The sequence below is a fragment of the Melopsittacus undulatus genome, chromosome 7, assembly GCF_012275295.1.
Source record: "Melopsittacus undulatus isolate bMelUnd1 chromosome 7, bMelUnd1.mat.Z, whole genome shotgun sequence".
NCBI classification, from domain to species: Eukaryota; Metazoa; Chordata; class Aves; order Psittaciformes; family Psittaculidae; genus Melopsittacus; species Melopsittacus undulatus.
In genome coordinates, this window is record NC_047533.1 from 40902888 (window position 1) to 41191245 (window position 288358).

General features: G+C 37.2%; 1 protein-coding gene and 1 long non-coding RNA gene across 4 annotated transcripts; one reads left to right on the forward strand and one right to left on the reverse strand.

Annotated features, from left to right (window-relative positions):
• Nucleotides 1-25980: 25980 nt before the first annotated feature.
• Nucleotides 25981-171078, reverse strand: TLL1 (tolloid like 1). Of its 3 annotated transcripts, none has more exons than XR_004080101.2 (22): nt 169159-169315; nt 111986-112096; nt 108127-108207; nt 105698-105850; nt 103614-103731; nt 94581-94759; nt 92680-92785; nt 89900-90024; nt 81103-81218; nt 74591-74693; nt 73036-73152; nt 71859-72004; nt 66470-66665; nt 64943-65068; nt 60595-60755; nt 57489-57669; nt 50936-51061; nt 49386-49513; nt 44804-45017; nt 42476-42726; nt 40275-40475; nt 25981-26019 (listed from the first exon to the last, which is right to left on the reverse strand). XR_004080101.2 is itself a non-coding variant. In XM_005145504.4 (21 exons), exons 1-21 carry the CDS (start codon nt 169313-169315, stop codon nt 40341-40343), a joined length of 3030 nt encoding a protein of 1009 aa, XP_005145561.2. In that variant the 5' UTR covers nt 169316-171078; the 3' UTR covers nt 38493-40340. The 3 variants fall into 3 exon arrangements, 1 of the variants encoding a protein (XP_005145561.2); XR_004080100.2 differs by lacking the exon at nt 25981-26019 and adding an exon at nt 38493-39326; XM_005145504.4 differs by lacking the exon at nt 25981-26019 and having other exon boundaries at nt 38493-40475; nt 169159-171078.
• Nucleotides 170916-201726, forward strand: LOC115945914 (uncharacterized). The gene is made up of 4 exons (XR_004080102.2): nt 170916-171038; nt 194447-194561; nt 198982-199049; nt 201281-201726. It is a non-coding gene; the product is annotated as an uncharacterized lncRNA (long non-coding RNA).
• Nucleotides 201727-288358: the final 86632 nt, after the last annotated feature.

Sequence of the window (288358 nt, forward strand, 5' to 3'; positions counted from 1 at the left end):
CTTTTCTTCACCCCTCCCTCTAGCCCCTCATCATGAAACGACACAACCATAGCTTGACATACAAGCTTCCTTCCTCTTTTCTAGATTAAGGTCCATTTTCCACAGTTCTCTGGTACCACAGACAGGTGAGAGCCCTAAGAATATCATAAGCAGTTTTCTCCTCTTTATCTCCCTCTTGAAGCCCTTGATGATCTCTGAATCTAGGCAATTTGTGCCAGGGTTTCCAGTCATCAATGGGACTTTCACTGGACTATTCAGACTCCCATCTGACCTCTATATGATGTATGTTTTTGTTGTTTCAGGAAAACACTACACAGACTTTCTGTCCTTTTGCCCTCTGCTGAATGTCTTGTCTGCTCTTCTTAACGTCAGGAATGCTGACTTCATGAAAGAAAAAAAGGAAGAAAACACCATGTCCTATGAATGTCGGTTTTGAGTGTTGCCGAAGAATGCCGATGTGCTGTTACAGCTGATACCTTTTAAATATCAAATATCTTCACATACCTTAACTGTGTGCTTTCTTTTGTGTTAGTTTGGAGATAGCTCTGCTTTGAATTGTTTTAAAAGACATGGGTTTTGTTTGTTCCAGTATTAAAAATTCAAAGCCTTACATTTAAAGGATGAGGACAGCTTTCAAAAAACTGTCTGGGGCTTTGGGGGTGTTTGTGTTTATGGCAATTGTTCCTGTCAATGTGTAATGACAGTTAAGTATTTTCTACAGTGACTTTCAAAACCAGAATCAATCAGCTAGCAGCATGAATACACAGCAGTACATATGCAGCCATAAATTGATTTACAGGGTCATTACTTTTCTCACTAAGTTAAGAGAGCAGATCCTGCTAGTGACACCAGGAGATACTTGACATTCAAATGCTCATAAAATCATAAGACACAGAAACAAGACTGAACCTTTCAAACTAATCCTAGGAGCTACTGGGAAATCACATTTAAAGCTAATATTCAAGATTCAGGGTGACCCTGATAAAATAGCACAAATAATCTATCTGGAGCCCATATTACAGAATTAAACTTTCAATGGCCTGGAATTGCCATGGAATTACTTCACATTTATGTGTGTCTGAAAAAAATCTTAAGGAGCAACAAAGCAATTTCTCATGGTAAACTTTCTTACGATGCATAGCTCATATGAAATAGCATATTCCATTAAAATTTGCAGCCAGTTTTATAATACTGAGACATTGTTTAATACCTGTTCTAATTGTTGATACTTTTTAGGGCAGACTTTTTTCTGATAAGTATAAATAAAACTAGCAATGTTACATCAGCTCTGCATTCTTTTAAGCTAAAAGTGATCTTTTACTGTTCAACAACATTCCTGCCACTTAATACCTGTCATTGCCACCCTCAGACTGCTAGTTTTCTATGTCCTACCACCAAGTCTATGTTCTGTACTTCAACTTGAAAGAGTTTTCTGTCTCCTGAACATCAAAGGTTGACACTTCAGAGCTTTTATGTTACTGCATGTGCTCCTCCTGACACAGCTGAACAAAGACATTGCACTCAGAGCTTACCTGAATCAGCTTTAACACTGTAACTCTGTAATAGCAGTTTTCCTCTCTTTGCTACCCCATCCCCAGTATCTCTTCCTCCCAGCTTGTCACTGCTTTTAGTGTTCCTCCCTCAGTTTCATTAAAGATTTGGCATTGCCATCAGAATGATATGGCAATGGAAATTGTAGGCCTGCAACAATGTAGTGCATTTTCTCTTGGTGGTTTAACTTTTTGCTCAGTATTTTCTTTGGTAGAGAGGTAACTGGCATCACAATCTGAATTCTCAGCTGACATTCCTGGTAATGCAGGGATATTTCAAAAATATATTTTGGGGAAAAAGAAAAAAAAAATCAATCCTTTCCTTCTTCAGATATGAGTTGATTTAGGTCTCGAATGGATTTTCCAAATAGGCTGTCATTTATGGTGCAAACCACAAAGCTTTAGTAAATAAAGAGTCCATTAGCTGGTGTTTTCCTCATCACTAACACAAAACAAATATGTTAGAAAAATCAGCAAGACTGTAGTCTCCCCAGTATTTACCTTCTCTAGTTTTCTGGACAAGTCCAGGTGCTTTATTAAAATCCTTATGTTAGTTTCTGTAAAAAAAAAAAAAAGAAAAAAGAAAACAAAAAAGAAGAGGAAACACAACAGGTTTTGCAATGGATTTTTTCTGTTTAGATTTTCCTCTAAAACTTCAAGTTTGAAGCAGAGCCATATACCAAACTCTCTAGAGATTACTTGACCAAAGAAGTTGAAGGCTCCATGTGTCTACAGGTTTCTTCCATAACTACTTTCATGCCAGGACCTTTCTATTTGTCATTCTCCATCTTCAGCTCCTGCCCTGTTCTAGCTCCTTATTCTGTGTAGATGTTGATAAAGATGTTTAAATAATATCTTTGTAGGTTGTGTTTTCTTTTCAAGAAGAGGCATCTCCTTTACCTCAGTCACACTTACTGAATGAATTTTTGATAATTCTGTAAGTATTAAAAGCAGTAAGATCACTAGAATCACTAAGATTGATATCATTAAGTCTGTATGAGCTTCTACTGTGTATTAGAGCAGCACTGTCACTGTGGTAGAAAGGTTAATGCAAAAAGCTAGTTTAAGTCACACCTGTATGGTAGCAGAACTGTTGTGTTGGATTTCCAGAGGGCAAATTTTGGCCTGTTTAGGGGCCTGGTTGACAGAGACCCTTGCAAGGGTCCTGAAGGGCAAAGGAGTCCAGGAATGCTGGACACTCTTCAAGAAGGAAATCTTAAAGGCACAGGAGCAGGCTAGCCCCACTGCTGAAAGATGGGCTGGCAAGATAGAAGACTGGCCTGGCTGAAGAGAAAGCTTTGGCTGGAACTTAGCAAAAAAAAAAAGGAGTTTATGATCTTTGAAGAAAGGAGCAGGAAACTCAGGAGGACAAAAGGAGAGCTAAAAAGAATCTCTACCTTTAATGGATGCACATGTCTGGAGCACAAGACTTATGAGGAGCAGGTGAAGGAATTGAGGTTGTTTAGCCTGAACAGAAGAAGGCTCAGAGAAGACCTTATGGCTCTCTATGACTGCCTGAAAGGAGGTTGTAGTGAGGAACTGGTCTCTTCTCTCAAGTAACAAGAGATAGGACAAGAAGAAATGGCCTCAAGTTGTGCCAGGGGAGGTTTAGATTGGATATTATGAAAATTTTCTTTACCAAAAGGGTTGGTAAGCACTGGAATTGGCTGCCCAGGGAACTGGTGGACTCACCATCCCTGGAGGTATTTAAAAGTTGTGTATATGTGGCACTTAGGGACATGGTTTACTGGTGGACCTGGAAGTGCTAGATTAATGGTTGGACTTGATGATCTTAAGGGTTTTTTCAAACCTAAATGATTCTATGCTTATTTTTCTGCATGCACATATGACTTTTTCTGCCTGATTCTCTCTAGTGATAAAACAGGAGCAAAGTATTTCCAGGTTTATAAAGCCTTATAAAAATATTTGCTTATTTACCACTTATATCGTCATTATGAATACAACCTTCTGTCAAGAACCAACTCATTAATGTGCTAGATGCTGTGGAAACATAAGCTAGAAAAACAGCTTCTGTCAGAAAGACTCCATACACAACCTATATACAAGACAAGACAGAACAGATGGATACTGACAGTGAAAAAGAATGGACATTTAAAAAACCTGAAATTTCAGTTTCCCAGTTAGATTTAGAAATGAATCCTGAATGAGATAGAAATGGAATCCTATTGAACAATAACAGTACTACCATATCTGTAACATATTTGTTCGTCTTCTGAGTAATATAGTGGAGGGAATTTTAAGGAAGGTAATGGAGCAGATTTGTGCCTATTTGTGTCACAATTCTCCAATGTAGAAGAGGCACTGTAGGTGGAGGCATTGTAGGTCAAGGCATAAGGGTACCTTTTGAAAACTTAGCAAGTGGGCAGTGAGGGTTGTTGCTGCAAAATAGATTGATAGAATCATAGAATAGTTAGGGTTGGAAAGGATCTTAAGACCATCTAGTTCCAACCCCACTGTCATGCGCAGGGACACCTCACACTAGACCATGTCACCACAGACTGTCCAGCCTGGCCTTGAACACTGCCAGGAATGGAGCATTTACCACTTACAGGTTGCCCAGGGGGGTTGTGGAGTCTCCTAAGTTGGAGATATTCAAGGCCCGCCTGGACAAGTTCCTGTGTGATGTACTCTAGGTTACCCTGCTCTTGCAGGGGGGTTGGACTAGATGATCTTTCGAGGTCCCTTCCAACCCTCGTGATTCTGTGATTCTGTGATTCTTTGGGCAACCTGCTCCAGTGCCTCACCACCCTCACAGAAAAGAATTTTTTAGTTATATCTAACCTGAATTTTGCCTGTGGATACTGATGAAAGAGAGGCCTCTTGTTTGTGCTGAATGCAACTGTTACAAGGAAGATGTTATTTTCTTCAGGACTCTTATGTCACAAAACAGAAAGTTTCCAGTTGAAAAAAAATCTCCCTGCTGTTTCCACAAATAAACAAGAACATTTTTAACCCAGTTAAATGTTCCTGCTACAAGATCACATGTTCATAACAGCATGTAGTACATGTTACCAATTCATAAAAGCTATGCCCATCTTCAGTGTGAGAGCAGAATCTTTTTTCAGTTTAAAGCATACAGCTCAGGATTTTACTGTTTTCAAATTCTCAGTTTCCAATTTCTGCTACCTATTAAGAAAAATGCTGTCTCTCTTCTATGAGACTCCACTTTCCTCTACCCCATGCAAAAGCTTAACAACCAGTATATTTCTCCTGAGAATCCAGTTTAATAGGCAGAATGTACACAGTCCCACTTTTGAGACCCCCCACATGGACTGGATTGTGCTTAGATAATATTGCTGTAATCAATTAGCACTTTGACAATTAGCCAAGCACAGGACCTGGGACTCCTGCAGCAGGTGATGCAGAACTTTCAATTACATCTATTTCCCACAGCTCAGCACTGAATTAATAATACACTCTGGTGGCAGGCTAATAGAAATGAAGATATAGATTAGCTGTAGTAATAAAAGCAGGAGGAAAAACTTTAGGCAAACAGTAGAAAAGCCTTACGTATAGCTGTATATTCCATGAGACAGCATTAAGTTATAGGTAACCTTCATCAGACTTGAATACACCAGCTCTTATTTACACATTTGCCCCAAAAGATCTCATAGCTGCCCTTCCAGAGCTTTCATGTAGCTCATTAATTCCTGCATGATTAGGTGTTGGTGTGTATTCAAAGCAGACACTGATTTTTCTAATTTAGCACACAGCTCTTTTGCCAAGCCACCTTTGCCACAACCTCATTCTCTGCTACCATGATAGAGCCAGCTTTGATCCCACAGCCTTCAAGGTCTTGTGAGCATTTTTGCTTGTAGGACATAAACGATTATTTGGGCAAGGGACACCATGGAATTGTAGCTTTCAGATGTCAGGCAATTTGTGCACTGTACAGGGAATTCACACAACATCATCTCTTCTTACAGATGAGAGACTGTGGGAGTCCCACAGGAAAAACTACACAAAAATGGTTAGCCTTACTGGGACACATCTGAGTTCACTGCTTTCACTGTGGGATCTCTCCTGGCACTACTGGCAGCCATTGCACTGTCTGCACCCAAGAAAGGCAGAATTGCTGGATGGAGAAGCAGCAAGATCAGGAAAAAAAAAATCCTCAGAACTTTTGTCAAAATGTGCTTGTTAAAATGTCATTTTAAAGCAGCTTTGAAGGCATGAAAGACATTTAAGAAGAGACAGTTGTGTGTTGTGAAGGGCACACCTTCCTAAAGGTACTTGAATAGACTAACAGGTAAAGGAGAGGAAAAAGTAAAGAAAAGGAAATAATCTAGTGTTCTGGAATAGGGGGGAAAAACATCTATTAGATATTTTTACTTCATTACTCTGTCTATAATGCAAAATATCTAGGTTTGTCAGGCTTTTCTGATTTTGATAGATGTAAACATGACTGCATTTGCTATTATCTGTAAGCCACTGAAACTTCAGTGTGGAATAGGTCTAAATTTTTAGCTTCAAGAACCATTTTATACCTACTAAGATGTTTATTCCTCTACCGTGGTTGCTTTCTTGCATAGACATTTGCAGTGGCTTTTGTTTGTTTTTTTTTTTTTTGAAAATAGATAATATTAGGTCCAGATTATGCTCTGGAGTAAGACTGAAGCAATACAGTCTATCTTAACCTCCTTATATAAATCTGGAGCTGGTCACTATTCCTGTATCTCTTACATCTATTTCTGAAGCGTGGATGTTTCTTCCATCTTCATCTTGTTTTCTTTGTCTATATGATCTGTATAACACTGGGAAAAGAGGGTGTAATGATTCTTCAGTGATGAATTGTCATATTAGCAGTTGTGCCTCTTATCGCCACTGCAATACAACTGATTAATAGTGAATTCATACCTGTCTTCTTACAGTCTCACCTCTTTCACAAAATACAGGTTCCATTCAGATAACCATGATTAGTTACATCATCTCCCATCTCTGTTTAGTAATGTAAACCCTTAAGCAGCAGATGGCATATGTGAAAATGAAATTGGGGGTAACCCAGTCAAAAAAATAAAACTAACCAAAACTAATTCCCAGTTTGCTCTGCATTCTTTGTTATCTGCACAGCTACCTACTTCAGCTACAAGATAGAAATGGGCTACCTTGTCATTTCAGTTTCTGATACACTCTGCATGTGTTCTGTATTACCCATTTCTTCTCCACAGTCTTCTGTCAAGGGCATCTGTTTGCAACAAATTCCTGCATGAAAAAATGAGAAACATAATGAAAAAAAAGTAAAAAGGGATCACTAAAGATAAATCTGGGCACTGACATGTTTCTGGATCCTATTTTCCTTTTCTTTAAAGGCAATTTTAGATCACCAGCTAAACCTGACTAAAATTATTACTGTTTCCTTCTCTATACAGATGGATCCTGCAAGAGGCAATAAATATCTGTTACCCAGATAACAAAGAACAAACCAACAAAACGTAAATCATTAAGTGCCAAAGGAGCTGCTCAAACAACAAGAAACAACAACATCTGTTTCTCCCATTTCTAAATGCTTTCTGGTAGACTAATAGGCAAAGAATCTCTTCCCTCCAGAAAAGGCTGGAATTGTCCAGGCAAAAATCCTCATTTTTTTCAGAGTTGGTAGTCTCATAATGCTACCCCAAAAATATTATGCAATCAAGAAGAGACCTCTGTCTTTCCAGGTACATATACTCAGTTCTCAGAATGTGACAAGTGGTTCTTGATTCTTACTTCTTGTAGCTAATACTGGTAAGGATGTATATAACATTAAACTGAAGTGGCAGAATCAAGTGCACTTCAGGACCTGGGGCATCTCTCCTCAATTTGCCAGAGCTAAATCGTGTGTACTTTCAGACCCATGTTTCTGCCACCCCAACCCAATGGATGCCGCTACTGCTTTTTCCATCTGCAGATCTGGCCAGCAGCAAGATGCAGGAGCACACACTCAAAATTAACATTGTCTCTCACACAGACTAAGACAGAAAGAGCAATGCATTTTCCAGCAACTTGCTTCTTACACGTGCATGCGCACACACAGTATAGAGAGTGAGAAAACATTCAATAATAGGACTTTATGGTAAAAAGAAAAGCTTGCAGTGATCAGGTGCTGGGCTCAGGCTGATGAGCATACTGTCAGCTTGCTTGCAAGTGACTGGCCTATTTTATGTCCCCTTCTGTCCATTTCTCTGTTCTTGTTCTTTCCTCAACTTTAATCCTTCTCTAGGTCACCTCAGCCTTAAAGCAGTATTACTGACAAGGTTACACCTAAGTGCTGTTGGACTTGCAAGACTGCACTTCCCAAACTGTCTCCAGTGCTCCTCCAAAATTATGTGTGAAGTGTGGCAGTCTCTCACATCATTTCCACTTAACTAGTTGTGAAACCCTGTCCTTCCTTGGGTTGCTATATATAACACTGTAAGCCTCTTGCATTCTTATTTATATTCAGTAGTTTCCCATGTTGTGTGCAGCAGTTTCCTGTGGACTGTTCAGCTAGCCAAAACCTATGCCAGGGCTCATGCACATGGCTACCTGGCAAGGTACTCACCTATGTGCATAGGTTTAAATACATGCCTAAATTTCACTGGCTTCCTCAATGCAAATAAAAAGTGGCTATTTTTTATTTACAAAAGAAAATTCAGATAGTTTTTGTGAATTAATCTTTAGAGAAACATTGCAAAATAACTGCAATTAATCATAACTCTCAAATAAATCCTAAGTTACTGTTATCTCTCTCCATGTAACACTATTTTATCAATGTTATGAAGAATATCTTTTTATAATGTTTATGCACTTCTTCACACAATGCAGACATAGTCTTTAAAGTATTCTAAAGAATTCTAAAGTATTCTAACGTCCAATCTAAAATCCCGGTAAGAAGGCTGTAAGATAAGAACTAAGCTCTTTTACTTCTCACAGAAGTTCAAATTTACTTGAAGAAATATATTATACATATATTTATGTTTGTATGGTTTTAGTTTAGCCAGAACCTGTTCACAAGAGACACTGTTTTTCTCCACGGTTTCCTAAGAGTTGTTTTAAACATGATGTAAAAGCAAACTGATACTACTTTAAAAGTACACTGTATGCTGACAAGGAGGATACTATTATCTCATCCTGTAAAGGAATTTCAGTTAGGGTTTTGGCAACTTATGTTTTATATTTTACCTTTACTGGGGCAGAGAGCTTTATATCACAATCTGGAAAGAATTTTGCTATAATGCGCAATACATTTACTTCCCTTCATCAGCAATATTCAGCAGCATATTCTGTATATTTTTGCCGTTGTCTTTTGTCTGTTTTAAATATGACCAAGACTACTGAACTCCTTCAATCGCTTGTTGCATGAGCCATCTGGTGTACGGGCATAAGGAAGGGGTAAATGCACACAGTGACATACGCAGCCTACAGCAGCATGCTCAATTTTCAGTGACAGCCATCTTATTTCTCTCAGCAGAGATGGGACAAGACAGTTTGTTAAGAAGGACATACAGTTTGTTTCATATTTGGGGTGAAAACATACCTTTGTATCTGCGTAATGTTACATCGTTTGCAAGACTGTTATAGATTTAGCAGTCTATAAAAACAAAAGGAAATCAAATGTCTGAGAACAGAGGCAAAGCCAAAACCCAAAAATGTTTCCTTTCTTACAGAGGAATACTGCAGCTACAAACTTACTGCAGTTAATTATGGATTTTAATACTGCTGGAGTAGCTTGGATCAAAATTGCTTACATGCCAACTGAGCTAGGAGACTTGTGAGTTGTTTTAAAAATCCTACTCCTGTAAAGACTTCATTTGGTAAAGAGGAAATAAGTGACCTAGTCAAGTGAAAGTCTGCCCTCTGGCTCTGGCCTGTGTGCTCAGCTGGCTGAGTAATAGACTGTCTGCCTGGAAGTATTTGCCTTTTTTAATGGTTCAGACTTGCAGCTCAGAATCTACATAAGAAGGAAGCGGAGTTTAATTCTGCCTGTCATTGTTCAGGATAATTGCTACAATGGCATAATACCTGTGGGAGAAGTGTCTTTTTCTAGCTAGGAATGTAGTTACTCTATTGTACATTGCACATAAAGATGGAAAATGCTCTTAAAAGACCATATTGTGAAACATTAAGAGTAAAAGTAATTCCAGTTTAAAGAAAGTCAAGCATAATTAAACATAATCCCTTCTATAATTTTAATCAATACACTTTTTTTAATAGTAAGTGGGGATTTTTAGCTGCAGAAGAATCTACTTTGCCTGCTGATAACATTCAAGGATATTACAAATTCAGTTATCCAACAGGTGGAACCAACAATGTCTTTACATTTTTGGGGGTTGTTTAGGCTATTAGAAAAGATCAAGGCAAAAAATGTGTCTGCTTTTTTCTATGTATAAGCTGGTCTACAAATATTACAAACTGCTTTCTTTTCTTTCAAATGCAACAATTAAGTGTATATGAAATAATTTAGTGGGATTATGTCCTCTTTTTAAGTGTTACTTTTGGATACCTACTTAACGTTGGCACTGAAGATCACTTTTCTCTGCATGTGAACAGCTGAGTTGATAAGGAAAAAAGAGTTTCAAAGGAAAAGCCTAGTGGTTAATAACACAGTTCACGAATGAATGCTAATGAAGCAGCAGATGCAAAGGCTTCAAGTAAATTTGAACCAGACATAAAAGATGATCAGAGATCCTCATGTAAGGCGTATATACAATGACAATTTCTGTATGCAGGATCTCAAGCATGTAAGAAATCTAAAATAGCAGTTTGAGGCTAACTTGCTCCTAGTGGGATGTAAAGGACTTGTTCTTTGAGATTTTCTTTCAGTCTAGACTATAAACAGAAAAGGTAGGATAACCTGAAATACTACCTATTTCAGACCTTGTTGAAATAACTGACATCTTACTTTCATTAAATCCTTCCTTTCTCACACATATGTAATACACACAGAGAGATATTCAGCTGTCTCTAAGCTCAGGCAAAGTAGGTCTTTTCTGGAGGTTTACTCAGAGATGCAACAGAATGGCTATGGCTTTGCTATGTACACTACCAGTGCCAGAAATTTCGAGACAACAAAGGCTGTCTGATGTATCTCCAAAATTCAGCCCGTAACTCCTTTCCATAGCAGCACCTAGCTTATCTCCCTTGGGATGCCAAAATTAATTGATCTTTACCTGTTGAAAAGTACAGAGGTGGTTCAGCACACAGCCCCAAAACAGATAGACTATTTGAACTACTTATCTATCAGGCTGTAAAGAAAAAGACTCTTTGTTTATATTGGTTTTAAATACTCAGAAGTGGTGGGTGATGGAGGTCACATAAGCAGATAAATAATTTCTGGAAAGAGCAAGAGGTAAAAATCAAAGAGATACACCACTGACTGGAGAAGAAACAACAAGAAGGCAGATGAAGCCAGAGGATTATTTCAGAGGCAAATAAATCTCTTTGAACTTCTGAGAGATGAACAGCTTGCCAAAGTGTCAAGTGAGTGTGGAAAAGGGGGAAAGTTAGACTGGTAAGCCTCAGCAAATGCGTTAATGTCAGTCACAACTTTGGCATGCCCCTCCAGCAGAGAAGACAGAGTGCACACATCAGCTAAAAGCACAACTGTTTATGTCCTTAAAATTTTCTCTTTCTCAGAACAAATCTTCAACATTAAGAAAAATCAATCTTACTAATTACTGCATACTGTATAGATCTAATATTATTTCTCAGGTAGTGGAACAAATTCATCCTGGATTAATATCTACCAGATTTTTGCACCTTCAGGTAGAAGATACACCAGAGAAAGCCAGGTATGAGTGTCTGCTTGTATATTAATAGTTTCCACCATTATAATGACTTTGCATTTCTTTTGGTTTATCCCTGTGCATTTAAAAAGCAGAGAGATGAAGCCAAGCTTCTATATTCTACTAGCCAATGTGGCAACTGCTGTACTATTTCTCAGTATCATTCACTGCCACAAATGTTCTGGAGACTAAAAAGTATTTACACTGAAATTGTTAGAAAAGCATTCACATCTACAGTGATGAGGATGTCTTTGGCTCTGAGGAGAAGAAATATTTTCCCTTCTCTATACAGGAGCAAGGGCTTAGACACAAACCAAACCAAAAGAACACTTTCAGGCAGCACTGTGCTATTAAAGTGCTCTCCTGGTTGCACCTTCTCATACACAACAGATTTTTAAGAATCTTAGGGAATGAGGACGTATTGCAGTAAAGTATGGGCACCATATTTTAAGAAGCATAACAGTGACATCTAGTGCAACAAAATTGCATGACATGGCACAGAAACGTCTTTGGTAGTCTATTTTAATTTCTTCAAATACTGAGGCTAAAGTTATTGTCAGCAAGTTTCTGCAACCTAAACTTACTAAATTATCTCTGATGTAGTATTTGACCAGATGGACATTAATTTCTTAAGTATTGGTCAACAAAACAAGATAAAGATTTATGATGTGGGAGAGCAATAACCAGTCAAGGAAGAAATGAAGCTTTTTTTGGGGTGGGGGTTCTGATGTACTCTTAAAGAGATACCTACCATGCTGTCATGGCAGGAATTTTTTTATTACCAGTTGGGTCACTGGTTTCAGGTACCTCTTAGAACTCTTCTACAAAGGAAATGAAGGAAGTTCAATTAAAATGTAGTAGGTAAAGAAAGTATAATTTTTCTCACTTGTGATTTGACAGTATCTTAGTCACTTTGCATTATGGCCACTTAGCCGGGGAGACAGTCCTACTCAAAGTGCCTTACTCATGCTGAAGAGACTTGCATTTGCTTGCAATCTCCCTGATTATCTTTAACTGTTAGTTCAGATTACTGAGGATCATTTTGGCTTGAGAAAGGAGACAACCTATCTATTTAGAAAAAGAAAAGTTAAAGATGTTCTATTTCTTTCAAGGAATTTCCAGGTGGAAAATAATACCTGCTGCACTGCATATGTGCAGTAAATCCAAAGCCTTCAGGATATTTTGCATGAGGGTATACACTGTGTAATATGTGTCTGGTAAATCCGGCATTTTCCAGAATCATGTTATTCCCTCTCTGTGCATATGTGCTATGGAAATTTCCAGGCTTTCTGGACTCACAGTTGCTCTATTAGAGCTACCATGCAGTAACTCCAACAGGGCTGAATGATGGCCAGGAATCCTAATGAAAGATATACGGCTTTGAATTCTGTTACATTATTCAATTCTGAAGTAAAATCCTTGGTAAGCAAAACAGGAGAGTTTGATTTACCTCTTGTCTGCAACTGTCTTTCTGACCACCTTATAACTGAAAGCAAAGCAGCCCATAAGACCTGTATGTAAACTATGAGGACTTTCTAAGGAGCTGAGATAGGCTTCCTCCTCCTGAACTAGTCACAAGTGAAAATTCAGAGATCAACCAATGCCAAGGAAATGCAGCAAACCCAGAAGAGCCCAAGGGACAAAGAACAAAATTATTCAATGACATCAGGAGCATTATAGCTGAAGAAGATGAGAAATGCTTAATTTAGAGAGGAAATTAATCAGGGGAGATCAGAGAAGTGTATCAATAATACAAGCAAAGAGGAATCAGATACTTTAATCCATCATCCTAGGGTACAAAAGCACTATTACAAATACAAGTGCAAATTAACAAGAGAGTTAATCTCAACTAAATACAATCAAGCAGATATTTTGACTGAAAGGATCATATTACATGCTGACAAGTTTGCCACTTGAGTTATTAAAATCCTGTGTTGCAAGCCAAACCAAAACCAGATCTCACATTTTCAATGGAGCAAGAAGTAGTAAATCACAGGGTAGTTACAAGAAGCCCATAATACGTGTTCACTCTCGAAGACTCAAGTCCTGCCCACACATGGTTGCCAGCTGGGCAGGAACCTCTCGCCCCAGCCAGAACCTTCCCCCTCAGAAGAAGTTTTAAATTAAACCCCAAGTGTCCTCTCCCTGAATTCACCACAGCAGCTGCCTTTCCCTACTCGTGACTTATTAAAGCTGTGCTCAGCAGGAAGCAAGAAACCATGCACGGGCCCCTAAATTTTTACTGTGTCTGAATCTTTCACTTTCTTGCTTTTATAATTGATTGTTTAAAGCTTTCACTTTTGAGTCCTGCTGTGCCTGAAATTCTTACAGTTTTTAAAAGGCAGACTCTCCCATTCTCCCATCGAGTGTGGTGTGAATGGTTGAGGCTACATACTTCACTGCCTTAAAACCAGAAAAAGCTGCTCTTCTCATCATGCTCTCCAGTCTGTAATGCAATCCTAGAATGCAGCCACAATCTCTTCATTCCATTCTATGGTCATATTATATAAAGTTTGATTTTGAGACAACTATGTGAGATTTCTCTGCCTGGCATAAATTTATTCTCTGCATCTTCCTCTACTCCTGCTGCAGTTACAGCCTCATGTCCTGTAATCAACTCATGTCGGACTTGGGGGCAAGTAACAATACTCAGACACTTCCTTCATCATCCTGGTATTGCCAGTATCTCCTCAACTTCTAACTCTAATGAAACACCCTTCTCACACACGTGAAAACAGACCCAAAGACCTACCTTTTCTTTTAGTTACACTCATAGAGACTGCCATGACTGAGGAGGGTATTTAAGCCCATTTGAGCAAGTTTTTGCCACATTTTTGAGCCAGTCAAGAAAAAAAGGCTTTTGTGGAAACTTGTTCTTAACAGAAGACTCTTTGCATAGGATTTGTTGCAACAGCAGCTTCACCTTCAACGGACTCCCACGTGAACTCAGCTCTCAGTAAAGAACCATAGAATCATGGAATAGTTAGGGTTGGAAAGAACCTTAAGATCACCTAGTTCCAACCCCTCTGCCTTGGGCAGGGACACCTCACACTAAACCATGTTACCCAAGGCTCTGTCCAACCTCGCCGTGAACACCGCCAAGGGTGAAGCATTGACAGCTTCCCTGGGCAACCCATTCCAGTGTCTCACCACCCTTACAGTAAAGAACTTCTTCCTTATATCCAATCTAAATTTCCCCTGTTTAAGCTTTAACCTGTTACACCTTGTCCTATCACTACAGTCCCTAATGAAGAGTCAGTCCCTCACCAGCATCCCTGTAGGCCCCCTTCAGATACTGGAAGGCTGCTATGAGGTCTCCACACAGCCTTCTCTTCTCCAGGCTGAACAGCCCCAACTTTCTCAGCCTGTCTTCATATGGGAGGTGCTCCAGTCCCCTGATCATCCTCGTGGCCCTCCTCTGGACTTGTTCCAACAGTTCCATGTCCTTTTTATGTTGAGGACACCAGAACTGAACACAATACTCCAAGTGAGGTCTCACAAGAGCAGAGTACAGGGGCAGGATCATCACCTTTGACCTGCTGGTCACACTCCTTTTGATGCAGTCCAGGATATGGTTGGCTTTCTGGGCTGCGAGCGCACACTGCCAGCTCATGTTCATTTTCTCATTGACCAACACCCCCCCAAGTCCTTCTCCACAGGGCTGCTCTGAATCTCTTCTCTGCCCAACCTATAGCTGTGCCTGCGATTGCTCCAACCCAGGTGTAGGACCTTGCACTTGTCATGGTTAAACTTCATAAGGTTGGCATCAGACCACCTCACAAGTGTGCCAAGGTCCCTCTGGATGGCATTCCTTCCCTCCAGTGTATCAACCGAAGCACACAGTTTGGTGTCATCAGCAAACTTGCTGAGGGTGCACTCAATCCCACTGTTGAGGTCACAAAGTTGTTGAACAAGACCGGTCTCAATACTGATCCCTGAGGGACACCACTCATTACTGGTCTCCAGCTGGACATTGAGACGTTGACCACAGCTCTTTGTGTGTGGCCATCCAGCCAGTTCTTTATCCACTGAGTGGTCCACCTATCAAATTGATGTCTCTCCAATGTAGAGACAAGGATGTCGTGTGGGACAGTGTCGAACACTTTGCACAAGTCCAGGGAAATGACATCAACTGCTCTACCCCTGCCCATCAGTTCTGTAGCCATCATAGAAGGCCAAATTGGTCAGGCAGAATTCCTCCTTAGTGAAGCCATGCTGGCTGTCACCAACCCCCTCGTTGCTTTTCATGTGCTTTAGCATGCCTTGCAAGAGAATCTGCTCCAAGATTTTGCCAGGCACAGAGGTGAGACTGATTGGGCTGTAATTCTCCGGGTCATCCATTTTCCCCTTCTTGAAAATGGGGGTGATATTTCCCTTTTTTCAGTCATCATGTACGTTACCTGACTGCCATGATTTTTCATATATAATGGACAGTGGCTTAACAACTTCATTTGCCAGCTCCTTCAGGACCCACAGATGGATTTCATCACATCCCATGGACTTGTGCATGTTCATGTTATTAAGATGGCCTTGAACCAGATCCTCTCCTGCATTGGGCTTAAGGTCTCCATTCTCACAGTCTTTGTGTCTGCCTTCCAAGACTTGGGCGGTGTGGTCAGAGCATTTGTCAGTGAAGATTGAGGCAAAGGAGTCATTGAGAACCACAGCCTTCTCCAAATCCAGGGTAGCCAGTTCTCCTGATAGCTTCTGGAGAGGGCTCACATTGTCCCTAATTTGTCCTTTATTCACACCGTACCTACAGAATCCCTTCCTGTTATCTTTCATGTCCCTAGCCAAGTTTCATTCTAACTGGGCCTTAGCTTTCCTAATCTGGTCCCTAACTTCCCAAACAACATCCCTGCATTTTTCCCAGGCCACCTGTCCTTGCTTCAACCTTTTATAAGCCTCTTTTTTCTCCTCAAAGTTTCCTCAGCAGCTCCTTATCCATCCATGGAGGTCTCGTGGCCCTCCTGCTGCACTTCCTTCTAGTTGGGATGCAACACTCCTGAGATTGCAGTAAGTGATCCTTGAATATAAACCAAGAGTCTTGTGCCCCCCTGCCCTCTAGGGCTATATCCCATGGAACCTTACTAAGCAGGTTCCTGAAGAGGCCAAAGTCTGCTCTCCTGAAGTTCACAGCAGTGAGCTTGCTGCATGCTCTTCTCACTGTCCTGAGGATCTCAACCATCTCATGATTGCTGCCACCAAGGCTGCCCTGGAGTGTCACATTTTCAACCAGCCCTTCCCTGTTGGTGAGCACAAGGGTCAGCCATTTCACCTCTCCTTATTGGCTCCTCTATTACTTGCAGAAGGAAATTGTCTTCCACACAACTGAAGAGCCTCCTGGATTGCTTGTGCCGGCCCATATCGTTGCTCCAACAGATATCAGGGTGGTTAAGTCCCCCATGAGGACAAGGGCCTGTGAGTGTGAGGCTGTCCCTATCTGTCTATAGAGTGCTTCATCCACAGTGTCCTCTTGTTCAGGTGATCTACAACAGATCTCCACAATAATGTCTCCCATTGCTGTTCTCCCTTTAATCCTGACACACAGGCTCTCTGTTAACTGATCACCTGTCCCCAGACAGAGTTCCATACTCTCCAGCCTATCCCTAACATAAATAGCAACTCCCCCTCCCCGTCTGCCAGGCCTGTTTTTTCTAAAGAGCCTGTAACCTTCCATTCCAACACTCCAGTCTCAGGAGCCATCCCACCATGTTTCTGTGATGCCTATTATATCATACCCCCATAGACTTGCATACATTTCTAATTCCTTTTGTTTGTTCCCCATGCTACGGGTGTCTGTATAGAGGCATCTAAGCTGAGCTCCGGATGAAACCAGTTCATTGGCTGGAGCAGCTGGAATATCTCTACATTGCTCTAAGCATTTATTATAGTTGCTGGCAACTGACTGGGAGTGTTGGGATGGAATGATTCCCCCCTCCCCCAGTACATCCAGTTTAAAGTTTCCTTGACCAGTCTGGCAAGCCTCCAACCAAAACTGCTCTTCCCCTTTGTCAGAGCAGCTCCACCAGCCCGCAGCAGACCTGGCCTCCCAGATTGAGTCCCATGTTCTAGATACCCAAACCCCTGACTACGGCACCACCCTTCTAACCATTTATTAACCTGGCCAATCCTCCTAGCCTTTTTAAGGCTCTCCCCTTTATCCTGAAGAATTGATGAAAAGACACCTGAGCTCCAGAGCCCCTAAGCACCTGTCCCAGGGCTCTGTAGTCCTTCTTTATGTTCTCTGGGCTACTGCTATCTGTATCACTGGCACCCACATGGATCACTAGAAGTGGGTAATAGTCAGTGGGACTTACTAGAGCAGGCAGCTCTCTGCAACATCCCTGATCTGAGCTCCTGGTAGACGACACACCTCCCTTGAGACTGGGTCAGGACAACAGATGGGTGCCTCTGTGCCTTTCAAAGTACAGTCCCCTTCTACTATGACTCGCTGTTTTTTGCTGGCAGCACCAGTAGTGATCTTTACCAATGCATCAGCCGGTTGTTCATGATGCAAGTGCGTTTCCTCATCAGCCCCCTGCAGGACAGCAAAGTGGTTCTGGGTGGGGATAACAGATTGAGGAGGAAGACCTTTGCTTTTAATTGTTCTCTTCCTCCTTTTCTTGGTGTGTTGTTTTGTTTTTTTTTTTTTGGGGGGGGGGGGGGGGGGGTTGTTGTTGTTGTTGTCGCTGTTTCCCCACTTCCCAGGTTAACAGCCTGCTTCTTTCCTCCATGAGCTACAGGGGAAGCTTGAGGCCCCTGCGTTGTTTTGGCCTGGAGCAAGCAGTCCTGTTTCCTCTCAGCTTTCCTGACATCTTGCAGCCTATTAACAGTATTCCACAGCTCAGCTCCCGCTGCAGGAGGACCTGCACCAGGGAGCACCGGGTGCAGCCCTGCCTATTCTGCACCCTCGCCCCAAGAGACCAGTACAGGCACTCTCCACACTCCGAGCTCTGCACTGCAGCCTCCCCACTCATCGGCTCTGTCTGGGTGCCTACGCTGGGCACCGCCGGGACAGCCAGGGCAGAGCTCCCAGACCGGGCCCTGGCCATAAGGCGAGTGCTCACCATCCTGCTCGTGCGGCCTGGACGAGCTACCTCGAGCCCGCCCTGTTCACTCGCACTCCCTGGGCTGGGACCGCTCCTCCTGGCTCCGCCCCCTGAGAGTCCCTGCTCACGTCAGCTGAGCTGCCGGCTCCCGGGCAAGTCCTGATGAGGACTTGAGGCTCCCTCAGTGGCTCTCGCTGCTCTGAGTTGAGGCTCCTTGATGCTGAGCTTCCTCCCGCTCAGGTGTTGAAGGCGTCCTCTCTCGAGCCGCTCACCTCAGCAGCTGACCGCACGAAGATGAGCAGTGGGTAACAGTGCTAGCCCTGGCTGAGTTGCCAGTATGATTTTTACTTAAGGCATAAAATATTTTTCGAAGAAGTCCAGTTTTGCCCATGGCTCTCATGTATAACACTGGGCAGTCTTATGTGTGTTATTCAAGGGCAATGTGAGAGGCGGCTTGCCAATGAGTCAGCAGCGTACTCTCTCTGGCTGACCTGCAGCTGATGCAGCTTGCATAAGGGAAAAATATTTCTTAGATGTCTAGGGGCAACTGCATTTTGTGTTCCATGTTTGGTCTTGGCCTACAGTTAGCAACTGAGACTTGAAATACTATACCAGTTCTGAGAGAGATTGTTTTGGCTTCTTTATCCTTACACAAGGTTTATGTGTCTTCAGACGCTTTAGAAGCCTGTTCTTCCATCTGCAGTCTGTTTCTGAAACAGTTTAATTTTTTCACAGCTGTTTTACAGACCATTAACTTAGAATAAGGAATTGTCTCTAAATTCAAGCAAGCAGTCATTTAAAAATGGTTGGCTGTGTAGTCTCATGTCTGTGATCTCTAATGAAGCCTTTCAAAGGATTTTCAGTACAGAGTTCAGATGAGCCCTTTGATTTACAGTACACGAGAATGTAAAGTATTCAGCATAGCATACTCACCTTTTTTTCCAGCTTCTCAACATAGAGAAGTCACAAGTGCAGTAGATTTAAATTCTGTACTACCCAATGGAACAGGGAATACAGATACAGGAGTTTTTACTAAACCCACATGGTGCATGTAAATGATAAAACTGAATTCTGTATGAACAGCTTGGACCTAAAAGCAGTGGGTAGGTAGTTCTGCATTCATAGCATCGCTGCACCACGGCTAATAAACCCAGACTATTTAACTTTCTTGCCACTATTTTCTAATGCTTACATTTTAAGAATTTTTTTAGCACATCTGCACTGGCTTGACTTTAATCGTACAGTCTCATAAAATTCAAGGTTATTACATGCAGATATTTAGTGATTTCTGGCCTGCAAAGAAGGAACTAGATTTACATAAAGGCTAGTTAACGGCAGCAATCTGGTAACATGGAAGTCAATTTACATTGCTCAGAAGCAGGTTAAATTAGCTCCCTGCCATACCTAGCAGGTATGTTTATGTTTTCACTGTCATTTTAGATTTTAATTTGTATAGGATTTTTTAAAAAGAAAACCCCATGAGGGATGTATAATTTGGGAATATATTCTAGAGAATTTACGCTTGGGCGTTTTTGGAAATTTGAAAACTGTGATCTCTCTTCCAGTACAAAAGCTGTAGAAATAAAATAGATTCTCCTTTCACAGAAATGTTCACACTTACCAAGTTCAGTGAAGAAGCATCTCCATTAGATGATCACAAAATGAAATGAGGTGAGGTGACTATTCAGACTTTGTGCTTTCACTCCCATCTTTATGGCACTTCACAGGCTAGTGGAAGGTTTTTGCTCATTTATGGCAATCCCGACTGTCATGTAAAAAAAAATATCCACTGCTGTTTCAGATACAGCACAACACTGAAAAGACATGGGAAGATGAGTAAAGAAATGGAAAATAACACAATTTTTCATGAACAATTTTGCATAGCTTTTCACACTTGACAACTGCCTGACATGGCCCTGCATGTACAAAGCACCAACCTGTGCTGTGAAATATGTCAATGTGCAATCATGAAAAATTTAAGAACAGACTTTAGAGCTTAGTTTAAAATCTTAGTGGAAGTTTATCTGAAAAATGCATTGAAGGTGTACCCGTACCACATCACTAACAAAGTATTCACACTTATGGTTTCAAACTACATTCATCTGTGACTTTACACTGATGGTATAGCTACAAACCTAAACTTTCTGTTCCTGCAGCTGAAGTTTTTATGATCAGAAACCTAACAGTAGTTACAAGTAATAAATACTGTATGACATAGTTGAGCAGCCTTATTCAACAGAGGACAGAGGTACCTAAATCTGAATTTTCTTATTATATATTTATGCTGATTTCCCTTAGATAGAAAACCATTTTGGAAGCTTTCTTAAATTATTTTTCTCTCTTTGTGTTTGAACTGTTGCATTTGAAGGGGTATCAAAGAACAGTGTTTTGAAAAACAATTTAAAAAAAAAATGAAGTCATATTTCTAATGATTGCTAAAAGATAAATGCTAAAAGATAAATCCTATGGGCATTTATCTCAGGGCTATTTTAAATTATGTGTTCATGGCTTCAGCATTCAGAAGTTATGACGTGTCTACAGCAAGCCTGAAAAGAATGAAGGTTGGGAAGAATAAAGAAGATGGTATAATCTGAAAAATGCCTCTGGTAACCAATAACTCTGACACACATGGTTATGTGTTCTGTTGTCATCTCACAGTAAGAAACTGGAGTACTTCTCATTTCACTTAATTGGAGCAGATGGATGTAGTACTGTTGAGCATAATCTACCACAAGTAATTGTATTGCCATCTCAGTGACATAAAGTCTACATCAATTTTGTTTGGCATGCACATATTTTACAAAAATGCCCCAAAGATACAGCAGTAGCAAATTAAGACATACTACAGGGAAAGATCTGGCATTCCCACCTGTTTCATCTTTTATGGTTCTCAGTCTCACAAAGCCTTTGGGCTGCCCTTCTGAAGCCCTGCAGAATAAACAACTGCTTCAGTGTGGCAAAGATGAGAATATGCTTGGTGCCTTAGTTATTTGCTCTGCTCCATTTGTTTCTAACTCAAATCAGGAAGGTCAATACAAACACGAAAAATGTGAGCAAACCATTACTTCCCAAACTGTCATGGGTTCAGCCGTAGCAGTCATTTTTCTCCTTCTTGTAGCTGGTGCAGTGCTGTGTTTTGACTTCTGGGCTGGGAACAGTTGCTTGATAGCGAGCATGTTTTGAGGGTGTTTTTGTTCAGGGCCTTTTCTGAGCACGTGCTCCAGCCAGGTGGAGGAGGGGAGGCCGGGAGGAAGGAGAGACAGGACACCTGACCCAGGCTAGCCAATGAGGTATTCCATACCATAGCACATGATGCCCAGGATGCAACTGGGAGAGAGAGCAGGAGGGGTGGAGCTCTGGAGTGATATGCAGGAGGGAGCATGCGGTGCTCGGCCGGGCAGGGTAGAGTGAGTTATGGGTCGGTGGCTGGTGGGGTGTTGTATTCTTTTCGCTTGTTATTGGCTTTATCATTATTATTTGTAGTGGTAATGGCAGTAGTGATTTTGTGTTATGCCTTAGCTATTAAACCATTCTTATCTCAATCCGTGGGGGCTACATTCTTTGGATTTTCCTTCCTAACTCTCCGGGAGTTGGGGGACTTGGTTTAAACCACGACACAAACAAACAACAAAAAAAAAACACCCAGAAAGAATCAAAATTTGTATCAGCTTTCTCATATATTTAGTTCAGTGTTTACAGATGTATCACTTGCAAATGGTGTCTTCCTGTTTCATTAATACTGTATGTTTACTGGATTTTATTGTAAAATAACCTAAAGCAACCCTGGTCATGAAAAAAAAAAACACACAGATCAGAAAAGTATGAATTAGTTCTGAGCTGCAGTTATGGGATCAATGTTTTTCTCCGCTAAGGCCAAATTAAAAGGGAGCACTTGTCTTAAAAACAGCCAGGAGTTCAGCCACAAGGCCTGTGTGGCACCACAAGTCATGGGTGCTGTAGAGGGCTGAAATTAAGGGTCTCAGCTGCACCCAGTACAGGCTGCTAAACCCACAAAATGACCTGATGGCCCCTTACCCTCCTTGAAAAGTAAAATACCTATTGTAGTTTTTCCTGCTTCTCATCACAACCACCTACCCCTGCTCATCTGGCCAGGAAGAACAAAAAGAGAGTGTAATTGCTGCCCCTGCCTGTTTAGACCTGCCAAAGGACTGCTGGTTATCTTTAATCACTAACAGGAGTACAGTTCTTTGAGACAAGAGTATATGACACACAGCGCATTTTCTCACTTCCTTTCTACAGCAAAATTTTGTTTCCTGTCAAAGGAGAATGCACTAAGACAGATGTGCCCAAAAGTAAGTAATGCTTAGAAAAGCCCATCCAAATACAAAAATGATGAAATGGAAAGAAAAATAGACCATGAAGAAATCTGTTAAATGTTTTCAGAGATCAGCTGAACATTAAATACACATTAGGCTACACAGGGGAGCAAAATAGTCACACAAGGTGTAAGCACTTTCTTGTCTTTGCACTGCACAGAAAGGGGTCTGCAATCATGATAATTACAGGCTTTAATAATAAGCATATACAAGTGAATGGGGGAAAGTGGCAGTTTAATATTATTGAATCAAATATCAAATCACATTTCTAATTTCTTGTTACACTTTCCCACTACAGTCCTAACAGCATTCTGATGTGTGCACTTGAACTTATGTATGTTCTATACATACAGAGTATCTATAAGTATTTAGAATTATCTCAACAATTTAGAAAACTGTGTTAATGTTTTAATTACTTGTCTTAAAAATCAAGTTCAGATCATGTCTCAGGTATTTAGTCAACCGTACAGCCACCCTTTAATAAAATTAGTGAGTTGTCAATGCAGGAGCTTCTTTACTATTTGCCCAACTACAGATTTTTCTGATGAACATATATAAACACTCTTGTGTTTTCAGCTGAGATTTGGAAGTATATGAAGAAATCTTTTAATAAGCTTATATCTGATTACATTAAGAGTATGCATATGCTTAGATAAACATCCAAAGAAAATTCCCAGCTTACAGTGGTGTGTGCTTTTGCTCTGCACAGAGCTGTCAAAGCACTATTAAGTGGTTTTTAAAAATGAACTAACAACACCCTTTTTGAATCCTGCTATATATTATTTGTCATGGCAATATGCATAAAAGCCAGAGATGCTCTGTTTCATTCTACTTTTAAGAAAAATTAAGTATTTCAGTTACTTGGTGGATACCATTATTTTTTGACCACAGTTTAAATTAAAATTATGCCAAACCATATTACAACAACATTCATTTTGGGGTACATATCTGTATCACTGGTATCAGTTTCACTGAAGCATAGCTCAGACCATACACTCCTCAAATAAAAGCGTTGCCGGAGCTTCACATCTCTGTGACTGATAGATGAACTGTTTACACAAGGTGAAAATGCCAACAAGGTCAGAAGAATGTTGTAAGATACACAGTCCTGTTAAAAGTAAGTAATTGAGATAAATTTATTAAGCATGGGATGGTGTGTGGCCAAAGATAAGATAGGAATGTGAGCATGCAGATCAGGGGACAGATCACACACAGAGCTTGGGGAGGGGTGCAGTGCAGGTGGAGTCTTGCACAGGTTCAAGTCAGTGTACACCCTTCTGACTGCAGATGAAAAAACTCATGTAACCCTGTACTGATCAGAAGAAAACTGCTTTCTGGCAGGCATATGTACACTAACAACCACCTAAGGACCATCCTTATGATATCTCATGGTTAAAGGCCAGCTGGCAACCCAGAACCAAGCAGCCACTTGCTCAGTCCTCCCCTTCTTCCACCCGCTCCCTGAGACATGGGGAGGAGAATTGAAAGAATGTAGCGGGTCAAGGTAAGAACAGTCCAGTAACTAAGGTATAACACAAACCACTACTGCTACCACCAATAAAAATAATAATGATAAGGGAAATAACAAGGGGAGAGAACACAACCTGCACACTGATGCCCAGCCCAACCTGAGCAGTGATCTAGCCCTTCTGGGTAACTGCCCTAGTTTATATACTGGGCATGATGTGCTGTGGTATGGGGTACCTCTTTGGTTAGTTTGGGTCACGTGTCCTGTCTCTGCTTCCTCCTGGCCTCCCCTCCTCCCTGTCAGATCATGAGACTCACAAAGTCCTTCGTCAGCCTAAACATTACTGAGCAGCAACTAAAAACATTGGTGTTATCAGCGCTGTTCCCAGGCTGAAAGTCAAAACCAGAGCACTGCACCAGTTACTAAGACTGAGAAAAATTACTGCTACAGTTGAACCCAAGACAAGAGGAAAAGATGAGAATGAAAAAGCTAATGCAGAAAACGGAGGATTTCAGGATGAGCCATCTTATTTGCAGGTCACTGAATTAATCTGGAGAATGATGCAGGAACTTAAAGCAAGCTGGCCAAATCTTTTTAAGCTTCGTAGTGGAATTGGGACTCATTAGGAGACACTGCCCAGGTGCCATCCATGGTGCTGGCTGTCCTTTAGATCACATGGTCAAGAAACATGCAATAATACTGCATGCCACAGTTTTGTAGAACACGAAGGTGGTAGGAACACTTGTGTTCTCTTTCAGGGGAAACATGTCAAAGGAGCAATTCTTGTTAGCAGATTGCAGTGGTAGGAAGAATTGTGTAGACTTTCATTACAGAAATTACTTGGCTGCTTTGTAAAGGCAAACAATGACTGAGTTTTTATACTCTGAGAGCAATCTGCAGCTGAAATAAGAGCAACAACTGTTGGTGTATTAATATGTGTTATTTATGGCAGATCTGCAATTGCAACCATCGATCCCATCCAAAGGAAAATAATCTTAATTAGATCTTAATCATCCTGTTTACCAATCTGATCAGTAAAAGACCTCTCTTCCTTATTTTCACCTTTGCCTAGGTGTAAGGCCAAAAAGCAAAAGCAGTTTCTGGGAGCGATTTCCCTTTAATGAGTGGTAGTGTAGGATGTTTTGAAGTATCAAAGCAGGGACCACACTAGAAAGAGTTGGAGAGCACTTCACTAGGATGGCAAGAGCTACTTGCCCAAGGATGGAGCAAGAGTGTAGCAGGTTTGTGCAGATTTGTGCACTGAAGTTCTTGATACTTTCAGGAAGAGGAAAACTCTTGAATAGCTTAAACCTTGCTTTGTATCATTATTTCTTCTTGGCAAGACTTTTCTCCTCTTTCTTGCTGCCTCCAAACAGAACATCTAGTCAGAACCCTAAGTTGTGTGTTTGTTCATCTCATGATCAGGGAAAAAATCATCAACTGTCTTCCCACCCTGCCCCTGTATGAACATTGGCCAAGGTTTCTGTTTTGTTTGTAAGCATAAACAGATGTTTAACTCAGTAACTGGTGTCCTTGCATCTTATAATTGATTTGCCTTTTCCTGTGGGGATGTGACTCATGATAGCTTCTCTCTCTTCCTTTCATGTTCATCCAAATACATCAGAACAGAAGCAGCCCCATAGGCCATGGTGAGCAGTCTTGAAGACCCCCTTCTTGCAGTCATTAAAGCCCAAAGAAGAAGGTTGAAATTACATTAAAATGAAGGTTAATCCATTTGAGGCCTTACCATATTCTTCACCAGAAGAAAGGGGAGTCATTTCTCTCAAGCAGGAATGTGGTGACAAAAATGCCTCTTTCAATGCTGGGCACCAATCCCATAATGTAATCCTGCATAGAAAAGAGTATATTTTCACACTGGACTAACAGCTCCTGGAAAGCAGCAAAAAACATGCTCCACTGACTACTTTTAGTGATAGTAAATCACAACTCATTAGTACAACTTCATTCTCCCAGGATATTAAAGCAAATAGAGGTAAGATAAAATCCTAAATCCCTCTAGACATTAAAATTACTTATCTTGTAGCATAATGCACAGGTCAGTGGCCTGGATCACAAAACCTATGTTTTTACTTTCTTTTGGTAAAGACTTTTGACTGATTTCCTATATGGATTAAGCTGCACATCTACTAACCCAGGTAGAAGATGCAATGTCCTGCAAATAATTTTCACTTGTGAGATACAACTGTTTGGATCCTTACTGTATGGACATTCAAATCACTTCCATCACTGGGACATGACTTTCTCCTTACTTCCAAATGCACTGCTGTAGATGTTGATTTAGAGGAAGGGTAGGAGTATGTATCTTCTACTTCCTTCTCTGACAGGTTGCTGAGACTCAAGGATGGCTATAGCCTAGGATTATATGATTTGCATATGGTCCAGATGCAGAAAGGCAGCAAGAAACTAACGCAACACACTGTAGCCAAAGCTCAAAACATTTCTCTTCATTTTGTCTTTGTATGGCCCCACCCCAGTGCAGCAAGAAGAGAAGGGGACCTCAAGGCTGCATCAACCCCATTCACTTCTTGCATTCAGCATAATACAGGTATTGCTTCATTTATCTCAAAACAAAAAAATCCAACAACAAAAAAGTAATTCTAGCAGGATAGCCAGCAAAGAAAGATGAACAAGGAAAACATCCAACTTGTTGTAACTCCGTAGTGACAGCTTCTCCCTTTCTCGTTAATGATGGCAGACTTTAAACAGCCCTTCCACCTCAGTCTTACTGTTTCACATCACTGATGCCCCAATACCACTTCAGCACACTGTATGCATGTAACCAATGGCACTCATTTAAACACTTAAGAAATGGGAATGGGTAAGAGAAGGTGAATATTTCCTCTAAAACAAAAGGAAGAAGATTATTGCCTCATTTAAGAATATATCATGCTTTGAATCTACTTATATAAGTGCTTCCTGCAAATGACTTGCCATCTCCTTCCTTTAGAATTTAAAGGTTATACTAAATTTCAGAGATGTCTTATATTGGCTTTGATCTGGGTGTTAAAAATAAGTAGATAAATGGTGCTAAAGTCTTTTAATTCCAGAAGGATGTTGGGTGATAAACTGTAAGGGTCAAATTCTGACCTGCACAAACCCAGAGCAGAACTCCATTACTTCAGCTGTACAGAGAACTAAAGAGACTTGATTTCCTAGTGGTCCCAAGAGACACAATGATTGACAGGCAGATAAATAAGGAACTAAACTTCTAAGAAATACGAACTGTCTTTGAATTTAAAGGAAATGAGAAAAACAGAAGGGCCTTTTGCAGTTCAAGTGCTGCTCAAGCTTAAGAATAAAAGGCATAATAGTAATAAATCTTCCGATTAAAAGAATATTTACGACATCTTAAATTATTAAATCATAACGTGCTCCAAATTCAGATTAGAAAAGACTGTTCTTCTTCCTTGAAAACTGACTTTAAGTAAACTTCGAGAAAAGACAGATTGAGTGCCAGTAAGAGAAAGATTTCATTTTTAATTCTGATAATACTAATGGATAACTTTTTTTTCCCCCCCCAAAATACAAGTTTATTGATAGGATTAAACATAAAAAAATCAAAGGAAATATTCCTGAAATTTTGCCTGCTAGGAAATAACATAAAAACCAATCCTCCCCAAAACTACATGCCTACTTGTTAATTCATTTAGATTATTCTGCACACATACAAACACAATTATTTTTCCTTCTGATAACAGCTTTAAAGAGAATGTGGAGTGATAAGCAAGCTTGTAAGTCAGTTTCTTGTTAGGTATTTCTTTAAGTAAATTCTAAAGAAAAGCTACTGTTGACTTCTTTTATAGTAGATATGACACACATGGAAATCCTACAGAAGGCACTGTTGCATTTCTTACTGCCATAGGCACCCCAATAAAATTTTATAAAAATAAAGTTTTAGCACATTTTTTTATATCATTATTTATATGTTTGCAACACAAGGCAACAGATTATTTAAAGTAACAATGACTTTACTTGTAGGAACAATTATTTTTCAGTTTTAATTAATGGACCAATATTATCCCTTATTTGAGTTTTTGTCACATTACAGGTAATATGGATAGGATTCTAGGATGTAAAACAGACCTTGGAAAAAGAGAAACACTGTGGATATGGCCATTAGGCCCTGCTATGATATACAGCAGTAAAGTTACTGTAGAAATCCCAAGCTCATTAATAGCAATCATCAGCTCTATAAATCAGACTAGAGCTTACCCATGTTGGTCACACAATCTCAAATGAATGACACATGGTCCTGGCACAGACCATGAGAAGAGTACTGTACTCTGTAGACTTTGTCCAATAAGGCAGAAAGAACTAATTCCATTCTGTGAACAAAAATGTGATGATAAAGTTTATTTTAGATCAGACAGGTCTTGCCACTCATCCACCAGTCTAAGCCAAAGGGAGTTAGAAAAAGGTGATAGACAATGATCATCTGGTCAGAAAAATGGGGAAAAGAGTAATATTCCTGCCATTTAAAGAAACTTCAATGAAATGCTTTTCCTTCTATAAATGTCACTCCAGCTTTTGTGGAGTGCCTAGCCACAACCACCATTTTTGTCTCCAGTTACCCCAGAGCACTCCCTTGGTGATGAATTTCATAATTACTACTTATGATCTGACTTTATCAGTCCTCCAGCACTGTGTATATTCTTTTCAACAGTCTCTTCCACAGAGCCATCGAGATTCACATCATTTGAAGATGATGCATTCTGTCATCTTCTTGGTCATGATAAAACTGCTCCGGTTCCTTGTTTGCATGTAGATTCAGACAAAGCAACAAAACATTGTCACAGTTTAACCCCAGCCAGCAACTAAGCCCCACATAGCCACGCACTCCCCCTGCTGTAGTGGCATAGGAAAAGAATCAGAAGGGTGAGCGTGAAAATACTCATGGATTGAGATGAAGACAGGTTAATAGCTAAAGCAAAAGCCACATGAACAAGTGAAGCGCAAGGGGTTCATTCACTGTTTCCCATGGGTAGGCAGGTGTTCAGCCATTCCCGGGAAAGCAGGGCTCCATCACGCATAATGGCTACTTGGGAAGACAAATGCCATCACTCTGAATGTCTCCCCATTCCTTATTCTATCTCCAGCTTCATACGCTAAACATGACACCATATGGTTAGGAACATCCCCTTGGTCAGCTAGTGTCAGCTGTCTCATCTTTGCCCCCTCCAGCTTCTTGATCCCCAGACTACTCATTGGTGGGGTGGGTTGAAAAGCAGAAAATGCCCTGACCCTGTGTAAGCACTGCTTAGCAACCACTAAAACATGTCTGAACTATCAACCTGTTTTCAGCACAAATCCAATACATAGCCACATACTAGATATTATAAAGAAAATTAACTCTACCCCAACCAATACTAGCACAAACGTCTTCATGTTTTTCTCAGCCTCAATCATCCTACTGTTCACATGCTTTTTACAACTGAAAAGTGACAATCAAGAAACTATAGTTCTTTATCTTCTGCTTCCTTCTGGAATTGTTAGATTTCTCTCACACCTGTAATTAATTTTCTGTTCTAGGTTTGGTCTGATTCTCTTTGTTGGTTTTTTTTCTGCAGAAACCCCGTGAAAATCCTCTTTTTAATCCTGTTCTTTATTTCATTTTTTGCTACTTTCTAGTCACTGTCTGGTGATCAAAGACTCCACACATCAAAGTACGTTGTTTGATTCATCAGTTTGACCAGAAAAATGTTTATGTCAGTGGAGACTCCCTTTGGCCCAAACGTATTCTATTTAAATGAGTAATGTTTAATATATACACAATTTCTATCACTGATGTGGAGGTAGGAACTCCTTCTGGCCAAAAAGCATGAAGGCAGAACTCAGTAGAGAAAACGGAAAATCTCCATGTTCTAAACAGTCTACATTTGCAGAAACATAAAAGAATTTTCAGAATTAAACTGAAGTAAACAACTGACAAAGTCAAAAGTTGCCCCACAGAATTTTTTTTAACACATTAACATATAATTAACAATAATATATTAATGTTAACATCACTGTAATCAGGTTAAATTACCCATTAACTTCAACAGGGGACAGATTGTCATGCTTACAACATGTTGCACTGGTTGAATGAATCTAAACCAATATTTTTTGTGTGTGTGTGTATGTGTTGCCTTTAAATGGATTTAAAATAGCAGTTATTATCACTTCATCCATTTTAGCACAAGAAATATTCTACTTCTTGCTAATATAAACTATTAGAAAAAGTAAACCTAAGCAGGCATGTTTTGTGCTTTGTTCCAAAGCTGAATGAATTTGAGCTCTTGAACTGAAAGGTCTAGTAAAAATTGTCATTCCCCCATCTTCAAGAAAAACAGTCTCAGTTAATCTCGACCTTCAAGGCAAGGCATGATGAAAGTGAGAAAGAAAGCATTGAAAGTATACTGAGGCAGGTCATACAATGGCACTCCAGCATCTTCAAATTATCTGTTTGAGCCCTTTTTTCTACAAACAAGCTCATGATTGCCCACTTACAACTTGTTCTTCTGTGTGTACAAGGGCAGGAGTATGCTGGAGAATGAAATATTGGTGAACTACCCTCTCAATGAAATATATTTGAGACATGTAGGAATTAAATTGAAATTTCTACATGTTAATGAAATAAGGGGAGTCGGCTAACCATCATAAAACTCATCCAACATACCCTCTTCAAAGCACTCACAATTCATTTGAGAGTCCATAAGGAAATAATCAAAAGTAACCCATGTCATGTTACCCACTAAAATTTAGCAGAAATGAGTATAAACAAAGTCTCTGTTTCATATGCCTACATAAGAGCAGTTAATTTCACTCAAAGAAATTTCCAGTGGGAAAGATGAAACCAAGTTAAAAAAGCATCTTGATAGATGATTTTCTGGGTGGGAATCTAATTCAGTGAAGGAATATGAAAAAAATATAAAGCAAGCAATTAGTATAGAGTTGGGTACAGTGTGGTTCTCTTTCAGAACTCTACTGTTCCTGCCAGGGATCCATTTCATTATGAAGCCCTGATGTTCTTTTGCCATAAATTTTGCTATGAACTCATGTCTGATTTCCACTGTATTTCTTACATATTTGAAAGTAGGAGACTGAACAACAAATTCTGAAGTATTCCTCGGGTGACTTGTATAAGAACAAAATGTTTAATATAGTGCCATAACAGGCAACTGTAGTCCTCCTTTTTGGAGAGACATCAAGCACCGAGGATGTTGGCAGTAGCATATGTTTTTTATTTTAACACTATTTCCAGAGAGTATTTTTTCACTTAAAACAATCCATCTCGTTTAGGATGCAAACAGCTGTTCTTCATTCAACAGCTACACCCAGAAGGCGGCCTTTTAAAGGACACATTTGGGATATTTTCTGCAATGCTGCGAAGATCATATCCAAAAGTATAAATGAAAAAAATAAAGGTTTTGTCTGCAGAAGCATTAACACCACCATATTAAATCACAACTTTTCATTTTTTTCTGTTCTCCCTCAGTGGTTCTACTTTATAGTCTGAAATCCTATTTAGATATTTTCAGACTCAGGAGTTCTGTATGAAGACACCTTGTGATGACTCCAAATACTTTTTAGCAGTGGAATTTTAGAGAAACTGTTTTTCTCCAGCTTGCTTGTGCAAGGTCATTTGCTTTCATATTTTAGATAAAAGCAGTGAATATTAGAGATGGAATCTACACTCTATTCAAGGAAAAGAGGCCTTTTCACATATATGACCTCACTTCTAACAAATCTCTTTCTTTGCACTTGACTTTCACTCAGTAGTCCACAGTATAAACAAATTTATTCCAACTTATAAATATATTCCTTATTGTTTTCACTGATACTTACCAAATACACATCAAAACAAGGACACATCAACCAATCCAAGATCCTTAGATGGAAACCAGAAACTGCAAGGATTGCCAGTTATCTTTTCAAGGGGGAAACTAATCACATTGCCTCCCTAACAGTCTGTTCAGGAAAGGAGTTCCTAAGGCCAAGGAACTTCCAACACAAGGTAGGGAGAAGATGCATGAATGGCTTAACCCATGGCATAAATGGAAGACCTTCTGCATGCCAACCTGGTTGTAGGTGGTTCAGGCTCCCAGAGACTGTTACAGCTGCCTGCTGTGGTACCTCTGGCCCATCCTCCTTTTGTCCCTGTCCCTAGTCTGAAACCAACATAGGCACAGTATGGACTACAGCATCCACCATTCAGAGCAAAACCCACGTTCTTACTCTGCTATGTTTACTATATTATTTTTACCCAGAGTCTCTTTAGGGGCACAAACTCATGATCTTGACAACTATAGCCTAGGATTTTTATAAAAAATCTACAAATCTACAAACAAGAAGTAGGAAATTCTTGTTTCTTCTCTGATGTATATTCCAACTATATTTGCAAATATATATATTTAGTATCCTGCACTTACTGTGCCATTCATTTTGCTAAAAATCTGTTTACTTCTGTCAATAATGATGTGATTCACAATCTTTCCTGGTATTGGTTTGGCAGAACTAGGAATGAGAGGCCACTGAGTTTGACTTTTCAAAATTATTTAGAGCAAAAATAGTGCTTGTAATAAGGTAAAGTAAAATCAAAGTAATTCAATTTTGGTTTTATTCATAATGCTCTTTTCATTAGAATAAATACTTTCACTGGCTTTTCTGAAACTTTCCTCTAGGTATTATGGCATACCAAAAACTATTTTACCTAAAATCTGTCTTAGAAATCTGACTTTTAACTTTTCCTCCCCATACCCTAGAATATAGCATTTATTCACTTTCATTTGCAATTCTCATATATATTCTTAATTTTAATTAAAGAATAACTCTAAAAACAAGTATGGAAGGTTTCTTTTACTTCTGAAGAGCATTAGATCTCAATAAAGACTTGCAGCTTGAAACCATTGTGTTTCATGACTGATAACATGTATGCCATGAAATCTTTGCCATCTGTTTTACTATATTAAAATTAGCACCCAAAGCATCTTCAAATGTGAAATATTGGTTATTTAGAAAAGATTGCAATATCCAAGTCCAAGATTCTATGGACAGCAAAATTAGCAAAATTAAAATTTAATGGTGTAGTAAAATTACAAATAAAATTGTTAAGAGAATAGCATCACTAATTTTGAAATATTTTTAAAGATAAAACTACTGTGGAAAATCTTGTATTCAATTGGAGAATAGCATATTCTTAACAACATATTGAATTGTGACTAGGGTATTTGAAACCTTATGGTATTTAATTTGTATCATTCAACTAAAATATTTTATCAAGTTGAATTAAACATTTCACAGATTACTTCAGAAGAGGATAAAAGTATTGTGAGACATTCTCATCAAAATTTTCATTGTGCCTGTACATAAACAAAGTACAAACATGCCCTTTGCAATAGAGAATTCATAAGCCAGATTTTCTGTAAACAAAATTAAGAATTGCCCCTCCCTGCCTGCCTGCCTCCGTCACCATCAACAGGCATTATGGAAAGTTACCACACACTAAGTTCATTTAGCTCTCGCTATATTTCCAAAACATTAAGATCCTTTTTTATAGGGTTTTTAAAGAAAAAAAAAGGAAAAATACTTTCAATGATACAACTGAACAGCCCATTCTTTAAATAGTTATAAGCACAGACTAACACTAAAATATTTTTATGCTCCTACAAGTCAAACCAAGAAAATGCAGGATTGATTTGTCTTTTCTAAAATGCAGATTTTAAGAAATTATGTGTCAATGACGCAGCAATCTTAAGAAAAATTCACATTGAAATGTCAAAAATTGACTTACTATCGTGATTATCTAGAAATATTCCAAAAGTTTTATTCATGCCTTCACTATATCACTGCGTTTGCTGACATCATAACAATGAGAATGACAATATTATTATGACAATAGGTGATATTCTTACCTCCATACAGCCTTCCTATATAGCACAGCTAATGCTATTGATTATACCAATAAAAATTGTTTGTATAGTGATCATCCAAAGAGATAGCAGCAATATTAAAAAGACAAGCATGTAATATCCCAAGATGTCTCAAAGAAATCAGCTTTTGACCATCCAGCTCTTCAGAACAACAACTTAATAAAAGCATCTCAACAACTGTCAGCACTGCTTGTGTACTAAGATTCTACTTTAGAATTTTGACTAGAAATATCTAGGTTGTACGATAATGCAGGTTATGACTCTTTTCTATCTATTGCAATAGAAGAGCTTTTGTCTTCACTAGCTTCAGGTCTTTTAATTAAAGAAGTGTATTATTATTACTATTAAATTCATTAGTCAGATAGCAAATTTTTTGCACATATTTGAGCACAGAGTTTCATAACTGAAAGACACCTTTGAGTATTGCACTTGCTCCATTAAGTAACATTCTGCACAGTATAGCTCCTGATATTTGGGAGATGAACTATCACCCCTGGGAAACTATTCTAACACTGAAAAGGTCTCCTGACACTCAGCTTTAATATTGTATTGTTCAAATTAATTCTTTTACTTCTATATGTATTCTTGTAATGTGCCTTTCACAATTTCACTCTCTTCTGTGGGAATCACATTCTGTGTGAGAGCCAAATGTCCTTTTCCTTTTTCCTCTTCCATCGCAACTTCCTTTCATTGTGTTTCATCGTGTGACCACTTACCTGACATGTACATAGAAAACACTAATACTGGCATTACCATGGAGGAAGATAAATGTCATTGAACATGCTCTAAAAGACTTTACAGTCCATGTGATTATCGGTATTATGTGTATTTCAGAAATTGCTATCACATGGTTAACTAACTCTAACGTACATACATAAAGTCAATGATCCTTTCCAGGAGTCCCAATAACACAGGAAGAATTACTATATCTGACAGTCACTGAATGAAAAAAAAAGAAATTATCATTTTCTATCTATCTATCTATCATCTATCTATCTATCTATCTATCTATGTATCAGATCACTTAACCTTGGATTAGCATGAGATTTGATAGGTTACATGTCAAATACATGAAAGAAAACAATTGCAAAGGTGGGATCAAAACCAAAGACCAAAGAAAGACCAAAGTCTTGCCAAAGTTTCCTTTCATTGGCCACACAACACACTATTTTTACAGCTGCTACAGCTTGCTTTCTTTGTGAACTCAAAGTGAGAAACCAAGAGAACTGAGAACATTTGCTAAAAAGGAATAACTTGCAAAATGCATTTTCCTTTGTTCTTTTTGTTTTAATCAGACTTCATTCACCCTGATTCCATAAAATAACAGTATTAAGCAGCTGCTTATTCATAATCACAGAATTATAGAATGGCTTGGATTGGAAAGAATCTTAAAGACCATCTAATTCCACTCTCATACTCTCCCCATCCCCACCCCCCCACATGGGCAGGGACATTACTATTTTGATTAGCTAAATTAGATCACAAGCAGTAACATAAAACGTTGGCACAAGTATTCAGCTTAGAGCAGCAAAACTTGAGAGTGCCAGAGGGGAAACAAAACAAGCTTGTAAGAGTTATAACCCAGTGTTACTCCCTCACAAACAGGCAGTTACTCATGATATGCAACATTAGGAACCAAAAGCAAGTCATTCCTTACATTGTCTTCAGTTCTCTGGTTGAAAAAAATCACTAACCAATGTAATTAATCATCTAACTCTTCTTCAAGGTAAATACAAGCAGTATACAGCGTAAGGCATTTTTAAAAAATATGAAGGATGCATTGAAAAATTAATATATCAGCAACAGCATTGACTTTGGAGACTGCATCTATTTATTTTCTTTTTTTTAAATGCAATGTAGCTCTATCTGTGGTATCTTTACATTTGGCTTTTCCAGGCATTTTATTTGTTCTTGCTCCTCTTCCTTTTTTTTTGACTGATCAATTACTAATTGAATCATAACAATCAATGATAAAATCAAACCATGAGCAAGTCCTTAGACAAGGCTGTGCCAATCTGTATGATCACATGTTAATGCAATAAAACCCTTCCCCTCCTATTACTCATTTGTACCCAATTTAAGACCTGAAGTCAAAGAAAAGTTCCCGTCTGGTTACTGGCCAGGACTGTTTTAAGACTGAATACTTTCCTGAAATTACATACTCATAGGTCCCTAAACTCTGAGATCTGTAAATTTTTTCAGAACAGAACCATTTAATTATAAAAGAAAGTTTCAGTGTGCCTCAGCAGTGACCATGCTCTATGGTGGTGCAGCACACACCTAGAGTTCACACAGCACGCAAACTGTGAGGTCAACAACAATTTCCTCCATTATAAAAAATTAGGTGTGTCACTTGCACCCCTGGCAACATAGTGAAATTACAAAACGGATTCCCAGGTGGATAAAGCTTAAACACAATTAATCTGATTTTTTCTGTGGTTCAAAAGCAATCTGCTTTAAATGAAAACATAATGCTGCAATACCACGTTAAGGACTTGATCTGGCTCTTACTCATGCTTAGGTCAACTCACTGTTTCATAGGTCTCAGAGCCAGGCAAGATTATTTAAATATGTTGCAAATTATAACAAAGGGCCAGCAACGAACAGAATATCTGCTGTGCGCACCTACCTTTCTTTATCCCCTCCAGCTAGACCTTCACAGCTCTTATGTAAGGCAGCCATTTTAAGTGACTTTCACCAATGATTTTTATTCCTTTTTTTTTCCTCTTTTCTTTTTGTTTAAGGAATGATGTGCACAAACATATCTTCTCTCTTATCTAAGCATGGTATTGATCACAGAACTTTCTATGCTACAGACTTAAGCTTTTCATTAGCCAGTCAGCCACAGAGATCCAGCATAATTATATCCAGAGATCCTTATATTTCTTGACAATTTATGCTAATTTATGTTGAATTTCACATATTAATATTAAGTATATTAGCACAAAAGAAAACTTTGTCATGTTACAGGGAAATTCATTTAAATCCAGCACCTTGCCCACAGTCAAGAAAGTTTGTCTCAAATAAGAAGCAGGATGAGTATCATCTTCACCTTTCTAAGAGTGTTGCCAGTAAATGCATTATATCTAGGTCTCAAAGCTGGATCTCCAGCCCACTGGATTTTGTGTTATGTATTGTTGACTACTTTACAGACAAGATCTTAATGTAATGAACAAACTTCTCCATTTCAAAGATAAACTTAGCATAACCCTCATTGAAATAATCATTTATGCTGATAAAATTGTGAAAGCAATTTTTTTCTTATTGCCAGGCTATTTATAAGACATACTGCTATTAAATGAGGAGTTCATTGAATATGTCATTTTCTCTACATCCAGAAAAACCTCCTAGAACTTGGAAATAACTATAGTTTTAGTGGCGTCTGATAGCACCATGAGGAATTAACTAAGATCATGGACAATGCAAAGAAATTATCTATATGGTCCATTTATCATCAAGATAATCATTAAGAACATCTTTACAATTTTCGCCACTTGAGCATATGTGGTCTACAAAGGAATAATCAACTGCAGAAATAAAACTTTGCATTCAAAGTTAAAGCAACTCTCTTTTGATTTCTACATATTCCATGTGAAACAATCCTTGACATATCGTGCTCAAAAGCAATTATTTTGATATCACAACAAAGAACCACCTTTCACAGAGTCTTGCGAATACACTATATGGTGTTCTTGCCCTGTCTAACTTTCTTCACCAACTACTCCAGTTGCAGTATTTAGCATAGAGCACTAGGATTTATACAGGAGCCTGTATAAATCAAAAAGAAAACCAACCACCTTCAAGAAAATAAAAAATCTTGACTCAGCTCTATAGTTGTTAAAGTAAACCCAGGGGGAATAAAAAGTCAAATGTAGAGAAAAGGAAGACTCAAAATACGTTGTTTAGCAAATGGAAGGGAGATAATATTAGGAGGAGACTGAAGCAGAAAAATGGAAAAAAAGATTATAATGGAAACTTGCTCTTCCTCCCAGCCTCAGACTTTCCCAACTCCTCTTAATTATCTGTGCCAGGGAGACACTGCTTCTGCTGCTGCCTGCTTTTCCTCTCAGAAATTTGAGCACTGGAATTCCATGCAGCTGATAAATTATGTAACAAGGTTAAGAATACTTCTTTTTTTCTTTTTAACTATAGTAATATTTCTGCCTGAATTTTGTCTTAGCAGACTTTGGAGAAAATGTTTGCAGTTAACTTCTTGTGTAAAAAGCCTGAAAAATAAACCAAACAAAAAGACAGTGGAGCAGCATTACAAAAATACACAAATTATTCACGTTCTGAAATTCACACACATAGGCTTTCTGAGAAGGAAAAAGGGAACAAATGAGCAGCAACAGTGCTGTTAAAACAACCAAAGACACCTATATAGACATCTGGTTTTATTTTTATAAAAAAAGGGTCAGATTTATTAGTGCCAACGTATGTTCATAGTAAGGAAACAGAAACTAAGCTAATCTGAGTAGCAACTTACATCAAAGGATATCAAAATAATATTTCTTGTAAGTGAAACATAATACTTCGTTTAAACTTGATTCTTGCCAACTAGAAGTCCTTGTTATCTGTCTATGAAGCCTTTAAAGAAAAGTTGCTACAGTCAAACAAAGTCCTGATAGAACTTGGCACATAAAGAAACAATTCCATTTCACACATACAATACCTCTCACTCCCCTGGAGCACTCATTCACACAATACTTACATAATGCATATACATTATGACTAAAGCCATGTTTGGCCTAAAGCACATAGAATATCTCAGTTCTAAACGTAACATATCTCTACATCAAAAGCAGGTCACTGTATTTACAGCAGATGATCTCGCTCTGCAGATGGGGCTTTCTCTTGAAGATTCTTTTGTTAGTGTACATTAAGATGTCCAAATCGTCGAAATATTTATCAAATTAGAGGTGAATCTACAGGAAGATCTGTCTGACCGTGTGCGAGGATTCTAAGGCAATAGTAGTAGTTGTTCCACAGGACTAGTGCTGCTGTTGCAACCCACTCTCCGTTGAAGCAGTAAAACCTTTCTTCTCCAGATGCAGCCAGGCATAGTGAGACATTCATGATCTGCAAGCTGTTGGCTCAAAAGTCTAAAAGTTCTTGGTTTGTTTTTAATGTTCATGGAATAGCACCATAGGAATTCACTCAATAACAAAGAAATCCTGGGTCTGTTATTTTGATTTGCTCTTTTCACCATCACAGATACTTTTACTCCTAGAGAAAAAAAAACAGCTCTTTGGGAAACCTCCCTCTTGAATACCACTGCAGCTTCATTTCTACGTAGCCAAACCAGATAATTAGCTCATTCACAAAAGAGGTCCAAAGAAATAAAGCTTAGTAGTGGCTCCAAATGCATTGTTGAAAAGAAATTCAGTAGGAGGAGTTTCATATGATTCTTGACTATTTCTGTTTCTCATGAATACAAATTTTGATTCAGGACAGGTTTTCATCTTAGTCTTTCTATGTTCAGTGCAAAATAAGAGCACATCATCAGAGATAGCTTACTTAGCTAGTAAACCAAACATTTTATAGATGCTTACACTGTCCAAATTTGGTCAACTACTGACCGATGTAACAGTTCAGACTTCTCAGCCATTAGTAAAACAAAATACTCTAAAGATCAGTTATGTTTCAGAAGTAGGATTTTCCAGTTTCAAAACACAGTTAACCTGATATGACAGAAGAATTTGTAAAAAATACAGAACAATGAAGGAAGACCTTCCCATCTCTTATCTTCGTTTAAGTCCTTGTACATACCATATGCAGGATATAAAGTCAAAGCAACTAAATATAAGGACAGTATTTTGATTGTGTGACCTGAAAGAGCTTTTTTTTTTTTTTTCTTCCTGGACACCATACAATTGTCAGAAGGAAGAATGGTCTGAAGGGTCACTTCCCCTGAATGCAACCGATTGAATCTGCACGCATCTATGACAAATGTCAAACCACAAACAAAAGCTCTTCTATTCTCCCTGCATGCAATGTCCTTTCACAAGCTTTGCAGCAACAGTCAAGTATGGAGCTTTCACATCATCATCTTGACTATTCCTCCGGTATAGCTGATTTTCTTTTTTAATTTTAGTTCAGTCTCTGGTTGCCATTTCAACTGAACTCATATAAAATATCTGTGCTAATAACTGCAGTTTAAGAAAAAAGACACACCTTTGTTTCTTTTCACTGTGCGTTCTTTCTTTCTCACTCTCCTTTTCTGGCTTAGAGGTTCTTGTGTTATTTTTTGGTGTGCACACTATCTGGATATTTTATACTTCTGTATCGTATATGAAATCCTTTCTTGTTGATTGTATCATCTGTGTGAAAGTGAAGTAAAAGAGCTTCTCCTGCTGAATAGATTTCTTCTGGTGGCTAAAATAAATGAAGAAACAAATAAATTATCTGTTCACTTTGTGTATTTATCCCCCTCATTCACTGTTTTTTTTTTTGTACGGCTATTTTTCTTTTCCTGTTATGCCTTGTCATGTAATTTCATTGGGTCTCATAAGGTGCCACCTGCTATGGTCAGAAAAAATACATCTATGTTATTCAGCTCTCAATTATAGGCTAGGAAATTTTGAGGCAGACTGAGGAAATGACAACCTAAATTCCTAAAAGCTGGGAGCCAGTTTAAATCACAATGCTTGAATTTTTATCTGCTGGCAGAAGTTTTGAAATTCTCTGTTATTGTAACTTTTTTTGCTTTTATATTAATGTGCACTCTTTCAATATTGAGCTCTGGCCCCAAAAAGCATCTTTTCACACAACCGAAATAAACATGTGATCTAACTTTCTGAATCTGATTCAACTTCTTCAATTTGTATGAAGCATCTCCATAGTTTTTTCTCATGATACAAAGAAAACAAAGCTCCTTGTTCTTTTGTGCTTCCCAGATGTCTTCTATAATTACTGCTGGAGTCACGTAAGTGACTGGGCAGGACCATACACAATATTCTAAATCTAGATAAGCAACAGACTCCAGTACCTATTTTCCATCTTATTCTTCAAAGCACTCACGATGGCTTGGTTTGTTACTGAAGCACATCAATCAGAAGTACCAGCTAAACTAACAAGTCCTTTTTCTAAATTTGACAAGCTAGCAAGATACATTAATAGTGTGTTTTTTCCACTTTGGTTTGGATTATTTTGTTGTCAATAACTTTTCTATTTAATTTTGTCTTTCCTATGTGGCTTCTGAAGCCACTCATCCATATCCTACCAGAAGCAAACCAAAACAACAACAAAACCCAACCAGCACCACCCATCCATCCCACAAAAGAGTTAATTCAGCCTGAGGTTGGGACATTCTCCAGTTTGCTGTCCTTCTACTTGAAAAATAGAGCAACTTGCAAAGAAAAGTATAGTTTTGTTTTGTAAATTAGTACATGCTAGGCTCAGCTGTAGCATTTTGCTTAGAATGTACTGCCTGGAGTTCAGTGGTAGCATCTTTTCTGCGTCACCTTTCTTGCATCTTTTATTGTTCAAAAATGCCCTAAAAGGATTTAAGCCAATTTACAGGTAACTAGCCTGAATGACTGAGATGTTTTCTCCAGCACTGTGGCTGAATCAAAAAGTGACACATTGTTAATTAAGAGCTCCTATTGACTCATACAGAGCCTTCTGAACCTTTTATCTAGGCAAAGAGTGTATGTATGTATGAAAGTGTGCTTGCATTTGCACGTGTATAAAGAATTGATGAGGACTTGTGGGATCATTGCACCAGCTTTCACAAGGCAAGCAGCCAACATAACAATGCAAGTCTAAAAGGAGAATTAGGATACCTCCTTTTCAGGATGTCACCTGGCTAATTTCCCCCATGTCTCAGAATTAAAACATATCAGAGTTGCATATGGAATGACAGGACTTTCTCAAGGACCATATTAATCACATATTTTAGGAGCACTTTCCGAAAATCAGATTTAAGTAGTAGATGAGTAGATACTATAAATGCTTCCCAAGCAAAAAGCTTCCCTGTAAAATATGGCTTCTTCATTCAAATTGAAAGGATTTTACTGTGACAGTTTTCAACACCGGTGAGTTTCTCTTTCTGCATAGGAAAATGTATGGTAGCTATTTTTGGGTTGCTGATAAACACTCCGCTGTCAGCTACCTAAAGGTTAACATAACATTACAATACTTTGGTCAAGAATTAGATAAGAATATTTATTGTTTAAAATATTTCAAGGGAATACTTGTACTATAAGCCTGCAAGTTTCTACTAAAAAAACTCACCAAAACCTGAAGTAGATAACCTAGCATCTTCATTGTAAGGTACAGTTACTGAGCCTCATCCCTTCTTGACCCTTTCCTTCCTCTGCCCTTTCTTACTCTTTTTGTTGTGGAAATAAAAAGGTTGGTACCTTGTTACTTACCCCAGATCCACAAAATCGACCAAGTCTCACAGCTGTCTTATCATGACCATCAAAGAGTTCCACATAATCGTAACCACAGTCTGCCTCTTCTTCAACCTCGAATGTCTGAAACATTAACTCAACTCTATAGCTGCGCTCTGCCACCAATAGCCAGTCACAGTCTGCCTGGACAGGATAGTTGTTATCGCCAAACTGAGCATGCGAGTACAGATCTTTGGGCTTGGTTTCAGCTTTCAGCCGACCACCACATTCTAAACAGAGGAGGAGGTAGAAAAAGGGATGAAGAAGCTTATTCAGTAAGAATTTGTTTGGCTTTTTTTTTCAATAGATACCCAGCCTTATTCAGGCTGAGTGCATTTTTAAGCATCAAGCACGCCAATCTATCAAGGTATAGAGTGAAGTACTACCCAGCATGAATACAAATCCATCATTCTGAGTTTTTCCTATGTAAATTCTTTTTTATAACTAGAGGCCTGACCATATTTCAGAATTTTCAAGTGAAAGACAAAAAGACAGGGAACATCAAAGTTACAAAGAATAGGGTAGGACATTCTTTGGGTAGGCACTTGAGAGATGCCTGTGACCAGCAAGTCAAGTGCTTCACCATACTTCTGTGGTGACGTTTCCACATGGGTTAACAACACTGTTTGTAAGTGGCTGGGGCAGCTCTAGCACACATGCAGTCAGCAATCAAGTGAAAAAGTCTTGTGTTAGGTCTAGCCATCATGCAAGCACCTCAAGAGCCAGCTCTATATGAAACACTACTGCCAAGCTCACTAGCTTGTTTGTTGTGTAGTTCATGGATATAAACAGGTCTTTACTCTGCTGAGGGCTCCAGAGCTGAGCTCAGTACTCCAGGTGGGAACTCATGAGAGCAGAGGGGGAGAAGCACCTCTTTTGACTTGCTAGTCACGTACCTTTTGATGCAGCCCAGCATATGGCTACCTTTCTGGGCTGCAAGTGCACATTGCCAGGTCACGTTGTGTTGCATCTCATCAACCAAGAGCTTCCAGTCTTTCCTGTCCTACTTTATCCTTTTAGGGTGAAGTATTGGTTTTAGAAATTAAAAGTCAATTTTTCAAGTTCTTAAGTACTAACTTGTGTTTCAAAAGTTGACAACCAGCCTGAACAATGCAGCACTGCATTAGGATGTCTGGGACAAGCTGTAATGGGTCTGCACACAACAGGGGCGTGCCACACAGTACCACTTGCTTAGCTCCTGATATTAAAAGTAACCTAGCTGCACCATCCTTCATGCTTTCCATTGCACAGCTATGTCTGCTCTTCTGTAGATGAGCTGTACACATCTGACTGTAAAGAAATATGACTGATTTGTAAAATGCTATTGATCTGATAGCTTTAGGTGAATGACTCTTTTCTGTATCAGCTAAAGAATTAAACCCCTATAGTTTCCTGACCTTTCTAGTGGCTTTTAGGCTTCTGACAAATGTAATAGCAAATCAAGCAGTATTCTCTTGACTGTTTAAGAGACTGGACAGATGGAAAAAGCTTAAATCCACACTACCTGAATGAGTGAAACAGAATAAATTTGATTCAGCATTGCCATATCAAATTATTATAGTCATTTTGGAAGCGATGCAAGATCTTAAACTGAGTTTTATAGCAGGCACTGGTAGTTCAGAGATTCAGCGCTAGGGGCCACTGTAAGCCAATCAACGTCGCGGAAATTATGTGCACACTGAAAATGTCCTAAGAAACCTATTAATGCAATTGCAAAACGCTGTTTTCAGTTTCAGTGATTTCTGACTAAGAACAAAATTAACTGTTAAGTATGAAGGAGATTATATTGCTAAAATCCTAAGTCTTCAATATTGCTTTTCTTATTCTTCTTTGGCTTGTCTTTCCTCTTTATCTCCACAGGAAAGTAATAGCTGTTTACACAAATCCTAGACTTTTGTTTATGTTAGAACAGGAAAGTAATGGAGGTGCATCACATGTCCCAGTGAAGTACTTCCATTACAAACACAATGAAAAACTACTGAATCTTTTACAAACTAATAGTATGAGTCGTAAGAAATATCTCTTTGATTATCTACATAAATATCTTCTTCTTATGGGACTGTGTTTCAAAATCTTTTAATAACTTACCTATATGAGAGAGGTACAGAGAGAGAGAGGAGAATGAAACATCTAAAATATCAGAGAATGCTTTTCGCAACCTGAGACTTTTCCTACTGTTCTTAAGGTTTCATTAGACTTAGTTATAACATTGTCTTCTCTGTTTATTCCTATAAAAGAAATGCTGAAATATCTTCCCCTAAAGAACAAAGGGGTAGTTATTAGTAAAGCACATCCTGATTTTCTGACCTGTAGAGTGTGTTGCTTGGAAGCCTTTTCTTTGAACCGATGCATCAGAAACAAAGCGGAGAAACATTTTGTTTCCAGTAGCAATAAGAGGATCTGGTATCTTATTGCCACATAAACGTCCCAGAATTGGTGCTTTTTCGCTTTCACCATCAAACACTTCCAAGTGGTCATAAGCACATTCTTGATGTTGTTCTATCTCAAATTCATTAAAGGTCTGAGGGGAGAAAAAAATGCAAAAAATGACTTAATGTAGTACTGTGTTTACTGTACTTACATGGTACATATGTACTGTTAGTCTGTTTCAGAATACAAAACAGATGTAGTTAAAATGACAGATTTAACATTATGGCCCCTACAAGCCTGTAGCTTTGAGTAACATACTGATTTTGAGGAAGTGGAATAACAATTAAGACAGTGAACTTTGAGAGGGCATCATTCTTCATATAGAAAGGGATTAGAATCTTTATAGCCAGTTAACATGCATGAAAGACTATTAAATCTAGAATGCAGTGGCCTTTCTGTTGAATTTGCAGTTTATAGGATTGTTCCAAATTTCACAGAACATTTAAACCAGCAAAAAGCTGAAAATTATTGGTTCCTCAGATAGCAGAGGATGGACTGAAACATCTGCAAAACATAATGCACCCTCCTTTTTTTTCAATCTTACCACACACCACAACTAAAGCCTTTGACAATGACCTTTCCACATGAATGCTTGCGCATGAAAGTTATATTTTCTAACCTATATTCTAGAGATCTATTTTTTATTATTACAATACTAACAAGATTTGAGGCTGCATCCTTCATGCTAAGATCACATTTTTCCTAGTAAAATCACTAAACAAATTACAAAATTATGTTGTTTATTAGAAGAACTTCAGCAGACTTTTTTGCTGTGCTCAACTCTTCCAGGAAAATTCAAATTACTGCCATAGTTTGATCACAAATTGGGGCTCGCAAACTTCATTTTGAATCTGTGATGTTTCTTCTACACTTAAAAACATTTATCTTACTTGCTGTGTTCTCAAGGATTTTAGGTCTCCCAGTGCTCATGGCAGCTTGTAAGGACAAATTCAAGTCTATTAAAAATTTTAAACTGCAAGTCCTTTGCAGCAGAGCCTGGCCAGCTTATTTTTAAAAACTCTGGAATTTATATTTCTCAAACTCAAAGTGTATGCCATATCCTATAGAAACCATTGAAACACATACAACTAATATCTGCTTTCCAAATATGGAAGAGTGTCTTCTGAGACTGGACTGGCATCAACAAATCTATTTCAAGGAGACTTCTAAGAGATTTCAGATAAGACTTTTTGACAAAGGCTAAATTTCAACAAGAAACCTAAACCTTAAAATCCATTAATTTATTCTAATGTAAACACTGAGAAAGCAATACACATAGAAAACTTCGTGAATTTTCAGAAAAAAAAATACAATTGAAGGTGAAATTCAATGTATGTTTTGTTAAACAAAATAGCATAAAACACCAAGTATGAATGCTCCCATGAGTAGTTATACACCTGACTGTTTATGGAAAAAAACCCAAAACCCAGCAAACCAACCCTTCCCCCCCCAAAAAAAAAAAAAAAAAAAAACAAAAAACCAAACCAACACTAAAGGATTAAGAAGCAATAATTAAATCTAACAAAACTGAGCTGTCAAATACTAAGCAAGTATCTAGTATACCAAAGCAAATCTGACTTACCGAATCCCTTGTGGAATCCAGCCAGTGTGAAATGTAATGGTAATTTATATTAACAGTTGACCTAAAGTAACTATAAAGAGCTAACACAATGTCTTCTGCCCAAAGAATAGGAATATTCAGAGTAGCATTTTTGTTTTACAAAGAGTGAAAAGTTGCATGACGCAGTGGATATAGATTAATTTCACAGGAGAGCTTGGGGGCTTATTTTAAGGGATTGAAACTGCAGGCAGTGAAAACAGCTGTACAGCAGTCCCTTCTGCTACTCTTAAGTATAGTCAGCCATCCTACTTTTATGATGCCAAGTATGTGTTGTCATTTATACCTAAATAAAACCTGATAAGTTAAAAACAAACAAACAAAAAAAAAACCAACAACCCACATAAAGACAAGAGACTAACTGTAAGGAGTTACTTAAATGTAGAATTGAGACAAGCCAACTTGGAATCAATAGGAGCACTCAATGTGATCTAAAAGCAGCCTGCAGAACCTCATTTTCTTTTAGAGGAAAATTATATCAGTTTTGTTCACTTCTCATCAGTACAAAAAAGTCTCTCTCTAGGAAACAGTTCTCACCATGAACTGCAAGACACACCCATTATTTTTAACATTTGACTTATCACTGGGATTTCCAAGCCTGCAGGAGGACAGTACTTGTTATATTGGGTTCCACAAAGAAGTCCTAAATGTGTTGTGAGTCTAGCAGTTGATTCTAAAAATTACAAAGAGAATCAAAGGAATTTGTTCGTTTTTTAAGGAAAAGTAGATCTTAGCATGAAGTCTTTTAAAAGCTCAAAATGCCTGATAGTTCAAAACACTCAGATACAATCTTCATTTTCTAAAAAAGAGGTCAGACTAAGAGCAGGTTTGAAAGAGGAGAACTGACACAAACTTTCCTTAAAGCTGAATATAACTGAATAGCTGCTGCCAACAGAGTTCACAGATAATTTAATAAAGTTGTTAGTATAACTGAATCACACTCTGTCTTCCTGGGACAAATACTTTTGAATAACTACCCCACCATGACTACAGTCCCCATTTTGACTGTCTCATAAGACGGAATGATATTCAGAAATGTTACGTATAGCTTCTGGACATCCAGCTCTTTCTATCTATAGCACTCAACTGAGTAGATACGTTGGTGGCACTTATGGATAGCTGCCTGAATGGGACACTTAAGTCTGTCTCTTATAAACATCCGGCTGATTAGCTTATGAAAATCGTTCGCTACATACATTTTCAAAGCTATCTTTATCTACATGTTTCATTTAAAAATTCTGAAATGCATGTCCATTTTTTCATAAGCTTTTTTATTTATACTAAATGCTTAACTTTAGCCTTTCAGGAAGAGACTTTTCAATGCTTATCAGAATGAGAGCAATCGCAACTAAAGATTAGTTTCTGTACTCATACCTCTCTCAAAAAAACTAAGTTCAGGCTTACAAGTCATGTGGTTTGTTACCAGGAAGAAATCACTTCTCCTTGTTCATTTTGACTAACTGTGAGTAGTAAACTTAAAAACAGTGTAAAGTCCAAGAAAAAATATTTATCCATAGTGGAAGTATGGTATTATATGGTATTAATATTATTCACATTTCATTTTTCTGTACTAGACTTCATAGATATTATGCACGTAGAATTTAGTAGATTTGCCCTACTGGTTTGCACAGAAAAGTGGATTTCAGACTCTAAATCATAAAAGTTTTTTGTTTTTTTTTTTTTTAATTCTATCTAGTAAAATTCTATGTTTTCCAATTTCATTGGCAAAAGCAAATTTAAATATCTTTTCTTGTAAAATAGATGATGTGATATTTCACTGAAGAAATCTGAATGCTGGAATTTTGTTGGCTGAGGTTAAAACAACCGAAAAGAGTAACATTCCCATGCTCCGCTGGCTTTGGTTTATACTGCCAGGACGGAAGAACACTTGCTCAGAAGTAACGGTAGGAAGGTACCACCTAAATCACAAACCTGTTTTTCACCCTTTAAATGGGCAGACTATGCACACGACTCACCTTCTGCCACCCTCATATCCCTCAGAACAGTTTAAGCATTTTAATTCTGGTGAACAAGAACCAATACACAATCCCACACCAGCACTTCCTCCTCTCTAAAGCAAACACCTCTCCAGTTTATTTACTCCAAAACATATGTGAAATCAATTTATCAGATTTTAAAATATTTAAGGCCAGCTTTTCTTGTGGCTGTCCCCTGAGTACTTTGCCTGAAGGAGCACTGGGGCTGAACTCAAAGCAGAAAGGTCCCCTGGACAGGTCTGTACCTTCAGCTTTGTACAGAGGCTGTGTAAACTCAACAGAAGTGCAAACGTCCCTAAGCTATACTAGCCTGTCTTCAGGCACCAGAACTGTTCTCAGCCAGCTGGACACAAAGGTCACTTAGGTCTACTTGGACAGCTTTTATACCTGTGTTAAAATTTGGAGCCACTTTAAAATGAAAAGCCCAGATTCTTGGGTTTTGTATCTTCTTTTCCTCCTCAAAAAGAAATGCAAAAGGTATGTGAAGAGGACTGTTCACAACTTCTAATTTTGCTTATTCTACATGTTGGAGTTTGCATAAATAGCCCCTGCCACATTTACCAAAGCTTTATGCAAATTTTATGAATTGCAACAATGATATAGTAGAGCCTGAAATAAGAAAAATATTCCTGCCCTGTGCTATCCAGGGTATTTACAACCACCACAAACTTCAATTCACAGCTCTGTGATACTGAGTAGCCCCAGTTGGCCAGGAATGGACAAGAGTCAGCAGGTTTTTAAAACAGTTTACCTCTGGGCTGCAAACAGATACCAAAGTTTAGTAACAGTCATTTGAGAAGCAGATTTGGTGGAACAAAAGAGAGAAAGGTAAGCAGATACGCACCAACTTGACCCTCTGCCCTGGGGTGGCACTGATTTCCCATGTGCACTCCTTTCTGCTGGGATACTTGTCGGGCCAGTTGGGACTTGTGATGATGCCATTGGGACTATGGATCTTCTGTTCACATTCAGCTGTGCCAACAGTGATAGTATCAGTTAGTCTGGGGGTTTGATTCAGAGGTAGCCAGAAAATACCCTATTTTGTCAGGGAACCCATGGAACAGAAAGGATCTTTAGGAAGACATCTAAGCACTCTCTTTTGTGTGCACAATCATGTTCTTCCCCTTTGGCACACATTTTCTGGAAACTAACCTGCCTAACCTGGGTTAGTTTCAACTAACAACTAACTAAACTAACCTATTTACTAACTACTGTGAAACATATACTGTTGTTTACAATGAGTGGTGCTTTTATATTTTTTTTGAAAAAATTTATGAAGGAATGAACATAAGTATTAAACCATAATAAAATATATTGCCATTCCTGCTATTTTACATACAAGTAAGTATGAAAATCTATATGAGAAATCTTGCTACTCCAGCATCAAATGGTATTTCTTGAACAATTTATTTTAATCTCTTCTCACTAATTTTCATACTGCAGATACAGAGCAATTATTCTGATTTCTAAATCACAGCTTTTAGGGACATATATAGCAGTAGAGAATAGCTAAGACTAAACAAGAACAGCTGAGCCATTCACTCCCTAACTGCATCACTAGAAGTGCATCTCTGTGAATAAATACAACAAATAAAACTTAAAGAAGGCAAGAAAGAAACTAATTTAATTTTTGCATTTAGTTTTTTAACAATATCAAATTCCTTTATAAACATCAGCGAATTATTCAACAGGAATCTTTTAAAGCAGATGAGCATAATTTCAACACCAGTGAAAATGCAAATGATTCACAAAGGGCATATCTTTACTCGCAAATTAAATCTGTGTTAGAATACAGCCTTGAGAAACTGCAGTAGCTCACATGATACTGCAAGTTTGAGTTTCATTAGCAGATAATCTAAATTGTACTTAAATCTCAAAGCCTACTGCTTTCTTGGAGGTAGCCACACCTTGAGACAGGTAATAGGAAGTTGCACAGGGACTTGACTGGAATTTAGATTCTCTGAATATATGTCCCCTAAAATAATCCCATAAAGGGCAGATAGTTTCAAACTGACTGCAAGGAAACTAACTACTACTGATAGGAGCAAATGACAAGTTTGCAAGGCTTCTCTCCAGAAACTCTGTCCCAGGGTTTTATGCAGCATTTATCACAGCTTTAAATGTTCTACACTTCACAGAACTAGTAAAAATAGCACTCCCTGCCAATGATTCCAAGTTTTCAAAATTGCATTCCTGGGGACCTCAAACTCAGCCACACACAAATGCTAGGACACAGGGGATGAGAAAGGGAGGGCAAAGGAGTGTTTAAGCCCAAATGTCTAAATCCCCATTACCAAGATGATTTTCCTTCCTTTCTTTTCTTTGGAAGGAGAGCTGCAGGGAGCTTTCTTAAAACAGTTGTATAATTAACTGTTCAAATACCTTACTACTCACCCTCCTTGCAGTCATGTTTGTTTTCATGTAGCACAAATCCATTTCGGCACTGGCAAACATAGCTTCCTACGGTGTTGATGCACTCATGCTGGCAGCCACCATTGTCCTTTGAACACTCATCCTTGTCTAAGAAATACACAATAAGGTTGGGTGAGCATCAAGCTGACAGTAGTCCTCATTACCAAAAAGAGAAAAGATCGAGCACAGTGTTTCAAGAAAAGGATAAGCTAAGGCACAGTCACTCTTCTTAATATGGCAGTTTCATGGTACCTAAGTTCTAGCCACTCATTGCTCGGCCTAAAGCCTTGCACCATGGCACAAACAGCCTGACTCACCTTTCTAGGAAATGAGGGGTAGTTCCTTAGAGAGAGGAACAAACAAACAAGCTAATTCAAAGGAGGTAAGACAGTTACCAGTGTTTGCTATTCCAAGTGATCTAGCTGGTAAAAAAAAAAAATCATAAATATCCCATCCAAAGCTTTATTTCAGTAAGGAAGAGGGATGGAATCTATAGACAACACAGTTCCAACTTTATGCAAATTCCACAATTTAATGATGGTATGTCAAAAGGGACATGTAAGCCAAAAAATGCTTCAAGCTGCATTAAGAAAAAAAGGATTTAACATAAACTTCAATAAGCTGATTTTTTTTCCCAGCAGAGTGACAGTGTGCTTTACATTTAATGAATCTGGACAGTATAGAATATCACAAAAGGAAAGCATTTAATTGAAAAACATACAAAAGAAATTGGCATTAGTTATTTCAAGGAGATCTACAATACAGCATGCAGTTCTGTTTATTAAGATATAATCATTCAAAAGAGCTTTTTAGTGTGTTAGAAATAAAGCAGAGAGTTGGGGAGGAAATATGACCTCCATTAAACAGTTACAAATTCATTGCATGGACAGAAGCCAAACTAGATTAACAAGCTGTCATTCTAGCAAGAGGCCTCAGCTGCCACCCTTCTATGTCATTCAGCTGTTGTCATTTGAGGTGAGGCTGGCCCATTTGAAAGAGGCAGACTGCTCCTGAGATATACATATACATATGTGTATGTATGCACATGTACATACCTCTCTATATATGTATAGACATAGCTATAAATCCTGAAATGGAAAAATATATGCCTATGTATACATAGATACACACACACAGAGTTTAAAACACTGTTTTACAACATGTGTTATTTCAACATGAAAAAAAAAAGGGGAGGAAAAAAGAGCCTAAATTGTGGACATCCCAGAGGTCCAGCTGCTGCAGGCTGGAATGCAGAGCACTCACCCCCTTCTGCCTCATGTACATTGAAAAGCAGCAGTGAATGTTATCTCTGAACACAGTAACATGCAGTGTTTCAGACTTTAGTCATCACAGTAAGAATTTCTATAGATTACAAGCCACTATGGATAATTTAAGTCTCTTTTCATTGTCTTGCTCATGCATTTTTTCCCCTGCCCTTACTTATGCTCATATTTAGTAACACAACAATGGAAGTTTACATTATAAATGTATACACATCAGCTTTGTCTGCCAAAGCATTTGCAACACTTGACCTGTTGACTTGCAGGTCTTTCCATAAAAATCAGCTCCTACTTATAATACATAATGATAATGTACATTTACAGATAAATTCTGCAAGTCAAACGTAAGCATCCACTGCATTTTGCCCTGTAAATCTCAAATCTGTTTGTGTTAAAAGCTTTTGAAAGCTTTCTGCAGATGTGAACAGATTTGAAGGTTAAGAAACAGCCAAAAAACATTGGTAGCTTCCAGAATCATACATCCAAAGGCTTATATTAGTTGTCATTTTGATGATGAAAGAAGCATGAAAGCTCCACGATACACTGTTTATGCCCCATGCAATGCAAATCCCAAACTGAGTGACTAAATCTATTTGATTTCAAACAAAAGTTACACTATTTTATATTTGCAAAAGCAAGCGTTGTCATAAATTAATTCCATGTTGCAAATGAAGACTAGTAACAAGCATATGAGATATTACATACAACACAAACAAAACTCTTCAATATTTCCCCATCTAAGCATTAGTTTGTAGTTTTCTACGAAAATAGCAAACTAAATGGAAGGCCAGCTCAAAATGCATTCAAGTTAGGCTTTTAAGTACAGAGTAGGTACATAAATTCTAAATAAAAGGCCTGTCCTTTTTCGTCTTCAACCAAACTGTGTGAAAATACTGAAAAGTATTTAAACATTAAATAAGCTTTTATTCTATAAAATAATCTGTTAAGAGACAAGTGCATAAGCAAACAGTCCCATATTGGACTTTCTCAGAGATACAACAATGGACAGAAGGTAGAAAGGAGAAGCTTTCTGAATTTGAAGTACAATAATTGCTTGTGCATGGTTAATCAAGGATGCAACTGTTGAACAAGCCTTCATCACACTTCATAATTCAGAACAGACTTTGTCAAATTGATCCCCCAATTTCAAAATTCATGTAAAAACCCCAATTAGTCTGTATTAGTTATAGGAACAAATGTTTTGCCATGTAAAAACAAAGCCATTTGTTAGGCTGGCAGATGGAAATGAGTCTCCCAGTTTTGAATGGATACTTTCTTTTCTAATTTTTTAGTACTCAGAAGAGTGAAAGTTCCATTCTCAACAAAATGTTAAATTGAATCATTCAGAGGACAAACAGTCGTACCTCTGAGACCCTCAGAGGCCACCAGTCTGTGAATAATACGTACTCGGCCTGAAGGGACCTGTACCAAGTCCTTGCAAGATTCAAAAACAAAAATTTTCTCTTTGCAGGCAGCTTTCTTGTCTGTGGAAAAAAAAATGTACCAGGATGGCACCAGAGATGAGTTTGTGCTCTGAAACAAATTTGCTCAAAGCTAGAAACATTCTAGCTTTCTCATTTTAACTGCTCAATGAATCATCACCCGAGAAAGTATATGTTCCAACAAACCTTTTTCCTATATTACAACAAAAACAATATATGTTTTGAATGTTCATGTTTAGACTCATGTTTATTTAACACACTGAAGTAACTCTAAAACTTCTGATAAGTGAAAGCAGTTTAGTGACATTTTATCACTGGGTAATAATCATACCACTATACAAAGACTGATTTAAAGAAATCATTAACCTATCTTCTTGGAAACATCACAGGGTACAAAAATAATATATTACTGTTATCTTTTTTTCACCCTAATGTAAATTCACGGAGTCATTTTATAGGCCAAGCAGATTCCAATAGTTTACTGTCTTTTAACAGAGCAGAGAGAGTGACGGGAGGGCAGAAGAAAGAAATAATAAAAACCTAATTACTGCAAATTTTTCCTTTAGAAGCCTAATATCTAATTCCAAAATAAAATATTTAAAGTTTTAAAAAATTAATATAACATGACTCCCTTATTGCTTCTCTTTACCCAAGAAACTTGATGATAAATATACAGACATGTCTCTCTTGAGATTAGAGAGATCCCTGCAATGGCTCCCAAATGAGCTTCCCTCAGAACTATCCCATCAAATGTAAATTTTGCAGAATGTTGAATAAAAAAGTTTTTCTCACTTTCCAGTAGCACCTGTCTGGCTGTTAACACAATTTTACAGCCAAAAATGTAATTAATGTTGTCTTATAGCAACATAAATACCTTCCTAAGGCAGGTCATCTGTTGCCCTATGTCACTGTTTGCTTTCACAGTTTATCACAGTGGATTCCAATCACCCAAAAACTGCTTTCTGTCATCTGAGCTGGAGCTGGGCCATACTTTCTCAACTATAGCTGTGGGTGCAGAATTCATCACCCAAAGGAGTTGTAGAAAAAGAAGTTCTTCGGCTGTGCTTGAGGAACACATTACAGTTCCAGTATTAAAACTAATCTGATGTATCCACCTGTCTCTCTTGCCGTGCATTGCATATGCCCTTTACTGGTAAACAGACTTCAAGATGCAGTGTTTTACTAATTCCTGATTTTTTTCATTGTGCCTGTCTTTATAACCAAATGCTTACACATATTCTTATTGTGATTTAATTCATAAAACTGTTAAATGCCTTCCAGCAAGTATTTGATAGTAGCACTAAGCATTTCTCCATAGATAAAATTCTAGAAGTATCGTACTCTGATCATATTCTGAAGACAAGTACATAAATAGGGAAAAAAAACCCACTTCATCAGCTGAAAATTGATCAGTTATCAACTCCCAGTAGTCAAAACACTTGAAGTCTCAGGTCCATTCTTCATTGACAGACAAATAGCATCTTATGTCTGTACTAAGGGATTGGGGGTAAGAAAGTTAATGAGTTTTCTGACAGCCATGAGAGTTTTGTATCATTAATTATTTAGAGATGATGACTTCTTTTTAGATACTTTAGGTTCAGAAGTTTGTTGCAAGGATTACAAAGTTTGTTTTAATCAGGAAATATTGTCAAAAGGGGAAAGCCAAATAACACAGAACTGAATCTGTCAGAAATGGTCAACAACTGGAAGAGAATTGAGAAAGCATAAAAATAAAAGTCAAAGTATCTGAACCCATATGAAATGGGAGAAAAGACTATGGCAGATATGCAAAATGAAGCATTCTTATACTTACTATATACTTATATCTATATACTTACAGATTCAAATACCATTTATATCAAACAATCTTTCTTTTAAGGGGATTAAGTATATACTATATCCAGGACACATCATACATTTCTATTCAATAAAAATCACATTGGTTCAGACTTATCCCTGACTAATGAATTTATTTTAGTGATCAATGGCATCATATAGAATGTATTTTTTTTTAATTACCAGGAAAAACCTGGTTTCAGATTGGGATGGGGAGGGGGCAATGGAGGGAGGGAGGAACATTTCATTCAGAGCTGAGAAAAACAAGGAAAACTATGGTTCTGATTGATTAGAACCTGATGCTTTGAACTCCATGAATTATAGTCTACTCGTTCCCCAACACACAGCATTGGCTTGATCTCTTCCTAGAACCCACTAACTAACAGATCAGTGTAGCAGTCAAGGAAATAAAAAATTACATCTGTGAAAATGAACTGTCAACTTAAAGAAAACCAAACTTTAACTGACTATAAATGTGTAAACGTTCAGCATGTCCACAAATAAAACCCCAACACTTCTGAACTACAGAGCCCATACAAATGACAAAGCTGTCATCATCAATATTAACCCAGCATAGCTGTATAGATCCTGAAAATACGTAACAGACTTGATTTGCAGGCCATTTTTAGAACTCCAACATGTCAATACTTATTTTTGTGAAAAGTCAAAATAAGTGACAATTCCTGCTGGCATTACCAGGCCTACTTGAAATGACTAGCTGTGTAGGTGTTTCTAGGAGGAAGTTCTGTTGTGTGCATACACATATTTACTACAAATAACAAGTAAATCTCAAAAGCTTCTTGCTAATGTAACACATAAAATCAAAAGTAAAAAGCATTACTATATGTAAAGATGGATCTGAAAGACTATGACCAGAGAAACATGATTACTAGGAAAAAAATAATATGCTTTAGAAGACTTAATCTATTCTAGATGTCTAAACTGTTTGTCTTGACAATTTTTTTCCTCACTTTACAAACCATATCACCTATACAATATTCTGATTCATATTACTTGGTAATAGATAAGTTATCAGTTCTTAAAGCTGACCAATGAAATACCATTTCATTTCAGTTCTGATAAAATATTTTAGCAAACAAACTCTAGTAACAATGCCTGGTAATACAATTTGCCACATGATAAACATAATCAAGACTCTCCAGATTCTGATTTTTAATGGCTATCAAAAAACCTGGGGCAGAATTCAAATTCCAAATGCTTCTGGTTGACTTTCATTTTGAGGAGGTGGGCTGACACAAGTGTTTTGTAGGGTGGTTTTATACAAGATAACATATGCACTTGTGTATGTGTGTAAACACACAAGAAAAACACTAAGCAAAATTCCACTACTAGTACTAGGTGGTATCCTGCCACAGGCAGATTATTATAATTTAGTCTCAGTGGGTAATTGCAGAGGCTACTGTTGTGCAAATACTTCCTCACATCTTCAGCTTCACTTCTAACTTTATTCAATGATACATGACCTCGGATGATATAAGCTTCCATCTCTCTGATCTGCCTCACTGAAATTACACTCACAACTAAAAAGACATATTTTTGCAAGAACAAAGTCTTAAACTCTGGTCTTCTGCAAAACATTAAGGAGTGCAAAGTTTGGCAAGAAAGCATGTGCAATGTTAAACAAATGTGTAGCATAAAGTGGTAATCTCAAAACTAATGAAATACATTAAGAGAGACGAGTGATAAAAACATACAAGTGTACACAGTACATAATTCATATCACATTACAACTGGAAGAAATGGCAACAAAATTTGGGATAAAATAAATTACAATTCAGAACAGTATTTTAAGACAGAAGAATTGTTTATGTTTGAATAAATAAAACAAATACAAAGCTACCAGTGAAACTGTAAGGGAAAAGGTCACTCACTTTCATACCAAAACAGAGTATTCACTGCACCTAGTCATTGTATGCTCAGAGACACTCACAGGTACACAAGATTAACTTTCTATACCTGAGAAGAAGTGTGCTTTGAAGCCTTTTTTTGACACAGTGTTGTCAGATCTGAACTCAATTCGCATGTTGTTGTACTGAGAAGTGATAACTTCAGGCACTTCTGTACCGCAGAATTTACCATGGAGTTTAGAATCAGAAGAAAGGCCACTACGAATCTCCACATAATCATACTTGCAAACCTGAGAAAAAGAAAAATATTTTTCCCCAATCAAAAGAAAAGCATGAAGACGTTTACAAATTTAAGAACTCTGATTGGTGTGTGTTGCTAAATAATAGATTAACCAGTTTTGGCTTTTTTTTTTTTTCTTCACTTTTTCCTGACACTGAAAACATTTGTAAATGCTTACAAACATTCACTGATTTGTGTAAGAATATTTTAAGGTCACTAAGACATGGCTATAATACACATAAAATTTAAAATTGTATTTTGACAGACACTAATCTGTGTTTAGTATTTAAAACTCAAGATGCTTGTAGCACTTCCATTTAGTCTAAAAAATAAAAATTTCAGCAATATTAGGTTAAAATCTAGAAATATTCACCCTAAAAGTTATACCTGCCTTTGTGCTATAAGCATCATACCCAGAACCTACAAACCTTCTACTACTTGCATCTCATAGATTATTATTTTTTTAATATTATTTTTCACTTAGAAACATACAAGATAAGTTTTTACCATAACATACTTAAGACATATTCATCTATTGACAAACGTGTCCATCTGCACTGTAAAACCATCCATCTTTCTTTAACAGTAACAAAGCTACAGTTTGGAAGGCTGATGCTGTAATACATGTCATTTCCATTAAAAGGTAAGAAATAAAGTAAAATAACATAGTAAAAAGCCTTATGCAAGACGTACTACTTACAATGCATAATCTCTTGGTTGACTTAAAGCCTTCCACCCAAAATTTCTAAGCTTCTTAGGCTCAACTACCAATCATTTAATCAAAAATGACCCAGTTGTCTGCAATTAATAGCTTACAAGAAAAGAGTGGCCAGGAGGATTCATACAGAGCTTAGACTGTCCATAAAATCCAAGTTGTATTGGATAAATCACAATTTTTAGCCAAAAAAGAAATGTCAGGGGAACTGGAAAATAACTATTGAAAAGACTCTTTTGGCCCTTGGTGCTCTCTCTCCCTATGTAATATGAAATGATTGTCAACATTCCCAAAAGTTTTTAATATAGAGTTAGATTAAATATTGTTACTGGAAAAAAAAATCATATGTTGCAGAGTTGGAAAATGACTAATTCACTTGAAGCTACTTTTAAACAATACAAAGAACACAGACTCATAAAACTTGAGTTCCTGCCACATGCTGATTTACATTAATTGGAAGATAAATTCATATTAATGCAGGTGATTTTCAAACATAGCTCACAACATTAATAAATCCCACCAATTTCAGCAAAACATCAGTGGTGAGGTTGGATGGTTTCATATCTGTAGATTAGAAATAAAATGTAATTTCACATCAGTCGAACTTCCTTCATACTACACTACATTTAAAAAAATACAGTTAAATTGAAATTGTAAAATGAAAAATATTAATATGGTAGTATTGGAAAAGACATACTCAACTTATTCTAAGTGAAGCTGCTATAAAGAAAAATAAAATAAAATTAAAGCATTTGCTAAATGTATACATTTTATGCCTGCACTCGGACACTATGTTAGAATGTTCCAGACGCTGTATGTTCTGATTTCCAAAGGTACCATTCTTAGTACTAATATTTAATAGTATAAAGCTGAGATTTAGTAGCAGAGGAGAGGATCAAGCCAAAGTTTTAAATATTCAAAACCATTAAGTATGTATTTTTCATATCTGCTTAAGTTATGTGTCATATGAGTATAACCTTAGAAAAGTGATTTAACTTCATACACTCCAGGTGTCTTCATTGAAAATCTGGCTTGAGTACTAAGAAAGTGTAGGCAAAATATGCTATGGTTTGTTCAGATAGCAATTAAATTTCAATTCTTTGGATTTGTAAGGTTTTATTACACTTTTCTTGTAATAATGCTAACAAAAGATGAGTGTAACATATAAATAATTAAAATTGGAATGTCATGGACTTTAGAACCTACCCCAAATTATTTAAAAAAAGAAATAAAAATTAAGATCTCACATTGCTGCCTCTGCAAATAATTTTGAGATATTTTTGAGAAGCTATGGCTAGGTTGTTTCTTGGTTACAAGTTAAACTCTCGCTTTTTTGATTTCAGATCTCATGCCCCAAACATGGCCCATCCTTGTATCAAACATGTTGCTACAAATTTGTTTAGTCAGAAAAAATATCCTGGGATCTGGGTTCTGAATACCATGTGAAGAACATCCAGATCAACTCCAGAGCTACAGTACATTAGGCTACAATGTGGCAGGGGAACTCAGTGGTATGAGTGAGCAGTGCCTAGGAAGAACAGAGGCTGAAAAGTTGATGTTGACACTCATATATGGATTCTCACCCCCAGAACACTGCATTCCCCGCTACTTAGTTTATAACTATAGAGCAGCCCTTACCACATGGAGGGTTCTGCCCTCCTCATCTTCCCCACTTGGGGAAGATATCCCCATGCCTCCAGGGGCTGCCCAACTCGAACACTGCTGCTCCTATTTTATGCCTTATTTCTGGTACTGCTCCTTTTAAAATATCCCCCTCCATGAGATACTTGCAAGTGATTTAAATGCTCCTCACTCCATCACTAACCACAGCTTATATGTATTCTTTGTAGTCATACTCTGTAAAGATGGTTTGGTTTCCCCAGATTTTCTTCTGTTGAATTCTTTCCAATATGTCTCAGCCATTTGCTCTGTTTTACTTTGTTGATAAAAAAAAGTCAGCTGAGACTCAGCAGAGAACATTACTTTTTAAATTTCTTGTAATACATATACATTTAGATTATATGTAAAAGAGAGCTATTCTCTTCATGTTTGTTTTGAAATAATCCAGAAACAGTCCCAAAATGAAAACGAGAATATCTATGGTTATTGTCACCATATGAAAGGTCAGCAAGGGTTTTATAAGGCAATACCTATTTTGAAAGCTCGTTAAACTGTTTAGTGTGTAACAGATTGTGCAGCTTTTTGTTCACGGTTACTTACTTCATTCCCTTCTAACTCAAAAAACTCAAACTTCATTGAAATTCGGTATTGCGTTGGGGCAACCACCTGCCACACACAGTTTTTGTTTGGAGGATACTCTTTGGGCCACCCTGGTGTGGTTATAGTCCCGTTTAGCTTTGTCAGGAGTCCTCCACAAGCAGCTGTAAAATTAAAGGGGAAAGCATAATTATTTGACTGAAACTGTGTTTTACTATAAACAGAAGCATACTAAGAAGATTCAATCCTCTCATTACTTATACTGCGGTAAAGCCCAGACAGAGTAATCAGAATCTTGTTTTATCATACTTGGTGCAAACAAAGGGAAAGAGACAGCTCCTATCTTGAACAGCTTGCAGGTTTGCGAACAGAGATAAGTTTCAGGACTACACAAGGCGTTATCATATTCATTCTTTTCCCTTCCCTCCAGAGACTCTGGTTATTCTCTCACAGCCTTTCCCATGCAAGTCCTCTGACCCTACCAACCTCCCAAGGACCTTGACCACCCCTCTTCTGACAGACGGACTACTTAAGATGAGCTTCACATTTCCCCTGCTTCTCTCCTAGATTATTGATTCAGAATCAGCCGTACCTGTCTCAGCTCACACAGCTGTATATCCCTCCCATAACCTAGTGGATAGGGTCACTTCTTTGGGATAGCAGTCACATACTCTTCAGTCACAATTACTTTTGCTGAAGTATGGACGTTCAAGTAATACAAAAAATACTTGCTATTTCTAAGTATATGCCAAATGGTCACCTTTGTACAATGGAGCAAGACTGTATTATGTTTGTGAATGCAGTTCAGATAGCAAAGAATAAACATGTTAACTTTTTCCATCTGAAGAATTTTTTTATATTTTTTTAAGGAGAGTAATGGGATTTGCAGGGTTTCTTGATCACACTGCTGCATCGATACCATCACAGCACTGTGACAGCACTGCAAATCATCCACAAATCTCTTTTTAAAGAGCTTAGGTGAAGGGGGAAGCTCCACCTTTTCCCAACTGTTCTGTGCTAACACTGAATGCTTTACAAACTGGCTATTCCTGTCTAGCTGTGTGTCTCTCACACTACAGACACTTTATCCAAAACACCTGGGAGAACTCACCAGTTTCAGGGCTCATTTGGCCAACCCAGACACATACCAGTCTTCCTTCCGGCACTAGGCTTCCCTGGCTTCCTGTGAGAAGGCTTCTTAGTGTACATATAAAGGTAACCCAAACGGGGTGGGAGGTCATGCCTCAGTATATCAAAAAAGGGCTAGGCACTAGAGACTGCATTCCAGTGACACAAGATATGTCCCCATATGATCCAGTCTAGGTCAGGATGGCTATTGTTAGATTTCAATCTCTGCTTTTCAATGTCACTCCATTGTTCCTTGAGGCAATGGCATGAAATGTGGAAACATGGGAAAAAAATAATAATCTTTAAGCTTCTTAATACTCTTTCAGTGGGGGAGATTTGGATTAGCACAAAGATTAGGCTGCAGATATGTATCGGGTGGAGTTTCTGAGTTGGAAGCTTCTACTCTGGTATCATGCATGAATTAACACAGCTAGGTCACCCCTCAAGAGACCAAATTATAACTGGGATGCAATGCTCACTGTGATAACACAGTGATTTTAATTCAGCAGTCCCAAGTAGTACCTACATACAGTGAATGCTATGTCACATGGAACATACATGCTTTTAGGGATATTTGTCCCTGCCCATGGCAGGGGGGTTGGAACTAGATGATCTTGAGGTCCTTTCCAATCCTAATTATTCTATGATAGCTCATGTTTTTTGCTCCACACTGCACTACTCTGAGTTACTTCTTTTGCCAGAGCTGCTTTTCTGTTTGGAAAGGAAGAAGAGTTTTCTGAAAGACTAATAATCTTACCTAATACTCTGACTCAGGTCAGCAGACAGACTAAACCAAATTCTTTACATAAATTTGGCTGATGATCAAAGGCCCAGAGATCAAACCTCTGCCTTCATGGCCCCACCTTAGATTAACCTTATTTTCTGCATCCTGCCTAATATTCAGATGTCTAAATAATCTTTTTTTTCCCCCCAAAGTGGTCATTACTAAAGCTAGGGGGAACAATACCAACAAAAAAAAAAAAAGTCTTGATGAGAATCACAATCCAACATGCCCACAGTCTATGTCCAAGTCCGCAAAGCCAAAACCAACAGAGTAAGAAGTGAAAAGAAACTGAATAAAACTACCCCAAATTGTGACAAATCATGGATTAAAGTTAAGGAAAAAGAAAAAGAAAAGAAGAAAAAGGGAAAAAAAGAGAATAAGAAAAAGATGAAAAGGAAAAGGAAAAGAAAGGAAAAGGGAAAAGGGATAGGAAAAAGAAAAATAGAAAAAGAAAAAAGAAAGGGAAAAGGAAAGAAAAGGAAAAGAAAATTAATACAATAAAATAGGAAAAAGAAAAGAAAGAAAAGAAAAAAAAGAAAGAAAAAGGGAAGGGAAGGGAAAAGAGAAGAGAAGAAGGGAAGGGAAGGGAAGGGAAGGGAAGGGAAGGGAAGGGAAGGGAAGGGAAGGGAAGGGAAGGGAAGGGAAGGGAAGGGAAGGGAAGGGAAGGGAAGGGAAGGGAAGGGAAGGGAAGGGAAGGGAAGGGAAGGGAAGGGAAGGGAAGGGAAGGGAAGGGAAGGGAAGGGAAGGGAAGGGAAGGGAAGGGAAGGGAAAAGAGGAGGAGGAGAGGAGGAGGAGAGGAGAGAGGAGAGAGGAGAGAGGAGAGAGGAGGAGAGGAGGAGAGGAGGAGGGGAGGAGAGGAGGAGAGGAGGAGAGGAGGAGAGGAGGAGAGGAGGAGGGGAGGAGAGGAGGAGAGGAGGAGAGGAGGAGAGGAGGAGAGGAGGAGAGGAGGAGAGGAGGAGAGGAGGAGAGGAGGAGAGGAGGAGAGGAGGAGAGGAGGAGAGGAGGAGAGGAGGAGAGGAGGAGAGGAGGAGAGGAGGAGAGGAGGAGAGGAGGAGAGGAGGAGAGGAGGAGAGGAGGAGAGGAGGAGAGGAGGAGAGGAGGAGAGGAGGAGAGGAGGAGAGGAGGAGAGGAGGAGAGGAGGAGAGGAGGAGAGGAGGAGAGGAGGAGAGGAGGAGAGGAGGAGAGGAGGAGAGGAGGAGAGGAGGAGAGGAGGAGAGGAGGAGAGGAGGAGAGGAGGAGAGGAGGAGAGGAGAGAGGAGAGAGGAGAGAGGAGAGAGGAGAGAGGAGAGAGGGGAGAGAGGAGAGAGGAGAGAGGAGAGAGGAGAGAGGAGAGAGGAGAGAGGAGAGAGGAGAGAGGAGAGAGGAGAGAGGAGAGAGGAGAGAGGAGAGAGGAGAGAGGAGAGAGGAGAGAGGAAAGAGGAGAGAGGAGAAAAAAGAGAAAAGAGAAAAAAGAGAAAAAAGAGAAAAAAGAGAAAAAAGAGAAAAAAGAAAAAAAAGAAAAAAAAGAAAAAAAAGAAAAAAAAGAAAAAAAAAGAAAAAAAAGAAAAAAAAGAAAAAAAAAGAAAAAAAAGAAAAAAGAGAAAAGAAACAGACACCAGTGAATCATATCAACCATAACTCCAGGCACTCCAATTTTCGAACTCCATTCACTACTCAAACAGATGAACTGAAAAAAAAAATAATCTATGTTATCTCTGAATTTATTGACGCTTATGATTAAAAATCAAACAATAATTGGTGCACAGTGATCAAGAGCTTTTGCTTCTTTTTAATATGAAATATTAAAATTTGCATCATTTTAATATGAAATATGTAGAGAATAATAAAGCTTATCTCAGACTAATCCTATGTTTACACAGCTTCCACTTACCAGGTTTTTATTTCTCCAAATGATGATTTGAACATGCTTTTTTCGCCCTGAAAAGTAGAATTTGTTTCCAGCAAGAAAAATCCACAGTCTGACTGTGAGTGGGGGGATTCCTCTGAGCTTTGACCTAGATTAAAGGATCCTGCACTTTAAACCTGCCAGCTCCCCAGTCCCACCCCAATCAGAGGTGGTCAGAGGGATCGTTAAATTCAGAGACAGTAATGCATTGCTCTGCTGATAATTGTCTCCTTATGCATGGTGGGAGACTTTGCTTTAGTGAGTATGAATAATGTAGTAAGTGATTTAGGAAGGTACAAAGTCCAGCTTTGCATCACTCCTGACAGACTAACAGCAAACCCTGTCAAGCTAAATCAGTGACAAACATCCAAGGAACATGACTGCTGTGGGCAGACATGACTTTGGCACCATTACTTAAAAGGGAGCACTGGTTTTCCAGGTTGGGTCCCATAGATCTCACACTGCTAGGACAGAGCATATGAAAAGTGTAGCATTCCATTCAGCAATGGCACTCTGTGAGGTTTAGGAGCCCATAAAACAACAACACACTGTACCTTCACAGCTCTTTTTGTCAGGACCAAGTTCATAACCAGGATCACAGGCGCACTGGTAACTGCCCAGAGTATTTACACAGCGCTGCTCACAGCCACCATTGTCAGGTTTGGCACATTCATCTTCCTCTGCCAAGACAGGGAAGAATGCAAAAATGTGTTAAACAATTACCTTCCTCAGCTGTAATTCCTGGGCCAGTATTAACTCAGAAAGCTGTATGCATGCCATTATAAGGTACACTACATAACACACTGCAGTTGCTGACTAGAGGATTTTCAAATGCTAAGGAGATCTGCAATGGAGAAAATAAAAAGAAATGTATTTTCTGAGGTTTGGGTGGGGTTTTGTACAATACCTACTGACAGATGCAGACCTAATTTATAAGCACTTTGTGGGCAGCATGCAGTAATTGAGGCACCATAATCTAAAGGTTGTATAAAGTATTGAAAGAAAGACTGAAAATCCACAGCAGGGTCACTTGAAGGGCACTTTATCTCCCACAGAATAAATCTGTGCATTATCCCAAAGTCATACTCAAAAACAGATTAACAGAATCCTCAAATCCCAGGTTTTCATTCTACTGATATTAAAGGGAACAACATGCATCAGGAATGGGGGAGGGAAAGGAATAATATATTTTCTGTACTAGTTCTGAAGTATACCTATGAGATTCATTGTTAAAATAGTCCTCAGATGTTGAAATATCGTCCTTATACCAGGACAACTAATTTCTTAGGAACAAAACAGAGCTCCCACTCTCATGTCTACAGCCTTCAAGATTATAATTGTCTACATTGAAAACTCACAACAGGGTGAGAAAAGCCCCAGCTTGTGCAAAAAGGTTCTCTTGATGGCATGACCTGTATTACAGATGTCATCACAGCCTCACCACTGCTGGTGGCTTTCCCTGTGCCATGGGCAGTACGTAGTGGGAATTACTGCCCATGCACCAAGTGCTGCAGGTGTCACTGCAATTGTATCACACACACCCTAAAACTGGAGGAAGACTGTGAGGCTATTCATCACTATGATTTCTCAGCTGTTTTGTAGTGTTTTTTTTCTTGCTTACAGGAAGCAACAAGTTGCTACAGCAGCCTAATACAGCAAAGAGATTAGAGAAACCATGTTTAGACAAAAGAAGAAAAAAAAAATGACCCATTTGTGATTATACTATTTAACTTCATATTTCATAACATAATGACCAAAAAAGCCATTTTTACAAGAATATATATGTTTCAAAAGTGTTTCAAAACTATGGTTATGATTTGAATGGAGTAGGAAGTTGCACTGAGTATGCTCCTTGATTCTTTGAACGTATTTTACAAGGACAGTCAAATACCTTTACTGTTTTGTATTGGTAAAAATGTATGCCAAGATAAAAACTATACTAGAGATAGTACATAAATGATATTAGTTAAAATAGGTTGAGAAATATTAATACCCTGTGGGCTTTTGTTTGTTTGTTTTTTCCTAGTAAAACCACAAGTGCTAAGCAGTTCACAGCTTCCAAAATATGCTTTTACATTTACCTTTAAAAAAGTTAGCTGCAAACCCTGCTTTGTTGACAGTTCCATCAGAAACAAACTTCATCCACAGGGTATTAGAGGTAGATCTAATGTCTTCTGGTTTGTCATAGCCACAAAAGTGACCAATTAAAGGACTGTTTTCATTTGTTCCATCTCGAATTTCCAAGTAGTCATATGCACAGTTATCGTGTCTTTCAATCTGTAAAAGAAACATTTTTAAAGTGACCTATTTGAACTTGACCATAAATATCAAATATCAATCAGAAAATAAATAGCATTTTCAAAGTTAAGGTTAGGATTCTCTGTTTGGAATTCAAATATCAGGAAGATGAACAATCATCACTGGACTCTTTTTAACTATACTTGTTTTCTACAAGAAAAATTGTTGAGAAAGTAACACAGGACAAAAGAGACTAATTGGAAAAAAAAATAGCTAAAAAAGACACTCTCACCACTAAGCTTCCTCGTGTTCCATCATATGCCTACTCTGAGCTCAAATAAAGTCCTCTTTTCTCATGTACACTCAAGTACACAAGATTAATGGTTCAACAACACAACAAGTCAGAAAGATTGATTTGTTTTGAAATATTAAAATGGTCAATTTTAATTAATATGAATAAGATTTTTAGACATTATCAACCTGTGCTATTTCAGGTGATGATCAATATTTTACTTTCTTCCTCTAAAAATCTATCATTCGACTAAATGGCTGAATTTTGAGTCAGGTTTATGGATGGGGGGGCACGACCACAGTCAGGGAGAAAGGGTTGAAGAAGCTTCAAATCTAATTCAGCTTCTGTTCTGTTCTGTTAAAATGACAAAGAAGTCAAAATCAAACCCAGAAAAATCCACAGCTCATCTCCAGAGTTCTTGCACATAAGCTGCACAGTAAGTACAAGTGGCTGCTGGTACTCTGCTCTAATTGTTCACAATACCAGCACTAAGCTCAGTAACCACCACAGACTAAGGAGGTTTCAATTATCACATTAGGATTACTTCTTATTTTATGTCAGAGGGAAAACTGGGGGAAGAAGTTGTTTGATTTTGCTTCATTTTAATAGCATCAAAATATGGCACTTACACACAAAATTTGTCTGTCTTCTTTCCAGCTTTCCAATTCTTCAAGCATTTACATATGTAATTTTCTCCCACTCATTTCTCTGGCACAATCCATATTGCCATTGACTGTAATTTCTTAGCTGTTTGCTCAGGAATTGCTTTGGGCCAGAGTTTGGGAAATGAGTGAGAAAAGTTATGAAGATCTGGGATGCAACCTCCCACTGCTGACTTCAATGGCAGTTGCATATTCATTGCAGTCAGACATGTGTCTACCTGAGCACTGATAAGTTTTTGACATTGTAATACCTATTCCAAATTTTCATTAATCTAAATAATTAGGTTTAAACACATAACATCATATTCCAACTTGAAACAAACTTTGTCTGGTTATCTCAGCTAAAAAATCATACTGCATTCTGATGTAGAAAGAATTGACCTGTTCCAAAACCCACTAATATCAATGAAAGAACTGTGTATTTTCCTCAACATGTCTGTGGTAATTTCTATACTCAAGACTTTTAATTAACATCTGGTTTTGCCATGTTTCCATGTTTTATGGGGCAATATGGAAATTATGATTTTTTCACAGGCAAAGTGCTGCTCTGAGTTACATGTACCAAATTCCCATTGAGCAGAACTACTAGTTTCTTTTCTGAGAATCACTCTATTTTTTGGCAGAAGACAACATCTAAAAATACATTCTGTATAGTGGTAAGTTGTAAGCTTCCTAAGACTATAAAAATCAACTAACTTACAAATTGCTATTGATTTTAAAGAAAACAATTTGAAAGGTGGCATTCAACAATATTCATATATTTTTAGCGTACTACTTCTGTAAGTGATGTAATTATTTTTACCAATATTATTATATTAAGAGAATAAATCATCCCATATCTATATAAACCAATGGACAAGTATTGTGTTTGTGAGAAATTATGACTGGTGCTAAGGCACTTAGTAACCAATGGAAAAGAATTGGTTTAAATATGTTTTGCTTATCTGTACCTCAGGTTTGAAGATATCGTGGTACTGTCATTTGGGAACACTGCCATACAAAGATCTCTTACACTTGCAATAGTCTCTTATTCTTCCTACTACAAGGGTAGAAAGTCTCCTCAAGTTAATAAAAGGACTCTCAGTCAGTTTAGTTGTAACTGGACTGCTTCTGTAAACCTTATTTACTGGAGCATTAAAATTCCACAAGATCGATATTACATGTGGATAAGGAAAAAAATATGCAAAATGTTAGCAAATGCAAAAAAAGGCATAAGCAAACAGGTTTTACAGAAAAATGTGCTGCTTATAAGAGAATTAAAGATACCATTGGCTCCTTTGAGAAAACCCAGAATCTGAATGGCATTAGAGAGCTAAATTGAAAAAATGACAGAAAAATTCCTAAGACAGACACGTAAGCAGAGGAAAACGCTAATAAATCTCCTGGTGAAATGGAAAGCCAGAGAACTTCTCACTATCCATTCTAAAAAAAAAAGAAATCCTTGTACACAGTTTTAGATTTGAAAAAAAACAATGATTGTAGCATTCCCTGAACAGAAAAAAATAAATATCTATAACAAAAAAAAAAAGAATCTGTGAGCAATCATATTTCAGGAGAAATCATCTAATTACTTTTTTTTTTTCATTTTTAATTTCTTTGATAGAGCCAAATTCCAGTACAGGTAAACATATCTGACACAGGTCACTGACTTTAGTCATAAATGATGGGATATATGCCTAGGGGAATTAGAAAACCAGATAGATTTTATTCCCTGAGTTATGTAAAAATAATTTAAATGAACTGTATCTACACAAAGATTAACAGAGCCACTCAAATGAGGAAGATTAATATGGCTCAGCTCTACAAACCCTCTGGATTGCCTCAGTTTGTGAGACTGGGTGTCAACAAAAGTTCTAAAAAAAAAAACCCAAACCTGCTATTTTTCAAAGAACAACATAATAAAGGTAACTCTAACAATGAAGCAAAAAGATGAAGTTACCAGTTCCAGCGTCTCTTCTGACATCTAGATACTGGAAAGTATAGCTGTCCATCAGGCAGCCAAAAAAGAAAAGGTAATTCCACACTCAGTGGAAAATGCGTTGCCCACAGCAGGCAAAACAAGATGACTCACTGATACAGTTTGAAATTCTCAGCTTCTCTAGTGCTTTCATTTCAGAGTGAAGGTTATTTATACGGTTATTTTTTCTAGCATTATATATGGATAATGAAAATTCCTCTTACTTAACTGTACCTTTCAAATGACAGAGAAGTAATTTTCTCACAAACATGCTGCAATAACTCTTTGGCCTGACATTTACTTTTTTCATCTCAGCTGGCACAAAGAACTGTGATTTTTAAACAACATTTTGTTTTACTGGGCAGTGCACCAAGGATTCAGTCCAGAGAGGGACTTAGTACCAAAAAACAGAACACCTACGTTCAGGCACTTGGACCTAAAATGAAAATCAAACGCAATGGTGAATGACTAGGCAAGACACTTCAGAGCAGTTTCCAAAGCAACTCTCACACTCAGTGGGGAGTGCTGTGGACAAGCCAGTAAGAAATGCTGCAAAGACAGATATAACAGAAGGCTTGTGCCTTTCTGGGGCACTTCATTTGGTGCTCAAGGGCATCTTGCCACTCTAGAATCACAGCTCAGGCTCTCCCTGGAAAAGCATGCACCTTTCAAGTCCTTACTGTTGGAATATTTTTCTTTTTTTCCCTTTCATAATACATCTAGCAGAGGCACTAACTTGAGACTAGCACTCAATTATACCACTGTTCAGATTCCTTTTTCTTATTATGAGGTGTCAGTCCACATGTTCCACCTCTAGAGAGTGCCATAATACTAAATAGTCTGCAGGAAGAACTGGATGTTTCTTACAGCCTCAACCGCTAGCCTACTAAGCTGTATTCCTTTGCTTGTAATTATTTTCCATATGGTGAGGCATGAACATGTCACCTTCACACTTTTGAATAGTTCATAGTTTGGTGATTAGAAGAAGATCCTGAGAGATATGAAGAGATGGAAGTTTCATTCTCCCAGAAGTGATAATGAAATATCAGTTCATGCAGTAATGTACAACGTGTAGATCAACACTGCATCTGCATAGAGATCAAATGCTATAGCAAGTCTCTTATGCAAAGGCAGAGTGCTGTTCCTCTTGGGATCCCATTGAAAAATACTGAGCACCAATGGCAGACTAGAAAAACTCCGTATCTAGTCAGTAAATTATATAAAGTTGCTGAAAACATTGGTCATTTTCAATAGTGATTAAAAAGAGCAATCGGCATGTTATGTTACATAATTTTGAGATGGGCAGAGTCTGACTGGCATTTGGAAAACTCTTTGGACAGGGAGAGCTGATCTTTTCTGCACTACACCCAACATTAATTCAGGATACGAAAAAGAGAAAATGAAGTAGAACCTACGAATTTATTACAACTTCCACTGGTTATTCTAATAATTACTGATAAATCCCAAACCCCTGTTATGCTGAGACCTTTCATCAGTTATAGCAAAAACTTGCCATACCCCTGACATTTGTCTTTAAGACCAAAACTACAGTTTGGAAATTACACCTATATTTATTATACCTGTGTTTATACCTATGTGCACCATAAAGCCAAGAAGTTTATATTTTAAAAAGAAGGATTTTTTATGTCATTGCTTTTGAAGTATATTCAAATAAAACAACTGAACTCAAAGTATGTTACTAAATTTATCTACAGACTTCAAGACAGTGTATCGTATATGCATAAAAGATGTGTGAAGTATTATTTTTCTTTGTTATACAATAGTTTACCACTGTTTAACAATGTTATACACAGAGGGATGTACACTAAAGACATGCAAGTATGACTCACCATGGCTTTTTTCTTCCCTCTCTAAATATAGGTTTATAAACTGAAGTTAAGTGGGAGGGTTTTTTCCCCTTCTTCTCAAAACAGAAGTAAAAAAAAAAAACACAGTGGTTTCTTTCCAGATAGACATTCCTTTTTAACAATAAGATTTGGCAAAAATTAAAAAATCCCAATTACTTAACACAATATTAAAGCATCCTTGCTGAACGGGATTGTGTATTTGCTAAACTGCAACTATTGTCAGTATTTCTAATTCAACGTTCTAATTCAAGTAGCACAGAAAACATGAAAAACCTTTAATGTTCTTCAAAACTTCTGTAGAAGGAAAGGTTTGTTGGAAAGTAGAATTGGATACTGAAGCTTATTTTTCATAGAGGATTCTTAAATTCACTCATAGGTTTAATGAGCATTCCCTTAAATGCCACTGTTATTTATGCACTGGATGCTTTTCTGAGACCTGTTAAAAGGTGTTACCTCAAATGCTTGAAAGGTTAATCCAACATTGTAGTTTTCTGATACTGTTATTTTCCACACACATTCCTTCATTGGTCTGTAGTCATCAGGATAATTGGGAGACTGGATCTGGCCTTCATTTTTGTGGATTTCACCTCCACAGATAGCTGATAAAAGCATAAAATTCTTACTGCCAATAATGACATTTTCTTTCCCCTATACTCAAACTGACATTTTATGCTCCCCTTTTAAAACTCATGATAAGATTATTCTCGAGGAGACTTTAGAAGTCTATCAAGGACAAATTGTTAAACCCACAATCCATTTAAACCACTACATGTATTTTAGTTAGTGAATATAGTTCAGCATTTCTAGTATCATTAATCATATCTACAAAGTTCACAAACACTTTGGAATCATAGATAATCTGGATCTATACTTTTCACAGAATATATTTAAAAGGTCCAAATTATTTAATTTTACTTTTTGCTCACCTTTGAAATACATTTAATAAACATTCTTCATTTCTATTTACTAACCTTTAGAAAGAGATGAGACAGAAATCTCAAATATTATAATTACCTGTGCATTTTAAGTTACAGTTTATCACTTACAGCTTATACTGAATTTGAAAAAAATAGCTAATATAAATAAACAATATTTTCATGAAAAGTAAATGGGCTTTTCAGGGCCCATACTGATAATCATGTAAAGATTTGTGAATATCAACTAAATCATACAGTTTACTACCATAGATTCAATATTTAAGAAAACAGGCTCTATTTTAAACAGGTGAATGCTGACTTGCTAATAGTGTGTGTGAGTGTCTCTAGTAAGTAATCCCAGAGCATACAGAAAACTTAAGTCATGTTTTCCTGAAAGAATAAACAGAAAATACTCAAGGAAATCTTTCCACACACTAAGCACAAGAACACACGCATTTAGTTAGTTGAACGACTGTTAAAAACCACTTATGAATATTATCAGAGGTATGCCTGGAAAAAGAGATCATATAAAATTTGAAGACAGGAAATGTTTCAAAATGTCCTGTCTAGTAAGTTAACACCTGCTGTCTCTTTCTAGTAATAATATATCATTTTTGTATTAGATTATTTCTGCCTTTTTTTAATACATAAAGGTACCCAGTTAATATTTTTTTTCTGTAATCAAGTCATTTTCAATGCTATAAGAAGCTTACCTTCATAGATTGCTGCAAAACCTTTCCCAACCCAGTTGCTGCTGCTGCGGAACTCGATCCACATCCTACTGTCCGAGGATGCGAGGACTTCTGGCAGTTTGTCACCACAAAACCTGCCTAAAAACATGCAACCAGTAACTGCATTTTCTGCCGCCTCTGAAGCCAAACGCTGCAAACATTTATACAAGTGTTTAACATTATAAACAGGAGTAGCATAACCAACTCAGTGGAACTATTCATATGCTTATGTTTAAACATGGGTTTCTGCAGAGAATGACTTAATACACAAAGATTTTATTATAAAGCATTCAGTACTTCTTTTTGTTGTAGTCAGGCTCACAAGTCTAAGTATAAAAATTCAGGGGAATTAAGTAGAGAAGTTATCATTACATATTGTTTCCATACATACAAACCTGGGCATTTTAGAGGGGGAAAGTGAGTACTAATCTTTAGAGAGGAACATAATCTAGCTCACAGTAATAGCACTCATTGTGTCTAAGGACCAAAGAGATTTAAAAACTAACAATGAAATAACCCTAGACTATATGATCCTCTTAAATTCAGCCTAGGTAGGTGAAATTTCTGTTTGTCTAGGCGATAGAGAAGGAAACAAGGGAAAAGAGTAATTACGATCTGGTCTTAATTGTTTCTTCTTTTCTTTTTTAAGACCAAAAGAATAGGCACCAAAGTTAAAAAGCTGTTCTCTGTTCTTGCCTCTTTTTCTTTTTTTTTTCTTCTTCTTCCCCCACCCCCCCCCCACCCCCCAATATCATTAAACTGTGGCTGTTAGGACACTAACAAATAGCATCAGTGCTCATTCTAAAAACAACAAAACTGACCCAAGAAGTCATTCACATTTCCTATGTGCCTTAAATCTCCAGTTTCAATTAGACGAGATCATGGGATATGACATTCTGAATTGGGCAGTGCCATTATGGGCTGTGAAATCTCCCCATCAACCTCTGAATTAAGAAAAGAATGGCTGCAGCTTCTGGCATATTAGTTGCAACTCTAAATTCATTATTGCTTTGCCTGTTTTTTCTCTGCAAGAGGACAGAAGAACATGCAAAGCAGAAATAAAAGTAATCTTAATTTTGAAAGTACAAGAACAGAGCTCATAAGTACAGATCTAGAGTGGGTTCTCTCACCCACAGTGCATGTGCTCATCATGTGCTCTATGGGTTTCCCATCACATGCTCTAAAGGTTTTTCTGTGTACTCTTTCTTCATTTCCATGAACAAAACTATGACAACTTCACATTTCAATAACCATAAGCAAAGTAAAAAGTTGCACACTTTGTACTTTTCATCTTTTCATACATGCAGCTGAATAACAGCTAGATGTAATGAAAGGAAGGCTGAAGGCTTGAAGTGAAGGCTTGAAGTAAAATCTTGAAGTAAAATAAACTACTTATTTGAGGCCATTTAGAGGTTTCTTCCCATCGCCAAGTTTAGATACATTCTAGACACCTAACATCCAAGAGGTTTGTTCTGGGTTCAGCAGCAAGCAAGTCCACTGAACTCCATGAGTATGGTAACTATGGGTAGTTGCATACCAAGCAGAGGTGATTTTCTCCAGTAGCCATCTCTTACTTCAATATAATCGTACCAACAGAGACTGCTCTTGTAAAGGTCCATGGTGGTGAAGTTTAAAACAATCTGCAATCACAGAACACCTATTTAAATCACATGTGAAAATGTGAAAATGATCACAACAACATTCTGCAAAACTAAAGTCAGAGTAGAGTGGCTACCTGTAACTGGATTCTAACTACTTAGACTCTTAACCAGCCTCTCAATTTCTTATAATAAGTAAAAGTTGTCTGAGAACATTAAAAGCTTTTTTATTTAATCTTAAACAGTTGAGGGGTTTCAAGACCAACTACCCATTAATTCCTTACAGGGAGCTTATCACTGAGAAATAAAAATTTGGGAATGCTAGTAAGGTAACATAATGTGTAAATATAGTTTTAAGCATGTTATTTGATAAACTTCCCGCCAATTCTTCTTCCATTCCATTCTAACTACAATCAGCACTGACAGTTGTAAAAAAAAGTTGTTTTATTTTGGTCTGCGTTTCCCTCTACTACTGTTTTGACAAGATAATTTACTTTCAGACAAGTTAAACATTTACAAAAGTGGAGAGTAATGCTGAAGACAGCATCACTAAAATAAATAGTACATATTCCCTTAATGACTCTTTATGAAACTATAATAAAGATTTTTATACAGAAATCTGAGTTCTGTGTATTTCTGGAACTTTTGAACTTGGACTAATAATTTTATTAAGCACATCTTCAAATAGACATATTTTCAGTACTTTAATACCTGGACTATCCTAGACCGTTACATTACTCCACTTTGGTTTAGAAGTACTAAACTGCCATAAACTTACGCTTTTTGCAAATACACCTAAAGCCAATGAAAGGGTATGAATTGGAAATTATTTTATAATACAAAATATGAGTGATTTTTAATCTTCTTGTTTGGAATTATCTCTGCAATTGCAGGACATGATCCTAAGACTGACCATATGAGCACCCAAGTGGTTTTATATTTAGCTTTGATCCTAAAACTGAACTCAAAACTGAAACCTGCTGTTATAAAGCAAACATGAATTGCTCCACAGTAGCAAATACCTTGCACTGCAAAACATATCTCCATGGAAGCCTATGAAGCAGCTGTTGAGTGTCAGTTAAAAGGAGAGGAATTTACCCTTAGTCCAGCTGCAAGAAGGAAATACAACACCATAACTGGAACAATGGGCCCAGAGTGTCAGATGGGATAGTTTACTTCCACCTCCTCTGAAGGCATCAATTGTCTCTCCAACCACAATATAGTACATTATTAAACCAGATGGGCAGAACTTTTTCAGACTGTTTAATTTTAAGAAGATAAACTTCCTATTGGAGGAACCTAATTTAAACATAACAAACCTTAGTTGTTCAGGTGCATAGATAGTAGAGAGTCACAGTAAGACTTCAAACAATATAAAATGGAGGCAGTTTTTCACAGCAAAAGACTGTGTCTTAACATTAGGCTAGCAGGGGTTTTTCTTTCCCTTACTTTGCACAAAAGTAACTAAATACATCCATATGAGCAATTACATTCTCAAGAATCCCCTTTGTTTTCAGTGGAGAATGGGAAACTGTCTGAATTACTCTTAAAAGTCATATCTTCCTTTATCCCCCAGTGCTGACACTACTGACTCTGTCTGAATTACTCTTAAAAGTCATATCTTCCTTTATCCCCCAGTGCTGACACTACTGACTCTTTGGGTGGAAGACCAAAATCACAGGTGATTCTATTCCACTTTTACCTTTACTACCATGATGACATGGGAAACAGAAATCTGTAAGGCTACACATAAAATCCAACAGCCAGAAATCCTGTAAAGTGAGGCACATTATGCTGGTAGCCACAGCTTTGTGGGATGAAGGTATGGGACACGAAGCATGCCAAGGACCATCAGGACAGCACTGAATAAATGAATACTTGTTCCAGTGGTTAAGTATGGCCAAACATTTATACCAAGAAGCTGCTACCACATCCACAGAACTTGCAAAAGTGTTGCTTAAACAGCAGTGTGCCTCTAACACTGTATTCTCCACAGGCACATCCTGCAAGCAGCTTTGGTATGTCTTTAGCACATGCAACAAATATAGCCTGTCCTCTCTATTTGCCCTCTTCCTTCTGTCATTTTAGGGCCAAAAAGGAAGGCAATAACTTAGTCTCAGATCTGTATGCAGAGAATGTTCTGCTTCAATGTTAGTTGATACTTCTGAAACATATTTTATGTTAACTCATGTTCAGGTTCCCATTGGCACTCTGAATCATAAAGACCTGTAACAATGAATAGACAAATTATATTGCAGGCTTCCTTCCTGAGCTTAGAGATGAAAATGAACTAAGTGAAATAAGACAATTGCTGTGCAATCCTTTCTCTACATTGCAATAGAAATTACAGTATAAATGAATATACGTAAGGAAAACATGTTCCTTATACTGAAAGGTTTACAATAATAGATATTCTAATATCAACTTCTCAAACTTCTTCTAGCTTACATGCACCCTTTCCCAGATGTGTAACCCACAAGGCATTTTGCCTTTACCATTCAGGCAGTCCTTCAGGAACATGTACTGAAGAAATAAACAAATACCACCAGAATTCAAACCCTACCTCCTTACCATATTATTCTCCATGAGAAATATGCAGATCTGGCTAAAAGTACAATTATTCGTATGCCTTCCCCTGCTTCAGTTTTTTTATTACATTTATAAGTGCTATTGAATCTACCTCTGATGATGGCAGAAAGGTCCTGTATCTTCTCTCATTCACACAGCAATTCCATCTGTCCTTTGCAGACTGTTTCTTTTCTAATTTGTCCTTCAAATAAAGAAGCCTCACCAACTACAAAATTTTTGTTATTCTACTCAGCTCATCCACTTTGCAGTTCAGATTCATTCTAAACTTTCCTTTTTTTCCTTAGTGTCTCAGACTAATATCTCTGTATCTTGCTGTACTACTTGAAAACCCTACTGCCCGCAACAGTCTCCTTATCTTTTTCCACTCATGCCCACTCACCCCAGTAGTGCAAGCAAATGGGTTCACAAAGGGGAGCCTTTTTCTCTGCCCAGATGAGATTCAAATGGATGGTTTAGGTTGAGGCTACCTTCCACATCTGCTTAAGCTAACTCAGCTGGCTCTGTTGGAAGCAACTTATAGAAGTCACATCCTATAGATCCTTCATTGGCTCAGCTGTGCAGAGCCTTGAGGTCTTTCACCAGTTCAACCACAAGTTTTTCATTTTTCATGACACAGCTGAAACATCGTATTTCTCTGTTCTATGTTTGGAAATTTGCCTTTTTTAAAACCCTAGTTGCCAGGATAGAGCTGTGAAAAGAATGGGTTTACTTTGGTGTTATCATGCCATTGTCTCAAAAGTGCTGCTATCTAAATGGAAACCATTACAATTTAATGAGCCTCCTCAATAGCCCCTGCCTTTGAAACTAGATGAAATAACCTTCACAGCCTTTTCTCACTCTGACAAGTCAAGGTATTTCATGACACAGCAATTCCTTAACATTGACCAGAATTCATTAGCTGTACATAGGCAGAACCCCCAATCTGTCACAGCATGATTTCTGGTTGGGAACCAAACAAGTATAAATATATTTAAGTTTCTGATTTGCAATTCTGGAAAGCATTAAATAGAGCTAACCAAGGTAAAACTTGTTTAAGGGGACAGAATGGCTGAAATACTTCATAGGAAAAACAATCAATGGGTATTTGTCAGTACAATCAAGGAATTATTGCTTACACAGCAGATTCAGTTGTGCTACTGCACCTTCTGAGAGAATATATCATACCTCCTACTGCCTGGGGTAAGAAAGCAAAAAATATATTGCAAACACGAGGTAGCATTAAGTTTTCTGCAGGTGGCGTTTTTCCCCATGTCAACCAAGGATTTATCTACTAGTCCTATTTCATAATTCTTGTAAAACACTAAGGAAAGTAATATAAACTACTCAAAAAGGCAAATTCGAAAAAAACACACTGGCACACTTGCAACTCCCCATGCCAACAAAATATCTACACACCAGAAGGCGGGGTTCATCCTGGCACAAGGCATACAGTATTACTAACATCGTCCTCCCCCAGAGATTTTTCTGTGTATAGATATATTGTGTCCAAGTCTTAAAACTTGAGAGCAAGTAAAAGGTGAATGAACTGCCTTGTTTTAGTAATAGGGATGGACACATTTTAAGTTGGGCTGCCAATTTATGATGCCTGTCAATAAAAGGAATGCTACAGCTAGTGCATACCCCTGCAGTCCAATCCTTCTTGAATTTACTGCCATCAAAGTTCAGAAGTGCCTGTACTTGCTGAAAGCAGCGTGGATAGAAGTCCTCCAACTATGCTCAAACAGCACAATGTAAAATCTCAGTAAACAAGAGACAAGAGCTAGACAATCTGGACTGATGCTTTTTCAGTTTATTTTTAGGTGACTAAAGTGCTCACTGACATTTCAGAACATGATGTGATGTACTTATGCATACTCTAACCTCTACACAACATTCCCGAGATCTATCAAGGTCAAATCAGCAAATAAATGAACAAAAATTTAAATAATCTTTTATATTCCCTGTATAATGTGAATATTACCCTGAATGAAACAAACAATAGTTAAGATTTAGAGCTTGTTCCTGCTATCTCCTGTTCATATCAAGTACTTGCTGCAAATAGGTCCATTATCTCAAGACAGACAATATCCTATGGGAACAGCACTGACAAAACAGACTTCTTGACATTAGCACAAACACCCTTTAATTCATTCTTGCAGAATTATATAGAGGCTATGAGAGCTGGAGGTCAGAACAGGGTACAACAGACATGACTCATCACATCAAGTTTCAATCAGAACATTCTGTTAAGTCTTTTTCCCCATTTGGGGAAGGGGGTAAGATGGGAAAGGAACCAGTTTTCTTACATTGCTGACTTCAAGATAGGGGCTTTCCGCCATTAAGCTTTGGTACAGTGTAATACAGTTCTAGTGGTGGTTACAGTCTCAATGGTATTAGAAATATGTTATAATTACACTAACATCCACAGCTAAGATACATAAAGTTGGAGTATGCTATGAATATGTAAGTGTGACCATTTTCTAACTCATACATTAATGATGTTTTCAAAAGCTAATAATAATTGTAGATGAACTCTATAATTTTAATTTTTTTTTTTAACTTCAGAATAGAGAAGAAACCTAAGCCAGTTCTGTTGTAATCACAACAGCATCTAAGAAGCCACACAAATAGTGAGGACATAAAATTACCTATCCAGATCAATCTGCATCTTTTATGCAAAGTTTCTCTTATTCATCTGTTTCCATTTGCTCTTCCTTGCCAACCTGCAGAGCCACCCACGCCCTCCCAGCACCGAGTGTGTTTATTTTTCCTCCTGTCCCTGGCTCTTGCCCAGAGGAGGGCAAACGCTTTCCAAATGACTGATTTCATCCCCCACAGTGGCAAATGCTCCTACAGCTCCACAGAATCTATTAGCACATTAAGAACATACATTCTTGGAATCTACCAGGACCCCGACGTGAAAGAAACACAGAATAAAGTAATGCAGTCAGGAGAAAACTATGTCCACTATGGAGCAGGTGACAACTGACAAAACTGACTGAAGGTTTTGGGGGCAAATGCTGGATTTTCCTCTTTGGACTTTCCAGTACTGAGGCTGGTATTAGGTTCTATATTTCAGTCTTCAGGCTGTTCTTGACTGCTTAATATCAGCCACTGCTTCTTGTAAATGAACTTGCATCCTTTTTTCCCCCCTGCAGACTGTATCTCAGTGAAACTTCCCATTGCTCCCTCTCTCCTTATTTATTTTGAGGCAGGCTAATATTTGAGCCAATAATTTAAGATTCAGATAACATGTTTTTAAAACATGTACAAGAAGATCAGTATTTGCTTTGAGTAGGATGGCACAGTTCTTTCCCCGAACTGCTCACCAAGACAATTTCCCTCCTGCCACTTTTCCTCCTAAAATTGATGTACAGAAAGTAAAACTATATGCACTAGAATTGATACTAGGAAACAGCTACAATGACACTTTCTTTACCCCATATTCTTACTGTTTCACTTCAGAAACACATCATTCAACACACCAAGAGCTTCCTTAGGCAGAGCTCAGCTATCAGTCCCACACAGCTCATTCAGCCCATGCTGGAAAAGAGATCATTCAGAAGCCTGAACTACTACTTCCACCTTTACACTGAAGCACCAGCTGAAATGGAAGCCAGTTTGGAAGAGATTTCATGATGCAAATGTGTAGCAGATTGAAATCATGCCTTCATTTCACATGGACAGCTGCCATATAGATGATGTGATTCTAATGCCACAGATCAAAGTCAAGTCTACAGCACACAGTTCATGGTCTCATTTTTTATGGCATACCATGTTTTCAAGTATTATACAAGCTTTAAACTTAAATGAAAAGCTGAAGAAACATAGCATTTTACTTTGAAAATAGCATCTGTGTTTAGCTGAGGGAATGCTAAAGTACCTTCTCCCCTGGGGTCACAGAGATTCTCCATATGCAGTGTGTGTAGGAAGGGTAACCATTTGGAAATCCTGGAGAAGAAAAGTTGCCTGTAGATTCCTGCAGTGTTTCTCCACAGGCTGAAAGAAACAAAATACAGTAAAAATATAAAATTGAATGTGCCTAACAGAGAAACAAGCATCTTTTCAATATCTACTCAGAATATATTTAACTCATTGCGGATGCAGAATAGAAAACAGACTAGTTATTTTATGATTTGCTCAAAACAATGATTTTAAGCCACTCTGACATTCATTCCACTTTACACAGGATGTTTTTATTCCATGAACTATTTCACTTGTGTTCTGTCTGCTGACATAACCAAAATTACAGCAGTCTAAAATGTCACTGTTGTCAATCAACTGCAAAATTACACATGTAACTTAACTTTGGTGAAAAAAAGTTTGCCACACCCTTAGATACATCCTTTAAGAACTAAAACAAAAGTAAAACAAAGGCTGGCAGAGTATGATTGTCACCACACTGGAATTTCATCAGCGATTTCACTTGCCCACATGAGAGATTGATCTGTCCTAAACTCATTCATTTATACTGGTATAGAAGACTAAACCCTATATTCAACAAAATCTCTTGTGACAGTGATTTGTAGACATACAAATAATAAAGCAAAGGAAATGTAAAGTCCTAAAATACTAAAGGCTTTTATATTCTTTATCATTGAAGCTTTTAGCACCCCTATCTCACCTGTCAATCATGCTCCTAGCTGCTGGCAGACTGGTTAATAATTCCTCTTCACACTAAAGTATAGCATTGAAAGCTCCTGCCATTCTCCACGACTGAAACTGATTCTGGTAGGCTGTTGTACCTCAGTCAGTCATCTTTTTTGACCTTAATCAATTTGGTTTCACCCACCGATTTTGCAGGTGTGATATGAGAGATGTGAATTTGAGAGTATTATCCCATGACTGACAGTGTAATCAGATCTGCAGTGCTTTCAAATTACAGTGCTACCACTGCCAGCAGGTGAACTACTGTATCATCAAAATCTCAATGAATTATAAATGATCTGGAAAATCTTTAAATAAAAGGGTACAAAAGAAGAGATTGCTTATGACAAAGACGGACAACACAGCTGTAAAGGCTGTCTTGTTAAAATGAGTCTAAGATATAATCTGACAACAACACCATAGGCATAATCTACATTCAATGCATTAAATATGCTCTCTGACACTGAAATGATTATTGTGATGAGGAGAGAAAAGAAAGATTGGTGCGAGCCCCTAAAAATTTAATACCTAAAGTCACCATCACCGTGTCCTTTAGGAATGAAACAGAAAAGAAAAAAAAATCTTTTCCTCCCCTCACTTAAAATATGTGGGTTTATCTTTTCAAAAAATTCAGGCAGACACAGCAAATGACACATAGAAAAAGGGTATTCAGTGCTAAATAATTATTTCTGTACAAAGACTTTTCAATGAAAAGGCTATATCCATAATTAACCACAATTTATTTTTAGCACAGCAATGAATGTAAACTTAAATAAATTGCAGAGTACCGTACTGGGTTACCCCAGCACTAGTGAACTGTATTGTAGCTTACAATGCATATATAAAGCACTTAAGAGAAGGCCAAGAGTAAAACTGCAGTCTTGTACAGAAGTAGAGAAAAGCAGAACCCAAAGAGTGGATGCCCTCCACAGCAGATGCACTCATGAGATCTGTGAGGATCTAATTATTCCACTCACCACTTTTACAGCCCTCTCTTGTTCTTCCCCCCATGCATGGCCTCATTGAGACTACATGGCATCAGTGCAGTCTCACAAGGCATATAACCGTACTTCAAGATTCTTTAGTACACCTTCTGTGTGCTCTAGCTATAACTATTTCACCAACACTACAGTTACTAGGCAAGCCTAGAGCAGATGACATGATGAGAGATGTGGAATATTGACAAATATTGATTATGAAGTCATGTAATACACAAGGTGAAGCATGTAAGCAAAATGCCATCAAGGATGTGGCATTTTGGTATGACATATCAGATCAAATGCAGCCCTGCAATTACGACGAGAGAGAAGAAAGACTCTAGTATAACCACCCCTTACTCTACTAAAGTCCCTAGATTATACCATTATAAAAATAAACACATCAATGAATTATGCATAACATTACAGTTTTAAAATAAATTCAGAACTTTTTTTCTTATACAGAGTGCAAGATTGTTTTCTCCAGAATAGTAATAATACTCCATGCTCCATATACAGAAGTTGTATATAGACTTAAAACTACAGAATTTAAGTGTAAAAGGCAACACTGAACATTTTGTTTTTCTAGGAATTACAGAATAAAGCTACTTAATACAAAAATTTATCTTATATCGGTATTAAATGTCTGGGAGAACTCTATCAAATCTAAATTTTCATGAATATATATAGATATAAAATTAAATTACAGGAAGCATACAAAAATTGTAATTGGGTAACTTGTAAGAATTAACAGAATTTACAAAATATGTTTGGACTTTACATTTTCCACCACATTTATCATTCACTTTAAATCTCTTGGTGTCTCAAGGGAATTGTAACAAGAACATCTTATATCAATCAATAGCTGAATTAATTATCTATGGAATCTGAGTTCCAGGTTGGCTCTCAGAGCCACTATGGCAGGGTGATACTTGGATATTTCTTGTTTACAAGCACATTCCAATGCAATGGGTCAGTGGTAGTTGGAACAGTTAAAATTCTATCATTAGAGAATGTAAGTTTTTCTCTGCAATTGGACCGTGACAACTGCAGTATTTGTGATTAGACTTATAAAATAGTGTATTACAAACATTTTACCCTCTGACAGTCCATTAATAATGATGTTCACTTTAGGAAAGAATTGTAGAAGGAAATTAGTATTAAAGGGTGGGTGTCAGGATGATGGAGCTAGGCTTTTTTCAGTGATATCCAGTGGTAGGACAAGGGGCAATGGGTGTAAACTGGAGCATAGGAGGTTCCATGTGAACATCAGGAAGAACTTCTTTGCTGTGAGAGTGACAGAGCACTGGAACAGGTTGTCCAGGGGGGTTGTGGAGTCTCCTACATTGGAGATATTCAAGGCCTGCCTGGACAAGTTCCTGTGTGATGTACTCTAGGTTACCCTGCTCTTGCAGGGGGGTTGGACTAGATGATCTTTCGAGGTCCCTTCCAACCCTTGGGATTCTGTGATTCTGTGAAGAGCCACTTACTAAGAACTAATCTCAGTATATTTCATGTCAGAAGAAATTAATCACAACTTCAATCTTACACACCCTAATTTATAAAGCATCTCTATATTTTTATTCCATTGTTGATCATTAACATCACCGATATTTTCTCTGATGGTTTTTTCCTCCCTTTCAACTCTTATGCCTTACATCAAATTTACCAGGCTAGACCACTTGCAAGAATGCTACTTCAGCTCTCCTTTCTGCCCCCCACATTCCAGTCAGAAAAACAATTTCCTATCTCTTTTACAGCTTGAGAAGGTTAAACTTCTGATAAACTTTTCTTTGGTAAGGAAAGAGAAACTATTTCTGCACCGCCTTGTAAGTATTAGCAATGGATGCAGGTAGCAGGTAGATTGTTTACACAAAGCAATTTCTACCAGTGAATTCTGCTGCAGTGTTCAATTACACAGCCTGTGTATAATACCTCTTTGGGCTGGCCTATGGTAATGGCTGAGTTCCATTAAGGATTATAGTGACATCTACAAACAACAAAGCCTAGATCCTCCAGGACACTTAGGAAACTAATTCTCATTCCTTTGTCGATAGCATTAGCAAATATATACTCATACACTGTTAATTTAAGCTTATCCTTTCCCAAAGAGAATTAAGAACTTTACTACCTTTTACTCAGACTCATCTGTACAACTATACACATATGGCATATAAAGCTGCCACAAAGACCTAAAAATATCTGGTGCTGATAATGTACTTCTTAAAGAAATAAAAAAAACAAACCCAACACAGTTTACTACAACTCACTGTCTTACTGTTGACTTGATACCCTTTTATAATTATAGGGAAATGGAATGGTCTTAATTTAAAAACCTTAATTAATAAAGACTGACTTTTAAAGGTGAAAACTCTTTTCTAATCTTATAGGGATGGAAGCAATTTAAGCCTGAGGAACAGTGATAACATCACACAAAAAGAGCCAGGTTAAGTATCTTTCATCTGCTTTTTTCCACACAATCAGAGACCCTAGCATTTTTAAATATGCTGAACTTCTTCCATTCGCCTTCTCTTCCTCTGAACAGCCCTCTCTTGCCAGTGTGAGCTCCCTTTCCTATCCAATCAGTCCCACTCTACCCACTTATTACTTGTCCTCTCTGCCTAAGAGTATCTTACTTCATAGAATGGTTAAGGTTGGAAGGAACCTTAAAGCTCATCTAGTTCCAATTCCACTGACATGAGCAGGGATGCCTTTTACTAGACCAGGTTTCTCAAAGCTCCATCCAGCCTGGCCTTGAACAATTCCAGGGATGGGGCAGCCACAGCTTCTCTGGGCAACCTGTGCCAGTGTCTCACCATCCCCACAGTAAATAACTTCTCCCTAATCTAAATTTCTCTCTTTCACATTAAAGGCATTCCCCCTTATCCTGTCACTACACACCCTTGTAAAAAGCCTCTCTCCAGATTTCTTGTAGGCCTCCTTTAGGTACTGGAAGCTTTCTCTTCAGAAGAACAAACCCAGCTCTCTCAGCCTGTCTCCATAGCAGAGGTACTCCAGCCCTCTGAGCATCTTTGTGGCCTCCCCTGGTCTTGCTCAAACAGGTCCACATGCTTCTTGTGTTGGGGGCCCCAGAACTGGAAGTAGTACTGAAGTGGGGTCTCATGAAAGCAGAACAGAGTGGGAGAATCACCTGCCTTGAGCTGCTGGTCGTGATTCTTTTTATTCAGCCCAGCACATAGCTGGCTTTCTGGGCTGTGAGTGCACACTGCCAGCTTATCTTAAGCTTCTTGTCAACAAGACCCCCAGGTCCTTCTTCTCAGGGCTGCTCTGAATCCATTCTCCACCCAGCCTCTACTTGAGCTTGGGATTGCCCTGGCCCAGGTGCAGGACCTTGTATACTCTGTCTTGATGAACATCACGTGGTTTGTCCTGGCCCACCTCTCAAGCCTGTCAAGGTCCCTCTGGATGGCATACCTTCCCTCAACCACACCACAGAGCTTGGTCATTTCCCCTATTCTCCTGCTCCTATAAAACTGCATATGAATTTAAATCAACTATAATTTCTATATAAAAATAGACATGTGTTGAAATTTTAGTAGCTACACGTGAATAAAGCATATTCTATTACTCCATTAAACAGTCTGAAAACCACTGTAATACACCCATCCTTGAAGTTCAAGACCTGTTCTCAAATGCCAAGACAGTCAAAATTCAAAATCAGATTGGCAGAGGAAGGAAACTCAGTTGCTTGCTTTCTCCTTATCAATCATTGTGCAACATTACTCACTGTTAAAATGTAGCAGTTATGTTTTTTCTTTTGACAAAATTCTAAGCAAAAGTCAAAACCAAACCAAAATTGCTTTTGCAGAGTCCTAGCACTCAGCTGATGAAAAACAGGTTATCAAATCTCATGCCTTGGCTTCATCAAGCTCAAAATGTTTTTTTTTTCAGTAACTAAACCCTTTCCTGAATAATGACCCTGAATATCCTGACTAGCTAAAACAACCTGGAGGCTCAGCTGCCTCACCGCTGTGAAGATCAGCTGTATCCTCCAGCAGCTCTGTGCTCAACTTCATGTTCACAGGCTCCAGAAAATGCATCCAGCCTCTGGAACCAGAAACTGCTTGCAGGAATAACTAGAATTCCAAACAAAACATACACAATGCCACATAATCCTTTATCAAAGAACTGTGAATCTCAGCAAAACACTCATTTATTCAAGTTATTGTTTTCTGTATTTCAGTCACATTACATTGTCCTGTGATTCAGAAGCAATAGAGAACTGGTACAGTGCTGCAGTTTGGATCTAGTGTGAGAACAATGCTGATAACACACCGATGTTTTCAGTTGTCGCCAAGTAATAGTAATTCATATGCCAGTCAAAGACTCTCCAGTCTCATGCTCTGACAGTGAGATGGGGCACAAGAAGCTGGGAAGAAGTAGAGACAGGACACCTCACCCAAACTAGCCAAAGGGATATTCCATACTATAGCACATCATAACAGGTATAAAAACTGAGGCGCGTCACCTGGAAGGAACTGATCACTGCTCAGGTTAGACTGAGTATCGGTTAGTGGCTGGTGAGCAATTGTATCGTGCATCACCTGGGTTTCTTGGGGTTTGTTTCTCTCTCTTTTTTTTTGTATTTTATTATTGTTATTATTATATTTTACTTTATTTCAATTATTAATTTGTTCTTATCTTAAACCCTGATTTTTACCTTTTTCTGAGTCTCCTTCCCATCCCACTAGGGTAGAGGAGATGAGGAGTAAGTGAACGTTACTTAGTTGCTGGCTAACATACAGGACATACCTTTAAGGCAACACAAATGAACACATGAAACAATGATGATGTTAGTAATTTTGAAATATCCACTACTCTTTTATCATAAGCAGGCATCATGGTTAATATCTTTTGTCTGAAACAGGAAATACAGCACACCTTCAAAACCAACACAGTGTCAGGGATTCTACTGCTATATACTACAGTGATCACATGATTCTTTTCATAAAACCAAAAGTTTAACATCTGAATTTTCAATCTCATTATTCCCTGGAAAATTTGTTATATCACAAGTACTTTCCAACTTTCACAGAGCTGCTTTCTTTATTGGATGTTTAAGTTTGTGTTATATTATTCAGTTATGCAGCTTCTATTAAAAATATTAACTGAAAAAAATCATGGTAAATAGTGTGTAATTTACAATTCATAGCAAAATCTTTTGACTTTTTCTGTCTTTTAAAAATCACTTTCTTTTATGGACTGGCTCATCTATGTAAGGCTAGAAAACCTATGTCTTTCATTCCAAAATTTGCCAGAGGGAAGAGTTAGAAAAGGAGCATGATCCTGCAACCACAATTCATTTTTATTATCCTTCTGACCTGTGTTCATCAGTACTGCAAAAAATAGCTTACTTTTAAAGTCCACACTAAAGCTGAACAACTGTGGGTTTACAACACTGTGAAACTAGATTTCAACAAGACTTTCAAGACATTGAAAGAAATAGTAACTCATTACACATTTTAGTGAATTATATAAAAAGGACATCTTCTCTGAACAACTTTTGAACATTAGGTCAAAATGTATACTGCATCTTTTTCAGCTGACTGAAAATGCATGTTAGAGTATTATATTTGCACTAAACAGCCTAGGCTGGGTTTTTTCCCCCCTACCTTAAGGATATGTGATCATCAGATACTAGCAACTTCTCAGTTTTAATTCTATAGACTATTTTTGTCTCTAAAATTTGTCTTTTGTCAAAATATGTATGTATCCTCTGTGTTTATGAAATTGTTGCTCTCTGTATACTCTTAATAGTAATAATGCTGCCAACAAGAATGTGATTATTCAAATACCTCCTGTACAAAAAGGAAAGAGCAAAAATTATTCCAAAAGGAACAACTGTTAAAAAAGAATATGTCCAAGCGTTTTCTCCTCTGGTAGGCCCAGAGGCACTGTGCATGTTCTCAGTATATATAGATTATGATTCAGTGTACTTACAGCACAAAGGAAAAACATATTTCAGCTGCACAGTGTACATCAAATGCACATCAGATGCCCCAGATCTTCAGTAGATCCCACTGCTGCTGATACAAATTTGAAGCAGCTCCATCGCTTCAGTCCTGATCTCTCTTTTTAGTCCTTCTGTATTGACCAGGTGATAAAGAGTAGCCATATATCTGACTTAAAACAGTTACTGAGACTTCATCAGTTCCCATGAGGAGCAGGAGGGCTGCAACCTATGTGGCGCAGAGCTTCTAAGTCTAGCCTCCCACAAGGACCTCGCTGGTAAATTCTGGTGGAGATGGCACTTCTGAACTGCTTTGATTGACACCAAATATTAAAACTGGTATCAGCCAGAAGTATAGCAAGAAAAGTAAAACCTTTTGCTTTGAGATTCCCACCCCTCTGCCAACACTTAACGAAGAACTAGCACTAGAGAAGAACAAGAAGTACAGAGTTGACTCCAGATTACTCCAGTCTTGCCACTGATGTCTCTGAGACAGACAATAACTCTACCCCAACATTGTTTTAAGATGAAACATTAACATGCATTGAAATTACAGGATACTAGAATTAGGCAGAACATATTAAAATACTAAACGTATCTGCTAAGACTGTAGAAATTTTGCAACAATATTAACCACATCATCCATAAAGGACTTTAGAACTTAGTTGTCCTGGCTTGTTATTTGTCAAATTTTCAAAAAACATAATGTGTTCAGAACTGACTGCAATAATTTAATTTACTTCTTCTGCACTTTACTTAAATTCAAATAAGGGCCCAGTCAATATGCAATCCAGAAATGACATTAAACTTTTTGGGGTTTTTTTTGTAGTCATTGAACAGCTAAGCAAAACAAAGACTGAAATGTCATGGGACTAAGTGTTGTTTCATACAATTTATCTGTCCTTAAGTGTTTTGTATTCCAGAGACCTTATCTGTAAGATTTTTTTATGATTCAATTCTTGAACTGCCTACATCAGTTGCCAACATGAAAGCAAACTACTGAGAGGGTGACTCAAAAAATGTATTGCTCTTCTTGAACAAGTTAAACAGTTGCTAGTATGTGGGTTTTGTTTGTGGTGCAATACCTGGACATCTATACAGCTTTCTTGCCTGTGCAATATCTCCTTTACTTAGACGAGTACGCTGGCCAATGGCAGGTCGTATACCATTATCATCACGGGAAGGGAGAATGGTATCCAGAAACATGCCCCTAAAAAAAATAAAAATAAAAATAGACCCCAAGACCCCCTATCAGGTTTCTGTCATAAATCTGAGTTTTATGAATGTATTATGCTATTTTGTAAATCTAAAGCTTACATCTGGCATAAATAAGAGGGTAAAACTTTGAACACAGAAAACATGTCATAGAAACTCCACAGGTTGGCAAATTTTATGCAAAGTTATCAAAAAAGAATCTTCTTTCAGTACATAAATAACACATCAGCTTTTATATTTCAGTTAGACAACATGAGGGAAATCTCTCTATTGTTAAGACGGGACATGAGGAAAACTTTTTGCAATAAGAGCAATCAGCCACTGGAGTAATCTCCCCAGCAAAGTGGTGGATTCCCCAACACTGGGCACTTTTAAAATCTGGCTGGACAGGGTGCTGGGACCTCTAGTCATGCATTGCCTAGAAAGATTGGACCAGATGATCCTTGAGGTCTCTTTCAATCTGCTATTCTATGATTCTTTGCTTGAAGATTACGCAGGGAAAAAGTGCTGCTGTTAAGCTTTCACTATATTGAAAAAATTAATTATAAAATTATAGAAAAATATACATTAAGCCCTATCACAAAATTCTTAATCACAGAGTTACTATTCCTTATAAAGTTTTTAAAGGAAGTCTTCAAATCTGAATTACACATGTAAAGAGAGCAAAAGTTAGGGACATTTGCCAGTCTTTCTTCTGATCAAGGGCTCTAGTTTCTCATGCTGTACCAGTAAGGAGGGGCACAAGAAGCTGCAAGGGAGCAGAGTGAGAACAGCTGACCTGAACTAGTCAAAGGGATATTCCATTGCACAAGATAACATGCCTAGTATATAAACTGGGGGGAGTTGGCTGGGAGGGGTTAATTGCTGTTTGGGGATGGGATGGGCATCAGTCAGTGTTTGGTGAGCAATTTTATTGTGCATCACTTGTTTTTCTTGTGGTTTATTCCTCTCTTTGTTTTTCCTACTATTATTATTACTGATGCTATTATTATTTTTCACTTTATTTCAAATTAAACTGTTCTTATCTCAACCTGATGGTTTTACCTTCTGATTCTCCTTCCCATCTCACAGGGAAGGGGGGAGTTAAGTGAGTGGCAGCTTGGTATTTAGTTGCCAGTTGGGCTTAAACCAGCACACCATTGATTTTTAGTAGAACCTGAAACTGATGCTATTCATATACTTGAAGAAAATAACCAACCAACCAACCAATCCTCCCTTAAATTACTTAGCACTTTAATAAGGGAATAATCTGTTACACTTTTAATACCACATGAACAACATCGCTGTGCATGACTAGAATTTTATGATGTTTTGTGAATTCTACCACTTATCTGGGTGAGTAAAGTCTAACAAACAGCTGGAAATACGCCATAGTAAACATAACTTATGCATTCAAGATAAATTAGTGCAAATCAATATGTGATCTCAAGGGTTTGCTGGTTGGTTTTAAACAGTATGAAGTAACAACCTATTGTACCTTGGGGCAGGGCATGCCTACTCATGGCACTATCAGGTTTTGCAGCTTGGAAAGTGGTGAGATCAGGGCCCACAAATTAAATTATCCTGATGTTGTCATTGCCCTAGGACTCCATGGGGGTTCCAGCTTATTATATTACTCTATTTTATATAGATTAGTATAATCTCTTCCTTAAGGTAATGGCATCTGTACCTGGATTAAGCAATGAGACTAATATCTACCTCATGCAGCTCATTCCAATGCTCTTCCAGGGGTGAATTATGTACATGTTGAATACATCTTTTGGTAAGATTTTTACTTTTTTTTTTTTAATAATACCATTTATATTGAGGAGAACAAGCTCAAAGCATTTGCAAAGGCTGGTGAGATTTCTGGTGGTCTTCAGTTTACTTCAGAGTCTTAGACAGTCTAGTATTTTTTACCTTCAAATGCATAAATTAGATGAAAAAAGCTAAGGATATAACTTTTAAAACTAGCAATTTTTGTTTGTTTTGGTGTTTTCTTCCCCCCCCTTTTTTCTTTTTTTTTAGGTGTCTTTTAATTTACATTTCTCTGGTATTTTTAGAAAGTAATTAGGTGAACTGCACCTTGGTATGAAATATAACAGAAGACCAAGTGAAAGACTCCACTTCTCCAGAGTAGTGCTAGCCTATGTGAGCAGCTCATTCTATAGCTCCCACAACCATGCAGAGTTTCAGATGAAGCCCCAAGTGAGGGTCTATGGAACAGGGAAGGGATCAGCCTGCAACAGGCCAGAGCAAAGCCAGCAGAACTCTTTATTATATGGGTTGGATGACAGTAATAATCTGTACAAACAACACAGAAGAAATTCTCAACCATTTCAATTATCTGTTTTTTCTGAATTCAGTTTTTTGCTGAGACAATAAGAAAGTATTAGCAGGAAACGATGTTTCCAGACTATCTTGACTTAAAATCTAAAAAATTGAAGCAAGATCAAAAGGCTCCTTTGAAACTGAACAGAAACAAAATGTGTTTAAAGATATAATTAAATTATTCTGACTTAAAATAAACAAGCTGTCCTTTGACTGCTGTAAGAATATGCTATCACAAGGGATATTTTAAGCAATTTCAGGATACTTAAAAAGCATTGGTCTTAGCATTCACAGACAGAAATAGAATTAAAAGTCAAAAGGTATAACCTGAGACTCCAACCTTGAGAAGGTGTTCCTGGCATAGTGCATTATGCTGTCAAAGTCATACGGTTCCCCAAGGGAGTTCACCTCTCCAGGCTCCATCTTCAGGAAGTTGTATTCTTGACCTATGAATGATTGATAATTGAAAGTTTCTTTAATATCTTCTTTTTTGTAAAGATAAAAACCAAGCAACAAAGATCCTAATCTAATCATTCATTAATCATTCATAAATCTTATCCATTTGGGAGTATCTGTGTGATTTTATTAGCAAAGAAGACAGACATGTCTTCTGAAACATACATCAAATTCCCATATTTGGCATTTAGAAAGACTATTCTCATTCACCTAATCTATATAAAGGCCCAACTCATTATGTTGTGCTTCATGTAGAATCCACAAAATTTGATGACTTTGTTCTTAATTACAGAAATAAATGTTTTTGACAGCAGAATCTGGAAGAACCCTCTTCACTGTAGACTCATTAGACTGGATATTAAATTAAAGAGACTTTGCTATAGCAAAGGCTGCTCTGTGACCCCCCATATAATACAAACACTACAAAGTCATATATTCAAGAGTCAGCTGTTGCAATTTAACAAAAGCAGAAGAATTATACTTAGTTCATAATTCCAGACCAGAAAATTTTTGTCCTAATCACTGTAGTGAGAGATGCAAAGAACCCCTTACTCCAATTCATATTCCCATTCACATCTTACAAAAATCTGCAGTGGCACTAACATCATTAACAAACATAATTTGCATAACAACAGAATCCAAATGTCTTGGTGGTCATGACTTCCTGATCCCAGTTAGTGATCCTCAAACTCAGGCCACACCACAAGAGGTGGGTAAATCCAGAAACTGGAGAGACAACTGAAAGGAGAGAGCAGGAAGCTGAGTATGGCACTTCAGCTGATTTTTCCCACCACAGAAAAAGCATAGGGAAGAGCATTTATGGCATCTACACAAGTCAATGACACATAGAGAACAGAAAGAAGGCTTGAATGCACATGCCCTTTCAGGACATCTGAGACTTGTGGGGGTGTGTATCAACTGTGAGTCACCTTCCAAGTTCTAGTTGAGGTGGCAAAGATTAATTGCATCTCACGTCTATTTTGTTTTAAAACATTTTCTATAGGAACAGACAAATACTCTAAGCTATCACTGGGCAATTTCTGATTTCACCCCTTCTTGTGTAGAGAATTTTCATAAGTCAAAAACAGTTCATAAAGACCATGCACATTTATGAACCTTGAAAATGAAACATGCTAGGTTATTTCCCATCTCGCACACACAATACAAACATGGGCACAACAGCTAAACTGACAAAGAGATGAGTCACACTTCAAAGTTCTTACATTCCTCAGACGCTTTATCTCAGCAGCACCTAAACCACTGGGTAAAGCTGCAAGCTCAATAAGCAACAAGTAATGTAGAAACCATGGGAACACTGCCCATCTTTGTCACAGATTCAAAGTCCTCAGCTTACCTTTAGGTCTAAACCTCTTGGGCAACTAAAAAGCTATTGATATGTTTCTACCTATCATTCAGTAAAGACTAAGAAAGAAAAGCCCATTCTAAGCACAAAAACATGACTTTTAAAGGTCTTCCTTCAAGGTTTTCAGCATGATTGCTATTTCTCTCCTAACCAGTACTATTTAATGGCTTGCTACTTGGCCAGATCATTAGAAAAGACGGTATTTTAGTTGCAGTATTTCATTTATAATCAGCTGAGAACAGTCTAGCTAAGAGGAATAGCAGGCAGACATGCTCATCTGCTGATCAGTTAATTCCGGCTGTTTGGCATTTAGATTTAAGGGAGTTGAGCAGATGAAGGACACACCAAAAATAAACACGTTTGGTTGGGTTGTTCCCCTCCCCCCCAAAAAAAAAAACCAACCAATTATCAGAATATCTCACCAGGCTGGATATTTTCTCTAATGATGGTGACATGGTCATCACGGTCTGGTCGTGTATGTTCGTGCCAAAAACCTATCACGTGACCCAACTCATGGACAACTATACCAAATTTATCACAGTTCTTGCCAATAGATATAGCCTGAGGGCCATTTCCCCTTCGACCCACGTAAGAACAGCACCTGCAATTAAAACACAAACACAGATGACAGTTTTCATGCATGAGTCTACAAACCCTATAGGAAATTTTTAAAGCATGAGAAAATATCATATTTTTAAAAATCAGCATGCAGAGGGAAGCAGAAAGAATAAGACAAGGTTTCTTCTGTGCCATACTTCACAACTTGACAGTGCTCACCAGACTCTTGGGTCACTGAGGTCTGATAAATTTGCTTTATTCTGAACTGAAAAGTCACCCTACTTCATTAGTTCCATCTATAAAGGGTGCAGAAATGACGCCAAGTAGTCCATTGAAATATTAAATTTGCACACAGTTGAAAATACAGATGGAAGATATGCTGAATGAGATGTAGAATACTGTGATGACACTGTGCAAACCCTTTTCATTTCTTTTTGTTTCTCTAACTATAGTTGATGTACAGTATCTTTTGCAACAACAATATATTATGAGATTGAATGCTCTGGATATGTGCAAACCATTTTTTGACCCCACTCCTGTTTTCTTGTAACAGGAACCTCAGTCCCAAAAAAGTCATATTTGCCCAAGAAAAAAACAGACAACACAAACAACCCCAAAAAACCCTGCTTCACAACTGCTCTCATGTTTCATGCCTGTTTCACTGTACTTCCATGATTCCAACGTAAACTTATGGAACAGAGATGCCTTTTTCAGCATTCACACTGTCAGTATTTATCCGAGATGTCTGCTGTTTTGGTTAGGAAAAAAGAGTCTGCTGACTACGCAAACAAAAGGAGAGAAAGAAGAGTAAAGCATATCCTGCCAAAATGCAAGACAATTTCAGATTTCACAGGCTGACTCTTTGTCTCCTCTAAAGATTTTAAATATTTCATGACTTCATCATATTCCCTAGTAAAAGCCTGATTTCCCATATCTGCTCTGTAAATTCTGCAATCTGTCAGGTGAAATGGAATTGTACTGAGCAGATTACATCCTCCTTCTTCCCCTTTAAAAGCAAACAAACAAACCAAACAAAACAATATAAAACAATATAAAACCCCATGTTTTCTGATGCAACATTTACACAGCATAATATATATATTTGGTCCTTGAGGAGTGTGGAAAATGATGCCAGTATGGAAAATGATCCCATTCTCCATATGTCTCTGTGGGCAATAAAAGAGCTGCTATGGGAAAAATACTGATAGCAGATGAAATTCTACAGCCATCATTTGCCTACTTTACAGGTTATGTGGAGGCAAAGAGACTTTTCATTTTGGTGTGTCTGTCCTGGTTGGTCTCCTTCATTAGTTTTTGTTAGTGTCTAATACAACTAGAGTTTTAAAATATGACTGTTAGAGAAGTACGGCTATGGAAATTTCAGCTCACGATTCCTGTTCTTAGTAAAGCATATACTGGCTTTGCACTAATGGTTAAAATCAAGGATAGATACACCAAAAAATTATAGTAATATCTTAAAATTATAAAGGCAACACAAGTTACTTTATAGAAGAATGTATTACAGCAGCCTAGGAGGGTTGTATCAAGAATTCTGAAGCTTGGAAATACTGCTCAGAAAAATTATTGTTTACATTACAATCATTCCTTGCTCTCTCAACTGCTTCTCAAGTATTCCTACCCTCAAAACAAGTTAACTGATTTCTTTGTGCTTTAGTTAGTTCCAAGGATAGGTATGAACCACCTTTTTAGGTCAAAGCATTGAATTAGGCTCAGTGCTTCAGCTAGAGTTGTGCAATATCATGTTTAATTAATTTCTTAAAATTTCTTCCCTTGATAGCTCACTTCAAGTCAGGTAAATAAAAACAATGGCAATTTAGACCCCCTGTTATAATAACTCTGATATTGTCAAGGTTGCAAGTTTAAGTACTACTGTTACAGAACACAGTAAAAGAAAATAAAGAACACCTGTGTATTGCTCTGTGTATTTCCCTCACTCTACATAAACAGTATGAACACAAAATTACTACTTATGATATTTATGATATAGAAATATTACTGTGAACACTGATATAAATAATACTAATGGGAAAAAATACCTTAAGATGTGCCCTAAAATACAGCATAAGGGATGCAAAGGAGCAACAGATAGCAGAAATAAGACTAAAATAAAAATTTTGAACAGTTACACCATTTTATCACATGATTCCACAGTGGCTTTCACCTTTGCACCTGACAGGCTGACATGGTTTTGCTTGATATAATTTCAGACTGCATGCTTGCAGAATAAATATTATGACTACACATCAATATGTAAACATAATTCAAGCCCTACAGATATTTTCAGGATAAATTTTACCTAGGTTTTTATCTTCCAGTAGTCATTCAACTATTTAAATATGTGTCTATTGTGCAATAAGGAAACTACCATAGTTCATACACTCAGTCACTTGTGCTCACCTTAGTGAGAAAATTGTTTGGAATCTTAAGAAGGCTTGGCGTGTTTGGTTGGTTTTTTAAAACCCTCCCGCACAGTGTTACTTACTCTTCCATCCATTTAGAGAGGGAATGCTGAAGTACACACTTGGAGTAAAAGGTAGAATTTTCAGTAACTCTTCATTCAGAAAAGTTCATTTATTTAAAAACCCATTAAAGAGCTTCTCAGTAGAATTCCCAATTCACTGTCATAGGCATTATGTACAGTGAACAAGTTTATCACAGTTCCTAGGTCCCAGACTTCAAATCTTTTAGAAAACACTGTCTCTTATCTTTGAGCACTCTGAAGTAAGGAAGATGTGGCATTTGCCTTGGCTGTCTAAAGGAAATCATGGTAGAAAACATAAGAATCAACCAAATTGAGTAATTCACATTCTGGTCAGCATGTCACTATTTCCAAATTAGAGTTCCATTTAGCCTATCATCTGGTCCCTCCACCCAACATCTGCAAACCTGATGAGAGGATGTGCCATCACTTCTTTGTGAGTCATTGATAAAGATGTTAAACAGGACAGGTCCCAGGATAGGCCTTTATGATACTGCACTTTCAGTCACAGTGTGAGTTCAAGCTTTTAACCGCAAACCTCCAAGGCCAACCAAATACCCAATTTTAACGTATCAAGTTTTCCTTTCATCTATAGTCCGAAAAAATACACCTTGGGGATAACTTCAAAACCTTTATGATCTGAATACAACACATGACAGCAGTGCAAGAAAGACTGATAAGAATAAAGTTAGGATAACCATGCAATATTACAAAAAAGCAAAACAAACCTTTTTGTTTAAAACAGTTTAAAAACATCTGCTCAGTCTTCCTGTTTACCACTGTTTGGAAATGCTATAAAGAAATATTGCAATGCAGAACTAAAGAACATTAAGCATTATTTATATCTTAAAGCAAATCAATATGCTATTAAAACTGTAGGTTGGAGAATACTTAATACAATTTAATTAGTTTGAACATGCTTACATTATTGATTTTACATATGTTATATGCTTCAACTCTATCCTAGGTGAAATCCAGACAGCTAGCAAAGACATATTTGGTGGCTTAAAAATTCCATAGATTGTCAATATAATTTGTGCACAGTGATACTTTGGAGACAACCAGAGAAAATGGAAAAACTGAAAAATACAGTACCCTCTGTGATGTCTCCAGCTCTGTTGTTACTGACACTATTCACAGCAAGGGAAAAAGAAAAAAAAAATCCACCAAAATTTTAGCTAGTCTCTCTCTTCCTGTCCTTTTTACTTCATTTGGACCAAAAGAGGATTTAATCTTTTAAGATTGTACTCTGTGTCTCCAAAAAAGTCAGGCAATAGCTATGCAATAATAGCAGAAAAACAAAATGGCTAGTATAATACATAAAGTTCTTAAGACAATTTGGTTTTATAAGAAAACATGGTAAATAATTAACAGGTTTACCAAATACAACTAACAATATCAAAAAGTTCTTTGTTAACTCAAAACAAGAGGTGCTTATGGTCACCTCTGAATGTTTTTAGTGGTTTTCCATAAATCAGATAAGATTTTTAGGTGCTTACAAAAATAATCTCACATTTTACTATTATAGTAGTGAAAATACCAAGAGAACTTGAACATTCCATTGACATATTTGAAAGATGTTTTCAGAAGAAAAAAAATAAATGCAATCTTTTACATAGTATTTCCCTTGGTTGCCTAATACTGAACACCTAAACCCCAACACATTCAGAATTATTTTAATACTGACCTGCTCCTAAAAACAAGCAGCCAGATGAGTATGGTAATTTCCTTACACTGGTTACTTTAAAGATTTCAAGTGCTTACCAGCAATTATACACAAATTCATTGAGTATTTCTTTCCTTGCTGAAGAAAATCAACATTAACACTAACACTTAAAATAGCAACAGTGCACACTCATAGAATCATTAGGATTTGCTGGGGTGAGTGTCATGTTAAGCACACCAGATTCATTCAATTAATCTACAATATTCTGATCACTTCCACAATTGCACCCAGTCAAAATGTAAAGAACACTAAATTAATACAGCTGTGATATAAATTAGCTCATAATATTATGGGTTTGACCACAGGTGTGTTTGGCAAAAGACCAAGACCTCTCTGTGCTGTATAAGCACCTGTCTTTCCCTTTAAATTGAGTCAACTGGCAGCTTTTAAAGCTCCTCATCTCTTTAATCTTTATTGTACCAGACAGCATTTGGAGACAGTAACTATTTATGAATCTCTAATCCCACTTAATCAGTCTAACTGATCAATGACGGCAAGCAAAGAGAAAAAAAATGACAGAAAATGAAATGACTGCAACAATACACTCATTCTTTTAAGTAATACTATTTCACAGCTACTGTCAAAAATACTCTTAATATGAAAGAAGAAAGAATTGGGTAGGGTCAATGTAGTACTTTTTTTAATAGCTGCACTCTTCAGAATGTAATAATATAAAAGAATCCTCATAAATCATAACATCAGCTTTCTGTGGCACTGAATGTATGAAACTGTGGAAAACTATAGAACTTCGTAAACATACTAGGGCTGCATACCATCACCTACACATCACTCAGTGCAAGAGAAAGGAGTTCATAAAATTCATTCCAAAAGTCTCACTGAAGAAGCTGATTTTTTTTCTTGGTGAAAAAACACCTCTCAGTGACAAGTATAACTCATTCTGCACAAAGGAGATATTTGCTATAAACTGGCTTGATGAATTTACTTATTTTTCAGGGATCAATACAATCATGGTTACTAAAAGTCTCGAATCACTGCTCTAAGAAAAAACCTGTTGTGTTGGCAGAAGCAGCTACTGTTTCTTCACCTGCTGAATGGGGACGGCCACCCCAATACTATATGAAGAACAGCTAACTGAATCCACCCCTCAGTCAACAGCTGCCTATCCTAGTGTATTAACATAAATCACCACTCACTGAGTTTATGTTAATGCACTGGGTTTTAGACTGGCAACCAACTACCTGTGGGTCTGTCACACCCATCCTGCAGGCCATGACACCACCAGCAGAGAAGCTGTGCCAACTGCTGTAGGCAGGAAGAACGCCAGCTGCTCAACTTAAATGCCACCTGAGAACATGAGTCAGCCCAACTGTATTTAGCACAACCCTGAATTTCTTCTCATTCCATAAAAGTGATTGAGCACCTTTTATAACATGTAATCCTTCTTAAAGCTAAAGAATGCTGCAAAACTGTACCTCGGGCAATGAATTTACCTGTTTCACCAACTTAAAAAGCTTGCCTGTAATGTGTATTTAATATACCACTAAGTTCAAAAAAAGCATTATAAGATTCAGAAGCCGTTTAGTCTACAACGTTTGGGGAAGAACATGACAGAGATTTGATTTTTCTGTATCTCAGACAGCTTTGTCAAACACCCGTATGAGCAGATACAATTATGATTGTAATAAGTCATCTAAAGTTTGTCATAAAAAGCACTTCAGGCTTTAGTACTTAAGAGAACAAAAATTGCCCCAAAGTCAGATCAAAGGAATGCTGAGATGCCAGTACAATATGACTAATTGCTCTTTTTTTTTTTTTACTGTATAGAAAAAGAAGCTTGATCTTGTACTCAGTAATATTTATTAAGACTAGAGGTCATCCCAGTTTGCTGACTCCTTTTTGGCTTTGTATAGAGATGTATATTGACTGTGTCTTCAGGCACTCCCTATCTAACAGCAAGAAACATAAGGATAGAGAAGCAGTAGTGAACAAAAAGTGTTTTGAACCTCTTCACAGATCAGTTTTATTTGCCCTAATCAACTAGCTGCATATTTACTGTAATAGGTAATAATGCCAATGTACACGCTTTAGTAGAAGAATCAAAAACTAGTATCTTAACATTATATTCTTATTCTCACATCTGCAGCTGATGGGTTCAAATGACTATGAGTAATTATGAAATTTCAAACTACCAACTCTTTCAGCTGTACTAAGAAACAGTATTTCAATAATTAACTATTCTCAAAAGCAGGTTAAATAAACAGGACATGTTGACAAATAATTATAGATTTAGACTGCAACAAATTAAATTATTCTGATGTGAAAGAGGGATCCAGCTGTTAAGCTTTAGGCAGTTTTTCACAAAAGCTTCCAATAAGTAAACTAGAGAACCCTAATATAAAAGGGTGGTAATAAAGATGGCTGGTATATTATATGAACTGAAGACAGACAAGATGCTCTTTAAACTTGCAGTGTGAAAAAACAGCATGAAGACAAGCCTGGAACTGATAGTAACTTTAACAGATAAGAGATCTGAAATGGCAAATACAGAATTTTTTGGTATCCTGAGACACCACATGCAAAGCATGGCACGTGATGGAACCAGTAGTGGGGAACCAGTGGTGGGGTATCGGTGCTGTGGAAAGAATTCTGCCTTTTCTCACTGAAGAATTTGGAGTCACATCCCCATAGACTACAAGTCAAATGTGGCAGCTGTTGAGAAACAGGGAGGCATCATGCGTAGGTATCCAAGTGGAAAGAAAGACTACAGGATCTATGAATTAACTCTAGCACTGGCTTAGCAGAAGTAGTGGTTCTTCTGAACAAACTTGCTCTAGTTTTAGGTCCTCAATTTCAAGGGAGATGTGGACTAGCTGAAAAGAATCGTGAAGAGAATAACAATGTGATCAAAGACCTAAAAAAACTAACTTACCAGGAAAGATTAAATTAATTAGGTGTTTTTATCCTAAAAGAGAAAGAAACTGAGATTGGACATAATAACAGTCTCAAAGTATGTAATAGATAGCTTTGGAAAAGAAAGAGGAATAATTTGTTTTCTATGGCCATGGTGAGAAGGAAAAAAAAAAAAAGCTAAAATTGCAGCAAGAAATATCTGGCTTAGCTATGACCAAAAATACTGCCCCAACTTCCTACACTTCTTATTTTAAGGACAGTGAAGCAATACATTTCCTAGCAAGCCATGAAGTATTCATTTTTGCAGGTTTTAGAAACAGACAAGCATATATCAGCAATAACTTAGGTATAGCTGTTTGTCTTAAGAATACATTAGACACCTTTCCGAGATCCCTTCACAGTTCTATGTGACTACGATAACCAAAACATCTCTCATTCATATCTGATATACAAACATTTCAGTGTATTTCAAATATGCTTTTTTTATCACTGCGCTTCTGGGATGAGCTTCCCATGAACTGCTGCAAGAAGTAATGCATTACGCTCCTTCAAAATATCCTTAATGTTTCAAAGGCTCAATCACACTTCACTTGCTAGTGTGCTAATGCTGTTATCTGAGACATTTTCAGATATTGCCACCTGAATGTCTACATATATGACTGTATCCACTTGCTGTTTCATTAAATGTGTTATGTTTTGACTGTGTGCTCTTTGAGGCAAGGTTTATAATTTAGTTTTTAATTTGAACAGTGCTAAGTACAATAAAGTCTCCCTCATCTGTGAATGTTAGCTGCCATGGTACTGGAAACAATAATGACACAGTGTGTTAACAAACCAACACAGCAGGGTGCTATGGGAAAGAACCAAGATTAATTTCAATACGACTGGCCATGCAGCAGAAAGTGTTTGCAGATGGTTTGGTGTCACTTTTGTCTGGGCTCTTTCCATGGAAAATCCTGCATCAGCACTGTATGTTGATGGTTAGTGCACAATGGCTCCTATTCACCCAGAGAAGATACATTCTTATTTATCTGTCTCTTTGTGAAATGGCTTATGGATTCGGGACCCCCCAAAAAGTCATTCAACTGACCTTTCTGTTTAGCTTGATTTTTTTTTTATCACTGGTGAACTATTCACATAGCCGCATTCTACTTTGTTTTTATTTCTAACTTGTTACAGCCTTTGTAAATTATTTGTAATTTGTAAAGTACCCATGAATAAAACAACATCAACTGTAAAAGATAATGGTAACTTTGAAAGTAGACACCAAGTATATTCCGATCTTCTGGTTTGAATTGGTTATAACCCAGCCTTCACCCTAAAGTGACTTGATTGCATAAAGCATCAACCAGCCTAAGGAACAATTCTTTGGCTGGAGAGAATTTCCATCATTTGACTTTGGGCACTTTGAAGTTGTTTACTTTTCATGAAACCCAGATCTCTGTAGATATCCCCATACTTCTCTTTCTAAAGTGCCTGAGACCACTTACATCTTTCACATTCCATTTAAATTCACATTGCTTTCTACCTCTGTGAGTGCAAGGGAACCATCACAATTATTCTCTACTTCCCATTTCTACCAAAATCCCATATCTACCAGAATCACTATATCTAGAAATAGACAAAAGAGGTGTAATGTCAGAAAGTTGCTATCCCCACTGAACCTATGGCCAAGCATAACATGTATCATTTAAATGCAGTAACTATTCGTTTGTGAAATACATATTCACTTTTAACTTCAAAGCTGACAAACATGCCAAAATGTTGAAAGTACATCTGTTACCATACATACATACTTACCCACATGGTCTGTATGTAAATACAATATAACTTTCTTCATCACTTCGTTCAATAAATGTAACGCACGTGTACTTTTCCCAGTGCCGCATCGCCTGTTTGAACATGGCGCGCTGGGTGCCTAGAAGAATAATCGTATGAAATAAGAGACTTTTCTAACTGTGTCTTGCTCCTTAAAATCAGATTTCAATACTAGGAATATAAGCCTGGAAGAAGGTACTGGATCATGAAGGCCTGTGTCCCAGCAGTCCCATGTACTACCAGATTACAATTAAAGGGATACCAGACCATCAGCTCGTCATAACGTATCTGCTTCCAAGGGGACCAGAACTGCCTGACACACTCTAGGAAACATAAAACCTCTAATTAAAAGCACAGTACCGTGCTGCTTATGTGCTTGTATTAGCACATTTGCTAAGCAATTTCCTAGATGAAGTTATGAAGTGGGCCACTTGAAACAAAAAAAAAGAAAGAAAAGGAAAACAATTGAGGATCTCTGGATCCTGACTAGCTAGAAGAAGAAGAAAAAGCAATCTGGAGACCAATTTAACCTAAGCCATGCAAACAGACACACCAGACAAGTCATTTGATCTAAATAACACTGTCTTGAACAAGGACCAGCCTGCATTTCTTTACCTCAAGGTCTTTCAGAAATCAACTGATCCACCAAAAGGTGTAAATTAATTTGGTACAAGACTACGCATACCTAGATATTGTTTTAAAAAATGAGAAACACATTCAGAAACAATCAAAACTATATACTAGATGCAGAAGCAGGCAGGCCAGCTCTCACCATAAAACACAAAGCCAGCAAGTATACAGTACTTCAGATAGTATAGGAATGTAATTTCATTGAGTGACAAAAGACAAGGGTTATTAACATAGAGGCAGCATCTGAGAATATAGCTGTATTGCTTCTGAGCTGGAAATACACAAGCATTACAATTTGGCATGAATATGCTAGCAGAAATGCATCCACCTTGCAAACTTCACATGTTACAAAAGATGCATGTTACAACACACTACAATTAAAACAAACACCCCTTTTTAAACTGAAAAAAAAAAAAAACAAAACCTTGAAGTGCATAAAACTAGTAAGTTCAAACCATGTCAGATCCTAGAAATTAAAGGTTATTTCATCCCATCTTGCCCTTTTCTTTTATCTTTAAGCAATGTTTTCCAAGCTTTAGAATTTATCTTTCATTATGAAAAAGGTAAAATGTTTGATATGATACGCTTCATTTAGTTTCCTACCACTATTTCAGAAGATGGTAATCCTAAAACAAAGGTTACATTTGGTATAGTATTATGTAAATACCCAAAATAAAAGACTGAATGTAGCTGTCAGTTTGAAAGGAACAACACCGGTTTCTCCATATACACAGGCATTCAGTGTGTGAGCATTACACGTTTCTTTTGATTTCCTTTATTACTGTGCTCAATAAATATGATTAATCTTTTCCCAGCCATCTTTGCTTTTCTCTCTCCCTTTTTGTTTTAAGTTACCTCTTAACATCCACATTGATACTGATCCATTTACATTTTTCAGGGTTAACAAATATTTTAAACTTTTTCTACAGTTTCCTGCTAAGGTCTGTATTTATTTTGAAGTCAGTCTTTGTTCTTGTCATATATAATGTCTGTGTGTACCCATCTGAAAACCAAACCAAGGAGTTACAAAATACATTTGAGTCAGTTTGTTGAGTGAAATCATTTTAGCAGACTATGTCACACAAGTTAAATTAGTGATATTCTTGTGCTAAATATCCTGCACTTGTTAAAAAACAGACTTCATGACATTCTGTTACTTAGGCTCTTGAAAACAAACATGCAATGAGAAATATTAGGCAAAGAAAAACAGCCTTCCCTTTCTGAAACATAGTTATACATTTTTATTATGTAGCTTGCCTTTGGGAACAACTTTTTGAAGTATGACTAATATTTTCAGAACAGATGTATTTCAGGCCTGATCCAACAGGAACCCTTCTACTGACTTCTACAGCATTAATTTACAGAAAAATCTTTAACAAAAAAAAAGGCAATTAAAAAATTATATTCCTTCTTCCCATCCAAAGCACAAAGCTTACCAGTGAAATTTCCACCTATTACATATGGAATGACACCCCCTGGCCATATTCTTTCTGTTCGTGATGTAGCAGCTCTGGGAAATCTGTTTTTCTCATTTTTCCCTGAGAATTTTACAGTAGTTCTTCCTTTAGATGTATTATTTTGCTCAAAGCCTGTAATGATAATTAAAACACTGAATGAGATCACACACACAAGAAAAAAGAACAGTTATTATCCAGCAGGTTTAAGTCAGATTATTTCTTTATGCCCTTTAAAAGTAGGACACTGCTGTTATGCAACAGCCTATCATTACTTGGTTTTCTGAGATATGCTCATAATGAAGAACCTAAGTCTTTTTTTTTCCAACATACCTACAGTAACTAGTTGCACCTATATGTAACCACTTGAAGGCATATTACATAATTTCATCTAAATTTTCTTATTTAATAATAATTTATTGGGTTTTGGGTTTGGTTTGGTTTTTTTTTTTTTTAATCACACTCCCTGTGTCAGGTTTGGTTTGCTCATTTAGGGGGTTTTTATTTTTTTTAATTTGGGCTTTTCCAGCAAAGGAGGAAAGACTTTGGTCAGAACTGAAATAATCAAGGCATTTGCTGCCTCCTTCATGTTTATTGCAGGATCTGGAAAAAGCAAATGTGTGATCACCCTTAAAGCACTTGACAGAAAGAATTTTTTAAAGTAGCAGATAGGCTTTTATTGTCAGGAATTACAAGCAAAACCAAAAATCTCAATTATTTGCAAAGTTGTATACATATGGAAAAAGTCAGAGGGTCATTTCTCTCTCTGAGCTCCAGCACCTGAAGCTATTACCTGTAGATACAGATGAAAGACTTTTGTTTTCACAGAAACCCTACAACACTACAGGATGCAAATACAGATTTTTCATAAATGAGCTTTGGGAATCCTATGAATAACTGTTTTACTCATGGCTGGAATTTCTTCACAAGACTAAAATATGTCTACTATTTTCAGAGGTGTTACCATCATTCATTCCATTACAAATCTTTCTCAAATCAGCTGAAACTTCACTGTGACAAAGAAAGGATGAGGATAGTGAGACAAGGATTTGTACACCACAACAGGTGTTTCTTCTAAAGCAATTCAGAAAGGCAGCTGATTAAAATAGATCACTTGAAAGCCAGTCAACAAATCCTGCTCAGTGGGGTTCAAGTCTTATTCCTTATTGAAGAATACACCTTCCATCTGTGAGTACCCCCTGTGATAGCAGTTCTTCCTAAATGTTAATGGCTAAATCAGAATGAAGGAGGATTCCAAGCAGGATCATGGTATGGTATCTTGGCATAGCCTCTGGGCTGGGAGAGTAGAAAAGGGAAGAAAGGGAAGAAGCTACAGAAGAAGGCAGGGGGAAAGCTCTTGGTACACAGAAAGAAAAGCCTGCCTTTGTAATAACTAACACATAAGTTATTACAGGAATGAAACTGAACATTTCAAGGTTTAAATAAAACTCAGGTAAGGCAAATAACTTACCCTTGTAATTAAATAAATTTGTCAATGAGAATTATACAACAGTCTACAACACAAGTAAAAACTTAGAGAACTATTCTTACACTTGAGATACAGTCATTACTGAACTATACAACATGTTAATATATATGTTTTACTGTTCAAAATGATTATTTTTTAACTAGAAGAAAGGTATGCCAAACTGCATGCAAAAGATGACAAGCATTTATACAATACTAAAATTGCAATTATCTTAAAAAGGATGAATATTCTATACCAGAGCACATATACAAAGGCAGTTACTGTGCTCTGGTTAATCTTGCAAAATATGCAGTGATACATTTAGGCATAATGTGGTGTGATTATGATGAAGTTTCATGTATTTTCCTATTTGAGGTTGAAGTTTCATGACACTGAAGTGATATCTCCTCACATCAAATATGGTAAATTCAGCCTGTATTACTGGAGATCTCACTTACATAGCCAGCTGAATTCAGCTATGTTCATACTGACAAGTTTATTATTAGTATAAAAACGTGCTTGTCCACACATTGTAAATGCTTCAAACACAATTTGAATTATCTGAATGCCGCAATTGGGTAAAGGAAAAATACTGATAAAATTAGCAGCTATGCAGCATAGCCTACCTGTGCTGAAAAGACATTGTACTGATATCAGTAGAACTGATACCTATGAACACAGCCATTGAAAAAGGCTAAGTAATTTTTAATATGAGATTTAAAACTGCATATTTTAGCTTCCAGGTTTCATGCTGGAAGTAAATCTCTAAGAAAATGCAACAAAGAGCTAATCACTTCATTATTATTCCTGTACTATTTATTTTATAGTTTGTTTATGCCAATAGTAATACGGAACGGCTTTAAAGTGTTAAAGTACTATCATCATTAATGTTCATGAAACATTATCGCATCAGGCAACCTGCTAATTTAAACAGTGACAATACCAGAGCCAAATCTTCTTATCCTGTCTATAAGCTGATAGAGGGCACCTCTTTTTTTTGACTTTCCATGCTCTCCAAAGCCACCTTTAAAAAGAAAAGGAAGAAAACAAAAAGCATTTTAAAAAAGTTAAAAAGATGGAATCTTACACCTACATCACCTATATAGCCTGGAGAGATTAGAAATTACCCCATAAAAACTGAGATGTATCTTAAAGGAAGTTTAACAATCTTCAATGATTCGCATACAAATTCTACTTGACAATGAAATAAAGATACATTTTTAGCTGAAAAACTTTCTAATATGCATTCCAGAATGTAAGCCAACACATCTTTGTTATTCAGACACGTCATGACAATTACATCATCTAATTATTATTTGGAGCGTTTTTCTTCCTGGTGACCTTGACATCCTCAGAGCCATATTGATTGACAGCTAAAAGGCTTACTCTCACAGAAATTTCCTGAATGCATGCCATAATCTTCTCATTTCAAGGGAGGTGAAAGAGGGAAAGCAAACACCCAAAATTTCATCAGAAAAAAACCCCACAAAACTGATACAAACTTAATATGGCTGATTTTGTCATGAAAGCTTTGGTTTTCTTTCTTTGCAAAGAGATGTCAATGCATTCTAAAGGCTTTGAAACATTACATGCTACTGTATATTGCAGTAAGATGTTGCAGGCATATATATGTCTAGCATTTCAGCCATCAATAAGCAAGAAAAACTAAGCTACTAAACATCTACCATGCCATTTACAGAAATGCAACACATCCCTAGGTTTACCGTGTACGTTTGATGCGTCCGCCACACAGCCCTTTCACATAAAATCCCTTTGTGGCTGTGAGTAGCTTTATAAACACCAGTAAACCAGAAGAAAGAACACTGATAATGCTGCACTAGTTGATAAATCATTCCGAATTGTTCAGAAAGTTTTGTGATTTTCAGAAGTTTGTAGTAGGTTGTATTTTAAAATTTGCTGTTATAGGACAAGAGATTTTTTCACCTATTTTACAACAGCAAAAGTAAGAAGATAGAAATTAAAGGACCAGCAAAACCTGCAACTGCCACTAAAAAAGACCTTTCCCAGCTTCCCATAAGAGTTTTCAATATATATGTGGAGAAGATGTTTATCAAACAGCAACTTGAAATTATATTACCGAAGAGAAAATTCCATATAAGGCAAGTGAGTTAGTGTGGCTGCTCAGTGAATAACAATGTGCCTAATTATTTGGATTACACTGTCACATAGCTGCTGGCTCCCTTGAGAAAAATTTTCCAAATTTTTTAAAGCATTTTAGATAGATGAGGTAATAGTTCAACACATTCCTTTCCAACAAGTTACATGGTAACTGTATTATGCACTACAAAGAATATAACAATTCCATCCCTTGTATTGATCATCAATAACGTAATTGTCTCTCCTTTTAACATTCATCTTATTAGAAAAGGCATATAGCTAAAGATTCCAAATTAATTCTAGAATAACCCTAAAAGCATCAATTGTCAGATGTAATAGAAGAAAAAAAGACTAAGAATCCATTATTTACTTAAAGAAACTATTGCCCTATGATTATTTCTAGAAAAAAATATTAAACTAGCATTACTGTGTAACACAGCCTGTGTATTCTATTTAGTGAAAAACTGAAGAAGAAAAAGTATTCCATGTAATTAATCCTTCTTATATGAGTAATATGCAGCCTTGCCAAAACACAATCTAAAAATTTTTTTAGACAAAATCAATCACATTTGCTGCATCTTCTCATAGTTCAGGCAGGAAAAAGAGGATACTTTTGGCAGTTTGGAATGATAATACGCACAAGAATTTTATCAGCTTTACTGTTGTTTCTGTTTATGCATATTGTTTAGACAAAGTGACAAATAAAATGACAGAGCCACACTCTGAGAAGCTTACAGATTAAGTATCTGACCCTGCAAATCTAGCAGATAATCCTCACCAAACGGAGTGTCAGTTAATATGAATCAGAACCTGATAGCTTCAGGATTTTAATTAGTAGTTGCAATGAAAAATGCAGCTCTGCAGGTTCATCCCTATGTTTTACACCCAAGCATCTAACTCTTCTACCTTGTGTCACCTGTAGTTTGTGAAGGTCAACAAGAGAAACTGTTCAGAAATCAAGCTTGTACTTAATAGTCATTGTGTCTGCAACTGAGGTAAGATATTCATTTATCTTCTGTTTTACAGATATTTTATGTCTATACCTAATATTAACTAGTCAGTTGTCGGCAATTTAGTCTCTTGGAAGTTAAAAGGAAAAAAGCACCCTAGGCTGTGCAGTTTGCAAAAACTGGCTAAATTCCTTGTTAATGCAACAAGACATAAATTTAGAAAAATAATTACATATGTAAAGTGTAAAATTGAGCTCTCCAATCCTGTTTTTTGAAAAATCAAGAACATTGAGGGTTCATTGAATGCTATTACAAAATTATTAATTTCAGCAGAGTTTGTTCTATGAAGTCCAGTCCCAGTGACCACTGCCGTTGCATTGATTCCTCTTGTGCAATAAAGGTAGAAAAATTTGATCCAAATGCATTAGTAATCCTTAATAGGGTGACTCAATATCCCAAATACAATACTTTCTACAGGAGAAACAATTCACGAATCTCAAGACAGGTAAGGAAAGAATATAAAATAACAGAATATTAAATATTATTTAGAAACAGCTTAAAAATGTATATTCTTTCAGTTGCAAATGACAAAAAAAACTGTGCAGTTAAAAAGAAAAAAAGAGAAAAGAAGAAAAAAGAAAGCAGGCCAAAGAAATCACTTGATTGCATCCACTTTAAGGGGAAATGACTGACCTTGCTCTCTACATTTTGTCAGCAAAACTAATGCCTGAAATACCTTTGAAGCCAATTAAAGCTATTTGTTTGGGGGAATGTGGGGCAGGGAAACCACTGACTCCATTAACATTTTTAAATCCAGTCCTGACCTAGGAATGATCAAAGGTGTTCCTGCCTTGAGGACACAATTGGCTTGAAAATTTATCTCCTTTTAAAGTTGTTATAAAAATAGTCTAATAATGAGTTCTAACTAGGAAGCGTAAAAATATTTTAAAAATATCAATATTGAAAGGTTAATATTTTCTTTTTTTTTTCTTTTGTTCTGAAAAATTCCTTTCTGCTCATTCCTCAAGGTGATCCCATTTTCACATATCAGGAATCAAGTTAATAGTACTTCAGGAACACATAAAACATGCTTAGTAGAAAATAAATTTCAATTATGCATTTAAAAATCTATAGCATTTTGCCCACACTTTTCATAAGTAACTTGGCTTTTCTGGAATCATAACCTCAAAGTTCACCATTCTCAGTTATGAGTTTACAAATCAGTGACACAAATCAGATATTTGTTTTTTAGACAAGGCAAATTCTAGCAAGAATGATGTTATTGTGTTGCTTCTAAATCAGGGTACAGGTCTGAATGGAGCTGAAAAGATAGCAAAAGGAAGAGTTGCAATCCAAGATTCCCAGTACTGCCTCCAGGAATTCGCATATGCTCTCCATAGGGCACTCAGGCACCGTGATCGGGAACTTTTAGTGATAAAAGCAAAGCTTTGTACAATTTTCTTTCCCACACAAACACCTGCAGAGGGGAATGGACTTATGATTCCTACCAGCTTCTGCTCTTCAGTTCAACAAGGTATTATTAATCAGAAATGCCAGAATAAAATCAAAATTTTAGTTTCTTTCTTTCCCCATAAAGCAAAAACATATTCTTTTTAAAGTAAAAACTAGTACCCCAGCCATTATACTGACTTTCTACATTTAAAAGAGAGATTTCTTTCTATGCAGAAGTAAATATCAAGAAAAACAAGTTAAAACAAGCTTGAAATATCATACCTGTGTTATGGCCAAGTCTTTCGTTGGAGTGCTGCGTAAGATCAATTGTCCTGTCAATTTGAAAGATTTTTAAGTCTTCATCATCTAAGGCAATATCTCCCCAAAAGACAGCTTTAAATAAAAAAGAGCTCAATTTAATTAAAGAATTTATTTAGACAATAAAACTAATCTGATGACTATAATGCCATGTTACAACCCTTGGGAAAATGTGCAAAAATTATATATTAGTATCACATATATTTGCTTACTGATCTGTGTTTTTACACAAAGAAATAAAACTACCCAGCAAAAGACAAATGATTGGTTTTGGTATTCACCTGAACTCTTACAGCCTTTTTAGTTTCTTTACACATTGCCTGAATGCAATTATTTAAACGTAATGTCAATCTAATAAAAAAAATTCAGCATGTGTTACCTGTAAGTAAATATAAAGAAGCATAAAAGACACTGAAATATGTTAAGATTTGAACTACGATCAAATACATATAAGAGCTGAGAAAACACAAACTTTAAATTTTCTAATATCTTCCTGAAAATGAGAATTATTTTAACTTTTATTATGTTGCAATTACATTATGTATTACATTATCCCTGCCTCAGAGAATTAATACTTTTATCTGTTTTCTGTTAAACTGAGTCAAAAAAAAAAAACCAACCTTTCCTTTTCCTCTTGGTTTATTTATATACTTTCTGTTTTAATATTTAATTTCACTATTAGGATTCTTTCACATACTTTGCTTTTCCAAGCTCCTATCTCTCTTCTTTTTAACCTTTCCTTGGCCTTTGGGTTTCTTCTTCTCTCTTTTCCTGTTCTTTTCAGGCTCCCTCAGGATTTTCCTGTTCAACTTCTGCACAGCTAACTCATCTTTCCTAAACTGCCATCACAACTCAGTGAACCAAGATACCGGCGCACTTGCAAGAATTCAGGATCTATAATCTCAGTTTTTCATCTCTGCCTATTTTTGCTTTTTGCTGAGATTTTATTCTGAGATCTTCCTGCCCACTCAAACTTATCATTAAAGCTGAACTCAACAGGCCACATCCTCAACCGCTGTGAATGAAGTCAACAGAGCATATAACAATTAACATGAGCTGAAGTGGTTGTTTATTATTATTATCCAAATTCTTCCTTTTCCCTCTCTTCTTGCTTCCATCAATAGCTCTATTATTTGCCTCCTCAGAGTCACAAAGCCACTGGGCTCAATCTTTGTGTCATCTTCAACTCCTTCCCCTTTTTCCACCACCCAGGAAGACATCACTAACTTTCCCTGGTTGTTCATTATACAGTTCCACAGCCAATTGCTTTCTTAGTTTCCATACAACTAAAAACTTGTCCAGAGTCCAGCTGTTACCAAATCATTGTCTCTAGTCTACTTCCGTTCAAACTGATCTTAAACATTATAGTTAACCGGTATTCTTTTTCTCACCCTGTTCTTCATATGATGTTGTAGACAACATTCATCAGATAAAATTCTCAGTAGTTTCATACTGCTGCATTCAATAGTATTTAATCAAATCCATATTAAAAAAAAATCCCCATTTGAGCAAAAATGTTTCTGAAGAACACCCTGATATTAAATTATTACATTAAAACCACAAGTATTTGAGACCATTTCTGAAACTGTTCTATCACTACTAACAATTCTGAACAATCTGCTTCCAAGGGTCACTATTTTCTTATATTCACATTGGACATATTGGGGACATCTTTCCTCTGGCTAGTCTGCTCTTACCAGTGATGAGTTTTACCACCAGGCAGCAAGACAGAGCCAGGAGCAGCTCTAGATGTTTTTTCTTCCTTTAAGCTTCTAGTAAAAAGATGTCAAATTGTCAGGGTTTTGAACAGTGAGGGGAGAAAGTCAGTAGTCTCTATCTGACTAGAGTCAAATATTATGTATTATTACTATTATAAATACCTTCTACAGATTTCTCTTGGATGTCTTTCATATCAGGGGCCACTGTATAAGAACAATGAAATATTGCAAACTTTAATAAACAGAACATAAAATGGTGAGAGGAAGAAACTATTAACATTTCAATCTATAAAGACATGATATGCCCCAGCGGAGGTCACACACCAGACTTGAGGAAGTGCTAAAGCTTAATAGCAAGCCCATTTTTCTTTCCTGGTAATACTGAGAATTAACAAAAGGAAGGTTCTGAACTAACAACAGATGATGCAAGAAATCACTCACTGACAGAAATGCATTAGCAGAAATTACTTAGGTTTCAGTGTGTAATACTGATGTATAAATATGAAATCCCAAGGCAAATCACACTTCAGTAAAACAGTAAAGTAGAAAAAAAATGTGGAAAATATCCCCCTTAGTCTTGATGATGCAACTATATTGCTTCACTGTGGTAACACTCTGCTATGAAAATGCAAATAGCAAAGACTATTTGTGACTCAATTTGTTTGACACAAATGCATTGAATTTATGCACACATATATAAAATATGATGTTCAAGCAAGGGATAGTAACTTTTTCTGTTGGACTAGAAAGTAAAACAAAGCTATGATATTTCTGTTAAACATCTGGACTGCTAGCTAGTTTTTGATTAGCAACCAAGCACAAGGTTAAGTTTAACAATACATATAACCATGGCAATGTAACAATAAGTGCTGATGCAAGTTTGACGTAGTTGTAAGCAAGTAATCTGTGTGACCAACAGGAGGTATGTTCTCTCATGTATTAACTAAATATGAGTTAACACTGAAGAAATAAATATATATGACTGTTTGTTTAAAAGTAAAATGGCAGACTTGGAGCTTAATTCAAGCTGCTTTTTTGACACAAGGAAGTTCTGTTTTGCAGACAGAGGACACACATGATGAAAGGCAGAAACTCTGATAGAATTAACTCATTTGACTTTAGCAACAATCTAAGAATTGCTAATTTACTTTTACTGAAAAATATGTGCTTTTCTGAATTAATTTCAGTTCAACAGTGTAGATGTATACCTAGCAAAAGAAATAACAGTTAAGTGGATGCTATTTAATTTCAATATAGTCCAAATAATCAGCAACTGAGACAAAAAGCGAACTGATTGCTCCTTTTTTAAAAAATATGCATTTTTGCAATAAAAGGACTGCACAGAATCTAAATTCTGCCCTTCAAAGCCTGAGACAAAGCTCCCACCTGAATTATCAGAAAAAAAAAACCAAACCAAAACAAAACAAAAACCCAGGTATCTCCCACAGCTGTTAAAAGTATCCTCTTATTTTTTGAATGCCTGTGTGTTAAGCTGTTTTGTAACCAGAGGAGACCATATATTTTATCTGCTGCCTTAAAATTTTTATGACCCGAAAGTATCTGTAGAAGTCACTCTGTATACTTCATCAGGTCACACACCAATCTTAACCTTACAGAAAACAAGCAGAGGGTTGTTTGGGTATGCAAGGCATGATGTTAAACACTTCATTAAGAGCATGTTAGGATTAAGAGCTTTATTAGCTTCCTAATAAGTTCCAAGGAACTCCTGAACAGAACTGACCTGATCAGCTCTGCACCTCCCTCATTATTCACAGATATTTAATTCATGAGTTTCATCCAGCAAACTAACAAGAATCCAACAACCAATTCACTCAGCATGATTTAAAAAAAAAAAAAAGGATGGAAGAATTTTCAAAATCATCCAAGCAGAATTTTAAGGTAACTTTACTTATTTTAGGTTGTTTCATATTATCTCTTATCCTATCTACCTATTCAGTGATCAGGAAAAGCAGGCAGCTTTTCCTTTTATTTGAAAATGCAAGATTGACAATCAATATAGGAAAAAACTGTGAAAATTTGAGACAGCGTTAATTTCAAGAGAAAAGTATTTTAAATATCTTTTACTATACATAGGTTAAATAATAAAAAATACATGGATTTTTTGTCCCATACTTAATAAATAGAGATATAACCTTTTATACCAAATTTCATACAACTTTTTTTTTTATTTGGTTTATATTTTCATATGTTTTATACGGCCATGACATTAGGCACAGTAGAAGTCTGTTTTTCTGTAACAATGGAGACCAATTTATGTAGAGCTGTTAAAACAGAAAATACTCTTCACCAATAGAGTAGACGCAGTTCTGCTTTCACACAACTCCACGCTCTCAGCCAAACAGCACTTTCAGAAAGGTCTGATTTTATTAAAAGGCAAAGCACTTCCATGCAAAGCAGCTAAGTTTGCTACATGTAAACAATGAACTCACAAGCATGAAAACAAACAGGAAAATAAGTAGATTGTAAAAAATATCTGCCATCCAGGAAAACACACCTTAATATTACCACATAACTAATGTGATTGGGAAGGAAAAATAAGATTATCTATAAAATACAGACAAGCACAGGAACTACAGCTACATTTTACTGCTTGTGACAGGAACTATTATTTTTATCATCAATAATTAAGGTTCATCTGGAAAGTTCTCTCTGCTAATTTACTGTCTTCCAACAAGAACATTGCCATATCAAATATCCAGTATTATAAACGAATAAAATGTGCTACTAAGTATAGAGTGTAAAAATAAATAATGAAATAAAAATAAAAAGATGTGTAAACTATTTTAAGTGTATGGATGTATGAATCAGCATGCACAAGACAAAAAAAAAAAAAGGTTTTCATTACTTTCTAGCAGATGGTCAGAAGTACATGGAACAAGAAAGAAATCATGTGGTTAAATCCATGGGGTTATGATATGCAGTAATGTGGCTCATCTTGGGATTTGAAATATCAGTTAGCATGAAAGTCTGAAAATATATACAGGAGTATATTCCTTATAATTGCAATAACAAAATTACCTACATCAAACTTCCTTCATATTTTGTCCTATAATAATAATTTTTAAAATTCAAATCGTAAAACAGCAATTTAAAAATAAAATATATTCCTGATAGTATTCATACTGATATTAGCAACAAAGTAGAAAATGCATCTAAGATTGCTGATGCTTGCCCCTACAGCACATCAGTGAAGCAGAACAGAACCAGCTCTACCTTGGGGGAAGGGAGGAGCACCCAGCTACCAAGGACAGCTCTAAGAGACTGACACCACCAGAGATCACTGTGATGCAGAACCATTTTCATGACATGATTTGTTCTGTTGACTGTGCAGGCTAGAAAAATGTTCAGTTAAGGTACAACTTTCCCACATTTGGGAAGTTTGTGAAAATAACAGAACTTCTCTCTCAGACATTCACAAACTGGGATATTAACTGTGATCAATCACAAAAGTATTCTCCTGCTCTGTGAGCAGATGGAGAATTGTGACAGGGAGATTGCTCTTGTACTGAGAAGATATGACTTAAAGGATTAAGCAAATATTAGAAGAAATTTAAAAAGTGAAGCCTCAGAATCTGGTATGCTACTGGGAGTAGAAAGCACAGAAAGTTTATGCTTCATCCCCTTCACTAAAGTTACCAAGAACGTACAACAAAAATATTAGAGTTAACTGCAAGGCAAAATTAAAACCTGAAGATTTAATGCCCTTTGATGGGTGGGACTCCTAGCACTTCTCAAAGTCTGAACAGTAATTCATGCAGCAAGAGGTGCCAAAAAGTGTTTTGGCCCAGGTTCAGGGCAGATATTCATCTAAATCCACATGTGCAGTGGTTCCAATTCACACTCTTCTAAAGCTGAGTCATTGAGTACTTCCCTGCAACAACACTGCTGTGTGCATTATAGTCTATCTGGTGAGTCATTTTGTTCCATACAATCTATTCACGGCTTATATAACTGCCTCTAAGTCTGAACAGAAAAAGGAAAATGTAGAGCTATATAAGTAAAAGCAGTTTCATCTCCTTTACAAGGAAGACAACATATGCTACAATAATTGACCTGATTTGAACAGTCTTCAAATCAGTTCAGCCATTCCAAGATTTTCAGGTGCATTCCACTTTTCTTGGAAAACATTAAAATGAGAACAAGACAGGGCAAATAAACAGCAGAAGATGTTACATGCAACCACAAGCATAAGATTGCATGCCATACCCTGAACTCTTTCTATCATTGTTCATTATGAGTGCTACATTCAGCCGGAATTCAGTAATGAATTTCAATGTTACTATACAGAGCTCACAGAATATTTACAAGTGATTTATGAATTAAAATTGAAGTTAATTGAATCATGTGTTTGGTATTTACACAAATCAACTTTTTATTGAACAAAAATTACAGAAAAAAATGTTAAATAAAACTTTGACATTAAGTAGACCAACGCAGCCTATTTTCACAGACATACCAAATCAAGAAATGAGCTACTTCATTAATTTCACCATACAGCATTTTTAAATCTACACAACATCTACTATGTGTTAGTGAAACCTCTTGATTTATTTGAAAAAAACTCACACAGACACACCTGAAAGGGATATAACACCTCTGTTTCCTTCCATGCTCCTACTTACTGTGGAGTATGTAAAAAAGCAAGCTTATTAACACTCATACCAGTTCTACTTTTCAAGACTCCTGTTTCAAACTCCTAACTAGAAAGCCACCATTTTCCCTAAGGAATCATTTTCACTTCTATCAGAAAATAAAATAATGATGGCAGAATACTTTAAACATCTGCAGATTATACACCAGTTAGAACAGAATCCTCCCTTCTTTTGAACTTTGCATCTCCTGACAATAGCTCACCTAGGCATACATAAAGTTGTCCTGAAATCAACAAGCTTGTGTATGGCAGCAAGGTACCCTTAGAAGCACAAATTTTAATGCAATTTACTGAAATCTTCAATGATACAGGTTCTCCATTGACATCACTACCTGCAACTTACCACTGTCTCATGCCACCCGCTCTTGACAACTTCCCATGTTGCCCACACACAATGCTTTTAGCTTCCTTCCTTCCTTTCACCATGTGTTCTGATTTATAGCTAGGGTCCTGGCGGCAAGGCAACATCCTTGTTGAGGCCAAGTTACACTTGTGGAACCCCATCTGTGATACACAGTATTTCACTGCAACTTCTTCACGCTGTTCTCCAAACTCTGCAGGAAGTTATTACCAAACTGACCCAACTAAGACAGAAAAACAACCAGGTATGACCTGACTATGGACACAAAAACCCATTATAGAGCCAAAGACGGATGCTGGGAAGCATCTCCCATCCCATAGAGCCAGCTGGTTCCAGACATCCCTCCCAGGAGCACGGCAATCCGATCGTAGCACAGATGGGCTGTGGGTGAAGTAGCATACATCATTGGGGCATGTTCCAAGTTTATCAAAGCAGGAAACATCTCCAATACAAAAGCAATGCTCTCAAGGAAAATTGAGTATTTGTGACACCCTTCAGCAGGGTAAAATGTCCACTTACTAAAAAAAAATCTGTAGAACTTGATCTTAGTAAAAGGGCATATTAATTTGCTAGAGATTTTTCTCTATGACAGAGTATAAATCTTGATTTGAAGATGTCAGTTTCCTCTGAGCTAACTACACTTTTATTTTGTTCTTAGTTTGGAAGTAGTGACTTCTTCAATTCTACATTTTTTGAGGGGCAGTTTCATATTCCTTTAAAATTAGGGTAAAACAAAACAGAAATCTTCAAGAAAGCAAAGACTTTGACAGAAGTTGCAGTCTTAAGTAAGAGAAAAAAACTTCACTCCTAAACTTACTCAATAGTATTTTGAACATATGATCTTTTTGAAAGCAACAGCTCCTCTTGGATGAAATGTTCAACCCGGCAAGCTTCCTGATTTTCAGTAACTATTTTCTTTTTCTTTATGCAAGATTATCACCAACACTCCACATACTCTGTAACTGGTCAAATATATTCCTCATGTAATAGGTTAACCGATGAACTGAACGCAGAGGACACTGCTGCAAACAGCAAAGTTGTCTGCACATTATGTTGTCAAAGCAAACACCTACTTCCTTCATAACTGATCACTGCCTCAGGCTAGATATTGGCTAAACAAACCTACAGAGATATACATACACTGAAAGTGATCAATTTACCCATCCTGCTATTAACCTTTTTTTTTTCTACTTTTTCCACTGCAGTTTTTAGACTGCAGAGTCAGAATTAAAAAAATTAATAATTTTAAACAGGAGCCTTTCTTAAGAGCAGTTATCAGCCACTTCAAAAGGAAAGCCACACCAAGAAACCAGGGGCTCTCAGAAACATCACTGGCTGGCAAAAATATAGGACAATCACAGCTGATTTTTCTTACCACAACAAATGCTGACCTGCTCTATATGAAACCACATGCAAGCGAGTACCATCATTTCCAGGTCTGCCACACCTGCCACTGCGATAACCAAGGCAGTGAGGGAAATGTTCTCCCTCTTCCTGGAAAGGGTGCATGCCACCCTTAGCAGAAACCACTGTTCCAGCTAACCTTTCATTTAATGGCAGCAGACTGTTGTTTCTGGCATAGAAAAGAGGGATGAAGGGTCATGGGATATTTTTGCTGTTCATGGCATTTGTTTACCTGCAAATGCTGTCCTGCAATAGCTGGCTTTACTAAGGAGGCTAGAAAAATATACCAGTGGGGAAATTCAGGTCTACAATATCACCATAGCCATAACTACCCCAGTTAGCCCTATATAACCAATATGATGCTAGAAAATTCATCTTCTTTTTACTCTGAACCTCCATTATCCTGTGAATAGCCTTAGGGTCAAGGTCTACAAAGTTAATTATATGGCTAAGCTTTCTTACAGTAGAAAGATCAGGCTCCCTGAGGCAAAATTATCACTCTTGAATGGAAATCTTTTTAAAAATATAGAAAGTATGTAAAGGTATAAAACTAAAAGAACAAAACTGATTTTTTTAAATTAAGACTAGAAATTAAGTACACAATTGAATTAAATAATTGTTTAAAAATAGGAAAATGAATGACTTCAAAATAAGCTGCACACAGAAGAATGGAGAAAAACCCTCGTTGGGAAGAATGTTGTCTGTCTGAGCATGCCACCTACATGAAACAGCTGTCAGAGCTGAGACAGACACAGCAGCTGCTACAATGCCTCTCAAAGATGGAAGCCTTAGACATTTTAATTTGAACACCAGGAAAACAGAATAGCACCACCAGATCAAGCAAACTAACAAAGCTAACTCATAATGCATGGTACAAGCCAAAGGATTAAACAAACTCTTCTATTCTTTGCCATTACACCTATATCAATCAACTGTATCTATGTCATATGAATTCAGCATAACACAGCACCTTTTTTACAGTTTTTTGTTTTATTCATACTGTCTCATGTTGATGTCAAAATAGCTTCTCTAGGTTCACAAAAGAAATTACATTTTATAAGTGGAGTACCATACTTTTCATAACTTTTTTTCCACATGATTTATATTTTTTTGCTCAGAGCAAACTTAGGTATTTTTAAATTAAAATAATACTTTCATCATCATAAAACAACTATCCATCACTTGAGCACAGTACTAGTTTCTTTGTCCTAGAAACTGAATTAAATCAGTTCAGCATAGTTATTATAGGAAAAATCATTTTCTTGTTTTATTTGACAGGTTTGAAATATTATTTTCCTTCTAACCAGAAGTAAAAAATTAGCTAGAAACTTACATGTATAGATTCACCTGCATGAGTGCATCTGGGGACAGGGAAAGTGTTGTTCTGTAGTACAAACCGTTCAAAGCACAGATCAGTTTCTAGTTTGATGACTTTGATGCTTTAGTCTTGAAGCCTCAGAAGGAAAGTAGCAGCTCTACCTGAAGATAGGAAACTGCAGCACAATTATCATACAAACCATCAGATACTGGAAATAGAGTTAATTTTGTTTCCTTGAGTTTTGCAGCTCTGATGGTCTTCAGCCCAACACATATTATGGTAACTTGGGAAGAGCAAGTGGGCTTTCGATGTTAATAGCAAAGCTTACTTAAGCAAAAAACATGCGACTCAGATTCTGACACTTTACATGCTAGGCAGCTGCAAACTAAAAACTTTCAAGGAGTTTGAAGTGAGTCATCTGCATCCTGACCAGTCAACAAGCATAAAAGCTTTCACCACATTATTAGAACCCAGAAAAGGGAGCAGGGGAACAAACAGACATAAAGTGGAAGTTGTGAGATACACAACCTTGAGCATAGACCATAAGGACTGTAGATCTCTTCCATGCTTCTTCACCCATCATTAAGAAAAAGCACACAGGTTCAAGGAAAAGAGGTTGCAAGGAGCAAGAAAATCAAATCAAATGGAGTTCTGTGGAAGAGAGCTACAAAGTGGGGAAAAAGAGATGAAAGAATGTGGCTACTAGGAAATCTATAACATGCAGAAGGCAGGCAGCTACAGAGTATTTAATTTTAGCCATCTACATTCAATTTACTTTTTCTGAGAAAGAGAAAATTTTTAATGGCATGGAAGAGCTGGGAAGACCAAGATAATTTAAGACTTTGCCTAAATGTTTGTATTTCGGAGGACAGAGGGAAAATTCTTTATGTGCTTTTTCACTTCCCACACTTTAAAGAAAAAATATTTCAACCCATTCAGGGGAATGGAGATATTATTGAATTGAATAGTAAGGATATCAAAGAATAAAATTCTTTTCTAGGATGAAGAACAAAAACAGTAAAACACTCAAAATTCACCTAAATTTGTGTGGGGCAGTTTTGGTCACAATTTCAACTTAACATCCTAGACTTTTGATGAGTAAGATAGTGGGTCAAAAATTATGGGGTTTGATAAACTGTAGGAATAGATTTATACATATTACAGGAAAAGGAGCACTTCAGATGAGTGGCTCCTAGGTCCTCAGCCTTTGCAAGCATATTTTCCTGAGGGTTTGGTCCTTCTGAACACTCAAGCAAGTCGGTTTTTAGTGATGCCCCTGGAAGAATCCTGGTGCAAGGCCTGGAGAGACAGCTCAGCATGAGGATGATCACAGCCAGCACAGTCCCAGCAGTGTGCAGCAGCCTTGAGGGGGAAGCAGCAGCAGGTGTTTGGGAATTTGGATGACAACCCAGAAGGTGGCTGATTTACAAAAAAGAACTGGGAATTACTGTTTAGCTGATATCTCACTTGGGAAATACCAGTCTTTCAGAAATTTCACAGCCATACTGTCTTTCCGCTAGTGCTACAGACTGTTACTATGGAGTAGAATTGCATAAGGAACTCAGTAACACATGAGAACACCCTTAGTAATCTTGTTGTGTTATGGCAAAAAGAGGCCACACATTCATACAGTAACACTTTCTTTAAAACTTGTCATTAGAATATACTAAACATGCCACAATAACGTTATATTGTAGCAGCACTGATCTATGTGGAAATCCTCTCCTGTACTTCTTCCTCATCTTCAGGAAACAAGAAAAACATGTATTTCATTTCTCACAGACATAAAATCCCAACTAGGCTTAAACAGTACCTCTAAAACAGAAAATCCCTGAATAATCATTAAATGCAACCAAAGATTTACACAGAAAGCCCAATGGCATGGAAAGGGAAGTGGCTCTCTGAGGGATTATCTGGCATTCAGGATCAAGGTTCTCCTCATACCACATGAATAAATGTTGCTCTATTTGCACGGGCTTAAATTTAAACATGGAGAATTATTAAACTATACATAAATAAACCATTATTTAGGTTTCAGAAGTGTTTTCCATTATCAGCTGCAGCTTTCTGTTTCAGTCATTTTTGTTATGAGCCTCACTTTTAAGACATCTCAGTTTTTTGCACATCATTCTGCAACCTGGCTCTGCAGAAGAGACAAGGAAAACAACTAAATAGCTCTTAATGCTGCTATTTTTTGGGGAGTGATCCTGTGCTCAAGGAAACCAACGAAATTCTCTATTCCTTGTCCACATATTCAATAGATGTCTTCTACCACATTTTTTTTTTGGCACCAGAGTACAATACAGCTAAAACATTGAAGCATGATTATTTTACTCTGTATCATTGAATTCACATCATGGTTTAAAAAAGAAATTATGAGTCCTATTCATCACAACTATTTTACTTGCTTGTTACTAAGTAAAATATTTATTTTTTTCAGCATTTTTAATTTAAGGGTTTGGGTTCTTTTTTCCCCATGGAGACTCTGCACAGCTGTTGATTACATTTTGGACACAGCAAGTAAAGCAGAAATTGCTTTACTCAGAGTTAGTGAGGCAACAGTGAGTGTACAGTGGAAAATCACTGATGTTATATAATTCCTAATATCAAGTCATTAGTTAGAATTTTATGCTCTTTACATCTGACTCTTACATAACTTGATATTCTGAGGAATTTTAGCCATGATCGTACTCCAGACAGAATTTATACTATCATTCTAATATTTTGCCTTTTAGTAGTTGCAATGAAACCTCATCTCAGCTTTGCATTTGTTCCCTCTTGAAAAACATTATTCAGTGTAGCTGCTGAAAGCTTTCTTAAATCCTTGGTTTTAAACACTAAAGAGTATTAGACTTTTGCAAGTATTCTGCTTCAAGCCAGCAGAATCACCACCCCATTCTGAAGGGAATTATACTTGTTGCATGTGGTCCAAAGTTACTCACTTCCTAGGTTTTGGCATTGTTGTTAATTCAAGTATCACCAACAGAACTTAAGTGGGGGAGGGAGCGGAGAGAGTGGTAAAAAAAGAAACTACACAGCTTCGACTTCCTGCTGTGCCTACAGTTTCTTTGCAAGCTTGCCTGTATCCCCAAACTTTTGAGGCTGCAACAACACATGCCACCCCCAATCTGCCATAACAGCGATTAGGTTAAACTGGGCATATTTACAGTGGTATTTTACAGAGGGACTTAGAGGTTGCTACTTATTTGCAACTGATTATCAGACTAATGTACCAAAAGCGAATTAAGAAAAAAGCAGTCCAGTAACAAAAACCACTTCTGATTCCCATGGATTTTATTACAGTTTTGTGGTGTAAAATAGTAGCTACGTGAAAGTTTAAGTATTTCACAAGTCTTAAAAGAAAGCAGACAGTTATACCTTGGTTAAACTTCCCATTTCCAGAAAGTCAGTCTTACACTGATCCTCATTTTAAAAGGCATTTTAGTTTGTATGTCAAACAGAAACAGTGAAGTGCCAACGCAAATAACAGATCCTGCATTTTTCTCCACGTCTAATATTCTTTTCTTGCCTTCGTTAAGCCACTGCAGCTCCTCATGTACAGCTTACCACCAGATTTCTTAAGCTGATGTATGACAGCAGCCCATATGTTAGCAGGAATATTAAACCATGGTCATTTGCCATCCCACTTGCAGACATCAGTTCTTTCCTTGCAACAGCAACAGTCTTAATTACAGCTGCTGTTTGCATGAATACAATGAAGATAGGCACTAAAGTATTTAATGGGTTTAATGGCTTTGGGCTTAATTAATAAAGATGTTACTGCTTAAATTAGTCCTAGAGTATTTTTAGATGCCTTTTAATACAATACAGCAGCTGGAACAAAGGACATGAGCCAAACATGCTGTTTCTAGCCAGCTCACCCTGAGCTAGCATGGTCTTCTGGCTATGAGGGGTGTGTCGTTTGACAGCAACACAGTGGTGGCCTCAAATAACTTCTTAATATATCTCTGGAAGTGGAAATTACACAAGATACTGCAACTACTAAGCTTCCTTCAAGCTCAGATAAAATACAAATATTTAAGATAGCTAACATTCAGAACAAATATGCCAAATTAAATATCACCCTTTTCTGAGGACTGCTATTTAGTCTATGGCATTTAGGATCTAATATTTCAATATTCCTTCACTATTAAGATTTTAGGAAACAGAAAATTTTAATAGGCTCCCTAACTCCTAGATGATCTTTATTCTTTTACACTTTCAAAATGTACTATTCATAAATAGACATGAATATGTAGAAACCACATAAGCACTTGAACAAATAAAACTTGAGTGCCCATAAAACATATTGCTGTATCACTTACGCCTGAGTAGATCATGCGTATTACTGTGTTTAGAAAACTTTGTGTCCAGAATGATGTCCAAATGTTAAGTGAAGAATCCTATATTATCAAATGGCATATTCCTGTAAATATTTGAGAGAATTCTGCTCTACATGTGGGAGGAAAAATAACCAAAAACCAACATGCACATTCTTCTACCCACTATTTCTTGTTATATGAATCCTAGTCTGTAAATCACAATCCTAAAGGTACACATTTCTCATGTAAATACATACTTGTTTCAGGTGTTTCCCTGAGTTAACACAGAGTAATTGAAAATACAATCACAATTCCTAGTAAAGGACAAAATGGAAGGATTTGTTAACTCAGTGCTCTAAAGCACTGCTGTTTAAGGCAGCCACCCCACTGGTTTTTGGATATCAGAGTACTCAAATAATTCAGTGTATTCTGGGACAGATAAGATTTTAAGTGCATGACCCTGGGTCACTCCTAAGTTTTGGAAAGGCATGCCAGTCACCTAAATTTTAAATTTTCTGTCCACAACTAAATATTCACAGACTGTCATTTTTCAGAAATTTATCTGTTTAAAGCTCTTCTAGGAGGGGCTGTAAGACAACATTTCAAATTGTGGATAGGTAGCTTCAGTAGTGCTTCAGGTGTTAGAAAGCTGTAATGCACTCCTATTGTGAAAGTCGGGGCCTCTCTGTTATAAATTATTCCCCAAGAACATGACTAAAAATTTTACTGTAATATTGTTATTACTGTTATAATTACATTTAAGTGGAGAATTCATTCAAACACCATAGAAATGATCTGCAAAAGTGTCAATTAAAAGCACTTTCATGGATGCAAAAATTACATTCATGGTTTATAAATTAATCTTGCACTTCCTAGTTTTGAGAGAACATTTATTTCTATAACTGAAGAGGAAAAAAGCCCAATATTTTAAAGATACTATTTTTTTAGTACAATCAGTAGAAGGAGATCAGCAAAATCTTTTAGAAATGTTGCACTCATTTTCAACTGACATGTTAATTATAGAACTAAAGAAGGTCTAATGAGACAAAAGGCGGAATAGAGACACACAGAAAACTGTCACAATCTACATGATATAATGTGAAAGAAAATCAAAAAGAAAATCCTGTACTACAGAACTTACACTTTTGGGTTTGGTTTTATTTGTTTAATGTCAGGCAAAAGGAAGAAACCTAGCTCTAGATTGTGAATATATCAGAAAACTGTCTTTGCAGCATCCTAAAAACTATTGTAATTTTCATGAATGCGTTAGAAATTCATAAATGCACAAGGGACACTTCGGAGAGCAGTAAATGACCTAACCCAAAGTTTGAGAACAGAAGACATCTTCATGTGCTAAAATGACTTCATTTGTTTTCATAAAACATGGGAGGAACATCTGGCAGGACAGGAAAGGATTCTGGATCTTTTTAAGGCATCAAGGCTGAGGTTAGCAGGAGGGATTTGGGGGATGGATTTTTTTCCTGATTGCTTGTTTGGCTTTTGCAATGGGGTACATCACATTCCTGGGACTCCAAGAAAATGAGCAAGAACATTCAAGTCCAAAATTGAACGGAAAGGATTGCAAGGTTCCAAAAACTCTTGAGAAAGTACAGAAGTTTAAAGATGAGTGGAGTGTGAACTTTAAGAGAATAAAACAAAAACCTGCAAAACAAGCATCACTATTATACCACCTGCAACAATTCCATGCATTTGGAAGAAAACACTGAAAAACTCCTGAGTCACTAAAACCAATTCTTCAATTTCCAGTCCTAGGCTGAGTGACTCGACTTATCCAGTCTATTTGTGATGCCTCAAAGGTTATTTATTGGATCTGCATTAAAGCAAATTATCTTGATAAAATGAGACAAACATCTCAGGGAAATAATGTACTCAGCTAACTCCACAGGGAGTGGAGTTACTAACAGAAACCAGTACTAACAGAAATCCTGAAAAGCAAAATGTATCTGCCATTGTTCTCCTTCCACAGCCTGTACTGAACAAATAGTGCTAACTACTGCTATGCTACACGTATTGCATGGCATCTCACATGCCACTTATCACAGAGCTACCCCAAGGAATTTCTCAGGTGGCCTTGCCCTACAAGGAGTACCTGTAGACCATAATCTGAGCAAAGCCTCATGTGCAAACATCAAAACACCAATATGCTTGTCTACCATCGCTAAATAAAAAATGTTTTCTTCAAGTACGGAATCAAATATTATTAGTTCCAGCATGGGAGTATGAAAATAAGCTTTCTTCCTAATGATTACATTGTTGTCTGTTTGGTAAGTGGATTTTTCTGTTCATGTTTCAAAAATTCAAGTCTCTGGTTTGGTTAATTTATCTATTGGGTTTTCCTTTCATTTAACTCCCAAAACATAAATACTAAGTGGGTAAAAGCAGAAATTTAAAAAAACTGTAACATAACTTATGAACTAATACACCTGTTATTTTTTCCACATTAGTTTCCAGTTTCTCTAACCAATAGTATCTAAATTAAAAGTCCAATCACATATCCAATTAACATTTTCATGGAATGCCCAGAAGCTCATTGTTTTATCAACCTAACACTCACTAATACAATAAAAAGATTTCACTCTGAAGTTTTATTAACACAGAAATATGTAACTGGTTGAGCTACTAAATTCAGAACCCTCCTGGCACCATCAACTTTATCACCCATAATTTATACAGAACTGTTTTAAAACAGTATGTTGCCCTCACTCTTCCTACTGAAAACTTTTTTCTGTGATACTTCCAATTTGAAACTGACTTTACTTACTTGGCTTTAGATTTCTATTTTTAAAAAAAAACTGTCAACACTATCACTCAATTTTCATAAACCAATACCACAGATGCAAAAAGTAGAGACCATTCCTACTATAAGATTTTAAAATACAAGTCAGAGAGTACAATTTTCTGACAGCATTAATGGAATTTCTACCATGCAATAAAATTCTGTAAGAGAATTTAACTGATAACATACTTCATGTTACCAAATAATAATAATGCTAAATCAAAATTATTGTAGTCCTACTGCACAGCAAGATACAGATAGCTATAGCTTAAAATTACTAGCAAAGTAATGAAGATAAGTGGATTCTTAAAGAAAGACATAATGACAGCAGGAGTTAACTTATCAGACAAATTTTATACTCAGAGATAAAAACAATTATTTTAAGACTTTTAAATCTCGAGGCTAACATAAGATTGATAAACTAACTTTGTCTTTAATTTGATAGCTATGTCACATTTATGTCAGAAACTAAATGGTTCTTCCATACACAACTGAAGCAATTATCTCCATATTAGTAGCATTAGACAAAATCAGTCATATTAAATTGTTTAAATAACCTTTTGACAAGAGAAGGCTTAGTTAAGTACAAAGAATTATGAATCATCTGCATCTTTTTTCTGGCAAGAACTACATCTTAGCTTAAAGTGACATAACTGTTTTTCAACTAAAAGAATATATAGAAACACTCATGAAGAATCAGCAAATAGCATGGAGTTACTGTAAATATATGCAATGAGAAAGACAGGTCATAAATCCAGAGAGACCTGGCCTTCTTGCTAAACTGAATCCAACACAGTCCAAAAGAACAATCAACATCTAACTCAGGTGTATGTTAGAAAGCTCATGTGTTTAGAGTATGTGCACGCACATGCATGTACCTGTGACGAATGTTAGGTCACACTATGGGAAGCCAGACAGCATCCTAGCAAACAGTCTCATGAAAAGAACTTTGGACCTGCATGAAATGCAACCTCAAAACCAATGGTTTGGTCTGACAGCAGCCAAGAAGCAGTGCACACCCTTTGACTTTGAAAGGAAGCTTTCAGCCAAGTCACTAATATTTTTTTATTTTTATTGTAGCTAAAATGTACAGCTACTGAACTATCCTGGATAATTATTATCTTATTAATTTATATATTCATTACTTAATTCTTGAAATTCACCAAGAACGAGACTGTATCCTGCACTCTAGAAAAATGAGTTGCAAGTACAGCCTGCACTACCTTAAGACAGCAGAAAGAAAGAAACAGATTTTAGGAGGCAGAAGGAGAGATAAGTGCTTAATGTGACAGTCACAAAACTGAGCCATCAATTGAAAATCTCTTTTATGACCTACTTAACTCCAAAGAGAAGCAAAACAACTGCCATTGCTCTACAGACCCCACAGAAGAGCGAAGTCTCTCCTTGGAGGCAGTACAAGAGAGACAGAACCTGGAAAAAGAGACCATCAGGAAAAAAAAAACGATTCCTCTTACACGAGTTTAACAGAAGTAGCAGTTCGCAAAAGTTGTTTCTTGATCAAAGAAAATAGTAACATTATTAAGTTCCAGAAGAGGAAAGGATCACAACTTCAAGAAAGCCAGAGATAAAATACTCATCTAATACAGGCAATTGGAATAACAGATTGCTCTAATACTCTTCATCACTAAAGATAATGTGGAACCTCCCTCACGTCTTTCAGAGGATAACTTTGACCAAACCAACAGATTTATTTCTTTTTTCTTTATATTAAGTACAAATATACACCTTCCAGTACTTTCAGAAAACCTGCTCTTCACTGTCTGCAGCATTTAAGCAAAATCCTTGTTTTGTTTATGATTTTTAACAAATGTAGAAAATAAATCCCTCCAGGCACACAACACGGTTTTTAGGATGATTTACTCAGCACACACAAACTGACAGAACATTTTCATTCTCACCGCTTAGTTACAGATCAGGATAAATACATCAAGGAGACAGCCTATGTTTCATGGATCTGGCTTCTGTTACCTGTCCTTGATGTCTGACATTTTGCAGAAGAATTTAGCTTCATTCAAAAACTTGTTAAGGTATTTGTGGCAATCAGTCAGCAAGCACACTAGAGTTGACAACAAAAGCTTTCATCACAAGATGTGGCCGTTCTACTTCTGACCAGGTTTAGTACCAGCTAGAAAGACTTTTGCATGTTCAGATCAACATGCATCCCACCACTTTTTAATTTGGATCTTCAAAGTACCCAAAATCCCTGTATAAATCCTGAATTGAAAAGTCAGGACAAATTCTTAGCACCTGGTTTCAGCTGGTTCAGGTGTCTTGATGGAAATATGCAGCATTTTTCTGAATGGCACAGGAAATGCCAGTAAAGATTCACAGTAATCTCATGATCCTTGAGTTTATGGAAATCAGAAAAAAGACACACACAACAAGATCTGACTTGTGGCAAAGTTATCTGAAAAGCATAAATATCTTGGCTACACATGATGGACAGATAAATGAACAATTTTGATCTGCTCACTTGTGTTTTTCCTGTCAACCTATTTGATCTAGCAAAGTAATCTGTCAGTGAAGCAAAAGCAGCTTTCAAGAATGGCATTTATGGTATTTTTCACTGGGGCAGAACTAAATTTCTGAAGCAATTCTGTATTATGATACTCAATGAGGCAAAATTTAACATGGAGCACTGTACAAATGATATTAATAACGCATCACTGAAGAAGGTATTTACTGAAAAGGCAACTCCCAGAAGCACCCTCATCTTCAGTAGAGAAATATTACAACAAAGTAGAAATCCCATGTCAGCACTCAGCAAGAAAAAGAAAAAGCACCTAAGCTTCTCTCTGATTTATCTAGAAGACAAGGTAGATGGGGTTCTGTACTATACAGCTCTGTACACATCTTTTCCAACACTTGCATCTAACGCTCCTTGCTTCTTACAGTTAACAGTATGCTGTTATTGAACGTAGGTACATTATGCTAGTCAATTTTATGGCTTTGATGTCCTTGTGAATAACGCAAAGGTAGTTTACTTATTTTTTTTTTAATTTTATTTTTAATTCTGAGCTCATGGAATTTCTTCCCTGCTATGGAAGGAGTTTAAAATTGTCTTACAGTTTCATTAAGAAAAAAGCAATGTTTTCCCTAATCTTACATAAAATCATTTACAAAGATATATAGCAAGATTTTACTTGCAATAAAATGTTTTGAGAAGCAAAAATCTCTTGGAAATGTGTAGCAAAATTTTATTCAGAAATAGCAAGAATATGGTTTGATGGTGCATTTCACACTACAGGTTAATCTCTCAACAGATCACCCTATTACATACTTAAAAGAAACATACCCTGCAATCAGTTAAATGTTAACAATTTTTGGCACTTCATATACTGAGTTTTGTTCCATTTCTATTATTGCTGTCCTTTCCTTTTAATTAAACTAGAAAGGGACAGATTTCATCTGAAAAATCAACACCTGCATGTAAAATATGAAAGCTAAATTTACGACCATGTTATGCAAATACAACTGGAAAAAACCTAGTGCACATTGATTATACTTTAAGACATTACAATAACTTTTTTTTAATCTTCTAGATTCTGTCTTTTCTTCTGTATCTTTTTCCATTTTTCCACTCGCTAGACTGTGTACAAGCATCAATAATAGTATTCCACTTTTTTCCCATTAAAGCCTTTTCAACAGTACCCATGTCTAGAATGAATTTAATAATTTTTCTCCTGCAAACTTACATACTTTTGTGCAAAATTTTAATAAAAATTACTTAGTAGGAAACATGAATGAAGAAGAGTGTGTAACATTTACAGCTAAGTGGCAGGATGCAGACTATCAGGAAAAGGTAACTAAAGTCAATGGTGAGTGCTTACAAAACGTAAGCCAGTTTGGCAGAACCTGACACTGTACTGCAGTTGGGAAACTAGATAACAAAAATTTGGCAATGTGCATTCTGCTCTTTAATAGAAAAGATGATATCAGATAAGCTAACAGCCAAATAGTCACATCATGTCTTTCCTCACAATAACAAGGACAGGAATACCTGGCAGTACTAAAATTTAATGGTATTTTGTTTGGAATAAAAACTAATCTGAACTGTATGCTAAGATGACCTTTCATTTAAATAAAATTGAGCTTAAAAACTACTCCTTCTGAAGAGAAAGAGATAGCATAATTCATTAAGACAATTTTCTGTGAAACTGATAAGTATCTAGCTATTGTTAGAAGTTTCATAGCTATAAAATAAGACTCCCACTAGTAAAACTCATATGGTTTTCTGTATAAGGTCTGCCAACAGATCTTAACTAATGAATTCAAGAAGCAGATATAACACTAAGTTGTTTTGCAAATGATAATATTTAGTTCCTTTTACCTTTTTATTTTGTACATAATATTTAGTTTTCCTTTTACCTTTTACCTAAACTTCCTTTGTTGCATACATCTAAAACAAACCCCTTGGAGGAGCTGAAGCTCTTAATTTCTCCAATGATATTTCAAATAAGTTAATACCTCAAAAGTAATATACATTTTCCCTCAAAATAAAGTACTGCATTGTGCTTCTTATTCTGGGCCTTGTATTATGAAGTACTATGACTGGGAAAAGATTTTTCTACATTAGTTATTAAAAGAACCTAAATTTAGAAATAACTGATATACAGCCACTTTAAACCCTTTCTGTAACAGGACCATTTTTAAAGACAAAATATTTTGCTAATTCATTGAGGTCTGTAGCATAATACACTTCCACTACCCATTGATACAAAACAGGTAAAAGCTATTTTAAAGTGATTTCCTAGCTTTTGTTTTAAAAACTGAAAAATCATTGTCTAATAGGAACAGCAACAAGGAGCATCATCAGGGTTTGCAGCCTGAAATTATAGCACAGCCTTTGTTAGATGAGATCCAGGACATTAACTGGCAATAGGGGAAATGGCCCCTGGAGCTAAGTGCTAACTCCAGCAGCAGTCAGGGGAACCCTGCCCCAATTTATCTCGCTCTTTTCTCCCACCATGGAGGTGGGATCCGTGCCACATATTTGTGCCCCCAAAGGAGGGAGAAAGGCTGCTGAGAATACGGTTTTATGGAGTAAGCCTGGCCAGGCTGTCTGCCTCTCCAAGTTTCCCAGGAATTGTGAGAACTTTTTCTCCCAAGAGGTCTTCTGAGAGGCTGCGGGGATGTAGTTAAGGATAGGAGGTAGGACTTCACTAATTTGCTTTCCTCTAACTCATATTGCTCTATTTGCTCTGTCAGCTCCCAGAACAATGCAGTCTAATGCTTCGGTGGCAGCCTGGGACCCTCTCCTTGGCACAGCCATGTTCAGGCATTGATTTGGCAGGTTAACACCCATTTTCCTGAGAAAAATAAGAAAGCAACAGGAAATATGAACTGTATAAACTCAACTAAATCTGAATTATAATTGGATGGGAATACAAAAAGGTGTTTTTTCTAGCTCTAGGGCCTTTTCTCCTCTACGTTTGAATGACTGCTAATCTTATCACAGAACTTTCATAATAGCTTTTTTCTATCCCATTCTACCCTAAATGTCAAAGGAATCTTAAAATACAAAACACAATATGCAGTCTACATACAGGTGTAGTAATCTGCTCCAATTATAAAATTATAGACAGTGCATTTGCAGGAATTTTCACTTTAGGATTGTAATCCTCATTGTTTACAATAAGGCAGAAATGCCAAAATATACAAACACCATAACACAGATTAGGGCACTTGACAGCGCAAGGGACACCTCTTCAGCAGCAAACCCCAAGTTTCTTCTGAAATCAGTATTTGAAATCCAGTCTAGAAATTGACATGACCAGCAGACATTACTATGACCAGCAGACATTACTATTCAACACTATCAGGAAGTGTGTTTGTGCAGCTCAGTCCACTATCCAGTAGACATGCGTTAACACTATAACTAAATGACAGCTTTATTGGCAGGTTCATGGGAGCTTTCATCACAACATGACTGCAACAGCTGAGAATTGCTCAGCATCACTTCCTAACAATTATAATAATATTATAAAAAAAAAAAAAGCAAATCCAAAGTCAGAAATGTTTTTGTCCATATAATTTGTGTACCTAGCCTGGAAATACAGTATAATTAATATTTTATCAATGAGAAATTATGAACAAATATGATGAAGAAATGCGGTGGATTCTTTCATACTTACTTGGTTATATGTACTTTGTAAGCAAACTCACAAATATTTGCCATTTACTTAAACTACAAATGACAATGTAGTAAGTCCTGAGTAATTCCTGTCCTTGGCTTGCTCTCTTCTAAATGCTAACTATAAAGTATGGCTGGTGACTGTAGATTCACTCAGAGTTTACAGATTTTTCTTTGCTGCTCTAAGTGATTCTTGCTTTCAAAGTAAGTAGTGGATGGATGAACACACACAGACAGACAGATATCTGGCTATGAATGCCCAGAGAAGGCAAAAAGCAATAACACGCAAAGCCAAACCAGGACTGAAATTGGCATGTAGGCTTTCATCAATATCCATTATATCCTAACATTTGTTCTGTGAAAACTTTGTTTTGTTTTTTTTTCCTATATAAAAGGTATAACTCAGCTTTGTACTTCCATCCACTCTATTCTGGATCTCTGGAAGTAAACAGTAAGATTCCTGAATTATTTGAAAATATGTACATATTCACATATTTGGTTAACTATCATATTAAGCATCCTTCTTGAATCCAAAACAAATTTTAAGTAAGAAAAAACAGTAATTACTAACTGTTACACAGAAACAGCACTAAATGTGGATAAAAACCTAACTTCCAGGAAGTACACAATGACAATATAGATAAGTAAAGTTCACAGGAAAAAAACATGCCAAGGTTATTTAAAATCTTAACACATACATTGAGGAAGCCTTTCTTGAAAAACTTATCATTATTGCCTATGCATACAAAACCTGAGAACTCACCAAACAAAAAAGAAAACACAGTTTTACCCTCATACTTGCTTTCTATTGTATAGCAAGACAGTTTTGGGGATTGCCATATTGATTTATATAATCTGCCACTTCCACTGCACTAAATAAAGGACTATCCCACAGTCAATACCAAATTGCCAACCACATCACCAAACACCTTACAGACTACAAAAGGCTATCTATAAACTGTTTCAAATTGCTCTTTCCTTCCCATTTGCTTTTTAGGATGAAGAGGTAGAATTACTTTTTTCAAAAGTCTTGGTTTTCCTGTTCTTTGCATAAACCACTATTTTAATGAAAATGAGTTCTTGTTTTTCAGCTGTCCTTTCTTTGGAAGGAAGAAGAGGAGCTCTTGCCATACCATGTTTACTTTTGTTAAAAAGATAAAAGTTAGTGATGGATCCAGAAGAAATACATAATAGAAAGGAGACTTATTGAGGAATGAATTTGTAACACTTTCTTTTAACCACTCTACTTACTTTTAGAAAGCAATATATTTATTTTTCATAACTGAGTGTGACTGCAGAGCACATGAGACAGGCCTTCCCTCTACTGAGTTAAGAACATCTTTTGAAAGTCTCCAGGTCTAATGCTAGAGGTCTGCTCAGTGACTGAAAGGGGAGTAGAAAAAGAAAAGGAAACACCTTCAGGCATGCCTTGGTAGCTCTATTTGAAGATCTCTTTGTTTGTGTGGATCCCAGTAACTGGACAAACTTCAAAGTACCTGTTCTAAAATAAAGTATTAGTTTTATCTCAGTCATTAGTGAAGGTCCTGACTCTCAAAATGGACATTTTACAGACCCTTTGGAAAGGGTGCCTCAATACGATATTTATTTCTTGTAGCCCACTCCTTGACGTGATCAGTCAAGACCTACCAAATGTGCAAAACCAGGGAAAAGCGAAAACCAGAAAAAAGGGTCACCAAGCTTGCAATAGTGAAGAAATTCTGCTTCCAACATGCTGTCCTTTACAAGGAAGACTCAAGAGAACTGTATCTGTCTGTGTAGTGTTAAATAAAACACCAACTTTGTGAACTGACATGGTAAACAGGTATTTGTAAAGACAGTTTTAATGAAATAGAATACCTGGTCACTTATTTGGGAAGTCTGGATAATTCCTCTGAACTCAACAGTATCCCAAGTGCATCTCATTTGATCCTAGGCATCTACACTTACCTTTTTCAGTAAGAAAAAACAGAAAAATAGGAATCTCAGGCCAAGGACATGTACCCTGTATAGCACACCTATCTGAAATAGGCAGATCTAGTGACTGATAATGCCACCTTTCTCTTTCAACTGCTATCAGCAGGATTTAAGACACGGCCAGCTTGAACTGAACACCTGTCTTTTAGAAGGCTGACCTTAAGGGAGATAAATGCTATCTTAAGCATTTCTAATGCTTTAGCACATTACCTTCCTAGTGTTTTTCAGATGCAATACAGAAAACGGACATGCAACTTTCTTCTTTGTTGCAGAATAATTACACTCTTCAGTGAAGGCACAAGAGGTAGTGGAAATTTAGCTGATCTTCCATGCACTGGGCAAGTCTGTTGTGCAAGCAATTCCAAACACACAAGATCAGGTAATTTAAAAAACAAAAGAAAAAAAATATCCCAAAATAATGGTTTTAAAAGGAAAAAAAAAGAGCTGCATGGAGTACCTATTAAAAAACTCTGCACATTTTAAGATACCATAGTCACCCCTGCTTCCTGTATTTAGACAATACTAGGATTTGAAATGTTAACCTAACAGTGAACTGAAATGGAGGAAACAAATCAATTGCTTCATGTGCTTTTCTCCATTTTTTTTGTGCATCATAAGTATATGTCTTAATAATTACAGATACTACTCAGCAACCTGAATACCTAAAGGTGCTTGCCAAAATTATATCTTAATCTCTGTCAAAAATTGCAGAGTCCCCTGAAATAACTTTTGATGGCAATTAGTCATTTTGGCAACAAGCTTCTACATTGGACATGGGACAGAATCTTCCCTGTAGATTCTTAGACTAATTACCTAAGGAGTAAAAGACCAATTAGAAGCTCGGAAAAAAAAAAAAATTAAAAAAAGCATAGTTAATTTCAGAACATAAATTAAGAATCAAGATGTGGGCTTAAAACAAAAGCTCAACTTTGTGTAAAAGCTACTGCAGAAACAGAATAAAAGTAATTGAATTAAGTCAAACATTAAGCTCTGTACATTGAACAAGTCTGTCCTAAGGCCCTGTTAAAAGTTTTATCAGTTACCCCAGTAGGTTCAGAGGCATTCACACTGCTAAATGAAATAGGCACCAGAGCAAACAAATCTGAGCAGAACATGTGATTGTCTGTACTGTCTAACAGTAAGTTCATTCCCTCACTCTGCTTCAAGTTACTCTAGCTTGCTATTTGCTAGACAATATTGAAGTATGATCTTAAACGTATTCCACTGCAGAGACCATTTCCCAACAAAACTTGAAGTACTCAGATCCCACCAGCTCAGCTCCCAAGGGGTTCACCGACCCTTTCCTGACATGCCACAGGCTGTGCAAAGTACACCAGTGTATACCTTTCATCTCATGCTATAAACACCATCACTTCAGAGTACCACAGCACAACCCTTGCATTATTAGATACTTTGAACCAACAAGAACCCACAAAATCACAATCAATTTGTCCTAAAAGCACAATGTTGAGAGTCACAGTGAAGCTGGAAGATGATGAAAATTACATATTCTTCAGTTGTTAAGATTTATGAAAAGGGGTCTGTATGGTAGCATTACCTCAAAGTTCAAGCAGGGCTTAAGATTCAAGAGTAATTTCTATTAGCCTCAAAAACATCATTTGACATCTGAGTGCTAGTTTATATTTCTGAAAAATGGGGTATACGTTTCAAAGAAACACTGCACAGCCTAATTAACATTTAGAAGATGTTTGAAGGTCCTTGGATGAACAGCAAGTTCTCTTTTAAATTATGATATCACAAAGTCTTAATTGGCAAAACTTCAATTACTTAAATTAAGAGAATAATTTAACCTACCCACTAAATTAATGATATGCCAAACTGCAAGGAAAATCATTCTCCTAGTAATGAAAGATTTTTCAAATGACACACTCTTGTAGGTGAGAACCATTCAGTTTACCTAGAAACTATTTCCAGCATTGCAGTACCACAAAGCAGAGCTTCAGACACTGGCATATCATTTTTTTTTTGTTTCAGAAGGGTATTCTGAAACTAAGTGCAAAGGCCAGAAGCTAAAATGCTTAATCTTCTTACAATTTATTAATCCATTTTACTAAGAACAATGAGGGTATCACTATATTTCTTAAGAATATCAAGTAGGATACTGCTTGACAAACAAAACCCAAGTTCATTAAAACTACATTTTCTACTACAAGAACAAAAATAAAGCCTCTTTAAACATTGCCTTAAGGCAATAGACTTAGAAACGTTTACTTAATCAGCACTCTTAAACAAACTTACTTAAGAGTATTTTTCCATTACCATCTACTGTGAGAATCCTTAACTCAACATCATCGTAAATCCCTGAAAAGAAAGAGTTGAAAGGTAAATAGAATAACGCATGATTCACAAAAGGACAAATGCTTAAAGAAGGGGTAATACTAAAATCAGGAAAGCTAGCCATAATCTCTAGCACCTTAAAGTAACAAAGCATCCTTACTGGTCCAGAAATGACAGAATTAAAACAAAATAACCAACAGCAAAAAACAGGGGGAGGAGGGATGGAGGAATCAAACAAAACTAAACAAACCAGAAAACCATCACCCCAAGGAATTCACAAAATGAGCTACAAAATCCCATGCCAATCATGTACACTCCCAAAACCATGGCACAGGCTCTGTGGCTTATTTCTCCTTTGATAGGAGTGATTAAGTCCCATTAGCATCAAGAGGAGGAAGGCATGCATAGCAAGGGGTGGAGGCGCTCCCTCAAAGGCATCTGCCCGTGGTGGCACTCGGGCTGCCCAGCAATTAATGCATAAGGCAGTGATGGAGACAGCAGCTGCAGTCCAGAGAAGCATCAGGAAGAAATAAGAGAAATGGGAGTTTCAAGCACAAGGAAAGCTTGCCATGTCTTTGGGATTTAACCATGCATTTTAAAGGGGAACAGAAAGGAACAGGGGGGAAAAGATGGGCTCTGACCCAAACAGCATCGAGTGATAAACAAAAGGGAGCTGAAATCAGAATCTCTTTCATAGCAAGCAACAAACTCCACAAGTTTCCATCATTTCAAACTCAGTGTTGGTAAGGGTCAAGAGGAAAATCCTTACTTTTAGGAATGTTTGCTGTAATCTGTTCCTTGAAAAGTGACAGCTATGGAATGAATCAAGTAACTGCTGTGAAAAATCATCTGTTCTGCAAAGAGCAACTGGCAACTTCTCGACCAGCTGGTATTTAAGAGACTATTTTATGTGAAGAAAAACAAAACACAATACACAGAATATGTTCATCCAAATTCACCAAAAGGTAAAATACATTTATTTTCTTGACTGTAAATTATTAACAATTTTTCCTCTTAGACACACAGTAACACTAATGCAGCTGATCGGCAATTTCCAAATCTGAAAAATATTCTTAGAAATCACGTGTGTGGATTATCAGTGCCAAAATACATCATGTGGGTCCCAGAGAAAAAAATTCAGCCACTAGCCTGTTCACCAGTAATCCTTTCAAATTTATCCCTCAGTGAATACCTAATCCGAGTACCATAGAAGAAAAGAATTCAGAAGGATGCAGATCAGTTCTTCCAAAAGGGACCCTCAGTGAAATTTGAAAGATATGTACATGTAATTTTCTGACCATTTGTAGCTTCATATTTTAATTTGGTAGTTACTTTCCAATCCATTTAAAAATAGCAATTTTGTCTATTTTGTTCTAAGTATTGCAATCTGTGTTTTATAAATCAGTCACTGATATACCTAGGGAGTTATTTACAGCACATAGCATCTGACACTGCAAATCACTACTCAGTTTCAGGTTATTAAAACAAACAAAAAACCACAAACAAAACAAAAAGATTGCAAGGGTGAAATCTGCACATATTAAAATAAATTCACTGTATTTTTATCCTCTAAATATTAGAGTGATCTCTTGTACAACTACAGAGCATAAATTAAAAATTTGGTCACATAAGTATTTGTTTTACAGTTCCACTAGCTGCAGAAGTTTATTCCACAGGCTGTCAACCAAAGGTTCTGAAACAAGGATGACTTCAAGCTTGATCTCAGATGTATAATGCAGAGAGGGACTTGTAATCTCTATTTGAGCCATACACTGCACATCCAGCTTATGTACTGAGATAAATTCTGATCCTGCAAATACTTTGTTACAAGAATATCCAATGGAATTGGCCAAGGATGTCAACAGAAGCTTTATTTATTGACTTAAGCTAAGTGCCCAGAAGACAAAAATCTGCTTATCTTTATTGAAAACATGCTTAGAAAGACAGAGGAATTGGGCCATGCCAACCACTTCTATTCAACAGGCCCACCTTAGCTACTCAGATGATTTGACTACCCCTGTAGAGCAAGTAGGAGAATAATTCGTCACAACAGCAAGCTATTTTAGCAAATACACAACAAAGAACTACATTTAAAGTAGTTAGGAACAGGAATTTTTGAAACATCTTATCTCACCAGGCCCTTACAGCAAAAAGACTTCTGTTTTATCAGCTAAACTGGATCAAGTAACATTTGACAAACAAGTCTTCCCTGTAAAAACTGAGTGGCTTACTGAGAGCTCCCATGTAAGTAAAGAATGCTTCTAATACCTACTGAATAATGGACTGAATTAAACTCACATACATACAGTTTTTATTATGTGGGATGCTTTCATAATTAAATATTTCAGCTGCTTTTTGAAATCTTTCTTTGAATTTGTATAACCAATTCAGCCTTGTTAACATTTCACACACTCCCACCTTATTTGGATTTCTTAGACCAAACATGGAAACAGTGCTGATAGAAATCAGACACCTGGACAGAAGCTCAGATGAGTAAGCATGCTTTCAAAATATCCCCATTTTGAGAAGCACTCTTTATAAGGCAGACTTTAACTTCATCTAAAACCAAACTAATTTAAATTTCAGTAGAACTACTATCTGCATTGGCCTGTTCTCTTCTCTGCCAAATCAAGTCACCTCAATGGTAACAGTCAGTCTCTTGGCTTACCCTTGAAAAAATTCTGTTTGTGCTAAATGATAGGTAGGTATACTCTCAAACTGTATCTCACAAAACACACCAATAGATTCTCAATATGCATTTAATTGCTTACATTTTCTAAAATTGAAAAAAGCCATGAAACTAAATGCTTGTAGAAAATAGATATAAAGAAATTCACTCATGAATACTTGGTACTTTTTAATTCAACTGGGGAGACAAAAATGGACATATTTCCCCACAAATGCTACTTCAGAAAAATCCTACCAGAAAATACTCTATGTAAAATCTCACTGTGATTTCACAACATTCATCTAAGTGTTTCACATGAATGCAAAGTGTCTCAAGCTCAAATACACACTTGACAGAGAATGGACTGAGAGCAGCCTTAAGAAGGACTTCAGGGTGTTGGTTGACAAGAAGCTCAACATGACCTGGCACTTTGCACTTGCAGCCCAGAAAGCCAACTGTATCTTGGGCTGCATCAAAAGGAGCATGACCAGTAGGTTGGCAGGGATGATTCTATTCCACTCTTGTGAGGCCCCACCTGGTCCAGTTCCGGGACCTCAACACAAGAAGGACAGAGTGAGTCCAGAGAAGGGTCGTGAAGATGTTCAGAGGGCTGGAGCACCTCTCCTATGAAGACAGGCTGAGAGAGCTGGGCTTGTTCAACCTGAAGAAGAAAAGGCTCCGGGGAAACCTTAGACAAGCCTTTCTTGTACCTAAAGGGGGCCTACAAGAAATCTGGAGAGGGACTTCTTACATGAGCATGTAATGATAGGACAAGGGTACATTGAAAGAGAGGAGATTTATATTAGATATTAGCAAGAAGTTTTTTTATTGTGAGGGTGGTGAGACACTGGAATAGGTTGGCCAGAGAAACTGTGGCTGCCCCACCCCTGGAACTGTTCAGGGTCAGGTTGGATGGAGTTTTAAGCAATCTGGTCTAAGGGAAGATGTCCCTGCCTGTGGCAGGGGAGTTGGAACCTGATGAACTTTAAGGTCCCTTCCAACTCAAACCATCCTGTGATTCTATGAATAAATTTCCAAATCCAACAAACTAAAATAAAATTTTATTAAATATTTCTTCATCTCTCAGCTGAAGCTATTAAATGATAAGCAGTTTACTATCATTTATGTCAACTTTTAAAATTATTTGTCTTCCCATCATCCTACACAGTGCCCTTTCAGACATAAACACACAAAAGTGATTCAGTTTTGGTACCACTGACAGGTAAGGGAGAACTGGGCTAGCAACCTTTTCTTCATATCAAATCTCTTCTTAGTTGTACTGTCAAGGTAAAACTAACAACTCTATTTAACCTATAATTTTCTTCTATATCTACAATAAACCACTAACGAGTAGAAACTTCATATAAGAAATTTCAATTGAATCTGAGTGGGTTGTTTTAGCAACTGATTTGACTAATTAATGCTGTTTACACACCAAGTTTGCTGGAGTTTTTGCTTTAAGAATGGTTTATGTTGACAACTTTGAAACATTAGCATAAGGTGCTCTTAAACTGCAGCAAGAATTCTAAAGAAGGCAATGCCTTGTTTAACTAAACTGATCTTTAAACATACTTAATTTAATCACTACACTTTTCTTATGTACACAAGGCCTTTGTGTTACTGCAGCCTCTTGAAAAGGTGTTGGCTTCAAGGATACTGAGAGAAGAATGCTTGATGGACCGTGCACCCAAAATGACATGCAGCTCAGATACACAAGGCTTTGCTTGATTAGTCCCCGCTAACCAGTTTGCCCTATACTAAGAGCAGTTAGGACAGTTATATTTGCATGACAAAGAGGAAGGTATTTTTAACCACTCTGTTGAATGAGAAGAAATGGAAAGTCATTTTGCCATCACACTGAACTAAAACATAACAACTTAGGCTTAGGTTGGATAGACAAATATTTTTTTCTAAAATCTATGCAGTCACCACATGAACACACACAGAGAAAAAAGAAATGTTATTACTCAGTAAAATATTTACATGCAGCAAAAAGGATTTCATTTGCCACAGTCTACGCCTAAGCAAAAAGAACAAAAGAATGTATATGTGAAAGCAAATTTCATGTACAAAACACCTGCACAACAAGCTTTTCTCCAGCACCATTTTCCTTTTTGCATATAATAAAAGCCTATGTGAACGACAGTACACACACTTCTGATATAATGCCTTGGGAGAAAACCATAACTCAGTGAGGATGGGCCCCACCTCACTTCCTCCACTGACAGGTGCCTGACAATCTTTTTGCCTAGGGCATGCAGCTGTGGCTTCCCCTCTCCTCCTGGAAGAGTTAACACTATCCTCACCAGCCACTGGACAACCCATACAGCTCATAAAGAACTCTATACATCTGCTTCCCGTGTAATTTGTCTTGGGAGGTCTCTAGTTTCTTAGCCTTTTGATTCTCAAGATCATGTGTTTCCAGGTTGTTCTATACCCTCCTTCCCAACACCTTCTTCAGATTTTTATGTTTGTGTAAAATATGAGAGATGGCTTCATTACCCTATTGGTTTCTTCCTTATTATTCCATTTTCTTATTTCTATTTTCACATCCAGATCAGTAAACATCAAAGTGAGATTTTTCTCTCCTTTTTCCCCTATTTTATACTCTCATCCCTGTCTTTATTCTCTCTCAGATTTTTCTCTCCTGCTTTTGAAGCTTCCCCTCTCATCTCACCTTCTTCCTTAGTAATCAATAACAACTATCTAGATTTCCTTAGCAGAGGGGAACCTTCTTTCTTCATCCAGGAAACAGGAGATGGATTTAAGTGTAAGAAGACATATAAAATACAGTTGAGCACCTGCACAAGTTAGATTTAGGCACAAATCCCAGTGCTTTTTGCTATACTGGATCACACCAATTATTAACAAAGTACATTCCTGCAACAGAGATTTTCAGAAGCAAGACAATTTCCTCTCATATGCACCAGTACTTTACTTGACTCTGCATGAAAACTGAATATTAAAAAAACAACCAACCCCAAACTATGCAAAATCCTCACATTTTTCTTCTAAAGCATTAATCCGTGAAATATGTAAACTGCTTTCTGTGTGTCATGGCTGCCTCATTTGTCTTTCTAAAACTGACCTCCATCAGAAGAAGGGAAGATGCAGCCAACAAAAAATGAAACTACCTGGGACACATGGATGATTATCTACCTAAATTACAGATTGCATGATTCAATATATCTACAAACATTCACAAATTACATACAGATCTGTAAATTACTGCATGGAAGAGTCCTGAAGTAATAGAAGGTATACTAGCAAACTGCTGGAAAGTTTCCTGTTGCTAAATTGGTCCATCCCAGCCAGCACTGTGACTGAGCAGCTCCCAGGAAGCACGAAGCAGTTAAAACAACCCTTAGACCATGGCCAAGGGTAAACAGCTCAGATACAGCCACAATTGCTGGAAAGTGACAAATTTACTAGCACAGACACTGGCCACTCTACAACAGCTGAGGTCAGTGTTAAGGACGTTTTTAGATATACAGATACAGCCAAAGGGATTCCCATGAGATTTGACATAATTTTCCCCAAGTTTTCCTATTTGCCACCTCACCCTGCATCAACCCCAACCCTGGAGGCTCTGTCACTGAGAGACCTCAAAGATATCACATGTTACCAATACCCTCCTGATGTGGCTGGGAAATCTTCTTGCTATCTGCAGACTATCCCTTACAGCTGAGCCCATCAAAAGACTTTTGCAAAAGGATAATAAGCTTGTAAAGTTTCATTACCTCCTGCGTGATTTCATGTATAAAAGCACATACACAAAATACAGTCCTTTTGCTAGAAGGAAAAGTCCCAGTTCACATTTGGCTCTCTCTGTACTCCACACCCTCCTCTGGTGTCAGCCATGGTCGTGGGCGTTCAGTTTGATCCAGGGTTTGGCATAGACCTTCCACAGCTCTTCAGTACTAGTCTATTTGGATAAAGCATTTCCCATCATCTTATTATTGCTCTGACATACTCATTTAACTTTTTACATAAGCAAACTCGCATTTACTTTAATTTACTGCCAGAGTAAAGAACTCAAGAGTTTGGACTATTATTTATTTATCTGACCTGATCTCTTGCCATACATGGGCAAGGCACTCCACAGACAAGCACACCATGCCCTAAACTGGCTGAGGGGCTAGGCAGTAACAGATTTTCTTGCTTTCACACATATGGCATGTTGTTTTCTTTTGGGACAATGTTTTGTGTCTGTGTGTGTAGTTAGAAAGGGATTTTTTTGTTGTTGCACAAAGCTGGTTCTCAAGCAGAGCTTAAAGCTGAGGAGGACTGGGAGGAGGGGGTTCTTAGAAACCAGGAGGACAAGGGAGCTTTGAGCCACTCAGGAGTAATTTCAAGAATATTGGAAGAACTTATGAAAGAACTAAAAGGCGGGGGAGAGGTGGGGGATTAAAGAAAAATCCAAACTCTGCTCTGTAACTTGCATAACACATCTTTCTAAACATGCAAAAGCACAAAAGCAGAAAAGTAAAGTATTTGTGAGTTCCATTTACTTCATGAAACCAACTGAAAAGCTATTAACATCGACTTTGGAGAAACATCATTTTGTTACCAAGAAACTTGCCTTTGCCTTTATGCTTTTCAGGCAATACACCTGCCCATAAGACCAACACAACTGGTAAAAGAGTTCTGCTATATATCAGAGACCCAAGTATCTGAGCGAGTACCAGCTGTATTTTCAAACAGCAGCAGAAGCGAAGATTTCTTGGAATAAACTATACAGCAAAAGTGAAATCTTTCATAGAAGCTTGGTTTCAACCTAGAACCAATGCTGGAATACTGCCACGAGAACTGTAAATATCATTTCTGCTTACAGAGCCAGATCACCCAAAGCAGCTCCTAACACGGTCCCCAAAAGAAATATTTGGTGTGTGCCAGAATTTCCATTTTTGTCAATAGTAACATATCGGCATACGCACTGAGTCACCACAGATGATCTCCCAGCCAGACATTCATCCATACAAATATAGACTTTGTCTGGACAGATTGCAAGAGATCATTTTTTCAGACAGAGTGCAAGATACATTTCATCTGAAGCCCTTAGGTATTTTAGAAACAACAGAATTCTGAAAAGGTCCTTTTTTAATCCTGTATCACTATGAGTAAGGTAGAAAAATATAACTAGGATAAGATTATACACAAAGTACTTCATAGCAAAACAGCCTTGGGAGGGCTGTTTTTCCTCCCTTTGAGCCTTCAAATCTTACTCAAACAACCACCTTTCTCTCAATATTATTCTTTTACACATTATACTGGATTTCTTGGACTAAAGGCAGAAGTAACTGTGAAGTTATAAATAGCTGCTGTCCAACCACAAAGTTAGTTAAAATCACCAAAAAACCCCAACTCCACTGATAGACTTTGCTACCTGCCTACAATGTCTTTTAGGCAGTGCCAAATATGCATGCCTATAATGTTTTACACTGTAGTCCAGTAACACTCAATATATTACAAACACTGTTGCTGACCACCATAAATTTTTAGAGTCAGAACAAAATTATTTAGGACAACAATTCATTAGTTGTAAGTAAAAGAGTCAAAAGGCAGAATTTGTCTGTATAGAAGCCAATAGCAAAATTTCTCCAAGCTTTTAAGCAATGAATAAAAGTGAAGTAGTAGTTGGACCTCTGACCAGAGCTTCTGCTTCCCCAGGCTGTTTATATAGTTTTACCACATTAAGCTGTAATACAAGCCAGTCAGGTTTTTACATTAGCGCCTTCCTCAAAAACATCTCTATTCCCTGGAAACAGTTCTTGTCCTCAGGAACTCCAAAAAAATAAAACAAACCTGTTGCTTCCACACTTTCTCCAAAAGCAAGAGAGGAAACAAATCTTTTCATTTCACTCTTTCCCCATCACCAGTGTGGGACTCCCTTCCTCTTGGCTTCCGTACCTACTAGCAGTTCCTCTTGGCAATGCAGGTAACATTGCCAGGTAACAGACCAACCACAAGCTTTTACTGATCGTGACAGTGTCAGGCAGTGGTCCTTCAGGACCTACTGGTGACAGCAGTGGTAAACACCTGTGTGCAACATTCTGTTTATAGCATGAACTGAATGGAAATTGGGTCATTTCTGAATACAGAAGGTGATGCAGTACGGGTAGGTAACTGACTCCTGTGACAAAGGGTTCATCAAGTGTTGCCAAGTATAATCTAAACCCTCGAGGCTTAAACCTGGTAACAAGTTTCCTCTCTGATACAAGAATACTCTTTTTTTTTCCTTTCTGCTCATCAGTAGCTGGCAGGTCTGCAAACCCTGTTGGGTGCTGATGCAGTGCCCCCACCTGCATGCCTGCTCAGTCTGCCAGGAGTTACAGGATGAGAATTTTCTTCCAGCACTTGCTCCTGGGCACAGTTACCTGAGAGAGCAATAACTAGCTACCTTCAGAGTTGGTGGGAAATAGTAAAAGCTGACTTAGGCAGATTTTGCAGGTAAAGAACAAAAAAATTAATCAGTGCAACATTTCTCCTCCCTCATTTTTGTCTACCATGATCACATCTTATGCCTGGAAACACTCTGAGTAGCTGATTTGCTAATACATGCCAGTAAGTTTTTCTCTTAATCTTAAAAGAATTTTTTTAGGCTCCCTAGACTTTCCAGTAGAGACAGCTAAATATTGCATTCTAATTATTTTAGTTACCTGAGGAAAACAATTCTGTGTTCATGGCTGTTTCTGAAAGTGAAAAGGATATAAAATTAAAACCAAAAAAACTTCCACATATGATTCAGCTGTAAGCCTCTCCAGTTTACACAACAGATAGGAGAGCACAAAAAATACTAGTGAAATATAAGAAATGATTGCTTGAAAGCAAAACAAGAGCTTGCGTGCATGGCATGCTTCAGTAAATGGATGATTTGAAGATTTTTATTTTTGGCACATTAAATCACTTTTCTTTTTCTTCAATAATCTTTTTTACTTACAGTTATTTAAAAGATTTACATGATAACTTATCAGCATTCTATATGGCAAAAAAACCTGGGACTTTGTCACAAATGTCAGCATTACGCAGACACTGGACTATTACTTGGAGGGTTTTTTTCAGCAATTAAGTAAATTCTCAGTATGTCTAATTGTACATAACAAGCAGGTGAAAAAAAATACAAGAAAAGCACTGAATGAACCAATTCATTATGCATCTGTTCGCTACCAAGTTCTTCCTTCTTCTGTTACTTTACCTTCTAAATCTTTCAGTTAAGTTTCGCATTCAGACAAGCTGTCTCCTACAAGTAACGAATATATGGTTTTCACTATAACATAATGCCTTTCAGTACACAAGAACTACATAACTACAATTCACTAGCTAGATAAAGGAAACTTTGATTGTGCTTTCTGTAAAAAGAAAAAAAATCCATGGCTAAGATGTAATAAAAAAAGTAAAACAAAAAGCACACTTGAAAGTGAAATACATAAGTAAGCAGACAGTCATGTATATGTGTGATTTTTTCCTATATAATGCAGTGTGCTGGTTAACAGCTTAATCAGCTGAAAGCAAATGATTATTCAGCATCAATAACCCCTATTATGAGTTGTGATATTTTTTTATTTTAAATAAAAGTGCTTAAATAACAGGACAAGTATGAAATATTTAACAAAAGCTTTTTAATAAATCTAATTTCACATGTGCTCATAAGCACTTCTCCAGCTTTGTTCTGCAACTAAAATGATTTTAATTTGAAAAATTCATCAGATAGAAATTATTTTCCTTAGACTTTATGACATTTGATTTTACAGATCTTTGGTTTCAGGGTTTAAGTAATGTATACAGCTCGATGTTCAATCATTGGACACCTGTGAGGGAGGAAGAACAAAGGAATACTGAAAGCCGCAGGGAATTGCCATATTCTCCAGTTTATCAGTGAGATAAACCACTGGAAGATTCTGACCAAGATGCAGAACAGCACGTGCGTCTTACCCTGTACTCTCATAAAAATCAATGAGGTTTTCACTTACTTGCAATTGTTGGTGCTGAACTGGGGCTTAAAGAAGAAACTGCAGAATAAAAGAGCAGATGGAAACCCCAGAAGAGCAGCTGAAAAATTGCCAAGAGTGACTGAGGTGAAACAGAGCCAAATATTTTTATCAGCTCCTAAAACAAGACATTCTTGGTAGTGAGATCAGAAGCTGAGCAATCACACCAAATTACGCTTCAACCTGAGATGAAAATTGTAATTTTGTTCTTCCAGCCAAGATAAACAAGAAAATATAAGAAAAACAGAACAGGAACTTTCTAAATACATCCAACAAAACCAGAGACAACCTTATAATTTACAAGCTCTGGAAGGGAAGTCCACTGGAAAAAAAAATAAATACTTGATATAAAGGGGAGATGTTACACAGCAATTTTGATTGACTGAGATAAGTGTGGCTTGTCAGATGAAAGTTGCTTATCTGTTATTGTTTTATGGAGTGTTTGTTATGCTGATGGAAAGCAAAGGTCAGACCTACACCAAAGAAACTTTAGCTGATAATCCAGAAGGCAGGGTTCAAGTTTTTATTGCTGGGGTTTCTATTAACAAGCCTGCATCTTGGGCAAACTGAAAGGTGATGCCCGGTTCCAGACTAGTGGTGCACAACAGCCTGACTCTATGAGGTGCACTCCAGGGAAAGATGTCTGTGATGGGCTGAGAGGGTAATAAAAGCTTTCAGGGACTGTTCAGGAATGAGTGTGCCTGATCAAAAGAAAAGAAAAAAGCACAAAATAAAATTCTGTCAATTTCCCCCTAAAAGAGGACGAGACAAAAATAGTGAGAGTCATTAAAGACTTCTGTGGACTATTTTAACAGGCAAATCTAAAAAGGGACTGGACAAAGACAAATGAGGTAGGTTTTTTATTTAAAATAAATAAACAAATAAGCTAACAACAATGACCCTAGCACTGTCCTAAGTGGGAACAAAGAGGACCAGTGTGGAAGACAAGATATGCATCTTTGAAAGTGAGGAACTGTAACACTTCCTTTTAAAACTAAAACTATCTGGAAAAGCAATCAAACCATCAGGCAGGACCTGTATATTTTAGAATATAGCATTTGTAACTAAAACCTGTTCCTGACATGCATAAAGAATGACCAGTTGTGTGGGGGACCATTTACTTGGGCTATAATGGATTTAGCTTCTCTAAGAACTACCCAATAACTACATATTCTTCCCCTCACCTTCCATCCAGCTCCTCACCCTCCTACAGCTGGTCCCAACATGTTGTTCAGTCCTCACCATTCTTTCCCTACCCCAGTGCTGAGAGGCTGAACAACAGGAATTGTCTTCCCACTGTGCCAAACCTTCACAGTTCCCCACAAGCCCCAGCTTTACAGTGCCTTTTCCTAAGTCCATCTTAACCACTGTTTATCAGGGAATCAGTGTCCCCAGAGTACATATTTGCACTGGGTGCTGGCAACAAGCAGCACAGACATTTTGCTTGCTGTTGATGAAAGCTAAGACCCATACAGTCAGGTTTGAGAGTAAGACCCTAGATGACAGATATGACAGAAACAACCAGCTGTTTCACTATTTTACATCGCATGATGTAAAGCAACTGGAAATAGTTTTTAGCCATAAAGAACGCCCAACTGGTAAGGATGATTTTTGGGCAGCCCAAAGTGAATATTCAACACATGAGTGCACACTAGGGTTTGCTGAAAGTAACCTTCATAATGTGGTTGTCTTCCACTTTAAAGCAGAAGCAAAAAACATAGTGAGGACACTATTACATACATAGTTAAAGATGCTGTCCTTTATAAAGTGTGCATAATGTAAGAAGTGTGCTTTGGAAAAATCAAAACAAAACTGAATACACATCAAGAAAAATCTGAACTGGTGATTACAATTTTCAGCAGACAACTTTGCACAGACACATTCCTACTGATAAAAAAAATGTGGTTTTGAAGGCAGCTGTATATTGCACTTCACTAGAGAATTTACTTTCATTCTCCCACAAAAATAGTCCATCAATGCATTAGCTCAATACTAACCACTTTTTTTTTATTACTAGATGAATGTGTTTTATATTTGGATGTGATATGGCTGACAGCTCATTTTTTCACTGCAGTCAACTCCATCCCATCCAAACTATTAATGTAACTGAGTTCCAAGACAGATTTGCCAGTGGATGTTAAGTCAATTCCCACTGACTTAACTGAGGACAAAACTCAGACCTTAAGCAACAGAAGAAATGTCAACTGGTGCAGCTAGTGAGTACAGAGGGTTTCCATTCTCTTAGTCAGAAAACAGGCATGAAACAACATATTCAGGAGACCAAACAATTTATATAATGTCCTTGTTACCTTTATCAACATTTGCACTCTTCTTGCAGTTTACTGTGGTATGGCTTGTTTTAAGAGCTCCTATACCACAAACATTTCTGCAACTACAGTAACTGAATCAAAATAAAGACATACTTTGTTTCCAGGGAAAATATGTATACTATAGAAAACAGTAAGCTTTTAAAGCAAGTCATCTTCAAACAGAAGAGCATCCACCAGGTGGATTTTACTACTCTATTATTAGCCAGTGAATTGTCTGGCAAATGCTTCTGCAAGATTTTATCTAGGACAAATGACAGCGATTTCCCATTTTTCATTTATATTACCAAATTCCATAAAATCTTCACAATTAAAACTCAAATTCAAGCACTTCTTCAGTTTTCAGCTTATCTATTAAACTTCTGCTGTGTCAACATATACTACAGCTGTATGTCCCAGCACCCCCAGTTTTAATTGACCTTATGGAGCTCACAGAGTTGAAGTGTTGCTTTGTAACCATGTATGTTCATTTCAATAGCATAAATGAAGCAGGCATTTTATAACAAAACCTTGCAAATACTTTAGTACAGTAAGTATCTTAAGTCAAAGCTGATGACCTAAAAAAATTCAAACATTACCTGTATACACAAGAATTAAAATACAATGCCATTTATATAAGCAATAACTAGAATAATAGTTTTAGAATTACAGTTTCTTACTATTCTGTTAACTTTGTTGTTAGAACAGAAACTTGACAGCTCCAGTCAGGGCAGACTTCAGCAGTCTCCTTCAGGCAGTTCTCCTCGGGAATACTTCCATCTCAATTACACCTCTACCAGCCTATGATGCACTGACAACCTTTCCTCACAGATATATCACTGTGTGCACCAATAAATATCACATTTTACTGCTAGCTATATTCCAGAAAAATAAAAAAAAATCAATCCATATTCCAGTCTATATAAAGATGCACTACTTCCTCTCACAAACCTGCAGTTCTGTGTGTCTACTAAAGACCTGCTTTGATAAACTATAGATATGATACAATATCATTAGACAAATATGACACACTTAATACAGATATTTAAACAGCTAAATAATATGATGATGATGTACAATACTGGTAAAACAATCAGCCAGACACTGCTTACCTGGCTGAAAGCTAAACATCCAATAATGGACCTAAATCCCTGCTTCAAAAGTCATGATAAAAATTATGTAAATAATCGAGTCAAATTCTGCCCTGTTTCTTCATACAGTTGCAGATTTTGCTAGCTTGTATTTTTCTTCCAGAAAGAACATCTAGTTTTAACTGCAGAAGTAAGAGGTGAAAATATACCCTCATAAGAGGTGAATATATCCCCACTTCTATAAAAAATAAAAATACAGGGAATTAAATAAATAAATAAATACAAAGTCAAAATCAGTTACCACATACCTCATTTTCACACACTTTTAAAACATACATATACATTTGTTTTATATGCAAACATGTATTTATTCTGCTCTCTGCACCATTTAGTGTACTCTCTCCTTATAGCTCAAAAAAAAAAAAAAAGCCCTCATACAGGAGGTGTGCTTTCAACATATTTATTGTGTGGGATTATACAACATCTTTAAAACCAGAAATTCTTAACTGCAGACACTGCCAATACAGTCACATTAACAATACACATCAATATTCCTCCACTATGTTTGTTTAAAACCTTATATATTGTGCCATGTATGCAAATGATGAGGAAGAGTTAGTGGCACCTCACCAGTGTCTCTCTGAGAACTCCAGACAGGCACAGGAGTCTCCTTCTTCCTCAGAACTAGAAGGAAGTATAGAAAAGACAGCAGGGAGAAAACTAACTCTTAGGGGCAACACAAAGGACAATCATAGAATCATAAAATAGTTAGGGCTGGAAAGGACCTCAAGATCATCTAGCTCCAACCCCCCTGCCATGGGCAGGGACACCTCACATTAAACCAATGTGGTATTGCTGGAGGTAGAGCAAAGCAATGGGAATAAATGATATCTCCCAATGTTCAGCTTTCAAAATCAGGACCTTAGTATCAAAACAATGCCATGAAAAATGCAGTGTCTACCTTCCACCTTTAGCCAGCTCTCCAAAAATGTCATCCACTCTGTCTCCTCTTGTGCCAAGTTTCAAGACATACAGGTATCAACATGGGGAGCACTGCTTCTCAGTCAAGGGGAACTCCTGTCTGAAAGGACTTAGCTGCCTTCACAAAGGAGACTGAAGACACACGAAGGGACCAGTTCACAAGATGGGCATAACCAGCAGTCCTGTTTCCTTGAAAGCAATAAGTGACCTTAACATCAAGCCCGCATGGCACGATTACATCCACACAGGTGACAAAGCTGATTACTCTTTCAGTGGGAGAAGGGCTGTTTCAAACCACACCATCCAATGGTACTTCATAAAAGCCACACCTATTCAGTTAACATTATAATTCCACAAAGCCTGAGAAGGATACACAATTAAAAACTGTAAGACAAACTACCAAGGGGAAAGGAAAGAAAATCCAACTCACAACACAGGCAGATTAAGACTTTCTTGTTGAAATACACCAATGATGTTAAGCCGTTTCTGTACTCTTTTCCATGTATACCCAAAATTTCCAGCTGGACAGCTGCTTGAGAATGAGCCCTCTGAAAGATGACACATACAGAGTATTAACTATGGTAAACGTTTCGCATCTCCAGAGAATTAAGAACGTTTTTCCTCTTGGATGCATATGGTAAAACAAGCCAAAAATTATTAAACACTGTCCCAGTATCTCTTTTATTATAGAGAAAGGCTATTGGGAAATGGTGCATATTTCGCCAAGTTTCCTTTGAGTCAGCTGTGAGTTTCTTACTTGCCAAATGTGGTTAAAATATAGAGTACAGAAACTGACAGTAACAACTAAACCAAGAATTTGGTGCTGTGGCTTTAATTTAGATCAGATCTAATACGGGATTTTGACTGGTTTGGGTTTTCATGCGTATGTTAGAGAAAATGTACCACAGACAACAAATAAAAAAGACAAAAAATACTTAAAAATCCTCTTCTATACATAGATGACAGATGCCTCATCTACTGAAACAGCACTAAAGGATGCCTGCAACTTATGCTTCATTTTTTCTTAAGAAGCATACAACAATCTTTACTACCCTATTTTTATACTCTACTATAAAACTATATTCAGGACTTCAGTACATACACTAACTCATGTAGTAAAACTTCAGGGAAAACAAAAAGACCAGAAAGATTTGATTGAATTCAATGTATTTCTAAAAAGTAATTTTATTTTAAACATGTCTGAGGTGCTATTTGTAAAGTACGCTATACTATTTTCATTGCAGTAAAATCATTTACCCAATATGAAAATCCTAACGTACTCTCAAAATATACAAAAGGACACCTAAAGCCTTGCTGCATCCATAGGAAGATCTGCTCAGTCTTGCTACCACAAGGTTTCTAAAATTTGCTCCACCGGCCCCTAAGAACTGCAACAAGTACCCTCCAGACTGAGGGGGGAGCTGCAGGATTTATTCCCAAGTACAGCGTGGCATGCAGCCAAAGGAGTCATTTAGCAGAGTTTCTGGCCAAGCAGGAAAGTGTTCCATTTCTTCTGCCATTCATTGGGACCCACGAGGAAACTGAGACAGGAAGTCAGGCTTCCAGATAATAGGAGTGTTCCTAATGATGTCCTTTGGCTCACAGCACAGAACAGTTCCTCTATACTCGCCCTTGCTACATCTTCTCTCTATATAATTTCCCACTGTAGAGCAGGAATAACAAAAGCTTTTTAAATGAGTTTTCCTTTGCATCCAAATCAAAGGGCCCAGTTAAATTGCATGGATTATCTGCTTCTGTACTGTGGATGAACAGCAACTAACTGGTTTTTTAAAACAGCTATTTATGCTTGGAAATTAGTCTAGTGCAATGCCACTTCAGAAAGAACCTTCCATTGCAATGTCTACTTTAAAAAAAACACAACACATCAAAAACCAAATTACACCCGAATTACCTGGTTACTTCTTGCCTACACTGTAATGAACTGTTGAAAAAAAAACATACCTCCAGTATCAGTAAAGTAGCCCTAAACATATTTCCTTTAGTTCAAATTCTGACCTCATTAACCTTAATGTCACCATGCCATTCGTCTTATTAGAAGTAACAAGAGATTTTGAGGAAGTGCAATCTGGATGAAGAATTCAGCTTCATAAGTTGCAATACATAAACAGAAAGCATTTAGTATTCCTGCATAAATGTTCTAGGACACAAAAATCAGATCATAAAACACTACTGCAGCATAAAGGGTGAAGGGCAGAGAACATCTAACCTTCATTGGCTGTTGTGGGTCCCTGCCTTGGGCATAGCTCCCTACTGTACACTCCACACCATGGCCCACCTAACCCAAACCAGGGCCCATAGCACATCATCAATTCAGGCTTTCCACATTCCACCTGTGGGATCTGCTGTATTCCATGGCAGGATACATGGCAGTGCTACTGTAGCTATGAAGGCCCAAAGAGATGAAACTCAAAGTTTGCCAAGAAAGTAGCTATCTTGTCTTAGACCAATCTTACAGAACGAAAAAGTCTAACAAACTCTCAAACATGCAATCTTTATAAGCCATGGCATATCACCAGGTGGAAGAACCTCTGAACAATCCACAACAGTGCAAAGGCAAAACCAAAAGACCTTTGCGAGAGCAATTCATCCCTATTTAACTGAATGACATGTTGGAATGAAATACCACTAGAAATTCTGATACATGTATCATTGTTTCAGTTAAAAGCCATCACCTCAGCAGCAGCTGAATACAGTAAGCAGTTTGATCTGCAATCAAAATGCACTCAACAGAAGTTTCTGCTGGAAATTGCTTATCTACAGCTGAAAAGAGCTCATCACAGGCTAATGCACCCCTCATTTGCATCTCAGTTTTTATCTGACTACCTGGCTTCCCCTGGCAGATAACCCACACAGCACTTTGTGATGTCAGTTTATTCCCTATGACTTCTTTTAAGCACCTATTCAACCTTAAGCACAGATACCTGTGACTCTTCAGACAACAAACAGGAAGGAAAACTGATTATGAAGAGTAGAGGAAGGAAAGTTGCAGTGGGTGTTCGGGAGTGCCCCAGGGGGCAAGAAGTCCCTGCAGCTCCATCAGTGCAGGAGCAAGTTTCATGCATGCTCTTTTCCAGTGGACAGTCAGATGTGGAAAGGGTTTATCTTGATACCAGCACAGGCATAAAGAACTAAAGGAATCAGAATTGATTAGCAGGTAACAATGGGAATGTTAACTTGTTGTTTTAGCACAGGCAAGTGGATTCAAAATCTTATCTAGATCTTTACTGATTTCCATGACACATCATCTGCTTGTTGGAAGGAGAGAAGAATTTCTCCACTGGTAAAACCTAGGACATTTTAGATCAACAAAGCAAAGTCAGAGTATATAAGCAGAAACCCTGGGTCAAGCAATTTCTCTTCTTCTATCAAATTATGCAGCTAGAAACTACTATTACTATTTATGTTATTTTTTGTTGTTTTTTTTTCCTTAAGGATGTTCTTTAGTCTGAGCTTGTTCACAATTAGTAAAGACAAACAAAGGGTTTATATTTATAACCAAATATTTCTAAATAATTCAGCAAACCCTGGGTCTAGAATGACTATTGAGCAAATTGGCAAAAATACCGCATATGTGATGGAATGCTGTACCATACTCCAAATATATCTAACACTTTTTGAAAATCCCAAACTATAGCCAAGAAAAATTAATTTTGTCCAAGTTGAAAAAATTGTCATTACTTTAGCTGGCTCTACACACTCCTTGCTTAAATCACCATAAAATAGCTTGCATTTATCTCTGACATTTTAGATTTAGCCCTGTCAAGAACTGCTTATCTCCATAAACAGTTACTGATCAAGATGGCATCTCTGTATTTAGCCCTCTTACATGATGGAAAAGGGACACAGTATTATAAAGTCTCTTTACCCATGCTTCACTTCTGTAGACACACTGACTGTGATCCATCAGTGCTACAATTCATACTTAATCCACCTTCTTCCAATGTAAAGGTATAACGAATGAAAATATCCAAAAGACCTGAAATAAGGTTTCTGTATTTTCACCTGTACTTCATGTGTGAAAGGATTTCAGCCTCAAGAATGCAGATAAAGGACACGCTATTCTCCTTCAGTTCAGGGATCAAAGTATCTACAAACAGTTGAAAGAGACTCTTTTCATAATGGACAAAGATTTTTCTTCTTTCTTCCCCTGTCAAATAACCCCAGAAAACCTTCCATGAAAAAAAACTTCCATACATAAAGTTAAGTAAAGGATTACCTTCAAACAAGTACCCTCAGTCTCATTTATAAACTCATTTATAAACTCATTTATAGCCTGCAGTTCTCACTCAGGGCATGATTAAAACTCAATATGCTGAAGAAATAACATGACAAAGAAAACAGAAATTTGTGAAACAGAAAAGTAAATAACTATGTATTTAAACACAAGATTTGTGCTGAGTTAGATGGTCATAAGGATAGTAAGGTCTATAGTGCAGTCTAGAGTTTTTGCAATTTGTCCAAACTATACAAAGTTTTGAAAAAAAGACCACACTTCTTGCTCTGTTTTTATTTTACCATTTAATTCTTCACCTTATTATATAAATGTGGATACTAGTACACCTGCTCCTTTTAGTTTCCCACAATCTCTTTAGCTTCCAGCAGCTTCTGGGATAGGAAATGTTTTCATTTTACAGATACTGTAAATTACTCAAGAGACTTTCACTGCTTGTCAGACTTTAGCTAGTGGTACATGATTTTTCTGATATTACAAACTACACTGACACCAGTTTCACATGTATTTTGCAACAAATGGCTTATTGAAATTACACAGATAAGGAACTGTATATGCAACTGCGACCATCATGTTCATCAGCATCTTTAGCCATTCATCAGATTGAACAATTAATAAAGTATTCAGCTATGACAAGAACAAACTTATCTCTAAAGGCTGAGAAATTATTGCAGTAATCTAAATCCAGTCTTATCCTGAGGCTTCTTAAAGGGGGGTGAGGGGGGCAGAAGGAATAATCAGATGCTCTTGCAAGCTGCTGGATATTTTTCACACCCCAGTCCAGCAAGAAAGAGCCTGCAATCATAAGGTCACTGAATGTAAGATTTCATGATACTCTTGTGTTAGTGATGACAACTACAGAAACCAGGGCAAAAATCCAACTGCCTTCATTAATGCGCCTGCAAAGCATGTGAGCACATGAATACAAGCAACCCATAGCTCAAGTACACAGAAGTAAATTAGTCAGCTCTACATTTTATTAGTTATTCAGCTATAAATATTCCCACTGATTCTAATAGCCTCTAGATGTGGTTTAACACACAAGTTAATGTGGCATTTCCCAGTGTAGGGAAAAAAAAAAAAAATGAAAGGCATCCACACAATCTGCACATGCACCTTTAAAGATCCTATACAGATACTTACACAGGCATACGTGCTTCAATTATACTTCCTTAGGTAATCAAGTGAGCATGTGCATACATGCGTTTAAAGATAAGCATGTATAAAAGTGGTCTACTGAACCCATAATGAGAATTAGGTAAACGCAGTTTTCTTCTTGTATGCTTGCATACATTTTCATCAAACACAGTTGGTCAATGTGTTTACAGTCATACTGAGCTTTGAAATCCATTCACTTCCCAAAATAGCTAAATTGCATTTATCTTTCAGGCATGCTACAAGACATGAGTTTTTTAAAGAGCATTTAGGGAGGGCTGAGGAACAAAGGAACTGCAACACTGGATCATATCCAAGGTCCTGTCTCTGACAGCAGTCACCACAAGCTGCTTCACGGAAAGAAACAAGAATCTGCAGTAGGTAGCCAAGGATAATCTTGCCACACATTAGGGTTGGTCCTGGTTTCCAGATACTAAAGACTAGCTTGAACTCTGAAGCCTAAGATATAATATCCACTTGAAAATGTTATTATCAATTATCAGCGCTCCAGATACCCCTGCTATCTATGTAAAGGTCATATTGTATATCCAAATACTGCCTCAGTGGAATCCTTTAACAAACTTCAATCTAAAAAGAGTTGTATAAAAAAACCCCACACATCTCCTTTTCTCTGGTCTCAATTTGCCACTTCAGAATTTAACAGAATAATAGGAGTAGAAACTAAGATCTTTTGTATCTTCTTGTATAATTCCTTAAATTGTACATGTTTATCCCTTCCCTTCTTTCATATTCTCTTTTCTAATCTGAACATCTTTTTACCCTGTTTTCATTATACTGTTTTTCCAATAATCTAACCTTTGTGGAATACAACACTTAGCCACATGCATCATCTGGTTCCTGAGCTATTTATAGGCTTGATTTTTATTTTTTATTTTTTGGTCTCAGGGTTTGTTGGGTTTGGGGTGGGGGAGGTGTTAATAATTTCTTTTTCAGGCATGAAAAATTAATCTATATTAGTTTTCAGAACATAATGCCATTACAGCATATATGAACAACAGAATAAGGAATGGAATCAAGAATTTAGTCCTGAATCAATAATCTTGTGTAACTGCAGTTACAGAAAGACTGAGCAGTCTATAAGGACAGGCTGACAGACAGACTAAAAAGATCACAAAAAGATGGGTAACATGCCACAATTGTAAGAGTAATGTTGAGTAAGGGGGAAAAAGTGAGTACAAGTAAAAGTGATTTATGCAAATCTGTTATAAATATAAGGACATTTTACCAGATGGAGAAATTGGGCAGTTCATCATCATGTTCTCACACCCGCAGAGTTGTTCTAAAACTACTCTTCATGAAAGCAAATATAATTGGCTATACAAGTAAACTGTTTAAATAAATTTTGATTTTATGTAAGAACCATCTGAAATTATTTTCTTTACTTCTCTAAATCATCTGGAAATACAGAGAAGCTCTGTCTTGCGGCCACTTTTTCTGGAATCAATATGCCCTATTCAAAATTCTTTACACTTTATTGGAGGAGTAGAAAATATATGGACAGTTTTAGTGATACAGTACTTACAACAGCAAGAACGCACCTAACTAGCACCTATTAAAATGCCAGACACCAATACAACTGATTCATTTCTGTTTAATAACAGTTATTTACTAGGAATATGTTTAACTAATGTTTCAGCATGAGAATGATGTAACCCACCTGCACAGCTCTTTAAATACTTCCCTTTCAGCTGATGTCCATGCCCCCTCACTTCTTCCAAAAGCTGATATTTTAACTCCCCCATACAGTTTACAGTATGCATGGAGCACAATGTGGCTGGAGAGGTACTGGCACCTTTCAGATCCAGCAGTGTATCTCGATCATTCAGTTTTTGTAGGAAAAGGGATGAAATTCATCAGGACAGCAAAATAGATAATTTCTAAATTCAGATTTAAATGCACTGAAAATAAACTTAAAATAAACAACTTTGCATTTTTGTGTCCCGACTTTGTTGGTATTCTCTGATCAGATAAGAATTCCAATACTTATTATTTTTTAATGCAGTATAAAAATCTGGTATTTTGTCAATGACATATATGAATATACCAACCTAGAAACCTGTGAAAGTTTGAACTCTAGTAAGATGACACTGACAGTCCTGGCACAGCTAAACTTATTTTGCTGAGTAGCACCAGCTTTAGCCATGACTTATGGTGATGTTAAAATTAAAACTCTCATGTCATTTAAGCAACATTAAAATTTTAAATGCTTCATGTAACAGAAATTGTTGCTAAGAATATTCGTATGTTTTAAATTACTGAAAGAATACCTCAGATTAGGCATATTGTTCTGTGAAATAATTATCAGCCATCAAAAGGAATAAAAACAAAAAAATCAAAATCAATTCCTAGTCAATTGTTGATAGACTTTACCTCAGTAAAGTATATATAGAAAAGAAGCTGGTTAAAAATAAACTGCATATCCTATTAGGCATCGTATTTCACACACCTCAAAAAAGTGATTACTTATTTTAGAACAAAATTGATTTTTTGGCATTTTGGTCTTGGCAATCTTTGCATTTAAATATTAAAGGGGAAACCCACAAACCTACATTTTGGAGCATTATTGCTCTGTAAAAGCTATCTGTTTGTGCTTCAATACTCTCAAACACTTGATGTTCACAGATTTATAGTCACTCAATATTTGCACTTGCAGACCATTAGTCAGGCAAAAATCCCAGTAAGAGTCATCTGAGAGGGTTCACATGACTAGTAACTGCCTTCAATGCAGTCTGCAAGAGCAACCACTCACACAGGTTGCACACCAACATTCTATATATGTCCATGGCACAGCCTCCACACCCCCAAGCTCAACCTGTTCTGGTGCATTGCTATTTATACACGTTTTATGCTTCAAGTACTTGTAGTACTCTTATTCCTATTGTTCAGCAAGGATAGTCTTCACATCAGATCTTGATATTTACGTACATGAGTCCAGCAGAGACAGAAGGTTCATGTATGCGTTCCGTATAAATATTTATAGCTAGATATTTCAGGGTTTGACTGCAGTGTTTAACAGATCACTGGCAGCCAACTAAGCACTCCAGCATGAGGCCTCTGAGAACATGATGGTCATGCACAGCCCACCCATCCTTCTCATCCTCCTCATTTCCACCTGTGAGCATAGATGCCCAGTTTCTTTGCTGCAGTAGTGTCAAAACACTAGAGGACAATCTTACAGAAAGCCTAATGACAAGCTAGAAGTTGTATTTGGAGAAAATAATTGTTTTTTCCCTTGACATATTCTTCTCCTCCTTACAGAGAGAAGAGGACTAGGTGACTGGTCAGGCAGCACAGGGAAGAGCTGAAAAGTAGAAAGTGGAATCACTGGAGAAAGGGAATTCAGATGCAAGAAAACTTGTCATAGGAACAATGAAAGAGATAAAGAAAGAATAAGATGAGCAGCAGACAGAGAATGAACATGCATTAGAACATATTAACAGATTAGCCATTGACTCTTTCTTAGCCAAGAAAAATATCCTGAGAGAACTAAAAATACCCTAAGATTTCTCTAGTCACACTTGCTGTTTCTTCAGCTCTGAAAGGATGTACAGTAGGGATGTGGACAAAGGTTCCTCGTGATCAAAAATGGGAGGAATGGACTGCATTCAATAATGACTGGAAAAAGTAGCTTAGATCCTAAGGAGGCTGAGAAATGTCGGAATAAACACTACAAAATGCTTCTCATCCTATTGAAAGCTTTGAAAGGCCAAAGTTTAGTTTTGCTTTTGCATACTCTTAGAATTACCTTTCCTTCAGGTATATTAAAAAAATAGAAAAGAATGATTATATATAACCCTAACATTTATGCTAAAGCTAAACCATAAAAACCTATTTCAGCTTAAGGATAAGCACACAATGTCTAAACAAAGAATAGATATTTCTCCCCTTGTTTATTCATGTTGTAAAATTTGGAGTACTGTAACGTATCCAGAAGGAAGAAAAAAAAAATAATAATCTGTTTTCCTCCACAAGGTCCCCTGCACCTGTGAAAACCAGAAGTTGATTCTTCCATTTTACAGCCCTTCTGTCAATACCATGCACCACAGACATGACTGTTTCTCTCCAAAAAGAAGTGAATGGAATTATGTCATAAGCCTATCAACCCTGTTTTCCAGAGGGGCAATAAGAATGACATAAGGCAGACATCCAGGTGTGGTGAATGTTTCTGAGCTTGCCTGGGGGACCTGATTCCAAGCTCAATTATATTTGTCAATTAGGCTTGTTCTGCAGTGATGTAATACTGCTCCTTACAGGTCACTCATTTGACACACAGGAAATATAGTCAGAAACAGATCCCTGTGGAAAGTGGTCTGAACATGAAATTGAGCATTTGGTGGAAGAATATTCACAAAGTTAGAATGCCAAACATATTCATTTGGTTTTTCCAGAGTTTCACTACTGAATTAATCTTTTCAATGAAACTGAGGAGAAAACATTATGTTCACACAAATCTCTTTCAGAGATGTTAAGATAACACATTAAAGGGCATCACAAATAAAGTAATGATGGAAAAGTATGAAAAAGAAAAGAAACACTAACAAAAAACACCCCCCCCCCAAAAAAAAACATCAACAAAACAGCATCCAAACAACCAACCACCTCTTTCTCCTCCACCCAGGAACTACAAATACAACATAAAAGCTAAATTTTTCAGTAGTTGGATTTACCCCATCCACAGCAGGATGAAGGCCATTTGAGACAGACATCAGAAAAGCTTGTTTCTGTTTCAGCTGCCTACACTATGCATTTACTACATGAATACTCACAGTTCTGTCAATCTGGCAAGTGATATTAGCAGCACAACCTCTATGTTAGTACAAACTGCACAATGTATCTTTCAGAACTTACTGCATGACTGAAATACACAGATCAAAGATCTCAATTACCTAAATCATGCAATAGAATTAAAATGCATAATCAGAGGTTTTAAGAATTTTCATATTGCCAGACTGTATAATTAGCATTTTACAGCTGAAAACATGTCCCAGAATACAAAACACAAAAAAACCAACCTAGCAAAATAGAAGGCTGCTGCCACAACACTAACAAGTTAGACTGCAATTACAAATAACCCAATGTAATAAGAATACTAAACATTTACCATCAACTTTTCAGATTCTTTACAAATAAAATATGTAAAGACATTTCATACCTGAGACGGGAAATACTAATACCCCTATTACAGTCAATCCAAATGTTTTATTCTTTATAAAATGCAAAACCCCAAATTAGTTCCTTCAATTCTTACAGGTATGACAAATGGATGCGAGAAGGGTCTCTGACTTCTCGTATTCTGAAGCAGGCACACATACATACTTACATTTGTACTTAGTCAAACAACAGCAAGCTAATCAGTTTCCAAGTTCTGAAGCTGTAAATCTAATTGTCTGTATTATGATTCTTTGTCATTTCTATCCAACTTTACTGGGGAAAACAGAAAAGGTTCTGTTCCAAGATAAGCAACTGTTGCATAATTTAAAGAAAAAAAATAAAAATCCAATTAAGTGCTTTGTGTTCAAAAAAAAAAAAAGTCATCCAAGCTAACTACAGTGGGAATGTAAAAGTTTCAATCAAGTTTTTCTTAGGAAAAGTTTCCCCAGTGTAAGACAGAATTTCTGGTGTAGAGAAGACCAAGGTTCACAACAGGGAAAACCAACACATCACAGAATTCAGCTTTGAGCTTACTCCTTAAACTTTCAACATTTTTTTTAGGTGAAATACCTCACAGAATAAATGGTAGAAGAAACTAACCTGAAGACAACCAGCTGTCCATAGGCTGGAACAGCCCTAAGTGATGCGGATGTGCATCAAAACTAAGACCTGTTGCCTAGTCCCCCATGGCTTACAGTATTTTAATTGGAAGATCACACCAGTGTCTCTTTCTTCATTTGGGGGTTGTTTTTGTTGTTGTTTTACAGAAACAAAAGAAAAGCCTTCAAAACCTCTGTAATATCAAGTGTAGACTATGAACAAGTATTACAGGATGAGAAATTCTTCTCCTACCCATCTCACTCTGTATGTTTCTCAGCATAGATAACCTTAATACATTACAAGCTGTGGAAAGAATGGAAAAAAGAAAAACTTCAGGAATCCACAGATAAATGTACATGCATGCTGCAATTCAAAAACTTCACGGTCTCTTTAACTAGGCATTTTATTTGTTTGACTCATACCTGTTTTATACAAATGCTGATCTACATGCTTAGATCTTTAAAGCCTAACATTGCAATGAGTATGGCATTCCCAGTTTCACACCTTCTGGCAAATTAGGTCTTGAAGATGAACTAAGAATGCCTTACACTTGAACTTCACAATGGTAAACACTGAGGGAAATATCCTGCAGAGAGACACGAGGAAATATCTGAGACATCAGAAGCACAGAAACTGTTACATCACATCCCGCTGTTAGAGCATGCCAGGATACTTGTTATAAAGAGAAGTAGCATGACCCAAAATTCATACATAGGGTAAAGGTCTGCAGACAAACACACAGGAAACCACACAGCTCATCAAGTTCTTCTGCACAATGTCAATAACTTCCTTACAACACTTGTCTCCCCAACACCGTCACAAAATTTCTTCAGGCTCTTCCCTTCTCTGTAGCACTAACTCCAGCGCTCCCAAGGCACTGGCTTCACTGACGAGATTCAACTTCAGGGTTGCTGTATAAAATAGCTGCTGGTCTAGATGCAATTGGAAACATCAGTTCAAGAAACAAGACCTACCCCTACTGTGCATCTGTCAGGCTCCTGCTTTCTGCATTTTTCACAAAGCTGGAAACAGTGTAAGAAAATGTACTCTTCAGCCTCTATAGCATCCTGCTCTACTTTGCTTCTGGGGACTTTAAGTCAAAGAAACAGTGTGATTCTAGGTACATTCACTAAAACAATCCCTTCTTTATGAAAATGTTAAAATACACAAAGAATACCCATAAATAATCCCACAGGATACCTATAAATAACGTAACAGAGGCTGTCTCACTCTGGTTTTGGTAAATGTCTCAAGCTCTTCCACAAAGGGAAAACCAGGCACAAAGGGAGCTACAAAAGGTTGATTCAAAGAGTTAGGACTGTACCTATAAAGAATTATAGAATCCTAACTATATCTAACCATAGATCTGAGGCCTCATCTACTGTGTTTTCTGTCACAAGATCACATTTTCTCATGCAGTCAGTGGAACAAAAACTAAGCAGCAAACACTACTCAGTGGAGGAAACCAAAATGCAAGTAACTTTTAAAATACAGGTGATCCCATTTTGCATCAGCATACTTGGAGGAATCGTAGTTGTGGTTGGTTTCAAAGCACTTTATTTGCTCACAGATTGTGGTGGGTCAAATTATTCTAGTACGTCTATAAAATGTGCATGGAGCTCAATGGAGTTTTTGAAGTATGTCACTAGGTAAACCCATGACTTTGGGCATTCCCCCAGTTTGCTTGCAGAAATATACACTTACAACAGGGACCTAACTTTTACCAGACTGAGAAGTTTAAAAAAGAAAGAGCACTTCTACAGCCTCAGCTGTAGGGCCTCAAGATGCAGTAAAAGCAGGTGTTAATTATATCTAAGATACAAATTTTGCATACACTAAAGACAATCTCAGCAAGGATTATCTTTATCCTGTTATCTCATGTATAGAGCAACCACGCACATCTGAGTGTGAACAACTTGCACCCCTGAGTGTGAAGCCTGGCATTGTCCTTTAGGGCCTCACTGGGGAAACCATCCTAATGGCAGGTATCAGCACAATTACTCGTGGGAGTCCAAAACCAATCCCAGATGGCAAGACCTAACCAAGGGAGAACACACATTTGGGTTATGCTGCTGAAAGAGGCTGAGCACCCACTATCCCCATTACCTTTGATCAGGTATCAGCACTTCACATGGAGCCTTAAGGAAAGGTTTAGCAGGAAAAGTAACTGGGAAATACTGCTGGAGGATCAGTTTCATTGACATATAGAACTTTATAATTTTTGTTAAAATACACGGTTTGGTATGCGGTACAAACCCAGTGTCCAGAAGTGACTTACAATTTTCACTTCTGAAGAACTACCATACACTTAACAATAAATGAATGGGGTATCACTGAACTGTAAACCTCGAAGTGATGACTTTTAAGACTAATGAGAACTTCATACAACTAACTTTTGATGCATCTACCTGTTTCTTGCCACAGTAGTACCTAAGCACCTTATGAAAGGGTATCATCAGCAAGAACTTCCATAAAAAATTTCAATGGGTCCAAATTTCCAAACAAGTATTTCTCTCCTAACAGATCCACATAATGATGGCAGAGAACTGTAGATGCTGATCACATTGCACAGTATATTACTGTTGTCCTTCTCTCATGCATGACCTTAAAACATTCAGTATAATGAATTATAACTCTTAATTATTCCCACTATAAAACAAGTAGTACTAAAAAAGTCCCACAGCACATTTCCCATTAAATACACATTTGTCATTATATGAAATGATGCCTATGAACCTTCCAAAGGAATTACAAACCAGAAGAAAAGAGTTCAAAGTTAATTATGACCGGTTAGTTATACATAGTTATTTGTGAATGCTAAGTGGGAAAAACAATGTTTTGTTTGCAGTCCCTTCTGTTCTTTTTGAACCTGGGATATCGTCAGTTGTAAGCAAGTAAGACCTAACAATTCACACTTTGGAACAAAATATTTTTGTGATTAGAAAAACATAAGTGTCTGCATATTTGGCATATATGTTCACCACATTCTCCCCAATAAATTAAACAAAACCACACAGACATAGTGAACCCAACCTTTGGCTGAACTAGTTTTCAGAATATAAAATAACTAATTAATGCAAAGGAGGCTGCTGAAAAAGTTGAGCACTTAGTTAACAATAGAGCTGTTAGGAATGGACCACCATTGTTGTTCTAACACATGTGAGGATGGGGGGGAAGCACTATATCACTTGTCTGCTGAAATACCAGGTCAGCTCCGGTTGCTGATAACTTTAATGGATGAAGAATTGTACCTGGCATTAAGGTGACTTAAGTCCTAAATCAGTAAGATAAACGTTCTAGAAAAGCAATTGTTTGTTCTGCAAGGTGAGAAGAGGCTGTAACTCAACCCTTCCCACACAGGTTAGAAAGGCTCGGTCAGGCACAGGGTGGGCAAGGGGCATGGCACCGGTCCCACGGTACGCGCTAAGACGAATCCGCACCGCGTACCGGTTACGTTATGAGACACACACGCGTGGGCTTGCACTGCTGAGAGCCCAGCAGCTGCTCGTCTGCAACCCCTCCTTCCGCGGTCCCGCCTCGAAACCTTTGAGCCCCGATGAAATGCCCTCTGCAACTTCCGCGTCCCCGGCGGCGACGAACCGGGCTCCGCGGTCGGTTCGACACCGCTGGGGACGCGGAGCGGAGGCGGCCCGTCCAACCCTGCCCGCCGCCGCTCCCACCTCAGCCGGAGGCACTAGGGAAGTGGGAAGTCCCAGAAAAGCAGGTCCCGGGTACCTTCCCCAGGTGAAGGAGCCGGGCGCAAGGCTCCGGCTCTTCTCGTCTTCGCTGCCCCAGGAGGGAGCAGGTGAGCCTGGGACTCTCCCCTTCACGCCGTAAATAAAGCCCAGACAAAGTTACCATCTGGGGAGGGGGGAGGGAAATGTATTAGACGTGGAGGTCACTTACCGGCTTTGCAAGGATCCTTATAATCTATCCCCTCAGCTTTATCCTCTTCAGTGAAATCATAAGTGTAGTCATAATCAAGGCCAAAACAGGAGGAAGGCTTCCCACAGACAGTCCACCCGGCCAGCCACAGTGCCATCCTCCAGCAAAGCATTTTCATCCTCCCTCGGGCAGAGAGACGGTAGGCAGGGTGCAGATGAATTAGGCGGCCGGCTCAGCTGTCCACGTCGGCTTGGGAAAGGAGGGTAATGGATGGAGGAACCACAGGGTTTGGAGGGAGGTGTTTGGGGATTCTTTTCCTTCTTCACCTGGAGGCTCTTCGAAGACACGGTGCTTAGGTAGCCCGTCAGACGGGTGTACACGGAGCGAGAAGCATGAGCGCCGGTGCCCCTCTGCCCCCAGCCAGCCACCTCGCCGGGGAGAAGTCGCTGGGTGGGAGCTGGGGGTGGACTCAGGCCGGGAGATCCTGTCTGTCAGGGCGCCCCCTCGACTCTGTCAAACCCCAGCCAAACTTCCCGCGGAGGAGGAGGAGGTGGCGGCCGCTGCTCGCGTCCCGCTCCGCGCCCGCCGACCCCGGTCCCGCTGCTGCTGCCAATAGATGGATCCGGGCTGCACATCAGCAAACTACTGCGGGGAGAGGGGGGAAGAGAAAGAAAAAAGGAAAGAAAGAAAGAAAAGGGAGAGAAGGGGTGGGGTGCACTAGAGCAAACCGCGGAGCCCTAGTGATGGGAGGCAGCAGCTATGCTGGAGGAGGGAGCAAAGTATTAGAGCTTTCCCCCCCTCCCCTGCACAAACACTTACTCTAAGCTGTGTCTCTGGTCTGTCCCCCGCTTCTCCGTCCCCTTTTAACTTACGAAAACCTTACAGGCAACTAACACACAGTCGTCAGCATCCTGCTTACTTATTCATACAGTCAGGGTCAGGATCCGGGCTGCTTCTGATCTGCTCCCTTGATAGTCTTATGGAAACACACGCGCATTCACTATATGCCTCTATCTCCATATAGCTTTCTCTCTAGATAAGCAGTGCATGGCATTTCAACAACAACAAAAGAATTGAGATCAGATAAAACAATGCACACATAGACACCCGGCAGCCGAAAAAGCTGGAGAGAATGAGTGATGAGGAGGACGATGAGAAGAACTAACTGCAATTTAGGAGACGGGAAAATAAGTCAGTGGCTGTGTATTTCTCCCACTGCTGCGTCTGCTTTGCAGTGTTAGCCCTATGAGCTGATGGGTGGGGGTTAAGGAGCGAGGGGGAGGGGGAAAGAGGAAAGTTTAAGCGTCCATAGTTTGCTTAAAACAGAGGAAGGCAATATAAAAGGTCCATTGCTCTCCAGAAGTTCAGCCAAGGAGCTGGGAACCGGTTCCAAAATGAAAGTAAGAACAAACAAACAGAAGAAAAAAAAAACAGTCAAGGCAAACAAAAAGTAAAACTGCAGCAGGCAGCAGCGCTGGGATCTTGCAGCCGGGCTTTCCTGTTCTCACGTGGATCCCCAGGAAAGCGGCGGAGGTTTATTTTCCAAGCGAAGTTTCCGCGGGGCCTCCGCCCCACTCCACTCCGCGGTGTCCTGCTCGGCTCCGCTGTGCTTCAGCTCCGAGGAGCCCCGAGCCGCTGCCGCCTGCGCGGGGCCGAGCTCTGGTTTGAAGCCCGCGAAGGGATCAGCTCGCAAAGCCTCATTTCAGCCGATCAACCTGGAGAGGGAGGGGGAGGAGGGGCTGAGACGTTCTGCTGGAATAAAATAAGAGCAAGCGGAAAATAAATAAAATATAGACATGTAGGTAGCTAAAGATCTCCCTCCCACTCCGCCTGCCTCCTCCCCTCCCCCGAGCCGGGCAGCTCCGATCCTGCAGAAACGCTTGAAACTGTTTCAGACCAAGGTGAGACTTTTCCGTAGCAAACTCTCCTCCTCCTCCTTTTACGAGTTTCCATGGAAAAGGGCGGTGGGGGGGACAAGCGGTGGGAAGCGGGGAGTTTCTCCCGCTCCCATTTCGCCGGGGTGTCACATTTAACACGGACTTTTGAAAGGGCTGCCGCGAAGAAGCGGCTGCGTCTTCCTCTCATGTCCGAGCCCGCACAGGCTCGCTCTTCCCGCAAAACTTCCCGGTCGCCTTCCCCCTGTCGCAGGGGTGGAAATCCGGAGATAGTCCCTTCCCCCGGCTGTGCCAGGAGCGCCGGCAGAGCCGGCGGCGCGGCGCACCCGTCACCGCTGCCTCGGGGCGCAGCGCCTCCCTGGCAGCCGCCCTACGCGCCCCTTCTCTCCGCGGGTGCTGGCCGTCCGCTCCGCCCCAGGTGCTGCCGCGGGGTGAAGGGGCTGTGGCAGCGCCAGCGGGGCCGAGGTGAAGGGCGGTTATGCAAACTCCGGGTGGGCACTGCCTGCTATCGCCGCTATCTGGGGATAGGCATAGCCTGCTATCGCCGCAACGGAGGCAGAGCTACTCCCTAAAACGGGGGGAAAGGCGAGACAAAACGTATACTGCCTGTCCGGAGTCCTCCGTCTGCCCCTTGCGTCCTACGAATGAAGGGTTAGTGTTGCTATAGATAGGTACTCTCAGCAGTTCATACCATTAAAACTGGAAAGGTCGGTTAAGACAGAGCTAATAACAGCTTAATAACAGAGCATATTAAGGAGTCTAGCACTGAGTAACGTCAGTGTCTTTGAAACATCCATATGTTGCACTCCTTATGTTTTTGGCATCCAGGTTGTGTCCGTATTTCTTCCAACTCAGTCTTCTTGGTCCAGAGTCGAAAGCTAAGGAATGAGTAGCTGACACTGAAAGGCTGCAGGCTTCAGTAAAGCATAACTGTTCTCCGTCCCAGCAGTTTTGTTTGTTGTGCGTCACAAGGTCTGCAAAAAGCACCACACACTAGACCGCGGAAAAGCCTGAGAAACTTGAGTCCTGTTCCTGTCTTTCCCCTCTTCCTCAATGTAATTTCTGTGGCCAACCACCCTGGACACATAGGACTGACTCCAATGAAGTTATCAGAGACCCTTCCCATCAATCCATCAGGGCAGTGTCAGTGCTGATGGACTGTCTTAGCTTGCACAGTGCCACAGTTTGGTGGGCTGTTATGCTGAAGAAACCAGTTTGATCCTATTTGTAATCTAGTTTGTTAGGAAACTAGAAAACTAGAAAGGAGATAGTTTCTCTTACAGCAACATTAAATACTTGCTTACTTCATATAGTGGACCTTCCTAACCTGGCTTTGTTATTTTTTCATATGTGCACACCTGTAAAAAGTTACTTTTCTTTCCCATCCTATGCACCTCCACCCCAAAAAGAAACGACCTTTGACAAGCACCCATTTGTCAATAGAGCTTTAGAAACGCTGATTTTGCCAATTGTTTTAAAGCCCTAGAAGAGGAATGTACAACACACAATCTTAACACACCAGTCTCCCCAGTGAGGAGATTATTAGAGTCTCTGTGCAGCGGGAGATTAACTCTCCCAGCAAGGTGGGCACTGACGTCACCCTCGGCCTCCCACCAGCAATCTGCCCCAGCCTCAGAATCCCCAGCACGAGCAGAGCTGCACCAACCGCTTGCAGCCTTGAGGACAGCTGGCCTTGCAGAGCCCTGACTAAGACAGGAAGCAAACTCAGAAACACTAAATGGGAATCATGCAGAAATCTGGGCACATAAGTGCTCTAACAAATAAGTGTGTGTATAGGTCAGGGTACAAGCTGCTTTCTGCTTGTAATCCAGAGAAGCTACACATTAGAATTACTGCTAGAATAAGCATTGCAGCTCTGCAGAAACTGTTCTAGATTGCTTAGGTGTTAATATTCCCACCAGTCACATTAGTAAAAGCCTTTCCTCATATTAACAGAATTTTTTTCCTTGTAACCAAACCAGTTGACTTCTATTTTCCTTAATGAACTTTTTTCCTACGTAACCTGTTAAATTTTTTTCAATCTAGCTTCTTTCATGATGCAACATTTTAAAATATTTGAAGTACAGAATATTTTTTTCTTATCACACATTCATGTCTACCATTCCAAAAAGCTCGCAACTCTGATAATCCATCTGACAACACAGTCAATCAAAAATCCATCCTACAGCCGTTTCCAAAGAAACGAACACATAACCAGGAAGACAGAATGCTTAAGCTGGAAGGAAACCAACCAAAGGAACACAACAACAGCAACAACAAAACTCCAAGCATTTTCCCTTTTCCTTTAAATTTCCTCATTTGGGGCTATATTACAGGGACACTGGTATTGGTAAATGCAGTTGTATAAAAATACCATTACCACTTTTCATATTTCTTTTAATCCAGGAAGCTGGATGGTTTTCTGCTCTTCCCACACACACACAAAAAAGAACTTTAAAAAAAAGGACAAGTATGTAAGAAAGACAGACACAATCACAGAACTAAAAAATACATCTGAAACATCGTTGCTCACACCTCCTCCTCATTCTTTGGCTATCTGTCTCCTGCTTAGGCCTCCATTTCGTGTGGAGTTTTAGGTGGGTGGACACAATGGGCTTATTCACAAACATCAAGCTCAGCACATGCCTAAGGCTTTGAAGCCTGAAGACCATAGCTGGTCAGCTCCTTGGGTCGAGGACTCCTGGGATTTTTCAGGAGTCAAGCGCAGTGAAGTTCAGTGGGAGATGGTTACCTTCCTGCTTTTATATCCTGATAAACCCATTCCTGTTTTTTGAGGTACCTAGCCCACTTCTGAAACAGCTGAAACTGTGTTTAAGTAGTTCCCAGTTCCCCAGATTGTTATTCTGTAGGGAGATACTGGAGATGAAAGTGCTTGTGGCAAATAGACTGTTTACAGTAATAAACAGGCATGTACACAATCATGGTTAAGTAAACTACATAAACTTTTGAAGCACTCATGAATTTAACAGCAGAGCGCTCACCTGTGAAGCCCTATTTTTATGTTCTTTTTCCTGTCTACTTATGTATTATGAAAGCTGTTCACTGCATATTCACAGACAATTTTTTTCTGCAGACCTTTGTGCTTAGTTAACAAGAACCCCTTCAATGTTATGTTTTGTGTTTTATTTTTGAATGCATGCCCCATGCTTTATTCATTACACACTTATTCAGATCCTACTCTGCATACAGTTATTAATTTTCTCATAGGCTTTTTATGGGGCTTATTGCTGCAGTATCCCTGTGCTTCAGTAATATTAATTAGTTAGTTTCATAGTATACCCCTCAGATGAGGAGTATTATGAATATTACACATGGGAAGCAGTTACAGATTGCCTGGTTTGATACCTTGTGGACCTGTCAGGACTTGGCACTATAGAAAACCCTGTTTCTTCAAGGCCTAGTTCCAGTTGCAGTAATCTTACTCACTGTCCAAAACTACTTTCAATCAAACCCCAAAGTTTTCAGGCATCTGAAAATGAGCAGCAAATAATTAGCAAGAACTGTAATTTAAAAGCCTTGAACCAGCTTTGTCATGGAACTCTGCAGCAGAGGCAAGGGGTAAAACTCAAATTTCAAGCTGTTCAGCTCTCTAAAGACTCTCTAAAGACACCATTTCCTCTTCCCGTAATTCCTCTTCTTCAATACTTCCCTTCAGCTTCTAGAGTAAACTTGAGGAGACTCCTGCCAGCAACAGTCCCATCATTAATCATAAAATGGTTAGGGTTGGAAAGGACCTTAAGATCATCACGTTCCAACCCCCCTGCCATGGGCAGGGACACCTCACACTAAACCATGTCACCCAAGGCTCTGTCCAGCCTGGCCTTGAACACTGCCAGGGATGGAGCATTCACAACTTTCTTGGGCAACCCATTCCATGACTCCCACAGAATCCATCCACCACTTTGAATCTTCTGCTCCTCCATGCAGTTAGCATGAATAGGTAGTCCTGTGTTTGGCCCAGCATTTGAAAAGCTGTGTGACTCTTCACCACTGGATTTCACAGTTATTACTGGCAGGAGAGGAACAGCAAATCTTGGGATCCCTTCCAAGTTCTGGGAGAGGGTGTTTTTTAATAGCACACTCCCATCTGCTTGCTTCCCATGTCCGTGTTTTTGCCTTATCTTGGCTTGTTATTTCTAACCTGTCTTCATTCCCTCTCTGTTCTTGGCTGTTCATCCCAGGTTTGTTTTTCTTATCTAGTTGATGCTAGTGTTTGATTCTCATCCCTGTTCCAGCTGTCCTAGTTGCACTTTTCTTTAATCGTATTCTTGGACTCCTCATGCTCAGATTCATCTTCAGCTACACAGGGCTGTTTTTCTGTTGTTTTGTTTTCACTCCCATTATCTAGTTGATCCTTTTCTCACCTGATTTAACTTCTAGTTATGTTGACATTCACCTTCCTTATCTGTTATTTACTCCAGGTATGCACCATCTTGCTCCTTGACCTTATTTACCAGTTACAGAGTTAGCCTAGCTCCAGCCCTTACATTGTTGTTCAGGCAGTTTTTCTTGTCTGCAATCCTCCAGCTACCTCTTACCTTTCATTCTGTTACTCCTCAGGCCCAGTTTCCTCATGCAAACAATTTAATTGTCCCCCAAAAATATTCACCATTCCCACTGCTATTTTCTCCTAATCACACCTCACAGTTTCTCAGGAGCTTTGAGCAACTTTAGCACACTGCAAGATCAGTTCTTCTTCACCATCTATTCAGGTCAGACAGCCTTCCTCTCCTATTCCCATACATACAGATGAGGTGCATTAAGCATGTGAAATCATCACTGCTTCTTAATAAAGTTCCAGATTCAAGCAAGGCACAGATAAAAATGATCATTGAAAGTGTCATTGCAGGTGAGACACTCATGTAAGAGAGCTGCTAAAACTGCGTATGTTCAAGGCTGACTAAGGTGATGTTTAAGTCCACAGTAATGTTTGAAGGAGAAAAAGGACGTAACGCTTGACATAAGGGCTGACATCTTCCTCCTTTCTGTTCTGCTTAAGATTTAACTATATTTCCTATATGCTGAGCATATGAAGCCCTTCCAAAAATACTGCTATAATTTTTATTAGGAGAAAATCCATATATTTACAAGTTTAATTTTCAAATACCTGGGTAATTTAAGCTAATGTTCTAAAAGAAAGATTGAAGAACAAAAAATTAAAACTCAAAATCAGCAGATACCTAGTTTGGAAATATATCACATCTTTACAATTAAGCAAAGGCATATAAGCAACTTAATAAACTGTAACAATGTGTATCAGCAAACTCTGTCAGGGAATTTAATAATATATACCCAACCAGACTGTTTTATAACATCCTGTGTGTTATGCCCTCTTCATTTTTAATGCTCTAAACCCCACAGAAGTGCATAAAACTACATTGAGAACACACAGTGATGTTAAAACAAGTAATCAAGCAACAACAACAAAAACAGTGGTGAACTACTTAAATTGGAAACTGTTCTGTGTTTGCTCAGCATCCCTGATCCTCATCAAGCAATAAATCAATTTGCAGTAGCTGTGGACAGCTATTTAAACACAAGGCAAGAAAAGCTTAATTGTTAAAACAATGTTCAAAGCTAGAAGGCATAAGAGGTTACTATAGGAGGTCATATTAAATATTCACTTGTCTGAAACCAGCTGCATTCCAAGTATTAGGAGGCTCTCTGCCCTCTTCTTAATTAAAACCCAAAGTCTATGGGCTCTGAGCTTAGCAGAGCTTAGCTTGCAGTTCTTCAGAAGACAGAGATTGCCAGATGAAAAACTGACATCTCAGTGTTTTCCAACTTGATTTTGTTTGGTTTACTTTATTGTCTAGCATGCAAAAAAGAAAAAAAAAGAAAAAGAGCTAAAAGCTGTTTGTTTTGAACTTTGTAGTTTATTTTTACAAGTTGGTAAAGCATTCAAGATTCAATTCTCAACTTTGTAAGAGGCTGTTCCTTGTCAAAGTTGACAGCAAACCTGCATTTGACTTTCATAGGAGCTAAGCAGGATCACTAATCAGTCATCATTCTGGACAATGAATGGTGAACATCATAGCTGGTGAACATAGTTACTTTGTCAATTATATGATAATGTAAGTTTAATAAACTGTAACAAAAATATTACTGCTTCCAGACCTGTCCACCCTTCATCTATGAAAATACGTTGCTGATAGACTAGAAATGACATTTGTTATTAGACTGACTAGGTGCACAGGGTTAATCTTACCCTCCAGTATTCAGCATACTGTCACATAGCTGGGAGTAAGCAGCTGATTTTTGACAGAAAGCCTCTAATGAGCTCAATCTTGAGTGACTGTTGAGCATTTTGATCTCCCATTCATTCCTAGAAGGTGAAGCAGCTCAGCCCCTTGCAGAACAGGATTTGCTGTTTTGAGTCATACGCCACTTAGATGAAAAACCTCTGGTTTAGTTTACATTGGAATTTATCAGTTATAATAACCTCTGTTGCTTACTGCAGAAAACATGTAACACTGAGACTGGAGGTAAGAAATCAAAGGAAATAGAGGAACCTTGCCCTAACTGGGGATTTTACATGGACACGATGTATTTTTCTAATACCGGATCACTAAGAATAAATTAAGGTGTATCACCAACTCCCAGGCAGAAGAATCATGATTATTTTACAGAAAGCAGCAAGAAACTATGATAAAAGCACTGTCAATTATAGCAATACTGTCCTGTAGTTATGAGCCTTCTTTTTATTCTTGGTACCCTTTAAATAAGTTCTCCAAACAGCAGAAAACTTCTATCCATTTCAACATTGTCAATCATATCATTCATCGTTACAGGTAGTATACCCACTGGATTTTACAGTACAGCTATCTGAAAACCCCTTAGGTACATGCTACCTAATGTGGCTTAGCTAGTACATTTTCTAAACATCAGTGGCATAAAATCATGAATGTCTATTGCAAAACTAATTTAATTGCATCCACATTATCCAGCTTTCTCAAAAATTACTTGTATCCTGCTTGTTACCAATTCTTCTTTACTACAATAGAACATTTTCCTAGACTATGCAGCATAAGCTTCTTTTGAAAGAAGATACTGATGCATCATTCAGCAATAATTAACCTCTGTCTGGAGGATTCTATGATTATATTGTACTTTAAAGATGGATGCTTTTTCACTCACCAAGGTGATAGTTTTGTGCAAACACCAATCAATATTTGCTCTAAGTAATACATTTTGCAGTAATTACACATATATACAGATTATACATATGCATTACAATTTTAACTCAACTTGCAGCCATTTCAGTACAGTTCTCCTTCAGCACACCAAGCCCTTGCAACTCATTTTTTGCTCCCTCCCCTTAAACCTATACAATTTGCAATATTAGAGATGTCACAAATGACTGATCAGATAGTTTTGGGCAAGTGCGTGCACATATACATGTACACACATTCACAGTATAAAGGACCTGAACTAAAATTTGAGATCAAAACACTTCCAAATTAAACTAAAATATGGAACCACCATTTACACAAAATTTTCATCCTTCCAAGGGTGAAAGAGGTCCCAGGCACCACTCACACATATGAAGTTTTGTGTTCCATATACAGAGTCCAGTCTCACTGTAGAAGCAGTATAGATTTTCTGTATGTGGTTTATATCTGAAGACCCAAATTTACAATACACACTTCAGGCATCTACATTTGGGTTTCCCATGTGCTGGCAGGAGTGCCCTTTTCAGATTAGGCACTGAAACCTTTATGGGTTCAGACTTAAAACACTGCTCATATAAACAACTCAAGAATCTTAAAGTACAGAGCATAAAAATCAAGGTGTATGTTTGTACTTGTTTTTATTATGATGTAGAGCTGTCATAACAGGTAAGATCTGTTAAAGTACTTATGTGCCTGTGCATTTATTTATTAAAAAATTGCACTTACCAAATAAAATTGCACTTCTCAACAACTAAAAAAAATATCCCTAACTCAGTCTACCATAAGCCTCTTTTTCAGCAAGTGACATGAAGAGTGGTATGCAGGACAGACATCACAGATAAATGCAGCAAGACACATTACCAAAATCCTTGTACTAGAAAAAATTGTAACATAAACCCTCATATTTTGCAAAAAAAAAAAAAAATGCTAATGGTGAAAACAGAAATCTTTCTGGTTTAAGTTAACAGTACTGAAGTAATAGCTCATGACTTCTGCATGATTCAGATGGTCTCCAATTTGTGAAAAGCCTTTCTAGTACAACTGCTCCTTCCCAAGCCTGTTTTCTTCTCCCTGAATGTATATATAAATATGCTGAAAGCCATTACTTTGTTACTCAGCTCTCTTTAGAAATTGATGCCGTCTGTTAATTTTTATTCTTATCCAGAAATTATTTCAATTGGTGTCAAATGTCAAACTATTTATTGAATACAATTTTGATTATTTTCATATTTCAGTTGACTCAGAATATGTCTGCCTGATGTATTTGTAATGAGTTCACTACTCATTCAAATTCCATTGACTTCAATGAGCTGTTCAGTTTGCCAGTTGTCTCCATCAGTAAATTTGGATCTTTTGTTGTTACTGCTTGTTACATTTCTTTCTCTAACTTCATCCTCACTGTCACCAGAGTAACAGAATATTTGTCTGTTTGGGAAATAAAGACATTGGAACATGCTTGAGGTTTGGTTGAAAAAATAGCAGACTAGATGAGAAAGTTGTCCTCTGAAACCCAACCTGTGATTATATTTCAGTATTGGCACTTTCACAGGGAATATTGTTGATGTAGCCTACATTTTTAAGGTAGTCCTGCGGAGACTGAAGACACAGCTAAGTTAGAAAATAGTTTGCTAGAGAAGTGCTGACACACCAATAGCAGCTCAATAAATTCGCTGTGGAAGAAGACACTAGTACTTACAAATAAGATTTAGTATTAATTTTCAACAGTGAGCATTTAATGAGCATAAAATATAAAATGCTGCCTGGCCAAGTCTCTAGTAATTATCCAGGTTAAGCATTGCAACAAAAACCTGTACTAGCATTAGGCCTTTCTTACAGATTACACATATTTAATAACAGTTAGATGCTGCCCTCTTCCCAGACTCAAGCCTCGTGTCCCGAACAAACCCCGGTTTTAGCAAGCAACCAGAACCCCAAGCGAGAGGGGCACACGGTCGCGTTTTCCCAAGGGTGAGCCGCAGCCAGAGGATGACATGCCGGGTCCAGAATCCTTGCCCTTCCGAGCAGGTTGCGATTTTCTGGCATCCTGCGACCCCTAGTGAGAGCCCAGGGCGGCCGGGCAGCTGCCGCCCATCCCCGCGGCCTCGCTCTGCCCCCCGGCCTGGCGCTGTGGACTCTGGCCCATTCCTGCCAGGCACAGACTGTTTCCAGGTAACGGGCAAAACGCACCTCCAGGGATTTCCGTTTCCCCCACTAGGCGACTGAAAGGCTACTATAAAACATCCTAATGCATTTCCTTTGGTTGCATTGGAACAGTGTGCTGACTGTATTGCAACTTCACAAAATGCTGCTGCTTGTGTAAACTCTCATGGCATGGGAGGGAAAGGTGAGAGACAACACCCATCTCCTGCATATTACCAAAAAGAAAGAAAATTGCCAGCTACTCCTCAGTGTTCTTTTCTACATAGTTGCGTACATGTAAGGCCCAAGCCTTTGTAAGTAACTAACAGCAAGGAAACAATATTTGTTTGCCTGCCGGTGTTAGGAAACATTGGTGAGAAGTCAGTCTCACAGCATCTGAAATTGCAAGCTAAGCTTTTTGCTGTTGTCGTCATGCTCAGAGCCACCAGAACAATGGTGTTTAAAACAACGATTGATGCTGATCTAAACACATACATGAATAAAAAGCTGAAAATATAAACATGCAATTATTGAAGAGGAAAGGGTATTTTTTAATTTGGTTCAGTTCCCTCAACTAAGATCAAGTCAGTATTTATATACATGCATCAGAATATGTGCTAATATATACACAATATTATATATCAATCTAGTTTATGCACTTCATATCCACACAATTTAGGGACACAGTTATAGTATGAAACGAGAAGTTTGCTGGTTTCATTAATATAATTATTAATAAAACATGCAAGTAATTCTACATAATGCTAAAAATAAACATGCCAAAACTTTAATGTGCTGGTTTTTTTCTTTTGGAGAATCACAATAATAATTAGTCTAAATAGTTTCCTTTTTCAGTTGAAAGATCTTGACAATCTGTCTGGTAAAGCAGTTGTCTATCTCAGATTAAAAGATTCCAGGATATGAAATGTGCTTGTTTTTCAAAGGCACATATCTTTTGATAGATTCATTTCTGAAGAAGCTGTAGAGGCCTAGAATAAGAGCTTTTCATTCAGCCTTTTACAGCAGAGTAATTATGACTTGCCTTCAGTGAAAAGTGTTGCCTTCTGATTTGTAGCTATGTTTAAAAGACCCCTAAGCTCAAAGGCAAGATTTCTAGTTATTCAGTCTTCCTGTAGGAAACTTACATTTGCTCAGGAGTTGGGTCCAAGCCATACCTAGAACCAAAATTGAAGATATCCAAGACATTCAGCAGTTCAGATCTGGAAACCTACTTTGAACTTTCTCAAACAATTTTCTTTGGGAGCTAAAATTCTTCCAGATGTTTGAAATTCTACCAGAAGCTTGCGTAACAGGAGCATGGATAACATGACTATCAGACAAGCCCACAATCACCACATGCCATTTTTCCAAAGCTTCTTTTAAATGGCTTAGTGCCTCCTATCCCCTGGTCACTTTGTGAAATCACCATTTTAAGTAAGGTACTGTCAAGCCCGTAAGTGGCCTCTGAGAAAATGACTAGTGCAGAGAATTCATTGATAGTTCTTCTATGTATTTAGAGTACCTATCATATGCTTAGAAGGCAAGGAGTCCACCTTCCTGTACCAGTGTCGTATTATTGTATAATATTGCATTGTTACTGCATAATCCATAATAGCACATTGATAATCAAACACTCAAGAAAAGAGCTATGTCTCTATGTAATCTCTCTTCAATATGCTAGGTTAATTTAACTTTGCTCCTCATATGGGCAATCTATTATACAGAAGTTTTTATAGGCCTGTTTGCCTGAATGCAGAAGCTGCAAACCCCAGTAATACTAATGTAATCCTGTTGTGTCAACAGCCCATCAGAGGCAGTAAACCTGGTTCTGTGCAGCAATGCACATCATGGTGATGGCTTGGTTTATAGCTATTTGGTCATCCACAGCTGTATGAATGAATTTGTAGAAAAAATATATTTTAATGCAATTGGAAGTGTACATTACTGAAAGTAAATATATATTTTTTCAAGCATATATTTTATGTTCAATGTTTAACTGATTTACCAAGGAATTACCCAAACAGAAGATAAAACTTAATTTCTGTTAACAGTTATAAGAGATTGCTTTAAATTCTTGTTATTTTATCAAATAATGCTGGAAATTCTCATGGAAAATGCAAATTCTAAGTTGATATTTGCATACATCTCTGTAGGTGTCAGCATTGCTTTATATTGTTGGCAAGAACTGTATTTTTTTTCTTCACAAAGAAAGAAGAAAGAGACTTGTCATTCTCTAAGTGAAAGATAATTTCTCTGCTGTCAGTTTGTCTTTTAACACCCATTTCAGACCAAGAGATTTAATGCTATATTCTGTAGGGGCACCTACAGTAAATGTACAGAAAAAGCCTACACTGTTTTCCTGTGCACCTGTTTGCAGTTTTAATTCCTTTTTATTCCATTCCAGTTGTTTTCTGTATAAACACAAGGTTCATGTAACACAAACGTTTCTCAAATATTGCAAGGAGCAACAATTAGTGATGCTAAAAAACTGTAAGTCTCCTTTCTTTACACAGACTGTAGGGGAATAGTGGAGCAGAATAAGTCCTTATAATTTTCCAGGTGGAGTCCTCAAAGAGCCATCATAGGGCAAATGTTGTGCAATACTTTAATTCATAAACTTAGCCATGAAAAATGAAAGTATGCCACTGAGATCTGTTGATAATACACCATTGAGATGAATTATCCATGCAGAAGGGAACTGTACTACCACAGTAGAAGTGAATGACCTTGGGAGCCAAAGTCATAGTAATTGGATAAAAATAAATTGTAGAGTACAAGGTGATAAATAAAGGGCAACAACAAGAATTCTTTCTGGGATCTCAGGCATAAAGTGTGATCAATGAGAGACATGGATTAAATAGTCAAACAAAATGATTATCAACCTCCTATATACATGAAATGAACTAAAATCCAAGCATCAATGAGGCAAGGTCTTTCCAGTAAAAAAAAAAAAAAAAAAAAAAACACAAAAAAAAGAAAAAAATGGACACAACATTGATAACAGTATTATAACCTCAAGTGCATATATTATTTGAATATAAGCTTGACCATTCTTTTGATCAAAGTAATGGAGAGCTGTTCCAGAGGCTATTAAGAGATCACTTCAAACCATGTAAAGGGATATGTTAGCTTCCTATACAGGTAGTGAGAAAAATTAATTACATAACAAAAATAACATCAACACAAGAAAACAATAAAATGGCCACAAACTGATCAAAACAGACATCGGAATTAGGAGAGAGATTCTGACACAGCCATGTAGGAGGAATAGCGAAGGAATAAATCCCAAACAGAAACATATAACCTGTTTGCTTGGTCTAAGATTACAATGGAGTTCAAGCCCCAAGGAGATCCCAATAGCTCAATCTCTTTCATTCGTATTACAGGTTTGAACCAAGGTTTGTCATCAGTGCTATAACATTATCTATTGATGAAGCCAAGTGCTACTTACAGCCATCGGTTGTGGGCAATTTTAATTGGTCTATTTGTAAGTGAAAATGGAACAGATGAGAGGGTTTTCTTGCAATAGTAGTCTCAGAATCTATTTAAGCCAAAATTATCCTTCACTACAAGTGACAAGCACCTTGATCGCAGAGACTTGTCAGTGTTGGCTGGCTCACAACCAACGTTTTAAAGTTACAGCATTTTTATTTAGATGTGGATTGGACATTGGACATTTACTTAAGTGTAAATTTTACCTACATATTTGCATATAACTCTTTAGAAAATGTTGCTTCTGAAGGTTTTTTTACATATACTTTTTATCTTCTCTCACCATGTCTCTAATAAATTTGTCTGTAAAACAGGAGTGCTACACTGTCTTATTTTTAGGTCATCTTTAAAGTACATAGAGGCTCCTATTAATGGCCCAGCAGAATGCTGTGTTTTCTATAACTCTGTGGCTGCAGAATCTTGTCTGTATCATAGATTTGCCCTTGGGCTGCAGAACAAACAAAGAGAGTATTTATAGCCCTTCTCATACAAAGAGATCTGATCATTCAAAAAGAAAGCAATGAATTACACAGTACTTTCTATGTCCCCAGGCTTGCTACTAATGTTAGTGTTAAGGAAAAGTTGATGTCACCTGATCTGTCATAGTCTCTGCTTTTACATGTCTGGGTAACACTAGGCCAAAAAGGTTAAGTATTATTTTTGCATTCATTTATTTGAACACAGTTCTATTGTTGTGACAGATTTAGAAATAATGTCCTCCACCTGAATTACATCAGATTGCTATAGTTGATACAGGAAATAGGAAAAATCAAAGTAACACTTCTCAGAGTCTATCCAATGAAAAATTTAAGGAAACAGACATCTCTGACCATTTGAAATGACCTGCAATTATTACTCTTACTAAATAAGAGAAGCTGGAGATGAGATAGATAAAGCCCTAAATTACACTTACACCCTTTTCTCCCACCCACCAGATTGTAGCTTGATTTTAACATAAGAATCAGAAAATTACTGGAAGGTTCAGAGTTTCTTGAAAGCATAAGTCTGACAGAATAAGCTCTATGACTTAACTGGCTTTCTCTGGCTATCTCAAAGTAATTTTCTACTCTATAGACCCAACACCCTCGGCTTTGGAGGAGTCTGATTTAAGCTACATCTTACAACATAGCACACAGCACGACTGTGCTTTTGTGAGAGCACCCCTGGCTGGAAGCCTCACTTAACTCAGCTGGATTGACTCCTCTGTGGCTTAGGGCACTTGCACTGTGGCAACAGCAATATTCCCCTTCCCGTCTGTGCTGAGTACACACTTCCATGCTCACAATCATAGCCACATCTGGACCCTCCTGAACCGTGGAATATTCTCATAAAGCTCTGTCATTATTATCCTGGACTGGGGTTGATTGCTGTGAATAAAAATTCAAGTAAAAACATCCAATATGGGTTTATGATTTTACCTAGCTTCTATGATGAATAGGTACTTAAAATCAAAATAAATTTTATGGCTCTAAAAAATAATCATTCAGCAGAACTATTAGAATAATCTCCCTCTGTTACCCTTCCCTTTACTGTAAGAAACACCAAATATAAAATCCAAGCTTTCAGTGAAAAGAAAACTTTCTGATGTTTAGATCCTTTAAAACAAACTGCTAAAATACAGTATAATGACAGATTGGATAAATGCTCACATGCAAAGAAGTATTTTTAGACTACTAATGCGTTCATCATTCATTACATTTCATCATATAATAGTTGAAAAGAAAATGGGAGTATTGGCTAAGTGATCAACCACTTAGAAAATAAGAGTAAAATTTTGTAAATCTCAGATTGCTTTCTTCAGTGGTTTTTGGTTCAGTTACTTCAAAACATGGGGACTATAAACCAGTAATATCTCAGAATGTTGAGAACCCCCTAAGAGCTGTGGCATAGAGACCGGGTTTGTATTACTGAAGGTGATAGAATCTGTAGGTGTCAGAGAGTAAAAAATAATTTTTTTAATTATTATTATCTTGCTAAGATTTAGAGAAAAAATATTACAATTTTAGCAATAATTAATCTGAGCAGACTGGTATTTGCAGTCCAACTTCTAAGTACATTATGGATCTTACTCTTTATTGATTAGGCCCTTATGAAATAATAGTTATGCAGGAACAGAGGCCAACTGGATTACTTCTACTTTGTTCTAGAATAAGGAAAAAATAGTCCTGGCCACATCACTGTTGCATTGGCTAAACTGATGCCTAAAAATAGCTGTTAAAATGGAAACGGAAGGGACAACCACAGTGAGTTACATGTAAACCAGACTAGGTGCAAGTTGAATACATGAGAGCTGATACATCAGTTTCATTTGGGCCCTGATTTCAAAATACCTTACAACTGAAAATAAATCAGATTATTTCAAAAGATTGCAAAGGAAACAACTCCTTCACAGCCAGTTTGCAGTAGGATATACAGCTGAGCATCAAAGATAAATACAAACTGTCATCATAAATTAGGAAATCTATAATTAAGTAGTAAGGTAGCTTGCACTAGTATTTCATATCCATATACACCAAAGACTGACTTACTCTTGGTCACTTTTTATAGCTTTCTATTTAACAGTTAACTGTTGTGTGTATAGAGATAACTTTGTTGCTAATGCATCAAATAGATACAAAAGCACAGAATATGAAGCATTGAAAGCACAAGATGCATTTATACAATTCCCTTACAACACAGCTCTTCATTGTGATTGGACACATTTTCCTCAATGTGCAAGAACAAACAGTGCCCACTGAATTCAACATTTTGTTTGATATTGGTAGTATGGAATGTGGACCCATGCCCTCAGATTTCTAGGAAAATTAGGTGTTCACAGTTAATGGATACCTGAGAAAAGGTTTTTGCTTCTTCTTCCCCAAAACTGTACCTCACTATTTTTTTTCTTGGCAGAAACTCATTCTCCAAGGCAATATATACATTTCCTCAGCTACAAGACCATCCTTTCTTTTCTTGACATCTCAACTCATTCAAAACACATACTCCAACTTCCTGAACAATTGAGATGAGGCTTACAAACAACAGACTCTTTCACTGTATTGTGCTGATTCATTCCAAGCGCTGTTCATCCTGCACACTAAATGAGGCAGGGTCTTGTGGGAAAACAAAGAATGAGATCATGTAATTAAAGACTATCTCATAATGGACATGAGGATTGAACTATAATGGCCCCAACAGTCTTAATTCTATTTAAGTGATTAAGACTATAAGTTATTTTAATATTGTTTTCTGAATATAAACATCAAAAGTTCTGAGCAAAGACATTTAAAAATAACCAAAAAACCCAAGCCAAAAAGCCAGCCACATGGAAACAAACCAAATACTACTGTATGGTATGCAAGGAGAACTACCAATAGATCAAACTGGAGGGAAAAAAAAGCCACATTGCTATTTTTATTGAACATTTTTCTATTCTCAATTTGCCTATCCATTAATATTTACATTTTTCCCAGAGATGTTTCAATGTTAATGAAATTCTGCCAGATTAAACTATTTTCAAATCCTGTGTTCTGATTCCCACAAGCTCACATGCATGCTCACTCCAGAAGGATACTGATGAAACTATCCATATTCCCCAGGCCACCAGTCTACCTGACAAACACATAGATCCTTCAGACTCTGCTCCCAGCCTTGCCATTTGTCTCCCAAGTGCTCTGTCAAGTCAGGCGTGGAACGGTAATTTCATTCTGAAGAAAATTCAGCTTTTCGCAAGAAATCTAATTAAAAAGCATTAAGCTTCCAATTCTCTCATAAAATGGACAGCAGCCCTCCCTTCCCCAGCACAGGTCTCTGGTACATGTACTACTTGTTTTCAAGCTGAAAGCCTGAACCACACAAGGGTGTTCCTTATTCTTTGACTCTTTCCCAGAGCAGGATCTTCTGCAAGTCCTGAGAGCCAGCCCACAGCAAGAGAGATCATTCTGAAAACACACACCTCCTCACTGAAATTCTAGACCTTGAGAACGCTTTCTTTTGGACCACTAGAGAAACAGATTTGGGATTATCATGCCTCATGTTTCTGTCTCAGTATGCCAGGCTTTCTACTCTTAGTGCTGTGAGGGAACAGCACAGGCAGGGCTGCTCTGCAAAGGGAACCATGCCAGGAGCCCAGGGCAACCCCAGGAAAGGCCAGGGTACAGTTCAACAGCACATGGACACCATGGGTAGAACAGGGTCTATCCAGGCACTCCAGTACAGAGCAGCTGGAAATACAACTAGCAGTAAGATTACAGCATGAATCAGAAGGGTTCACCCAATAGATAAGGCTAACAATCAACTACCTGTAATGCAAGTCCAAGGTTCAGCAAGGAGGGCAGGGGTGGACAAGCAGACAAGTAGATCCAGTGTAGCTCAGAAGAAGACCAACTGCTCAGGTCTGAGCTTAAATGGAGTCCCAGGATCCAGTGAGCAGAGGGTGGGTGGACAGGGGTCCCAGGTGAGGCTACTTAGGACCATTAATGCCTATTAGTGCACTTAGGGCATCTCAAGTACCCTGTGTTGATCAGTGTTGGAGTTGTAGTTAAGAAAAACAGGGACTGCAGAGCCTTAGCATATTCAGTAGTTTGCAATCTCCAGAAGAGGGTGGGAGCTTCTATACATAATTCCCATTTGTTCTTTTTTTTTCCCCCATATTCATTTGGGGCTTTGTGGTTGATATTGCTTATTTAAAGGATTTATTCTTCCTCTCTTTCTTTAGTTGTATTTTAACTTATACTGGCTTCATTTGTTTGAACCCATATCCTTCCTTTCTCTGTTCTTTTTTGTTTGTCTCCTTTGTTCATATTTTATGTTTGTTGGAATGTAAACTTCTGGGGACTGAAATGTTGAACAAGTTCCTCAACTCTAGTTGAACTCATTAATGTTGGGAACAAGAGTTAACAGAGCATAAAGGATGTAAAGCTTTTGTTCCTCACTCCTGGAGATTTTTCCATCATATGTGCTTAGAACTCCATTTCCAAGAACCATTTCTAAGTCTAAGGATGCCTTTAGTCCTTTGAAAGCCTCTGAACTGGGAGAACCTGAAAAGCACTCAAGACCCCTCTTTCCCTTAGGCAGTGAGCTCTATTTTGCACCTTACAAGCATGTCATAGACTTTCAACAAAGGTCTCTGAGGCTGAGTGTGAATACTGTACACAGCTGTAGTGTTCTATTAAGTCAAGAATAATGTCCAGCAGTACTGAAAATAATGCCTTGTTTAAATGTCCACATATAAATCATATAAATACAAGCTGCTACTGTAACTTCAGGTGGTCACAACTGAAGGTTTCAGTGGATAAAGGTATATTACTGTTTTGCATTTGTAAAAGATCTTTTTCATCTTGAGCCAAAGAACACCTTGTAAGCATTATCTAGTTAAAGCTCATCACATTCTTGTGAAGCAAAGTAGGAAGACTTTCATCAATTTCTACAGTTTATCTCAGATGAAGCACACGTGGTGACTACCACAGCAACACAACAAAGCAATGTGGCAAAGATGGTGAACCAAAGTGTACAAACAGCTGGACCTTGGGGTATACTAGGGTGCTGTTTCTCACCTCTTCTCAGAGTGCCATACAATCTTTCACATCAGAAAGCATGATTGTGTCTTGGATCACTTCTGACACAAATAATAATCGTAATCTCAGTTGTGTTTTGGCTTCTTTTCCCTACTTAAGAACAAAAAATGTAAAGCAATCAGAAAACTCAGTATGAGATAATACCACTGAGCTTATGGGTGCCATACGACAGCAAACTTCAGATGCATTGAGCATGCAGAGCAGTACAGATGCATTGTGAGAATCAAATACAGTTATGCCAAAAATCTTCTGTGTTTCCCTGGTTATAACAAGAAATTGCATCCAGCAGCACAGTTATACACATATACACAGCTGATATACATCATCTTGGAGTAATGGTAGTATAGTACTGAGGTATTCTGCACCCCCAGTGTTGCTTGCTGGACTCTCCCAGGTGAGCACAGTCAGATGTAGACAGTCATGAACTAGCTCCACTCCCATGCTGACCTAGCACTGCATGAAATTTTGTTGTCCCAAAGTTCCTCAGAGGTTCAGAAGCTGACCCTTTCAACCTCTATGAAGCACATTCAGTTAGGATATATAAGCTTGGACACAGTCCTCTGCTAGCGTGCTCTAAATGTTAGACAACAGTGCACAAAGTGGTGTCATGATTTGTACAGCTATACAAATACTAGAAAATCCAACCTTAATTAAGCTGTTAAATTTTAAAGATGCAAGATTTGACTGCTTACATAAAATAAGTTATGCTGGTTGAATAAGTATGCTTATCATAGCATTTTTACATCTCTCCATTACTTCAGTGGACAGTTTCTAAACTAATAATATTTTTTCACATATTTTCACTAAAAACTAAAATACATAGAGAAGCACTGAGTTTTCTAAGTGAGAAGTTGGCCAAAATTTATGAGTATACATTCAGTAATTCATTCAGGCAGTGCTAAATGGACCCCTTTATATGTGCTTTTCAAAAACATTCAGAGCATGAGGCAAGTTCATTAATGTGGTGTAGCAGATTGGGAGCAATATCTTTCTTCATGCAGAGATTTGCCCTAGAGCAAGAAGAATGATCAGCTTCGTCACTGCTGGATTTACTGAAAGAGTTTTCTGATAAGATAGGACTAAAATCTCTAAAGAATGGGTAATTTCTTGGTCCTCTTTCTGGTGCAGAGGCTGCTCTTGGGAGAATTTCCAAGTAATTAAAGTATAATTCTAGTTAGAGAGCACTCACACAAACTTAAATGAAATACAATACTGAAACAGTTCAAAAATTATTTGTGCATAAAGCACAGAAGATACTGTAATGGTGAATGAATCAGAATAAAATGTGGGGATTTTTTGGAAGAAAGTGGACTTTATTAGTAGCAGGTCCAGAGGAAGGCAACAAAAATTATCTGAGGGCTGGAGCATTTCTCCTCTGAAGACAACAGAACCTGGAGAAAAGCAGGCTCCAGGGAAATTTTATTTCAGTTTTCCGGTATGAAAAGGGAGCTTGTGAGAAAGATGAAGAGAGACTTTTTTACCAGGATCTCTAGTGACAAGACAAGGGGTGACAGATTTAAACCGAAAAAAGGTAGATTTACATTGGATGTAAGAAAGAAATATTTTACAGTGGGAGTGGCAAAACACTGGAACAGGTTGCTCAGAGAAGTTGGAGATACCTCCTCACTGGACGTGTTCAAGGCCAGGTTGGATGGGACTTTGAGCAACCCTAACAAGTGAGAAATGTCTCTGGCCCTGTCAGGGGGCTTGAATCTTTAAGGGTCTTTCCAACCTAAACCATTCCATGGTTTTATTTTTTTGATCTACATTGAAACATAACAGATTTTATATTATGGTCATGTTTGTTTAGATATATTTTGGCGATTATAAAAATATTTAATTTATCTCTTAAACTCACCGTATTCATTTAAATTAATGGAACAATTTTATTCACAGATATTATTATTTTAATATTATAAGTACGTGTTAAAGGTGCACAAATTGCAAGCTCTTCCCCTGAAGTTATTCAATACTTCAAAAATGGATGTATGAATTTTGAAATGCATGTCTGGGACTTATACAGTGTACATTTGAGTTATAGAAGGTCCTAGAAACTACAAACAGGATAGAACAGATTATTTATCATATAACAAAATGTAGTCTGCCAAATATAAATTGCAACAAACAATTGGCTTTCAGCTAAAACATAGCTATTATTTTATGTTCAGCTACTGAGTTTGAACTGCTCAAAGAGCTTTAGCAAGTCAATAAAAAAGCAGGATATAGGGAAATTTTCACCAGTTTTCATGATTGTGTTTTGAAGTAAAATCCATGATAGAAAAAAAAAGGAAAAAATTAGTATTTTATTCCATTTTCCTTGACAAAAGACTTGAAAAATAATAAGCGGTATCCTAGCAACAACAAGACATCAGAAATTTTCAGTGCAAACACCTCGCCCCCTTCACTATCTCAAGTAATAAAAAGAGAATAATAAAACTCCAAACTTGCAATCAAATCCTAACATAAAAGCTGAAAATACAACAGCACAACAGTACATGATAGATTTAAGCTTTTTTTTTTTTCCTGGCAGAAGTATATGTTTAGACAACTTCCAAAATACAGCTCTATAACTGAAAGGGCAAGTTAGTGTGTTATGTGTTTTTTTCCAATTAGGTCTGTAACTGTAAATATGTAAAACCTTACTGAATCGAGTTTCTTTTGATGACTTCTATTTCATATCCAACAACTATCTTTTTCTGGACTTCTTCCTTCCATATAATGCAGACTATCACAAGCCCTGGGTGGAGTCCTGTCCTCTACCTGCTCCACCCCATATCAATACAAACTGTCATTAATATGTGAGGATACTTGAGAATGCAGCTCTCTGGAGCATCTGAAGAAAGTTCCAGAAAGGAGCCACATGGCACAAACTAATAAAGTACACAGTTATTACTTAAAGCCAGCTGTACCATAAAATTCATTCATTTGCTGTCTCCTTTCTTCCATGGCAAAGCACTTACTGATCCCACCAAATGAAACACTGTCTCTAGCTTTATCATATGCTATCGATGCCTGTTTCTAGAAAACCACCAAAATTACTGTTCATTCTGCATGTTCAACGAAGACTCTTCTTTGATATAGTATGATATGCACTCATACCACTATTATCTTGGGTACTTCCTGTCTCGGTTTTATTTTGTTGCCATAAACCAGAGAACAATAACATGATTTGGATTAAGAGGCTGACACCAGGACATATTTCATCTGAGCAGTAATTGATAGTACCAGAGCTCACAAGGAAATCATGGATGTCATATCGTTTCCTCTCTTTGGTTTCAGCATGGATGAAGGCCTAAATGTGCTGACCATCCTTTCCTGTAAATGTCATGTTGAAATGTGTGCACTATTTCCAGTAAATTCAAAACTCCTCATTGACCCACTGTATAGAACAGAATAGCACAAAGGAAGTTAACTCTAAATATATTGGGGTCACTGCATGAAAAGGCACATGATTGAGAGGGAAAGCAAACTGCAGGAGACAATTTAGGAAGACAAAGCCTCAACTCTGCAAAATGAAATGTGTAAGTATTGGTGTTAAGCAACATCTTGCAAGTGACTGTCAACAGGGAGGAAGGTTAATCTTCTAGGTAGGTTTCCAGTCCTAATATCAAAGTGATTTGCCAGCCAAATGCATTCTGTTTTGGCCTTCTGCATTGTATGCTGGGACTTAGGCAGAGATTAACTGGAGAGATGGCTAACCAGTTGTCATGGGTTCAGCAGTAGCAATCATTTTTTCTCCTTCTTGGTAGCTGGTGCAGTGCTGTGTTTTGACTTTTGGGCTGAGAACGGTTGCTGATAGCAAGTATGTTTTGAGTTACTGCTCAAATGTTTGGTTTTGTCCAAGGCCTTTTCTGAGCTCATGCTCTGCCAGGGAGGAGGGGAAGCCAGGAGGAAGGAGAGACAGGACATCTGACCTAGGCTAGCCAAAGATGTATTCCATACCACAGCACGTCATGCTCGGGGAGGTAACTGGAAGTTGGCCGGAAGGGGGGGAGTTAGCTCTCTTCCGGGTTGGGCTCGTTCCGGCGGGTGGTATTGTATTCTCTCTCCTAGTTTATTTCCTCTATCATTGTTTTTATTAGTGGTAGCAGTAGTGATTTGTGTTATACCTTAATTACTAGATTGGTTTTTATCTCAACCCGTGGGAGTTATATTCCTTCGGTTCTCCTCCCCATCTCTCCAGGAGTGGGGAGGTGGGGGGGAAAAGGGGTGTGTGGTACTGCGGGAGACTGAGGTGGGGTTTTAAATCATGACACCAGTGCATCCAGAAACTGCTGTAGCTAGAAGAGTGGCTATATCTGATAGCTGAAAGTTACCTGCAGATCACGTGCTTGGTCAGTCTGATTCAGAAGAGGGCCCCACTCTTCCAGGAGGGTATTGCAACCACCAGGTTATCAGGCAGTTCCCATACTTCTACACAAAGATGCTGCACTGTGATTTAGAAAAGTACTACATTTAGGAGAAAGATAAATAAACCTCATAAACTAAAATTATTAACCTAGATAAAATTGATAGAGAAAACTGAGAAAATCGAGAAAGTATGCATATTTGGCAGTGACTAAAGCAAAAATAAAATGTTTAATAGCACATGTGGATAAAAGGCTTATGTGGAGCATTGATGTTTTCTATCTGGAAAGAGAGATTGGATAGCCCATTTTACAGTGAGAATGAACTTCTTCAAAGTGGACCAGTAATTACACAGTATGTCAAAAAATATATGCTATGTAGAGTTAAATATTTTTAAATTGCCATGCAGGACTCCCTAAAGATTTTCTGAAAGGGTTTCAACTGATTGATTGGTTTTATTTTCTGAGACTTTTTAATAACTTGAGTCAACATCAGAAAACTGGAGGACTACCAATATTCTTTTGTTATTATTCAAAAGGTCATGCAAGATGGGTAGGGGAACAAAAGGACAAATGGTCTGACATCAGTCCACTGAAACAGATAATATATCTCATTTTTTATATATATTCATACTATAACACAACTATAGAATCATTACTCCTATTGACCTGATGTGTTTTCCCAGAAGACCTCAATTTTGAAATGTCTAACAGCCCCAGACTTAACGCACTTGACTGGAAGATGGGAAAACTTTCTTCTTACAAGGCAGAGTGGGGAATGTAAACCCTCTTCATACACCCCAGGTAAGCATGCAAGCATTCAGACTTACAGGAGGACCATCTCTTTCCTGAGCTTCTTAATCTAGCTTTCTTATGTGTACAGACAAAACAACCTGAATGTTTCAGAAATGTTCAATATAATTAAAAATATTTGCCATCTTGGAGCCAATTGATGAGTTTGGACTTATGGATAGTAACTGACAGTGGCTGCTTCTGAAAACCCAGCCTGAAAACAGATCACCAAAGATTCTTGCTATCACTACCTGCTTTCTTATTTAAAGCCACTTAAATGAAAATTTTAATATGAAAATTTTCAAGTCATTCCACATCCAAACTGTGCAGTCAGTCTGCTCATCTCATCTTCAGGCAGCTATAGTATTGTTTAGTTACATCCTGCTTTCACACTCATCAGCCATGAAAGTGTAAATAAACCCACCTATGAGTGTAGCTACAAACATGCACACACAGGTACACTACCCACACCACCACAGCTTCCCTGTGCTGCCTAATCCCTTGCCTTCCTTAACTGTACAGATTAAAGCAATGTAAGTAAAGGTGCTTGGCAATCTGATTTAAGTAACTTTTTTATCTTGAGTTATGAAAATTACATCACAGCTTTTCAATCTCATGTTACAGTAATACTACATAGATATATATTGCAAATTAAATTATCACTATTTATTTAATTCATTAAGTTCCATACTGGCAGAGCACATAAGAGAAATGATACAGGCTGAAAACCTAATTATTCAAGATGAATATTTAAGTTCATCATGTTACTTATTCTGCTGACTTAAACAAATCGTATTGTTACCGTTATTCACTGAAATAAAGTGAAAGGCATGCTTTTAGAAAAAAAAGTCCCAGTAGCACTAATATATGTCATCTCAAAAACAAGTATATTCAGCATTAAGAAATAGTTAATGTTATAGATGTGAAACTATCCAAAGGTCCATGTCCATAATGTTTGCATTAATTTGTTATATATAACTTTGTCACAAGTTTGAAACTTGGGCTTCAGCTTTTGAGCTGAACTAGGTGTTTAAATGAATTTTTGAAAGCCTCTAGGCCTTCAATTTGCCTTGAAATCAAAGAGACTTAAGGTCCTTTCCAACCCTAACTATTCTATGATTCTATGACTCTATGACATACCGAAACTTTTAATGTATTTGGCTCTTAATCATATTTTAATACACAAATGGAAAAATTTAAATAAAGCATTTAAATAAGTCAGAATCATAAATCCCATTACTGTAAATCCAGAAGGGAACCAAAACACTGAGGTTTCTTGGCTTCTGGAAGGTCTTTCTATCCAAATTTCTGATTACAAGAAAAGGTCTTGCTTTTGGACTATAAGGTCATTGGTCCTTTATTTCAGTTCATGCCTTTAACAGTAAGAATCTGGACATTTATTTTTTTTTAATGTAAACAATAACTTAGTAAACCTGAATACTGTTACAATCACCAAGCTGTTATTCTTTATTTACTATACAAACCAACAGAAATAATATCAAAAAGTTACTTCATTGTAAACACACCTTAATAAGTCATTCCAAGCTTTTTAATATCTTGTTAAAGTGATGAATTTTCAGCCACTATGCACACATGAACCCTAGAAAATAGACAGAATTTCTTGGTTTAAAATATAGTATAAGGAAACCAGATGAATACCTCTCTATTACACAATGCTATATGTGTGGATATATATATATATATATGCTGCAGATATATGTATATATATATATGCTGCTACCAGTGACAACTCTCCAACTGGTGGTGACTTAAGCTTAGCTCCTGGTCCCTGTAGGAGCTATGCCACTGGCACCTGGCAGCCTCCTTGGATCAAAGCAACACCCCAATTTGAAGTATCTACAAGAAAAAAGAACTTTAAACCAGCCTAATACCTATTCATTGTCTATCATTCCCTGTGGTTTATCATTTCTCAGGAGCTGGGGAAGCACTTCAATTGCTTCATATTGTACCCCCTGGGATTTATGTCCATGTCTCCCATCTGCCCCTGTCAGCAAGAACAGCAGACTCATAATTCCTACTTGCATCCCTCTGTCCTCACAGTCTCCTTCCCTCTCTCCAGACAGCCCATTTAACAGTGCAGGGCTCCTTTGATCTCAGTATTCCCAGCTTGAAAGAAACAGCTGTGTAACTCTGGACTTGGAGGGCTTTGCAACTGCATTTCCCATTCTTTTGAGAACTCATCCACATTGCTTTCCTGCCTCTCTTCTGAAGGTGTCTTGTCAGAAAAGATCAATATGCAAGATAGAGTCACTTACAGGGTCATATGCCACAGACAAAAGTCATGAAAATCGAAGACTGGAGAGTAGGGAGAACCAGTTGTTAAAGATTCAGCTTCACTTTATACTAATCAGGCTTTCTGGCTCTTAACTTTCACTGAAAAAGAAGAACGTTTTTATAAAAAGGCCTCTAAAACATCCAGCCAGTGCTGGATGCAAAATCTCTATTACATATCTGTATTTTATAAAGATATGTCTGTGCAACAATGATAAAGATAGAAATATATTAAGAAAACAGGGTTTTGGCACAGCTTTAACTGAAACCTCACATGACCCACTTGAAGAACTCAGCAGGTGGTAGCCCTAAATGACTGACATCTATGATCATCTGTTTAAAATGTCTTTGGTAGGGAAAGATAAGAAAGAAAAGACTTGATTAATATAGTGTCCTACATTTGTTTGTTTTTTGGAAGGAAAGTAACAGGAGTAAAGAGCTCTTTTAACCAACTGCTTGAAAATCTGTTTGCTACTTGGGGAAAATATAAAATTAAAAAATATTTTAAAGAATATCATAGTTGCTGTATGTCACCAATGTGCTCTTTGTCCTTCAGGCATAAGAATATATTTTGTATGAATGGAGCTTAATCATAATGACATCATTAAGTTCTAGAAAGTAATACATATGTAAAATTTTTGAACATTTTGAACTCTTTATACATTGCTTTCAAGCCTAAATGAAATAAAAGGGCACTTTTGATAAATCTGATTGTCTGCTATATTCATTTATTTTTTACAAGAACCATTAGTTTGCAATTCACTGGGAAGCCCCAAGAATGAAGAGAAGTGAGTTGAAATCTCTTCTTATTAAAATAATATTATGTAATTATGTTTTTTTTTTCTCCAAAGGAAAGATAAAATTTCCCAAATGAATTCCTCCCCTCCTACCAGCATGATGTACTAACTCCCATGGAGAATTAAACTCAGGACCTTCAGAACAGATGGCAAAGACCTTATCTGCTTTCCTAGCACAGCATGGGGCAGTATAGGTTTGCCTGATAAAGCACTCACATTCAGAAAAAGGTTTCTCAATGCCTCTCAGTGTATCTAGATCCATCAAACAAATGCCTTTTAAGTTTAGTCTACAAGTTTAACTTTTACAAACTAATTTGCAGGCTAACCTATGCATAACCTAAACCTGAGATGCTACAGAACCTTTTTTTCATTTTAGTGCTATTGCAGCTGTACTTTTATCAAATCACAGACACGTTTTACTCTGTCTTTAACTAAAAGTTAAATTTCAGCATTTATTTTTTATTACTTCAGTGTTCATTTTCTGGCTATTTCACATCTTCTTTCCACATTTGTTCTTACATTGTATCACAGCTTTGGCATTGCTTTGGCCTGTGCTTTAAAATGAGCTTACTGTGTATTAGCAGATGAGCATACCTTGGTTCTGACACCGCACCAGTCCAAGAGCTACTTGTTGTCTGCCCACCTACCAAACTTTACAGCAAAAACCAATAAAATCTTTCTCAAAGCTATGAAAAATGTGTAGACATCAAAGCAAAAGCAGCTGTTACCCTGAAGCAGAGTCCTTTTCTTTTTCAGATAAGTGATCTTAAACTGGTTAATACTTCCATTCCTAAATGTTTCAGCTTTTATTTGAATGAAACAGTTTTAAAAATTGACAGTTTTGGGTATTATTGTGTGTTCCAAGCTCCTATTAAAATTTTCTTTATATTTTTAAAGGTTTTTAAAGGCAACACAATTTAGTTTTAGGGTGATTTTTAAACAAAAGGAAAAAAACCCTGATCAAAATGTTTTGAAGTATTAGGGAGTGAGAATCACTAACTGATGGTGGTAGTGATACGATGGCTGTTGTGGTGCTGGATGATATGTGTTGCTGGGCTCCCTATGGTTTCTTCTAAATGGATATTTATTTAACACAATCTTAGTTTTCCCTAGGATCCTTGCTAGAACTCCCAGGGAACTACAAAGACATATACTTTCTTTACAGGAAAAAGACAAAATACGTTATTAAAAAAAAAAAAAGGATTTCATTAAATTCACTTGAAATATTGACTCACTAATACTTTTAAAACAGTATTTTTGATATTTGATTTACAGCAGCAACAGCAATAGGAGCTGAGGTTTACAAAGCTTGTTCTAATTAACACACATGTTCTTTCCCATAGTGACAACTACGATGAGACCATTCAGTTGTATACAAGCGAATAAACAAAATATATGGGAGTGTACACAGGTAGGTAAGATGGACTGTAATGTATGATTTCCCCACATAAGCATTGCCTGTGCATCAAAGTAACTCTGTTATTAACTGGAAAGAGATTAAGGTCCTGTTTACCTAGAGCAATATTCTTGTTCTTCTCATGACCTAAATAGCTGAGTCCCCTGCAGCTACTCTGACTCTGTACCAAATCACATCTGTGTCTTCTTCCTATATTGCTGTTGTACTGATATATTCTTGCAGTCAGAAGCCCTGTCTTTATTACATATGATGGATTCCTCATGACTTTCTTATACTGTCAGTGAGATTTCACACTTCATTAGAGAATAACACACACACTTACATTAGGAAAAAGTCTGCGCAAATCATCTTGGTACCAAAATCCAAAGTTTGTCTCAGAAGAGGTTTGTGGGAGACCCCCTTGTCAATGTGTTCAGTGCTCATGCATGCCTCTAGAAACAGCAAAATAACTGTAGAGTTTATTAATATGTTTTTCTCCCTGGTGTTTTCTGCATTGCAGCACAGAGATGCCCAAAATAAATTTAAATTAAATACCTTGAAACTAGTAAGTAGTTTAGCAAAATAACTTGGCCAGCTATTGCTGTAATCTACCTCTAGACAACTGTAGTGTTTCCACATAACCAAACCACCTTGAACAGATTGCACCAAGGCATTTGAAAAACAGTTATCAAAGCTGCTGAGTAAGTGAGGCTTTCAGTCCATGTCTTCTATTATTGCTTCTGGGCAAATATTTTCCACTGGTTGGTGTCTGGGTTTAACCTGTGAATAAAGTGAAAAAAAAAGGAAAGGGAGAGAAAGGTAGAAGATGAGACGGTATCAAAACCAGCAGCCTGCCATTTCATTACTTTTTGAATACTTTTTAGATTATCTGTGAGTATTTATAATGAATAATTTTACTCAGGAAAAAGAATTAGCATAGACTGTTGCTACACTGTACATCTAGCACAAGAACAGGCATTTTTAAAGAGCATAATTTTTACATCTTGTTATTCATATGAATGTCCTCTTTGGTCTTGAATTGGTGTTTGGTCCACCCTAAATGCTACAAGTACTTTCCTCTTTGTGAAGCTTCTATTGTGTTCTTCCACAATAGAAAGGAAATGAGGGAAGAAAGAGAAAGAAGGCTGGCCACAAGATGGACCACAGTGAGACTGGCCATGCTTTCAGCTGGGGTGCTAATGCTTAGGGATGCAAAATACATTGGTAAGATTATTTCCCTTGTGTAGTTTCATAATGGCAATGCATCAAGGTATATCTTGTATGTCTTCTATATACCTTGTGTATATGTATGTATCTATATATATACACACACACATGTATGTCTTCTGTATCTGTTGGGTGGAGTGATATTGAGCAAAAAAAGAAAATACTTCACAGAACCAAACCCCTACTTTCAAAGAATTCAGGCATGTTCAGTAAGAGAGCACAGGCAGCTCTTTAAAATGCCAAACCAATATTTTATACTATTTCTCTTTTTTTAGCCCTGTATGAACAGATCTTTTTTGACATTTCCAAATCCCAATTCTGTCTTTTCCTATTTTCAGCAGAGAAAAGCCTAAAGACATACTTGCTTTTCCCTCTGAATATTATTTCCCCACTTGTCTGAAACATTAAGAAATTGTCTCTAATTTTAAAGATTCTGTAATACAGAGGAAAAGGTCACATTACAAAGTGGTGCAGAATTGAAGGTGAGAATGGCTCTTTAGGTCTCTCACAGCTACACATTGATCCTCATCGGCTTTTTCCTTATGATTAGAAATGTTCCCAGTGCAGGAAAACATCTGCAGGTAATATGTACTTGTAGGCAATCAAAACTTGCCTACCCTTTCCTTCTTCTCTAAATGCAGCAAAGACTTTACCAGAAAACCTGTTTAGTAAATGCAACTATAAATATTCTTGTAGCTCTGTAACATGAAGATCTTCACTGCCTTGACTAACGAGGGGGTGTGCTAGGGCCTGAGGTAGTACAGCCTGCCATTAGAGACCAGAGTCAGACAGGCGACAGCACAGAGGGCAGGAAATTGGCTTTTTACAACCCATTGTTATTGCCACCAGCTTCCCAAAGGCAGAATAAGCAAAGGAACTACTTCAGAGTCAGATCTGGTGGCATGGTGTAAGTAAAATTCTTTCACTGAAAACCGAAAACTTTCCTCTGAACATGGTCATGAATTACAAGGAAGAAAAAGGAATTTCCTTCAGCTCAAGTGCCTTCAACTCTTAAACAGTTGTACAGCTGACACCACACTGTGCTCAAGGGAAAAATGGACGAGACAGAAGGCTCTCCAGCAACTCCATCTGCAATAGAGGCTTTGGAGAATCAACACGGCTATAAGAAACAAAAACTATTTTAACAAGAAATTTTACTTATGGTTATAATAAAGAACAGCAACAAATGAAAGTGAGGCTTATTTTTATTTTATATTCTTAAAAAGTCAGCAGAACTGGAGGATACTAGTACCCTGTGTGCAAAAGTGTCTAGAATATAATTAAAACTGGTGTTGTGTTGCTGTACAAATTGTGATCCTATGCTTATTACTATATGAGGCTCATAGTAATTTTAAAAGGCATTCTATCAGAAACATTTCTCCTTCTTATCCACAGATTTTACAAGTTTATCATCACTTGCATATTCAGTTTGAGAACTTGAAAATAAGAGAAAACTATTTTTATCAGTAACATACCAAACATCTCTGTCATTTTGATTATTTCCAGTTCAATAAATGCAATATTTCCATATGTACAGTGCTTATTAAAAGTACTTTTGTTTCCAGTGGGATTCCCTTTATCAACTTATACTACCAAAGTGCCATGAATTCAATAAAATCAGCCTTTATTAGATACTTTCTGTTAAGCTAAGAGCTTAACAGAATCTGTTCATCTGTGAGGTATTTTTGGAAAATAAGAAGCTTCATCAGAGCCTGGGATAAGTGTCATCCAGGAAACTACTCCTTTTGTATGTCTAGTTTAGTTCTATTCATTTTGTAGGTAATAAAGAAAATTTATCAGGAGAGCAGTAGCTGAATGGAATAAATGAAACAATCTGCCTCTGTGATTAGATTATATGTTTAGAAATTACATCTTCAGCATTGTTTTCTGTAATGATAACAGACTTGGCTAAAAAAGGGAGAAGGATATAAGCTGATCACCTTAGGCACCACCAGTAGGCAGCCTAGCCAACAAAAGAAGTGTGGCCCTGGCTGTATTTTTTTAGAACATTTGCAACCATATGACATGGTCACTACCTTTCCTCCTCCTGCTCTTCTAAGAATGGAAGTGAGGAATCTTACTTTAAAGACTCCATTCCACAGAAATTGAAGACAAAGCAAATGCTTGATCTCCTGTCTCTGCCTTACTTTGTTTTCATGTGCAACTCTGGGCTTATTCTCTGAGTATCTGAGAATACCTGGGGGTGTTAAGCCATAGTCTTTTTTTTTCCTCATCTTTTACTGTCAAGTGAGGGTGAAATCTCAGCTCTAGTCAAGTTTTAATAGAGAACAGAATATCATGTGTCCACAACAGAGATCATATTATGCCGAGATATGCTCATGGATAGCTCCTGCTCCAGGTATTACAGAACTCCTAATAGATCAGTCCCCCTTAACCAAGTGTATACCTCTGTCAATTTTTCTCACTGTTTGCATTTCTCCCCAGAAATGAAAAGTTGTTTGGTTCAGTTTGTTTGGGTTTTTTTTAATTTCTGTAGAAGAGGATCACTCTTCCACAGATGCTGCTCTCAAACCTCATGCAGCTTTTGGGCTGCATTGTTGTTTTGGACAACATGATGAATATCTGGTCACCTGTCTGCATTATCTGTAATCAAAAATTTGTTCAAACTCTCAGATCTTAGGCCAAGCCTAAGAGTTTATGTAAACATAAGTGAAATTTACTTATGTTTTTGCTATTGTTTGTGGTGTAAGCTTTAGCTTTTACTAGCCAAAAGCAATTTAGTGAAAAATTTCTCTGCATATCTGAACTACTTTATAATTGTCTTCATAAAGACTCCAAATTATTACTTTGACTGGGTTGGTCTAGGATGCAGATGCTGACCATCTTCTACCAGGGCTTCATTCTGTAGTATGGCAACAGAAATTAATGTGTGACTCTCTTTTTGGCTTTCTAGTGAAGTCTGCGAGCTGAACATGTTAAATATTTATGTATTACTTTCTTCAGCTCTTGTCCAGCTGAAAGGTATATGTGATTATCACACAATAGCTGATGACTCATAGCAGGGTTTTTCTTCTCCTTTTGAAGAAAGGTACAGCCTTGAAACAACAGCTTCCTTTCCAGGATCAGTCTAAGAAGTAGCCTACAAGAGGAAGATTTTCTATCCCTATTACCAGCCCCTCAGTCTGCAAACCTATGATGATGCAAACACATCTGTGTGTGCTTTTCTGCACTTTGTAATAAATTTATAGAGATTAAAAATAAAAAATGAATTTAAACTGGAAGGTTTGTTATGTTAACAGTTATTGTTTCAGTAGGCTGCCTCTTCAGAGGATACACTGGATAGACAGAATCCCTTCAAAATGTATTATTCCCTGAAAGTATTGTTTTCTGTGTATGCAACATATTGTAATCAAATCATATCACTTCAGTGTTTATTGGATTAGCTATAATGATACACTAGCAAAATACAACTCATCATTATACATTAGCAGTTCACACCCAGTATTAGTTATCTCAAAAAGAGAAAGATGTGTCTGGAAAGTCTGCATGAAGGAAAACAAACATCTCTAATACAAGTTTTGGCAACAAATTTAATATGAAAATGCATTTTAAATTGCATTTCAAATGATGGGAATTCCTGCTGACAAAGACGTACATTGTGCAGAGAAACACATATTCTGTCTGCCTGGGCAACATGAGGACCCTTTATGCTGAGCAAAGTGGAATGTCTGGTTCCAGCTCCTTTCCATGGTCAGGCTGTGCATCAACTTTGATGAAAAAAAACAGACCAATCATATTTATTTTGTTTTATTTAAGAAAAAGAAATGAAATTGGTCTGTGTGGCTCCCGTCATGCATTAATTTCCTATGTAAAAGCTCCTTCTATTGTGAGAGTGAGCCATTGAGGAGCAAGTTCAAGACTGGTTTTGGCATTTACTGAGGGGACAGAGCTTTTTACAGTGACACATAGGCAGATAGACCATGTATCTAAGCATGGACTGGATTCCAGATAATGCCACAAAGATGATCAGAGGGCTGGAACACCTCTCCTATGAAGACAGGCTGAGAGAGCTGGGCTTGTTCAGCCTGGGGAAAAAAAAGGCTCTGGGAGACCTTAGAGCAGTCTTCCAGTACGTAAAGGGGGCCTGAAAGAAAGCTGGAAAGGGGCTTTTTACAAGTGTATGTAGTGATAGGACAAGGGGGAATGGCCTTCAGCTGAAAGAGGGTAGATTTAGATTAGATATTAGGAAGATTTTTTTTACTGTGAGAGTGGGGAGGCACTGGTACAGGTTGCCCAAAGAAGCTGTCAATGCCCCATCCCTGGAAGTGTTCAAGGCCAGGTTGGATGGGGCTTTGAGCAACCTGGTCTGGTGGAAGGTGTCCGTGCTCATGGCAGGGGGGTTCAAGCTAGGTGATATTTAAGGTCTCTCTCAATCCAAACTGTTCTTATATTCTGCGATAAGTCAAGAGTTAGGTACTACAACATAGGTAACTCTAAGGTGAAAAAAAATGGAGTAAGATGCAAAACAAGGATACTGACAGCAGTTAAGGAAGGAATTCCATGTACCCCAGGAGAGCAAACCAAGAGCACAACCCAAAGGCAGGCAAGGGGAAAGACTGGCACAGCACCAGCAGTTGCTGAAAAAGCATATGCAGGCCTGAAGGAAAGCTGGTCTAGGTGGTCCACAGCAGGAGCTGAATAGAAATCATATGTGCTAAGCTAGGAGCAAAGCTATGGAAGAAGGATCAAGGGCTAGAAGAAGGGGCTGAGCCCAAAGCATTTGCAAGACAATCACCAAGTCTTATACTTAAGAGATTATACTATCTGCTGAAAATGTCATTATAAACAAAAAAGAATCTCTCATAAGCAAAAACTGAGGTTATATAACATTGCCTTTGTAATTCCATAGACACAGGACTTATAAATTCAGCTAGTATGGACATATATTAGTATATGTGTATATTACAGCGCTGTGTATTATGTTTCTATGATTGAAATTTCTTTTACAGCAATATTGTTTCAGCTGTCTTGTTATCTACCAGTCTAAAATAACTGCTATATTTAAGGTAGTTTTCAGTAAACTATAATACTTCCAAAGGCTAGATCTTGAATATTTCATAACCATTACATGATACTGTCATATACAGTTCACTGAAGAGGTTTCATAGACATCACAGCTATAAAATTCATACCTCTCACTTATTAGAGGGTCAACGTATTATATGACACCCTGCTGAGCTTGTCAGGCTACATGTTTATTTATAGCTCTCTCTTTTTTATCCACTCATTCTCCCGTAGAATTGCAAAGCATACAGAAAAGCTAGTATATCTTGGGAAATGACAATGAAAATAACACCTAAATATAAATGTTTTTCTGTGTTCACTCAGGAAAGCTGAAACCAGAATATTCTATTTTTAGTAATTCCATTGGATCCCTACTCAGTCAATGCAGCCGCATGAAATCGATGTGAATTGCCTATAAGCAGTAAATGCCATACAACCTCCATTTCTAATTTTGATTCTTCTAATCCTGAATTTGTGAAATATGGTGCTAGCTGCATTCCAGCAAGTCTCATATCTTACCACAGTACAGTTCCAATCTGTATGGACTATAACAACACAGTTCCATTTCCAGATTAATTAAAAAATAAAAACCAGAATTACTAGGTCATAATAGACTTCCTATTGAGATTTGTGGAACTGGTTTGCAAAGCTTCATCACAGTCAGCATCCATGTGTTAAGCTCTCCCCTAAAATCCTTTGATATCAGTGCAGTTACACCAGCAGAACAAATGAATCAACCGGAAAGCTGTACCCTGTTCAGAATTCATTATGCCCTCAGGACTAAATGGAATACTTAGACATGTACTTATAAGAGGTAAAGATAGTATCCCTGATGGAGAGACAGAACTTTACCGCATTTGTCATTACAGCAAATGTGATCATTAACCATGCAAACATTTTTGTCTGAATATACAGGTAAAGATAGAAATGTATCATGTAACTACAAGCTTTCCCTCAGTAAAGACCAGTCTTGTTTCCTACTGAGAAAAGCTTTTCCATGCACACATTTTTATGTAGTTTTATTAATAGGGTAATATTTCAAAATTAATTATTTCTAAAATAAAGTTACGAAAAAAATGATAATAGCAGAATTTGAAACTAGCTATATTTGAAAGTGTAATTTTCAGGTGTTATCTTTCAGCTATTTAACCATGCTGCAAACTGAAAATCAAAGTTTTCGGAATGTTGAGATCTGAATTTTAAAATACAGAAAAAGCTTTCTTGCTTTTTATCTTTGAAATAGATCTGTAATTTCTCCTGAAGTATTTAATATGTAATTGCTGTATTATAGAGCAACAGTGTGAAGGCAACTGTAGACATACAAAGGCTTTTTTTTCTTCTGTAAAGATGGGAAGAGGAATCCAAAATACAAAGGAGAAAAGAGTTAGGAAAAAAGTCTGACTCTGAAGAAGAAACACTTCTGTTTTTCAAAGGATATCCCTTATGCTGACAGGCTGCTGTAGTTTGATCTTACTAGTGTCAAGTCAAGTGAACCAAGCTGGCCAAAGAAAACTCAGCTGATACCGTATTTTAGCAGGTCATTGAGCTTTTGGGGGTGAAAAGGAGAGAGGCTGTGAAGCTAATCCAGATGAGATACCTAATCTCTTGTTTATGTTCCACTATGATAAAGTCATTTCAGAGCAACAGTAGTAATGAAAAGCAAGGAAGTTGAAAAAAAGTGGAAGGACAGAAAAAAAAGGAGGAAGAATTATTTTATTGTCATTTTGTTTCTGCAGATAACAGTACAAAGTTCAAAGGCTATGAATCTTAATAAAATGTTTCTAAAACAATGAACTTTCGCTATCAATAGTGCATGTGTTGAAGGACATGCTAAGTAGTGTCAAAAAGGTTTTTGAATAAGAATGTCCCAGGCCATAATTAGAGTAACAAAAAACAGTAAGAATGTTAAAGGGAAATGATTATTTTGCTCTTATCTGAATACAAAGTGTAAATTTTTTTCTCTGTGTTACTCCAATATTTTTAATTTTCACTTTTTTCAACTCAATATAAATTTTGAGAGATTCAGAACATTCACCCATGGACAGTACATTATTGCAGCTGAAAGAATGCCATATTATGGCAGCAGCTGAAAGAATGCCATATTATGGCAGCATCTGAAAAATCAACTACTGACTTTTTGTAAGAATCATGATTTCTGTGCATAACATCCTTACTCTCCTATAATGCTATGGAATTCCCAATTTTGTACATGCTGTCAGATATTTTCTACAAATTTTAACTTGCTCTGCTCTATTAAAAAGGGCTTATAAAGAATCTGATGGACTTTTTTTAAGGCTACAAGATCTACAGGCAGTTTGCACCTCTGTAAACTAAGTCAGTTCTTTTGAGCAATGGCTACATTTTAATTTTTCTTTTGAAAAAGAGATAAAAGAATCATTTATAGAAGGAAGTATTTAAATGACAATAGATGAATGTATTAACAGCCTCTTACAAAATGTAAGTTGATTATGAAAAATAAAGGGTTTCTAAAATTCCCATTTAACTTAGTTTCTAGAAGGAGCTCAGCCGTCTGTACAAAGCATCTGGAAGACTGAAGAAAAACTGGGTGTTTCAGTATTCAGTCAATGAGGTCCAGAAAGTCCCCAGAGCTCCTATTTGCCAGCTCTTCATGTAGCACTGTGATGAATCATTTAAAATATACATAGAAACTTGTCAAAAACAACAATCCCATTAAAATTAACATTTCTGAAGATAATTTTCTTAGATGACATCTATCAACAGTGTTAGGTGAAGAATTCCTCTCTAACGATTTTCCTTGCAGAGTCAAAGCTTCTACTTTATAGAAAGGATAACTGTAATGTATCATACTTTTTAAAGATTAGTTATATTTTAGTTCTACAGTGTATTTGTCCCTAGAAGAACATTTGCATGGCCTAGTATCACAAATCAACAGCTGCAGCTGTAGCACATCCAGTCCCTCAGTAACATTTAGCAGTTTATATAGTGTTTTTTGCACAGTTTAAATATGATTTACTTTTAATGTTGTTTTACTTCAGCCTTTCCCAGGCAGAGTGAAATTTTACTTCAACAGTTTTACTGTTTTCTGTGTTTTTGCATACGTGGCAGATTCAGATCTGAGAACCCTTCTACAACAGATATATTTTGCTGCTAGCTTTCCTGCTGGTAAAAAACATTTGCGTTCCAAGAGCTCCCTTGTTACTCTTCAGACATGGGTGAATACTGCAAAATAAGTACTCAGAGATATGTATTACACTAAACCCCATGAATTCACCTCAGTGGTATTTATTTTCAGAGAACATGTGAGTATTTTTTTAGCCAAAATGCTTGCGGAAAACAAGAAGTCTCATGAGTACTTGTACAAAGGCGCACGCCTAAGAATGTTCATTAGGACTTTCTCAAACCTCTGATTTCCTTTCTTCAGTCATCTGTTCACCGACCACAAATATTAGGCAGTGAACAGATAGCTTAAACTGTTTGACAGAAGTCTTAAATTTCAGCTGAAATGAACAGCTCAAGCACATCCTTCATTCAGTAGCTCATAGCCTATAATCCAGAACTGGTCCAGAGATTAGTTTTGCAATCCACAGAAAGTCAGCTAGTCACCCACTACACTCTTTTGTCTCCTACATGGCAATCAGACAAAGCAGGAATACAGAAGTCCCTGTCCTATTATTTTGCATTTAAACAACTGTCAGGCAAGCATGTTCCTGGGAGGGAACAGGATGACCCTTGAGCAGTGCTGCACAGTGAAATGGAAAACTTGCACTACAGCAAGGAATATGTTTTCTTCTCTGTTGAAAACTCCCAAATATGTCTTACTTTACAGATAATTCATAAAGGAAAAGCAGCTGCTATTGTTGGCAGTTTGAGCGAAATTTGCCCAGTGCATTTCTTAATGAAAACCTTTTAATCTTAGCAAAGATTTTAAAAATGACAAGATGACTGGAACTGGTTCAAGGGACTTGAATTAACCAGACAATTTAAATCATCCTTTTTGCACTTTAAACTTACAATTCACACTTTTCAGAAGACAAATTTGACATCAGTTTTCTAATTCACTAACAAGTCCAGACGTTTGGTGTATTTTCCCCAATATATCTGCACATGTCAAGATAGAATTACTAACAATTTCAATGAAATGAGATATTTGGAGAGAAGACTGAAGTATGTAATTAAACTACAAAAGGAGAAGATCCTGTGTTTGAATATGGAAAATGTTCCAGCTCAAATTCATGAAAAGAAAGACATCTAGGACTCAAACTTCTTCCCTGTCATTTAAGAGTAGCACAACACACATAGCTCTGAAATACATGTCTGGTCTGAGATGCTACTAGTGCTTAAGAGCTTAATTCTATATGCAATGGTTGTTAAATCTAAGAATTCAAAGTACAAGGATATAAGGCCAAAATACAGTATGTCTTTGCATCAGTATAATTTGGGATAATAAGGTTCAATTCATAATATGCACTTGTGAATAATTTGGTCAGCTCAAGGTATGTTTTTGCATATAGATAGCCCTATTCATATGTAAATATCCTTGTAAGTATAGTTACCACATGGAGACATTTATAATACTCTGCTTCCTTTGTCCAATAATTTATTTTATTATGCTATAGTCAATCCGTATTTTAGAGTCCAAATTATTGGCAGATGTTAACAAACTTTGAAACCTTCAATATGGATCTTATTTGAGAGGACACAATTATGAAATGTGAACTTCTACTATGTACTTTTCTGATACTGTAGATTTAACAGTTAAAAATAAAAAAATTCCAAATAAGTTCCCAGTAGAGATTTCATATTCATGTCACATTTAGAATGTGTTCCAGCACAACCTGACAGACACAGCCAAGTTACAATTGAAGCTGTAACTTAGAAATTAGGCCAATTAGCAGTTAACACTGGTGGCATAGTGTGATGCTGCTACATTTTTTGTTTTTCATTGATTTCTAGCATGCTGAATTTGATTGGCAGAGAAAATCTTTATTGCTTTTAATAATGAAAACTAGCTCTTCCAAAGAAACGTGGTAATGCTTAGATCTGAAACTGGATGACTAAGATTCAAAAGAAAATTTTACTGCCTGAACATCAGACTAAAAGCCTTAAAATTTAATGTTTATGGACTCCTAGCAGATCAAGCTATGGTTCTGGCACATAAAAAGAACAAGTAGTAGTAGGTACTTAACTGGCTATGTTTGGATAACATTTAAAGATAGCCATCCAATGAGTATCCATCTAATCATGATATTGGATTGCAGCAGAACTGGAAACCCACTATGACTAAAATGAAAACCAATGTGAACATTTATGCAGCCTTTGGAGGGTAAATCCTCAGTAATTCCAACATGAATACCTTCCATATCCTTGTGCTTACAGTTTCTCATACTGCAGCTATTTCAGTGGTGGTTATAGTACACCACAGCTCCCTATGCTGTGTGATCCTCCCTTCCAAATAATGCATGAAAAACAGAAGAAAAAGAAAAAAGCACTGTAACAATCCAATACTGGCAGAGATTTCTTCAAAACAGGACTTGTAAGACTCATTCTGTGGTCCAGACATTCCACTATTACTAGGAAACATAAATCTCCTCCCTTTGAGGGGAGAGTGTATTACAAATTAGTTATCCTTCAACAGACAAAGAATACTTTGGACACTTCTTGCTCCAGTTAAATGAAAACATTTTACTAAACAGTTCTTTAAAATCAGACAAACTTCTACTTACTGTGTAACAAAAATGAATTTTTTAAGTTTAACTTTTAAATAAAAGACACAGAGTTTAGCATACATACACACAGATAAGATGAACTTACCCCTCCAAACTCTGCCCATATATATTAATTTTCTCTTTCTCCTGGAGTGTTTTTCAACTCCTTGGGACACTCCACAGTATGATAGGTTTATTAGTATATGAATGGCACTAATAGAAGAGCAGAAAAAATTACTTTGCATTATTAATTTAGAAATCAAGAACAAAACTATCCAATTACAGGTTTAATCAGTCATATGGATTTTAAGTGAGTGCACTTCCATGGATCCCTGTGAATGAACACATACATATTCCACTATACCCAGTAAGCAAAAAGACAGATAGTTTTTATGTGTGATGTACTCATTTTTGTCTAATTTCCAATGAAATAACCTTTTCTAAAATTTAAGAAAATTTTATAAGCATTTTTCAAAGTCACACAGGTTATGTAGACTGATTCAATCTCAGCTTCTTAGCAAATGTCATACAGGTAACAATCCTTTTACAACTTCTTATCTGTTACATCTTATTATAAACTTCCCTCTTTGGTTTCCCCAGGAAAAGTCCAAGGAATTCAAGTATTGTTGCATAAGCATCTGAATACTATGTGCTTTTTATATGTGTGTTTAATTTTCTCCATTACTGTTTGGAACAGGCTGAGAGTACCTAGATGGGACAAAAGATAGAGATAGAAGCTGTCATTCACCTCATATTAGTAAAGAGCTGTAAAATATATTAGTACTGAATTACAGAAGTTTGTTGAGGACCTTATTATAGAATCATAGAATGGTTTGGCTTGGAAGAGAACTTAAAAGGTCATCTAGAGGAGACTACTCAAAGCCCCATCCAAGCTGGCATTCAACACTTCCAGGGATAGGGCATCTACAGCTTCTCTGGACAACCTGTTCCAGTGTCTCACCAACTTCACAGTAAATCTGGACATAAACATTTTTGAAATAAGTTTCCTTATGGGAAAAGAAAACAGAAAAAGCCACTGCGAAAGTGTAAATTAAGAGCACCTACACACTATGCATGTCATCACGACACCTGTACTTTAGGACACCAACTAAACAGCATTATTTATCCATTGAGTACAGTTCTGTATGACAGTGTCACTCTGACAAGAGCTGCCATCGCAACAGACATTGTTATATAGCAGGCAGCTTAGCTCAGACTTACATGGTATGTCTACAATACAGTGCAGTTGCAAGACCAGTCCATCTTGGTCCTTTCCCTCCTTCCTCCACAGGCTGCCAAATTTATCCTCATCTGACACTGACCCATCTCTCCTTCCCATGGGCAACAGCTTCCGGCTCTCTGCTTTCCATCCTGGCATAAAGCAATGGATTCTGGTGCTGGGCTGAGAGCAGGTAGTCAGATGTTGGGGCAGTATTTTCTCCTCAAACCATTTTTCACCTAACCTTCCAAGAAAAACCTAGCTGGCTTGATATGTGATTAATGTAGTCGTCACACTGCCACCACAGCACTTAATAGTGCAGGCAAATGGAAATTTCCCAACACCTGTTTCTGTTAATGGTAAAGAAGCTGAAAATTAGTTGCACAGGAAAAGGTGGGAAACAAGAGTAACTTCAAAGAGGAAAAAAATGCCACTTCAAAGATGTATGCACATTTCAACACCTAAAGAAAAAATCACCAAACTTTGCATGTAGTTTCACAAAACCAAGAATTGCACTGAGATGTAGGTAGAACATGTGCAAAGATGTATATGTGCATGCAGTACACATCTGATCCGTTCACTGTAAAAGTAAAACCTAAGTACCTTTAGTTTAAGGATCTTGAATTCTATCTAAACATTCATTGTGCAACACACTCAAGATTTATATCAAGATCTTAGCAGAAAGCTCTCAGTGGAGCTATATTCCCTGAAATCAGAATTGCCCTTGTTACATTTTGATACACATCATATATACTATATATGTATAAGCTGTTATTTATTTATTTTGAAACCTTTTATGACTGATCTCCAGAGGTGCGTTATAGTACGATTAGAAGGAGCTATCTGGGCTCATTCTAGAAACGTGTCCTATACAACAGTTGTGAATAGAAGAGCTTTCTCTTTCCTGATCTTCCAATAAAAATTATAGTGGACATATCAGTTCATATTCCATTAGTATACCACGACAGAATGCTGGAGACCATGATCACAGAAGGAGGAGATGATAGTAGAGTCAGTTCATGACACCCATTTTCAGCCGTAGTAGTGGCCAATTGTGGGAAAGAGGTGAGAGCAAGCTTGAATCACATTCCAAGGCACAGTACATGTTCTATCTATTTTATTATCTAATAGGGCAAGTATAAACAACAGAAGGATGTAGAATTTATTAGATCATCTTCATTGCTCACATATCTTCCCAAAAAGGAAACCAGTAGCACAAAAAGTGAGAATAAAATTAACCAAATTTTGCTTTTTTTCTGTTCTTGTACAATAAAATATGTACAGAAATAAAACATTTACATGATTTTTCAGTATTTTTAAGTGTGCCATTAATTTCCTAAAACACACATTAGTACACTAAGAAATTTAAAAAATATGAGTAGAATTATTAATACTAATAGAATTATTAATACTAAATAATATCAGAAATTTTAGACAGCTGACAAAGTATACAATTCAATCAAATAATTTATATTTTATTTAACCTTATCCTTACTTCCTCACAACTTCTCTTGGCATGCAGAATAACTCCAATTAGTTACAGGGTGCTTTCAAATGTGTTTCAGAGGAAAAATGGAAAGCCTGCTGGAGCTATGAAATTACAATTCTTTCTATCCTATTTTAAAGTATTTATTTGGCCTCGTAAATGTTAGGAACATAATAAAATGCTGATTTTCTGCTAAAAGAATGGGATACAATAGTATCCTACTTTTTTTAGTCACTGACCTTGCAAATTTCTGAAGAGTGAGTGACTTCTCTGGGAATAGCTACGGGAAAAAAAGATGAGCATTACACGCACTGGGAGCAGAGGAGAGGCTTTGCAAGAGTAACCCTGTGTATGGCTATTGTAAGGGTGACATACACCAAACATAAACAGGCAGACAGTAGCTTCTGCTACACAGCTGAAGGTCCTGACATGAAAAGAAGCTACAGAATGTGAAGATAGTCAGAACAGTGCACACACTCAAGCCCACTTTGTGCCAGGGAGACTCCAGCAAACGAATCCTAAATTGTATACCACAGTTTCCACAAAATCCCACAAACAGGTCTGCCACGTACTGTGTGACGCATCTTCCTTTCATAAACAATAAACAAAATCAGCTCTAAATTGGCTGGAATTGTAAATTCTCTAATTAAGGGGTGGCTTTGGTCAAGTCCAGGCAGCTGACCCGCCCAGAGCTGCAAACAGATGGCTAATAACAGCCTAGGACATCCAACCGGTTCTGACGATTTGTCACATTTCCAAGCTGTGGTGACAAGTGGCCCCCTGACACCTGCTGCAGCTCCAGCTTCAAATCTTGAATGCTATTGACAACCACAAATAAGGTAATTTTGGGTTTCCCATGAGGTTACAGCAAAGGGCTTTTCAGGTGGCTATTTAAAGCAATTATTTTGCTCTAAATTAGGTATATGTATGTGTGTGCTAGATGAGGAAAGGGAGGAAAAAAAAACCTCAGTGTGAATTATGAAGTTATATAACAATTTGGAAAATACTTCATATCCCAGACACTTTACAATGGGTTCCAAGAGAGACATGTTGGAGCTACAAATTAAAATGCTTTGGCATTTTTCCAGGCAATAATTTATCTTCCCTGGGTGAATCATTATATTTGCTTGGCTTAGATTGCAGTGTAGGGTCATTAAAAAACATTCTGGTTCCTCCACCAGATTGCAATAGTCTGCATTTATCACAGCTGGAACTACATACCACATTTAAAAAAAAAATCAGTTTAATATTGACTAAAAATTGATGATGAAGGAAATTTTTATGATCAGGTCTTTGCAACTGTATTAAGAAAAAAAGAAGTGTAGGCAACTTTTATGTTTGTTCAAACGTTATTAAAACAACAGCTTTATCTTCCCAAACCATAAGTGAAGCGTTTGCAGTGTCAGGGCTGACCCTGATCTTCTGTATATTCTCTGCTTAAAGGACATGAGCAGGAAATGGTCAGCTTAAGGACACAATGAAAGGAAACACAGCAGCAAAGGTTTCACTGATAACATGTGATTTGAAGTCAGTGAGCAGATTCAGTCAGTCATCCAGCTGTTCGGGCCAAAGTCTATACACCACTCTGCTGACTCCTACAAGACTGTGTCACGAAAACATGTGGAAGACTGATGCTTGATATGGGCAAGGCAGGGAAAGCAGAACACTTTCACACCATCTGATGCTGTAGCTCAATTATTTCATGCCAGAATCAAGGAAAATTATGCTGGTTTAGAAATATTTGTTTTCCTAAGAGTTAACTGGGCCAAATAGAAATAGGATGCTGATGTGAGGGTGTATTCATATGTCAATGCTTGAATATTACTAGGTGTAATGGGGTTCAGGTCAGAGCCAGGACAGCAAAGTATTCCACACCCACAATTAAAGACCAATATTTTTATTTATTTAGGAGAGATTTTTTTCAAACTTCACCATTTTGGAAACTGAATGCTTACAGTGTGTTTAAAAGGAATTATGAACTATCCAGCTAATGCAGTTTGTCATTTCTAAGTACTTCTTTCCTCACACTCTCAGCAATAAACATGTATCAGTCAACAATCAGAAACACATCTTTACTGAGTTTAGCAAGGAAGGGAAAGATATTCTAAGTATTGGATTATGTACTTTCACACTGGTTTTGTAACAATAGTTTAATCAAATGTCTGGTATTGGATTGCAGTAATTACAAGTCTTGTGCTTGGACAAGAGCTATGAACTTGATCAAGAGCTTTAAAAATTCTATAGGTATTGACAATTTATCAATTCAGCATGCAGGTTTCAATGTCAGCACTGTTATCTAGATTTTTTTTCAGTCCTAATGGACTTGCTGCTCAAAATGACAGAACGTTATCCAAAAATACTTAACAGCCTGACATCTTGAAGGGATTGTGGGTGAATCAGGCTTCAGACTCCATCTACTGCCTGTCTCAAATATTTCTGTTTTGGAAGAGGTATTCTGTAAAAGCTGTACCATTTTGTCCATTTTAAATATATATATATAAAAATACCAATATTAAGAAAGTTCAAAAAGAAAAACATGGTATATTAGAAGAAACTTTGAGTATGACGAACAGTTTTCTACCCCAAAAAGAAGCTAGTTATCCCGGAATGAATCAATACCTACAAGTAATTCTAAAAGATCATGTGAATGTTCCATTGCAAAATTGTTGTATATTTTAAGCCCCAAATAGTTTTGTTTTCTGACCAACCCTTCATTCAAAACAAGCAGAATTTTACAAAGAAAAGTACATAGAGTTTTACTTTCTGCTAGTAACTTAAAGATTCTGTCTGGAGTGTTCAGAGTTGCCATAGTCTTTCCTGTCCCTGGGGTCATCATAAAAAGTGATACTAATTCTGTATGTGTTATGTGAGGTTTTCCAAGTAATAAATGTGATAAGTAAATGTGTTATTTACACAAATTTGCTACCTACCTATCCACACAAGAGGCCAATGGAGATAACTACCTGTGATAAAGAATATTTTTGTATCCTCAATATATCTGGACTCTGTGTGCATGCATGGTCAAGAGAGAGGAGACTGAGCAGCAAAATTAGATGCATAAAATGAAAAGCTATATAAAAGCTATGCTAATAATATATCCTATATCATCACTGAAAAAAAAATCAATAGATAAATCCAAATTCAATCATGAGCCTTTTTTCTTTCCTGTTTATTTTTTTAATAAAGAAAGGGGTAAGTTTTCAAAGCTCAGGGAAAACGACTTGGTGCATTTGCATTGGACATCATCCTCCCTTCCTTTTGAGCCAAATGCTAACCAAGACCTTAGACAGAATCCAGACTAGTATTTACTAACAAGAACACATGGTATATTTCTCTTGTAAGGCTTCAGACAGTCCTTTATCTCTGATTAATAACCTGCTAGTTATCAGAATACATGTGTGTTATAGCAAATGTTCTGTCTTGACAACAGCAGGAACACCCAGAGCTACCAGAATATAATATAATTTGACCTATATTGTGAAGAGTACCCTCAGCTGCTTGAAAACCCTGATCTTAAATTACACCCCTTTAATCACTCAATCAAAAAAAATTAGGTGAATATTTTATGTGGCCCAACTGTACTCCTGTTAATGAGTGATTCCTCCAAAGTTCAGTTTTAGCTGGTATTATTGCTATTGTAGAAATGGGAGATCTTGAAGCAATTAGGAAGAACAGAATATGTATTACCAATAGTTTGATTTTTTTTTTAATTACAATGGAAGAACAATAAGGGATGCTGGTGGACCTAATGTGTGTATATCTTCCCAGTGAAAATGAGGTTGACAGCTTCTCCCCAGAGGAAGACCACAGGAAGTCAGAGGAAGACTGACTTAGGATATTTAGAAAGAGAAATACTGGACAGATTCCATATTACGAGTGTTGTTCAACACATGCAAGATGAGGAGAACAAGTTTGGCACCATTCATTAAAGATCTTTTGCTCCTGGAGATGGAAAATTAGGTGGATAACATGAGACAGCTGCATCCTTTACTGTAGGAGACTTTCACAATTCATTTAGGCTTTGCCTCAAGTGCCAAATTCTCAGCTCTGCTCTTGAATCCATCTGTCATCATTTCCTCCCATGAGCTTTCCATTCCTTTCACTTTGAATCATCTGCCAGTATGCATCGTCATTTCTCCTAGTACAGCTTTTACAGTGCACTAGGCTCTCTGTTATCAGGAGGCTTATAGCTGAGTGCTTCTACAAACAATAACATTCAAATGGAGTAAAGCCTGGCATTTCCAACTTTTGTGTTTTGTTTGCCCCTTTGGACTGCAAATGCTTGGAGGAACTTCTTATTTGCTGGACACAACTTTCAAGGAAGCAGAGCTTTGAAAGTCATGCTGTGATTACCACCTAACACAACGGTCTTTACCTCATCAGGAGCATTATTGTGCCTTTGTGGATGAAAACATGAGTAAGACATTCATACATAGATATAGGCAGGCAACTCTGACAAATAGTTAATTTGCCAAGAATATGTAGCTTTGTTCATCCCAAATAACTAATTGGCTTGGGTCTATTGAAAATTTTCAGCTGGAAAGTTTTGTTTTTATAGGAACTAGATTTCTGGAAGAGAAAGGAGAGGTTCGTCCTCCAGCTATTGGATAAGAAAAGCTAAAGTAAATGCTCTGACTATTTGTTGAAGATCGGGATTCAGTGTTCACCTCTGGGATGGAGGGCATCTTTCCTCGACTTGTGCTGGTGACTGCAGCGGTTACAGTTGTTCTCTATCTCTACAGAAAATGACACTCTTGTTTGTCCAAGTGACTAGCCATTTAATGAAACATATAAACAGGTTCCCTGCCCACCATGGACATGTGTGTATCCCAGTATTTATAGCTTTAAAGCAGACTTAAAGAGCTTATGCCAAAGGGGTTGATTAAAGCTCACACAAATGTGGCTGGCAGCATGGTAGTAAGGTTGAAGCAATAATACAAACTATTATCTTAGATTCAGCATAAAGAGATGAAGGCATTGAGGTGTCGGGGGTGAGTTTCTATTAATTTAATGAACATTTATTAGCTGGACTGGTGTAAATGCTGCCATGGAGGGCTGAGAACAGCACTTCCGACTTCCAGTCAATGCCACCTACTTCCTCTTCTTACATTTCATACTATTAATGTAATATTCATATGTAAGATATACTGCTCTATCAACATAGTAAAAGACAATTTCCTTGACTTTTATAACTAGCAAGCCATCTCAAGCTCAGCACATTATTTCTATGGGGTTTCTCTTAAGACTGGAATACTAGAAACAAGTACACACCTCAAACGCTGAAACAGCAGAAGCAGATGCTTGAGGTAGCATATGCCTTTCTAACAGGAGTCCTTCTCCCTAAAGGATAGTTTGTCCATGGATCAGGGTTACAAATTTGGCCGTGCTGCTTCTAAGTCCATGCAAGAGAAAGCAAGAAAGCTGGGGAAAAAATACAGCCCCACTTTTAATGTATAAGAACTTGGTAAAATACTGTATAGAAATTGCCTCACTGTTGCAAAGTTTCACTCTTGCCCCCATCCACTCCAGCTATGGTCTGGGTCTTAACAAGGAGTTTAAGCCTCACAGAGCCAAGCCAAGTTTTTCAGACAGATTTTGAAAGGAGCACAGTTCAAATAAATATTGGCCTAACCAATGGTTTTCTTCACAGGCAAGCCCACAGCTGCAATAGACTATCTTGACACTTGTATACAAACTCCCAGACCTATTGATTCAGGCAAGCAGTAGTTTGAGACAAGTTTCTCGTTTCCTAGAGCTGTCCAGTGCCTCTCACTTTAAGCCTTCTTCCTGGACCTAGCTGCCAGCCTAAGTGTAATAGGGTAAGGTTAATTATGCCATGTTCCACATCCTTCCTGGCTGCAGCTTAAGTAACTGTCATTTCTCAAACTCTTTAATTAGACTTTTTTCTCATGTACTCTGGACATCTATTCCAAACAGCACACTCAGGTTACCTTTCTGAGTGAGTATAGTAAGCACTTTTGGTTTACTCTTTTTTTCTGCATGGTTTACCACTGAACCCTTTTAGATAGCCACAGAATCCACATCTTTTGCCAGCTTTAACTATACACCTTGCAGTTTTAATTTTTCTTATAAGTTCACCATGGATTTGTTTATGCTGCAGCTCAAACTCTTTCCAAAGTAGTCCTTTATAATACTTCACATAGTTTCTCTGTCTCTGAGAAACTGATTTCCTAGTGACTTGAAATTGACATTTTCTGTGTAGCCCTTTGAAACACTTTGCTGTTCAAGGGACACCATGAGAAACTAAAAAAACTAAGAAGGGATGCCTGCACAAACATTGATCCTATTTCTTCAAGTAGAACCTGCCAGAATTCTGCAGGTTTATCAAGTGTATGCAAATAAGTGGCATTTGCCTTATCCTCAGTTCTCTTCCTTCTCTTATACACACCTGATTATTTCCATCACATAAGTGTTTCTTTTTTTAATAAACATTTTTAAAATTAATTTTCCCCAGTAACTTAGGGGAAAATGGAACACTTCTTTTCTATTCCTGATTATTACTCTCTTCCCAAGAAAACACTATCAAATGCTGTTAACTCACAGCACTTGTTTGCCACTCTAACACATACACCCTTTCTCTGAAATCAAAGGCTTTATGGACTTCTAACCCAACCATCAATGCTCTTCAGTATCTTTACATGCGTCTTCTGAGATAATACCTTGTTATAAGCGGTTCACACACTCTTCTGGTGGGAGTTTTCCTCCTTGTATCCTGAATTTTAATCTACCTGTGTCTTTTTTGAGTATTTTCCAGGCTTTCACTGTCCCATTAAATGTTTTATTTTAAAGGAAAAGCTATCCTGCATGCTTTGGTTGGTACTCCTCATCTTTCACTGCAACTGCATCCACTTGAAGCTACAAAACGTTCATCCAAGTTAGTGGGGTTTTTATTGCCCTTTTTGTTCATGATGAACATTACACTCTCTACAAATCGGATTAAGTTTTTCTAGATTCTTTTTCAAGGTCTCTGACTAGTATAACTGATGTTGATAACCATGATAGTATCAGTCCCATACTATCAGAGCAAACTTAATTCAGCTTAATGTTGTGAATCCCTTTGCTAGCTCTACTCACATGGACACAGGTTCCAAATAGAGTTTTTCTTTTCAATCCTTTAAAAATGTCTTTCCTACGTTCCACTTTGCTTTCTTACCCAGAGTACAGTACCATATCTTCACAGTTCATCTGCCGAAGTTAACAGAAAAGTATTAAATAGACTAAAGCTGTACAAAATAACATTACCTTAAATATTTTCCTTTTTTCTAGCTTGACTACATGGAGTCAAACATTCTTTGAACTTGCATCATGTGTCTTATACTTGGCCAAACAGTTTCAGCTAAAATGAGACTTCTAATTTCTTCATTCTCCCACATGAGTTATTTACTTAATTTCTGTGCTGCTGGCAATATCTATTTTTTTGTGACCACATCCTCAGAACTGAAGGTGCTTGCAAGAGAAGTTTTCCCATACCTTTCAACTTTACCATAACTGTGGTGTTTGGTTGAAATCCATGCTATAAAATACAAGAGATTATACACCTACTTTCTCCTTCACTGAAGAAACCCACCAACCTGAAGTTATTTTGCTCTTGAAGGAATACTTAAGAACATGAATCCTCCTTACACAAAACATGAAGACAAATTCAGAGTACTTAAATTGTAGTATCTGCTTAAAGTACTGTTATTTTTAAGCCGGTGCATTATAAGCACCAATATTGTGCTTATTCTCAATACTTAGAATAAGCACAGCCATAGCTACATGGAAAAATGAGATACTTATGACTTTTTCACCTCTGCTGTGAGAAAGTGAGAAGGACACTGCTCTCAGTGCTATTGTCATAGTCAGGTTAAACTGTTGCTTTGGGCTTCTCAAAAAGGCTGCATGTAGAGATGATACAGGAACTTTAAGCTCCAGCAGCTGCTTTCTACCTTCTAATTAAGTAGTGTACCACACAGAGAGACTATTAAACTGATGCTGCAGAAACCTGTAGTGACTGCTGGCAAGCTTATGGGCAGGATTTAAATTGTTGTTTTTAATATAGAGGGAGCCTCAAAGGTTTCAAATGTGATTACATGAGAGACCACCTATCTCGACAATTGGTTCTGTTGTATTAGTGGTCAGCAGAGGAATTCAAGTTAATAGTCTAGTCATATAGTCAGGACATACTTGGCAGAAGGAGATCTGGTGGACAGCCTTGAACTCTGGAACTTATTCTTCAACTGTAAAAAGAGGATAATAATGCTCCTCTACCTCCCAGTAGGGTGCTTAGGCTACATTCGTTATTAGACATTTTCAGTAATGCTTCTGTTCATGTTTCCAAGGTAATGAATAGGGATGGGTTGGAAATCCCTTAACAATAAAACTTGTAGGAATTAAAGGGCTATGGGAGTTCAGGGGTCACAGCACTTGTGGCAGGAACTATACTTATTGCAAAATCTGGTAGATAATTCCCAACACAATCAGTTCCCATCAACACAGTAAGAATATTTCCTTGGTGCAGGCTCAGACACCTACCTACTATGAGGACTGCCCAGACATAATTTCATCTTGGCTTGTAGAAGACTGATCATAATATTGAGACTGAGTTAAAAAAAAACCCCAAAACAATATACCAAAACTCTCTAAGATGTGTGGTATACTGAAAAAACTCGCAACTATCATCAAATGCATCCTTGCAGCCAAGAGTACTTTAGAAGTCCAGAACTGCATACATGTCCAGGATGGTAGCAGTGGGATTCCTTGCAAATCCCATCAGTCATTAAAGGACAAATCTCACACATGTATTTCAAAGTTAAAAAAGGAGCTCAATAAAACCCCCTTGTCTGACAGTGCTTTGCACAGGAGCTCCAATGTTCACCCTGAAGACAGATTCCTTTGCTGCCTGACAAGCTAACCAGAAACCTCTACTGGGTCTGTGCAAGGTCATCTCTAGGTCAGGCCGCATATGAGGTTTCATGCAGCTCAGAAGACACTAGTAAGGAATTTTCATTTCTTCACGCTACCAGTGAACAGCATTCAAATACTGAGTTTGTGCTTCATCACACCAAAGGGCTGATTAAGATCTCTTCTGCAAAAGTATAACTTAGGATGGCAGGCTTGTGAAGCCAGCCACAGAAAAGGCAAAGAGTCCATCTCAGCTGTCTGCCTTGAAGTCCTGCTGTTTGAGTGAGAGGAGAAAGCAGAAGGAGTAAACTCTGTCTGATACCAAGTGTACTCATCCTCCTGCTGGACAAAACTTTTTGGTTTGTATTGCTGCTTTTGTTTAATATATATCTCATGCCTTCAGTTTCAGCAGCTGCTCAAAAACCTGTTAAGAACAGCAGCTACAGTATTCTGTGTTCTGATGTATATGCCTCTGAGATTTAGATGTCACTTCTCCATGACAATATTCAAAGTTAGCTGGATAGATCAAAAATTGAAGACAAATAAATACAAAAACCAAAACCCAAACTTTTCCACATTTGAATGTCAGCAGAAAGCTACAGTGAGCAATCATTTCTACATCTTGTATTTTTTGATTGACTCTCACTGAATAAAGAAAAAACAATTGGTCCTAGTAGTACCTCGTATATACTCCAGTGCCTACAGCATGCTTTTTCCTTGTATAAAGTATACATAGAACACAGAAAAGGTTAAGGAGCTAAAGAAACAAGTGTATCTTGCACTGAAAATCATGTTAACAAAACTGTTAAATGAGCCTCTTGGCACTGGGTGGGCCAGGGGCTCATTTAGTAGCATGTAACACATTTTGTGTTGGCATACTGTGTCAGGAAATCCCATTTCCTGGCTTTAGAGGACTGAAGCATGGATTGCCAACATACTTGATTAGATGGCTTCTACTAAATTCCCTTTATTTTATTTTATTTTATTTTATTTTATTTTATTTTATTTTATTTTATTTTATTTTATTTTATTTTATTTTATTTTATTTTATTTTATTTTATTTTATTTTATTTTATTTTATTTTATAAAAAAAGGTTATCTAAGCAGCTGCCTGGAAAGGTCTTAAACTAGGATTGTCATCACCACTTATCCCCACAGTTTTTTACAATAAAATCCATCACTGTTGGGTTTAAACAGCAGCAGTTTAGTTCAATTCAGTTATTAGAGATTCTATGAGTAGGAATAAATAGTGATTTTGTTCATGGTTTTATTCAGATTAAGTGTGGTCCCCAGGTTTCTGGCAAGCTGCCAGTGTAGCCATCTGTTTTACAAAGTTTATGGATCTCTCTGGAAATAGATAGCCCAAAGCTAAAAGGTACTACAGGAGCATTTTCATTGAACCACCAGCTGTAGATGAAGAACACTCAGATTTCAATAGGGTTTGAGCTTCATGTAGCCCTACAATCAGCCCAATTAAATATGCAAGATGAACTTATATTCATTTTGCCTACACTTTCTTACAACTCAGCTTATGTAACTTTCTTATAAACTTTTTTTTTATATATATGTATATGTATACAAATACACATACAAATATAGTTGTAGCTATAGAAAGTGACTGTAGGAGGACCTGAAGTCTGGAGACAGGTCACACCAGGATTGTGTGATGCTATACAAACTTCTGCTTCAAAGGCCTTCTATATCCATAAACAAACATAACACCTGAAGAATATAAACAAGCAAGCCAGGATGAAGACAGAAGGTATCCAAGATAAAATTCTGCTAGCAGATGTGCAGTTTGCAGGCTATCAGTAAGAACAGATGTCATTCTTATGAGGCACTGAGGGAGACAAAGCAAATCAAACCACTCATACCAAGAATCTGAACTGAAATAAAACTTTTTTTGAAAGTATTTCTTTCAATTTCCATTGGGCTTTCTCTGCTACCCTATCTCAGTAGCATGCTCCACCTCAAATAGCCCCCTGATTGCAATACAGTTTACTCAATTTTGAAGTGAGTGTATTTCACGTGAGCTGAAATTCTATTACATGTTTACACCATAAATACACTAGCAAGTGAATTGACCTATGTACTACCTTAGAAATATAAATAAAGTACCCAGTATTGATAGAGTGGGTCCTGGCATCTTGAAACAACTCGCAAAAGCATGGCTAGATCTAGATTTTATAGACTAGGGGGAGAAAGAGGGGTCAACCAACAGAATTGAAGCAGTTACAGCCTATTCATTGTTTTTCCAAAATGTTTTTGGGTGGATTTGCTGTTCTTATTAAATTAGCTGCTCCTGACATGGTTTGAATGTCAAGTATCTGCTGTCAGGGTGGAAATAGGTGTGATCAAGATCCCTAAAGCAAAAGGGAAACCCCACCTAATTTGTAATTGTTTTATTGTATTGCCAAAATCTGAAAGATCAGCAGTGAACTGCTGATGTTCCTAAACCTGTAGACACGGAAGTAATTTCATAGAAGTTTGTTTTAAAGGAATGTATTTCTTACAGTGCCTGAGGATTGGAGATGGCCTTGCACTAGACTAGAAAGCAAACTGATGCTAGCCAAAAATGACAGCCCATTGGCTAATATGTTCAAATTGAGAACTACAAGGAGTATAACTGGTTATACAAATCTGTCTCATTTTAATGGGACGTTTGGTTCAATGCAGTCAGCCTAGAGGCATATACTATTGTACCGTTATTACTGTCACTTATTCTCTGCAACATTTTTATGTCTTTTTTCTTCCTTCTGGACTGTACTTTGTACTCAGAAATCCTATTCAGAAAGCATCAGTACACTTCTTAATTAATATTCTCCACTTCGATACAAGGTAGAGACGGAAAATAGCCATCCAGTGGATTTTGGTGGCTTGAGTATGAGTCTGCTGTGAAAAAGTGAGCAGTAGAATGGAATAAAGACACAGCACCTCATACTCATAAGGTTCTGTTAAAGCATTGCAGTTTGGGGTTCCCCACCAGACCCATAAGTAGTGTATCCTTCAGTACCTTCATAAGAGAAAAACCGACACCACAAAGGGCATAATGTAGTAAAAGGAAAGTACAATTACACATATCAGAGCAACACCTGCTATATAGGATAGAGGAGACTGCATGCACAGACTAGTGCTGTTCGCACAGACTAGTGCTGTTCACCCAGACTGACAACAGTTCTCAAGATTAAGCCATTTCAGAAGCAACTGAGCAAAGCTGCAGAGGAGCTGCTTTTGCAGCTAAGCAATATCCCATCACAAAGAGAGGAATCCACACTCTGTAACTCATGGTGGTCATATATGTGTCAGGTGTTTCTTTTAAGCACTTCTTCAAAGTATCTATTTTAATTAAGGTTAAAAGGTCATGTATATAAGGACTTTTTTTTCTGAATATCATAAAATCAGCTCATATTTTTTACTACGTTAGAACAGTGTGGGGAAAATAATATGGAAGTTCACCCCTCTGATTAAAGTTTTGCCTGCCTGAATCAGTTATTGTACAGTTTCGCACCCATTACAGGATGAAGAAATGTCTTTATTGTGTCTTACTGTCTCTGAAATCTGCAGCTGACTTGTTGTAGGTCTGTTTCAAATTCAGTTGGAATCAGTGGAAGACTTCCCAGTAGTTTTGGGATGTTTTTTTTTTTTTTTGTTTTGTTTTATTTTAGATCAAATGTGGGCTTGGGCTTCTTCCACTGTAGGGAACTGGGATTTGCCCTTTCACAAAATCTCTCCTTAAATGATGTACATCATGGTTTCTAAACCCACAAGGTAGAAGAAAAATGCTCACTTTTATTATACAGATTTGCAGACTGAAATTGCCAAGCGTTAATAGCACTGTATAGTTATTTTCTTATGGAATTCATACTTAGCGACCTCCAGAGTCTCTAAGCTGTCCACGTGAAGTTGTGGCAAACAAACCTTTGCCACAGAAATCCTCATTTGATTGTTTTTTTTCAGATAAGATCTACTTTCCTTCCCAGTTTGAATTTAAGAAGTATCAAATCTCTGGCACAATGATAGTGATCAGGCATGTGGGTGCAATAAAGTTATGAGCTGTCAACAGTAATTCAGGCTGGGTGGCGGTATCAGACTGTATAGAGACAGATCTGTTTTGGTTTATTTTTAAAGTTGGATTTCAAATCATCACATCAGCATTAATTCAGTTCTGATTAGAGTTCTGCTTCTTCCTTGTTCATTGCCAGCTTTGTACTTCTCCTGCTGATCTCAAATATTGGACTCCTACCATCTTGGAATTTAGGTCCCTTTTGCAATCGTAGACTTCACAGGTCCCTGTGGTAGGCCTGGGTAGGGGGTGTAGCAAAACAGTGGGCAGCAGCTACTCATAACTTATTGAATCAAGATCCTGCCAAATACCACTTCTGTATATATGGTCAGCCTGTTAGTGAGTGGAAAATTACATTTCCCCTTGCTCTTGTTTGAAATATGCATTTATTTGGCATTACTCCGCAGGCTACTTTTCAGTCAAAATTATTAGAACTGAAGAATTATGCAAAAGTTCGACAAGTGCTGTAAGTTAATCAGAAAATCATCTGTTAAAATTATTTTGCTAAAAAGGCAAAGCATTTCAAATCTTTTGTATTGGTGCCACCTTGAAACTTGCATCTGGAAAACAAAGCTTTTTTTTCAAACAAGTATTTTATGCTGTGTAACAATCTCTGGAATGGTAAGACTGAGAAATTAAAACTCTATTTCTTGCATCATTGAAAATCTACATATTTCTGGTGTTGATTCAACACTGATATTTGTAGGGCTTTTAATATTAATGCTGTTACAAGAACATCTTTCACTGTCTGTAGCTGAATCTCATCATTTGTAGAAGCTTGCTAAACAAAAGGGAAAGAAGATTGGAATAGCTCCATCTCCAGCTACAAACTTATTATTCCTCTTTTTTTGTGGTTAGTGTGTGACCAGCCAGATGAGCAAAAGAACTGCAATACTGCAGTTGAAAAACATCATTCCCAGCTAGGCCAAGAAGTGACATTTTTTATGAGCAGATGTGCAACCTTGCTAAAGCAAATGAAATCATAAAACATAGTTTGCATATAAAAGTAGTCTTCAAAGACCTGTGTTACTCACTCCAATTTTTTTATAGACATTACAAGTAATGGCAGTAGCACAGACCATAGCTTATTTTCTACTGTAGGTCAACAGAACATGATGCAGACTAGAAAACTGTGATTCAGGTTACAAGTGAACTGTATTTATTGAGTTATTCCAACTCTGTTAGCTGCATTATACGTGAGATAAAAGTTATCCTTGAAATTCAACTACAAAAAAAAAATATTGTGATTTATTCCATTATCCAGGCATAAGCTCAAGAGAAAGTACCTGGTCTACTAAGCCACTTGCACAAATTTATAATTCCTTTTCCTGTAGTTAATCACCTTTGCTTCAAAAAGGAGAGAAGGTGAGACTAACAGATAAAACATACCATTGTAACATCTTCTCTTGTAAATGATGTAAGCTTATATACCAAAACAATGGTCAAGCTAACTGAATTATTACTTTTCATGAAGCCTACCCTAATTTATTTGCCAACATAAATTTTCAGTAAGTTTTACAGAAACATAAGTGGAACAAACCCCAGTTTTTATGTTGTTTTTTTTTACACAGTGTTTTATTGTAGCCTTTTAAGCAGCTCAGTTCTAATGCTATGAGTATAACCCTTACTGAACTGTGTTGCAAGGGGAGTTCATTTTCAGCAATCTTGCTGAAAGCATGTTGACCAAACACATTTGGCATAGGTGCTTCTGTTTGCCTCACTAGTGAGACTAAACAAGGGACATTTGAAGTGCAAGTCTAGGGTGAAATCCTGAATTCAGTGAATTCAGTGGTAAAATTCATATGGACTGTATTTCTCTCTCCTAGCACCTTTCTCCATCTCAATAGCAAGAATGTTCCCTTTTGTGGAAAGATCTGGCACAGACCCTTTTAGGAATGATCAATTAGAGATATCAAGGGAAGCACTGGATTCTTATTAAAAGTATGACCACAAAAGTTACCACACAAAAAGCTGGAATGCAAACTCAAAGAGCATCTGCTACATGTTGTTATCATCCCATATGCATATTTTTCACCATTAGTAAATGAAGTTATTTACTCTTTGCTGAAAAATTTTTATTATTGTCTAAGAGAGTGAAAACGAGCTGCTACAAAGAGGTGGCTGATTTTCTTCATACAGTATACTAGTCAGAGCATGCATGTAGGTAGTTACTATAGTGTATTTAATGTGTTGTAAATCTGTATTCTTACTAAATTCTGACTTTTTCATTTGCTCCAGAATTCATACTTCATTATAAGCAATTCTTTCTAGTCCTGTTTTAATGTATCTGTATACATGTATTATAAACCTTATTAAAAGTAAACATTTAACTTTGACTTGGAAATCCAATAGTAACTGTATCCAATCCAACTGTATTCAAATGGAGTTTTTCATCACAAATAATATTCCAATAATATTTTCAGTGGCAGTTTTCTGGTGAAAATGGAATACATTTACAAGACAATCCATTCCTACCAGATAGCTAGTGGGATATGTCAAAAGCAATAACCTTAAAGAAGACGGAAACTGAGAAACAAGACAAAGGAAACAGGTACTAGAATATTTCATTTAGTACCTATATGACAAGTCTATCATAGATCATTATTTATAGGTCACTTTCCTGTCAGCTCTAGGATTTCTGGCCCTAATCATGAGAGTCAACACAGACTTCCGAATAAAAACTTCCAACATGATAAAGATAATTCCAAGTGGGACAAAAGATACATAGAACTATGATTTGCTTCCTTTCTTACATTAAAAATGCCAAGATATTTCCCTAATTCCTTGACATTAATAGTGCTGTTTTCTCCTGTCACAAACAAGGAAAAGACATTTCTGTAGCAAGATCTTGAGCCTCAGTGAAGCTGATATTCAAGTCCTCAAGAAATTTAAAGGAACTATATTTTTATATATATCATTTTTCTATAACAATGTGCTTCTACTCTATGCAAACTTGGAAGATTATTTACCTCTTCTATCAGGTTTTGCTCTAGCACACACAGGTTTAATTTTCCCTTCTGTCTTCATTTGGAATTAAAATGGAAAAAAAGCCTTTATTTTGTTACTGGTTCTGTTTGATGTGAAGATACACTTCAAAAATATCAGACTGTCCTTGGGAATATGGCCTAGACAAGCTGGCTCATAGTTCTGTTGTGGTTTAAATTTACACAAAGAAGGCCAGGCCTGTGGAGCAGGTTTGGAGGGGACTTTTGTTCCAGTGTTTGAACTGAAAACTGAAAACATCCTACGTCAGCCTGAAACAAACAAATAAACAGAGAAAACCTTTTTTCCCACATAAGCAAAAAATATGGTGTAATGTCCTAACAAAAGCAATCCAGAACCTCCCCACTACACAAACACCAGAGGAGGCGTTTTAAACTTATTTTGAAAATAAAAGGACAAGAAATTTGAAGATGAGAACCAGATGCCCATAAACCAAATCAAGAAGATGGCCTACTTCTCCCTGCTGTAAATGAAAGTGAAGATTTACCGTCTTCACTGATCAGTTATACCACATTATCATTTTCAGTCTCAGTATCATCTATAAATTCTGAAATAAGAATTCTGTAAAACAAAGCCAAATGCCAGTTTAAGGAAATATACTGCTTCCCTATGACACAGTGATAAACCAAGTTGTTCTGACACATCAGACCCTGCTAACTTCTCTGCTAGCTGCCCTGTAAGCCCACATATGTAAGTTGGCTAGCTTCTGAAAACACTTGCATTATCAGGAACCTTGCATGAAAGTGCTGATTTTCAAATCAATATTAATATAATCCATAGACCTTAAAAAAACCAACAAACAAACAAAATATGTAACAACCTAAAAATTACAGAAACGTGAGAAATATTAGAAACTACTTATGAACCAGGTTTTTAGATTATAAACAAATCATTACATAACAGTAAACCAAAAGAAATTAGCCAATTTCTTGAAGAGATTGTTTGCTAACCTTTGTGCTCACCAACAACAGTGTTATAAAGCAACTAAAGAGTATATCTGGAAACTTGCTGGTTGACCTCCTGACTAGTAAACGTGGACAGGCTGAGTAAAATGGTTAGATATCAAAAACCAGCAAAGTAGTGCAGTGTGAACAAATTTTAGGCAATGTTTATACTACTGACTTCTGCTGGCAGACCTGGGTTGCTCGGGGATGGGAAGAGGCGGCCTCAATTTAGCGAGTTTTAGCGAACAAAAACTGTTCTTCAAGCCCAGTTATGCTGACTAAATTATTTATTTTTACTGGGGCAAGTTTCTTTCACTTACAGAATGTCATTTACCAAATGAAACTATAACTTCTCAAAGCACATTCATATTCACAAGAGGAACTGTTATAACATGCGGTCATTGTAAATATTTGTTTGGAAAGAGAGATCCACCAAATGTATGAAGAGGATTGATATTGAAAAATAAGATCCAAGAGTTGTCTGCAGCACCTTTTCAAAGCCACCCCTGCAGAGAGCCACTGCTAATTTTGTTGTTCTGCCTCCATATCTAACATCAGAAATGCTGATGAGAAACCTGAGCTGATGCACATTTATCTGGTCTCTGCACACATCAGAGTGGTTTATAAGCTACAATTGTAAGTACTTGTTACTGTAGGGTTTGAACTTGTTGAAACTTGAGAGACATCAGATAAAATATTCAAGCAGAATAAAATAAGTGACAGAAATTTAAGCAGAGTTTATTCAGGAGAAGGATTTGACCACACAAGCACTCAAACATAACAATAGATACTTGTTTATTTGAAAAGATTTATTTAAAGCTTTGGCTTTAGCAGTCACCAAAAGAAAATCCTGATAGCCATCAAAGACCATAATGAAAAACAATCATGAGGAACATGGATCTTGTTTATTTGTATTCAGTTTCCTCTGGAAAATCACATTAGATATAAGCTTTTTAAATAAAAGGAAGGATTTAGCTGTGTTAATTTGAGCTTTATGAATTCATTAAGTGGCAATTTCAAACAAGATTTTCCTTATAAACTCTTATTAAAATATAGCAATGGGCAATTAAACAAGAATAAGAGAGGCTTAATTTCCATATCTGAGAAACACTACAGACAGTGTATATTCTATAAAATATCTTCACCACTGAATATACTAAGCACTTACAGGAAATATACCTGGATATGTGTCATTACCTAAAATAATTAAATACAACAACTGAATTATTTTCAAGTGGAGCTGTAGGATGAAAATTTATTGCAAGTTCTAATCATGTTGAAAAATAATTTGCACTGTTTAGCAGTCTTCATAATATTTAAACTGTCTCTTGAAACTGGAAGAAGATCCTACCTCATAAAGTAGGACATATCACAGTGATTCCTAACTACATCCATTTCCAGTGCAAGGAAGCAAGAATAACATCCTGAGGTTGGAGAAAGACCTTTCTGTCCCAATTGCCTTCACAGTGATGTATCAGCAGAGAAGAGCACAGTATTTACTGACTTGCATTCTAAGGCCCTCATTCATGGAAACAGTTTTACTTGGAAAATCACTTAGAAGCATAGGTTTACTTTCAGAAATATCCTCAAATTTAATTAAAACCTGCTGCCTCTTACAGGAATTATTTGTGTTTATGATACTACATCAAACTAGAGCTAAATATCTAAAACATCCAGTCCCTTTCTCTCTGCAGCCAGTTTTAAAATCCTTCTTTCTTCTACCTAGCTACTCTTCAGTGACAACAGACAGCCCCAGTTTCCATAGTGAAACATGAAAAAGCTAAATTCCCCACTAATATTTTCAAAATGGACACCTAATCAAAGATCAGTCACCAGCCTTTCACATGACATCCACTGAACATATGAACATATGATCAATGCTGGGATTCTACAGCAGAAAAACTTCAAGAGAAAAATGGAGAAGAAAGGAAAACAGTACCGCCTTCTATAGTCTTGACTGGATGTTTGATTGATGTTATCCACACAACAAAATAATATCCCACCTTATCTGTCTTTTCTAGTTAAACTTATTATGCTAATATCCTCAAATACTGAGGAAAAAAGAATTACTGGATGGGAATGTGTGTGCAGAGTCTTCCAGGTTAGCAGGAGAATGTCAGGAAAGCACAACTGAGAGAAACTGCCCAGGGGAGAAAAGATGCTCTAAAAATACATTTTCTAAAAACAGCAGCTTGGGATGTTTACAGTGTCAGAAGCAAAACCTAAGATGCTGTAGACAGAGAATGGAGAAAAGGACAACAGATATATTCTGCAGGTGGAAGGAGCAATTAGTATTGAAAATATTCAAGCTAATCTAATTCTGTTTGGTTTGGTTTTCTTGTTTAGGGTTTCGGGGGGGAAGGGGTTGTTGGTTTTGTTTTTTTTTTTTAATCTACTGAACTTCACAAGCATGTTTTAGTTCTTTTTTTTGGCAATTGACTCAGCAAGACAATTCCCTACTTTCTGCCTTTGTTCACAAAAAAAAAATCTATTTCTGTTTCTTTGTTATCCAATTTATATTGAGATAGCTTTCTGAGAAGTACAATGTTGAATTCCTAATGCTAAATAGAAAGGAACATTATTCCATTAAGTTACAAACAATGGCTTAATCCCCTTTTAAAATTAGAAATATGCTTTTAAATCCTGAAAGTACTGACTGATAGGATTTGTAGAAAGTAAAATAAGCCCCTTTTGCAACAGGTATTTTGCAGGAGAACTGACACTGATTTTACTCCTTGTCCTAAATGCAAAATAGCTTGGAGACAAAAGCAAACTGTTTCCCATATGCCTAATTTATAGGAAGAATCTCTATTCAGTAGGAGATAAAGAATATCTAAATAAATCATCACTTCAACAAGTTTTTTTTCAGACATATCTTATTTAAATTTAAAGTTTAGACAGATTTAAAATAACAGCTTGAGCAGAAAGCAAATGTTTTCATTTGGGCACCAGTGAAAATTTTATGGTCCTCTTGGGTCTGCTAATAATGACAGCAGTTTTTTTGTTGAATTTTTAAACTGGATCAAAGCCAAGTTATTTTTTTTTTTTAAGAAATTGATTTTTTTTCTGTTGTTGTTCAGTAACAAAGATTTTTCCCATCTGGGAGAAAAAGCCCCAACAAATGTTGTATATATTAGTGTCAATTTCAAGGGCAAATATACAAGATTAAATTGTTAGAGAGAAAGTAATAACACATGTAAAGCCATCAAAGTGAAACAGTAGTGAAGATGATAGCATTCAAGGTCATTCATCGTGTTTTTCTTTGCAATTATATCCCTGTACCATGATACCATATTCACAGCAAGCTGCAAATACAATTTCTAGTTGCAAAGGGAACAATGATTCAAGATACATCATGTTCTCAGCTGCACTATATGGGAACATTTTGATCCTATTGCAGTTCAGGAGTAAAACCCAGCTCTCAACTTCAGTGGATATCTCATGGGCTTCAGAAAGAATTCTACCTGCTAATGCCAAAGCTTCCTGTCGCCAGGGACATTACACATGTCAGAGAAGCAGTACAATTCATAGGTACAATGAATCAAGAAACCCAGGGGACCCTCAGCTGAATGTGTTGGACAGGAAGGGACTCTGTTGGAAAGTTCTTAAAGTGAAACATTAAACCAGCTAAATCATAATGCTTACCACATTCTGCAGTGGTAACTAAGATAATAAAATAACTTATTTTTTTAAATAATTAACTAACCTTTTCCCTGTGCCAATGTTCTTTCAGCCTTTTTAAAAATAAAATTAGATTTCCATGTCTGAGCATAATTTACTTTTATGAAAACAAATATATATTATGTCGTATCTAAGTGTTTGGTAAGATTCCTGTCTGCAGCAGAGTGGCTCTCTACAGGAGATTTTGCAGAAGAGCACATATCTTCTACAGCTGGAAAAGACATTATTGCTTTCAGTTTTCCCACAGCTCAGTCCTACATGCAGGTCAGAGTTACATCCATGCTGGTAGTCTGCTTCTGGATACAGGTGGACTCCTCTCATAGGAGTCTGTCAGTGTTCAGGGAAGTGTCCTGCAGATACGTTTAATTCCATGCTCAGAGTGTAATTCCACAATATGATTTCTTCAGCAATAGGGAACCTATGAGCATTACCCAAGTTACACCCTTTAATTCTCCATCTTTGTATGCTCATTTCCTTCTCCTACCCTACAACTTTCTGCTATTTATCTATGACAAAGAAACAGCAGATAACACCATACTGTAAAACACATGACTGAGATGATGCAAAAATAACAGCTATATGTGAGAGCAGCTGCAAGGTGCTTGGAAGCATTCAGATATCGTAAACTATCACAAATCCTGGTTGGGCAAACAGCAGTTTTCAAGCCATGCACTAAGCACTACTATAGGTATAATGCCTGTGGCTGTGAATAACACTTACGTGCTCCACATGGAGACAGCCAAAGCTGTGGACAGAACACAGCAGCCTGCACTTGGTTACCACTCCTAGTGAGGGTTTGCAAGCAACAGAGCATATTCTTTTTAGGTTTCTTCTCTTCCATGCCTGTCACTTTGAGGTCTTCTGCTTACCAACTCATGACACTGCCACCATCCGCCTTCATTTTTATTCTACATCATAGAAAAAGCTTTTTATAGTCTTTTAATAACTGAATCTAAATGGTTTTACTCCCTTAGGCTTCACTATGAGGGTAGTGAGACACTGGAACAGGTTGCCCAGGGAAGCTGTGGATGGCCCATCCCTGAGAAGTGTTCAAGGCCAGGTTGGATGAGACTTTGAGCAACCTGGTCTAGTAGAAGATGTCTGTGCCTATGGCAGGGGGGCAGAACAAGATGATCTTTAAGGTCCCTTCCAACCCAAACCATTCTATGATTCACCTAAAACTTGCCATGTCTTTACCTCAGAGTGATATAGTCAAATTTATCAGACAAAATTAGGTGAAAACCTATTTTGGGTTTTTTTCTGGTGATAAAGAATGAGCCACGAGATGTAACAGAATATATCATAGTGCCACAAAAGGACGTGGCAGGCAGTCATGAAAAGAAACTCTACAGTGGAAATAAGGTTTAACAGTAGCTCCTGCTGCATAGAGGCTCGATGGCAAGAACATCCTTTTATTATAAAATATAAGAAAGTCAGGACCTAAGCATAAAATAGAAGGGGTGTTTCTGGCAGAAATTAGTAGAAATGGAGAGGACACTCCTGTGGCATTGATATTCCTGAAGTTATTTGTTTTAATCAGTAATGCAATAAACATATTTTTTAATTTATTTTTTTTTCTGACTAAAATGCAGTAAATAAAACCTGTGATCTTAAATCATATTTATTTCTCCTACAGGAGACTTCACTTCCAGCCTAACAGCTCATGGAAGAAATTAATATAATTTGTGCAAAATGCTACCCCTAGGAAAGGTATTATTATGGGCTGAATCCAATAAAAACATACTGCAGTCTGAGCAGTGATATATTTGAGCAGCTGCATAATGCATTGGGATATGTTTGATCATGGATTTTAAGGATGTTATGGCAAAGCATCAGTTATATACAGTGACTTCATCTCAATCTTTGCCAATTTAGCACTTCCACAACTTTTACAAGGGAGGTTTGTGATTTGACATCTGCTAACTAGTTACAGTCCACTGGCCAATGGAACTCAATGTCTCAGCTTTGAAATGATGCAGGAAAGAAATGCTTCAGCTTCAGAGCAAAGAATGAATATAAATTCATACCTCCCAAAATAATCCTAGAACAGAATAATAAGATAAAAATTAATGAAAGATGGTAAAGACAAACTCATGAGCCATTAGCCCCTCAACATGTGGAGGAATACGCTTGAATGGGTGGGATAGGTATATCCATAAAATAGGTATATTTTGTAGCTCTTAAGGAATTTTTTTAGAGTAACTTCTCCTAAGAAAGAAAAGAGTAGGTACAATCAGGCAGTAGAGTAAATAATAAACCATATAACAGTGTAATAATGAGTAAGTTTTGTAAAAAAACAAACACCCTTAGCTTGTCATAAGGCTTTGTCAGTTCTCTTAAAGTTTTTGAGTTATCTAAGTCTGTTGATCTGGGGAGCTGTGGGGGAAACATTTTGTTTCTCTCCCCTCTACTGTAGGAGGTAAATTTTCAGATTGTTTTAGAATGTAATTCTACTCTATACATTTCTGATAGCTACAGCTCAGTTCCAAAAACAGAATAGAAATATCTATTGTCTATTTTACCTGTTTTACGTTGATGATCCTTGATTTTACCATCTAATTATAGAAATTGTGTTCTCAGTTTTGTTCTTTGTGTTTTAAACATTTTCTGCTTGTCTTGCTATGAATCTGTCCAAGTTTGTTAGCCAGACACATTTTTAAACTTTTAAGTTATATTGTTTGCCATCATTTTTTTAAATTAATCAGAAAACTTGTTTTATTTTGTATCCTATTTTGTAGCATCGTTCTAACACTTTCTTACAGCTAGGCTATTTTCTGCCCGGTATAACTTATTTCTGTCTATGAAACCATCTTTTTGAGTATCCAGTGGGTTGTTTAGTTTCCATTAATATTTCCTCTTTAGAATTTATGGTTCCTGTCACTTACAGTGACAAGACATTAAGTTTGGGGAAATTAGTCTTTTTAAAGCTCAGAATATATAGACTGATTTGTACAAAATGCAGTCACTACTACCTGGTCAGCTGTTAGTTTTAAGTCAGTGATTAACTCTTTTCCTGTCTTCCTGAGTGAGGTCAAGCATTTGGTAACATCCTGGTGGATATCGATTTTCTATTCAGAGAAATTATTTCCAAACATTTACAGAATATCTAAGGAAAATTGGCTTCTAACCAATGACAGGACCAGCACACATCACTTGAACTTAATTCACTCCACTGAGAAGCTAGCAGAAAAAAAGAAAAGGGAAGACTTTAAATAATGAACAAGGAAAAAACCCAAACCAAACTAGCCAACTAAACAAAAGATCCCAAAACAAACTTTTCAAACAGTCTTGTACTCTGAAGACTCAAGAGACACGGGTCCCAAATAAACCTTGCCTACTCCTGGCCTCTGTATCTTGGACAGCCCACTCCTTCTTCCCTGCTTTCTTCTTTTTATTTTTCACAGGGGACTTTTTATATTTCACACTTGGGACTACCTGTTGCAGACCTAAGATTCAGTCTGTAAAATCCAGGACCAGCCTGAAGCTGTAGTGAGTGAGAATCTTTGCTTGACAATGAACATGCAAATTTTCCTCAAATAAAGTCACCCAGGACTTGAGGTGAAGGATTTTAGGACCTCCTTCTACCACCCCCTGAAAATAACGTTCACAGAGATAAATCAATTAAGCCTGCCAGTTTAATAGCACAACTGTAGCACATAACTGGATAGGTAGAATGTATAGCAACTTTGCCTTGGGGAAGACCAGGCATGCTCTGTTTCCAAACAAAGTTTTCTTGAAACTTCTGACTAATTTCTACCAGAAATTAGAAAAATCCTGGCATCCATCCAGTCCAGACTAAAAACATCTGAGCAAAAAAACATGTTTTAGTGGACTAGAAAAGCTCTAGACATGACTGCAAGATCTAAGAATCTTTGTTGATTTTTCCCCTAGACATAGATTGTAGATATTTCAGAATCCATTTTTGCTGCTTTCTAGTGACACGTTTTGGGTGCCCATTCTTAAGTGACAAAATGTGAGACAAATGCTTTTAACCCTACAAAGTAAAGCTCTGAGTTCTCAGTCTGGCTTGTAGTGTCAAAGTCCAGAAGCCCTGCTGTTCGTTGTTCAGTCAGATGCGGATTGTAAGGATAGGTAAAATGTAATCCATGGAAAATCTTTTTTGATAACATGGATAAATACCTTGTGATCACATTTGGGTCTCAGTTTTCTACTTCATAACCTGATCACATGCTAGATTAACAAGGTGAGGCATTACTGATATAAAAGAATGGAATTTGTTAGGGGTTCAAAGATCCTTTCAAGTATAGGGTAGAAATAACCTAGACATTCCTGACTGGGAAAGGTGACAATCTATTTCATACAAAATGTAAAGAACACCTGAGTTGTATTAAGTATGAATATTTAATTCAGAAGTACTAGCAAGTGATTGCTGAAATAATCATATACATGCTTACTAGTTGTAGAAAGTTAGTACAAAATGAGTTAAATAACTTAAAGATGGTAGGCAAATATTTCCCTGAGTCATCTATATTGACAAATGAATTCTTACATTTGTATATCCACAGCTGGATAGTGAACAGAGGTTTAAGTGTTTGTTGAGATAAGCTGACATGTGAATCTCAGTCTTTACATATGCAATTCATTTATGTTTCCTCAAATTTTCAAGGGAGAAAAAGAAAAACTGACCTCAGACTGACTGAAAAACACACTTTAGGCAATCATTTTAGTTCTATGGGGATACATAAATGATACCATAATTCTCAGATATTATTGTTCAGATGGCCTAGAATTACTGATTCAGCATGTGAGGCTTTCCAATAAAGAGAAGATTCATTGTCTGTCTGACCTAGAAGCTGAAGCTCCTTTAAACTGAATAGACTTTAAAAGTTCCTTTTTTACCAAGTTACACAGACACAGATGATTTGGCTTCTGGTTAGTGAATGACAGCCAAAGAACACTGTACTAAGAAACTTTAGTGTGGGGTGGAGTTAAAATATACACAATACTACTTTTGCACCACAGTGGAGCTATTCTGCACAGGAAGATGGCCTTAGTGGATTCCACAGCAGGAGATAAACTTTACTGGTACTGAAATTCTGAGAAAGATGTTACAATTTTGCATAAGTTTTATGACTGCTTTCACCTTTAGATCTATACTTCCTAAAAATACAATGGAAACATGTCAACAACCTCCATAACATTTTAATTTTTGAATGTCTTAAGGGAAACCTTTTTAGATATTTAAAACTAAGCACTACATAAGTTGTCAATATTGACCACTGAACATTCATATTCTATTGAAGTTTATAATAACACGTCATATTTCTAGTACTCTACATTACAATACCTAACCGTGAACAGAGATTTTTTAAGACTAAATAGAAGGTAGCTTTAGAAACGAAGCTAAAGTGAAAAAATATATATAATTTTTGTCAGCTTGAATGAGGAAATCTATCTCTGTGAAAAACAAAACACAAAAGTCCCTGGCTCCTCAGTGAAAATAATTTACATTTTGCAAAACAAAATAAGATACTGAAAAAGCTTTTTTTCCTCCCAAACATGCAGCTAACACCACTTCAAAAGCTGTATCAAGTGTCAGTACACCACATCAATAGGCTGCTTAAAATGAGACATGGACAAGTTACACAGCTCCTTGTGGTCTTCTCTTGTAAAAAATAACCAAACCAAAATAAAAATTTGTCTTCAAAATTTTTGAGACTGTCTGGCAGAAATATATTTGAATTATTTATCTCTTTGTTCTGCTATGAAGCCAAATATAATTTATTTAATGACTCATAAGCCATTATTTGGCCAAGTTTTCAGCTATGGATGCAGTTTCATTTTTTGGGTGTTCTATGCTACAACTAACTAAATTTAACTGTAAGGTTCCTCAGTGATAACAAGAATAAAACCTATTCATAGCTGTTAGTGGCAGGCACTAAATGTAGGTCAGACCAGCAGCTGGGGTAGATTCCTATAGCTTAATTGATATAAATGGAGCTACATTACTGAGCAGTTGCTGCTGAGTACTTGCTGGTCCCTGAAGAACTGGACCTGGCAGCACTGAGAAAGCGACCAAGTTAAGCTCATTCGTAATGATGTTAAATGATACCTGCTCTTCTACAGCTCATTAAGATATTTAGCAAATATTTGCAAATTATAAAGCTATGTATCACTTTACAAGGAGAAGTTTGAAAAACATCACAAAACATTGAAAACACAAATGCTTAAATATCAAACTTTTCAATTTGTGCTGTCCCCCCTTTGCTTTGATACTAGCCGAAAAAAAACCCAACCAAACCAAACACAAAAAAAGAACAAAAAGTTCATATTTCCCCTCTTCCCTCTGTTTTTCCTTTTTTTTTTTCCCAAATGTCTTCATACTTCAAGTACACAGTGGCAAAGTTTCAAAACCTTTTTTCTTTTTCCTATAATTATTTTTCTAAGCTTGACAAATTTTTTTTAAGTTAGAATAAAAAGAAACATATAAACAAAAGTCCCAGTTTGCATACTTTTTCTCTATTCCATACTCAAAAGAGGAAGAAAAGGGAAAACAAAATTCAGGAGATGTAGAGCTTTAAAGGAAAACAAAAGAAACCCCAAAAGCACACACACACACACAAACAAACAAAACCCAAAGCCCTTTTTTGTACATTTTAATGTAATTTTCCATTTAAAAAAAAAGAAAAAGTAGTTGAAAGCAGTATTTATCAAGGAAAAAGTTATTTCAAAAAAAAAAGGCAGTACTGTTCCATGAGAAAAATGCAGTTACTTTTTAAACTAGATCTAATTTTACCGGAAGTATTCCTTTTCTATTCATATTAGGAAAAGACTCCTGAGACACTATGAAAATCAAGCTCATCAGGTTCCAGCAAACTTGGAAATTTTGACTAGGTCAGTGTCAAGATGTAGCTCTAATCTGTGAAGGAGGTGCTGTTCAGTCAAGCAGTTGATCAAACTGAGCAGTTGATCTCATCACAATTTGAATAACAGTTTTCAGTTACTTAAACCAATGCTAAGACCAAAGAAAACCAACTAATGTTTCCTCAACTGCAACAGAAAACAATCTTTTGCCTCTAGTAGTAGATAGGGCAAGAGGTAACTACCTCAAGGTGCTTCAGAGGAGGTTTAGATTGGATATTAGGGGAAATTTCTTCACCAAGAGGGTGATCGGGTATTGGAGCAGGCTGCCCAAGGAAGCAATGGTAACACCATCCCTGGAAGTGTTCAAAAACTGTGTAGATGAGGCCTTCAGTGACATGGTTTAGTTGTGGACTTGGCGGTCCTGAGATAATAGACCCTTAAAGGTCTTTTCCAACCTGGTTGATACTATGACTCTTTGATCTAGCTGTGCATAAAATATCTCTTATTTTAATACTAAAGGCATCTTTATGACCAGATTATATGGCTTATGACCAGATATACTCTTCCTGAATACTGTGGTGCCAGCTTCAGTTGCACTACTGGCAATTAAGAAAATATCTTTATGCTTGTAAACTGAACATAGTCCATCTGCCAGGCATTTAATTTCCAATGCTGAAAGCCATTATGCCTTTTATACAGGAATTCAGTATAGAACTTCTTGTTGTGATCAGTCCACTCTGCAATTAGGTATTCACAATGGGTTTTGTTCAAAAGAGAGAGCACAGAATTTTGACACTTAGTCAGATATGACACCACATGCAGTTTAATCACCTGCATACCATTACAGATGTGTTATTTTCTTTTTGAGCATTGCGAGTACCTGAGTGTGTACACACAGAATCTGTACAGGTCCTACCCTAAAATCCTAGTACCTTAGACTATTTTTGCTGTAAAGAATTTCAGATTTGTCTATATGTTAATGAAGCTGTATTGAGGAAAAAGCAACATCTGTAATCATCAGCCAAGCCAATAATAGAATTACCAAGAAAAGAGAGAGGACATCCTGTCCTGTCAGCCTAGGCCCAAACTGAAGCAATACTAAATTAATTTTCATTCTCTCCAGAGTTCTGCTGTTAAAAATGAGAACGAAAAATGTTAAAAATTAATGCTGTTAAAAATGAGAATAAAAATATATTAAAAGAAGATAGCACTTGCCCTCATTTGTACAGCAGATTTAAATTAAAAAACAGTCATTGCTATAGGGCATAGAGCCATCAGCATCTCTGGAACTATTTGCACAAATAGAGGAATAATAAGCTGTTTTCCTCTTCTTCTGTTCAAAAAAATAAAAAAAAAAAAAACCAAACAAAACCAAAACAACCAACAAACTAACAAAACCCCCCATTGTTGCTGTTGCTTGAAATGATGAGATAAATGCCTAACATGTTTTTTTCCCCCTGTAACAGATGTGGGGAAAACTGTATTTTGCAAATGCATGAGTGTGAGCTACAGAGGGAGACCAGGCTGTCCAAGCATACTGTTGTAAAGGAGACTGAAGCTTTTGTTGGTGACTTATATCTACAAAGGAAAACAATAATGTTCTCTACACAGAAATGTTGAGATCTTCACCAACCATTTCTAAGGATGGCAGCTAAACCCAGTGATAGAGATAGCTCCATATTTTCTGATAGAATGTTTTTGTAAATGAAAATGCCAGTTCCTTGAAAATTAACTGCCTCCAAAGAATATATGTTAATTCCGACAAAATTTCTATGAAAACCAGACAGGTATGATCATAAATGTACCTGGTTTCCTTATATCTTGCAGATTAATTCCTCTGCTATCCCTCTGGCAAATTGCTCTGGAATCAAAAGTCTAAAACCCAGCTTCCAGCTCCGGGGCTCCAGAACTGCTCAACAAATAGGCTCTCTAATACCACAGTTGCTCAGAAGGACCAGTGTTGAAACCCTTCCTGTACTGCTGCTGTTTTCCCAATATTGTAGAGAGCTTGTAAAAGCACCTGAAAATTTTGCTATGGTTTCTTCTGAAGAAAATTTTGGATAGTCTAATCCACCTGAAATGTCACCACCTTGTTCCACAGTTCTGATTTAGAAGGATTTTTTGTACATTTGTGTGTGGTTTTCATTTTCCCAGGAAACTCTGATTATGGTTCTGAACCAACCTAGAATCCTACGCAATTTTCAAAATTATTATGAGTGCCTAAAATATGTCTCCATACAGTGAAAAATCCCTAATTCATAAGTGAAATAAACAAACAAAAATCTCAAATGTAACTATTTAGAAATCCTGGGGCCTGGAAGATTTCAGCTGCAGGGTCTCAGTATATTAAAGACCTCAGAGAGATATAAAAGTTGCCTCCAAAATTTGTTCATGCTTCAATGCATTATAAATGTCTCTCAATACTCAGAATAACAATATAACAGAGGTTTTTTGGCATAAATCCAGATTGAAGCTGCAATAAAATGTCAATGTTTGCATAATACTTTGTCAGTTCTTGATAAGCACATTACTTCGTGATTCTTGACACTGTGTAGGAACCTAGAAATATGAGATTAATTCAACGCACATTTTATTTTTAATCACTCTCCAACTATAAAGTTATTTTATATATGCAATATTTCATAGCTGGTTTCTGTGTAGATGATTTTGCTTCACAAAAAGTTACATAGTGCACTCTGTAGGATACAAATTGAATGTGCAACCAGACAGAAATGAAAGGATCGATATTATCATTTCCCACAGATTTATGAGGATTTAAAAGTAATAGTTCTTTCAAAACTGGAACAGACTTTAATAGCTTAGAGCTAAATGTCTACATGTTATTTGAAACCTTGTTAGTTTGTGAATATTGATCCAATATAATTTTTGTATGTGCTTTTATGAATAATGTATAAGTGCCTCTAGCAGCAGCTAGATGCTTCTGATCAAGAAAAATAAGACTGTGAAATACATTTAAAATTGATTGGATGCTGAAGTACAAAGTTAACACTAAATGTGATATAAGCTTGGGAATGTGCAAATACAAAAAATTGTCACAAAGAGGACTCATTTTATATGGGATGTTAAAAATGTGGTACCAAAGAGTCTAAAGATGTTGAGAATGAGGGATTTTGAGTCATGTTGTCTCTCTGCTTATTAAAGAGTGAAAATAGTTCAGATACTAGTCCTCAGAGAAACTTATGATGATGTATTGATGAGAACTGCATCTGTAGTGTTGACAGCAATACTTGCCTTCAATGATCATACTTCATAAGATTAAATAGTACAATAAACCCCAAAAGACCCACAGCATTTTAAGCACTCCTTCCCCTGGTCAGAACCTAGAGGGACTAATTTACCAAGCATTAAAAATGGTAATGCCTGTGCTGGCCTAGATGCTTTGAGTATATCTGCACTATTATGGGAGATTATCTAATCAATTTTTTGTGCCAGAATTGTATCCTGCTGTTGTTCCTGTCTGGCATGTGTGTTTTTCATGCAGGCTAGTTACCTCTGACTACCCCACTGACATGCCTAGATTGTTGCAGTATGCTGTGGGGCCAAATGCTTACTGTCAAACTGACTGCTGTGGGATTTGTTCCAGTTTAAGACCAAATGGCTGGTGAAATGAAGTTCACTACATTCATAACTATGAAATTTTCCTAAACATCTGATGCAACAGAAGAACTAAGCAGGATCCTGCAAGTGCTGACCTGGAAACCACTCTTCAGCTGCTGCTTCTGCCTACAGTTACTGAAATGTGGTAGCTTTGAGCTGCATTTACACTGCCGTAGTGAAGTATCATATCCACCCAGTACATTTCTGCTACTTTTCTCCTGGACTTCACTCTAAGAGGAAGTACAGAGGTATTGTGTTAAGGAAATGAGATGCTAAGAAGGAGACAATATGTACTAGTGTCCTAAATATACAGAAATTGTTAATACAGCCTCCTGCAATTCCTGTTTTTCCAGCCTCCCGAAACTTAATATGTCAGTGTGCCTATAATGTGCTAAGTCCTTCCATGAGCTGACTTCATGTCTCAATGCAACAGCATGCAAACAAAGGCACATCTGCTAGGGTCCCTCTCCTGGATGCACTGCATGCTATGACTACCAGAGACCAGAATCCTGTATTGACTCACAGTACTACGGCCATGCCCGCACTTATAGGCTTCCTTCTAGGAGAATTTTCCAAGCAGCAAAATGAGAGGACATCAGCAGAGCTGGCATAGGCAAGCTACTTAACAATGCTGGTGTGTGTCTAAAACTGAAAGCCACATACAGGACAAGAAGGGTAAGGGATATCAGCCAGCAGTGTGGAACAGCTCAGATTTTCCAGGAAGTCCTGTGGTGTGGGATAGATGCATCTTCTCATCATACATGATGCTTTGTTCTTTGGCTGGAGGTCCACAGGCCAACATCAGAGCCTGAAAGCCAGGGCTCCCTGGGCATTCCACCACTGAACCAGAATTTACATTTTTCCATGGGTAGAAAACCACCTTCCTGCCACCCCACTCCTCAGAAAGAAGTCATAAGAAAGCTGATGGCCAAAAGCATGACAGTCCCACAAGTGTGGAACCTGAGCTACTAAAACGGGGCTTTCAGGGACTCCTTTGGCTCTCCCACTGCCTCACCAATCTCTGCAGGGTTCATCAGGCCCTGAAGATATACCCCCATATACATCCTTGAGCTCTTGCTGTTCTGGTCTGCCTGAGGAAAGCAAGCACCACCCAGTTCAGGCTCAGCTGAGGTGCATGCAATGATCTCCACTGCTGCTGTGGGACTATAGTATCAAGGGAAAGAAAGAATATTCTTATCATATAAAAGGATACTGATTTTCACTGGTTACTATTGTACCTTGTGAGGGAAGATACTTCAACAAGAAAACTTCCTCAGATAACTTTTTCATTTGACAGACACCTTTCTGTGAATGGCCTCCTCATACACTAATGACTTGGAAACTGAATTTACTGAGGTTTCAAATTTGATCTTACAATTACTTTTGGTGGTCTGGGGTTTTAAAGAAGAAAAAAAAAACAAACCAGGAAAATAATTTTTCCAGTTGCAGTGGGTCTTAAACAATCAAATTTCAAATCAAAGCCAAAACCTGTATCAACAAAGAAAATATTCAGACTGTGTAGGTACAAATGCAACTTGAATCATGAAACGTGGCATTGCAGATCCTAAATTACTGTATTTTAACTGCAAACTACACAAGGCTCATGCATGGCAGGTTTTAGCCATAAAGGAACTATTAAAGACCAGTCTTTAAATCTCTACCAGCAAAACAATGCGAAATAGAAATTCTGACAGGAGTATAGCTAGCCAATCAGCCTTTTCTACATACTCCTGTGGCTATGGCCATTGGCCAGAATCACTATTGGTCACACTCTGATTTCTAAAATGATTCTGTACTGGTGGAAGAATATGCCAATAATATGCCAGAATAATCCATAAACTGTGACAGCTTGAGTTAGGCTAGAAATCATTACTATGCCAAGTCTGACGCTGAATGCACAAATGCCATTACAAGACTAATCAACTTAAGAAAAGGCAAATATTCATCTTTTAAAGGTGCAATATCACACATATCCAACTGAATATTAAAATTAGGATTCATTTCAGTAGGTTTTCCACAAAGGAGAACACAGTTTGACAAGGTTAAGTTTTGTGAATGTGTATAGATAGTCACATATGCCTACCACATTTGTTTGTATCTCCTTGTGAGCATTATCTTTTTCTATTCCACATACTTCCTTTCCTGTAATATATTGCTTGTGTTCTGTTCCAGAAAAATTCATGTATATATGTCTCTCGGGACACTTAGTTTCTGGACTGCAAACCTCAGAACAACATATTTTATCAAATATAGTTATAGAGCAAAGAATTCTGAGTGTAACAACAGGGAAGTTTATCAGGAATTTCTCATTAGCAACTTCAGCATGATGGAGAAGAGAATATGGTTTCTATTCAGTATTTTTTCTTACATGAGCACCTTCTAATATAACTTCCCTCTACCACATATTTGGCCTAGTATTCTTGGTAGAGAAGTGCATTTAGGCTGGTTTTATTTCTATGTATTACTGTATATTTTGCTGCATATTTTCAACTGAGAAAGCAGTACAAAATGAACAGCCTTTCCACTTACAGCATAAAATCAGATGGTTTGGGATATTTTCTTTTTAGTTGCAAGGAAACAATTGAAGTGAAACATAGACTGGCAGCTCTCTGACTGGCTTGTGTTTTGACTGCATGTTTCACAACACAGAAGATTGAAAAGGGATTACTTTTAGACTCTCGGGCAGAAGGTATAGTAATGGAGGGGTCATGTTTCAACACTGCTGTTGTGTACGTCCCTCGAGAGAGACATCCATCCATCACCCGTAATGTTTGCTCGAACTCCATGAACACAGCAGTGTCTTATCTGCAGAGTGGCTGCAGAGAAAGTCCAGAGACAGAGATCTGTATTTCCACCTTTTGCAGATCTCCCTGTGGACTATTTACCAGCACTGGTGTCCAGGTGGGACTACCAGTCCAGCAGTGCTGATTTCACAGCTGCACAGAGATTGCTGAGGAAAATAGGGCAGGACACACTAGATTTTGACGTCTGCTTAGTGTTTGAGATTGTTTTTTTGCTGCCTTTGTCTTTCTGTATGGCACTACAGTATAAAATATCAATATGGGCTTAGGCAAGTGTTTTTACTAGCCTACTTGTTATCCATGTTAAGAAAATTTTAAAAGCCACTTGCTGTCAAACCTACCAAGGATGGTCTGCAATGGCAGGCTGACTTGTGCCACTTAGATTCAGAGCCCTTGAACACATCATGTTTCAGGCTTCATATTATGAACCATGACTATTTGCACAAGTGCTCCTAATAAAACTCTACCTCCAGATTCACAATAGCAGCTAATAAATTAGTAACATAACATTTATGTTATTTTGGGGCCTTTTCTACAGAGCATTGTTCTTATAAACATAGTTTTAAGCCTTTCTCACAAACATGAGAAAGAAAACAGGCACAAGTAATTATGGAGAAGCATCTGAAAAAAATGCCAAATGTTATCACAGCCCAGCATGCCTGTGTGTGGGTGAGGGTAACAAAGTGAGGTGCTGCTGAAGCCATTTTGTTTCAGTTAGAAAAGAACATATAGTTACTGGCTGAAAAGCTGTACAGATGGGATTCCATAATGGGAGAGCCTGCACTGTCATAATTTTCAGGGTCCAGAGAGCAACAGACTTATTCAGGGGAAAAAAAAAATTAAAAAAAAAAGAAATAATAGTCTAAAAAGGAGGTTCAATGCAATATTATTTAGATGTTTTTGAATTAGAAGACAGAAAATAGTTGCTTATCCTCCTGATCTTCTAATCATGCAATCCATTATTAGGAAATACATTTCAAAGATGTGCTAAGGATTTTATTACTTTTTGGTTCTTATTGTTATTAGTTGCGTCTTCAGTCAACTATATCAACCATACAGTAAGCTTTTCTCTCAGAAGTGCTATTAAACGTGCTTGGGTTAGGAAACATGTATCAGACACTCTGGTATTTCCACAGAAATAAATACATACTGAAGTAGTACCAAGAGCATTGGAAGGGATAAACTAATAGTTTAAGCAAGCTTCTGAACGTTTTTTGAGTTTGGGTCTCTCTTTCCTCACATAATCTGTGTCAATAATATTAACTAAAAACAGATCCACAAATATTTACCGTGTAAAGCAGAAACACATGCAAGACACTTCAGAAAGCCCCGTTCAGCAATCCAATATTTGTTTTATTCAGTTCAACACCGATACACTGGGATCGGTGCCAAGGTTATGAAAGTTGCTGAATGAATCCCAAAGTGTCCTTTTCCGCTATGTTTTGAATCCTCATTAGTATAGTTCACTACAACAATAAACCTCACCCACTTCTCACCCATCTTTCTCCCAGTGGAGCAATACACACTTTACTTAAGAACTAATATCTACGCAGAAACACACTGACAATACATCCCCAGCAGAAAGTCGTTGTATAATATAAGGGACAAAATAACTAACACAAGTCATTTCAGATGGAAACAAGATTACAAACACGTTTAGCAGATAACATATGTTTCAAAACAGCAGCAAACCCATCACATCAGTAGGATTGTTACAAAGAGGAGAATTTGATGCAGTGACTATAATGCCAGAAAACCCAAGGCTGATGTGGTTTCCCAAGTTTCAGAAAATATAGGTGAAACTGATTTTATTAGTAGAATTAGTTATAGGTGGAACCTATTTCACTGGTAGAATTAGATAGTTCTAGTAAGAATGATTTTGAAAGCAGGTTTAATCAGCACACACAGGCAAATCCTGCCTCTTTCACACAGGAATAAAGGTAGTAGAACTACCAGAACCCATCCTTGATGAGGCTGTGTCTATCCCAGGCTCTGCCAGTCAAGGTAGGATCTATTTTAGCCACTGGGTACACAAGAGCTGATGAGCTGCCTTATGGGCAAGGATTGCCCTCTCCCAAGTCTAGCCATCCAGAATTCCTGATGCTTTTTGAATGCTACAAGTCCTGCAATAGCAGAATAAGTTCATGCTTAATCTGCTCCAAATTTCTGCTCAAATATGTTTATTTGCATGTTACAAATAAGAATATTTCATCCACCCTAGTATGTTCCTGTGTTATCATCACTTATATTACTATGTTATGCAAATATAATTGACCTGTTGCTATAAAAAATACCATGTGTTTTATCACATCGTATGACATAAATTTGTCATAAAACAAATACACTGCAAAATCTGTTTTCTTTATAATAAAGAGAAACTCCACCCTTACCCATTCCCAACTTGCATTTACAATTTTTTACCTCTTTCCTTTGAGAACATAGAAGCTCCGGTACTCTCATGCCCCTTGTGAGTTCACTATCCAATTACCTATCATCACCAACAGTGATTCACACCCTGAAGTTAGATTTAGTAGTCTGAAAATTCACTTTCAGCAAAGTTCCAATGAAACAGGTCAAAGGAACACGTCACTGGTAACTCAGAGCACAGATGTTTAACAGAGACAAGTTTAAATTTCATTCTGGCAATAGTTTAGCCTTTGAACTCACAAAAAGCTTAGCCTGCTTAGCCACAGAGTATCTATGACAAATTCTTTTTCATCAGTTTGTTTGAGTCAGTAGTATTTAAACCAAGAGCATTGTTATTTTAAAACAGAAAAAAAATACTTTATAGAAGTAATGTAAAAAATTAGTATTTTAGTCTCTGTGGAATATTCTATTGAGCAAATCAGGTAGGGATGGAAGAATGGAAGAATTTTATCTTCAAAAACTTAATACTAGTACCCTTCGACACCTCTGTGTTAGTACAAGAATTAAGTACCTGCTTATGTTTCTCAGAAGAAGAATGAGGCAGAAATATGTCTTAGTCAAAAGACTGATATAGAATCATAGAATAGTTAGGGTTGGAAAGGACTTTAAGATCATCTAGTTCCAACCTCCCTGCCATGGGCAGGTACACCTGACACTAAACCATATCACCCAAGGCTTCATCCAACCTGGCCTTGAACACTGCCAGGGATGATTAGAATACAAGATGAAGTATAAATATTATTCAGACCGAATATTTATACTATGAAAGTGTTGTAAGTCCAAAGAGTTGAAGACAACCCTATAAAACTATAGGAATTGCAATACTCTTCTACATCCTACTTGATCCTGCCATTGTAAACTCATTATAATACCTACCATCCGTAATCTGTGGTAAGGTTCAGAGCTGGGGTTTGAGAGACTTACATCTTATGCCAAAGGACCACACACCAGTGATTATGCCAGGTCACAATTCCCACCTGTCAACTGCAGTCCTCACTGAAATATTGCAAAGCTAAATCAATTATTGCTTTTGAAGAGTATTGAGTTTTTATGTGGAAGTGTTATTATGAGTAAGAGATGCAGCTTCAAGAACTGAGAGCAGTTAATGCAAAAAGAGAGGCCAAAAATGAGGGAAAAGAGTTTTCTTTCTAGAGGAGCATTTAGTCCACAAATAGTTTGGATAGGACTAGGCTTTACAAATATTGACCTCCTCAGTAAACCCAAATAAAAAGCAAAGGATCCTTTTACACTTTTAAAAGTTCAAGTTACTCTATGCATGTTTAAAAAGTCTGGTTTGCATAACACAATATGTCTGCCATTACTTTTCTTTCTTCAATTAAAAACATGTTACAATGTAATTAAAAAGAATACTACTTTGCTTGAAAGGACTTATTTCATACATGATTACAAAGAATTTTCTTATACATTGTGGGAAAAGTAGAGGACTTAGAGCTTGCTATAGAGAAATTACCTTTGAATGGTTTTAATTTTGTCTCTAAAATGCATTACATGAAAAATTACTATCGGTTCCAATGGAAATTGCACATGTGTAAGAATGTAAAATCAGTCTCTCAGTCTACTCTTTATTTTTTAATATATAGTTCTTTTCTGAGGGCACAGAAAGGAAAACATTGAGTGTATTTACTAAACTGATCCAGGCATGGATGATCATTCTTTCTATGTTGTCATGAACATACAGGAAAACATATTAACACGATTCACCTTCCAAAAAATTTTGGGAGAAGATGAAGGGCAGCATAAAACTTCTTTATCTAGCAACATCATCTATGGAAAAGGTACACTATTCATTATTAACTCTAGTTTGAATTGAAGTAGTTAAAATAGTATCTGGAAGATAAAACATGTTCTTAGAAAATAAAAATCAAATTCTGAAAAATGTCTGAATAATAAAGAAATACTAATAGAATGAACGGCAGTATTGTATTACTCTAAATCTGGAAACTGGAACACCTTCCTCACATGCTTGTATTTGAAGATCTACTCTGGCTTATATGCTGCCTAACAAGTTATAGGAGATATATCTCACGTTTTACCTTGTGAATGACACCTAAGTTCCTTTGTGATTTCTGGCAAAAACCTGAAACATCTGTTTGACAAAACTGAAGTACATTCAATATTATTTGGCTTTTATTGTAGACCAAAACTCTCCACTGATAACTTAAAAATATTTTCTAACATCCTGGAAGAGCATTATTTAGTTTAGAGGATTGGAGGAAAGGGAGGAGAAGAAGGCAGGTTTGGCAAGTTAGGTTTGGTTGGTTGGTAGGTAAAATATGGTGAGAATATGAATATATAGCCAGCGGCAAATAAGCCAATTGATGACTTACATGGCCTCAGAATAACCAGGCACAAAACTAGAGCCCGATTTTTCACATGAAATCTCAGACTTTGGATTTTTGTCATAAGATACAGTGATTTTCCAGGAGGAAATCCTACAGGCTTGACAGAAGCGTATTAGATATAGTGCCTTTGAAGATGGAGGTATTTTGTTTTCACGTGTAAGTTTTCAACAGATGTATATCATTCTGCTGTTAATTGCAGTAAACATAATATTGCTTTTCAGTAATTTGATTGAAACTGGATCGGGTTTGCTGCAAGTATTATGGTAATAAGAGATGGAAGTTAGATATTTTCCTGAATGTCACTCTTTTTGCAGGTTAACTATCAAGATGAAACACAGAAGCCTCATGGTAGTAGTTAATTTCTGATCAGTACTAATTTAACATGTATCATATTTCACAGGATGTTAATGTAAACCTGAACAAAGTAATATTAAACATCAAAAATAGATTAAACTGAACTATTAAAGAGTATTAAGAAAAAAATACCAGAAAGCCAACAGTTCTGATCCAGGAAAAATTAATTTCTATGGCCACCAACCAATAAAAACTCCTTAGACTATATATTTTTATGAGTATTCTGTATTCAGAAGAATAATTCTGCTGCTTCTCTGCAGCCTAGATACTAATTGCTGCACATTACTGCTTTTCCCAACAGGAACACTATGATGCCTTCAATACGGAAATCAAACTCTTGGAAGTTTCACATTTCATTGTTGCTTTGTAGTGTGGTTTCAAATCCCATCTCATGAAAGGCAAAACTATAAATATTAAAATGGAGCAATAAAATATTTTCATATCTTCCATTACAGTACTGCAAGGCAATTAAAGTACTGAACTTTACTGCGGTCAAGGAAAATTTACACCACACAGAAACTTGCAAGACCTGCTCCCAGTTTTCGGTACATACGGTGGTTAACTATGCCATATGTAGGAGGCAATGGAAATTAGCTAAACATATCACAATATCATTAAATATATATATAATGATATACAAGAAGAAAAACAGAGAAACCAACAACTCTAAAAAAATACTTGTCGGTATGTGAATAAATTATCTACTCATTGACCTAGTTAAAATCTAGTCAGGAAATTCACTCATATCCAAAGGGAAAAACACAAAAATTAGGACTTTGGAAATATAATCAAAAGACTTTTTGGTTCAATGGCATCTTTTCATCTTGGGTTTCTTACTAATATTAATCTTAAGTGCGAATCGTCACCTTTTAGATGGAAAAATTAGATACAGGCACAATAAATACAGTAAATACAGCCACAAGTGTCCAAGCTATGTCTGAAATCTCTCAAGAAGGAACACAGAAAGGCTTGTTTTCTCAGTTAAAATGTGTTAGGGACTCATTCTTTGAAGTTACTACCCGTACTTTGGTTGATTGTTTCCCTCTTTTCTGAGGGATTAGAAACTAGGATATACAGATTCCTACAGGATTGTCACAGAAAACTGGAAAAAAAAAATGCAAAACTTTCCTTTTTCAAAACAGAAAACATCTTCTGGGCCTTCCAAAAAAGAAAAAAAAAGAAAGAAGTGAGTTTGGCTGAGCATGGTGCAAGAATGTATTACAGAATCTAGATGCATTACAGTGATATTTACACCTTATCTTAATCAGAGAACTATAATTTCTTCATGAAGATATTTTACTTCCTCAGAAAAATAAAATCAGAATAAAACCTACAGACTCCGAAAAAAAAAGTATTCTAGCAGTTTAGAAGGATTAAACTGTGATTGCTTATGTGAATAACTTAGGGATGATCCTTCTAACATAGTGAACAGCAAAATAGTCAGAAAGGAGGAACCTAACATGTCTAACCTAACAGATAAAAACCACACAATAAGAATGGACAGTAACTCTGGGTCGTTTCAGTTAACATACATTAGCTTAAAGTTTGACAAAGTGTGAATAATGTGTGCTAAAACTACACTAAGAAAACAGAACTTTGTTACCACAAACTGTGTTTCTTTCTAATTTTGTTGTGCTTCTTATAACTTTGCCTCTCCCCAAAGACTGAGTGCTATAATTCTGATTTTTGCAAATAAAATCAATAACAAAAATAGCCTTTAATATAAACATCTGAATATAATATTTAATAAAGCAAATGCTTGCACAATTTAACATCACTAGTTGAAAATACTGATCAAAATGTAACTTGATTTTTTTGAAGTGTTTAGTATAGAAAGAATTTGCTTACAATAGGCCATAGTTTGGAAACCTGTAGATTGAATGAAAAAATAAAAGCCAATCTGGAATCACTTACACCTCCTCTGTTGAAACATCTTTTGCAGGTAAGAAACAGAGGCAGAAATTTAAGATGAATACCAGAGTGTTAGAGGACAGTTTAAGTTATGTAAATCATGTAACAGACTTTAATTCAGATGTCAGTGACACAGATTAGAAAGAAAGTGGTCTGGTTAGATAAACAGATCATTTAAATTCAAAATGAGATTAAATCTTTTCAATTTATATTAGTAAGGGAATTATTTATCTTGGCAGAAAGCTGACAAAAGTTTCTGTAACAGCAATACAGATAAGCTGTCATGGCTCCAGTTGCAAGGGAAAAAATTACAGAAAATCTTGAACCTGTTCAGTTGAAGGCAAAAATATTACTAAATGGCATCAGAATTTTACACCAAGGTCTTAAAATGAGAAGAAATGTCATTATCCAGAGCAGATCAATTCTGATATGCCAATCACTTTCTGACAATAGGGCTCATTCCACAGTTAAAACCCAAGCACTCAGAGCTGAGTAGGATTTAAAGACATTGGAGATGAGAACTTCAATATCACTTCAGGATTGTTTTTAATATTCAGCTACCGCACAGACCCTGGAATCCACAGCTCTTTGCCAGAAGCCCAGGTTACTAATGGAATGCTGGAGAGGAGTCAGAGGTCTGACAATGCCATGGGGCAATGCTCTGGCTCTAACTACTGTCTTCAAGCTTGACAAGATGCAAAAGAAAACATCGTGTTTTAAATCGCATCACTCCTACAGATTGGAAGAAGGTATAAGAGAATTATTCCAAAAGAAATCTCTTTGCAATAGTATTTGTGTGGGAAAGTAGTTATTGCCATGAGTCAAGGGCTGAGTAAATGGTGGATTTATATTAATTCAGGCCTTGAACTAAAGAATACTGTGTGGGAAATGTGGTCAGGCTGAAACCAAGTCAATATTTTTTCAAGTTCATTTAAAAAAATTAAAAAGCAGAATTGGTCTTCCATGAATCCAATATTATGTATAGACTTTAAATCCCTTTTTTATTTGCTATGATTTGTGTTCATTTTAAAAGAAAAATGTACTTTCAAAACAAATATATGAAGGAACCCCAAACCAAAAATAAGGCAGAATAAAGCACAAAGGCTTTACTGAAACTGCATATTTTTGTGGGATAGTGTTTTAATATCCTTATTCATTAGCCACACTCCTTAACTGAGGGAGCATTGAACTGAATTTACATACATTCTTGAATCTTTCAATACGTCTTTTCTTTTACACAAGTGTTTCAGATACATCAGAGCAGTCCAAACAGCACTAAACAGAGACTCACTCTGAGAAACCAGGTCTACTGGGGGCTTATGGGGTCCATCTGCCAGAGAAAGGGAAAGCATCTTCAGTCATAAACTTGCCAAACTGGTGAAGAGGGCTTTAAACTAAATTTTCCAGGGTGAGGAACCTCAATCCATCCCATGCCCACTGGTTTGGTGCCAGTGCCAGCGAGAAATGCCCAGCGCCTGGAAAGAGGTAGCAGGCAAACAGGAAAACACCTGAAGAACAGCACAAAGGTATTCCAGCCACCCAAGCCAGTAAGCTGGATTCCCTGGGGACCCAGCATAAATGCCTCTACAAAAAAAAAAAAGAAAAAAAGAAAAACAGATAAAAAGGCGAATAAAGACAAGGAGTTAGAGAAATGTGCACGCCTACAGGGCTATGATTTTATTGGCTTCTCAGAGATGTGGGGGACTCCTATGACTGGAGTGTTGGAATAGAAGGATATGGGCTATTCAGGAAGGACAGGAGGCGGAAGATGAGGAGGGGGTGTTACCCTCTATGTCAATGATCAGGAAGACCAATCAGATGAGGTATTTTATAGATAGACAGGTGCATCCTCATGTTCAGAAGCCTTGGTCTCCATGTGGGACCTCAACCACTCTGATATGTGTTAGAGAGCACAGCAGGCCATAAGCAATCCAGGAAGTTCCTGGAATGCATTAGTGATAACATTCTTCTACAAATGACAGAGGAGCCAATAAAGAGAGGTGCTAATCTGGATCTTGTTCTCACAAAGAGGGAGAGGCTGGTAGGGAATGTGAAGCTCAAGGGTAGCTACAGTGACTATGAAATGCTGGAGTTCAAGATCCTTAGGCTGGTTAGGAGTGTGCACAGTAAACTCACTACCCTGGATGTCAGGAGAGCAGACTTTGGCCTCTTCAGGGATCAGCTTGGTAAAGTATCATGGGATAAACCCCTGGAGGGAAGAGGGGCCCAAGAAAGCTAGTTAATCTTCATGGATCACCTTCTCCAAGCTCAGGAACAATGCATCCCAACAAAGATAGTCAGGCAAAAACACCAGGAGGCCTGCATGGATGAACAAGGAGCTCCTGGACAATCTCCAGAATAAAAAGGAAGCCTACAGAGGGTAGAAGCAAGGACAGGCAGCTTGGGAGGAATACAGAGACATTGCCTGAGCAGCCAGGGATCGGATAAGGAAAGCTAAAGCCCTGATAGAATTAAATCTGGCCAGGGACATTGAGAGCTACAAGAAAAGCTTCTATTGGTACACTGGGGATAAAAGGAAGACAAGGGAAAATGTAGGCCCTCTCCAAAATGAAATGGGAGAGCTGGTTACCCAGTGTCACAGTTTAAAACCAATCTGCACAGCTTGTGCACTCACTCCCCCCCTTGCTCCCCCAACTCCCGGAGAGTTAGGAAGGATAATCCAAAGAATGTAGCCCCCACAGGTTGAGATAAGAACAGTTTAATAGCTAAGGTATAACATAATCACTACTGCTACTACTACAACAAATAATAATGATAAAGCAAATAACAAGTGAAGAGAATACAACACCTCACCAGCCACTGACCCATAACTCACCCCACCCTGCCCGACCGAGCACCGATCGATATCTTCTCCATTCCCCAGAGTCCCAGCCCTTCCGGGTAACTCCCTGTTACATCCTGGGTATGACATGCTATTCCATACCTCTTTGGCTAGCCTGGGTCAGGTGTCCTGTCTCTCCTTCCTCCCAGCCTCCCTGGCAGAGCATGAGGCTCAGTCCTTGGACAAACCAAACATTTGAGCAGTAACTCAAAACATACTTGCTATCAGCAACTGTTCCCAGCCCAAAAGTCAAAACACAGCACTGCACCAGCTACCAAGAAGGAGAAAAATGACTGCTACTGCTGAACCCAGGACACCCAGGATATGGAGAAAACTGAGATATCCAATGACTTTTTTGTCTCAGTCTTCACTGGCAAGTGCTCAGTCATGCTGCCTCACAAAAGGCAGGGACAGGTATTGGGGGAATGAAGAACCACCTGCTGTAGGAAGAGATAGGGTTTGTGACAATCTAAGGAACCTAAAGGTGCACAAGTTGAAGAATCCTGATGAGAAGCATTCTGATGAGAAGCGGGTCCTGAGGGAAGTGGAGGATAAAGTAGCTAAGCCATTATCCATTATCCATTGTATTTAAAATGCTCTGTCAGTTTGGTGAAGTTCCCACTGTCTGGAAAAGGAGAACTATAACTCCCATTTACAAAAAATGAAAAAAGGAAGACCTGGGGAACTACAGGCTGGGCAGTCTCACCGTGGTGCCTGCAAGGGTCATGAAGTAGATCCTCCTATAAACTATGCTAAGGCGCATGGACAGTAAGGAGGTGATTGGTAATAGGCAGACAACATAGCTTCACTAAGGGCAAATTGTATCTGTAAATTCCAAAGAAGGAATTGAGCTAGAAAGTGAGAAAGATTTTACTGGAAACCTCTTCCTGATCTGCCAGTTTAAGATTGACAGCTGTCTAATAGGCTGGATGGAAATCCTAACTTCATTGAGGTCAACAGTAAAACTCTTTCGACTTTAATGAGGCCGAAATGATACCTATGCCCTCTAGCACAGACCTCATTATACATTTTCCTATGATATTATCATAGCATTGCACAGGCATTAGTTACAACAACATATGGCAGAATGCAAACTATAAATTAATGTAATCCAACATTTCATTGCCTACAGTAACTGACTTCAGTTTTTCCCAAAGCAGAGTTTTTATCCTGAAAAAAAAACATTAACTTCTGACCTTTATAATTACTCAGCCTTTAAAACTCTGGTAGTACAACGCATCCTTAAGAAAATATATTTCTTTCATCTCTGTGTGGTGGTGTTACATAGCTTTTCCTGAGCAAATTGGCAACTTCTGACTCACTCATATTTATGAGAAAGACTCTGAGTAGGCAAGTTCTAGCACTGGTTCTCAGCATTATATTTCCTTCTCTACTGAAAATAAGGAAGTATATTACGTAAGAAAACAACAAAAGATGAATAAGTTATTGCCCTTTTGGGTAGTCTGGGATATTTACAAATCTACATCCTTGCTGACGCAGTAAAAATACAAACTAGTAATCTTGAGAGACTTACTGTCCCCAGGGCAGCACTGCTTTTAATTTTGTTATTGTTATTTATCTAGTCATGGGAGAATTGCAAACTGGAAGAACTCACTTCAGTTACTCCATTTTCTGTCCATACAGGAGCAGATAACATGCACAGTGAAACATTTGCTTCCTCTTTTTGGAGACCTATCTACTGTTGTGTGTGTAACAGTGCAACCAAAAACATTTAGACATCATTTGGTTTCCTGCAATTGCTTCTGCTTATTAGGAAGAATATTATCCCTGGGTTTTGTACTGGAGGAACATTCATTCCCAGACAGAGAAAAGCTCTAGGTGGTGCTCAGCATCTCACAGCGGAAGGTTTCCTCCTTCTGCCAGAGTTGCCATGTCGCAAGAGTGGTTAGTATTTTGCAGTTAGCTTCAGGAAGTACATAATCATAGCAGAATCTGAGATTTTATTTAAAACAAAACAAAGCAAAAATAACCACACCCCCAACCCTTGCCAATTGGAGACCTCACACTTCAAGAGAAATTTCTATAAGCCAAGAAACCTAACAAAAAACAGGAGACAACAAAGAAACTATAATATTTCTCTAGCAAAGATCTGATTTTTAAGCAAATTGGGTTATTCTGGAAGGGCTGTGGCAAGCTGGGTTTACCTGCTTGTGTCAACAATGCAGTCTTCTTTAACATTAAATAGAATATTGTCACCCACCCTTCTGCATGAAAATCTGCAAAATCAAAATGCAGTTGTAAACTCACAGAAAGACAACTGCCACTGACAGTTCAAAACCTGTCTTCCTGGCCACTTCCACCGCTGTTCTCAAACCATCTCTATATCTCAGACTGTTCATCTAAGCCACTGTTATAATGCAAATGTGAGATGAAAATGTCAGTGTGAGTCATGCATATGCTTTAAAGTGTTGGTAGAGTTTTATATGAGAAATGTAAAAGTGTTTGCCTTGTACATATTTTAGCAATTCTGCAAAGGGTGAAAAGCTGTCATAATGCTAGCAACAATAATTTCAGGTTTGTTCGTTTCAATGATAACAGTTTTCATCTGAAAGGGTGAGACTCCAGTGTTTGTCTGCTTTTATATACTTTAGATTAGAATTTCATTTTTAACTTCACATCTGTGGATTGCATAAAACCCTCATTAACTTACTCCTTTACTAAAATAAAATTATAGAGAATCCTGGATAAAAGAACACAGGCCCTTTCCCTTTAGAATTTGCAGCTCCCAATTATTTTTGAGCAAAACCAAATGTTGAGAAAACGCTTTCCCAAACAACTGAATTTCACTGACTGGCTCTATACCAATGAAATAACAATGATCTTTTCTGTTTAGTAGGCAGTAATAATGTAGAACTACCTGAAATAAGAAGAATTTCTTATTATTCTTAACACATCACAGACGCGATGCTAATGTTTTATTATTGTGTTCCAAAAGCACACAAAGCAAATGCACAGCTTTTGCAGCCAGCAGCACAGCTCATTCCTGTCCTACTGCCCCAGATGTTACAAAGACATTTTCCATGTTATTATTGAGCACTGTGATTTTACTAAATCTGAATTTGCTGTTTTGAAGCAGTAGTGATAAGGCAAAAACTTCAAATTCTAGTAATGGTTTTAATTTCCTTCAAAGTATAAAGTATTCAGATCGCTAAGAATACAATGGCTGTTCATAAACTTGGCTTTAGAGGAAATATTCCTAGCTTTAACATTAGAAATTTATTCATATCTGAATAAGATCGTCTGATGTTTCAGAGACACCTCTGACACCTGTTATTATGGAGTTACTGTGTGTAATTCAAACAAGGGCTGGTCTAGTGAAGAAAACACAAAAAAAAAAAAACAAACCAACAAAATCAACCCCAAAACCTCAAGCCTGATATTTATACCAATGAAAAATTAATGAATGGGGGTCCCATTTGACTGTGCTATATAAACTGTGCTCAAAATCTTTACTCAGAAAATTTCTCATTAATAAAAGTACAATCTAAAAATAACCGATGGTACATCTCAGAAATTTTGTGCTCTTAAGTTAATCCATACTCCCAGTAATACCCAGGAAGATATATTCAAACACATCCTGTAACCTGCTTTTTATTGATACATTTTAAAGGAAAATAAAATATTTTCTCTATATTTATCATGTTTTGCAGCTACAATGCTTCTGATGTCCAACTTACTGGAAAAAGTGAACACTGCTGGAAACAAAAAATAAAAAAAAACACAGCCAAAAAAACCTTTTATGATTTTGAAATGCCAGGGTGGAAATATCAGTTCTGAGCTTTTCCTGTCCAAATAGATTAAATACTAACATTGAAAAATTTAGTGACAGATTTTTCACTATCAAGAGTACCAAAAAAAAACCCAACCAAAGAACAACAAAAAATCTTTGGCTTGTAATTTCTTTCCATTGACTTTAACTCCCTCTTTCGAAAGTTGTTTCTATTCATCCTTTATACTAAGATTCTGATCTCATATTTATTGTTCTAGACTAAACAGGGAATCCACACAGATCCTTATTTACAGTTCAGGCACAGTCAGCATATGATCAAGGTTCTGGCCCCGTAAAATGGTTTATATATGTATATATGGGGGGTGTTGTAAGGCTAAATGCAAATTATATGTAAGTTTTCTTCTGAATGCAAGAATAAATATGAGAGAAGTGTTGGAAGAATCAGATTGCAAGATATTAAGAATTAATGAAACGTATTAATGGAAAGACAAACAGCCATTAGGACACATGTTCTAAATGTATTTTATAATGCCTCATTTTACTATACCTACAACGTAAAATGGGTAGAAGATTTTAGCATCAGACCTTGTTATATAGACTATCAAGTCAAAAATATGTTGAGCAATCTAACCACAAAAATGTTAAGTGAAGACTGACATGTGAAATTACAACAATGAATAAATTGCCAAAATATGCAAAGTATAGCACATCAGTTTTGTTAATGCACATACAGTAGTTCCAAAGATGCTTTCAATTGTTTCATTTATTAATTTACTAAAGTGTTTGCAAATATTACACTTTTCCCCCAAGTTATTTACACTGCTTTAAATTATTCCACTTTATTTTTGCCAAGAAATATCACAACTCCCTCATGTTCAGAGGATTAATATGATAATGAAAAGTTCTATAATATTATCAAATAGAATATTATTTCTTCTGCTGTTTCATTCTTCATGAAGCTGTACAGACCTTATTTTCCTTATCAGTCACCTATCCATGTCTACAAATACTCTTATGTTTGACCATTACCTTTACTTCTTTAAGGTATTTCTTCAGTATTCTTCTTCTTTTCTGCTATTCAGAACCAAATGTGTTCACATAGCTGTTATCATACCTAATTATACAGGACTTAATATCACCTCATCCTTGAAGCCAAATAAATCTTATCACAGGTCAAGGTTCAGAACTTACATGGATGCTAAGCTCTATGTTGTATCATAATTTTTTTTCACTAGAAATATTTTTGTTGACTTTCATTTTCACAGATTAGCTCCACCACTTCTATACTACAAACAAATTGTTAAATTTCTTAGATCTCACTGTATAACTCCTTAGTACTCCAGGTTGTTTGCCAGTAAAAGCATCTAATTTTCTTACTGCTTCAGTACAAAAACTACTGTCCAGAAGATTACCAATTTAATTGACTGCACAACAATACATAAGTTTTCATCAACATTGTGGATTTATAGGTCATGTCACCTTGTAGATAGTCAATAAACTTCAACTACAAGATTTCTAGTTTATAAACTGTCTCTCTTGTTTGAGCTTTTCATGATACTTGGAGAAGTATGTGATGGTGTCCTGTACTCTGAACACACTAACAATCAGCAATGCAATCATAAGTCTTAAATTCAAATTAGCACAATAAAAACATCAGATTGTAAAACATGTTGTCTTGCTGACCAGCTCACTGGCTTCCACTGCAACTCATTTCTTTATAGTAAGACTGTGGATCTGGGGGAAGGGGCTGGAAAAGGGGTCTGTTCATTGCTAAATAAATTATATCAAATAATCAAAAGAAAAAAAAAGAAAAGAAAAAAGAAGAAAAGAAAGAAAAAGAAAAGAAAGAAATGAAAAACCCCACAGAGGTTTACTTTCTGCTACCAGGAGCTAACTGGCTGGAGTGCACTCACTGTAGGCCTGAGCCCCTGTAAAGTCTGTTCCCACCAACAAAAGTTTCTAAAAAGATGTTTGTTCCACTTTTGACACAGACATTTTATTTTAGCAGGAAAGCCTAGTAACCTCAAAAAACTGTATTTAATCTTGATGAAGGCATACATTAATGTGGGAGTATTTTCTTTATAGCTGTCAGCCATATTTATATCTTGCTATGGAGATTTCTATATGGTAAAGTTCTTTCAGTCACTTAAGAAACCTCAATATTTATTTATTAAAGGCTACGTATTTTTAATCTTCATTGGATTTCCCTCTGCTTTGGTATGATAATTGCATGTCAACTTTCCTGTTGCATTTTTTGGTAAAAATTCAACTTGACTGGTGGATTAGACAGCAGCTACTGATACCAGAGCACAGACTCCTGCTTTATCAGCTGCACTTCACTACTGAGGCACACTGATGGGAGAGATAATGTGTGCACTGAGTCAAATCAAATAAACTCAGCAACGACTATTACCTTGGCCCCCCAGGAAATGGTAACAAACCTGGCAGACAGGTGGCTCAGAAAGGCTGTGACACCTCTATCATGGAGAGGGATACCACTGCTGTGCAGCCTTGTGGTCTGGAGTGCACAGGGGCCAACGGTACAGACTGCTCATAAAGGGTTTGTCTGTGCCCTGAATCTTCTGCTAGCTTTTAATCTGTTTTCTGTATTGGTGCTTCTATATCTGAGCAGTTAAAATTATCTTAAAACTGTTTTCCCAGGGTTAGACTTTGCCTGAAGAATAAAACGGGGCCTCTGTTTCTGTGTAGGTTAATTTTCTACAAACCACTAACACTAGTTCAGCAAGCAGTAGAAGTAAATAAAATCCAAATCTTGATATTTTGCTTCACTTCTCCTCCCTTCTTATTCCCCCCACTGAAGAAAAGAAAACATAAAAAATCTGACAGTTCTGTTTCTACTTTCCAGATGTGAACAACTGGATTAAATTCTATGGAGAGCTTTTACAAAATCATAACAAGTCAATGGGTCACGGTCTTCACAGCATAAAGGAAAACAAAATGCTAAAGTCTCATTTCTGAGACCAAGCAACATGGCTGCAGCAGCTGCAAGGTCACAGAGATTGAAAAAGAACCATGAAAAAGAAGCCACAGCCACAAGAATGACAGCAGAAATGACTCGTAATTTTTTTTTCACCTTAACGACTGGAGAACTACATTCATTTCTGTAAGCAAAGCCAGCTTGATTGTTTTACCACCAAAATTGTTTCCCCAGTTTGGGAATGGAAAGGCTTTTCCCACCTCTATGAAAAATTTTTGATATTTCAATCAAGATCATTGAGGAGATTCAACAAAGCAAATAATGATCCCTGAAACTTGTGAAGATTACTCATTGTGACAGTCATTCATTCTGAAAATAAAAGTGCCTTGGATAAAAGAACAACATAAACAACATTGGAGATGTTACCCAGATATATCAAAACCTGTTTTCCCTTATCAGGTTAGATGCTTTCTGCCAGTTCTACAAAAGGCAGCAAGATGAAAAGAGACGACTCAAGCCTATATACTCAGCAGGGAAAGTCAGATCTTTCTCCCACCACTTCTTTTCAAGAAGCTAAATAAAGCTAAGGCATGAGCAGCAAGCAGTCTTAAGGTCCAGAGTAAAGCTGCAGGAACAGCACAAAAAGCTTTGTGAAAAGGTGTTTGGAGCAGAAGCATGAGCTCACTTGGCATTTATGACTTCAGCTTTCTGTGAACAGTCTTAATAATAAAGTTGCTGATTTTGTCAATACAGACACCTTTGAAAAATCTTAAATCTCTTTACATGACTAAATAAAAATAATGCTATGTAGCTAAGTAAGCTATCATATATGATCAAGTCTAAATAGAATGTTCTTCCAGTAAAAAATAGTTGATTTATTAAAATCTAAGTAGCAACGTGTTCAATTGTTTTGCTTCTTATGCAGTTTCTGGGATTTAAAAACAAGGAACAGATTTCCTAAACCCTCTTATTGTACTATACTAAATAAAGTTAAGAAATGCAAAAAGCATCATTAACTGGTTCTTTTCTAATTTAATTTTTTTTTCCCTTAAGGAACTATTTCTAAATTCATATGAAAATATAAAGGTATACAGAGGTACCAAAGTGGCATTTTCTAATAAAGTACTAAATTTAGTTAGAAAAATAAATCATACTGTCTTAGAGTAACATTTTGATGTACATAAGCTTGCACTCAATGCACAAAAAAATGTCTCTTGAATGTACAAGAATACTTGCTGTTTCTGCAGTGAAATTATATACTTACATACACCGAAAACAATTGTTGTTACTAGTGTTGACTTCAATGTGAAAAATTTATACTTCCCATCAATAATTAATCCTGTTCACAAGATATATATAATAGCAATACTATTTCATACTAACCACTTAAATTTTTAAAAAGGCTGCAGGGACAAACATATGAAACTATAATCACTTCAACTTATTCTTTTTATGGAGCTTTTTCTTTAGGGGTTTGCTGTGTGGACTCTCATAGCACTTTGCCACCTCTGGCACATCCACCAGGATGAACCCAGGACACCCCCAGAAGTGGTGGGGTGGCTGTGATTGCTCCACACAAACTCAGCAACAGTGAGTGTGGTGAGAGACAGGTGTAAGTCATGCATGAGCAGGTATAGCCTGATAGCAGCACAACCATGATTCGGGAAAAGGGCAAGGGCAAAGCCCATCACACCTCACCAAGGGATGGGCCAGGCCAACAACACAGAGCAACAGAGGGAAACTTATACCGAACACAGAAGACCTGTGTGGATAAACTGAGTCCAAGACCTCAATAGCTTTTTTTACCACTGCACGAGACTTTCCTTCTGCTTCTAACTACACATTTTTTTAAATATCAATGCAGAGATGGAGAGCAAGCAAAACTCTCTGGCTTAACTAACCCAGAGAGCTGTCACTGGGCATCAGTACCCATTTGACGAAACAGTTCTTCTCTGTTAAACATAGCAAATAGCAGCTTTACTGTGTAAATTTTGTCCTTGGTGACTGAGTCTGCATTTAAAATGCTGGAGGCTTTCTTATTATTTCTCTAGCAGACAGAAATAATCTACTGAGCTTTTAAATTCTTAAATTTAAGTTTTAAACTGGTTACCCACCTCTCAGACCAGATCTGTACCTGGGTCACAATTCAGTGCCAGCAGCCAGACTCACTAGTATTTTGTGCCTCTGACATGATTTAAGGATTCATTATCACATTTTTAAAACTGCATTTCTAAAATGCAGTGCACCTAGTCATTCTGCTATATGCTTAACCCCATTAGCATGCTTATTGCTCAGCAATCTCTGATCATGTAAAACTGGCAACAGCTGCCCTAAAATCAATACCAATGCTACTAAATGAAGATGATTCACTATCCACAACAGTTTCATTTTCAGAAGTGTTTGACTCTTGACTTACCAATTTGTTCCCACTGTTTTTCATTCATGCTTAAATATTAAGATGTTCAAACTTCTCTGGGATACAAGGTCAGGAAAAGTGGCATGTGGCAACATATTATTCTTGTTGAGCCTCAAGCAAGTGATGGAAATGAAGCAGTGGCTAAGATATAATTTTTTTTACCATTTTCATGGTAACAAATGAGAACTGGATTTATTCTGTGGCAGGTAATTTAAGTAGAGACAGATAGCTATGGAGCAAAGTGAAGCATCCTACTGCAAAGGGTCACATATAGCTCTTCTGGTGCACGAGTTCAGTCTTTAACCTTCTCTGAATAAATCTGGTTTACTTTTTAAAAAATCAGCCAAGTGATATGACAATGAGCTACAAAAGGAACCCCTTTTCAATTATAAGAGCTGTACAGTGTTACAATTTTTTGGATGTACTGCTCAAGAAGGAAACCTGAGTATGATCCAACAACACTGATGCAAGAGCAACAGTTCTAGTGCTTAGCCCATCATTCATTGAAAGTGGAGAAAAAAGACACTTAAATCTCTAATTTTTAATGGAAATTTAACTGAGATTTTGAGAAATATACCACCCGTGTAGTGTTAGTCCCAAATAAAACCAAGAAAAAAAAAGAAACTTTGCTGGAAGAAAGCTTGCTCATAACACAGGTACTACTCACAGTACATTGGTTAGAGACTTTTGAAACCAGCTTTGATTTAAAACTGTGTCTAAATGTCAGTTATGTGGAAGAAACATAGGTTAGCACTTTACCCTCTGACAAGAATCTGAATTCTTAAAAGACTAGATTTCAGCCTATAAAAGGAGAGTCTACAGTTACGTGTAAAGGTAACAGTGTGTAAAGATAACAGCAAGTCTTCCATCATCACCTTTGTCATCCTTCAACTTCAGCAAGGTATATTCTGAGAAGAATAAAGTCACTCAGAAAATTATACTGGCCAGACATTGTGATTTACTTTCAAAATTTGGGAATTATCTTCTAAAGACTATACTTTCAGAAGTGCCTTTGCAACTAATATGCCACTTGAGATTGAATTCAGGTGCAGTGCTAGCAAGCAAATACCACAGGCATTGGTTCAAGCCTAAGTTTAGGGTCAAATTTCAGTTTGATGTGGATGTTAATCTTTAAATCAACTGTGTGCAAAGCCACTGGGAGTGCAGGAAAAAATTTATTAGTTCATCACAAGGAATCAGTGTTACTCTGATCTTATTTCCATATTAATACCTTGTTTCACTAACTGGCATACTCTTCAATCACATGCTAAAAATCTTTTCATTTGATTTATGTTTTTCCCTTTTTTGCATTTACTTTTCACCTGATTTCTGCATATGACAGTGGTAGAGTTAAGCAAAAGGTATTTTCATTTTAATATTTTTTAAGAGAATGGAAAAATGTCATATGGGATTGCGAATGTTTGTGGTTAGGCTCCGATAGATATTTTAAGATCTTAGACCAAAGAACTTATAGCAAGGTCATTAAAAGAACTCATGATTTTAAATCAACTTGCTTCCATAGATTTGATGCAGGAAAACTTTGTAATGATGTTAGAAAGTTAACCTTTCTTGGCGTTCTTTGTCTTCACCAGAAAGTTCTGACTACAGATCAATGAAGATCAAAATTACACCACAAAGGTGTAGCTTGAACCAGTGACACAAAGATAGGCTACTCTTATTTGCAGCTCTATAAGGAGTCAATTGGAATCTTGCCTTTGCCTCTTGATTGCTCTGGCAGTTAAAGGTTGCTCATCACTTCTTGAGAAAACTCTTCAAGATTAACAATGCAATAAACCTTTAACAAGTGCTTAGCATCCAGAAACTCACCAGCTGAAATAATATTGAGCAAGTATTTGGTGACCCTTTAATCTTCTTTCCTATATAAATAATTGTTTTTACAGGCTTTCTTACAACTCAAAACATACATATCAGTGTCTTGAGGTACTGCAGTCTGAATTACAGTTTTATAACTAAAAGTGCTGGTATTCAGTGTTTAACAAGGTCCTTAAATTGAGTACAGACTAGATGATAAGAATCAAACTTCAGATATATTTCAAGAGCATTAATCTCAAGTTTGTCTTTCCTGATAAGGTGACACACCAGTTTGTTATAGAGAAGAGACTTGACTGTACCTATCTTAAAGGAAAACCTTCTTTGTTAAAACAAAATGATGTCTAATAGGTACTGTTAAAGGCAAAGTTTACATGATTTAAAACGATGTAAAAAAATGCCAGGAAAAAGAAGTTTGATTTTTCACTAGAGTTGATTTGTTTTAAAACGCTTAACTTGGATTTAAAGTTACACACTAACAATATAGCTACCACCAGCAGATGCATGACTCATGTAAAGCAGAATGAAAAGATCCTTTAATAAGTCTTTTGGATAAGTCTTTTTCTTCAGGCAGAGTTATTCTGTTCACTTAGCTTTCCAGCAAGAGCAAAATGTCATGTTTAACCTTGGGCAGTCAGCTAATTCCCCTGAACTCTAGAGGCAGCTGGACTGCAATGCTGAAGAAAGGGAAAGAAACGATCCATTGCCAACAACTGTAATTTATCAAAACATTGAGAACAGCTCTTCTTGGGTGAAATGGAAGGTAGCAATCAACACCAAGCTAAACAGTAAACTATCATCTAGATCTGTAACTTCACTTTAGCACCAAGTACAGAGGAGCTGGGTTGTACTTCCTATCTACAGTTAAGCAGAAGAAAAGATGGAGAAAAAATGGCAAACATATGTCTTAGCAAATACAACATTACAGTCCTACAAAGTAGCTTGGTGGGAAACTGAAACTGAGAGAATTTCACGTAAGAAAAGTCAGAGACTGCTTCTGTTCCAGCTTTTCCCTCTTTTCTCTTCCAGCTCTCTAGTTATATTTCCTTTCCTTTTTCCTTACTTTTCATTCACTGCCAGTTTTTTGATTGCCAGACAAAAGCAGAGTTTTGGGTGTTTTTTTTTTTATAAAAGTATAAGAAAAAAGGTTGAGCAGAAATTTTCCCATGTTATTTCAGCAAATTGCACAGAGCTCTAGTCATTTACAGGCTGATGGTTGAATAGGTATAGCTAGTGTTCTTTCAGATGTTCATCCTTTCATTTTCACACAGCTTTGCTATAAACTATCAACCCAAGCAAACAATGGCGTGAATGAATTTGCCATTGCAGCTTAGCTTCCTTTTACAAAAAAGAAAAAAAAAAAAAAGAAAAAGGATATTCATCTCAAATAAGGGAAAAGTGAAGGAATATTGTCTTTATCTCCCTGGCTATATCCCAATTTCATCGTAAAGTTCATGCAGTTTCCCATCCATTCTTGGTACTAAAACACTATAAATACTTTTTACTTCTCCCAGTCTTTCTCTTTGCCCTTTTAACCTCGCTAATAGGTGAAATTACCCAGATGAATTCTAATCTTGTAAAACATAGCCATGGTCTGCTTGCAAAACAAAAGCAATGCTAGATAAGTGGAAATTAAAACTTTGCCACCCACTAACTGATAAAGAATAATAGCTCTTTGCATGTGGTAGTCTATCATCTGATTTACAACTAGGACAAACAACCCTGTTAGGGGGCTTTTGTTGATTGTTTGGTTCAGGTTTTTTATTTCCTGCTATTGTTTTGCTCTCCCAATCTGTACACCTAGCTCTTAAGAACACAAGGTAAAATCTGAGAGCAAAGAGCTTCATGTAGAACATCCTTTCTATGGCTCTCCTTCCTGCCAACAGCATACAAAAACAGAACAGGACATTTACAAAAATCTTTCTCTTATTTAAAAAAAAAGTGTATGGAATAATGCTAGCTGAAAATTAGCCAGTATAAATACTTGATCCTGTGACTGTTTATGTTTTCTGTTCATTACATGCAACTAAATAAAAATTTGAAAATAATCCTTTTGTTGATAAAATACAAATAATAAAATTCAACTCTTATTAAAAAATTTCTGTACATTTTGGTGGGAAAAGTTTCTGACCCTTAACAATGAACAATCTGTTTTCATATTTTTATATAACTATCTGGTGAGTTTCACTCTGAAAGATGGTCTGAAACATCTGAGACTTTTCCATTATCCTCCGATGCAGACGGTATTATTAACAAAAGCTGCAGGTGAATGCCATTATGTACATTTAGATGGACTCACTATATAATCAGAAAAAATACGAAAAAGTAGGCAAAAAAAAACCTGTGTATAAAAAGATGCACATACATACACAAAATCACTTATCAGTGCTGTTGTTTTTCAGCTCTTTTATAACTTCATGATGCTGAGTTTGATGAAATGCTCATTTTGGGAATAGGATAATAGTGTTAAACTCATATGAGTCTCTTCCCATTCCCAGACTTTTCAATACATTTCTGTAGCTTGGCGTCACAATGTCAAGTATTGACTTCACATGGGCTCCCAAAGAGTGTTTTGTAAGTACAGATGTATCTCAACTTTTTATAGGCAAAAGTTTGAAGATGTTGTAAAACAAGCAATGTCCAATTGTTTATAATCTCCAGTCTTATGAATTTAATTGTTTTTTTAAAAAACATTTATGATCATCAGCACACAACGTCTTGATAGTTTATTTCTAAACAAAGAGTTTCCTCCTAAATGAGAGAGGTCAGGCTATTCTCAACTAAAAACCCTACAGTTACTCCATAGATTTTTCAACTTACTTACCTGGAAATCAGGCTGCCTTAGTTTTTGGTGGACCTTAAAGCACTGCAGCTCTCAGGCCTTATTCTGACGTACAAAGCACTGTCAGATATACCATCTTAAGAACTACCCCATGACAGCCCTGACCTTTTCTGTGAGTGCCCATTTACTTCTACTGCTGTACAGTGGTCAACTGCGATTAATTGCAACTCTGTCATGCCAATCAGACAGACTTGAGGCTGCACTATGAACAGGACTATTAACCTGAACAGAATTTATTAGATAGTGCCTGTTAAATTCTGCTTATGTTTTTTCACCCTGAGGTGTTTTTACTGAAGAACACTACAAACAATTACATTGGCATTGCTGAAGAGGAACACAGTGAGGGTTGGGGATAGTAATAAGTTAACAGGTATTGCCCAATCTAGTATTGCATCTAATTTGTGATCAACATATATGTGTGATGACCTCTCCAGAGAAGTAAGTGGATAAATGCTAGAAGGGCAGAAGAGGAAGTCAAATCTGTAAGGAAATTACACAGACAGTTTACATTAAATGTGTTTACTTCTTAAAGAGCAAATGCTTGAAACTACAGTACAAAAATCACAGGTCCTGCTTTGAGGAGTATTTTACTTAGAAAAAGCAGGAGACACAAAGTACATATCAGTTTTGCTGTAATCAAGATAGATTCTTCCATTAGCCTTTTCTCTGTGCTGTAATGTATTATTAAACACTTAAAGGTATTGCTGATTGAATGTACTACAATAATAGCATAGCTGGAAAAGAGCTCTACTTCTTTTTCAGGATAATTTATTCCATATTGGGCCAACTGGAAAGCTTTTCAAAGACTGTCAGCAGCATTAGCTCTTTTTTGTTGAGGCAAAACCAAGAATATTGGATGTGTATTGATTTGATGCAAATTATCCAGGCTCTAAAAGCAATTTGATCTGGGATTTCTTATCAGCACTTTGGTGTCATTCCTTATATTATTTATATATCTGGATGAAAGTCATTGATGCTTTAAAAAACCTTAAACAGACAAACAAATGAATGGGAACATAATATAATTTATATTTTATTCATATTTATTTGATATGTGGTCCCTTTGATATTTAGATGTTTAGGTTTACATCACAGAGGTAATCAGTGTTAAAATTTACTTGTCAAGAATATTCTTGAAGGCTTCCTCCAGTCTAGATTTTGGCTGTTGTTACCTCATACACATTGTGATCTTGAAGTGTTTAATTACTAATACGTCTAGGCTCAGTCAAGAGCCTGTTGTGGGGGACGTGTTAATCTCATCTAAATGCATATATGAACTATTTTGGACAGTCTATAGGTGAGCAATTACAAGTCTCAGAGGATGGAGGCACTCAGCACTGAAACATAAACTCTTTATAAAGAAATTAGTGTTGAATAACAGCCTTGAGGAGTTTACTCTTACCCACGATTATTTTGTGGATCTAGTTTATAACAAACAGCTGTAACTGTAACTGAGATGACAAAAATGAAAGCCCTGTCTGAATGGTTCTGGTAAGCAGACAAATCCTCTCACATGAGTTTTTCCTTGAAAAGAGAAGATACCCAAAGCCACTGACACTTACAAGCTCTCCTTCCAGTGATGGAGTCATCTGCAAGCTAGTCAAATACATAGGATGAAGGCTGGTCTGCAGACATGACTTCTACATCCCAAGGAAGGGGAGGTTCTTTGTAATTTATTGGGAGGTATATCAAAACTTTCCACAAAAAATTTAGAAATAAATAGGAAGGAAAATCCAGATCTGAGTTGAATCCCTGAAAGGCTCCAAGGAAAAATCTGTCTATAAGAACAAGGACATTTCCCAGGGAGTGGGATGCTTCTTTGGAAGACAGCCATAGAGAGAATGCCAATCCCAAACAGCCACAAAAACTTCTAGCAGAGAGCTAGACTGCATGAGACATCTTTTTGATTTGATCTGTCCCTAAGTAGACTGTAACAATGGGTTTTCCTTTGACTTCATTGCCTATCTGAAAAAAATGTTTGAATGTTATTGTTTAGTAAGCATGAACTATGTATATTCAGTATGAATATGTATCATAAGTAAAATATTATATCATATTTTCTGTATCTCTTATAGTGGACTCCTGTGATTTCTAAGCAAGTAGTAGATTACTATGATTTCCAAGCGAGTAGTTAGCATCAAGATATTCCTCACCCAGGACAGAGTGTGTCTACAAAGTTAAGTTTCAAAATACCTTGAGATGTTCCCTGCTCCCCAGATTGCTGCTTTCCTGCCAGAAGAGCAGTACAGACCTGTTTAAGATCACTTTTTCTAAGACAGGAAATGGAGAAATAAAACAAGAGAGAGGCATGCCTGATTTCCAAAAATCTCAAGGGAGCTTGTAGTAGACTAGGTCCTTCTGTAGAGAGATAACACTGACTCGTGACTATTGATATCATGTCAGGAAAGAAAAGTTATAATAAATAGTCATCAGCAGTTCTAGCAGAATTTTATCTTTGAAAGGTCAGTGTCATCACATGCTTTTATTTGACCACTAGTGCAGAATCTGGCCCATATTAGGAAGATAAAATTTTCTTATTGGCAGACATATCTGCTGTCGGGAAATTCTCAGCCCTATCATAAAACACATCTTGATTTGTTCATCTTTAAAGTTAAGCAAGAAGCTTGGAGTTTTGGTAGATGAAAGACAGCATGCTCAGCACTTTACGTTAAGGACCTAGCATGCAAGAGAGACATTAAAAACTAAGCCTGAAATAGGAACATGAATTTCACAAAAATATTCCTAGTACATCTTTCACAAACATCAGGGATATCAGATTTTGAAAACCAGTCAAAACTAGATGTTTATTTAACTTTCAGGAATGCTTACTAAACTAGACTTGAAGTTACTTCTTCACTGCTTTCTTGAATTTGGCTTTAAGTCAAATTTAACTTTTCTGTCCATTTTAGTAAAGGGTCTTCTGTACTACCATCTAAATTAAAGAAATACATAGATTTTTAGATGGGTTTCAAAACTGTCAGACAACATTGTGCAGATTTACTCAATTTAATCATTTTGCTGAAATGCTCTGAAAGATCTGCCTCTTTCACATCACTCCCATCAAGGTTTTAGAGATCTAAAGCCTATGTGAGAAAGCCAAAGCTGGATAATAACCATGCAGAGTGAAATTTTTCTATTCTGATTGCCTGTTAGGCCTACATATTCATCTATTTTACATATCTCTACCCCTATAGGCATGAAAAAGTGTGAGAAAAAGCCCACTGATCTTAATAGGTGCGTTTCATTCGCTGAAATGGTTTTGGACAAGAATCAGAATGAGCACTTATTCTCTATTTTACTGATGTTGCAGGTTCAAATGTAGAAAGTCAAACTAGATTACCAGTTTAAAGAAAAAAACGGTCCTGTATAACCTGTTCTATTTTTTTTTTCAAAAAGGCATTTGTAAAACCCCTATTTTATACTGTAAGCTTATATTTCCATAGTTAGTAAGAATGGACCTGCATGAGATTACTACTTATCGATGTCATACTTGCACATTGGACCTGAAAGACAAATATAAGGAAAATAAAGAATGGATTTATTGACATCAAAGGGAGCTGTGTCACTGGTGTAACCTATTTCACCAGGATTCCCATTTTTAATAATTTTAAAACAGTATTGCCAAAATTTTAGATAAATCCCAATGAGTAGTCAAGGTAGATATTCAGTATAACTAAACACCAGTGAGAAATAGAAAGGAAACTCCCTATGAGTGGGAAACTGGATAGAAGTCAATATCTGTTCATGAGCTGGCAAGCTCGCTTGAACATCTGAACAAATTTCAGTAGTTCTCCTGGTAGTTCTGCAAACAATTAAATAACAATTATCTACACATAGCTGAAAAAATAAAAAAAAAGATATTTTTCAAAGCTAAAGATCACATGAATGAGTTGATAGCTTTCTGGTAGCGGATTACTAGCACCTAACAAAAGTAATTCCTGGTACATGTTCAAAGGGAGTTTCACCATGTTTATTCATCTTGTAATCTTAAAAAAAAAAAAAAAACAAACAAGAAATAACTTTGTATTGGGGTGGCCATTTTGCTGACCACTTCTGACTAAAGTCATTATGCCAAGGCACAACCACATGTTTGGTAGACAGAATTTACTAGAGCAGAAATACTCATTTCATTAGCTTATCACATTGTGCAATGTTTTCCAATGCCTGCTTCTGCTTATAATTAATAAAAAAAAAATCAAAAGTTCGGTTTCATAAAAGTCTCACAGCTGGGCCTTCATGAATCTAAAATGCCAATAGATATCAAGAATTGCAGATATGCCTTAGTGAGAACATTCCGGCTGTTTTGGTCATACTGTTTCAGAAATATGGTTTTAATAGGGTTTTACTAGGGGAAACGCTGAGTGGTAATGCTTGAATTTTCAACTCAGACTTCAAATTAAAAAGCAAATGTGGGAAAATAGGTGGAATCTGTGCTGCTAAACACTAACCATAAAGTTCACACCCTTGAGAATATTTCTAGTACCACAGAAATATTCTCACAAGTGAAATAATGTTTCTTTGTTCCCTGTTAATCAAAAGCGTCCAAGAGAGACATTTCATAGATGAAGGGGAGGGGAGGACCTTTGAAAAATATCAGCCAGTCCATAAATCAAATGACATTGTGGCAGTACAGAAAGGAGGACTCATCCTAATTGCTAGCATATTACAGAAAAGGAGAGAGAGGTCTTCTAGAGGTTACACGGGCCCATCTTTAAATTTTCTTGTATCTTGTCAAACAAACTCACATGTGCCTATTTTCAGAATGTGATTTTCAGCTCTTCAGAACACTCTCCATGTCCAAAGTCTCAGTGAGCAGCAGGACTGAAATATAAAGGTATCTTTTTTCTCTGGAATGTTTTCTTCTGATCATAAAGCCTTAAAAAATAAAGCTAGAAGGGGAATAAAAGGTCATTCATTAAGCTCTCTACCTCCACCAAGCAGGATCAAACTGCATGTCAGCTATTCCTGGCAGATATTTCTCTCAATTCACTCCTCAAGACTCTAGTAATGAAACCCTTTTGCAAGAATCTATTCCAATACTTATTTAACCTCATGATTAGCCACCATGTTTTACTGATATCTAACAAAAAACTTTCATGCTGCAGTTAATTCATTGCTTCTTGCTTTATCCACAGCAAGCAGCCTTAGAGGAAACACTACATATTTGAATACTTAACATGCTACCTTCTTGTCTCCTCTAGATTCAACACATATTTAATCCATACAGTTCTTCCCAGTTTCCTATGTTCTGACTATGTTGGCCTCTCACCCAATCACTGTCTCTAAGATCCCATCCCTCCAGAAAGAGTGGTGCCCCAGGGCTGACACCACCAACCAGCTTCAAGGCACTTGCGTCTCTGAATGGAATATATGGCATACCTTGTCACAGCTACAGCACTCTACACTGACAAATTTTAGCATGACATTAGCTGTAAACTGGGCTTATTCGTGACCAATATCAGCCAAACTGATGATGTCCTGTGCTGTGCCCTGGGGCAGAAATGCAATACCATGATGCTCCCCAGGCTAATGCTTATCTTGAAAGCTCTCACTGACTCCCCTAGGAGGATGCCATCTACCAAGCTAGCATGAACACTGTCCGAGCTACTATCCAGGCTAGCTAATTAAAATAGTTGACAGCGAACCATTGAAAATTGCTGGGTATAATCTTCGAGTCTGAATTCATCTTTTAATGATTCATCTTCTGTCTAGACTGTATTTCCTTTGCTTTAAATAGCTTTACTAATGCAACAATATTAAATACCTTTTCTTTACTGACAAGAGCTATTAGCTAGTCCTGGGTGGAAATTAAATAGATTTAGTATTTTTTGACAGGCTTGTGTTGACTACAACTTATTTCCTTTTGTTACTCTCCGTTTTTAAAGTTTACAAATACTTGGCTTGATTTTTAGTTCCAGTATTTTTCCATGCATTGAAGCAAAGCTGACTCATCAATAATATTTCTTATGCAGTCACTTTAAAGATAGACACTAACTTTATCATTTTGTGCCCTTCTGAAGTAACATCTAATGTCCCAGATGTAAAAAAAAAAAAAAAAATCTGTTCAGTTTTACTGCTAGGCAAACTGTAAGCACCAACAAAATCTCTGCTTGGTTCTGTTAGACAAAGTAAAAAAAAAAATCAATTTTTCACTTAAATAAAAATTAGATATATGGGCATAATTCAATGTATTCTACAGTTATAATAGGTATATCTTAGGAATTTTCAGATAAGAAGAAAAATATGGGTATTGGAAAAGAGGTATATATATGTAAGCTAGAAGAGAAAGAAAAATGGGGGGTCGCAGGGAGAGCCAAAACTGACAGAAAACAGAATCAAAAAGAAAACAGAATGTATTACTAAGAAGTAAATTCTGTAAGAAGCCATTCAGGCAACAGAACAGAAATAGCCTCAATCACATTATTACAGCAGAAAAAAAAAACAGAAAATCATCCAAAAAGGAAACAGAAAAACATCAGAAAAAGGAAAAACACTGAGAAAAGGGGGGAAAATGTGAATAAATATAACCAATTATTAAATCTGTATTTAAAGCAGCTTTGAAAATGTGACCATATTCAAAATCTATTCTTTAGGATAAAACTACTAATAAGAATATTCAAAACTGCGATTAAAATAATTTTAGCAACTTCGAAAGTAGTTAATCTTTGGTTTGCAGCTTTGGTTAGTATATTATTTCTCATTTGGAATGCAGTAAGACAAATGCCCCACAGTTTCATTAAAATGGAGAAGAAAAAGAAACAGATTTAAGGATACCAAGGTCACTCTTCCTTATGTTCCTTGGCTACACACTGCTTCTGAATCCCTTACACCAGCAGAGCAGGCAGAAATATTCTGCTTAAGCAAAGGACAATTATTGATTTACAAAACCTTTTTCTACTGGAGAACCAAGCTAGATTAAAAATTTTAAAAAAAAAGTTCTAATTTTTTAATTTGCTGCATATTTAAAATACAGGAAATTCTTATCAGGAACAAGGGAGACTGTCCAATTTACACTTAACACTTGAGATGCAATAGAAAGTTGATATATGTATGTAAAAATAATTATGCATAGAAACCCCTGACTCACATATTCCAGCCATCAGGTGCTGTAGCACCATCTTATACCTTCCTGTGAAAAGCTTTGCTATTTTCTGATAAATAAACAAGAAAAGACAGAATCCAAAACATGTGGAAAAGCAGCTCTTTAAAAGATCAGTTAAGGAAACATAAAATAATAATTGGGAAAGAGAGATTACGAAGATAAACTGAAGTTCTCCTAGATCACATTTGCCAATCTGATAAAACGATATGGTTCCATCCCTGCTACCAATGAACGTGAAAGTATTGTCTGCAGAGCATGATTTGTCTGCTGTGATGAGAAAACTGATTAGCAAGCACTCAGTGAAATTAAGAACACAAATAAGATTTTTCAAGAAATAAGTAAATAAAGCAATAGGGAGGACATGAAGTTGCTGACACTGAATTTTTGCATCCAGCACTGCTTTTGATTGAGCCAAAAAGCTATTTGCAGGCAAATAATAAATGCATAAAGCCAAGTAATATGTCATGTCATGATGCTGTTACACTGCTTTATTATGTGAAATAAACTCCTTTGCAAAAATTAATTACACTTCAAGAATCCTTCATGAAAAAATTATTTTTAAACAAAATTTAGAGAGGGCAGAATAATATTTCACAGAAACAAAACAATACAAGGTCACACAGAAAACCTGTGAAATGACTGGTTGCTCAGCCAGTTCCCTTGGTCCTAATCATGCAATGATTTCCCCACAATGCTTCAAAGTGATATGAACAGGAGTATCACTGAGGAGAAATAATTAGAAGGACACTAATAGTCCTCAGTGAGATGGGATGATTACTAACTACCACCAAGTTTCTCCATTTGGCATTGTGCAAAGGACTTCGGCAATGCTCATTTTCCAGGTTCTTACATGTCAACATTTCTCTTTCTCTTATTTCCACCTGTACCGGCTTCACTGCTCAGATTCAATATTGAGGACTCAAGGGGTGGGGTGGGGGGGGAAATCTTTGGTTTTTCAGATGGATATTACAATATCAACCAGATTACCTCCATTATATTCAGTTTTGCAAGTACTAAAAAAGAAACAATGAAATTAATTTAATGTAACCTGAAAAAAAAATCAGTCACATTTACTAAAAGAAATTGAATTATCAACTTTCCCACATTGTGCTACTCATTAAGGGAAAAATGACTGGATAAAGGCATCCCTGACCATGGCAGAGGGGTTGGAACTAAATGATCTTAAGGTCCTTTCCAACCCAAACCATTCTATGATTTTATGATATTCTGAAACTGCAATAGCTTGCTGATAAAATAAGGGAGTTATGACACTGGTTGCTGCAGAGGCAGTTTCTATAGCTGTAGTTGCCATGCCTCTTCAACATAGAGAACTAGCGATTTTGGGAAGAGCTCGCTGTGTGCTGCACAGAACCAGCTTGTTCAAAGTTTGATTCTTTCATGCTTTCATGCAAAAGGAAGATGCTTTAAGTGATTTCGATGTGCACCAGCCTAATAGACTAAACCCCAAGTAATTCTGGAGAATTGAAACCTGCACCAGTATATCTGCTCAATTATGTGAAATGTGATCCAGTGTACATATCTATGTAGTAGCAAGCAGTACTGTGGACCTGCCATCGGTGCTATATGGATTTCAGGGAGCTCTCACTGTGCAAGCATTGCAGTCTAACTCATGCATTCCCAAATATGGGAAAAAATGGAACAAAAGGAGAGGATCACTAGAACATTCTCTTTGAAAGGATATGTTTGATGGCAACAAAAAAGGTAACATAGACAAATCATTATGTCCAGTTGAGATGAAGATTAAATTGCATTAAAGTCATGTGAAAATCTCTTACTAGACTATTGGAAACACTGTGAAGAAATCTCAAAACTCTATAAATTGATTGTGAAATGTTGCCATTAAGGTAATAAAAACTGTGGTAACTTTGTGTGGTAAGGGTTCTGAGGCAAGCAAACGCTTGAGGGCTACCAGATGCACTTTCTACACTAATTCTCCAGTTTCAGATTCTCTTGAGCATTCCACTGGGTGCCTAAGGGAGACAAATCATTTTGCTGCTACAAGCTTTTGATGAAACTTTGTTCCTGTACTTCAAATTAACTAACAGAATACACAGCGGTGATTACGAATCTTCTTACTGGAATTACTCACACCACAATTCCTCAAAGTTTATTACCCCCACAGTCTGTGTCAGAGAGTGATGAAAATGGAACAATTTTTCTGTGTTCATTTAAATATAATTGCTTGGGTTTTAAAAGATCAGTGTAAACTTGGGTGTGTCTGATCTTTAATTCTGGAGGAAAGAGGTCAAGATAGGTAAATAGAAACACTGTGATATATAATCTGTATCAGTTCTTTGACTGGAGCTATTTCACAGCAGACAGACACTGAACACTAAAAAATATCTGATTATACTAGTTATGGAAAATTACTAGAAACTAACAGTCTTTTAGAGTAGGTGGAGCCTTGTACATCTGAACTGCATTAAGTAGGATGAGACGGACCTCCACAATCTGCTTTCCAAGTCTAGTCCTTCTATCCCTTTTACAGGATCTAAAAAATGATGGGAGAGTTTCCCAGGGGAGATAAGCAGCGAAATAGTTCTCTATTCGCTATTAATATTCTCTATTAATTTTAACAAATTAATGTCTGTCCCATTTTCAAGCAAAAAGAAATCCCAAACAAACAAACAGAAAACCAAAAACCAACTAATCATCACATTTAGATTAGGAAACATTGTAATGAATGTTTATAGCTTATTAAACTGTAACAAGGACATAGTACGCTATTTATAAAGTGCCAGATCTGTACAAATACAGAGATTTGGCAATCATCATGAGCAATCATTTCTCTTTTCTTCCATTTCTGGCCCTGACAATTTGAGGTGCTGAATGCTCAGTCATCTTGTGAATAGCTTGGACAAGCTTCCACAATTAGATCTTTCTGGGATCAGACTGAATGGTGATTTCCAAATGACCCTCCTATCCATCCCCCTAATCTACCGCTCCACAGAGACTATTTCACCCCAACAGCAGCACATCAGTTTCCTCCTACCATGACTTACAGTGTATCTTTGGGCTTTGCCAATGCCTCTTGCCTATTTCACACTGCTGATCTAAGAGTCAAGTGAACTAGAAACCCACCTTGCCAACCAGATATCTAGAGTCTGCTTCTTCCTCTGTGTATAGTGGGAAGAAAAAAAGGTTGCATTGCTCTACTGGATACCCCAATAACTGCTTAGGTAGGGCTTCAAGTCCCTCCCACTGGATGTAAAGAGGGAGGATATTTAAGCAGATGCTAAAAAAATAAGTAAAATGCCAACTAATGCACTGCAGAAAGCCTGCTGGTTACTTTGGTTTTGATAAGGCTTACTTTCAAAATGGGTGGAGTGAGGGTGTTCAAAGCTTTATTATTCCCTGTCCCAGAATCACTGCTGTGTGGAAATCAGCTTTCTGGTCAGAAAAGAAGTAAAAATCCATGGGACAGAGCAGACAACAGAAAAATATACTACACATAAATGACTGATGTTTCCTATAATCCCTAGGAAACTGAAAATAACAGTACCAAGTCAGTGAATTCTACTTGTGAAGTAGCACCCTTTAATATCAAGGGTCAGGAGTGGTTGCTTTGAGGTGGGATTGAGGGGGGAGGCTGTTGTGTGAGGGGAAAAGTATCATCCTGCCTTCTTCAAAGGTCATCCTTACTGAGCTTTTAATAACACACAACTTTCTAAAAATAACAGAGCAAGTAGGGTTGCTGTCAGAGGAAGGTAGAAAATAACCCCAGTGTTAGTAGTCTTTCCTAGATGTGCTAAATTTATTGTGCCTTTGGAGACAGCAAGGTCTTTTAATTAATCGGCAAAACACTGAAAATGTGATAAGCTGAGCCTAAATAGGGCTTATATTTGCCATTTTTCAGTCCATATGGACAAATGCTTCTATCTGCAGAGGAGTCAAAAGTCTGTAATTATTAAAACTTGCTTGGCTTCACTGTTGAGCTTCCAGGGTTGTTTGGGGTTTTGTTTGTGGTTTGGTTTTAGTTTGTTTGGTTTACATTTTGTTGGGTGGTTGTTGTTTTTTTTTTGTCCAAAAGATATGTAAAGAAAAATCTGAAGCAAAGAGTAGTGACCTTGTCTTTCAGACACTGATATTTTCATAGCTACAACACATTTACTAATGACCTGAAATTTTTAGTGTAAAAGTTACATAACTTCAGACTCAACCAGTTTCAGTTCGACTTTGCAATACGCATGTTAACAAGTCCACAGCAGGCAGACAACTACACAGGTGTCTTTTGAGAATGGGAAACATACTTGGACAAATCAGCCACTAAAACACAGATTATGTGGGCAAAAAAAGAGATTCTAGAACAGCTAGTCGCAGACCTCTTAAACATGGTCTTCACTGAATTTATGTTTCTCAGCCTGTTTTGCATTACTATAAATATATAGATATCTGTATATATATTTATTGAATTGCAAATGGAAACCATTGTGGAAACATGATATGAAATGATCCTTGGATTTCAGAAGGTAAGGCTGATCATCCAATTAAATGAATCGAGAAATGCAAGGGTGTTATACCACTTCTACTTGAAAGCAGCAATTAATGATAGTGTAAGTTCTCAAACTGGATATTTAGGTGGAATTTAAAGAGAAAGGAGCTCATAGGACGTTTTCAAGTACAGTATTAAAATAATTTTCTGATGCTACTTCTGTAAGTATTTTTTTTTCCTTTTGTATATTTTCAAGATCAGACTCCCAGCTGGCTGGGAGGTTGTTTTACTTTTTTTGTGAAGGGGAGGGCACAGGCTTAAACAATACTGTTTTCTATGTGAAAAAGAGACCTGCAGTATGATTTAAGCTAAAATGTTATTTGCTTTGCATCATTAAGTTACAGGTATAACAAAGAGCTTCAAAGGGTTGCCCTAAATCTGTGAGATTCTGCCAAAAAAAAAAAAAATCAAAAGAAATCTTCATTGTAATAGCTGGTTCCTGCAGTAAAGGATCCACAAAACACACTGAGCAGAACTGACAGGTGAAATCTCTCTGAAGAAACACTTACAAGCTCAGCCTATGAGTCCTTCATGTTCCATAAGCATCAAATGTTCTAAATACAGCATTTTCCTTCACTATTTTTGATCTCCAGAGCACTTAATCGGAGAGCCAAACTGTGGCAAAGGAGCTAGGTCTTGAAAATAGCCTATTTTTTGTCCTCTGTCAATTAGCAGCTAGTTAAAATATTATTATTATTAAATACACACAAAGAAATGACATTTGATTGGAAAAATAATTCTAATGCTGAATGGCAAATCATCCATAAATTTAGAGAACACATGGAGTCCCAAAAGTAGTTTCCATGGAACCAGTGAAAACTACTGACGCAGAAAATAAAATTCTGTTCCAAAAAGTAAAGTAATTTTACCCAAGGGCATTGTAGACTACCCTCGTGCCAAAGGGCATCAGGGGGTGATGACCACACCATTCTAGGAAGTCCTGAGTAAGGACACAGTATCAAGCGGTAAGACTGTGGGTGAGACAGAAACATTTCAGATTGTATTGGCTCTTCATTCCCATGAATCACAGAGGAGCTGATTTGTTATCAGCAATAACAGCCTTTGTCCCTAAGAGAGGGGGACGATACAGGAAGCATATGCTCTAGGCTATTTATGAGAATGTTGCCAGAAACGGGTGTAACTTTTTGAACATGGTGACCTGCACCTTTAGATTATAATTGTATGTGAAGTCATTAACTAGACAGAAAGGACATAGAAGAGAGACACAGAAAGGAAATACAATGAAACCGATTAATATGTGATAGTTTCCAATCCATTATTTTCCAAGGAAAAGAATAAAACAGTATATTTCAGAGCTCTGTGACTCCACCTTTTAGTTCCTTTAGTCAGGAACAACTATATTCAGCTCATCTGTAATTTCTGTTTTATCTATTGTAATGACAAACATCTAACGGCCAAGTTAATACTTGCTCTAGGGATAGCTACATATCTCTGGCAATGATCAGGGAACAAAGGTATAAGAACTCCATTGCTGGGTTCTGTGTCAATATGGGCTGCCAATGCTTACTTTCAGATACCTATTGACTGTTTATCTGTTTCCAGTACCACTCAGAACAAATTGTAAGTGAATTTGTGACAATTTCTTTATAACTTAAGAAATAAGCTTTGTAACATAAGAGAGTAAGCTGAGGTGAGGTGGCTGAAATGCAGTGACAATTAAGATTCAGCTTACATTCTCCTCACTTATATCAGACAAAACCCCATATTTTAATATAATTTTCACTACCAATCTCCTTTGTCTTTGCTCTGATACTCCCCAGATCTATTTCTGCCCTGGCCCAAAGGTTGCTAGAGTTGTGAGTATTTAATGCCTATGACCACAGTTATGGTTTATTTTCTGCATTACTCTTCTAATTATATTCAAATAATAGAACTATTTTACTAAATTGAGTTTGTAATGACAGATAGGTTTCAACATTCAAATGCTAACATTTAGGTCCTTGCAGAAAACAACAATTTTTCTCTTGGCTTGCAAATCAGCAGTAAGCACAATTTAAAACAAAGCAAGAAAAAGTTGGATAGAAAAACTTTAAAAAGTCTATTTTATGATAGAATAAGTAACATTTTAATAAACCTATACATATTTCTGGATGAGTTTGTCCCAATTAATGCATGTGTTAGTTAGACACACCTGTTAAAGACACATGGAATTCTCATTCATTTAATTTTCCATAGAAAACTCTTATCCTGCTAAAATTATCTTCATGTATCAGTCAAAAATTCATAAGCTGTCACAAATCAGAAATGGTTGTAGGTTTTTTTGCCAGATTCGATGATCAGCTGCCACTGCCATCTGATTACATGGACTACTACATAGGAAAGCAGCTTTTCTTTGGACAAATATATTAAGCAGAAGTTTCAGACATAAAACCACAAATAGCATTGATGTGGTGTTTAGCAAGGAGTTCTCTATTAAGAACTTCATTCCAATTACTTATTATGGAAGAAACAGATGGAATTCAATTTTTGTCTAACTATAATGAACGATGAATATCTTTTCAGTCAATGCTAAGAGACTACAAAGATGTAACAAAACAGTCTAGAGACCAAAATATAAAATATGATTCAACATGCAGAATAAATACAGCCATCTCCCAATTTGTTGATTCACCATGACACATACTAGGCTACCAGCTTTGAAAAATCCAGTTTTAGCCTTTTGCTGCTGCATATTTCTGGCATAATAATTTCAATCCAAGTAAAGGCCCAAATTCAAAATCACTGAAATTGATCAGAACATCTCATTTGATGTCAAAGGTTTTGTTGGCCCAAAGAAATCTCCAGGTCTTTGCTTGCCATTCTTGCAGATGGTCTTTGCTTTTAACCTCAGTTTTACTTGCCTTTCATACTGTTCTGCCATAGCAATTTTTTTTTAAAGCCTTTCCTCTAATTGAGGATATGAGCTTTCTTGTTTATTTCTCATGGCTGAAACCTATCCTTCATAGTAATTATACTTTTCTTTTTGGAGTTATTTTAGCTTCTAGTATTGTCAAAGCAGAAATATTTAGTTGCAGCAACATTTCATGCTTTCCATATTACCTGTGAGAACCATTATGCATTAAATGTGGTTTACATTTTCAATCATTTAAAAGGAGGGAGGGGTAAACTAAGCTAAAAAATATGTTCACAGTCTGTTTCTCCATGCTGAATCCTTCTCTCTCTGAAGCCTTTTGGACGTTTGCCACTGAGGAGACTGATAGGGCTCTAAATCAACTTTTCTAAGATGCCCCCCTTTAGTTCTTTTTAAACATTGCCCTGATTATTTTCCAACATATTCTACTACCATTCTAGAATACAACATAAATCAGAGAACTTTCTCTTTGTTTTGTCACATTTTCCTGGAAAATTCATGGTGGGGATTTAAAGGAAGAAGATCAATGATACATGCAAGATGTGTATACATCTTGCTTTTGAACTCACATCTAAGGTGGTCTTCAGTGCTCTAAGGTTTTTCCTATTGTATGTAGAGTGACTCATTTCAGATTTTGGCACTGTTCAATATTTTCCTGCTGTTTGGAAAAAAAAAGTGACTGTGAAGAGGCCTATGCAGACTGGCTCCATCTGTGCTTCCTCACCCGCTCCCGCACTGTCGGAAAGTCAAGGACAGCCAACACTCCCCATGTTCCAGCATCACTTGCTCTTAACAGGCCATTGTTCCCCTAAATGCTATTATTGTTTCAGATTGTCACTTAAAGGAGATGTTACATTTACAGTTACTTCAGAAACGCCAGGTCGCTGTGCCCTCAGAAGTGGTGTTTATAACTTCACCTTTTGTGGAGGACTGCTGGCTGACACCACTGTTGGCTGCAGTTAGATAGCTGTAAAGAGCTCTTCTTTTACTTAGTGTCTGTTAGGCTTTTCATTTCCCCTCATGCTCCATGTTAAACTGTGATGTCTGCATAGCCACCTCCGCCACGATAAAGAGGAATGTTAAGTTCCTTTATAAATTAAACAATATTTCATTGCTGAGGTTTGGAGGAGCCAGGAACAGAAATTTCCATGAGGCTACAGAAAGGCTTCTGTGGGGAGTAGGCAATCAGAGCAAAAGCGTTTGTCGAATTGATGTATAGATCATTAGTTAATTGTAGGTCTTAATCATCAGCATATTGCAAAAACCAGCCATGTAGCAATTCAGATTCACTCACCCAGCTTACAGACGGGCATAAAACTGTGAAGTAAATGTATAAGTACTTCATAATCATAATCATCTCTAATCTGGTGGCACTCCTGCACATAATGATATTTTGAAAGCCCATTTGATGGATGTGGCAACTTCAATAATACTAGGGGAAACAAAATACAGATGTTCTTAAAATTAAGAAATTTATAAACAAATGTAAAAAACGTTAAAAATAAGATTAAAAAGAACTTTCTATCTAAAGTAACTGAAAAGAATAATAAATCTGACAACCAGAGCTGAACATTCAAAATGCATTTGTATATTTTCAGAATTGCTGTGCTGTTATGGGGGAAGGAGGAGGAGGAGAAGGAAGAAGAAAAGCCAAACCTTTCTCAAAGTATCCTGCATTCATCAGCCTCTCATTACCCGAGGCTCTCACCACACTTGGCTCACAGCTGCCAGACCACAGCACAAGCCAGCAGTTGGAGTCCTTCACCCAAGGACTTTCAGCTGCTGTGGAGCACCCATTATGCCCAATTTAGTTCTTCTGACATTCACATTCATTCTCCAAGGGAAAAAAAAAAAAAAACCCAAACATATACACACAAATTCATATGACATAAAATATAATCAAAAAGAATGAAATTCAATTCCTATTCTAGGAGATTCGCAAAATACTCCAGTTATGACTTTCTAAACAAGTTTTAGGAACTGTCTACAAATGTCCTCATTCAAAATCTAGTAGGATCAGGGGAGAGGCTTCCAGTTGAGAGGCTTTTTTGTTGTTTTGTTTTTTTTTTTAATGGGGACAGACTATACCAGATTAAATAATTCTGTGCAAATCTCACACAGGTCATTATGAGCTGCCTTCTCATGAGGCAGTTTCACTTTATTTTTGTTAAGCAAGCTGTTTTTACACAGTAAGTTTGTGTAGCCTACTAGATGATGCACATACATGAGAACTATTAAAATAAGGCTAAAAATTGCTTACCCTCAGCCACAGGGGTCTGTCATTATCAACTATGCAAAGGATAACAGAAAATAAGCAGCATCCATACATCACATTCAGTCAGAAAATCTCATTGGTCATTTAACTTGAATTAACTCATGCTCACAAATTACTAAAAAGTATGCAGTCTCCCAGCCTCATCCTGCAACTAAGCAGTGCCAGTAAGACAAGCAAAGACAATGAATCTAAGCAAAACTTGTTTCTTAAGCAACAATACAATAAGCTTCTGAAGCTGTACTATTGACAAAAAGGTATAAAACTACAGCTGCCAATCCAGCTAGCTTCTGGGAACATTGATGTGACAGCAGAGCTGTGTGACAGAAACTGTCTTCATTGTCACTATGTGACACCACTTGCCCGTACAGCAGTTAGAGTGGACCCTCTTAATTCTTTCTGCAAAAC

Bases quoted from the DNA above. Each gene is read 5' to 3' on its own strand.
- TLL1 (XM_005145504.4), bottom strand. From the start codon at position 169,315: ATGAAAATGCTTTGCTGGAGGATGGCACTGTGGCTGGCCGGGTGGACT. The intron at 103,732-105,697 runs GTAAGCTTTGTG...TTATTCTTCTAG, and splicing joins AATAGGTGGAAATTTCACTG to GCACCCAGCGCGCCATGTTC. The intron at 74,694-81,102 runs GTACTTTAGCAT...CTGTGATTGCAG, and splicing joins CTGTGACCCCAGGGGAGAAG to ATTGTTTTAAACTTCACCAC.